This window comes from Vicugna pacos, chromosome 20 (assembly GCF_048564905.1).
Source record: "Vicugna pacos chromosome 20, VicPac4, whole genome shotgun sequence".
Classification (NCBI taxonomy): domain Eukaryota; kingdom Metazoa; phylum Chordata; class Mammalia; order Artiodactyla; family Camelidae; genus Vicugna; species Vicugna pacos.
In genome coordinates, this window is record NC_133006.1 from 12,816,450 (window position 1) to 13,104,807 (window position 288,358).

At 45.0% G+C, this 288,358-nt stretch overlaps 3 protein-coding genes and 2 non-coding genes across 11 annotated transcripts; 3 read left to right on the forward strand and 2 right to left on the reverse strand.

Annotated features, from left to right (window-relative positions):
• Window positions 1-3,637: 3,637 nt before the first annotated feature.
• On the forward strand, window positions 3,638-14,938 carry ENPP5 (ectonucleotide pyrophosphatase/phosphodiesterase family member 5). Of its 2 annotated transcripts, XM_072944873.1 has the most exons (5): window positions 3,638-3,837; window positions 4,296-4,431; window positions 5,970-6,833; window positions 8,277-8,453; window positions 12,429-14,938. In XM_072944873.1, the coding sequence occupies exons 3-5, from the start codon at window positions 6,005-6,007 to the stop codon at window positions 12,863-12,865; spliced, it is 1,443 nt and encodes a 480-aa protein (XP_072800974.1). In that variant the 5' UTR covers window positions 3,638-3,837; window positions 4,296-4,431; window positions 5,970-6,004; the 3' UTR covers window positions 12,866-14,938. The 2 variants fall into 2 exon arrangements, with proteins under 2 accessions (XP_072800974.1, XP_006202000.1); XM_006201938.4 differs by lacking the exon at window positions 4,296-4,431.
• Window positions 14,939-22,368: 7,430 nt separating this feature from the next.
• On the reverse strand, window positions 22,369-41,733 carry ENPP4 (ectonucleotide pyrophosphatase/phosphodiesterase 4). 5 transcript variants are annotated; one of them, XM_072944877.1, is made up of 5 exons: window positions 41,542-41,733; window positions 28,637-29,495; window positions 27,840-28,013; window positions 25,499-25,856; window positions 22,369-25,341 (listed from the first exon to the last, which is right to left on the reverse strand). In XM_072944877.1, exons 2-5 carry the CDS (start codon window positions 29,460-29,462, stop codon window positions 25,332-25,334), a joined length of 1,368 nt encoding a protein of 455 aa, XP_072800978.1. In that variant the 5' UTR covers window positions 29,463-29,495; window positions 41,542-41,733; the 3' UTR covers window positions 22,369-25,331. The 5 variants fall into 5 exon arrangements, with proteins under 5 accessions (XP_072800978.1, XP_072800975.1, XP_072800976.1 ...); XM_072944874.1 differs by having other exon boundaries at window positions 25,499-25,859; window positions 41,542-41,730; XM_072944875.1 differs by lacking the exon at window positions 41,542-41,733 and adding an exon at window positions 40,767-40,973 and having other exon boundaries at window positions 25,499-25,859.
• Window positions 41,734-57,534: 15,801 nt separating this feature from the next.
• LOC116284771 (U6 spliceosomal RNA) lies at window positions 57,535-57,641 on the forward strand. Its single transcript, XR_004194434.2, has one exon. It is a non-coding gene; the product is annotated as a U6 spliceosomal RNA (small nuclear RNA).
• A 2,465-nt stretch (window positions 57,642-60,106) lies between these two features.
• Window positions 60,107-189,258, forward strand: CLIC5 (chloride intracellular channel 5). Of its 2 annotated transcripts, none has more exons than XM_072944880.1 (6): window positions 60,107-60,294; window positions 151,275-151,384; window positions 154,715-154,840; window positions 161,100-161,206; window positions 181,985-182,169; window positions 188,710-189,258. In XM_072944880.1, exons 2-6 carry the CDS (start codon window positions 151,329-151,331, stop codon window positions 188,875-188,877), a joined length of 642 nt encoding a protein of 213 aa, XP_072800981.1. In that variant the 5' UTR covers window positions 60,107-60,294; window positions 151,275-151,328; the 3' UTR covers window positions 188,878-189,258. The 2 variants fall into 2 exon arrangements, with proteins under 2 accessions (XP_072800981.1, XP_072800980.1); XM_072944879.1 differs by lacking the exon at window positions 60,107-60,294 and adding an exon at window positions 104,968-105,351.
• LOC116284764 (U6 spliceosomal RNA) lies at window positions 102,174-102,277 on the reverse strand. The gene has a single exon (XR_004194428.1). It is a non-coding gene; the product is annotated as a U6 spliceosomal RNA (small nuclear RNA).
• Window positions 189,259-288,358: the final 99,100 nt, after the last annotated feature.

Genomic DNA, 288,358 nt, shown 5'->3' on the forward strand with positions numbered 1-288,358 from the left:
CTTCCTTCACTTAGTGTAATGCTTCAAGAACTCATCTAGGTCGTTGCGTGTGTCAGGACTTCATTCTTCTTGTTGCTGAATAGTGTTGCACTTATGGATTTGCCAGAACTTGTTTATCTAGGCACCACTGAGGGACCTTTGTGTTTTTTTCTAGCTTTTGAGGATGAATAAAGCTGTTACAGTATGCTTATAACTTTTGGAGTGGATATCTTCATTTCTTTCGGCTAAATACCTAGGAGTGGGGTTCCTGGGTTATAGGATAAATGCACATTTAACTTTATAAGAGGCTTCCAAACTGTTTTCCAAAGCGGCTGTACCAGTCCCACCTGCAGTGTATCATAGTTGCCGCTGCTCTGCATCTTTGTCAGCAATAGATGTTGTCAATTTCCTTGATTTGAGCCGTTTTCGTAATAATTCATGGACTTCTGATCTAGGCTGAGCTGTGGAATTAAACATCTTGCCAGCTACTGGATTGGATAGTGTTCCCCCCAAATTCACATTCCCCTGGAACCTCAGAATATTATCTTATTTGGAACTAGGATCTTTGCAGCTGGAACTAATTAAATTTAGACGAGGTCTTACTGGGTTAAAGTAGGCCTTCATTCCAATGACTGGTGTCCTCACAGGAAGGCCACGTGAAGACATGAGACATGCAGAGGCGAACACCACGTGATGATGGAGAAAGTGACTGGAGTTATGCTGCAACTGGCCCAGGAACCCCAGAACCACCCGAAACTGAAAGAGACAAGGTGAGATTCTTCCTTAGAGCCTGGGGGTGGGGGGAGGGTGGCCCTGCCAACGTCTTGATTTCAGACTTCAAGCCTCCAGAACTGTGAGAGAACACATTTCTGCCGTCCTCAGACACCCAGTTTGTAGTAGTCTGTTATGGCAGCCACAGGAAAATAACACACTATGAATACAATATGCAAAATACAGTAATGCGAAGTGGTTTAGGAGGTTAGATTTGACTCACTTAAAGCTTCCTGAGGATAAAAGCATAATAATCGTTTGCGTGAAAATATAGTTCTAATTAGGGCAGATACATCATTAGCAGCCTAAATTATTAATAGGCATAAAAATACTTGGACTAAGTCTTTGAATACAATTCAACTTTTCACTCATTGGGCTGGACTTCTGCCAATGAGTCCGAATTAGTGAAGACGTACTGTTTATCGAGAAGTAAGCTCAGTCCAGACCCAGAGTCCTAATCTGTGGCCATTCAATATGTGAGACTCATATTTTGCAGAATGTTCTATAAAGGATTAAGAGATAGACTTTGTTTTAGTCTGGTCATTGTGATAGAATACACTACAACCTTAAAGATTATTAAAATTGTGAAATAATTTGCTCCTTTTCCCTGCCACAGGGTATAGACTAGTTCTGAAAACAAAACTTCTATAGCAGAGCCAGTCTTGGCTATTTCATAAGGAACAGATCCTATTTCAGTTTTAGCACAAACCTCTTCCAGCTCCCGAGGAAGACAACAATTCAGCTCTCAAACTCCTATCAGACTTCTTTCAGGCAGAGGGACCCCCATCTCCACCCCAAACACCCATGAAAGAAGTTGATTCTTCTGTTACACCATTAGTCAGAAAAATATTACCTGTGTGATGATGATTACATAAATTAATGCAATAATAGAAAACTAAGGAATAGCTATAGACAACAGGTTGTGGCTTATATGACCATAATTTGCTGAGTAGTTACTACAGTTGGACAGAAATCAAGGCCACAGGCAGGGCAGAAGGGCCAGTATAGATGTGGTGTCAGGAATTCCATGTTTTCACAATCATTCCTCTATCTCTACTCATTAAGCCAGACTTTTTCCACATTAGCAACATGAGTTAAATAGCAAGCCTACCATGCTTGGATGTCATGTTCTGGAGGTCTGGGAGGTGTCTTTGGCACTCCCTGAGCCCTCCGTGAGTCATTTTCCGCACTGTGCACTGTGGTTAACAGCCGCGCAGTGCCAATTTCGCAGGGGTAGCTCGTGAATTTGGTCGTGTCTTCCATCAAGAGTTTACAGAGAGCTGTGCCATCTGAACGGAGTCCAGCAATGTTCAGTGATCCATGGAAAAGACAGGCCTGTTTCCCTACTTCTGCTCTCTAATGAGCATATGCTGTTCTTTGAGCGTTTGGGGGAAACACAGTGTTGGCCTATTTTGGGGGGACAAAGGCTGACAATATTGGACCACCCCATTCCAAGTTGGGGCAATTTCAAAGGATAGGGCTTTGGGAACTTGGAACAACATGTACAGCTTCACTGTCATGAAGTCTGGCTAAACACAGAAACCAGCCTCCCTCTTAATCTCCGTCCCACTTGTGGAAAACCATAAACTCAAGTTATTACAAATCAAAGGCCAGGGGAGAATGACCAGATGTCCTTGGGGATGGTAACACAATTAGGAGGGAGCCATTGGGGTAGGGACTGTCCCTCTACAAGAAGTTGAGAGAAAGAAAACACAATGACCCAAATGTTTGCCTCATTTAATTCAACAGCAGCAGGAATGTCTGTTCATTACACCCGATAGGGAACGTGAGCTTCGGGAAGGAGCCAAAGCTACTGGTTTTGCTCTCCATTTTAACGGCTAATTAGATGTTGAAACTCAAGTGTGACAACCAAACAGATATTATTGCCCATTGCAGGGTAGTCAGAATTAGGCCTGGGAATTGTGTGGATGGATGGATTCTTTCAGGGGAGCTCAAAGTCACTGCTACAATTTGTGATAAATATAGTTGGTATCAAATTGGCAAACTCCGCACAAGCCGGCACTTCCTATGGCCTAAAAATACCATCAATTACCAAAAAACTGCCCCAAAACTTGAAAAATTAATCCACTGGAGGAAGGGAACAGAAGAAACAGGGCCAAATAAGACTTTCCAAAAGAGAAATCAGATCTGAAGTTCATAGCTTTATTGCATGTTTGGAAACAAGGCTGGCTGCAGAGCCTGGCTCCTGGATGCAATCATTAGAATAGCCGTTCAGCCTCTTGCCCTGTGCAAATTAACCTGATTCTGAGCCTGGCTTGTTTAATATGTGCATTCTCAGGTGCCACACTATTGCAGATCCCTCAAAGACCCTGATATTGCAAACACCTGGACAATTAACACTGGGGCTGCAGAGCCGACTAAATTAAATCCTTTTAAATTAGATTTTGCATCGTCCCGTGAACATGCTAGGATGTTTCAGGTGTTCCTTGGAGCCAAATCCAGGGTATGGTGCTACCTATTTGTGATTAAAAAATAAAACCTGAGAGATCAGATAAGAGAATAAAAGAAGCTTTTAACAAAAACACCTGGGTGCTGAAGCTCACTAACCACTGGGGCAGCGCGCTGTGATCTCTCTGCATCAGTCACTACAGCACAACTGTCCGTCAAAGTTACGGCACAGTGCACAGGTTGGTGACTTGGCAGACTGGACCTCAGCGAGCACCCGGCGTCTTCGCCTCGACGCCCCTCGGGCCTCCAGGCCGGGTCCGCCCCGCCCTTTGCTCCCAAGGCTTCCGCCTCATCCCGCCTCGGAACTCGGCAGCGCCCGCCCCGCTCCCGCTGATTGACAGGCGGGGCAGCGACTCCCGGGAGCCCGGCTTTCGCTCTGCAACCCCGGCGGTAACTATCCCACCGTAGCCAATGGGAGCCAAGAGGCGGGGCCTGCTGGGGGGAGGCGGTGCTGGTCAGGTGCTCTCCGTCGAGGCGGCGTGCAGGTGACCGGCCGCGGCTTACGGGGGTGCCTCTTGTTCCCACCGCCTCCCAGCTATTGCCCCCAGTCTACGGCAGGGAGACCCTCCGGACCCTTCCTCCCATTGCCCCAAGCCGATGCGGTTGGAGCGGATGAAGGTAGGAGTCCGGGGCACTGGGCCGCTAGCCTCTCGAGGACCCACATGCCCCCGGTGGGCCCCCAAACTACCTCCCCAAACCCAGTTTCCACTGCAAACATACACAGCGCCCTTAGGGCCTCTGCCGGCCTCGATAGGCGGGAGTTCAGCGAATTGGGAACGTACCCTGCGCCGAGACCCTCCCCAGAGCTAGGATAGTATCCCGGTGGGGAAGATGGGGCGATGCATCACCCTCCTCTGGACGTCTCATCCCTCTACACACACCTACGCGTCCTTCACTTTCCCTCGGCACGTTTCTCGGTGCCCCTTCCCTCCAGATTAACAGGGCTGTATGTGGGGGAGGGGAGGAGGAACTGGAAAGCAGCCCAGTGAAATCCGGACCCAGAACTGGGGATTCCACTGCACCGTGCAGCGTTTTGTGCACGGAAAAGAAAGAAAACAGATTTCTTTCACCCCCAGCTCTCTGCTTATTGCTTTATGTCATCGATGTGATAATGTTGATTCTTATCAAACATTCCTAACCTTGAGGCAACACTTCGGCTTCGTTTATCTTCCTTCGTCCCGGGAAAGCTGTCTTTCCTGCTTACTACAGCTGGTGAATTAATTTACTAAAGGAGAGGAGAATCAGGTGTTTCTTGTAATTGATCCTTTTTTTTAGCCTTAAATCATATTTGGTTCAAAGTATCCTTGCTTGTGTTAGGAAGGTGAAGAAGAGAGAAAGAGGGAGGCAGGAATCACTATCCTCAGCCAGAAATGTTAATAAATATATTTGCAGTCTCTTAATTGGAACTGATTTTTAATGTTTCTTCCAGAATTGGAAACTTTACTGCTATTTGAGAAATAATTTTTAATTTTTGAACCATTGCCTGGAGACCAATACTTAAAACAATTTCAGTTCAAGTAATGTTCTAGGGATGGTGAAATCGTGGTTAAAAAGCAAATAAAACAGAATTATTGCACCTGAAAGCAAAGCATGCCAAGCAGTTTTTATTTACCAGCACCTATGATATACTGAGGCTCTTAAGACAGGGCCCATTTCTTGAGGTTTTAAAATGTCTTCAGCATATTCAAATTGTTCAAATTAGGAAGATGTCGAAAGCCAAATTCAAGAAATTCTTGGCACAAAACCTTAGATCCAGGTTTTGGTGGGCTTATAAATACCTTCATACAAGAACAGTCAGCAGAAGGAGAGGACAAAAGATTCTTGTTTGTTTGCAAACTCTGTGGGAACTGACAAAATTTACATCTGGATTGTTTATCCATATTGCCTCTTAATAGCTTTCTTGAATAGAATAAGTTTCTTAGAAAGAGAGGCAAATGGACAACAACCTTGATCCAAAGAGATTCTTTAATCCCAGGAAGTCCCTTTCCTACACATATCGCTGATAAGATTAAATGTTGATGAATTTTAACATTAGGAAGGTCAAGGCTAAATTTCAGAATTACGTTTCCGTTATACTTAGTTCAGAAGCTAATTGTTTAGTTTAAAGAAGGCTGGGCTTTGATTGTTAGTAAATGAATGTAGGTTACATTTCAGGAATATATTTGAATGTCACAAATTTTATGTGACTTCGGGAAACCAAGTTCATCTATTTTCTCTTGTGACATATCTCACCAAGATGACCCAAACATAAGGCCTTGGCTTTGAAAAATGGAGGTGTACATACATACTTTTTAAAAGCATTGTTTTTGGATTTGCTAGTGGTAATTCTTTGTTGATAGGTTCCTATAGTCCATCTAACCAAAATAATAAATATGTCCATAGGTATTTAATGTGATATAAAAGTTTCTGACCAGGAGTCAGAAGTCTGAGTCATCCCGAAAATGTCTGAAAAGTTGTATGTAAATTATATCATATTTTAAAGTGATATTTGAGGAGCTGACTTAATTTCTTTGAGGAATGTTTTGATAAATTCTTAGAAACGAAAACAGTTTTTAAATGCAACTAAACTTCTTAGCTTTATTATACAGGGAGCCCCAGGTCTCTTATTTAAGGTGAAGTTCTGCAGTGTAATCCTTCCAGGCTGTGATTTATGCTGTAACTGGGATTGCTAAGCACCATCACTCTCCATTTTGGGTAAAGTATACAAAGCAAAATTATTGCCATTAATTTCTGTATTTTCTTTTGTACAGATTCTCTTACACTGAACCGATCAAGAACTTTGAAAATGACTTCAAAACGTCTCTGGGTGTCCTTCGTACTTGCTGCAGTCACACTTTCAATTACATTTTCTCTCCAACCAGACCAGCAAAAGGTTCTACTAGTTTCATTTGATGGATTCCGATGGGATTACTTATATAGAGTTCCAACACCCCATTTTCACCATGTGATGAAATACGGTGTTCACGTGAAGCAAGTTACTAATATTTTTCTAACAAAGACCTACCCTAACCATTATACTTTGGTAACTGGCCTCTTTGCCGAGAATCATGGTATTGTTGCCAATGACATGTTTGATCCTATTCTGAACAAATCTTTCTCCTTGGGTCACATGGATATTTATGATTCTGAGTTCTGGGAAGAAGCGACACCAATATGGATCACAAATCAGAGGGCAGGACATACTAGTGGTGCGGCCATGTGGCCCGGAACAGATGTAAAAATACACAACAGCTTTCCCACTCACTACTTGCCTTACAACGAGTCCGTTTCATTTGAAGAGAGAGTTGCCAAAATTATCGAATGGTTTACATCGAAAGAGCCCATCAATCTTGGTCTTCTCTATTGGGAAGAACCTGATGACACCGCCCACGATTTGGGACCAGACAGTCCGCTTATGGGACCTGTCATTTCAGATGTCGACCGCAAGTTAGGGTATCTCATACAAATGCTGAAAAAGGCAAAGTTGTGGGACGTTTTGAACCTAATCATCACAAGTGATCATGGAATGACACAGTGTTCTGAGGAGCGGATCATAGAGCTTGACCAGTATCTGGACAAAGACAACTATGTCCTGGTCGACCAGTCACCAGTAGCAGCCATCTTGCCCAAAGAAGGTGAGTCTGAACTTTGTGGTGGTCTGGAGCTGGGTCTGCGCGTGCCCAGTGCGACTGAATTGGGATTTTTGTTTCTGTGTCTTTCAAGTGTGCTTGCCTTTGTCATGGTAATATTCGGGATTTAATCCTTTGACTTTGAGAAGACAGGCTCTCTTTTCTCAGGGTCTGATTTTTCACTTTTTCCTAGAATATTGAAACGGATGCTCTTTGTCTATAATTGTCCCATTTAACCATTTTGGAGTCATTGGATATGATGAACGCTAGCTACAGCCTCTGTTGTCAGAAAAATTAAGTTCGGAGGATACATACAAAATGTGCATGCAATTACAGGGATTTTATTCTATAAAAAAAACCCCAATTTCCATTTATTTACTTTTTAAGGGAGGTACTGGGAGTTCAACACAGGACCTCGTGCATGTTAAACACGCGCTCTGCCACTGAGCTATATACCGCACCCTCCCACAGTGATTTTATAGAAGCCTTCGATGGATTCTTAGTTAGGACCTGCTCAATAGGGAAGCGGTGGGGTATCAGAGGAGAGAGCTTTGCTGGTCCTGAGATTTAGTTTTCTTATCTGTAAGTCGGGGAAGGAATAACAATACCTGGAACTTGTTACAAACCTCTCCTCGAAGCCTCATTATTTCTGTTTTAAACATCGGTGAGCGAGCTCAGAAGTTTTAAAATCCCCAGGTCACAGAGTCAGTGCAGAACAAGACTCAGACCTGCTCTTCTGACTTCTGTTTTATCACCTCCTGGGGTCAGAATCAGTACCAAATGAGAAAACAGATTTTGAAAAGTGGAATAACTCACCAGTGAGACTTACATCCCTCACAGGGGAATGAAGAGATCATAGGACACAGGGAATGTTAAAAATATGCATGTGCGACAAAGGAATTTGAAAAACAAGAAACGGACTCAAGATAGTGTCCAGGCTTACTGCGTTTGAAGTCACGAGGAGTCCTTTGGCAACACCTCCAGGAAACGTTAAAGAACGTTTCCATTTTAAAGCTGCTTTGCTGGTCTGGTCTGTCCTTTTCCAACTATTGTTCTTGTCTAGAGATTCTCTATCTCTGTCCTCAGAACTACCAGAACTTAGCCCTTTGCTTTTGTTTGGGTGTGCAGTGCCCAGACATTTTAATTCGTGCCACCAATGAACGTGTGTGTGTGCGTGTGTGTGTTTAAGTCTTTAGAGGTTAGAGATGTCTGGTTCTATAAAATGTCCTCTCTTCAGGTGAATTTACTTTAAGAGGAAATTATTTCTCTGTTTCCCCTACAAGATTATTTCCTGCAAGGGGGTGGGACTTCTAAAACATCTGGCTAAGCTTTGTGAAGGTGAGCTCGCTCAGATGTCTGCGTTGATGGACCTCTGATGCCATGGCTGTTTCTTTGATGGTCGCAGTGAGTGTCCTGTCCTGAGTGCCTCTCTGCCTCCTTTCCTTTTAGGTAAATTTGATGAAGTCTATGAAGCACTAGCTCACGCTCATCCTAACCTTACTGTGTACAGAAGAGAAGAGATCCCGGAAAGATGGCATTACAGGGACAACAGTCGAATTCAGCCGATTATTGCGGTGGCCGACGAAGGGTGGTATATTTTACGGAATAAGTCAGATGACTTTATGTGTGAGTATGTTACAGTGTTTCTCTCCATCCTGTCATTGTTTGCTAAAGTGGAGGCCAAATGGGAGTTGTTTCTGCTCTATTCAGCAGTTTATTTACTGATTAGATAACTAGGGAGTGCGATACATTAATAGTTAAATAAAGATCCAATAAACAAAGATTTATTGGGGCTTTAAAATGAGGTCATCTTTTAAAAGTGAAACATTTACTTCTCTTGAAGTTACAGTGACCTATTACTGCTAATTTTAACCATCGTGCTGCTGAGAAAAAATAACTGAAATTTAGAAATTGAATCATTTTTCTGCACCTGCTTTATATTCTGATTTCATAAAAACTTAATCTCTAGTTTTCTTTGCTGCCTTTAGTTTTCTAGTTTCTTTTGCCCTTCTGGTTCTACCAAATATAGGCCAGCTTTGCTTGTCATGTTGGAAACATTTCTAAAAAAAAAAAGTGCAGATGGCATGGGTAAAAAATATATCCAGACATATATTTTCGTAATTAATACCTAGCGATGTAATTTGGGAGATATTTCCCCTGACTAAATTTAGAATATGATGGAAATCCCATTTCAAATTCAAGCATGCAAAGTAGCTTCTTGCCATCATTAATGTGTAAATTTACCTTCTTACATAGCTTTTAACAACTTAGTCAAATGGAAAAGTTATCGCAGGATTTCACTCAAGTTTATTTGCATGTTTACTCTCAAGCTCCTGCTCTGCTTTTTGTATCACCAGTGATGGATCCCTACAGACTGAATTTCCTAGGCTACTTTGTAGACTGGTTGCTGGTTAGATTTGGCCAGTATTGGACCCTGGCAGGAATGTGGAAGGCGGGGGTTTGGGAGAAGCCAGCGTATTTGTCCCCCAGTCTCTCTGCCCCGGGCTGTCTCTCTAACAGTAGCTTCGTGTCCTCTGTGATCCCAGCTCCTTCTGGACAACTCTCTCTCTGGCTTCAGCTCCTACTGGCTTTGGGGTTCCGGGGACACCACCTCTTCCTTCTGTCCCTCCAGCCCTGGGGGCCTGAGGTTCCCACTGTTCTACTGGCTGGGTAACCTCGCCATCCCATGGTTGCCTCTCAGCTTCAGCACTTTTATGAGGAGCTCCTTATTAAAGGACTTATGAAGTCCCCTCTCTTGTACTGCCTGGCGTGGATTCTGCTTTCCTGGCTGATACCGATACTAGCTTGCACCACCAGTCCAGGTCCCTGAGAGTTGTTTCTCTTCTGTGCCTTGAGTGTTGAAGGAACCACATTGTGTCAACACCATCTAGAAATGCTCTTTTAGGCATTGATCCTTGATATGTATCGGATATCTACAAAAATATCCCCTTAGGTAGAACTGGCTTCCTGTCATGCTGATTGGTGAAGAGAAAAGCCATTGCCTGGCAGTGAGATTTGTAGAGTATGTGTGAGTCATACTGGCAGATGTGTACAAATACCTGGTTCTGGTCCTTAAAACAGGTTCGACATGTAGGTAGTAATCTGAACGAGTATTTAATCAGTGTAGGAGAACTGTTTTCAGAAGGCTTTTAAAAATAATTCCTTTGGCTATGAGAATAATTGCTACCTTTTTATGTTCAGATTTTCATGTGTTATGCAAATAGCTGTTTTATTAGAAGGGTTGTTCAAAAAAGAACTGCTGTCTCGGAGGAGATTTGTACTTTAAAGTTGACGTAAATTTAAGGGGCTCTCTTGAAATTTTGGTTTGGTAAATTATATAATAGATTGGTCACACCAACTTTTGATAGAAAATGTTAATAATGCTTGATGTTAACATTATGTTCAACATAATTACTTATTCAACAAACAAATCTATAAAATAATTACTTTTTTTCATTTTTCAGTTTTATTAGGTAGAATTGTTAAAATTTGACTGCACATATACAGTATGTTCCATGTAAATACATATGCACAATATACTGCACATTTTTTTTTTAGTTTGCATATATGTACTGATCATTGTTTCTAAGAACAGTTTAGAGCTTTAGCTTTTTAAACTTACATAGTTACTTAATGGAATAAAGCCAACCACAAAACAAGAATCAACCGAATGTGGTAATCCAATCATAAAGGACAGTCAAATGTGCTGACACATATTCAAGAGATCAGCCATCTCAGTTATAACTAATAAGTAGTTCATTTGTGTCTTTTTTTTTTTAAAAAAAGATTCCACATGTAAGTGATATCATATGGCATTTTGCTTTCTCTTTCTGGCCCACTTCACTTAGAATGACGATCTCCAGGTCCATCCATGTTGCTGCAAATGGCATTCTTTTATTTTTTATGGCTGAGTAGTATTCCATTGTATGTGTGTATGTGTGTATATATATATATATATACACACACCATATCTTCTTTATCCGGTCATCTTATTTTACAAATAATTAAGTACTGGCCACTACAGCCCTTCACAGCCTGAGTTCTACAAGAGGATTCAAGTCCTAATGTCCAAAAGCAGGAGTTCTCAAATGTGTTCCCGGGACCAGTAGTAACCAAATCTCCTGGGAGCTTGTTAGAAATGCAGATTCTTGGGCCCAACCCAGACCTACTGAACTAGGAACTCTGAGGGCAGAGCCCAGCAATCTGTGTTCTCACCTGTACCTACACCCCCAGAGCCTCATACACACTGAAATTGGAGGACCGCTGCCCTAAGCATTCGTTATTAAATACTGTCTGCTGGGTTAAGCCTTTATGGTAGGGGCTACCACTGCAAAAAAAAAAAAAACCCTGTTCATGGGAGAGGTTTCATAAGTCATAATGAGTTCATCTCAAATCTGATTTTCTAGTAAGAAGTGTGATGTGAAAGAATCATCTTTGCCTTTGTGGCTGAAAGTCTGGATCCGGCTTCTCATAGAAATGAGCCCAGCAATCATCCCATCAATTACAGATCACATAATGGCACATTTACCAATGTTACTACTAATTAATGAACTAGAAGAGCAGTCCCCTGGCAGATGACTCCCAGCGATTCATAAATCCAGCATTATTTCCACTTGAATAAACTCAAAAAGAAGCCTGGCATTTAGAATGACTTCTTTAGATGGATTTTGCAAAGTAGATTTGGAATTCCTTCGAGGAGATGACTTTCAGAGGAGTTGATTTAGAATTTTCTTTTTTGCAATGCTGTGTTCCCATTGCGTATTTCCATAGCAAGCATAAACAGTAGGGACTGATCTGCTGGTCATTCTCACCACCTTCAAAATAAAGCCTTTCATGTTTCTTTGGTTGTCGTCTTAGCAGTAGCTCCCTCACTTTGTCTGTCCCCTGACAGTATGCTAGATGCACACACCTTTAAAATGCAGCTTCTATTGTGCAGGAGTTTTTAATCCTTCAATTTTGTGTCTTTTTCTGATTTGATAAATCAGAAGACTCCTAGAGTTTTCACCCTTTTTTTGTAGCCATACTAAAGCACACAATGCTAGATTGGATCTGAACCACCAGAGGCAAGACATTACCCGCAAGTCCTGACCTTTATTTTTCAATAGTGGATTGGAACTGTAACTGGAGGTTTGATTTTTGTGGTGTCTTTTGGTTTTCTTTATTATTTTTCCCCTTTTATTGATAGCTATGGATTTACTGTCTTCATGACTAAGAGCATGTTTACCTTTAGAACAGTAACTGGAACATAGTAGGTATCTAAGTATTTGCTGAATATTAGTTTACTTGCCACCAAACAAAGAGAAAAACAAACACTTTCGAGTTCCCCTGATGTGGCTCCGCTTTGCTCTTTATACGTCTTTAAACTCTGTTGCTTAAGGTTGTGTCGGCCTGTGAGAAAGATTCCTGGGCATCTGACTTTTCACTTCCTGAAATGAAACCGTGATGCTGACAGCAGCAGAAATTGCTTGTAAAAGATTCTTCTGTTTTGAAAGTTGCATTAGATAGAGTTTGCATTTAAGTTCAGAATTTGACGATACAACAGTTATTTCCGTTTTAATACCATCGGGTTGGCTGACCCGTTCATGCATTTTATCTCCACAGTGGGCAACCACGGCTATGATAATGAGTTAGCAGAAATGCATCCCATATTTCTAGCCCACGGCCCTTCCTTCCGAGAGAATTTCACCAAAGAAGCCATGAACTCCACAGATCTGTACCCACTGCTCTGCCACCTCCTCAATGTCACGGCCATGCCCCACAACGGATCCCTCAGGAGCGTCCAGGATCTGCTCAGTGCAGCAGCCCCAAGAGCCGGTCCTTACGGTCCTTACACGCAGAGCCCTCCGCTCCTCCAGGGTCGTGTCCCACCAGGGGAAAATGAGCAAGAGGCGTCATATGCTTACTTCCTAGGGGTCTCTCTTGGTAGCATTATAGTTATTGTGTTTTTCATAATTTTCATTAAACATTTAATTCGCAGCCAGATACCTGTCCTACCAGATTTTCAGGCTGAAATATCTCAACCATTATTACAAGCCTAATGCTACTTTGATGTGGAGATTGCATAGTTATGTCAGTGTTTAAAGGTTTCAAATCCTAGGAAACCAGCTTCAGATATTTGCACAGACCATTCAGCAGATGTGTACATATAGAGGCTCAGTCACACACACACACAGTCACACTCTCACTCATGCTTACACGCACATGGACCAAAATACACACACCTGCAAAGGATTAATACGTGGAAGTACGTTTCCATCATTCGCTCTGGCTTCAGGATAGCTAAGCTCCTGATTTATTTGGACTTGGCATTAGCAATTTTGCACTATTTGAAGTACATTTCATATTGCACTTTACTCTCGGAATGGGTACTTGTATGTGAAATGCACTGTATCAGCAATTTTGCCTTCTAACTCAGTTGAAAAAAAGACCTTTTGCACCCAGGTCCCAGGATACTTGTTATTCTTTGCTCAGAGTGAATTTTCTGAGAATTCCTGACTACTGTACAAGTCTGTCTCCTTACATTGGGAGAACATGAAGAAAGTGAAAACTGTTGAAAATTCCACGTGATGAGCTCTGCACAGTGACGTTTGGAGAGATGTATTCCCAATGGCAGGGAGCACCTGTGGGATCTCCTTGTCATATTTCTTTCCAAAGGACATGGGTTTTCATTTTATACCCCTCCACCAAAAAAAGGTTCAAGAGATTCAAATACTGACAGATTCATTCTAGCCATATTGTTTCTGTCATGAAATTCATTATTGCTATTTACTTATTAGTCCTTTTTCTCTGATTTTGATCATCAGACACCATGAACATACATTTCTTTCCTGTGGAGGCCAGCACTGGCCTGATTAAAAGGGTCCAGGCACCATCTCAGCAATGTTTTCTCTTGTTCTGTTTTCTCTTGATTATTTGCTTCCTTAAAAATGAAATCACTAGTAATCACATTAAAATCAAATTAGATAAGACCAATGTTTTCTTTCTGGTAACCTATAGTAACAGCACAAGCATCTTTTAGATTTGAGCATTGGAAATTCCCTGAATTGCAGAGAGCACAAACTCTGCTAGGGAAAATGCAGGCCATGCCATCTGAAAAGAGCTGTGTGGAGCTTGGGGAAAAAATTAGGCAGGAGCTTGAGGGAAAAAAAAATTAGGCAGAACCACTAGTGTTCACAACGTTCCCAGAATAGTGCAGAAGGCACCCTAATGGCACAATAATGAAACAACTCTTAGAGATAACAATATTGAAACAAGAGGAGTTGAGGTTTATAGCCTTGTTTCCTGAAGTATTTGAATATCCATTCACCAAGTGCTGGGTGGAAACAAAGGTGAATCCAAGTTCACAAATAAGACTTCTGCGTCCTGGGTGGGATTTGTCATTTATCCCCCACGTAAAGCTGTGCTTTAGATCCCTTGAGTAGTCAGGGTGGGGGGAGGGCGGTTTTACCTATAGTTTCTTAAATGAAAAAGGAGGCCCTGGAAAGAACAGTTTTCCTTGGAGAAATTAGAAACCAGTTTATAGACACTTGGCTCATAGATAATACTGTGATCTTACGTATATTTATGTACCCACTGGCTAATAAGTAGGTAAAATGGTCGATGCCTTCCTGAAAGAAAGGATAAACTTGATGTGAAGAACAGAAGTGGCATAGTTAAAAATATAATTGAATTTAAGTGCTTCCTAAAATTGGGTGAATGAATGATATTTAAATGATACTACCAATAAAAAAAAGTTAGCACCTAAGTCTCATTTCATTACACAGCATCTTAATGGGACAGAATGGAATCACTAAGAATGGACCGTAGATTAAAAAGCTGTGACGTTCTATGGTAGAGAGCAAATTCCTCAAAAGGTTTGCACTCTGGATTAGACATTTTAAACTATGTGCTGGCTTGCTTGGTAGTGCGAACTTACCTGCAATATTGAGGTGCCGATCTGATGACTGAAAGATGAAATTGGTCTAAAAGCATTACTGTTCAAGTGCTAACTGTACATTTCAAGTAATTGTTGCAGTAAATTCAGTTTAGAGGGTGCTATTACCATAGTGGTAAGAAGAAAGTAAATTCTGTGATGTTGATGAAATCATTAAAATTTGGACATGAAGATTTGATGATCGAATGGTTTCTTTCATTTATAGATACTTACTTTCTTGTAAAATATCAGCAGGAGTTTACCTGAAGGAAAATAAAATTTTAAACGTTGCTGGGAAAATCTAGTCCCTCAACCATCGTGTGATCGCTTTGTTGGCTTTGGTTTTTACCTGCATGTCTCTGTGGTCAAACTTTGTATGCAGTGAACACAAATCAGCACACAGAAATAAAATGTAGACTCGCTAGTCTTCCGACCTGTAAGAATTTGGAAAAGGTCAGAGGAATGGAGCTCCACACCCCCTCCCAAAACACTTATATTGTTGCTGAACATCCTCCGTCAGCTTTTTTGTAGCTTATTAATTGATATGAGTTTATTAATTGATGTGGCTCTTTTTCAGTGTATGTCTTGCAGTTTCTTCTCTCTGCCACCTACCATGTATAAAGTTGTTTTTCAAAAGGGATTGTGACCTCTTAAGGTAAAACTGGGGTCCTATTATCAGTTTCAGTTTCTTATAAGAAAGAATCTATTTCTAGAAAATCTGAGGAAGAGCCTAACTCTCCTAGTTCTGTTTTTTTTTTTTCTTGTTTTTTTTTTTCCAGCTATTCATTAGCTAAGGCAACAGAGAGTCAGAGAGCCAGGAGGGATCTGAGGGGCCACTGAACCCCCGGATTTAACAAGGGCCCTTGAAAGCTGTGAAGTGGCTTGCATAGCATCTTAGTGCCAGTGGGAAGGAGGACCCAGGTGTCCTGATCCAGTGGCGGGTTAGGACATGAATGTAATGAAATTTGAGGGGACTCAGTAACAGGCAGGACATGGGGTGGGGGACGACAATAAAAGCTCCTGGAAACATGGGAAGCTGTACAAGATGCTGGGGCAGACTGCCTGAGGAGAATGTCGCTGCTGTACAGGAAAATGCATTCACAGCTCCAGCGGGATGATACTGCCTCGTCTTCTTCCTTCGGGGTGCTGTTGAGAAGTCTTACACCAATGTGTTGTCTCTCTTCCTTCCCTCCCTTCCATAACCCGTTCCCTGAAATTTTAGTTATTATCCAAGATACTCCACTTGTCACTCAGGGGCCTCTTTCATTTTAAAGGCTCATTTCTCTTGTGCATTCTAGCCAGTCTTCAGCATTTCTCATTTCTTTCTTCCCTTTTCTCTTTACCATTTCTTGGCACTCACATTCCTGGGATGTTGAACCTTATGAACTGGTTAATTGTTTCTCCCAGTATTTTCCAGTTCTTCCTTTTGTTACATCATTCGAGATACTTCATCTTCCAAACCTTAGTCACCCCCTCTGCTTTTTTTTTTAACACACATTTAAAGTCTTATTTTTAATTTTCCAAATTTATTTCTAGTTCTTTGTAATAATGTACTGTTAGTTAACTTTTTTATGGAGTGAAACACACTCAAAAATACACAAATAGTAAATGTGGCCAATTATCAGTAAGTGAACAAATCCATGTAACTATCACTGTAGAAATGAAATAGAAGATAGAGCATCACCAGCACTCCAGAAAGATCCTCTTAAGGCTCTTTCCAATTATTACCTCTTCCCTCCTGCCTAAAGGTAACACTGTCCTGAGGAGGAACACAATAGAATAGTGTCCCCTATTTCCAAATTTTATCTGAATGAAATCATACAATATGTATTATGTTTGGCTCTTTTTCACTCAAGATTACGTGAGATTCATCCATATTTTTGTATGTAGCCATGGTTTATTTTCATTGCTTCATGGAATTAACATCTTCTGAATGTACTGTAATTTGTTTATTCTCTTTTTGGATATTTGGATCATTTCCAGTTTGGTAAGTAATGCTGCTGTGAACTTTTGGTGCATCGAAGCATACATTTTTGTTGGATCTATTATATAAATCTGCTATTTAGCCTAGGTTTTCCCAAAAGTAGAGTCTGAGACAAAGGCTTGTAGGTAGAACCCGTGTCCATCAGCTCCCAAAACCCCAGTGGTTAAGGGTGGCCACGTGGGGATTAACTCCACGTACGTCTGGGGAGAGCATGCACAGTGCTAGGTGTGTGTTCTCACAGGCACCCAGTCTTCCTGGCCCTGGGATCTGCGCCAGGAAGAAAGAGGCTAAGCCTTGTCAGGTTGCATCTGTGGGAAACTGGTTTAAGCCAGGATGAAACTGGAGTTAAGGCGTGGGCTGAGTGGACTGGAGGTTTGGTAAGCAGGCGATGTCCAGTACAGCCACACGTATATGGAGTCGGCATTTTAACAAAGGTCATCAGTTCTGCTCATCCACTTGTCTATCCTGGGTCAACACCATAGTGTCTTCATTACTATATGACCGTTCTTGGCATCTGATAGAAAAGTCCTACCATTTATTTCTCTTCAACATTACCTTGGCCCTCTGCTTTTCTATGTAAATTTGAGTGAGCTGATACAGTTCCTTAAAAAATAAAACCCTGCTGGCACTGCTTGGATGCCATAATCAATTTTGAGAATTTCCATCTTTATAATACTGAATCTTCCAACCTATAAATATGATACAGACATCCGTTATTTTGGTCTTCCTTAATTCCTCTTGATGTTATGATTTCCTGTGCAAAAATTCTGCATGTATTCTGTATACGCATGTATACTTATTCCTACATATTTCATGCTGCTTGATACCAATGTAAATAAGTTTTAAATTTTCATTTTGTTTTCTGCCGATACATAAGAAATACACTTGACCTTTTTACATATTGACCCCATCCAGCAACTTTGTTAAGCTCTCATCTATCTGATTCCTTTGGATTTTCTATATATGCAATCACGTCATCTGTGTATGACAGTTTTATTATTTTTCTTTTTTTAACTTAAAGCAAAAATTTCTCTAATATTTTTTAATTGAGGTATAGTCAGTTATAATGTGTCAATTTCTGTCATACAGCATCATGTCCCAGTCATGCATATACATACATATATTCGTTTTCATATTTTTCCTTTAAAAGTTTATTACAAGATACTGAATATAGTTCCCTATGCTATACAGAAATTTGTTTTTTAATTTATTTTTATATATAGTGGCTAACATATGCAAATCTCAAACTCCCAAATTTATCCCTTCCCACTGCCCTTCTCCCAGTAACCAGAAAATTTTTTACAATGTCTTTCAGTCTGTTTCTGTTTTGTAGGAGTTCATTGGTGTCCTCTTTTTTCTTTTCTCCAGATTCCACATATGAGTGATACCATATGGTATTTTTCTCTTTCTGGCTTACTTCACTTAGAATGGCATTCTCCAGGTCCATCCATGTTGCTGCAGATGGCATTATTTTACTTTTTTATCACTGAGTAGTATTCCATTGTATAAATGTACCACACCTCCTTTATCCAGTCATCTGTGGATGGACGTTTGTTTCCATGTCTTGGATGTTGTATATAGTGCTGCTGTGAACATTGGGGTGCATGTATCTTTTTGAATTAGAGTTCCCTCCAGAGCTATGCCTAGGAGTGGGATTGCTGGATCATATGGTAAGTCTATTTTTAGTTTTTTGGGGAATTTCCACACTGTTTTCCATAATGACTGCACCAAACTACATTCCCACCAGTGGTGTAGGAGGGTTCCCCTTTCTCTACAGCCTCTCCAGAATTTATCGTTCATGGACTGTTGAATGGTGGCCATTCTGACTGGTGTGAGGTGATAACCTCATTGTATTTTGATTTGCATTTCTCTGACAATTAGCGATACTGAGCATTTTTTCATGTGCCTGTTGGCCATTTGTATAAGACGTCTTCACTGGAGAATTGCTTGTTTAGGTCTTCTGCCCATTTTTGGATTGAGGTTTTTTTTTGTTGTTGTTGTTATTAAGTTGTATGAGCTGTTTATATATTCTGGAAATTAAACCTTTGTCAGTCGCATCATTTGCAGATATTTTCTCCCCTTCCATAGGTTGTCGTTTTGTTTTACTTACAATTTCCTTTGCTGTGAAAAGCTTGTAAGTTTCATTAGGTCCCATTTGTTTATTTTTGCTTCTATTTCTATTCCCTGGGTAGACTGGCCTAGGAGAGCATTGCTAAGATTTATGTCAGAGAATATTTTGCCTGTTTTCTTCTAGGAGGTTTATTGTTTCTTGTCTTATATTTAAGCCTTTAAGCCATTTTGAGTTTATTTTTGTGTATGATGTGAGGGAGTGTTCTAACTTCATTGATTTACATGCTGCTGTCCAGTTTTTCCAACACCATTTGCTGAAGAGACTGTCTTTTCTCCATTGTATATTCTTGCTTCTTTTGTTAAAGATTAACCATAGGTCTGTGGGTTTATTTCTGAGTTCTATTCTGTTCCATTGATCCATGTCTGTTTTTATGCCAATAACATGCTGTTTTGATTACTGTAGCTCTGTAGTTCTGCCTGAAGTCTGAGAGGGTTATTCCTTCACCTTCATTCTTTTTCTTCTGTATTGCTTTGGCAGTTCTGGGTCTTTTGTGATTCCATATGAATTTTAGGATTGTTCTAGTTCTGTGAAAAATGTTCTGGGCAATATGATAGGGATCACATTAAATCTGTAGATTGGTTTGGGCAGTATGGCCATTTTAACAATATTGATTCTTCCAATCCAAGAGCATGGCATATCTTTCCATTTCTTAAGGTCATCTTTAATTTCTTTAATCAATGTTTTGTAGTTCTCCATGTATAAAAGACTTTCACCTCCTTGGTCAGATGTATTTCTAAGTATTTTATTGTTTTGGATGCAATTTTAAAAGGGTTTGTTTATTTTTCCTGCTGTTTCATTGTTAGTATAAAGAAATGCAACTGATTTCTGTATGTTAATCTTGTATCCTGCAACCTTGCTAAATTCTTTTATCAGCTCTAGTAGTTTTTGTATGGAGCTTTTAGGGTTTTCTGTATATACTATCATGTCATCCACATATAGTGACAATTTTACCTGTTCTCTTCCAGTTTGGATCCCCTTTCTCTTTCTTGCCTAACTGCTGTGGCTAGGACTTCCAAGACTATGTTGAATAGAAATGTTGAGTGGGCACCCTTGTCTTGTTCCAGATTTTAGTGGGAAGGCTTTTAGTTTTTCACCATTGAGTATTATTATGGCTGTGGGTTTGTCATAAATAGCTTTTATTACACTGGGGTATGTTCCCTCTATACCTACCTGATATATATTGGTCCTTTTATTTTGTGAAATGTCCCTCTCAATCTCTGGAATTCTTGTCTTGAAGACTATTTTATCTAATATTGATACATGTACTCCAGATTTCCATAGTGTATCACTTTCTATCCTTTCTCTTTCAATTTGCCTTTGTATTTAAAGTGTGTCTCCTGTTGACAACATATAGCTGGGTCTTGGGTTTGCGCCCAGTCTGACAATCTCTGCATTTAACTGGGATGTTCAGTCTATTTACACTTTGTTATTGATGTGGTTGTATTTTATGTCTTTCCCCTTCATTTGAAACTGGCCTCTAGGTTTTTTTATGCTATTTTAATTTTTATCAGGTTTGATATCAATGTTATATTCATCTTAAAAACTCAGGTTTTTTTTTTTTCCCTAAAACATTAGTTTCACGAAGCAAACATAACACTGATAATCAAAACTGACAAGAGAGGCACTAAAAAAGATTATTATCTCTTGGGCCTGAAACTTTTTTGTATGATAGTTTGTAACTTTCCCAATCTTTAAAAAAGAAATTGGTTTTAGTTTTCTTTCTCTGCTGCAGTCAGTTGTATTCAGTATTTTCCCTAGGACATTACCCATTTCATCGACATTTTCAAACTTATCTGAGCCAAATAAAATAGGCTCTTATGACTTTTAAGCACTTGCTTCTGTTTTATATCTGCATTCTCTCCTTCCTTTACCACCACCTTTTGAGTAGGTTAGCTTTTCAGCTTCTCAGCTGCCTTTTCCAGAGTTCACAGATGCCATGAGGGGCCTCACTTTGAGAGGTTTCTTCCTTCTTCTGAAGCTTGACCTCTTGATTCTTCACTTGGTAATTCCTCAGTGCCTTTGCATAGATCTTGTATATTTTGTCCAGATTTCCTAGTCCTCAGCAAGAGGGCTGGTTTGAATTATATACTCTACCATCGTACTGGAAACAGTAGTCCTCCTGCATGTCCTTTTACTCTTCAAAGAAAAAAAAAATTCACAGAAATGGTGTGTAAGAAACATTCACTCTCCTCAGTGGACAATTCAATGTGTATCTCAACAGTGCTGGACCTGACTTATAGGAACCCTTTTATAAAATGTTTTGTATAGTGGAGTTGTCTAGAACTGTTTTGAGGCAGATTGGTTTTTTTTTTTTTTTTGTGAGGGGAATGGTAATTTGATTGATTTTTAAAGGAGATACTGGGGATTGAACCCAGGACCTCAGGCGTGCTAAGCACTGCACTCTATCACTGCACTATACCCGCCCCCTTGAGGTAAATTTCTGTTTCTCCTTTCCACCACCCCTGTCTATGAAGGTGGGGTTAAAAATGGTAGCTATGTAAAGAACGCTGGTTAGGGTCACTAACAAGTCAGATCTGTAACACAGGAAGGAGGTTTGAGCTGGAGACATGTGTCTGTAAACCATCAATTACAGAGCAGCCAGTGGAGGAGGTCACTAGATTCAGTTTACTGACAGTGGAAATCAGGTTTCAGAGGTCCAAGAGGCAGATTTGTGGAAAGACAGAGGGCCTGCACAGCAGCTTGGCTTGCTCGGTGGTTAAGTCTTTGCCTTGGACAGGTAATTCTGGCTATGAGACATCAGTCACAGGACCTAGTGCTTTCACCATTGACCACTACCTGCGTGTGCACACACATGTCAAGGGGAGGCCTGTAATGAAACCCAAGCACAGGCACCAAGGAGTCTGCAGGAGAGGGAAAGAGGTGAATCTGGCCTTCAGGAAGCACAGGGCCTGGGAACCGGTTCTGGACCCCACGATGTCTCAGCACAAGAGTTAAACCACAAGTAGACGGAAGTAATTTGTCGGTATAAAGTTTTACCACTCTTGAAATGCTACAGACCTCTCTTCCAAAGTAAAGAAAGTACCTTTTTCTCTTGTTTTCCCACAGTTCCTAGCAGTGTTCAGTGAAGGTCAAAATAGGAAATTAATCACTACTCTCTTGGAGGAAACTTGTTTGCATCTGTACGGTACTGGAAAAGATTAAGTACTCACAGCTATGTACAAAGTTTAAATGCTGTAATCCCGGCTTCATCCCCTAGTGTTTTGTAATCAGCTTTTTCAAACCTCTTCCCTTCTACTGTAAGCTAATAAATTATAGTTCTAGAAACTCTGCAAAATTTATCTTGGCTTTCTCCTATGATGTCCTCATGTTGGACTGTATATTTATACATGGCTTTAAAAATTTGGTTAAATGGTACACACTTAATCCTGGCTTAAGTAAGTGGATTCCTGAAGTATAACAAATCTGTCAACATCTATCACAATGCGTCTGCCTGGCAAGAGGGTGACAAATCATCAGTGCCATCGCATTGTATACTTAATAATTACAGTAAAAATGTTTTGGTAGATTTTATTCACATAAAATGTTTTAATCATAAGCAAAGTCATAACCAGGAACTCCAAACAATACAGTGAAAATATATTTTACTTTAACTTAAGGCACTAAATACAGATTTCTTTAGAACACACTCATGTCATTTTATTTACACACTATTTTAAGAATTCATAATAAATACACACTTTCCATCTCACTTTGTCCTTCCTTTGTAGCTTTATATATATATTCACAATGAAGTAAAGCCTTCCAAATAAATGGAATTAAATGCAATCATCCTTAAAGTTTGCCAGATACGGGTGAGAGAAGGAAACACCTAAGAACAATGCAAAGGCATCTTTAATCCATCAATTTTCCAAGAATTTATCTTTAAGCTCATGCCAAGCTTAATGGAACAGGAACACAAAACCTATAGTACAGAGCAGTGAAATGATTCTTATTCTATTGCTGTTTACCAGAAACACTTACACATTAACAGCAGCAGCAGACTGTCCCTATGTTATCAGTACATGTACTTATTCTAAATTCATTCACTGAACTCACAAAAAACTTAGTGAAACGTTTTCCTATTACCTTTGCACATTGTTGTCACAAACAGTAAATGTTTCCTGGAGCCAAATACTTCCTACTACCCAGAAAACACAGCAGCATATCAGTCAAATATTTAACAAAATACACACCAAACCATCAGTGAAAAGGGCTGGCTTTACTAAAAGATTTTTCTCAGTGTACTAGACGAGTCATCGGCTCTGAGTGATAAGTTTTTAAAGATACAAATGAATTAATGTAAAGTTCAATATAATAATATGTCTCTTTGATTAAATACTGTTCTTGTCCACCTCTATCTATATATATATATAAAACATTTATAATTCAAGTTAATATTTTGAGAATGGAATGAAGGAAAAAGACAAATAGGTAAATGTATTTTGTTCAAAGGGCTGAGACACTGCCAGGGCATCCCCTTCCTAGTCTGTCCTGTATGAAATCCACTCACAGGCTGGATGCTACGTACAGATTTCTGAAACTCACAACCACCAGTCAAGCCAATAGAACCATTAAAGCTCACACTACTGCAAGCGCCAAACTCTGCTCTATTATTAGTATAATTGCCTGCTACTAATTTAGGCATTTCCAAAAATGCTCATGGCTCTAAATGTGACTGTTCTCTCCCTCTCTCTCTCTCTCTCTCTTTTTAATGGAAATCGAAGTAGAAAGAAATTTTTCTGTCATTCTGTTCAGATCAACTATTAACCTTTAAGATAACTTTTATGCAAGGAAAACACCTCTGAAATGAAATTTGTCAAAAGGCAAACTAGTCCTGTTGGTTTTATTTATTTATTATGCTGTTCTTAATACAGTCACCTTCTGACTGTGTGCACAGACTGTTCACACAGGGTGTGCAAATGCTGCTCGAGAACCCAAGAACAACAGGCACGGAATGCCAGGATCGGGGCATCAGCAGTGACCACAGGACGGTGGATCTACCCGGTGCCTGGCACCACTGTTCTTTACCATTGCAGATCATCAGCACTTAGCTGGGTGGCATATTTACTGCAGGTTATTTCTGCAGCTGCAAAACTGTTACCTTGTTTATTTCACATTGTCAAACCTTTGAAGATCACACGAGTAATGTCAATTCCTTGCCTCGGGTCCTGATGAACAGTTCTCAAACCCAGTTTTTCCTCTAATAGATACAAGCTAGTCTGCCCCAACTCAGGTTCTTCATATTAATTCTGATTATTAGAAGGTACCACTTAGCAAAGGTAAGATGACAGTTAATCCACAACAAACCCTGGGCTCCGAACAAGTATGTTAAGAAAAAAATAATAGGAGCAGAGTGGTTATTTCTATGAACCAAACATTGGAGGAAGAAGCAGAAGCAGCACTCACGCTCCCGAAGGTTAACAGAGCGCTGGGAGATCATTCAGTCACTTAACATACAATTACTGTAAAAGATCAAAGACCCTAAGGGCCATTTTAAATTCAGCTCTATTGCTTAAAAAGTAAGGCATAAAATTCCCAAAGGTAAGTATAAAAATCTCTCTTTCTCAGTGTGACCCAATCAAAACCAGACTGGTATTCAGGTCATAACTTTTCTGCGGGACTTGGATATCTCTGGTTGCAAAAAACAACATGAGAAAGTTAAAAGTGGTAACAAAAATTAATGAACTTTTAAAAATTGTGATTTTTAGTAACTTGTGAGTTATAAGAAAGTAAATACATGTCAAATACAAACGTAACCTTTCCTGAGAGCTGTGTTCTAAGGGGATGTGGAAGCCTGCCTCTAGTCTAGCGTCCTCTCGCCACCTCCTGTAAGTCCCACGGTCTGTACATCCACACACGCAAACACACACACACACACACACACACACAACTACGTAACTCACACAAAGGCATTAAGCACAGAGAGAGGAAAGCACTTTTCCCTATTTTCTGAATTTCCTATTAGCAATAACCTTCAAAAGATATCTTTTGAGGCTTCACTACCTTAAGGGTCTTAACAAAGACACAAGGGGGGAAGACTCAGGCTTTGTATCACACAGTCTTTTTTTTCTGTAACAGCTTTTCTTAAAATCATTTCTTCATTAGATGTGCTCTGCCTGGTTGATCCATTTTATTAACCATCACAGAGAATTTTCTACCTCAACGGTTTACTTGGGATACACACTCTTATTAAAGGTAAATATAAAAATATAGGAACCTTTTCCTCCCTGATACACAAAATCCACAAATTTTATAAAGATTTTTGTTGTTTAATTTACAAATATAAAAACTTATTCGAAAAGCAGACCCATGAAATTTTGGTATAGTTTCACCTGAAGATGTGTCAAATCTTCATTGCAAAGAGAAAAAAAAAAAAAGGCAAAGGCAGTATTTTTCTTAAAAAAAAGTTTCCAGTTAGAGAAACGGTGTTAACGAATGATTTTCTAGCAGTTTTTCCTATGGTCAGGGTCTTCTATACTAGCTAATGCTGCAAAGCAAAACACAAGGAAAAACAGAACACAATCATTTTGGCATGCTTGGTCCCAGCGCTGTCTTTCAAAGTAGACTTTTTCATAGTGAGAACACCACTCCTGGGGTATGTCCTAATCAAAGCCACTTTATACAAACCCCCACACACTCGTTACCCAATTAAAGGATCGTCGTCGTCATCTTGCAGCTGAAGTCGGGAGAATGGCCGGGGCCCCGAGAGTCTGTTCTGCATGACTATGATGAGGCAGGTGAGAGTGGTTAAGACCAAGAGCGCACCAATAACAATTCCGATGGCTTCTGGGAGATTGATGCACCACTGGTCGACCAGCAAGCACTTGGTATGACTGAAGGTTCCATTATTGGGACGTGGCTTTAATCCCAGGATGTGGCACATCATTGGGTAAATGTCCACAATGTTAATGGTGCTATGTTTGTAGCCTTTGTGAAATGCAGGCCCATGGGCAGCTAGGAACGGATTCATACTCGGCAAAGAATTATCATAACCATGGTCACCTACTGAAAAAGAACAACAGGACGTTAATAAACAAGATCGTTTCTATCACAAAATAACTCACTTTTAGTGTCAAGACACTAGGTTCTTACCAGTGCATTCTCACCCATTAGAATTCTGATGAATTGGGTAAAATTTCCTGTTTCCTTAGACTCGGCCACATCCCGTATTTCACATACACCCCCTTTATCCCAATCACTCATGGCCTCAGGCTTTAAAACTATGTCTCAACCTGATGTACTCATCTCTCAGTCCGAGCCCCACTTATATCACCTGTCCGGGTCCAGCACTGTTTGCAAAAGCACACTGCAGACAGCACCGGAGACAGAGTGGGTAGGAAGAGGAGTCAGTGAGACCAGTGCGTGGGGAGGTGGGGGATCTGCAGCCTCCCCTGTCAGCTGCTCCAGGACAAGAAACAGGACTGTATCACCTACCCCTGGCTTCATGACAGCTAACCAACACCTCAACGTCTGCAGGGCCAGGTGACTGACAATGTTACCAAAGGATCTTCTTGCATTGCAGGTGAAGGCTAAGCTAAGCTGACTTCCAACTTGTCAGTCCAGTAAAAGTCTAACTCAGAAAAATCTGATGGTCTCCAGTATCACTCCAATACCAGTCTCAATAGTGCCTTTTAATATACGCCAATTACATTTAATAAGCTCCCTCTCCCATATGAAGTGCAGGTGGCTGAGTGATGAGTGTAACGTGTCTGTTACCTCATTTTGTAACAGCACGTGTAAAACATTTCATAACAAAAATTACGTACAATGCAATACAATGCAAAGCAGAATGTAACGCTATAGATACTATGATTTCAATACTATAAATGAATGATTATAATATGAATAATATAAACAATATGACCACAATAAAAACATGCATGTGTATGTAACAGAGAAAAAGATTAGAAGGGGGAAAACTCCCGCAATGAACACTTGTCTACACTTCTGTATGGAGGGATTATGGACAGTTTTTGTTCCCTTTTCTAAATGTTTTCTTTATTTTCTAAGTTTTCAATAATGAGTACATAAACATAAGTAATACATAAAGTCCAAAGGCCTTCAGTCTTATCCTCGCCTGGTGCGTCTGAGCTGCTCTGGATCAGGGACCTGCAGACAGCAGCCCCCCGGCCACGTGCAGCCCCCGCCTGTTCCCGCAGAGGAAGTGTCAGCAGAACACCCTGTGTCAGTCTGTTCACATACTGGCCATGGCTGCTTCCCCACCACACAGGCAGAACTGAGGGGCTGAGACAGAGACCGGCTGGCCCACAAAGCCTAAGATATTTACCATCTGCCCTTTCACAGAAAAATTTTCTAACTCCTGCTGTAGTCTAAAAAATCAGATTTTAAAAAAATGTATTCAAAATGTATTTACATATGGGTAAATAAGCTTCAGTTCAGGGAAGATCTGGAATTCTCCCCTATACATTTCCTCAGTTTTAGGAGAGATTTGGATCCATCTATTTAATCTACTTGGTAGATTTTTGCTTGCACACTTTCTGGTTCTTGCCTGGTGTTCTAAATGGCTGTAGCACTCAGGTACAGGATTTCATCATTGGGAAAAGACCTAGGATTACCTAGACAAATACATATTTTTAAACGAAAATAAAGAAAAAGGAATTTGAACTAGCTAATCTCTACCCTTTTACTTTCTTTACTTTTTAATCTTCTCTGTTCCTTTACTGTTCCTTTATTTTTACAGGTCAGGAGAACCAACCTTCAAAGTTACAACAGCAGTAGTGCAGTTTGGGAAATAAAGTAAAATGACTCCTTGACCCGTAAGATCACCCAATCTTCTAATCTGAGGGTGAAATAGCAGTTTCTATAAACTGCTTCCAAATGAAAACCTGCTAATAATCTAGTTGAAAATTAAACTAATTATACTGTGTCAACATCTCTAAATCAAAGTACCCTGTTAATGGGACAATGTCACAACATGTGATTTATCCCTGGGATCCAAAAGGAAGATCCTAAATCAATGCTTACATTTTGGTGGCGATGATTTGTTTAGCGCAATTGTCCAGCCTTCATCAGCAACCAGAATAATGGGCTGAATTCGATCATTATGTTGGTAATGAAATCTGGCAGGAATGTCTTCTTTGAGATAAACATTCATGTGCAGGTTACAGATTTTCAGTTTGTTATAAGCCTCTGTTATGTCTGGAAGGAAAGGAAGGAGCAAGGAAAAAAAGTCACAGTTGACTGATAAGGAAAAAATATTTCTAACTAGAATAACTGGAAGTAAGTCCTGAACAATGTTATCCATTACATCACTTTTAATCATTTAAAAAACAGAGCAATAATAATTATGTAACAGTGTTGGAGACAGACAGACACACACACCTTTTCAAGTGTTCACTTCTCTGTCTCTCTCATGTTGTGATTATCCCTGGTGGACTTTTATACAAAGAGGACAAATTTCACACCTGGCTTCCTAAGTAAATATAAACTCCTTACATATTATTACTCATTACTAATTCTAAGATCAGTAAATGAAAGGTAGATCTCACACAAAAGTTCAAGATGTTTTTTAAGGATCAAAATTTACTTTTTCCATTAGTGTGAATAATTAAGAAATACATCAGAAAGCAAAGAAATAATCACCTTGAACCTAAACCTTAAGCTAACTGATTGCTTAAAAACTTATGCATTAGGGGAAAAATACAATCCCACTCTAAGAGTAGGTGGTCGTGAACTACAAAAAGCCCAAGCTTCATTCTTTTACAAAACCCTCCCTTACTCAACTGCCCCATTCAAATACTCCTTGCTGAAAGTTTACTTACTGATTTTGGGAAGTATTGCAGCAACTGGGGTCAAATCTATAAGAGTGTAGTCTGAACGGTTGATGCACGCATCCAAGTTTATCAGCCTCCCCGAAGAACACTGCGTCATCCCATGATCACTTGTAATGATCACGTTAAGATTTTCCCACAGTCCTAACGCCTTGAGCTTGTGAACTAGCTCACCGACATGGTCATCTATTTCCTTCAACACTCTGCGCATGTTGTCTTTATCTTCAGGGCCGTACCTGTGGCCGCTTGCATCTGGTTCTTCCCAATAGAGTGTCGCAAAGGTGACTGGTGGGTTGGAACTGCTCAGCCACGTGGTGATGTTACTGAGCCTCTCCCCGAATGACACCGAGGAGCTGTAGTTCATGAAATAGGAAGGCGTGGCATTGTGAATGGGGACGTCGGTCCCAGGCCACATAGCAGCAGCGCTGGACCTGTTTTCCTGAAGCTGGTTGGTCACCCAAATAGGCACTGCCTCATTCCACCAGAAAGGATCCTTGTCATTGAAGTCGGAGAAGTGTTTCTTGGTGGCGACATCATACATGGAGTTGGCCACAATGCCATGGCTTTCTTCATACAGGCCTGTCACAATACTGTAGTGGTTTGGAAATGTTTTTGTGATAAAAACATTTTTAACCTGCTCTACTAAGATGCCTTCTTTGATAAAATTCTGGAGATGAGGAAATTCAAAGTTCCGGAGATAGTCAGCTCTGAAGCCATCAAAGGATACAAGTAGTAGCTTGGGTGGCAATGTATAGGAAGAGTTCCCTCTGCCACCAGTTATGAGTCCGGAAAACAGAAGTATCAGAAATAAGCGCATAATGGACGCGTTGAGGGAGGGCAATCAGGGTTCCTAAAATATAAACACACCATTCACAAGTAATAATGTTATTTGATTTGGGTTAGGTTTCTGAAGTTTAGCCACGAGTTTAGCCATGAAAGCCAACATTTGTAAACTTTTTTATACCAGCTTTACCTATATCAGTTGAGAAAGTAAAGTGTCACTGAAAGATAACTGAATAAAGCTAAAGTTGGAAAAAATAAAAATTGCCTCTCCTTGTCCAATCATGTGTCCTGCCCCATTTTTCATGCTCTGAAAGGGATGTGGGCATTCTTATATTTGTGGACACACAAATACTCCCATTTGGCTACCTTGCTTGTCTGCAGCAGCAAAAAGTTGTTCTAGATTCTTATCCTATGTTCTTATTAAAGCCTTCAGAATAATTTAGCTCACCCTCTCCCACGAATACACCGAGACATCCACAGACCCACCCAATCACTCAGAACACCTGCTGATCTTTGACAGAATGTCGCCTACTTCAAATGACAAAATTCCTCACAAAATCTAGTAGGAGGAAAAAAAGAGAAGAAAAAGGCAATTCAGGTGGGACCTGTCCTGCAGGGAGGGAGCGGCAAAGGAGGAATAGTGCTCTTATGCTGGGACGCCCCCCCCCCAATGGAGAGGGCAGTGGGATGGGGCAGGGGGATCCTCCGAGGCTTGGAGGAGTGCACAGCAGCTGCCTCGCCAACAGAACTGAGAGAAACCAGCACAAAAGGTCCCTGCGATCCCCAGCCCTAGATGCGAGCTGGTGTGGGTGGGCTGGGGCTGGCTGCCCAAGCCAGGTGGAGGGCTGAAGCTGACTGCGCAGAGGCAGCCTCATGGTGCTGGAGTGTGTTGTGGGCCGTGGCTGGGAGTATATACAGAAAGGAATAGCCTGGGTCCCCATTAACCCAGATGGGCCAGAGCCACTGCCTCTGCAGGCCTGTGGCACCATTGCAGGTGTGTAATCAGGGGGGAAGAGGTGGGACACAGCCATTGCCACCATATTCACTGGTGCATGGCTCCCAGGTGGAGATGGGGCTGAAACCTGAATCCACACCCAGGGGCTCTGCAACTTCATAGGTGGGACTGAGATTTGTTTACAGTCCCAGGCAAAGGGGGCTGATTTGCTCCCCAGGTGCCTTTGTGGACCCGTGCCTCTAAGACAAACAAGGAGTGGAGTTCTGGCACACAGCGGGGGTGAGTGCAGGACAACGTTTTCAGCAGACCTGCCTACAGTACGTGGACGAGGCACTGGGGACAGCACGGACTAGGTGGCATGCCATGGATCCAGGTGTATGACTGAGTGATCTTTACAACGGACCCAGATGTCGGTGGATCTGCACTGATAGCTCTGAGGGTAACCACAAGTCAAAAGCACACAATAGAATCACAAAAACCAAAAAAAAATCAAGATAATACAAAAGAAAATAATCAAACCACAAGAAGAAAAAGGAACAAAGAGGAAATACCAAATCAACTGGAAAATTAAGTTCAAAATGGCAATAAACACACATCAATCAATAATTACCATAAGTGTCAATGGAAAAAAATGCTCCAATCAAAAGACAGAGTGGCAGACTGGATAATAAAAACAAGAGCCTAAAATATGTTGTCTACAAAGACCTACTTTAGGGTGAAAGACACATGTAGATTGAAAGTGAGAGGATGGAAAAAGATTTTATGCAAATGGAAACAACAAGAAAGTGAAAGTAGAAATAGGTATCAGAGAAAACAGACTTTAAAACAAAGGCCATAGAAAAATACATATATATTGATTACTATATAATGGTGAAAGGAGCAATACAAGATGAAGATATTACACTTCTTAACATACATGCACCCAATATAGGAGCACCTAAATACATAAAGACATAAATACTAACAGACATAAAGGGAGAAATTGATGGGAACACAATCATAGTAGGAGATTTTAACACCCCATTAATATCACTGGACAGATCTTTTAAACAGAAAATCAATAAGGCAACAGGAGATACTAAATGACATGACAGAACAGTTGGACTCAGTTGATCTTTGTAGGACATTACATCTCCAAAAAAACAGAATGTACACTCTTTTCAAGTGTGACGGAACATTCTCTAGGCTAGAAAATTTATCGGACACAAAAGAAGCCTCAACAAATTTAAGAGGATAGAAATTATTTCAAGCATCTTTTCTGACCACAATGTTATGAAACTAGAAAATCAACCACAGAAAAATAAAGGAGAAAAAAAGAGCATTGAGATTAAACAACATGCTACTGAAAAACAATGGGTCAGCAATGAAATCAAAGAAGAAATTAAAAATACTTTAAGACAAATGACAAAACACAACCACACAAAATCCATGGGATGCAGCAAAAGCAGTCCTAAGAGGGAAGTTCATAATGATACAGGCCTTCCTCAAAAACAAGAACAATCTCAGGTAAACATCCTAACCTATCACCTAAAGGAATTAGAAAAAGAAGAGCAAACAAAACCTAAAGTCAGCAGAAGAAAGTAAATTATAAATATCAGGGTGGAAATAAATAAAATGGAGATTTAAAAAATAGAGAAAAAAATCCATCAAACCAAGAGCTAGTTTTTTGAAAGAGTAAACAAAATTGACAAATCTCTGGCCAGGCTCACCAAGAAGAAAAGAGAACACACACACACAAAACAAAATAAGAAAGGAAAATGGAGAAATTACAACCAATATCACAGAAATGTAAAGAAAAAAATACTATAAACAACTATATGGAAACAAACTGGACAACATAGAAAAAATGGACAAGTATCTGGAAACACACAGTCCACCAAGATTAAATCAAGAAGAAATTGACCACTTTAACAGACTGATCACTAGAAATGAAATAGAATCAGCAATTAAAAAAACCTCCCCTATAGACAAAAGTCCAAGACCAGACGGCTTCTCTGGGGAAGTCTACCAAACATACAAAGAACTCACCCCAGTCCTTCTCAAACTCTTCCAAAAGACTGAAAAGAAGGGAGTACTCCCAAACTCATTCTATGAAGCCATCATTACCCTGACACCAAAACCAGACAAGGACACTACTAAAAAAGAAAATTACAGGCCAACATCACGGATGAACATAGACACAGAAATACAAAACATTAGTACACAGAATCCAACAGCACATAAAAAGGATCAAACAACATTATCAAGTTGGATTCAACCGAGGGACACAAGGATGGTTTAACATAAACAAATCAATCAATGTGATACACCACATCAACAAAGGAAAGGGCAAAAATCACATGATCACCTCAATAGATGCAGAAAAAGCATTTGATAAAACAACACCCATTTATGATAAAAACAACACAGTGGGTATAGAGGGAACATATTTCAAGATAATAAAAGCTATTTATGACAAACCTACAGCCAGGATAATACCCAATGGTGAAAAACTGAAAGTCTTCCCACTAAAATCTGGAACAAGACAAGGATGCCCACTCTCACCACTTCTATTCAACATAGTCTTGGAAGTCCTAGCCACAGCAATCAGGCAAGAAAAAGAAATAAAAGGGATCCAAATTGGAAGAAAAGAGGTAAAATCATCACTATATACAGATGACATGATACTATATACAGAAAACCCTAAAAGCTCCACACAAAAACTACCAGAGCTAATAAAAGAATTTGGCAAAGTCGCAGGATGCAAGATTAACGTACAGAAATCAGTTGCATTTCTTTACATTAACAATGAAAATAGCAGGAAAAGAAAGTAAAGAAACAATCCCTTTTAAAATTGCATCCAAAACAATAAAATATCTAAGAATAAATCTGACCAAGGAGGTGAAAGACTTATACACAGACAACTCCAAAACACTGATTAAGGAAATTAAAGATGACCTAAAGAAAAGGAAAGACTCCATGCTCTTGGATTGGGAGAATCAATATTGTTAAGATGACCACACTGCCCAAGGCAATCTACAGATTTAATGTGATCTCTATCAAATTACCCAGGACATTTTTCACAGAACTAGAACAAATAATCCTATAATTTATATGGAATTACAAAAGATCCAGAACTGCCGAAGCAATACAGAAGAAAAAAAATGAAGCTGGAGGAGTAACCCTCCCAAAGGTCAGACAATACTGTAGAACTACAGTAATCAAAACAGCCTAAAAACAGACATGGATCAATGGAACAGAATAGAGAGCCCAGAAATAAACCCACAGACCTATGGTTAATTACTCTTTGACAAAGGAGGCAAGAACATACAATGGAGAAAAGACAGTCTCTTCAGCAAGTGGTACTGGGAAAACTGGACAGCAGCATGTAAATCAATGAAGTTAGAACACTCCCTCACACCATACACAAAAATAAGCTCAAAATGGCTTAAAGGCTTAAATATAAGACAAGACACAATAAACCTCCTAGAAGAAAATACAGGCAAAACATTCTCTGACAAAAATCTTAGCAATGTTCTCTAGGGCATTCTACCCAGGCAAGAGAAATAAAAGCAAAAATAAACAAATGGGACCTAATCAAACTTATAAGCTTTTGCACAGAAAAGGAAACTAAGTAAAACAAAATGACAACCTATTAAATGGGAGAAAATATCTACAAATGATGCGAATGAGAATGATTTAATTTCCAGAATATATAAACAGCTCATACAAATTAAAAACAAAAAAAACCAACCAATCCAATCCAAAAATGGGCAGAAGACCCAAATAAGCAATTTTCCAATGAAGACATACAAATGGCCAACAGGCACATGAAAAAATGCTCAGCATTGCTAATTATCAGAGAAATGCAACTCAAAACTACAATGAGGTATCACCTCACACCAGTCAGAATGGCCATCATTCAAAAGTCCACGAATGACAAATGCTGGAGAGGGTGTGGAAAAAAGGGAACCCTCCTACTGCTGGTGGGAACGTAGTTTGGTGCAGCCATTATGGAAAACAGTATGGAGATTCCTCAAAAGACAAAAAACAAACTTACCATATGATCCAGCAATCCCACTCCTGGGCATATATCCGGAGGGAACTCTAATTCAAAAAGATACATGCACCCCAATGTTCACAGCAGCACTATATACAATAGCCAAGACGTGGAAACAACCTAAATATCCACCAACAGATGACTAGATAAAGAAGTTGCAGTATGTTTATACAATGAAATACTTCTCAGCCATAAAAAAGAATAAAATAATGCCATTTGCAGCAACATGGATGGACCTGGAGAATGCCATTCTAAGTGAAGTAAGCCAGAAAGAGAAAAGAAAAATACCATATGGTATCACTCATATGTGGAATCTAAAAAAAAGAAAAAAGATGACACTAATGAACTCATCTACAAAACAGAAACAGACTCACAGACATAGTAAACAATTTTCTGGTTACCAGGGGAAAGGCAGTAGGAAGGGCTAAATCTGGAATTTGAGATTTGTAAATGTTAGCCACTATATATAAAAATAAATTTTAAAAACCCCAAATTTCTTCTGTATAGCACGGGGAACTATATTCAGTATCTTGTAATAATCTTTTATGAAAAAGAATATGAAAACAAATATATGTATATGCATGACTGGGACATAATGCTGTACACCAGAAAGTGACACACTGTAACTGACTACACTTCAATTTAATAAAAAAGAACAAATGAAGAAACAAAAACAATTCTTTTGCACAAAGTAGAAATAACGCTAGGCTTCCAGGGGCTCCAGAGAAGGAGAATATTTTTCTAGTTTAATGGTCGGTACACTATAGTTCCTTTTAACCCACAGAAATAGGAGATGGAAAGTCAACCATACTGGCTCATCACAAGTATCGGCTGAAAAATATTGGCATTAAAAAAAGGGGAGTAAGAAATAAATGCTATTTGAGAAAAAGGTCCCACTTCTATCTGTACCTGCCTAATATTCACACGAGGCTGACCAAAAGGCAAAACCTAGAGGGACCTGGATGCCACAGTAACTTCTGAAGAAATCCAACAGCTGTTGAAATGAACTTCATCACCACATTACTTTTAAACTTCCTTCTTCTTGTCAAAGACATATAGTTGGTTCCCCGTATCCACGGGTTTCACATCCATGGATTCAACCAACCGTGAATGGAAAACCCAGAGGCACCAACTGTATTCACCGTCCTACACCATTCTATTGAAGAGACTAGAGCATTGGCGGATTTCAGTATTTGCAGGGGCTCCTGGCACCAATCTCCTGTGGACACTGAGGGACAACTGTAACTCTTGTATGTAATTCCCCAGGCTCAGAGCTCCCCATGATTTTTCATTCTTTTTTAATGACCTATGATTACAAAAGCAGCTTGCCCCTAATAAATCTGTCTTCTTTGGTCCCTGAGGAAATAGGAGATAGGTGGTTTAGGTCGAGTGCGTCCCTCTACGTGGGCAGGAAACCTCCTCCGTAACAGGAGGGGAGGAGCAAGGGAGTCAGCTAACGGGTCAGTGGGCTGGAGGTGAAGGGAGCTGCCTCCTCTGTGCTGTAAGAGGTAGGATCAGTTACTGCAAGAGGATGGCTGGTCACAGGTTTGGAGGTTTAAGAAAGACAGAGTGCCTGGGAGGACCAATGTGGGGAACAGGAGAGTACAAGGAAACAGCAGGACTGGCGGTCAGTGTTGACACCAGGTGCCGTGAATTTGGGGAGTGACCCTGCTGACTGGCTTTGTCTAGCAAGCCAGTGGCCCTGACACAGGCATGAACGAAAACAGGCAGCTGATCCTCCCTGAGCTTGAGATTCTGCAGAAAGTATGATGAAGGAAGCTGAAGATGCCAACTAAAGAGGGGCTGACATTTGACACGCAGCAGCTAAGAAGAGATGTGAGAGATGTGAGAAGTAGGGAGATTTTTGGACTAGAGGTTCTGATGAAGTTATAAAAAAAAAAAGTCTGTTTAAAAAGTAACTTTCAGAGAAAGTCGTAAGGATGCGGGGTTCTGGTCAGAGAGAGGTGAGTGAATTCATTATTCAGAGTAAGCAGACCCAGGCTATGGCCGGGTGTATGTCTCCAGAGGTCCTGGGCAGAGCAGCGGGGAGTTAACCAGCACCAACGTTAAGATGAGGAGATGGCTATGACGGGTACGTTCACGAGTCATCCACTGCAATTACTTGCAGGAAGAGACTTTGTTTCTTTCAGACATACCACCTAGATGATCTGCATGTGTGCAGTCATTCCAACACTTACTGATGGAAGCTGGAACCCACTGGAAACCAGGGACTTAAAATTCAAGACTAAAGGCACAGGACATTTTTTGGGAGGATCTTGGGGTCTGGAACATCTCTACCACTTTAATCTGAGACGGGTTGCCTTCTGAGTGTGGTACAAGGAACATCTGCTGGTGCCATCCAAGAAACCCAAACAGTACAGAGTAACAGAATCAAACTGCCTCCTTGAAGAACAGAGTAAGAATTCTAACTAGTCCAAGAGACATACTTTGCACAGACACAGCTTCCGGTCACAGCTCAGCAGTTTCAGCTCTCCAGAAGAGCAGTACTTGTTTCTCATTCAGTACTTGGTGCCCCCGACCTAGTGTTTACACACAACTCATTCCCTCCCTCAGACAGTCGTGACCGGGTTGGGTCAGATGACAAAACGATGCAGGCTCCTGCCCTGGGTCCAGCCACCTGACAACAGGTGTGCAGGGCACGCAGGTCTCCATGAAAGCTGGGACTGAGTGGATTCCCTGGTTCCTCTCTGTGTCTAGCTGCTTTCCCGTAACTAAATATTTGTTTCCAATAACAGAGTAGACTAAAACAGCAAATACATGGCACAGTATTGTAAAGATACTTAGAAATCTTTTTTTAAAAAATAAAATGAAACATTATTTATTGCCTTGGCTCCTTCCCTGAGTAACCCAGTCTACATTCCGAACCAATCCCACTGCACAAACTATTCTGCTGGCAAGTCCAGTCTGGTAGGTGTCAAACTGAATGCATCCCCTGCACCTCTGAATCATCTCTTTCCTTAGTTGCCTGATCCTTTGAAACAGCTTCACCGTTCTCTCCGGCAGGGATGTCCTGACAACCATCAGCTGCTAGGCTACTCAATTCCACCTTCATCTCATCCACAGCAGCAGAGGAGACAGAAGGATCACGGAGGGAAGCTTGTCAAACTGCAGCTGTCCAGTCTCTACACCCGGGAAATTATGGTTCAGTCAGTCCAGCTGGTCTAGAGTAGAGGCCAGGAACCTGCATGTTTAACAAGCCTTTTTAACAGCTACAAATTCTTGTCTGTCTCCACTGCTGCCCTGCTTCTTAAAGTCCTCAACAGCTCCTGTCCGGAGCCCTCTGTCTTTTGACTGACCTTCCCACCTGGATCACCTTCTCCTTCCTCATCCAACATCTGCTCCCAACTTAATTTTCCTGGGAATTGCTCTGTTCCCGACACTTCCCTAATAAAAGTATTCAGTTTCCCTGTCGACACAAAAAGTCCAAACACTTTCGCCTGGCATTCAAGTCCCTCCACAGTAATTTGCATGTGGACCCAACCAACATGCAAATTACCATGAAACAGTTACAGAATCATTGCCAACCTTAATTCCCTTTCGCCACACATTGTCACAGTCACAATCTGTCTGAAATGTATTACAAAGTCATGGTTGCATGGTCATGGCTGCATGACTCGGTAAAATTCACACTTTAGAAGAGTGGACTGGATTGTATGTGAATTTTATCTCAATAAAACTATTCTATAAAAAAAACACACACAGAGTAGAGAGAAGTGAAATTGCAACCTTAAAAGCATCTGAAATGCCCTGCCACAAAACAGGCAACATTTTGTGTTTCTATACGTGAAATCTGTACTCTATAATACAGACTTGGATGTTTTAACGTGAAAATGTATTAGTTTACTTCCCACGTGCAAAACAAGAAAACCTGTGCCTGTCCCTCTCTCACAAAATACTCATACAAATCAAAATCTTTCTTCCCCAAACCTTGAGTGAAGACGATGCCCTAGATATATGTCCTGTTTCTCCCGAGGTTCATTAATCCCTCAGCATACTGCTGGGTCCTTGCGCCCAGGCTTACAAGCATGGACACAGTGCAAAGATTACAGGCTCTGAAATCAGAAGGATCCTAGAACTTGAGCTCATTTTTAGCAGATGAGTGACTGTGGGCATGTCCAACTTCTTCCAGTTTCAGTTTCTGTTGTCTGAGAAGTGAGAACGCAGAGTTTCCTTTTATCCATACTAGTTGTGTAATAGGAAAGAACAAATCTGCTCTGAGTTAGATCTGTTCCTTTGCTTAAACCCTGTGCTCTGTTTCCTAGGCAGTCTTGCTGGTTCTGCACCTTTTGTAAAAGGATGTTGCCTAGAGCCTAAAATATACAGGCGAGCCTAGTCTCAAGGCTTTAACCTTTAAGGATATTGAACACTTTTCCATTCATATAAAGATAACAAGTTGCAGAGTAGAAAATAACATTTATTTTGTTGGAGGTTTTCAGGGACACCATGATCTGACCCACATGCACAGCTACAAGAACAAAGGAGTCCGAGAATAAAGAATTCCTGCACCAAGAAGTTTGCAACAACCAAGCATACCCCCCTTCCATTTTAAATTAAAAGGAGCCTGAATTCTGACTTGGGGAAGATGGTTCCCCAGGACATTAGTCTGTCATCTTCTCCGTCTGTCAGCTTTCCGAGTAAAGTCATCATTCCTTGTCCCAACACCTCCTCTCCTGATTTATTGGCCTGTCATGAGGCAAGCAGAATGAATTTGGACTTGGTAACAGTTATAAAGCTGTTGTGTTGGGAAAAACGTCTGTACTATGACAGGCAGAATATTATTGTGAAACAATAAAGTAATTAGAAACAATTTAGTTTTCTTTTTACATATGATGAAGCTGAAGTCCAGTAACTGACAAACTCAGAAAGCAATCAGTAGCTTTACAGTCTGCGCTCTCACTAATTTCATGTCCTAAACAAGTTAACAAGTCTAGTAAAAGCAAGTTAAAAAGTCTAGTATTAATCTCCAAACTATTAACAGAACTTTTCTGGCCAGAACATCTTTCATTAGCAAGTGCCTGTATCTGTGTCTGCTGCATTCTGTTTCACTCCAACAGGACATATTAAGCAATAAACAAAACACCAGTGAGAAGTTCTCAAGTTCAAGGAATAAAAATAACTAATTGCTATGTTACAAAGCATTGGGAGAAATTCTGTAATTTTCACACCAAAAAAAAAAAAAGTCGAATGGAAAGGAAAAAATAGCAGAGTCATCTTAACTACATCCAAATATCCAACAGCAACAGATCTATGCAGTTTTCTTCAATTCAGGAGACAAAACACACTACCTCTCTGGGATAACTTTCTTACTAGAATTCAATGCACCTCAGCCAACTTTAGCCCGAGTGAAGGTGGGAGTACGATAGTTACAGGATATGGTGAAAGACATTTGCCACTATTAGCACACCATCTGCTCCCGTAATACAAAAGCCCAGTTCTAAATACTTCACAAATACTATTTATAATGAAACTCTTATACCACTATAAAATAAAATATGCACATAGATAATTTTGGTGGTTTTCTCTGGACTATTATGAGCTGTTTTCTTGATAGTCTAAAGAAAACTGTAACTACTTTCTAAAAGACTTTCTTGTTCTTAAAAATTCTAGGATTCTAAATTATTCCCCAATTTTCCAGAGTACGCAAAAATATCTAGCAAGTGCCAACTAAAAATTGGCACTTGCCATCTGCCTCTGCAAGGACTGAATCACACTGGCACTTGCCACCTACCTCTGGTTGGACTGTATCATGAGCCACTGCGGCCACTGACCTCCAATCCTCCCTGAAAGGAGTTCCGGGTGGAGATCAGGAAAGAGGCAGGCACCCTGTGCTCTGGGGAAACTGGCAGAACAGGCCTTCAGATAGATATTTTCAGGAGAAGATTTTATAAGCCCAAATTCTTGCATCTCTTCAATACAAAAGCACTAAAATTAATCATGATATCTGCTCCTCGTGACTAGCAGCAAGCTTCTGCCTAAGTGTGTGCTTGACCACTTGTAAGCCAGCTTCACTAAAATCGTACAGAACAGAGTTCCCCCTTGCCTCTGCAGAGCAATTGCTCAGACAGCTAAAATGCTGTCTCCCTGGCTATAGCCCTCATTTTGCCCCAAATAAAACATAACTCACAAGTCTCACGTTGTGTGATTTTATTTCAGTCAACACAAGTATCCTCAAAACAGCTGCACTTACCTTACTTTCTACATCATAAAATAACCCGTGTCTTCATCAAAATCTCTCCCAAATTATATTTTGTAGCTAAGTTAAAAGCAAGAATTGAGATTATTTATATTTTATATATTTTACTTATAAAATATCTCCTCCTTACTTCTCAATTAATTTCCTTAAAATAGCTTGGAACAACTTCTGGGAAAAAAGAAGAAAGCTGGAATATGAAAAGCAGCAGTTGACTTCCTATAGTACTGGCAGGGTTTCCGGCTTGGGGCCACCAGGTGGGCTGGAGGTTAAGCAAAAACATCGCTGCGGAGTCAGGGCCGGTGTAAACCTGAGTCGGCCTGTGGTCACTAACTGTGCTGAACTCTGAGCAGGGCTCTCCTCATCTGTGTAATGGGACACTATGACCTCACAGGGACGCAGTGCCCATAAAAAGGAAGCGTTGTTTGTAAAGTGCTTAACCCAGTGTCCAGCCGATGAAAAGCACGCGAGTGCTATCTTTCTTGGTAGGCTGTCTAGGAAAGCCGTTTTCAACTTGGTTCTGTAATCACCATCAACTCTAGTCGAACATTCCGGCAGACGCAGGTGTAGCGCTGCCTGCGACGGCGCTCCTGTCGAGTTAAGCGCCCGCCGCGCCCGCCCCGCGTTCCCCACCTGACCCCGCGGCCTCCCCGCGGCCCCGCCAACCCCGCTGGCCCCAGCCGCACACAGCGCCCGCCAGTCCACACCCCGCCGCCCGGTTTCCTTTCCTCGTCCCTCTCCGCCCTCCGCCGCCCCCTGGCCAGGTACCTCCCGGCCGCTCCGGGTTCCCCGCGGACGTCCCCCCGGGGATGTGCGGGCGCGTTGCGGGGAGGGGACCTCGCCACCTCCATTTTCAAAGCCCCCCACCGGCCGGGGAGAACGCCGGTCGCACCAGGCTCACAACTCACCCGCTGCCTCCGCTCCTCTGCTGCGCGCGGAACCCGGCACTCGTGGGCACCGGGGGCGCCGGAGCCCTGAAAGGGCCGGGGCCGGGCAGGGCCGCGCTCTTCCTGAGGCGCCTGCGCAGCAGCCGGCGTCGCCCGCGGCTAACAGCCCTTCCTCCCCGAGACCTGCGCGGCCGGCTGCGCTCCGAGGGTGCGGGGCGGACCGGCGCGCGACTGCGGAACAAGCTTCCAGCCCGCGGGCGCCTAGCGGTTTCTAAGACCCGTCCCCGGATTGGGCGCCGCAGCCGCAGTCGATGTAACTCCCTTTCCGATTGGTTGGATTCTGGTACCACCTGGGGACAGCGGCCTTGATGGGGTAGAATTGGATCCAGGTGAAGTTCGTTCCTCTCTCTCTCCTGCTACGCCCTTTTCCTGATGTCCCAGGACTGAGTGCCCTTGAAACCGAGCGAGTGCCGGAAAGGCCCCTGGCTATTGCCAACCCCAGGCTTACTGCCACTCCCAGCTCGCCCCTAGTTAATGCGCACCTGGCGGCCTGGATGTCTGCAGGAAAAGCGACTGCAAGGCCCAGCACAAGTCTAGAGCAGTTCCAGCCAGCTCCGGTGAGTTGGGACAAATACAGTGTGGTTCCACTGAAGTATCTGTCTTACTGGAGAAGCGAGCCCCTCTACATGCGAACTGAGTAAGATTAAGGTTGCAAGAAACACAGAAACACGGTCCTTGCAGGTGGGAACTAGTAACGGCTACCAGCTGAGAAATGGGCATTTATTTTTTACAGGTGCGCGTGGGATTGCGCGCCTTCCTCTTAATTGGAAGCTTAATCAAACGGTCGAATGTAGCCTTAAATTTACTAGCAGAAAAAGAAATGTCCAAATGGAAGTAGATTTATTAACACTTGGTTTACCCAGGCTTACTTCGCAAACAGAGGATAGTATCTTTATTCTGTTTGTGTCTGCAGTGCCAAACACAGAACCTGGCATAGAAAAAGTACTCACTAAATGATGATTGGACTTAATGGGATGTTTTAAGGTGGTCCGGATTCATTGCCCCCCTCCCCCACCTGTTAAAAACTCAAGCTCCGTGAGAATATTCCATTTCCTGGTCACTGCTGTAGCTCTCGCCTGGCTCGCAGACATATATGTAATAGTCTCAGGTGTTAAGGATTTAATAGCTGTAAACCCAGTACCTGGATTAATAACCTGTGGCAGTAGACCTTAGAAGTCAAAGTCGGAAGTTGGTCTCATTGGCCAGAGCTTTAGAGTGTAGCCATTACCAAGACCCTGGAGTATGGAAGCAGCTGCGGAGACAGTTTGGGGCTGGATATAATCTGTGTACTTTCAAAAGTTAACTCCAGTTTCAAACTTCAAGGCTGGTTTGTGCATTGGTGCATTGGGGCATCCTAGGTCCCTGGGCTCTCAGAGGTGGAAGGAACGGCAGATGCCAAGTTGTTCAGTCCCTACAATCTGCCAGACCTGAGTTTGAATACTCAGTAGCTGAGCAATCTTGGGCCAATGTTTCAACCTGTCTGAGCCTCCATTTCCTCATCTGCCAAACGGGCCCTCTTACAGTACTGACCTCTTAGGGTTATTGCCAAATAAATGAGATAAAGCAAATTAAGTCCTCAGCACACCTGGTAAGTGTTACTGATTGTTATTGCTATGACCAGAAGAATGTTCCCCAACCCAAATGGTCAGGGGAAAGCTGAGTTCTGAGGGAATTTATGTAATGCCCAACTTAGTTGAATTTTAATTTTCTGGCATTTGGGGCATACGATTATGCATATCCTGTTTGTTCATTCACTGGGTGCACAACTGCTTGAAGAGTAGACAGAACTGACTGCCCGGTAAGTCAGACTCTGATGGAAACAGGAGTTGGATGGGCATCAGGTGAGAAAGGCTCCCTTCATTCACTGCCCCTACCCCTGCCCTTGTGGCTGGGTCAGATCAGGGAGTCCTATGCAGTCTGATCTCTGTAAGACAGTGTGGTCAAGAACAGAGGGACAGAATTATTTGTAAGGATCTTTTGGTACCAAGGGTCTGTTATCCTACAAATAATTACTGTTTCAACCACGCATAAAAACCTATTTAAATATCCTTAAATAATAAGAATATTTAGAATCTCATGAAACAGGAAGTCCAGAGATAGAACAGGCTTCAGAATTGGTTGACCTAGCCGCTCAACAGTGTCACCACATCCTGGGTTCTTCCTCACTCTTCAACTGGCTGTTAACAGAATTGGCTTCTGGTTCCCCTCGTGGTTTCGGGAGTCATGATTCATTTTTCACTTCTGTTTGGGCAATAGAAATGACTTCTAGGGTTTTTTGGTTTTGATTTTGGCTCTAGCAACCAAGTCTTTCCATCACCTTGATTAGAATTATGTCATATGCCCAAATTTAAGTCTGCAAGGAACATGAATTTACCAGCAGGCCAATTCAGTCTACACTTTGAGCTGAGTTCTCTTCCCCAGAGCGCATGTCTTCTCTCTGTGGGAGTGAGGTGGAGTGGGTGCTGGGAAGTCCACTGGAAAGTCCACTGAAGGGTCATTGGAGGCATTTAATGATGATAAAAGAAAACATAACAGTAACAAATTCTTCATCTCCAATGTGATTTTTTGACATACTGTTTTGTTTAGGTAGGCAAAATAATAGCATTCATTTATAATGTTCTTTCAGCTCAGCTTTTGAAAAAGAGATACATATACAATTCTTAGAAATATGGATAAAGTTGAAACCCATTTTGTGTTGGAGTTTGAAATGAACTAGGAACTATAGTCTAAACCCATTTACAAATGCATCTTGTGCCCCAGAGGGAAATGAGTTAGCTAAATTCACAAAAACTCATTTAGAGTCTTTGCCTCCACGGCCAGTGTGGGGTTTGGAAGCAGCCTGTTAGAGGCAGTGTCTTCCCCTCCCTACTCCATTAACTAACAAGATGTAGCATTCATTCATTAGTGTAAAATATGTTAAATGTTTATTCTGTTTTTGAGATCAATGACATAGCGCTTCATGCAGTTATTTCTCTTTTAAATTCCTATTTTGTAATGCATCACTCACTGCTGGCAGGAATGGGTCAGAAGTTAGTGGTTACAGGAAAAAAGTTTCAGAACAGACGCCCCAAAGGAAAACAATCCTGTCCACTGTTAAGTCTGACTTAACAACAAAACTGAAACTAGTGAATCAAATTTCAAATCACTAGGAAGGTATTTTATGTTTTGCTTTTTAATATATATTAAGTGTTAATGTAAAGAAGACATAATACAAGTTTTATCTTAAATATATGATGAGGAAAGAACCTGAGGAGCCATAACACTAATAATTCTGGAAGTTCATTTAACAGAAAGTCTGCATCCACTCCATTCCCAGCATGATTTCATTTGAATAACCTCAATTAAATAAGATTGCTGACTGTTTAAATACTATCAAAAGTGATTCTCTTTTGTCCATCATGAACTACTTTTTGTTAAGCATTCTCCCCTCTAAAGGAATTTTTTAAAATATTTAATAAAGTTGTTCAAGAAAGAGTATAAATTCTTTTGAGGCCTTCTTATGTGGAAGCCAATGTGCTAAATTTTACAAAAGATACAAGAATAATAAGTAAGATTCAGTCCTTGTCCTCAAGATGCCTCTCATCCAGGAAGGCACATGGAGAGGATATTACTTTGTTACTTTTGCCAGAATTCATTTCCCCTTCTTCCAGTGTCTCCTCCAGGAAACCATCCTACTTTCACACTTAGTTGCGGGAATCTGATGGGGCTGACCACAACCCGCCGCCTCGCCAGTGGACTCCTCTGGTGACCAGCTATCTCAGTTTGCCCAAAACTGGGTGGGGGGGTCTCCTGGAGCACAGGACTTCAATGCTGAAACCAGAAAAGTCACAGGCAAATTGGGATGAGCTGGTCCCACCTACTGTGACCTGAGCCTGGCTTATTAGAGCCAGTTCTGGAATTAGTTCTATGGTGGGTGATGGGGGCATACTTCAGGCCAGACCAAGAAGATTTGATCCTGAAACATTTGTTAAAACATCGAGAAAGAGTCTATTTTTCAGCAGGAGCAGCTGAATAAGCAGAATACAGGCATGTCTCCTTTCATCCCCCTTCACGAGACTGCATTTTTTACAAATTGAAAGTCTGTGGCCACCCTGTGTTGTCAGTTTATGGGCACCAGTTTTCCAACAGCATTTGCTCATTTTATCTCTGTCACATTTTGATAATTCTTACAATATTTTAAATGTTTTCATTATTATTGTATCCGTTAAGGTGATCTGTGAGCAGTGATCTTTGGTGTTACTATTGTCGTTGTTTTGGGGGACCTGCAAACGGCTCCCATAGAAGGCAGCAGATTCAATCAGTAAAAGTTGTGTGTGTTCTGTCTGCTCCACCGACCAGCTGTTCCTCCATCTCTCTCCCTTTCCTCAGGCCTCCCTATTCCCCAAGACACAACAATATTGTAATTAGGCTAATTAATAACCCTACAATGGCCTCTCAGTGTTCAGGTGAAAGGAATAGCCCCACGTCTCTCACTTTAAATTGAAAGCTAGAAGTGATTAAGCCTAGTGAGGAAGGCGTATCATAAGCCAAGACAGGCTGGAAGCTAGGCCTTTAGCGCCAGTAAGCCAAGTTGTGAGTGCAAAGGAAAAGTTCTTGAAGGAAATCCTGTGTGCTGGTCCAGTGAACACATGGATGATAAGAAAGCGAAACAGCCTTATTGCTGCTATGGAGAAAGTCTGAGTGGTCTGGATGGAAGATTAAACCAGCTACAACATTCCCTCAAGCCTAAACCTAGTCCAGAGCAAGACCTAACTTTCTTCAGTTCCAGGAAGGCTGAGAGAGGTGAGGAAGCTGCAGAAGAAAAGTGCGAAGCCAGCAGAGGTTGGTCCATGAGGCTTAAGGAAAGAAGCTGTCTCCATAACGTCAAAGTGCAAAGTGAGGCAGGCAGTGCTGATGGAGAAGCTGCAGCAAGTTACCCAGAAGATCTAGCTCTGATAATTGATAAAGGTAGGTATGGTAAATAACAGGTTTTCAATGTAGATGGAACAGCCTTCTCTTGGAAGAAGAGGCCATGTAGGACTTTCATAGCTAGAGAGGAGAAGTCAATGCCTGGTTTCAAAGCTTCAAAGGACAGGCTGACTCTCTTGTTAGGGGCTAATGCAACCAGTGACTCTAAGTTCAAGCCAGTGCTCATTTACCATTCTGGAAATCCTAGGACCCTTAAGAATTATGCTAAATCTGCTCTGCCTGTGCTGTATACATGGAACAGTGAAACAGATGATTGCACCTCTGTTTAAAATATGGTTTACTGAATATTTTAAGCCTACTGTTGAGACCTGTTGCCCCCCAAAAAAATTTCTTTCAAAATGTGACTGCTCATCCACAGGCACTTCATCCCCCAAAAGCTCGGATAGAGATACATATTGAGGTTAATGTTGTTTTCATGTTTGCTAATACAACATCCATTCTGCAGTCTATGGATCAAAGAGTAATTTTTGACTTTCAAGTCTTATTATTTAAGAAATATATCTTGTAAGACTATAGCTACCGTAGATAGTGATTAATCTGGTGGATCTGGGCAAAGTAAATTGAAAGCTTTCAGGAAAGGATTCACTATTCTAGATGCCATTAAGGATATTTGTGATTGGGAAAATGGGAAGAGGTCACAATATCACATCAGCAGGAGTTTGAAAAAAGTTGATTCCAACCCTCCTGGGTGACTTTGAGGGGTTCAAGTCTTCAGTGGATGAGGTCACTGCAGATGTGGTGGAAATAGCCAGAGAACTAGAATGAGGAATGGAGCCTAAAGGTGTGACTGAGTTGCTGCCGTCTCATGGTAAAGCTCTAATGGATGAAGCGTTGTTTCTAATGGATGAGCAAAAAAGGTGAGTGGGAGTCCACTCCTTTGAAGATGCTGTGAAGATAGCTGATATGACAACAAAGGATTTAGAATGTGACATAAACTAGATTGAAAAAGCAGCAGGAGGGTTTGAGAGGATTGACTCTAATTTTGAAAGAAGGTCTACTGTGGGTAAAACGCTCTCCAGCAGCACTGCTTGCTACAGAGGAGTTGTTCATGAAAAGAGGACCATGTGACCAACTTCATTGTCTTATTTTAAGAAATTTCCCCAGCCACCTCAACCATCAACAACCACCACCCTGATCAGTCAGCAGCCTTCCACATCCAGGCAAGACTCTCCACTAACAAAAGATTAGGACCCTCTGAAGGTTCCGATGATGGTTAACTTTTTTTTTTAGCAATAAAGTATTTTTAATTTAGGAGTGTACATTTATTTTTTCAGACATAATGCTATTGTACACTATAAATAAACTACAGTGTAGTGTAAATATGACTTTTATATGCATTGAGAAACCAAAATATTCATGTGGCTGGTGTTATTGCAATATTTGCTGTATTGCAGTGGTCTGCAGCTGCACCTGGAATATCTCTGTGTAAGCCTGGAGCTGCTGGCCCTATACAGGGAAAGTCTACCTGGGAATGAAGCCAATTACTTACATCTAAAAAGGGGATAGAGGGGCCAGGGAGTATAGCTCAGTGGTAGAGCTTGTGCTCAGCATGCACAAGGTCCTGGGTTCAGTCCCCAGTACCTCCAGTAACAACAACAACAAAATAATAACAAAATAAGAAAAGGGTATCAGGAAAGCAAACACCGGCTTACATTATACTATCAAGTAAGCTAAATGCTATAAGAGAAGCCCAAAAGAGAGAGGATAAATCATGCAGTTCAGTTGGGAGTTTGGGATTAGCAGATACAAGCTACTATATATAAAATATATAAACAAGGCCTTACTGTGTAGCACAGAGAACAATATTCAATAACTTATAGTAGCCTATAATAAAAAAGAATATAAAAGGAATATATATAGAGATATATATATATATATGAATCACTATGCTGTACATCAGAAACTACCACAACATTGTAAATTGACTGTACTTCAATAAAAAATTTTGAAGGTCGGATCTGAACAGATCCTGCTAACGCAGAAACAAGTGAGGGAGCAAGGAATGTGCTAAAGCCAAATACTTGCTGAAAAGAGAAAGTTGAATTCTGCACTCTGTTCCAACATACCACCTCAGAGAAGAAGTAGGTGGACTTCTGGCCCCTTTTCCAGAAGCCAGTGCAGTCCTTACTCCTCACCATTACTGCTTCATATGATAATGATGTCGTTACCAACTCCCACCCAGGACACGCAGGCCCAGCTCCCCACAAGACTCAAGACACCCAGCATCGTGGCTTCCAACCGCCTGCACCAAAGTCTCAACCACAGGCTCTGATGGTTCACCTTCAAGGATCACCTTCTATGGTCCAGCCTCCAGGGTTTCCCTGGAGCCACCCAGCTGCTCACCAAATCCCCTATCTTCTCATTTTCCTCTCCATGTCACTCATTTGCAGCATTCAGATGTTCTTGTGCCAGTGAGCTGTTTTGCTGTCATCTTGGAGATTTGCCAGGGTCACCCGATGATTTTCCGAATCCCCCCCAGCAGCTGGTGAACATCTTATTACTCTTCCACATCTTCTGTGTGCGACTCAGACCATGGAGGACCCCCAGAGATTCAGGGAAGCTCTTTACCTGTATTAGTTTACTGGGGCTGCCATTACAAAGTACCACACGCTGGGTGGCTTAAACAACAAAAACTTATTTTCTCATGCTTCTGAAGGCTGGAAGTCCCAGAACAAGGTGTCAGCAGGGCTGGTTTCCTCTGAGGGCCTCTGTCTTTGACTTGTAGATGGCCGTCTTCTCTCTGTGTCCTCACATGGTCTCCTGTGTGTGTCTGTGTCCTAATCTCCTCTTCTTGGAAGGACACCAGTCACATTTGGATTTGGACCCACCCATAGGACCTCATTTGACCTTAATTACCCCTTTAAAGGTCTCCAAATACAGTCACATTCTGAGGCACTGGGGGCTAGGACTTCAGCCTCTGAATTTGCGAGGGGCACCACTCAGCCCAGAACACAGCCTACTCAAAGAGGTGGCTTGTCCCCTTGCCAGTATGACTTACCTGCTCGCAGATGTGCTTCACCTGCTGGTCAGGTTCCACCTGCTCCTGAGCTGCCTGCTTTCCTTCCTCCCCCGTGTGTGTAGTCTTCCCGCAGCAGGCAGGTGGAGCTTTGGGCAGAGAATCAGTTCCTGTGGCTCCCTGCTCAGACCCCACCATGGTCCTTCATCATACCCACAATGGATCCAGGCTTCTCACACTTGCTGGCAATGCCCCCATCACTGGACCCCTGACTATTTCTTGGACCTTGGTTCCCTGCGTCTCACTGCTTCATGCACATCGTTCCTAACCTGCTGACCTCGCTCCTTCCCAAAGACACAAATCTTGTTCCTATCTTGGAACTTTCTCCTCATTTCCACTGCCCGCCCGAATCACCCTCCACTCGAGCTTTGTGTGTCTCACTCCCCGTACGTATTACACTCCTGCCTAAATACAGATTCTTTTAAACAGAGCTTATACAATTGTTCATCATTCAAATGTTTTGAGAACTGAAATTTTGTAAAAACTTGAAATTACAGGAGTGAAACCTATACAATTAATGTTTTTTTCAGGAAGAACTACATTTAAGGCACCCTACCTAGGTAGACGGTTATTTGTCTCATTTCTCACACAAAGGGAGATTCTATACAATTTTTCAGAAGCCTGTTCTCTTCTTTAAGTTCTTAATTACATGTTCTGCCAAAACTAGCTATGCGACTACAGGCCAGTCAGTTCATCTCTCCAAGTCCTTTGTCAGATGGAAACATTTCTGTTCGCCAGCATCAGGAAGCTGTGATTGACAGATGCCCGGGGCAAGCTCAACTGAGAAGATGCTTCGGGTACTGAGCGAGTTAGAGACAGCAGATAAAACTTGTGACTCCTCTGGGTAGTTACTAAGGAAGTGATGAAGTATATTATCACTGATCCTTTATATGGCAGCTTTGTTGGAGTTTGTCCCAACCTTGTTTTTCTTTTCTCTGACCTTCACTTTTCATTTATTGTATACCACCTTAAGTCCTGTCTGGAACAAGGTGAAGTTACATATAAAGACGTTTTTAAAACAGCAACTCATCCTCTGTATTCATGAATCATGCTTTAAAAAATTAATTTAAAAATTCAGCTCTGCTTTGAGCTCTGTGATAGGTGTTTTATCAGCCCTCTATTTTCAACTTTAATAATTTGAATATGGCTGGAGTCATTTTGCAAATCAGGAAGCAGAAACATGGAAATCACCTAGGTTGTGAGTTTTATCCTTTTGTACCTCATTCTTCACACTCACTTCATACACTTTTTTTCTTTTTGTTGCCTCAATAGGTCCAGAACACACCTGGAATGAACCTAAAAATATTTCTTCCTGCAGCATCGTATGTAATGTATGCAGTGATTATTTCTGGGGTATTTAAGTTTATGAATGACGACAGAAAGTGAAAGCCAGAAAAGGACCTCAGAGAGGACTGGATTCAAGCCCGCGTCTTACGGGTAAGAAGATTTAATTACCTACTTAGTTTGAAATAGCAAATTTGAAACACACATGCCTTCCCTGAGGACATTATAAAGCTGTCAGATTATACTGGGCTCCTTGAAACAGCCTTCTGAGGCACACTTGTACCTGCTTCTTGGGCACTTCAGAAACTCTCTGAGCCTTGGGGTGGTCTTGTCACCCGAGTATCCCGCATTTGGGCAGATTCACGTGTCTGGGTCTGTTCATGTAGCAGATTGGCATGGGGTGCATGGTGACCCCAGGTCAGTTAGTTGAGCACAGAGATGTTTCTCCTTTGTAAGATGCATTTCCAACCCTCACCGCCTCCACAGGCATTTTTGTCTTATGGTGTATTAGATGGGAAACATAGGATGTCTCAATTCAACTCTTTTCATTCAATTCATTATTGAGGGTCTGCTATGGCTCTGTGAAACCCAGGTAAGAACGCAGTCAAGAGTTTGCTTCTCCAGGGACTTTGTAATCTAGTGATCCATCAATCTAATGAGAACACCACCAAGCAAATGCCTGGGTGGTGGTCAGGTGCACTGTCTTGATTAAACGTGTAAATGGCCGTTTCCTGGTCTTAATAACATGGCTGGGTGGTCTGGATGAGGATGAAACTAAGTAGCTTCTCCTGTACCAGTAATGGAGGAAAACCCAGATTCATCAAATGTGAAAGCTGGTAAGTACCTCAGAAGATACGTGGGTCCATCTTGCTTGCTGTCCAGGTGAGGAGGCTGAGACCCAGAGAAGGTGGCATGTTCAAGATCACAGCTCATTACCATCTGACTCAACCTCCACGTGGATTCCCACTGCATTGTCCTGAGCCCTCTTCTCTCTTCACTTCATCAGAACCAGCTCTGCCTTTCAGCAATAGATGAGTGCTCTGAGGCAATGATGCTGACGCAGCCGTCGAGGTCCAGAGAGCAGTCGTGTGGGGGCGTCTCACCAACGTTCAGGCATCACAGGAGAGCAGAAGGCACGTGGCTTATTTTATTCATGTTCTGGGTGGCAGTCTTCAGCTCACGGCAGAACTTAGGATGGAAGCACTCTGAAGTTGCTCCCCAGCTCAGAGCTCACCCTGGTCCTAGCATACCATGCCCTGCTTGTCCCGCTGCGCTGTGCCTGGACCACAGGTGCATTCAGGCACGTGGAGAAGAAAGTCACCGCCGGCCACAGCGAAGTCAGCTACCTCTGTGCTGGTGCCCAATGGCTGCACGGCTTGTGCACAGAAAAACTCAGAGGTTGCCAGTGACCTACACTCCTTCCTCAGCTTTCAAACAAGTGTTCTGGACAGTTCTTCCCGGCCACCCCTGCCTATGATGTCTGTTGAGGTAGCCGAGGTACCCGGAAGCACACACCTTTGCCACCTGTCTCTCCCCTGCTTTTGTGACCTGCCACATCTTAGGACATGACTAGTTACCTGGAGCTGTCCACGACAGGGAGGCAGGTGCTAAGGAGATGACGCAGGTCACAGGTGCTGGGAGGAAGTTCTTTCTAGCACACAGAGCCCTGTATTGGCGGGGGGTTGGGGGGGTCCACTGCAGGCTAGCAGGCTCTGCCCTGCGGCAGGATTTAAGGGCAGGGGACCTGCAAGACGTCATCAGATGAAGAGGACCTCATGGGCTGAGCGTGTTACCAATACGGTGACATATCATGGAGCCATCGATCAGATGTGGGATGCATACTCAGGATGGGGCCCTGGAGACACAGCCTGAAAACCAAGGAGACGGTTAGACCCAGATCCAGAGCAAAGTTGCCACTGAGTTTTAGAGTGCTGGGAAAGAGCCCCCCTTCTTCAGCCAGCTTGGGTCTAGAGAATGAGAAAGGAGGTGTTCCAGGGCCCATCTGTGGTCAAAGAAGGGATGGGATCATGAGGTGATTCCAGACGTACGGGCTTGAGGAAAGTCCGCCCACACCTGAGCTCTCTGGGCTGTTTTCACCGCAACTGCTCTTGGTCAGAACCTGCATTGCTGCTCCCGGACCTCAGACTGTCATCCTTACAAACTCTCCTAGCCGAGGTCTCATGCTTAGGGAACCTGAAACCAGAAAGAACTAGAAGAACAGGAAGCACATAGCAATCACTGGTCCACAGCAAGCACTCTGACTGTTGTTTTGCAGGACGACGTGCACCAGCGATCGTGTGGTCTCCTCCGGGGAGGTGGGGGGACTTTGAATGTGTGTCTTGAGGCAGGAGGTGTAGGAGATGGTTAAGTAGAATTTTCACATTTTATTTTTTATTCTTTGATACCCTGTGAATTCCTTACATTGTCTATTTTCATTATTTAAATAAAAAGTGTGTAAAATGTATAAAAATTAGGGGGCATAGGTGTAGCTCAGTGGTAGTATGCATGCTTGGCATACATGAGGTCCTGGGTTCAATCCCCAGGTACCTCCATTTAAAATAACTTTTTAACATTTAAAATAAAATAAAGTAAAAATTTAAAAAACCAGAATAGAATGGAGTTCATGAATGGTGCCAGTCTGCCTGGGTCCCCGTTCATGGCTGCCACGGTGGTCCTAGCTGTGTGGAGCCGCAGTACCAAGGACGGGCAGGTCAGGCGAGGGTGGTATGCCTCTGCAGCCTGTGCCCACGCAGACGGCACCTTGGCCAGGCGTTGGTACCACCATGGTGCAGGCAGCACTAGAGCACAGCCGGGGAGCTATACGTTATAGCTCAGGGCAAACCCCAGGGTGACCCTTCCTGCACCTCAGTTTCCTCATCTCTAAAATGGGTGTAGGGGCAGTGATATCTGTCCCAGCTAACACACAGGATTGGGGTTTTGTTTTGTGTTTTCCCTTTGGTTTTGCTCTTTCCTAGCGACTTGGTATTTCTGTGCCTTATAGCTGTGACGTAGTGACAGGTGTGACAGGTGAAGGGTCAAAGGCTGACAAAATGGCTGGAGCTAAGTTGGGAGAGTTAAGACACAGGTCGCCGTGACCTGCTTCTGCCTGGCGTCTCTGGAGAGCTGAGAGCAGGACCTAAAATAGCATCATTTCCAAGAAAAGGAAGCCAGTGGCATTTTGTCAGAGTGGCGGAAGGGAGGTCTCAGCCCTGTATTTTATGGTCTTAGGCATTTGAAATAACCCCAGGAAAGCCCTGGAGACGTTCCTGAGATAGAAATCTGCTCCACTGTCCTTCAAGAAAACTCCATAAACAAAGCCCTGTCAGCATGATCACCGCTCTGCCTGTCCCCGCAGTGAGGGAATGTGCATTGAGGAAACCTCCCCTTCCCTCTCCTCGCAGACAGAGGCCCGGAGAGTGCCGGCCCAAAGGCCAGCGTGTCCACTCGTGCACCCATCGTTAAACGTGCGGCCAAGAGCCGACACCTGCAGTTTTTTTTTAATTGAAGTATAGTCAATTTACAATATTATGTTAGTTTGAGATGTACAGCAACATGATGTATATCTGTGTGATTCTTTTTTAGGTTCTTTTCCATTATAGGTTATTACAGAGTATTGAATATATTTCCCCGTGCTGTACAGCAGGACCTTGTTGTTTATCTACTTTATATATAGTAGTTTGTACCTATTAATCCCAAACTCCTAACTTATCCCTTCCCGCCCCCTTTCCCCTTTGGTAACCATAAGTCTGCTTTCTATGTCTGTGAGTCTGTTTCTGTTTTGTAAATATGTTCATTTTTTTTTAGATTCCACATTATCAGTGATATATCATTTGTCTTTCTCTGTTGACTTACTTCACTTAGTATGATCATCTCTAGGTCCATCCATGTTGTTGCAGATGGTGTTATTTCATTCTTTTTTTATGGCTGAGTAATATTCCATTGTGTATACGTGTATATGTATACACCACATCTTTATTCATCTGTGGATGGACACTTAGGTTGCTTCCATGTCTTGGCTATTGTAAATACATCTGCAATTTTTAAACTGATTTTACTATAGAACTAGCTTCGTATTTTCCTGAGTTTTAGACGTGCATGGTCTTTGTATAGGTAAATAAACACACATCTACATATATATACACATAAAGTAAGACAGTCTAGAAATGTGGATAAAAGAGAGAACAATTCTTCTACAATCCCACCACCCAGAGATAACTGCTTGTGACAGTTTTATGTGTGTGTATTTTTGAAAAATACATTTTCTTTTGCATACGTTTAAATTTTTTCCTGTGTCAATACATCAGGAAGACCAATAGCAAGATTACAGCTATACAGTTTTCACCCTTTTCAGTGTATGGAGATAACGGAGAAAAGCCTTCTGGTCTCCTTTCCAGAAAGTCCTGCTCCCAAGGGAGGTTGCTTTATTCACTCCATCTTATTCACAGCCCGGGGGTCTGCCCTGCAATTGAAAGGACTATTTCACAGGGCCCCGGAGGGAGAACTCGGTCTGGTCACTTTTCTGTCCCTCCAACACGCTGCAGGACAAACATCCTGGAGGCCAAGGAGTGTTTTGACATTTGCGGAGGATAAGACCCCTACATGGGGGAGTGTCTGCACGTTTAGTCCAGAGGGATGAACCCTCCCCTTCTTCCTGGAGTTTAGCGTTCTGATTTGATTGTTACTGGCCTGATGTTTGAGCCATTTCCTGTCCCTTTCCCTGAAAAGAGCAACTCTGAAACCTGTAGGTTCCTAATCCGTCTGTGGTGCACCTGCTGTGCCCGCCCAGCCCCACCCTGACCCCCACAGGCAAGCAGCAGCGTGGCCAGCAGCCAGTGCTCGGTCCGGTCCCCACACCAGGTCACCAGGCTCTGGAAGCTTCTCTGGGCCAGCTCTGCGCTGGCACCAGGCCCTGCTCAGCAGACAAAGAACAATTAGTATGTTATTCCCCATCAAGTTCACAGTGTAAAACCTTCTGGGCCAGGCACAAGCTCGCTCCGCTCCCCTCTCCTTGGCTACTTTGACTTTCTAATTGGTGTTGACTCCTGGCTGGGGAGAGATGGTGGACAGAGGGCGGGGAGCAAGGTTCTGCCTTCAGTGCAGAAGCCCCTTCCACTCCCTTGGCCAGGCTGGTGGCAGCTTGCATGTCCGTAGTCCTGGCAAGGGCCACGGTTCCTCCCTGCCTCCCACAGAAAGAATCACGTCACACATAGCAATACAATCTAATTTTTCCTTTTCTGCCATAATGATTCGTGCTATGCTGCTTTTGAAAAAGCAAAGATAAGATTTTTTTCCAAACTTATATTTTGTTTTCTGCTCTAAACACATGCTTAGCCCACCTATAAGGTAATCCAGCTATGCTGACCAGGTATACAGATGTTGGAATTTGGGAAACTTACCACGTTTAACCTCATACTGCTCGCTGCACAACAGGCCGGTAAATCGAGGGACTAGTTGTTGGGGTGAGGAATGACGACTTTATTCGGAAAACCAGCGGACTGGGAAGATGATGCACTACTGTCCCAAAGAACCACCTTGCCTGAGTCAGAATTCAGGCTTCTTTTACACTGAAAGGGGAGGGAGTAACATCAAACATTTCCTGGTTCCGGTCAGACTCCGGAGGGGAGGTGTTAACACCTTCCTTCTGCAGCCATTCCCAGGTGGGCCTGGTCGGGGTGTTTCCTGCGAGCAAAACCAAGGTGTTTTAGCTTACTGCTCATTACCTGGGAGGCAAGGTTCCTAGAGATGGGCCATTATGTATAATTGAAGCTTACAGGCGACATCTCTTGAGTGATTGACTTGCAGCAAAAACAATAGAACACAAAAGTTAAACAGACCCACTATGGAGTTGGACTTGTTCTTCCCTGTTACAAAACTAGTAGCGTTCCCATGGATGTCAGTTTCTGTAGTATTAAAAATAATTTCTGTTAATGAGATCTTATTAATTCTGGGAGTCTAAAACTGGAGTTTGTTCTATTTTAATGTGAACTCATCGACGTATCACACTTTGGTATCTAGTTCTAAGAGCTGGAAGGAAAAGATACCCACAAACCCTAAGAAGCTTTACCCTAAACAGCATTCTTTAAAGAAAAATTATATTTTCTTTGCAGTCTCTTTGAAGATTTCTTTCACTTTAAAAGTTTAAGGTCTACTTATGTGACAAATTCGAAACTCACCAGGAGAGCATTTAAAAAGTACAGATGTCCAGACCTCCATCCTATCTGCCCTCCTGTGTTGATTGAGCCCAACCCCGGCACTGTTCAAGAGTCAGCTGTCAACATGTTTCCGTGTCTGTTTTACGCATATATCTAGTCATCTGTCCACCCGTCAATTCATCTTATATTTTGATGAATTTCAATGTCAGTTGCAGACATCGGTATGCTTTACCTAGAAACATTTCAGCAGCATATCAATGATGGTAGTTCTGAATTTATTTAGTTCTTTTTCTTTTTGAATAAATTACAAAAGACTGAAATGTACAAATCTTAAGCGTACTCTTCTGAATTTTGACAAGTGCACACACCTGTGTAATTCAACGTTCTGTCAAAATAGACAACGTTTCATCCCCCAAGAAAATTCCCTTAGAACCCTTCCTGCCTGCCCCGTCTCCAGGCAATCACTGTTCCGACCTTTAAAAAAGTTCCAGATTTGTTTTGGCTTCTGTAACGTCATATAAAAGGAGTAAGACCGTGCTCGCTTCGGCAGCACATATACTAAAATTGGAACGATAAGGAGGAGATTAGCATGGCCCCTGCGCAAGGATGATACGCAAATTTGTGAAGCGTTCCATATTTTTCCATAAAAATCAACAACATAATGCCATTTGCAGCAACATGGATGCTCCTGGAGAATGTCATTCTAAGTGAAGTAAGCCAGAAAGAGAAAGAAAAATACCGTATGAGATTGCTCATATGTGGAATCTAAAAACAAAAACAAAAACAAAAACAGAAATACAAAACAGAAACAGACTCATAGACATAGAATACAAACTTGTGTTTGCCAAGGGGGCGGGGGGTGGGAAGGGATAGATGGGACTTCAAAATTGTAGAATAGATAAACAAGATTATACTGTATAGCACAGGGAAATACATACAAGATCTTATGGTAGCTCACAGAGAAAACAATGTGACAATATATATATATGTTCATGTATAACTAAAAAATTGTGCTCTGCACTGGAATTTGACACAACATTGTAAAATGATTATAAATCAATAAAAAATGTTAAAAAAAAGGAATAAGACCATATAGTAAGTACTCTTTCGTGTCTGGTTGTTTTACTCAACATGACACATTCGAGATTCACCCATGTTGTTGTGTCTATCAGTTCTCCGTGCCTTTTCATTAGACTTTGGCCCAGCATTGACCAAGAAATCTTCAAGACAGGTCTGGCAGCAGCTTGGAGTCAGGCGGGACCACAGCTGGTCTCTCCTTTGGCTCATCAGTGGTAGAAGTCAGTGTCCAGGTCACGGGCAATAGATAGGAAAGGGGAGGAAGACATGTATTCTCAGCCGCGTTGTAGGATGCTTAACCTGGTAAAAAGCAGGAGTTTGATTGAGAGGTGGTGGTAGGAGAGAGAGAGAGAAAAAGGGAGAGAGAGAGCAGTGTTTGGACTAGAGTGACCATCTAAATAAATAAGAAAGATGGAAACCACAATGACCTCATGATCCCCAATCTTGTACACTGTACGCATACAACAGTGTGTTTGTGTGTGTGTGTACACATACATACACAGATACGTTCATCCATTCAAGGGGACGTCTTAGCCTTCAGTTTGAGACTTCAGGACTTAGAACTAATGGGACAGACACTACATGCCATGATTATTAGCAGTGACACTGGAGTTTCTTGAGTGGTAATAAAGAAACCGCAAACCTCAAGACCCAGGACACCAAAAGTGCCGCACAATGTTTGGATTTGGGGTGGGGGAGATAATACAGAATTTAGATAGATATGACTGCTTATTTTCTGTTTGGTTTGAACGTTACAAGCTAAGACTTGCGGTAGAGTTTTATGTAATAAAATGAACCAGGGTCGGAGCCAAACACATCCAAAATGAATTTGTAGATTGACTCTAGGACAGGAATCGTTTAAGAGAGAAATACTTTAAAAGGGCTGCAAAGGGCTTTTGTGATTGGTGTTCTCTGAAGATGCGATCCCACTTGTCTTCATTTGCCTGCCAAGTCTAGGAAGACATCATTTGAATTTACTAACTCTCTCCCCTGGGAAATTTAGTTACTGTTAGTTACTAAGGGATAGTGAAAAGAATTTGGATTTGGCTTCTCTGTTTACTGTCTGCCTGATCTTGGACAAATTGCTTTCTCTGAAGTTGTCTCCTCGGGTGTAAAACAGAAAAACGAACTGCCCTATAGAGCTGTTGTGAGGATCAAGTGTTCCTCACGAGCTCCTTTCTCCTTTATTTTAAAATTTAACACTCGTTAAGTGAACTGTAAGGAATTTTAAAAAGGGGTTGGGGGATTGAGCTCTAACGTGACACATCTAGATAAAACATTTTAAAAGTATGTTTGGAATTTGAGGCACCTTATTCTCACAGCAAAATAATTGGGAAATGGGGAAAAGCCATCAGGCTGGGGAATCTGTGAACTGCAACAGTTACATAGCGTTTTAGCCTGGAAGAAGAAACAGCTCAAAAGGTGGGGCGGGATTGGAGCTGAGAGTGAGTAATAGTGCCCCCTGGTGGACTTTGCATGAAAGAAAACACTCCTTCACATCCTCAGGGTGTTTTTGAACCTGATTCTTCTTGCACACTGTTTGCCTTTGGTAAAAACATGTTTATTTGTATTGCCTGGTCTATCATTCCGGTTCAGTTCTAGACATCTGATATTTTCCCTGACTCTACAGAGCTGCTTTTGCAGAGCATACATTTTAAACTTTTTCTTTTAATGATCACAGCAGTGTCAGCTGTTAGGGAAACTGAGCCCTAATCTTAGTGTTATAACTACTCGCCAGGAAAGCAGCCTGAGCCATGGCTTTCATATCTGTAAAACGGAGTTCATGATACATGGCTTACTGCATTCTTGGGCAAAGCATGCAAAACGTCTGTACATGTGTTTGAAGGTTGCAATGATGGCACAATGCAAAATGTAATGGTCATGACTTACAGTAGGTATTGGGAAAGAAAGCAGCTTCAAAAATGCATAATGATAAATGCCATCCACAGTGGAGCTAAGCTCCATTAACATACTAACATGCCGTTATTACTTACATTACTTAACACTTATTTCTTCCCCCCAGAATCTCTTCATTCTGAGCTCTCAAACCAGTGCAGCTTAAGGGTAGGAGGATTGGAAACTAACGCTGAACAAGCTGCTCTCATCTGCCGGACTCTGCGGTTTCACACATATTTTTGTCATTTAACCTTTCCACCGACACTTGGAGGAAGATGTTACTTCCTTTTTTACAAGTAAGGAAACCAAGCCTCAGAAAAGGTAAGTGGCAGAGTCAGCATTTGCACCCAGGTCTGTTTGGCACCAGAGTTCCCCCCACCACCATGTGGCTGAAACATCCCTCCTTCATCTTCATAGATTTTGTAAACAAGAAATGCTTCAATAAATCTCAGGGTTTTTTTTTTCCCCACAATTTCATAACTTCCCTTCTCTGCTCCTCACATCTGCCCACTCTGCACCCAAATGGAAATCAAAATCAAAACAGAATTTAAATGTGTGTAGATAAATGGAGTACGTTATCTGCAGATAGGGAAATTTAAAGGAAAGACAGAGGCAATCTTGAGATCCCTTGCAAAGTATTCCGTGAACCCTGCCCTGGCGGCTCACCCTGTGTTAACGGCTGAGTCACGGTGTCACAACCTGGGAAGCACACAGAGGCGAGAACAATGAGAGAGTTTCCCATTTTATTGTCCGGTTAGTTGGGTCAATTACTTATTGCAACAAAATCCTTTGCCTTTTAAAATGTCATTTGGCTCGAGAATAAAGAAAAATTGCTTTGACTCTTCTAAACTGACAAATCACACCAGCTAGTATTTGAGTTTACTCTCTGAGAAAGAGTTTACTGGTCTTATATAAGAATGCTTAAATTCAATGCCTAATACATGTCTCACTTTTCAGTAAAATAAAGGGTTAGCATCAGTAGACTTTAAAGCCTGTCTCTGGCCTCTCCCTTCATCCATTCTTTAAGCGATCCCCAAAGCTAGAATTCTAGAAATACTGCTCTACCTTGCTCCAGAAGTCCTGGATGCAACACTGGAGGCAGGGGTACAAAGGAGTTTTTGTGAGTAAGATGCTCATCAAATGCTCTGTCGACCAGGGTTGCATTGCTTCTCAATTTTCACATGATTTCTAGACATTAGAGTCCTTTAACAGTCCATCTGCGGTGTCCCCTCAGAGAGAACGATGTACGTGGTGTGGTGAGGGAAGCAGGAATTATGAGGACAGAGTACCAGGTTAACACACAAAGAGCCCGTGTAGTCATGGCATCTGTAGGTGACATCAAGGAGGCAACTTGTGCGTAGGGTTCTTTGCTGTAGAAGCCCTTGGAGGACGGAGAATGTGTCTTCTAACTCAAGCGCTGGATGCTCAACTCAGTATCCTGTACATGAGAGAGTCTTAGTGAGGATGGCTGGACTGTGATGATCACACAGGGTTAAGAGCAAAACAAAAACAAAAACAAAGACCTCAAAGCCATAAATCTTTGAGTCCCTCCGGTTGGGCAATCAGTACGGATGTGACCATAGACCAGAGCATTTATCTTCTTTTCCTTCTGCCATTTCATCACCGAGTGGTGGTCCCAGATAAGAAGTGTCAACGACGTTCATCACCGACCTAGAGCGTGTCTAGCTTATTTATCATGGGGTATCGATACGCAGACATTTTGTTTTGTGTGAAGAATTCAGCCATGAACAGATGAATTCCAGCTGGGAAGAACTATTCTCCACCGAATTGCAGGGACTTCTTGAATGTTGTCAACATTTGGAGGCAGCTGAAGGGGGGAGTTCGATGTAGTGACAAATGGCTCAATGTTCAGAATTTCTACGTATGCTGGAAAGATAATTCAGTCCAACCTCTCATTGATCCAAAGAATCTTGGAGTTACTGCCAAGGAGGAAAACCACAGAGTCTGCTTGAAAATATCCTTGGGACTGAAGGGGTTAACTGACTGTGTAAGCTTTGTCTTACGTCCAGTGGACTTGTGGTTTGCTGATTAAAGACTCCGGTCAATGATTGTTAGAGACCTGTCATTGATAGCCGTGGCTAGCTGCCGCGTTTCACAAGCCCGCTGACTCCTTGGCGAGGCAGTTCCACATTCCCTGTCCCTGTACCCATCTCAGTCTGCCGAGGTCTGCCTGCCAAAGGATCTGTCGGGCCCATCAACATGAGTGACGAAGACTACAGCACCATCTATGACACCGTCCAGAAGGATAGGGTGTATGAGGATTCAGAGCAGCCAACAGAGCATGGAGGCCCCCTGTATGATGACGTCCTTGAAGGTTTGAGGTCAGAAGACAATTTATATATCAATGAGCTGGAAACCCATGAATATGATTTGGTGTCAGCTCTTGCAGTTGTGGAGGAGAAGGATAGCTTGGCCTCTTTGCAACCAGATACAGGAGAATACCTTCTGCCTGATGATGTCCGTCCTGAGGTCCAGGATCTTGAACCAGGTGAGCCCCAGGAGGACAGGGGCATTTCAGTGGAAGAGTTATGCTCACCAATCCAGGACCAGGAGTCTGGCCCAGAGGAGCCCCAGGAGAACGGAGGTAGGATGGAGGAAGACCTGCCTTCTCCCTCAAGCTACACCATCCAGCGGAGCAGAGCCTCCTCCACCAGCGGGGATTCCCTGACCAGCTCTTCTGCTGCTGATGCGGAAGAAAACAAATCAGCTTCCACGAGCCCCAAGATTAACCTCTTCGTGAAGGTAAGGGCTGCCTCTGACAGGCACGGCCGCACACGCGGAGGGCGAGACTGGGGTTTTATTTTGCTCTGAGTGAGCGGATTCACTCAGGTGCATGGTACCATGGACCTTGTTGGGTCTCAGTACACGTTCAGGAGTAGGGCTGGTGGGACGAGTCGCCCCACGGTTCCCCCGGGACAGCTCAGAACGACAGGCAGTGGAGAGTGCATTTGAAGTGCAAGTCTCAGCGTTGGCGTTTACACACCACAGGCAAAGCGTTTTGTAAGAGTTCACTTATGAGTGTGCAGAAATGGGTGCTCACATCCTCTCCTTGGTGACAGTCGGTCGTTAAGTACGTTTTCCTGTCTGGTTAAATTTCCTTCGTCAACATGATTTTGAAAAATGAAACCAAGGGTTGTGAGAGAAAGTCAAATCGGCAGTTGGGCACCAGAGTTTCCTTCTGAGTGTCTCTAAGGTCACAGAGAGTCCTCCGTATATCTGGTCAATAAATGCTACCTCTGTCACTCAGCTTGTCCTTTGGCACCAATATAGCTAACATATCTGATAAGGTAACATGATTTCACTAGTTGTAAGACCCTTATTGCCAGTGTTAATGTTTAACACGTATGATTATTTAGACAAAGAACTTTGGTGATCTTCATATTAGACTGGTATTCTAATGAAGATTATGGTCGTAAATACTATCGAAACATAAAAAGCAGGGGGAGGGTATAGCTCAGTGGTAAAGTGCGTGCTTAGCATGCACGAAGTCCTGAGTTCAATCCCCAGAAACTCTGTAAATAAAGAAATAAATCTAATTACCTCCCCCCGCCACCCCAAAAAACATAAAAAGCATTTCCGGGCTAAACGAATCATCTTTATGAATCAAGATGGCCGAGCATTTTCCCCAACAACCCCTGAAATTCATATTTACATTTTTTTTTGTTTTACTGTGAAGAAGACAACATTTTAGTAAATACTGACACTTCTTGCTAATAAATGTGATTACTCTAGGAACCTATAAAAACCCCTGTCCACACTCATTTCTTCCCTTTCTGGTTTCCAGTTAACTCCTCTAATGAATTAAATGCACTTTAGTTGCTAATTTAATACATAATTATTTTCTACTTTGTATTTTTCCCTTGTTGTTTTGCATCTCCTTTATTCTTCTACAAGGTCCTTCTCAAGGGCACCCAGCAGAGTGTTTGGTTCATACTTGGGTACCAGGCAAGCCTTGCCTGGGATTGTGTTGAGCATCTGAGGGGAGCTGGGTGTGTAAGGCAGGGCCCTTGCTCTCAATAAACAATGTGGTGCAGGAGACAGACTTGCAAGTTGTGAACTGTGGTGAAATGGAGGAGCGAGTGGAGTGCTGTGGGGGTTCTGGATTGCCCAAGGGGGCACGAAGGAGCAGGAGAGGCGGCATGGAGGAGCTGATGTTCAGACAAGTGCATTCAAGCAGCCTTCCGGCCTTTGCATCCATGTGGCCATTGTGTTAGTTTCTCAAACCACAACCCCTCAACCCCCCACCCCCGGCTTTTTAAAGTGAGGACTAGGTATATCTTTTCCCCAGAGCAGAGGTGTCCCTGCAACTTCCTGCAGCAGACAAGATTCATCATCAGCATTGTGGGCACATCAAACCATTACGTGTGTATTTGGCAAAGTGTTGCTTTCGTAAGAAATTCACCTGCCGCTGGTATTGAACCAAACAGGAGCAGGAGGAAATAGAAGGTTTGGCGTCTCCAGCTGGTGCCAGCCGCAGGAACAGCTACCTGACCGTCATGTGTGGTCCCTGAGTCACTTAAGACCCGTGGTTCCCTAAAACAAATATGGGATCTATTTCGCTCTTTTAAGTTTACATCCTTGCTGGTGTAATTACGCTGACTGAGGGGTGGTAGAGAGAGTGAGGTGGGCACAGCTCTGGGCTCGGCCTGATGAGCCTTGGAAAGAGCTTCCACTTGAACTCTGAGTGACGGGGGGAGTCATCGGGGGCTTTGGAAGGAACATTCTGGCTGCCTTTTGGGTAACAAGACTGTAGCAGAGAAAGGGTCGAGGCCAGCAGAACAGGTGGGAGGCAACTGAAAAACTAGGCAAGGGAGGATGGTGGATTGGATGATGCTGACAGCAGTGGTGGTGCGAAGTGGGGTTGGGATTGTTGGGAAGAGGGAGCCCAGAGGTTTTGCCGGTGGGTCTGGTGTGTAGTACGGAGAAAGGGGTGCTGCTGGGTGAATGGACATATTCTTTCCATTTCCCCTGTGGACCTCTTCCCTGGGAACATACGATCGAGAAAATGTGCTCATACAGTCATTCATAGACCCCTCTCTTCCTCCCTCCCTCCTCCCTCCTTCCTCCTTCCATCCTTCCTTCTTCCTTCCTTCCTCCCTTCTTTCCTCCCTTCCTTCCTTCCTACTTTTACAATGTACCAATGCCAGGTACTAGATATAAGATACAAACAGCTTAAGTCCAACGGTCCTGTGGGGAAGACAGATAAACACAATTCTTGAAGATAATAAGAGGAATGAAATCCTTGCTTCTTGAGCATTGCCTGAGATCCAGTGAAGGAAAGGTCTCTCGTAAGAGCTGCAATCCACACTACAAGGCAACCAAAAGGGGTTGTTGGTTCAGAATTTGCTGATAGGATTATGAGAACTGTCTTGCTGCTTTCTGCTAAAATTGAAGGACCTGTAGACATTTTCCTAGATGTGTTTGTGTGTGTGTATGAGAGAGAGGGGAGGGGGAAAGAGAAGCTGATGGAGAAAAGAAGAGACAGAAGTGGAAAAGGGAGAGGAAAGCATTCTGGTGTTTTATTTAATGCAGAGGAAAGAAAGTATTCTGATGATGACTGCTGCAAAGAGAAATGGCACAGATGAACACCCTTTGTTCTGCACATAGTTGACGTCCCTCATTATGGAAGGCAGTATATATCCATAGGTTGTAGAGCAGGGTTTGAAGTCAGGTTGTGTGGTTTGAAGCCTAGCTTAACAACTTAATTCCTGTTAAATCGTTTAGCAGTTCCCTCATTGGTACAATGGATGTCATGATGATACGTTCCTCCCGGGGTGGTTACAAAGATTAAATAAGAGACTCCATGTGAATTGCTTAATAGGGCACCTGATATATAGTAAATGCTCAATATGTAGGAGCCTAAATTATTATTATTTATTGTGATGAAGTTGAACCATCCATAAAGTAATCACTTTTATTTTAAGCACTGCGCCTTAGAGTTAGTAGATATTACAGGTGTTCCGTTAGCTGATCTTAATGTGACAGTGTAACATTGTGGAAGGACTGCTGGTCAGGAATGTCTGACACAGCTTGGTCAATAATTTACTATGAAATGTGACTGGACCCCAGTTTCCTCCTGTCTGAAATGCAGTCCCTTCCAGCTCTTACAGGCTTTGACCAGGGTATGTGGCTCCAGCTCTTTCTCAGTGTTATGAGTCTGGCACCATCTAGTATCCACTCCAGGTGACTGCTTGATAGTGATTAGAATCGCCAGATTTGGGTGTGGTTGGAAGGGCCAACAGGAGACCAACATTCCTTTTCACCCTCAGCTCACGTGAGACATGTTCCTTGGAAAGCATCCTCAGAGTCTGCCTCCGATATGGGGCTCACAGGGTCTCCATGCAGAGTTGCACAGGTTGTGCACTGAGTAAAATTAGGGGGCACCATTCACAGAAAATGTAAATGGTGTCCTTCTGAAGTCAGGCAACAAAAGAGCCCTGGTGGATCTTTTTTAGACTCATAGCCTGGAGTATTTTTTTCTAAAAGAGTAACTCCCTATAATTTGGTTCAGTATAATGGAAAGTCACAGAATTGTTAGTAGAAATTGTTATTATTGCTGTATCACAGAAACCTAATGCTGTTCTAGGGGTCATGGTCTCCAAAATAGAGTATCCAACATAATCCATGGGGTGTTAGAATACTGTAATTAGAATAAGAAATATTAAGCAATATTTCTATTAATTTAACCTAATTTTTATCCAAAATGTAAATACATTTTGTATAATGACTATCTATTTTTCACTTATTTATTCATTCAACTGACTATCTGGATATGTCCGAGAATTTAGATCCTTGATTTCATACAGACAAATTTCTGGAAGAAGCTAGCCAGTGTGACGTTGATGCATACATTATTATCTGTATGTGTACCTAGTTACTTCGTATTTGGTAGGGAGGAGGGATAATGTGGGTTTAGCACAACGTTTTTTGATTGATGTTGTTTTAGTATAGTTCACAATTTAAAAAAAAAGTATTTGTGTGGTCTGCTTAGCCTGGCTGGACTACACAAAAGTTCTACATTTAGATGTCTAGAAATAGCTGGAGCCCTGCAAGGGGCTTCCTGTTCAGGACCCCTAGGATGTCCCGATGTCAGCAGTAAGGACACGTCAAATAAATCCCTGGAAACGTTTGTAAGAAAGTGCGACTCAGAGCCTGTTGCATATACCCAATTGTCTGTCCTTTCATGGAACCAATGAAGCATATTACAGTGGAACAGTGGGCAGGTTTGAACAAAGATTTCTGTTCTTGTTATAATGTCTACTTAATTAGGGTGCTGGGAACACAGTCAAGTCCCAGTTTTATTCAAAATCCTTTTCTAGGTGCCCATGTGAACTAGTTTGCTCTGTGAATCAATGTCATCATTCAAAGATGTCGAAGCCCAGTGCTACGACAGAAAGATCGGAAACTAAATAGTTAAGAAACTTGCCCAAAATTAGTAGCAAAGCCAGGGCTTTGACCAACCCCCAACCCTGCCACCCCATCCGGGACACTTTTCTCCATGTTGGCATTCCTGGCCTGGGGAGCTGGATGTTCGTGAACATGCTATAGGAGACTCATTCTAAAACTCTTTGCAAATCTTTTTGGGTGGAAGATGATCTCAGGAGGGTCCCTCAGTGTTGTCTGTCTCTGTGATGCATCTTGCTGCTTTTCCTGGGTTCCCACCCCTTATGTCTCCGTATGGGAGCAGGGAGAGGGACTCAGAGCCGCCCAGCTTCTCCTTCCCTTTTCGTGGAGTCAGCCGCTTGCTCTTTGCCTTGTAGCATCTCGAGAAACCATGGGAAGAGACCCTCCCCAAACAGTAATAAGGATGCTTGACCTGACTCATCATGGGGGGATTATGTCAGCTCTGAAAAGGAAGGCGGTGCGATATTCTGAAATAAACACCCCAAATTAGAGCCACCTGTTTTCCAGGGGACATTTCGAACGTTTTTTCCCCCTAAGGGACTGCAAACTTAATGACGATTCACCCACAACTCGTCCCACCCCCTTGGTGGCAGTGTCACCAACTGTCCAAACTAATTTCATTTACTGCGCTCGGAGGGGATGTTCGAGCCAAAGGACTTAAGGATTCTCAGGGCAGCTGGTGTAAAGCAGTGGAAGGAACAGCCTGTGGAAACAGAGCCGCCAGAGCTAAGTCAACGTGTCCCCGTTCCTGGGCCTGCCTTTGTGTTTCTGCATCGAACATAATTGACCAAACACTGTTCTGTCAATAGACGTAGAAAACAAAGCAAACACAGTGACCAGGAGAAGGTGAGTAGTGTCAACACGGGGAGAAAGAACATCAATTGACTGGGATGAGGCTGCCAGTCAGAATCCTGACTCCCGTGTTTTGAAGGATAACCCGCAGACTGCCAGCCCCTCGAGGGCAGGGATGATGTCTTGCTGAGCTCCGCGACGCGGTGTCCTGTGGGGTGCTGGGCTCGTGGTCCCGGGCTCCATGAATGTTGGGCAAAGTGAACAGAGCCCTCAAGTAGCCTTCACCTACCTGGTGGAGGGAAGTCTGACCTTGGAACAAAATTGCAAATCGGATACTTAGTGCCTCTGCTTTGTTGCCGACACGATCAAGTCCACCGTTGCACATCTCATACCTGGCCTCTGTCCTGCCACCGACCACCTAACAGCCTCTCTGGTCCTGTTTCCCACCACACCCTGCTCACTCACTATGCCCCAGGAGTGCTGGGCTCCCCAGAAGTCAGATGCTGTTCTGTCTCATCTGGCCTTGCCCACACTAATTCCTTGCCTATAACATCTTCTCCCCTCTGTTGTCTGAGCAGCTCCTCACCTCTCTGGCCTCATATTTTCTGGGATGCCATCTCTGAACCTCCAGGTGGTCCTGGGTGATACTCCCTCAGTGCTTACCTCCATCTTAGCACTTGTCACCTAATATTACAAACCCCTAGTCCTCACTAGACTGAACGCCCAGAGGGAGTGTGTTCTCCAGCCCTGTCTTACTCACCTCTGTTTGTGTTAGAGAGTCTAAACTCATTCTGCTTGCCACACGACAGGCCAATAGATCAGGAGACGAGGTTTAGGGCAAGGAATAACCATTTTATTTGGAAAGCCAGCAGATTGAGAAGATGGGGGACTAAAGCCCTAGAGAACCATCTTCCTCAAGTCAGAGTTCAGGTTCCTTTTATACTAAAAAGGGGGAGACGGTGTGGTTGGTTGTTGCAAACATCATGGTGTCGGAACCGTTTGTCTTTGCAGCTGTCCACGTAGGTCAGGTGACGATGTTCCTGCAAACCTCCAACAAGACAAGTGTTATTCTCTGTTCTGCAACTTTTTATCTCTGTATGAATGGAAAACTGTTACATCCTTGAGGGCCAGAACCTTGAGAATGGGCTGTCCTATATATTGCAGGGTTTAGACAACATTGTTTTCCAGAAAGGGCAGAACCAGCACGAAGAAGCCCTGGAAACAGCACAGGGTTAGAGCCAAAGGGACAGATCCGATATGGAGTCAGATGTGTTTTTCCCTATTACGTTTGTACTCCCGCCGTTCGCGTGGAGGCTGACCCGTAGTCGAGGCTCACAAGTACTTGTCAAGTTGAATTAAACTGAGCTGGTTATGGGAAGAACCGTGAAGTTCTGTTTTGAAGGAAATGCTTATTAAGTGTATTCTGGGAAGTGAGGTCAGCATTCAAGCAAAAAGCTCACGTGTCCCTGCACCCCTGATATTTGACTTTGAGGTAGGGATGGGTGGATGGCCAGTCATGGTGAGAAGTCAGCTGATTTGGGGGAAAAAGAGAAGGGGACAGTCATATTTACTGAAAGTTTTTTTTAAATCTCATTCTGTGTTAAAGTCACCTGCTTTACTGAAATTCTGTCTGTAATAGGACTTCAGAGGTAGGTCCCCATCTGGATTCTGACATTGACTAATCATGCCATGTTGGGGAAGTCATTTGCCTTCTCTGAGCCTCAAATGTCTTAACTGTAAAGTAAACAGTTGTACGAGTGGAGCCCATGAGCCCCTGCTGGTTCTAACCTTTCAAGTGCGGAAGTCTCACTGTCCCCTGTGGTAAAAATCATCTTCCTCCCAGGGGACCGCATTTCTCTCAGCTTAAATGTATATTATCACAGGCTCTCTGAACTGTATACAGCAGCCCTGTGACTTGGTAAATGAGGGGAAAGGGAGATAGTGAGTCATAAAGAAAAAGAGGTTTTCACTCAGAAACAAGATTTTGACTCAGGCCATGTTGAATAGCAGCAGGTTTCGAAGCCCGGTTGACTCTGGTCCCTTTTTGAATAGGTTTACCATTTGCATGGTTCAAAATTTGAAAGGTGCAAAAGATAGTGTCTCCCCTACCGAGCCCCATCAGATGTCCTGTTTCCATTTTTTCAAGGAATTGTCACCATTTTCTAATGGTGATTGATTCTAAAAATGTCACGTATTTGCGTCCTGAGACATGTTACAAATACAAGTATGTTTGTGCAAATATATGTATGTTTGTATGTCTGTGTACTCGAGATGACCTTTTTTCCCCTTTTATTTAATACAGGTGGTATTCTACTACACAGCCTATCCTGTAGCTCCTTTTTGTGGAAGTCAGTTTTGTTGGGGCATCCTTTCCATACACTAAACTCAGCAATTTTAATTGTACACATCAGTGAGTTTTGAACAAACATGTTCAGCTGTGTAGCAGCCATCACAATCGTGATACGGAACGTTTCTGTCACCTCAGAAAGTTCCCTCTTGGCCCTTCACCTCCCACCCACCTCCAAATCCTGGAAACCATACTTCTTCTTTCTATCACTATAGTTTTGCCTTTTCAGAAGTATCATATAAATAGAAGTAAACTCCGTGTAACCTCTGGTGTGTGGTTTCTTTCACTTAGCATAAAGCGTTTGAATTCATCCATGCGGGTACGTACATCAGCAGGATGTTTCTTTTTACTACTGAGTCGTATTCCATTGTATGAAAATACCGCAATTTGGTCGTGCATTCGGTGGTTGATGGACACTTGGGCTCTTTCCCAGTTTTGGGCTGTTATTAATAAAGTGGCTATAAACATTCACATGTAAGCTTTTGTGTTGATTATGTTTTTATTTCTCTTGGGCGAATACCTGGGGGTGGAATTATTGGGTCATGTGGTCAGTGAATGTTTAACCTTATTTTAAAAAATTTCAAATTACTTTCAAAGTGGCTGTCAGAATTTAAATGAGATTTCTGGTTGCTTCTTCTCCTGCACTTGGTATTGTCAATCTTTTAAGTTTTTGGTGTATTGATTAGTGTACAGTCTTTCACTGCAGCTTTAATTTACATTTTTCTAACCACTAAGGATGTGAAGCGTCTTTTCATGTACTTACTAGCCATCATTAGCTCTTCTTTGATGAAGTATCTATTCAAATATTTTGCTCATTATTATTTTAGCGTTGCTGTATTACTGAATTTTAAGAGTTTCTTACATAGTCAAGATACAATTTCCTTATCAGACAAGTATTCTGCAGATAGTTTACAAAGTGGCTTGACTTTTCATGTGTCTTTTGAAAACCAAAGGTTTTGATTTTGATGAAGTCCATTTGCCAATTTTTTTCTTCTATGATTCGTGTTTTTTGTGTTTTTATCTAAGAAATGATTAACCCAAGATCACGTAGATTTCTCCTATATTTTCTTCCAGAACTTTTTCAGCTTTAGGCTTTATATTTAGTTCTATGATCCATTTTGGGTTAATTTTCCACAGGGTGCAAAATATGGATTGTATCCATCTGTCTCTGTATCCTTCTGTAGCTCCATCCTTTCTGGTATTTAGATCTGTGAATTCTAGCTGCCTAAAAACTCCATCCTGACCAGAAGTAGAGATTTTCAGAATTAACTCTAAGATCCCCATTTCTCTTGAGTTGCTTCTCTTTTTTTCCCCAAATGGTGGCCCCTTGAAGTTGAGTCTGAGTTGCAGTTTGGAATACAGTCATAAAGCTATACTGGACTGAAGTCCAGTGATGATCACATTGAAGTGATATTGTGGGAGATGCCATCCCTAATATTTTGACCTTCAGGCAAAGGTTGCTTGCTGACCTGCCTTCTTTCCATTTTCTTTGAAGACTATGTTGTCTTTTGCAAAGTCTTTATTTTGTACCTTAAGTTCTGAGTAATGAGGCAACAGGAAAACAGATGTCCCAGCTAATCATTCACCAACATAAGTCAAAATGCAATGGCATTTTCTCATCTTTCGACCTCTTACTGCTCAATCATCTGGTGATTCCATGAGTTCCCTTGAAAAAGTGGACTTTACTGCTATGAAAAAGGGAATCCTATTTTTAAGCTACCTTCCAATACCCAGGCCCAAAGTGTCCAGAATGGATTTGTGTATAAAGTGTATTGTCCACATGGGAAAATGCAGTGACTGGCAGCTCTGCTTCCCGGATGACACGCCCTTAAAAATATGAGATGAATTTCAGCTCTGAAATCAAGTGTTTTGTGTGATCTTGTGAGGACAAAGATTGGAAACCTGGGCTTTAAGCCATGCCCCATTTTTATGCTTTATAAGCAGAGCCTTCCGCATCCTTTCCTGAGCCTGTGGGTTTGCAAAAGTGCCAGGCCTATCAGGAGCTGTCAGTCATCCATCACTGCCAGGGCTTGGTGCACAACAGTAACATGGCAACAGCCGAAATAAACAAGAGACTGCATTGTTTGGGAAACCACTAATGTTCTGAGGTTTCAGTGATAACAATTGCACAATAAATATGTAGGGTGGTAATGAATAACTGACATGAAGGCCTTCTGTTAGTTGGAACACAACTGAATTCTTTTCCCCCTCTACATAAATATTTTTGTCCTGTTCTCCTGCAGTGGCAAGGAAGGAAAGAAATTGGTGGATAGTCTTTTTATATTTACAATAGCAACCCTCTGTAAACTGGCTTGGTTCTTCTAGAACTGTGCTTTTCAAAACACTAGGCATTAAAAGAATATGAAGAGGAATATACACATATATATGTAACTGAATCACTGTGCTGTACACCAGAAATCTACACAAGATTGTAAACTGATTGTATTTCATTAAATAAATAAATAAATAAATAACACTAAAATGAAAAAATAAATAAGAGAAGAATTAATTAAAAATTTAATTGTCCAGTCTATAAAAAGCTCTAAAGTTATATTTAAAAAACCCCAAACTCTAGGTATTAGCCCCATGTGGCTATTTAAATTTAAGTTAAGTGAAAAAAATATTGAAAATTCAGTTTCTTATTCATGCTATCTGCATTTCAAGTGCCCAACAGTCATATGTCGCTGCTGGTTATTGTATTGGAAAGTGCAGCTTCAGAACATTTCTGGCATCACGAAGGTTCTACAGGACTGTGCTCCGGTAGGGTGACCTGGCCTCAGCCGTGGCATGAAGACCAGCCAGCTACGTGGTCAGAGGCCCCTCTCTGGGTCTTTAGTCTCTTGTCTGAAAATAAGAGGTTGAGTGATTGGGCTTACTGATGCGGAAGATCGGTCATGCCCACAAAAGAAAGAAATCACCAGTGAAAGTGATTCATATCAAAACATAGTATCTGAGCTACAAGTTCACAATAATCAATCAGTTTAAAATGCTAACTGTTTAGGCAAAGCTCTGCAACTCAAAACCAGCCCCTGGGAATCTCAGGAAAGCTGTCAATACCCATTGGCCACGCTCAGGCCCGTTGAGGGTCTGTCTGTGTATAAAGCTGCAGTGACCGTGAGGACTGAAGATGCTGCCCCACCAGTCACTTGGGCCGAATGGAGCATCAAGCCTGGAACCCAGACACAGAGAGCAGGGTCCTTCTCCTCAGTCAAAACAACTTAAGCCGTGTTAAAGCCTTAAAGCCAGGAGGGTTATCTGGGGATGAGGGAGGGAACTGCTTATTCAGAAAGTATGGGGGTGAAGGTTGAGCAATTCCCTGGTAAGTGTGGGGATTTCTTATTCCATAATAAGCATTTTATTGCTGGAAGAATGAGCTCAGGTCGATTGCCTGCTCCTTCCAGTGTGTCCCTTTAATCCATCTCCAATAAACAGGCTGGTGAGTTTTTATTGAGCCTGTGCACTGCACTTGGTGTGCAGACACTGGGAGAGAGAGAAAAGCAGTGTAAGATGGGGGCCTTTTCTGTGAGGCTCTGACCGGCTGGATTCCTTCAGAAGGAAGGATTAACACCCACCGTGAAGCATTGAGAAGTTAATACAAGAGTTGAGGAAGAATCAGTTGCCAGGACACAGGAAGCACGGTTTCAAATAAGTACTGAAGGTGTTCGGAGTTGGAGGAGGACTGGACTTATCAGAGAGGGCTTCATGGGAGAAGCAGACCTTAAACTCTGAAGAAAATGTAGGCACAGGAGTGGCAGATGGGACCAAGGACGAGACACCAAGGCTCAGCAGTCATGTCATCCTTCTCCGCGCTCTGTCGCTGGAAGGCAGTTCAGCATCATGGCTTACAGTAGACAGCCTGGTGCTAGAGACTGTGTGAGTCTCATCCTGGTCCTGTCTCTTATTAGCCGTGCAGTTTTGGGCAATTTATTTAAACTTTCACTGGATTATGATGCGGATGAAACAAGTCCGTACAGCTACAAGTCTTAACGTATGAAAGAAGCGTTCTGTAACCATTAGCGTGCCCACCCCCACTCCAGTCTCTTTTTCTCAGGGCTTATGTGTTTTCATAAGTACATTGAATGTCTCTTCTTTTAATAGCAGCCTCAATAATTTGTATTTACTTGATACTTTCATCATTCAGTCCATTTGGTTTCCCTGAGTTTTAATTTTTGTAATAAATAAATATACCCTATTTAGGTAAAACCAACCCACAGAATTGTCCTGGTGAATGCCTCAGTTTTTCTTATCAAAAAACTCATGTCATCAGAGCCCTAGGTTGGAGCCACCTAATCACCAAATTTGAGGCTGGGTCTGAATGTGTTTCCCAGGGTCATACCTAAAATATATGAGAAACTATTTAGTTTAGGAAGACTGTGTCAGTGTCAGTGTTCTTCTCTACCAGACTCCAAACTCCGTGAGGACAAGGACTGGGCCTTGTTTATCCTTGGATGCCCAGCCCGCATCTTGAATAGTGCATGCCGTCTCCTAGTTGGTCCATGGCACCTGAATTAAACTGACTTCTTTTTGTAAAACAGGCCACTGATGCTTAACTCCCACTGGCTCCTACAGGATGACATAATTCAACTCCATTCATTTCAACACATTTAATGAGTGTCCCCTCTGTGCCTGGCTTCATGCCAGATGCTGGGATCCAGCTGTGAACAAGTCAGGCACAGTCCCTCCCATCATGGAGTTAATGAGAACAGTCTATCATCTCCTTGCTTCTCCTAAGGGAAAGTTACTCCGGGAAATGCAGAGGAAACTTGGGGAGCATTTCACTGTCCTTACAACTCAGGACACAGCACCTCTGGCAAGGAAAAACAACATTGAATTCAACCTGGATTATGATTGACCTGACATGTTCCCATTCCCAGGAGTGGCTGAGCTGTGCCGTTTAAAGATGCTGGAGGGCGTGTGGACCAGGATGTGATGATGGGGTGACTCTGGTTTGCCCAAGGTCTCAGGGGTTTTGCTGCATGAGATGAGGGAGGAATAGAATTTCCAAGCCTTGCCTTCTAATCTGGCTCCTTTTTGCTTCTTATTGTGACCTCATCATGGCATTTATATTTCCTATGAATTTTAACCCCCCTGTATGAGTTAGATACTTCATATAGCAGAATTATACAGTAAGTTTCACCACTTTTAAAAAGAGGATAACAGTATCTTCCTTGTAAGCTGATTGTGAGGATTCCAACTAGACATGGAAAGCATTTCACACATGCACAGAGCAGGTACTCAATAAAGGACAGCTATCAATTTTAACACGTCAAAGATGCTGTGTTAGGTACTGTAGGAGCCACAAAGATGAATGAGACACAGTCCCTGCCTTCAAGGACCTTCAGCTCACTAGGAAAGATTTCATATTTACAAGTAACTATTCCTAAGTCAAAAAGTGAACATTTTCGAAAGAAAATTACTGACAATATTATTTGGGAATTTAGACAAGGAAGATATTATTACTGGACAAGAAGATCAGTGACAACTTCACAGGAAAGAAAACATTTCTTAGAAGGATTTAATCCAATGGAAATAGCGAAAGGGACACTCTGTGAAGAAGTAGTGCATGTGCATGGATATTGTATCAGTCAGCTCAGGCTGTGTAACAGAACACCACAGACTGGGAGGCTTAACAACAGACATTTATGTTCTCACCATTCTTGGGGCTAGAAATCTAAGATCAAGGTGCAAGCATGGTAGATCTGGCAATAGCTCTCTTCTTGGGTTGGCAACCTTCTCACTGTGCCATCACAGGGAGGAGAGAGAGCTCTCTGGTGTCTCTTCATATAAGGACACTAATCCTATCAGATCAGGACCCCACCTTTATGACTTCATTTAACCTTAATTACTTCCTTAGTGGCCTCATCTCTAAATACAGCTACAGTGGGACTTAGGACTTCAACATATGAATTTTGGGAGGGTACATTCAGTCATAACAGACATGGAGATTGAAAATACCTTTATAGGGAAGATTCCATGATATTGTTTGGATGGAGCATAAGGAAGCTGAAGGTGGAGGCATGGGAGAAACACAATTACACCTTGGGTTTGCCCTGGATTACAGAATGCATGGATTGACAGATAAGACTTTTAGAGGGCATTTCATCTGCAGCAGGGAGTATCTGAGGATTTTAAATTAGCAAGTTGCAAGGTCAGAATTATGCTTTGGGAAGATGATTTTGGCAGTGGTGGGTTTTACAGCCAGTCTTGCCCTTATTCAGTTTTGGGGGCAGAGAAGGAGGCAGATCAAATACATGGTTCAGAATCACCCAACAGACCTTCCAAGATGCTTTCCTGAATGCCAGTCAGAGCCTTGTTTGACCAGTAATTAAGAACACATGGTTTGGGACACAGAACCTGAGATGCCCTTGGGAAAAATTAATGCGGAAGAGGAGGCATCTTCCCTGGACCTGCCCTCCACTGAGACTTTCCAAGCATCAATCAATCCCAAAGTGAAACAGTGCCCTTGATCTCAGCAAAGAGTTTTGAATGGGAACTGTAGATTCACTGACCAAAATAACTTTGCACGGTTTCTTGCTGACTGCTGGGTACACAGAACATCTACCTGATCTTGCATTTCATGGAGGTATCCAGTTATGGGAGGCTGTAAATCCTCAGCTCTCATTAGATAGCTCTTCAGGGCAAGATTCCAGAATGGAATGCCTCTGCCCCGGGTGAAGTCCTCGTCAGCCCCTCCTGAGGCAATAGTCCCATCAGGCACTGCGGGCAACTAAAAATAGCCCCAGTATAAAACCCTCAGCTCCCAGGATCGCTGGGGAAATAATTTGCTGAGAGAAGCAGCCCAGACTGTGATAAAGCATTGCTTCGTGTTTCCTAAGACAGCATCAGACGTGATGTGTTCCCTGAAGTCACTGGTGCCGATCTCAACAATTAAAGTGGGTCTCCTGGGTGAGGTTGAAGGCTGCTTTCTAGTGATGCCAGGCCTCTGAGGAGATTAGCTAGTGGAACTGCTCTTATACATGAGAACAGTGAGGCCTGCCTTCCCCAGTGCCCTAGCACACGCCAGCCACATACTTTCATTCTTTTCCTTCATTCAGCAGATATTGACTGACCGAGGCTCGATCCCTCCCTTCATTCAGCGTCTCCGCTCCAATATCTCCTCCTCACCACCCAGGCCGAGCCCTTCTGCTCTTCCCACATCCCCTGTTGGCTTTATACCCCTGCCTTGCAGGTCTCTGCTGTAGTCTGCCTGCCCTGCTAGGGTGTTGCCCAGCTGCCGAGGTGAGGACTTTGCCTGTTTGGGGTCTGACTCACAACGGTGGTGCTGAGTGTATGGGGTGTCGGGCGGGGCCCTGCCCCCTGTTTTCTCTGTGACTCGTATTAGTTGGGTGTTGTTCTTCTAGACTTTCCTCTGCTTCTTGTTACTTCTCTCATCTTCTCTCTTTCTCTTGTTTTTTCCTATATTTGAAAGGTTTTCTTTGTTTTCCAGCTCTTCCATTATTTTTATCACTTTTGATAGCAGCATTCTTAATTCCTAATAACCCAGGTTTTGTTCTCCACTTGTTCCCTTTTCAAAGCTTCCTGCTGCCCTACGAGGGAAGAGAGACAGAGGAGGCCAAATCGACCATCCTTACTTCAGGGTGAGCAGGAAGGGAGTGGATCTCCAAATGCCAGGAAGGGAGCATGCACTCTCCCAAGCTCCTCAGGGCACTTCCTGTGGAGAAGAACCTTCCATTTAGAGCTTGGAGGTAAATTCCACTTCCAGCTGGGACAGCTGCTCTGAGCCAGACTTCTGGGGAGTCATTTCATGAGCCCCACGTGACCCATTACAGATTTGGCCAAGTTCAAGCTCACAGCTTCTCTGGGGTCCTGGCAGGAAACATGGCCCCCACCTCCACTGCAGCCCCCCTGGGGTTTACTCTGGGCTATAATTATCTCTGTCCTCTTTCATGACTCAGTGTGCTCCAAGCTGCCTTCTCTCCTCCAGAAGTTTGTCTCAATCCCTCATGCATCGGTGACCCTGTCTCATTTTCTTTATTTGTGTGAAATTATTCCTTTTCATGCCTCTCTGCTGTTGTTTCAGCTGGATCTCAGATGGCTCTGGGCACTCAAACCTGTCAATAATATTTCATGCACAAGGGTTCCAAGCATAGTTTTTGAATTCTTAAATTGACTAGTGTTTAGATAGGGCTCTTTACTGCAAAACTTCTCGGCCCTTTCATCTGCAAATATGTACTGCCAAGCTCGAAGAGAAGGTCTGCGCGGAGTATTTCCCAGTTATTTGACTGTAAGGTTTTCTGGTTTTTCAGGGAGCTCTTGCCAGGCTTCATGAAATACACTGTAGGAAATACTGGATTAATTTACTGGCATGATACTAGCCCTGGGACTGAAATACATAAGACACCAACAACATTTGCTGATGCCTGTGCGAAAAGAGGTTGAGGGGTGGTACCCCACCCCACCCCCGTAATAGATTTACTTCCTGGCTGCGATGCCTAAGCTCAGAGGGTAAGTACAGTGGAAAGAACCCTCAGGCTGAGTTCAGACTAGCAGAACTACCGGGTGCCTTTAGGCAAATTAACTTCTCTGAGCCCCGATTTCCGTATCTGTGATAAATAATATGTGCTCTTCCTATTGTGCCAGGCAGTTGTGAGTATCAACAGATAAACTAAACGAGACAGTGTTTTATAGAGTATACGATACTAAACAAATACAAGGAATTATTATTATTGTTGTGAAATTCAGTTACCATGTCTCAGGGGTTAGAACGTGAAAGAACATCTGAACATTCTCTGAACATATCACATGGCCGTTTACCTGGCCCGAGTCACAGGTCGCAGGGAGGAGCACTGAGGGAGAGAGGAGAGAGACCTTAACCGCTGATATGTCTGCACCCAGAGCTGAATCAAGACTTCATCCCCCCCTCTGGTAGGGAAGACCTTGAGGCTAAGAAACAGATTCAGGGATTTTTAGATCTAGAGATGCTCACGGATGCCATCTGATCCAACTTGCTTGTTTTACATGCATAGAAACTCTGGCCCCAAGAGGGTGAACGACTTGCCTCCAATGGCAGTGCTAGGAAGGAGGTCTCCAAGTTCAACACAACTTAACCTGACAAACATTCACAAACATTTGCCGAGCTTCTAGAGCAGGCTTGGGGGACACCAGCAGGAGCGTGGTTTCCACCCTGAAGGAGCTCACAGGTGCTCAGAGGAGAGAGTAACAGCAAATACTGAAGCAGAGCTGATCATTCAAGACCGGGCTCTTCAGTTAAGTGGTCCAGGAGTTTGAAGAAAGGGCCATTGTTGATGGCTGAGATAGAAAGTTTTTTGTAATTGGTATTTTCCATTTGTGGAAATTCTACCCCTTACCTTAAAGATTTCTTAATGAGACTATGTATTATTTATTATATATGTATATATAGATACATATACACATACATGTATATTTTTTATTTTACATGCATATAAAATGTACATATGCTTTTAAATTTTATATACTTATATATAATATATATGATCTGGGGAGGTTGTTACTCTCAGTTCTTCTTTCTTGGTTCTCTTTAGAATGACTTGAGATGTATACAGATGCAAGTTGGAGGATCTGTGGTAAACATCAAAGGCAGTTTCTTGACCTTAAAAACTCTAAGAGAGAAAGGGACCTGCTAATGGAGTCCATTCTGCCTCAAATATATTTATTTCCGCTTGAGCCAAAGTGACTCGGAACCCATGTGCCCTTTGTGGGAAAGAAGTAGAAAACACCCATGTCCCTGGCAACAATGTTTACTTCGCGTTGAAATATGACCCATGTGTGTGGAAGGCCAATGCCTATGTTAGTGCTTTAATTTCTAACGTTTACAGAGCAGCACGTTGGTTTGGCATCTGCTGGTAACTCTGCCCTAAGACGGGATGATTCGGTCTTGGCAGTCGGGGGCACGCTCTCCCATATGGAGGTGTGATGAAATTATGTGATTGAGCATCTCAGGATGCCAGGTTTATTTTGTGTTTGGATAAATGGCATATTGTCTTGGTTTGCGTTTCTTTAAAAATCTTTTTAAAATGCCTCTCCTTTTTTATGTATGTTGGAAAATTCAATTCAACCCAAGAACCAGAACCAGAGCAGGGCATTCAGCAGTGAGAAGGCTGAGTGTACCGGCCTGCAGTATTCCGCGCACCAGGCAAGGACAGGAGACTGAGCAAATTGGCTATTGGGACTCTGCCTTGGGGTGTGGTACAGGGACCCATAGGGATCCAGAGAAGCATAGAGAAGGATCAGTGAGCCACTCAATAAACAGCCCACTGACATCTTTGTGGCTCAACAATGGTTTCCTATTGAGGATACGTTTGGGCAGTACTCATAACGTGATCTGCTAAGACTGGTGATGATTTCTGAAGGTACAGCCCACAGAACGCATGTCCTTGACATACTCCTCCAAAAAATGGATCTTACGGCTAAAGAAATTTAAGAATCTTGACCTCCTACTTCCTCCTTGTGCAAATTCACTGTGTAGACACTAGCTGATAAAAGGAGCAGAATAACCAGTCAATAAAACTTGAACCTTGTTTAACCCAGCACTTCCCCACATTCTGGAAATAGTAATGATAGCATCCCATACAGTGGAATTGATACATCCTAATCTTTTTGATCAAAGCTATGCATACAGCACATCAAAAACAAATTGATGGGGGAAGGGAATAGCTCAGTGGTAGAGTGCCTGCTTAGCCTGCATAGCCTGCATCAAGGTCCTGGGTTCAATCCCCAGTGCCTCCACTAAGAAGTAAGTAAATATAATAAATAAACCTAATTACTTCCCCCCACCAACAACAAAAACTTTAAAAAGAATATGAAAAAAACGAATTGATGACAAAAAAAGAGAGAATCTAGCCTATTTGAGATGATTTAGCCAATCCAGTGTTTTGTCACTTGTTGAACTTCCTCTTCCTCTTCCTACAGCCAGTGTGATGGCTCTTGCATGGATCTGAAGGCTCAGTGGAAATTGGGTCTCACACCTGGGTCTGTTTCCAAAGCCCATATTTTTAACTCTGTGTTGTTCTACTTGATACGTGAGCATGTGTAAACCCCTTCTCTCTGAAGGCCATGTAACGGTTGGGCACTTTGATTTCTCCTGTATTACCCAGCTTCCCTGCTAGAAGTGAAACGAAAGAAGAGCGAGGAAGAGAGGGAGGAGGTGGGGGAGGAAGGAAGGAAGGAGGAAAGAAGGATGGAGGAAGAGAGGGTGGGGTTCTTGTAGAAGCGCGGGTTGGACCTTGCCACAGGAATACTTCTGAGCGTTTGGAACATTTGTTTCTTTATCACCCTCTCTAGTGGCTGTCATAACTCCCGGGGAGATCATATGCTTGGACACAGGTTAAAAGCATCATTAGTTAAAGGAAGGGAAACGCCTGTCTTCTCAGGAACGGGAGAGGATGGCAAGGATGGTCGTGAGTGAGATGGGCGAGGGTGACTCCCGACGGACTGTCCTGTAGAGCAGCACCTTAGCCATTCTTCTCAGCCTCCATTTGCAGAGCCAGACAGCACGAACATGATCAGCCTCTTATCTTCCCCAAGTTGACACTACCTGAGGCCTTTAGTAAAGTGCTTTTGAACAATAAGCTCCTTTGTTTCCCTTGCTTCTACCCACCCTGGTTTTAAATTCTCAAATTTGAATTCTCAAATTAAACGTTGTATGAACTTGAGCATCATTTGCTAACCAACAAGAGTCCATTTTCCCTGCTGTTGCCACGATCTGACCCCAAATTCTGATGGCTAAGCCACCATGGCATGATGACCACGCTGATGGTCAGGCTCTCTGTCCTTTCATCCCCTTGGAGACAGGTGCACTGAATCAAGTTGTCAGATTCTCATTGGCTAAACGCACCTGAACTATCCTCACTGCCAGCCTGAGCTCCTCTCCCAGGCAAGGAGGAAGTCCTGGGCTCTGACCGGGGTGTGGTTTCCAGGAACTGGACTGGAACCGCAGAGCTGGGGATGAGCGTGGGCCGGGGGTGCCTGCTGGGCGGCGTGGTGCAGGCAGGAGAAGTCAGAATTGGAGTACGGAGGCAGAGAGGCAGGGACGAGAGCGATGTAAGCTGGACAGGAGGCCAAGGAGCAGGCAGAACGAGCATTTGAAATTGGGAGGATGGAGGAATAGCTGAGCTTGAAACTATTCCCAGGCCAAGGGTTAGGTTAAGCGCGAGGTCAGATCCTGGTGTTGTGGGACCTGAAGTTTGTGCACTCAAGGAGCCCAAGCGGATCCGAATGATGAATATAAAACACGGGCAAGGCTCACAGGTGGTTTGGGGGAAACTGTGTTAATCCTTCATCTTGTTTCTTTTGTTTCCATTGAGGTAGAATTTATGAGCCTGTCTTGCTGATACTTTTACATTAACTAAGAGGGTCTCTAAGTGAGGCAGACAAGATAGCACCCATGGCTATCGGAGGAGAAAGGAGCCTTCAAGATCATCTTCATGGCTCAGTGGGGGGAAGTCCCAGCAGGCAAAATGATGGGACAGAGTTAAGGAAATGGGTACTGATTGGTAAGTGAGGCAGGAGTCCTCTCTGGCAGTCAAGTCCACTTTGTTTCTTTGCCTTCTGTGCAAACTGATGTTCACGCAGTCTTTGTAGAGAAGGTAACTCAGGAAGCCGAGGGGTCATGCTGGCATCCTCTCCACAGCCCTGTCTCCCCACCCCTTCCCGCCTACCGACCCCAGACTGTCTACAGCTGTCTGTTCACAGTTAAGGTGATGGTTGAAACTTGCATTTGAAAGGTAATAGTACCAGATATTGATAGTCATTGCACAGTTATTTAGGGCTTCCAATGACTAGGGAATGGTAAAAAAGAAAATTATGGATACTGTTTAATCGGAAATAAGAAGATGTGGAAGTTAGTGGGAACTTGATATATACTGACTGGTGATACAGATGATCTCAATTTCACAATATATAAAAAATAAAAAACCTTGTGTAGAACACAGAGAAGGAGGAAAACTGTTAACAGGGGTTCTGTGTGCTTGGTCACCTTCCAAGGTCCTGCCATGTTTTTCTTTTTTGTATCTCTCTATAATTTTTAGATTACTTCCAATGTATAGATTACTTACTAAATTGTTTAAATAGACATATTTTTTAAAAAAGAAAATAAAATTACTTTGAATGGGAATAACAATGGAGTACATTTTATCTGGCTTAGTGATTTTGACTTGGGTCTCATCTTGTCTGATAAACAGGGACCCCATGGACTCAATGGCATTAAGTCAGTTTACAAAAAAGTTCCTAAAATTGAGAGGTAGACTGTCTTGTCGCCCAGAGGCCGATGGTTTCTTGGAGCCCAGCGTCATGGAGAATGCCCCCCTCAGCCGCCCCCGCAGAGACCCCGACTCTGTGAGGGTTTCATGAGGTCACACTTGCTCTGAGTCAGTCCAGGGTGAGTCATCCCTCCCACATCTATGAGCGGAAGGAAGGGACGGAAGCAAGAAAAATAATCATAACTTGGTGGTTATTGTATTCAATAAAGTAAGTTTCACGGTGTCCAGCCAGGTGGCAAAATGATAGAAGCCAGTCTTTCTGAAAATGTAAAATGGAGTGTGTTGAATCAATATTTTTTTAATATTTAAGAAAGTGTTGTCAAATGCATTTATTTTCTTACCTCTTGGAACTGCCTGTTAAAAAGAGGCAGCTAATTACTCTGGCCAACTTTGTGGAAACTTGACACAGAGTCTTGGGAGTGGCATAAAAAATGTAAGAGGGCATTTTAACTCTCAGGGGAGGGAGGGGATGGAGAGGGGGTGGCTGCCTCCTTCCTGCTCCAGGTCAGCAAACTCGGAATTATTTATTTATGGAAAGTGTGCTAGGGGCCAGCGGGGTTCTGGGGAAGCTGAGTGTACAAGAATGAAGTCTTCAAACAGAGCAGATGACTCTCCCACAGCCTTGATGATTTAGGGGAGAGTTCTGAATTTGATTTTCATTGTTCAATGATGTTTCCAGATCCATTTTGAATCTAAGCTGTGGATTGCTCACTTTCTTTGGCTTCAATAAGATAAAATTTAGGTTGTAGCTTTTGTTCATTGTGTTGTAATCCTAGGAATGACTGGATATGCATTTTTACACCTTCAGTAACTCTAAGGCCCCCAAAAGACAAACCCTGGGAGAGAAATAGGTGACTATTTTAACAGGAGAATCCAGTTCCCCAGAACATCCTCATTCAGGCTCACCCGAAGGAGTCTAGATTCCCAGCGCTGACAAATCGGTCTGCTCTCCAGGTGTGCAGCAAGTCTCCATTTACATTTCACCTGTGCCCTGAAGGTTCATGACAATGATCAAAGTGAAAGGATTCAGAATCACAGTATGAAATTTCCAGATGTATGTACATTTCTAGAGAGGCGTATAAAGCCCCTCGCACAGTACCTGGCCCACAGAAGCCATCCTCCTCATCCTCATCACCATCACAGCCAACTTGGTCAGTGCTGCTGAGGCAAAATCATGGGTGTGATTCATGGGTGGGCTTGGCAGAGTCACAAGGTAGAAAATCCCTGTGAATTATACACTTTAAAATATATTCCTGCCTGTCAGTCAGCAACCGTACTCCTTGGGAAAACAAAAAATGAAAAACCTATTAAGCAAGGGAGAATGTGTATCCAGAAGTGTGGGCTCAGCCCCAGCCCTTCCGGCTTGGTGGACATTGTATTTTACCCACTGGAAGAGGTGGGTGGTGGAGCAGAGAAGGTCTGGGTCTGAGGTCTGGATTCTGGCTTTGTCTCTGCCTCTAATGAGGAGCAGAGAGACCTTGGCCAAGCACTCACCTTTCTGGGCTTCTGTACCCTCACCTGGCAAATAGAAATTTAGACTCCATACTTTCGTTCCTCTCGGCGGACAGCCTCTGTGATTTTTTTTTTTTTTCCCCTAATGGGGATTGAGCCCAGGACCTTACACACGCTAAGCAGGTGCTTTACCCCTGAGCTATATACCCACCCTCTGTGTTTTGTTTGTGATATATCTATTTCATTCTTTTTGTCTTTCCATTTACCATTACCAAGAAAAAAAAGAAAAGAAAAAAGGCAGAGGTGATAACAAGCAGGAAAACAGCGCCCTCTAGAGTTTTTCAGAGGCATGTCTGTATTGAGGATGTGAGGGTATGAGAAACCCCTGGGTGAGCACCTGGGGGCGCCGGACTTCCTAAGGCCCACCTTAACCTGCCTGCTTCTTAAGTGGGCCTTGCATCTTTGTTTCTTTCTTGATGGGAACTGAGATTAAATTTCCTTTGAAAAATTAAAGGATTCCACCAAAACCAAAAACAAGAACCCTAGGGAAAACTTGGAGGTACAGAAACCCAAGTTAAGCAGGAAGCTATTGAAAAAAAATTAAGTCCAACCTGGAGAAAGCAGCCATTATTTCTTTCAAAGATAAGTAACATTTGATGAAGTCTTTAGTGTTTCCATTGAGATAGTTAAGAAAACGTTCAGAATATTTAAGCAAGGTAAACTTCAATATTTTATTAATGTAATCTTTTAATTTTTTGAAAATAAGGGGTTTTTTTGGAAGACAATTTTAGTTTATATTTTTTGAGTTTATTATTTTTCCTGAGATGAGGCAAAAAGAAATAAAAGCAAACATTATTCTCTCCTAAACAACAGAGTCACAGAACGTCACAACTCACCTGGACTAACCCTCCCATTGTAAAGAGAAGCTGGTAGCCCAATGCTTTTGTTTCTGATCTAAAGCTCTCGGTACTTTCTGGAAAAGTGCGTATAATTGAAACTGCAATGATTGTACTCAACACAGATAGTAATAAGCATTAACTTACTCTGTGCCTGGCACTCTGCCGTGGTTTACAGGGAGCACCTCATGTACTACTTGCAACAGATCCATGAATTTGTTACTCTTGTTATTCCCGTTTTCCGAATGGAGAAATGGAGGTGCAGAGAAAGCAAGTGACTACCCCCAGTTTCACAACTTAGCAATACTTACGGGCTTTCTCTAGTCAATGGCAAGCCTAACTCACATTCAAATCAATAGAGACATATTTAGATGGATACCACTAGGTTTTTTTTTTTTTTATGACCTCTTTTGTTTTGTTTTGAAACAACAACAACAAAATTATTTGGTTTTGAAAGCTCTTTCTAACCATTGTGAGGCACAGAGAATTGGGATGGGGACTAAAAGAGAGACGGTGAATGATCTCCAGGGAGAGGCTGGGAGGTGGCTCACCCCAGAATCAGCCTGTTAGGGACCAGTTATTTGGAGTGAGGTGTAACTTGAGCTCAATTGTGACCCTTCATATATTGAATCTATTGAGCAAGTATAAATACAAGGAAAAACTGAATTCATATTGAACCTTTTTTAAGCTCTATGCACATGCGTTTATATTTTCTTATGTTCTTTGGTTAAAAAAAACAAAACCCACACTGCCTAAACACATGGTTTTGTGTTGGCCTAACACCGTTTTTTCATATGCGTATTTCCTCGTGTTTCACTTTGAATAACTGCATGATATTATTCCATCACCTTGATTATTGTGATTTGCTTAGTCATTTCCCTATTGTTGAGGCTTTGGATTGTTCCCAGTTATAAATAGCACTGCTATACCATTTCCAGACCATTTTTAATTTTGGAAATATTTTTCTGATGTATATTCCCAAGAGTTTAATTTCTGTGTCAGAGTGTACAATATATTATATTTTCTACTGCGCATCGCTTGATTGCTTTCCAGAAAGACTGAAAAATAAATTACAAGGCCAATAGCACTGAATTTTTGACACTTCATTTTCCTGGTTTATCCACCGAGAATGATAGGTATCATTTTAACTCTTTTTTTTAACCACACCACCATCACAACCACTACCATCATCGTCACCTTCACCAACACAACCAAAACCAGAACCATTACTACCCATCAGCTACCATCACCAACATTGTCATTCACTACCACCATTACCATCATCTTCACAGCAACCACCACACCACCAGTGGCACCATCATCACAATCGCCTTCACCAGCAAAACCACCACCATCATCATTCATTGCTATCACCAGCATCAAATCTACCAACACCGCCAGCACCACCACCTCCATTACTTTCACCGCCACCACTGCCATCACCATGACCTACTACCATTACCACCACCGTTAACATCACCAGTCCTCATCCACCACTGTTACCATCCCCTTCACCACCGCTAGTGCCAGCACCAATGTCTCCATCATTATATTCCATCACTGCTATGTGCTATTAGTGGAATCATTCAATATGTGCCAAATACTGTACTTGATGTACATCATTTACATTAGTGATTTTGTCCCCACAGTAACTCCTGTGTGTATATAATAGCCTCATGTTATTGAACAGAAAACTGATGTTGGGCATTTAAGACCCTTGATCAAAGACACAGATTAAAAAGTGGCAAGACCAGGATCCGGGTCTCTGTCTAACTCCAAAGCCCGAAGTGCAGCCTGCACTTCCTTTAGTCAATGGACTGTGGTGTTTCAAAGTTCTTTTGTTTGCATTTCTTTAGTTGCTGTTGAGACTGAACATTTTTCCATGTGGCGGTTTATTGTCTGCATTTCCTTGTGTGCAAACCCTCCATTTATTCCCTATGACCTCATTTTGAAGGAGAGCTGAATATTGATCTTAAATAGTTAGACCAACACTCTGAGGTTCGTTGTCACAGCTTAATCTCGTCGATACAATTTCAGCACCTTCCTCTCACTGAGCAATCTGCCTTTTGGTGAATCCCTGTCTGGAACCAAATACCAGTGCTTCCTGTGATTCTCCAGTTATATGCCCCCTGTGCTGTCAGCTGCCCAGCGATGACCGCATCCCCAGGGCACAGCTAAGATGGGCAAGACCTCCGCAGTGAACCAGGGGAGGCCTCTGACAATTCTGAAGCTGGTCCGTTCCTCGCGCGTTCACTGATTTCTTTGCGAGCACAGCCCAGCCGTCCACACTGTCGGGCCTTTCTGCTCGGTGTCACAACTGAAGTAATTTGTCCTTTGAAACTGGCCAAGCATGCCATTCAGTCGATAAACTGTGATCAAAAGCTTGTAGTTTTGATTTTTGAACCAAACTGAGGTTTGGAAGTCCATTTGCAAAATAGACTTGGTGCTGTTGTGAGTAAAAGGGGAATTAATTGATAGTCAGTCACCAACCAGAGTGACAGCGGTGTTCTTTTTATGCGGGCGGTGCTTGACTATTCATGAGGGAGGCAAAAGAGGTAAAATATAACACCTGCAAAAAATATTAAGACCTTCTCAGGATATACAAATACTGAATCCTGATGTTGTGCACCTGAAATTAATACAATGTCGTGTTGTGTGTCGGTTCTATCTCAGTAACTTCTGATGTTACGACCTGAGGTTAAATAAGAGTTGCTAAACTAAGGATGGAAAAAGACTTTTTGGGGGCATTTCCCCCCTCTTATTCTTCTGCAGGAAAATCTTAAAATCAGTTTTTCAGCTTTTATGGAATATACTACGGAGACTTTGATTGTTGTCTTATTTTTAATTTGGGAGTAAGGGTGGACAGAAAATCTGGAGCTCAGGGATTCCCAAGAATAAAACCTCCTGTATGATTTTTCAAAACAAGCCATCATAACACTTATATTGCAAAACACATAAGGCTTATCAATCTTGGACCCTTGGGAATCCACTAATAAAATACTTGATGTTCTGGAATGCCGCTGAATTCCACCCACATGCATTCATTTATTCAACAAGTACTTTCTGAGCACGATTCTAGCACTGTAGGTGCTCCGTGGAGAAACAGAAGTGTAAGAAAGACATAGCCCAGTCTCCAAGATCTCATGGTGGAGACATAATTTACAGAGTGGAAGGAAAACTAACAACAGAACACAGTTTAGGATTCAATAACCAGGGTAAAAATAAATAAATCACCAAATGATAAATCAATGCCAAAGGAAACAATGGAAGTGACCCTGAGTTTCCAGAGGCATAAACTGCCGTAGGCAGAGGGGGTCAGAGAAGCATCCTGGCAAAGTGGGACTTGAGCATCTGAATACAGGGAGGACATCGGCCAGGCTATTGAGCGGAGAGGGGTGATTAAGAACCCACCCTGGCTGTGACACAGACACCAAGTGCGCTGGTGAGCCCCTCCTCTGTCAGACAAGTGGCCATTAGAGTGACCTGACTAATTGTGCAAACTGACCAGTTACTTCAGCCCAAACGACCAAAGGGAGAGCCCAGGATAGATGCAGACAGCTCACAGGCTTGATGTGAGTCAATTACTAGTTTGCAAACACAATTCTGAGCAATTCAATGTCCAGAGGCAAACAGACCCAGAGAATGGTAGATGTGGAGGCACTGACTGGGGTGGGAGGGGGTTTGAGTTTTGTCATTTAAAAGGAATGGAAGCATCCAGGGATGGCCAGGTGTCCCTAAACAGCCCATTTGTTTAACAATGTATTCTAGAACAAATGACTGTATGTGTCACTCAGTCAAAGTGCCTTTTCCTTGAAGGGAAGTGTTTTCTGCTCCATTAGCTTTTTTTCTTCTTCTTCCAATATTAGTCAATGACTTGAAATTTTCTGTTGCCTTTTGAGGAAAAGATCAAGGCACAATATAAAATAGGAAAAAGGAATTGACTGGTAGAAGCCAAGAGATCTGAGTTCCTGACCTGGTTTTGCCATTGATACCCTTTGCAATTTGAGACCTGTCACTTAAACTTTCTAGATCTGCTTCTCCCACCACCACAAGAGGATGGCAACATTGACTGCCTTCATTATCTTACAGGGTTATTTGCATATGAAGTAAGAAACATTTTTTTTAATGTGTTGAGCACCTACTTTTAATCAAGTATTTTCGTATTCTTTTTTTTTTCCAAATTCTTTATGTCATTTAATGCTGAAGAATATAGTCCACATTCATCCATAAAGAAACTACAGACGACTTGGAGAGGTTACAAAAGGACTTGCTCAAAGCCACACAGCTATTGCAACCCCAGTTCTCCAAACTCTGTTACCGAAGGCCTGATGCAGAGTGAGGCCAAGCGATACCTAACGTCGGAGTTTGGAGCAGAGAAAGGTTTACTGCAGGGTTGAGCAGGCTTATGCCCCTCAAACCTCCAAACTCCCCAAAGGATTTCAGCAAAGCATTTTTAAAGGCCAAGTGAGGGATGGGGGCCGGTATGTGATCAGCTGTGCACAATTCTCTGACATCGAGGTAACAGGGTGGTCAACATCATCAATCCTTAGGCACCAGGAGGTCTAGGGGCTCATAATCATCGAGTAGCTAATTTCTTCCACTTGGTGGTGGTTTTTAGCATCTGAAAAAGTCAGGAAATATGCATGAGATTCTATTATCTGGGTACTTCAGAGAGAAGCTACAGCAGAGGATCTGACAGAGGGGTCTGTCCTGGGAAGCCCCCGTAGGGGTCCTACTCGGTTACAACTCTTCCATTTAATGCCCCAAGGACATAGTCTGAGCCCGAGCCCTGCCTGCCTGCTCTGTCCTCCATCGGCAGGGGGCTCTGTTGACTCCGAGATCTGAGACAGAGGGATGTCGTCCTGTCTACCTGGTTGAGTTTACACCAAACTGTCCAATGAAGCTACGGCAGAAAACAGGAGTGCTTGCTGGGACGTGACGTGGGGTCCCCATTGCCAACACCTTTTTAGCCTTCCCCAATATGTTCACCTTCTCTGCCTGAAGCTCCTGTGTGGGCTACCTGGAGAGTACGTCTCACCTTCCTTGTGTGGAACTAAAAAGACTCTAACAAGCAGTTGCCTCAACTTTGGCTGCACAGACAACAGCTGGGGAGCTTTAAAAACAAGCCCAGTGCCCAAGCCACACCCCAGACCAAGGACATCAGAATCTCTGGTGATGGAGATGGGAGTAAATACTCCAATAGCCCCCAAAGCAGTCAAGTTTCAGAAGCACTGACCTAAAGAACAAAGAGAGCATCTCCCCAAGGGCAAATCTGAGCATCCTGTATTTTAAGATCCAGACTCTTCAGTAACAAGGAGAAATTACTCTGGCATCATCTGGGTGGGTACCTTTGTTTGTTGTTTGTTTTATTTCTGTTGTATTAGCAAGTGGTGACTAGGAGTCCCAGGTCTCTACCCTTGGTCTTCTTGCTCTTAGAAGCCATTGTTGCCTTCAGAAACTAATAACCCCTTTTCTTTTTTTATTTTTAATGGAGGTACTGAGGATGGAACCTCCTGCATGCTAAGCATGCGCTCTACTACTGAGCTAGACCCACCCAATTACCTCTTTTGTTAATGTAGCATTTTATGGCCATCTGCTTGGCTTGTTCTTAAGATACCATTAAATGGTCAAGTGTAGTTTTTTTTTTTTTTAAAAACTTCTTATTAAATAGAGATGTATATTGGTGGTGATCAGTCCTCTGGTTATAATGAAGGAAGTCTACACAGGAAGGATGATAAGGGAAAGATGCTCCCCAGATACGGATAAATCTACAGATTAAAGTCATCTGTGGATAGAGATGCCATGTTACCAAGTGCTACTCCTTTGGCATTTGTTTGCTCTTCTCCAGACAGGGTCTGTGCAGCTTTCAGAATCAAGACTTAAAAGCTTCCTGGGCTGATATCATCAGGAAACCGGATGGGTCTTCCTGCGTGTGCAGAAGACGGATAAGAAGTCTGTGGAGAGACGCAGGGAAGGGTCCAGCGCCCGCGCTCTCCTCCCCGCTGCTCGCGCTCTGCTGCCGGGACTCGGGCAAGAGAACCACGGGGAAGGGGGCGGAGCTTATAAAAGGCAGATTGCCAGGTTCCACCCTCCCCTTCGGTGTTTGTGGGAGGGGCCCAGAGGAACCCGTTTTTGAGATGCTTCCTGAGTGCTTCTGAAACAGACTGTCCTAGGAAACTCTGCTGGCCCCATGCCCTTCTTGGAAGGCGGCCTCTGTGCTATTTATGAAAATGCAGATGTACCAGGACTGAGAGTTCACCTGGCTCCTCTGTGCTGCGGGCAGATGTGCCAACAAGGGTGGTGGAGGGCGGTTGGGGGGGTGGAGGATTGGTTCCTCCATATGTGCTTGTGGAGTGATCAGAGGAAAGTAGGACCTGCTAGTGTGAGAGTGTCTGTGGGGCATGAGGGTCCTGAATCCAGGGCAAGTCTGTAGAAGAAGAGAGAATTGGCTTCCCAAAGACAAACGTGATTTACTTCGCAAGAATAGGGGTCCATGTAGCCCGAGGGGGCTCTGACAGGGATGGGCACAGTCTAGCTGTCACGCCTGAAAAAACAAATTTCAAGCAATGTACAAATCGAAAGTTGTAAAAAGTGAAAGTGAAAATTTTCTCTCTACCTCATCCCATCATTCTGAAATAATCACTGTTTATAGTTTAGTGTGTAGCCTTCCAGGCAATATATGTATAATAGAAAATGACATATATTTGACAAAAATGAAAGAAATGCATGCATTCTTCCACAATTTATTTTCTTTGTCCATTAACAATATATCCTGGACATCTTTTCTTGTCACTCCATCAGTGTCCTTTCTGTGACATCCTTCTTTATGTGGATGCACCAAAATGTACCCAGTCTCCTACTGGTAGACATTTAATTTGCTTCTAATTTTTTCGTATTTCAAACAAGGATGCCATGAACATCTTTGAACATACATCCTTTGCTCACTTAAGAATTTCCTATCAGTGGACTTGTTGGGTCTTCATACGACCAAACTTTGTCTTCAAATTTGAAGGATAACAGCCCCATCCAAAAGATGGTACCGATTTACACTCTGTACCCATACTGCATGTATACCCACCATTTTTAATGAATCTCTAAAGATTTCTACTAACTCAATAAGAAAATCTCTCATTGGTACAATTTCAGTGTCTTAGCCAAGTGGTATGACTTTTAATATATTTATTAGTTTCTGTGTTCCTATTTTCATGAACCGTTCATATCTTTTGCCCAGAGTCAAGGCTTACCTTTGTGTTTTCGCACATGTTATTTTCTCATTTTTACTGTGGCATCTTTTGGCAAAGAGTGACAGTCATACATTGAAAAGAGTAAATGTCATAGAGAGGGTGAGGGTCAGGAGAGCCATTTCCCACTTAATCAAGATATCAGAACCAGCCACTTAGCATTAAAAAGCACTGCTTTTATTTTTCAGTGCATCACACCTTTAAGAACTGGAGAAACATATTCTACAAAGCACCATGATGGAAGAAAATAGGATCTTAATAAGGATTTGTTGAACAAATGAGTGAATGTGGACAGGTAGATCCAGATGTCTACCATGAGCTTGAGCAGGAGGAAACAAAGATAAGAAACACCACGCTGCTTTCTAAAAGTTTGTTGGGGCTGTGGGCGTGTAAAGTGATGATTATGATACAGGAAGCGCTTAATTGAGGGATGAGTCAGTTCCTCCTGTACTTGAAGATCTTAGCTCTAGAGGGCAACAGACACAGAAACAAATAACTTCAATGTAATAGAACAAGAATAGAGATTTGCATAATGTGTAATGGAGGCATGAGTTTTAAAGGATGAGAAAGAGTTTGCTGGCTGGGGAAAGGTGAGAGTGTTTCAAGTAGTGGGAGCAGAGACATGGAGGCAGGAAACAGCAGAGTGTGTGTGTAGGAAATCAGTCATCTTAAGCTTCCCAGAATCTTTATGGCCTGAGGCCAGATGAGTTCAGATGGGCAGACAGGTCACAAGCCATCACATTATGGTCCACACTGAGCCACTGAAGGCTTTTGAGCAAGGGCTGGTGTGACCCAGTGGGCATTATGAATGGCTCGCTCTGGTCACTGGGCAGAGAATGGATTTGAGGGGCAAGGTGAGGGGCCCAGACAGAGTGCAGTTAGGAATGACCATTCAGGCATGAGGCAATGCACCTGCGGCAACAGGGGTGAAAAGCGAAGAGATTTGAGAGTAGGGACTTGGTGACTAATTGGATTAGGGATGACGGAGGAATTAAACCAAAATAGGGTTTGGTTTCTGGTTTGGGTGATGGGAAAGATGACGGTGTCACTGACTGGGAAAGAAAACACAGGATAAGGAGATAATTTGGGGAAGAAGATTATTTGTGTGATCATTTGAGAATGTTGACTTTGAGGAAACTGGGACGCCCAAGGTATTTAATCAGCACGTAGTTTCATATTAGCACGAGGCTCTTGGGGAAGAGATAAAGGTTGAGAGTTAAGATCTGGGAATGAATGAGTGAACTCCGGATGGCCCTGGATTTCCAGACAGGGACCTCATGAACCTCATCCATAACTCACTCGTAACCAGGCATCACTCCCAGAAGTTCATTGTCCCTCTGACGGCCCATCACACTGCAGATCTGAAATTAATTTGGGCCTAGATCCTTGAAGGTCCTTTGTTTTTAGGGGAGATGTTCTCCCCTGAGTCACAAGATTGGGAGCAGGTGGCTTTAGCCCTCATCTGTCAGTGTATCAGCATGCATCAGTTTCTCATTTAATATTTGTTAGTTTGAATGACCCAGAGCCTGACTTTCAGGGAGATGTGGTACAGGATCAAGACATGAAAGTACATCAGAGAGTTCCAGAGGCCAGTGCTGGCTCTGCCACTCCCAGGCCCAGGGAATCTGGGCAAGTTATTTTACCTCCCTGAATCCAACTTTTCTGATCTTGTTAACATGGAAATAACAAGAAACATACCTGTTCTACTTTTCACGGCTGCTGGCATGATAAAATAAGAAGTCTTTTTGGAGGTCCCATGCAAATGCTGTCATTGTTCAAAGATGTCTGGCAGAGAGCCTACGCTTAGTAGGTCAACAGTCATCATATAAACTACCTGAAATACGCTCATTCATTTGCTTGGTTATTCAACCCATTTCCTCAACAAATGCCCATCAAGCGCCTGCTCTGTGTGAGGCTCATGGCTGGTAATGAGAGGACCACGGACGTCATGAAAAGACATGTGGACTGTTAAATGCATAATGCTCAGTGAACGAAGCCCATCTGAAAAGGCTACATATTGTATGATTCCAGCTGGATGACATTCTGGAAACGACACAACTGTGGAGACAGTTAAAGACCCCAGAGTGGTTCCCAGAGGCTAGGGAGGAGGGGATGATGACGAGGTGGAGCACAGAGGGTGTTCAGATCAGTGCGACTGCTCGGTGTGACACTACAGTGGTGGGGACACGCCGTTAGACACTTGTCAAAACCGATGGAATGTACAAGACCAAGAGCGCACCCAGTGTCAACCTTGGGCTCTGGGTGATGAGGACGGTCAGTGCAGCTTCACGACTGTAGCCCATGTGGGCTCTGGTGAAGGATGCTGGTGGGGAGGGAGGCTGTGCATGGTGCAGGGTAGGGGGTACACGTAACTCTGTCCTGACTGCTCGATTTTTTAGTGAATCTAAAACCATTTTTAGAAAGTCTATTTAAAAAATGAGAGAGAGAGAGAATGGATTGCGTATGCCTTCTAGGTCACTACAGCTTACTGGAGTAGAGAGGAACATAAGCAGACCTTCAAACATCCATCAGTGGGAGGTGTCATTATGCTTGCATCCAGGATGAGCAGGCTCCTTCCCTTTTTATTGTCCTGATATTTTGTCTTCATTTGTGACAAGCACATGCAGAGGGTCAGTACTGTTTATTGTTCAGACAGGACCCCCTTCAGCCTTATTTACTGCAGGGTAAATGGTCGCCCCGTGGTGAGTGGCTCTGACTGCCCGTAGCCTCCCAGGACAGGGACGAGGTATGCTGTGCAGTCAGCACCCACATGGCTGGATGCACAGCATCCTTACGATGAGGGGGAGGGAGCAGAGGAGCTGGCCTTGACTAGTGAACTTGGCCAGACTACTTTGGCGTGGCTGTTTTGCATCCCTCTGCCTTTTAATTTGATGACGTCCCATGGGGAGTCGGGTGCGGTGAGGAAGGCACAGCTTAGGTCAACGTTTGTCCCTCTGGGCCTTAAGATTGAGAGGTTCCATTAAGCATTAAGTCTGGTGTTTACTGATGCAATTACCCTGTGCTGTGTGGACGGGGCATTAGTGACTGTTCCACATTCAGTTCTATTCATCCAGGGACTTAATTTTATGAGAGAGGAAAAAGTGACAATGGTTGGCTTTATGAGATTCCAAAAGAGCAAGGTAAAAAAGAATTCGTTTTACTGCAATTGAATGAACTTCAAGGCATTTTTTAAAAACATAAAATCACTTTCATAAAATATCAGCCTTTGGAAGCGGGCTTGCTGCTCCCCGCATGCCCTAGCCTGGTGGAGACGCAGCCAGTGAGCAAAACCAAGTGGGAGGGACCCTGAGATGAAAAACTTTACTGCAAAGGAGTCTTAGACTACTGTCTGTCTTTTGTACAGGGGTGCAATGCGAACCTTTCCAAAGTGTATTTAACTGAGGAAATTATCCATCGTTACAGAGAAGTACAGAAAGTGACTGGCTGCAAACTCAATGTACCTTCAGTGGAGCCGTCTTTATTTCTTTGTGCTAGAACTCTTTCACTGAATGAAAGCCTCTGGGCAGATTTTCTCCAACAGTGTATTGACGTTACAAAGGCGGCAAAATGTAATTACATAGGAAAAGGTGAAAGTGTGATTCCACGATGTAGACCCTAGACCTTCAGTTCCTCATCATAAAATGCTTTGTTCTGTCTACTTCAGGGCCCTCACACATGCTGTTCCTTTCTCTCTTCCCTTCGGTCTTTACATGACTGGCCCCTTTTTATCATTCAGGTCTGGGCTTAACCCTCCCCTCCTCAGAGAGGCCTTCCCCATGGACACTGCACAAAGGAGGTTCCCCCATTCTCCTCCGCGATTCTTTAGCATTGCAACCCAGATTCCCAGATAGTATTTTTCCCATTTTACAATTATACATCCATTTCTTTGTTTACCTGTTTGTTCCATCTCCCACGATGAACTGAGAGACCCACCAGGCAGTCAGGGGTTATGCACCTGGTTTATTCCCTGAGGTAGACCCAGTGTTCCCAGGAGTATTTGGTGTAAAATAGGTAGTCAATAGAGCAATGAATGTGAAAATGATGAAGTAACTTTGGCCATGAATGTCTCAGTGGAGGAGGACTCATTTGTGAGGCAACTGGTGTAGATCAAAGTGCTATCTGGTTATAAAAATGTGGACAATGAGCATCTTTTTCAATATCAGGTCTATGTCAATTCTGTGTTTTCCTAAAACACATTATATCTCCTCAGCTAGAGGGGCTGAGGACTGGGAGCACTCCATGCGTGTTTTAGGCACTGTGAGCTCCTTGGGAAGGGGGCTGGGACTTACCATAAATTTATCCCCAGCATTGAGCACAGTGCCTGGTACGGAACAGCCGACCAAGGTGTGCTTGCTGCATTTAACCAAAATGAGATATTTGAAGTGCTTTCTGCCTTCTCCCTGGAAGAAGGAAATTGAAACAATTCAAGGTAATACTCTGTGATTTTTCTGTCCAAGCTTTGTGGGTGTAGGGTTAATCTTCCTGGCAGATCATAAAAGATTGCACAGTTGGGGAAAATATATGACAAAAATAGAATCAAACCTTCCTCCCTGAATATAGGTTAAAGAGAACCACTTATTACTGTGCTGCAGAAATAAATTTCTTCTGTGTCAGCTTAGCTCTGACCAGGTAATGATGCACAGAAATGTTTTATTCTATTTCTCTGAGTTCCTAAAGTAGAGAGAAAAGAGAAAGATACAAGGAAATATATGGAAAGAAAGAAAAGACTCAAATACATATATGTTTCTGGAATTTTTTTCTCTGCTAAAAAAAAACACAATCAATTCCTGGAGACATTGTTTTATGATTTTATCATTTTATTCTGTAGCTCTATGTGATCACCTTACATCTACACACAAGACCTTTCTCTGTAACTTTGTCAATTCCTGAACATATTTTTATTTTCACCTTGTATCTTAGCTCATGAGCCTGAAAAGACTATATCGTGTTTTTATGAGGATTAGAACCTTAAGAATATACTTTGTATTCATCTCGGGATGCGGTCACCTTTCTAAAGTGCATCACCGTGTTGTTGAGACCTTTTTTCTATCATATGGAACAGCTCTTGCCCACAGCCCTCTTTCTTTATACTGTGCAGGTTCTAACTGTTGTGGATATAAATCTCTAGTTGCATATATCAGAAAACCCAACTCAGGATGGTCTGAGCCAAAAAGGGATTTTTACTGACCATCAGGATAGGAAATTCTAGGCACCCAGAGGTCCAGTCACTCAAACAGTACACCAGAACACAGTCTTCCTTGCTCCATCTCTTGGCCCTTTTCTTTCCCTCTCTGTTGACTTTACTCTCAGTCAGACTCTTGTCTCAGCAGTGGCAAGATAGTGTAGGCAGCTCCAGGATCATATCCTAGTTTCTCTGTAAAGAAAGGAAGAATTTTCTCTTAAACACATTTCTGACCAAAGTCTCAGAATTGAATCTCATTGGATCCAAGTTGGTCATGTGTCCATTTTGAACCAATCACTGTGCTTAGAGGAATTCGGTGCTCCCATTGGCCAACATGAGTCATCTGCCCACCCCGAAACTCCACTTGAGCCTGACAGGCTGTGAATGGAGAGGATGTAGAATCTTAAGGAAAATCGGGGTCCCCTCTAACAAAAAGGTGAATGGATTCTAGCTGTCAAACATCGTAACAACCCTTCACTTTTCCTTTCAGAACTTTATTCTGTTGGGTCATGGGCATCTGCCCACTTTCCTCAAAACATTCTGCATTCTGCTCCCACTTGTATAGATGCTGACTTTCCATCCCCACTGCCCGTCACCTCGCTTCTCCTCCACCCTGGTCCTCTTTAACAGCATGCCTTTTTTTGAGTTATTAAAGGCTGTCTCTGCTCAATTGGCAAAGTGAACCTATTGGTCGAAATAGAACCAGATGTGTGGGTAAGAGCAATATGGGTCAACAATTGTTTTGGAATTTTGTTACATATATTTATCTTGGATGCTATCCAAGTTTTTAAAACATGGATTAGTATTTTTATGTGATCTTGCTGTGACTAATGTATGAACTTTGCCATTGAGGGAGGACCATCACCAGAGCAGCAAACCCTGCCGAAAATGCACAGTGATGCAACAGAACATGACCTGGGATCACTTTTCTCCTGCCTTTTGTCTCCCATGGTTTTGCTTTCTCTAGGGGCTGGGCATTTTTTTATTTTGTGTGTGCCACTTCTTAGTCCCTGTTTCTTTTTTTCAGCTCATCTCTGGGTGTCTCTTAAGTTTAGCAGAGCAAAGGAGGGTTCCAGAATCCTCAAGTCTAGTCATTTCTTTTCTAAGACTGGCCATTCACTGATCCCACCAATTCAATAAGCAATTTCTAAATGTCTGTCAGTATCCAAATCTCATCCAACCACATCCTATTTCACATACACAGTAAAGCACTGGTGGTTAAGAAGATGGGGAGACCTGGGCCAGAGTGCCAGATAAATGATTATAATTATCTGTGTGGCCTTGGACAAGTTACTTAACCTCTTTGAGTCTTTGCTTCCTCGTCTGTGAAATGAGACTAACAGCACCTGTCTCGTTGGGTTATTATGAAGATGAAGTGAGCTAATAAGGGATTCAGAGTTCCCACACACAGTGGCCTTTTGGTAAATGTTAACTATCATTTTGGTTGTATAACCCTCTCCTATGTTTCAGTTCAAAATTAGAATATTTATAAAAACTCCGCACTGTAAAGTCTATTTCACTAACATCAGCCTTGGAGTATTATAAGCACAGAATTCCAAGTGGAGGAGGAGGCTGTGAATAAAAGACGTGCCAGTTATTCATTAACTGATTCCATCAGCCATTATTTAATGAGCATGTACACTGTCCTGGGAGTATTATCAGCTTGCTTGCAAGCTGATAGAAAGGGGCAGTTGCATTCTGTGGGTTATGCTGAAGGGACACCAAACTGGATTCCTGTCCTCAAGGACCTTCCACTCTTATGAAAAAGACATGACTCGACCCATGAAGGAATTCCAGGAAGGAATAATAATAGGAGTTAAGACTGCTCAGTTTCAGGAGGGGACCTGTACACAGCGTATTCTCAGAGGGTTCTAGAAAGAGCATGTCACCCCCAAAACACAAGGGGAAGGAATAAGTAATGAGTGAATCAGCAGGATGAGTGACAGTTGTTGACATGGACTCTGGGCTTCAGTCCAGCCTACTCCCTGGCCTCTCCCTGTGCTGAGCACAAGCAGGCAGATTGCTGTGAGGACAAAGATCACTGGCAATGTTGGACACACCCGAGAGCACATTAGTTTATAAAGGAACAGAACCAGAGACCCAGCCCAATCCGCCTCACAGCCCAACCTGTGACCTCATGCAGGTGGAAGGACCCATCTTCCTTTGTCTACACCCACTAGGTCCTCCCACAGAGACATGATATGACCGGTGCTTCCACCGGTGTCGTCAAAATCGGTCAGTCCCCTCAGCTGGAAGCTGAAACCCTTGGGATTGTCCAAGAGATCCTCTGTAGAGAATGTAAGGGTGGAACGACCTACTGCTATAGAAATAGCTGCTACCCTGGGCAGAATGAGTGGGTTCGACTAAATATCGTTAAGTACACAAGAGTAGGAGCTTGTCGTGAATGATATGCTTACACTCTGGTGCTGGGTAAGGTGAACGTTTTGGGAAGATCTTTTAAGGATCATCATGGTTTCTTCTTCATCATCATCATCATCATCATTATCATCATCATCATCATCATCATATATACACATTCTTTTTCTCTTGTAAATATAGCTAGAAGTTTATTAATTCTATTGGTCTTTTCCAAGAACCAGCTTCTGGTCTCATTAATTTTCTCCACTGTTTTGTCTTTTTAAAGTTCTATTAATTTCTGTTCTTATATTTATTATTTACTTCTTCTTCTTGCTTTGTGTTTCGTTGGCTATTGTTTTTCTAATTTTTTAAGGTGGAAGCTTAGACTATTGATTTGAGACCTTTCTTCTTTCCTAAAGAGAATATTTCACATATAAAATTTATATATGTTATACCTATACTTACGTGTGTTATACACATATATGTAATATATTTATAAATAATACTTGTATGTACTATACCTATACATTTCTTTCTAGGTACTGCATTAGCTGCATATTTGTCTTTTCCTCCTTTCAGTTCTATTACTTTTGCTTTATATATTTTGAAGCTCAGTTATTAAGGACATACACATTTAGGGTTGTTGTATCTTCCTGATGAGCTGACTCTTTTATCATTACATAATCTCCCTCTTTATCCATGATGATCTCCTTGTTCTGGAGTCTGCTTTGTTTGGTATTAATACAGTGACTAACTTTCTCTTGATTAATGTTTGCATGGTATCTTTCCTCATATTTTTACTTTAATTTATCTATATCATTATGTTTGAAGTGAGACTCTGTAACAGCATAGAGTTGAATTTTGGATTGTTTTTTTTAATCCAGTCCAACAATCTCCAGCTTTTAATTGATGTGTTTAGACTATTTATATTTAGTGTAAGTATTGAAATGGTTGGATTTATGTGTGCCATTTTATTACTAGTTTTCTGTTTTCCCTTTCCCCAACTTTTAGATGATTTGAATATTTCTTGCCATTACATTTAAATTTTTCTATTGGGTTTTTTACTATATCTCTTTGCATAACTTTTCTCAGTCTGCTGTGAGTTCATAGCTTACCACTTGAAGTGAAGTAGAGAAACATTACAACAAATAAGGTCCTTTACCTTCACCCTTTATGTCATATAATTGAATCTGAATACATTGAAAACCCCATCAGATATGTTATAATTTTTGATTTCAACAATCATACAAAAATATGGGTGTTACACAGATTTGCATGTTATCCTTCCCTTGGGGCCATGCTAATCTGCTCTGTATTGTTCCAGTTTTAGTGTAAGTGCTGCCAAAGTGAACATTTAGTATGTTTTTGAAGTGCTTTCCTGATAAGGATTTAACCAAAACTTGCACCAAGTTTATGAAACTATGATTATCAGAAATACAGTCTATGATCAAGGAAGTGTTTTTCTCTGAAGAAAACTGGAACTGACTAACCAATTTTGCTTTGACATTAAAGGGCATAAAATGAAGCCTTTTAAATCTGGAACTTATAAAGCAGAATGTGAAATTAAAAACTAGAAATATGCACAGAAATATTTTATGACCAAAGCAGAATATTTTTCAAAATAAAAGTTTATAATATTAAGATAAGCAGTTACCTGCAAAGATGTTCAGATGGGAGGTATTATCTGGAAATTAAAAGGGAACTGCTTCATTTTTCAGTAAGTGGTAGATATTTGGAGAAAATGAAGTAAAAGCCAACTCTGTCAGGTGTGGGATTAAGGAAAGTGGAGGTCATGTCACATATTGTTTAGCTCATAGCCAAGAAAATAATCACATGGGTAAGGCATCTTTCTCTCTCTCAAAAAAAAAAAAAAAAAAACCCTCAAAGGCATTTTAGCATATAATTTTATACCTCTTCCACACTGCTATTGCAAATATTGTCTGTGGCCCCATGCGGGAAAGTGATGAGTCTGTAGTGCACGCAGCGCAGCGAAGGTGGCTGTCTCCCTCTGTAACCTTGTCCTTCCCAGAGTATGCAGTCACTGGCTGGGAATGTACAGCTGGGAAGGTGACTGTTTCTCTAAAGGCCTTTGGTGATGTAAGCCCGAAACCAAGGAGGAGAGCAGTTAAACCTCACCTTGACAAAGCTATCGTGTATCGTGTACGGTGAGGAGACATTGCACTTGGATTTTATGGGGAAACAGCCTGTCGTAAAGGGTGGTCATCTTCTCTGCCAATCAGGTGCCTGACCATTCTGGAAGGTTCAGCTGTAGTGCCTTCTGCTCTCTGAGGCCTTTCTCTCTGGCCACTCTATCCGTGGTGAGTAATCTGTCTATGTGCTGACTTATGTAGCCCCTCCATCTGCCCAATTCATGCGGCAGCCTTAGTTTTCCTTTTATGTGACTGTTATCCTGAAATAGATTTTAATCTCCATTAAGACCAGGGCAGTGTCTTTTGTGTTTTTCGCCCAGAGTGACTTACCCAGTGTGCACTAAGTTTGAGAGAGGCAGTTAGTAGAGTCGTTAAGAGCATAGGCTCAGTCTGTCTGGGTTCAAATCCTGATTCTGCTGATTCCTAACCAAATGACTAGGGGCAAGTTACTTAAAGACTCTATGCCCCAGTTTCCCCACTTGTAAAATTGGGATAATAGCCCTATCCATAAAGATTAAATAAGTTAAGACACATAGAGAGCTTAGCATTTTTTGCCTGGAACCTAATAAGTACTATTACTTACTATTAAGTGATTAATTTTTTCTTAGAAAGCTGTGGAACAAATGTATATTTGTAAGTAAAGCAAGATAGAGCACAAAAAGGACTGACTAAAGAGAAGGCAAAGAACACAAACAGAAGTTGACTAGATTCCAGATGCAAAAGACTTAGCACCTGTTTTTTAAAGAAATAGAGGGTGGGACTGTAAAGTGGTACAACCACTTTGGAAAACTGGCAGTGTTTACTTGAGAAGAACATTCTTAAATTCTAGAACCAAGCAATTCCACTCCTGAGTGTATAGCCAACAGTTGTGTGAAAGGATGTTTGCTAGAATGTTCATAGCAGCCCCCTGGTAATCATTAACTGAAAACTATGCAAATGTCCATCAATGGAAGAATGAATAAATAAATTGTGGCAATAAAAACGGATGATTTCCAACTACATACAGCAGACTGGGTGAACCTTACCAATTTAAAGGCAAGCCAAGGAAGCCAGACGCCAAGGAGTTTATACTGTGTTTATTGTAAAATTCCAGGCCACACTAACTTGTGCTGTTACAAGTCCAGATAATAGTTACTCCAGGTGGATGTGAGCAGTGTAGAGCAGCTAGAGAGGAGAGACCAGGAGGAGCTTCTGGGGGTGTAGCTAACGTTTTACTTCTTCATCTGGTGCTGGTTTATGGATGGGTTCAGTTGTGAAAATTTATTGAACTGTGCACTTAACCATATATGCATTTTTCCAATGCATATTATACTTTACTAAAAAACGTTTAAAAAGAGGACAGAAATAAATAAGAACAGAAAAGGAAGAAAAGAAAAGGGAAGAGCAACAGCCCAGAAGGTTAAAGAACATGGATCTGGGCTCGGGCTGCACCTGACCGGGTTGGCTCACCTCTCTATCTTACACCCCACCACCCGCAGCCCGTCCCTGCCTCCCTCTCCCCGCTGACCTTACTCGGTTGGTCGAGCACGAGGCGGGCAAATGCACATTTTTTCAGGGTCCTTGCGTTCCCTTCCCCGCTCTCCACAGCCCCTTCCCACTCTGAGCATCGCTAAGGCCGGTAGAAGAGTAACTTGGAAGAGCTGATGCTTCATTAATGAAACGTAAGGCTTAAAGCCATCTCTCTTCCCTCCTCTCTCCTCGTCTCCCCTCCACTCCCTCCCGGCTCCAGCTCTGCCAGGACATCCTCCGCCCGCCTGGCTGCTGCGGGTCCGCCGGGTGCGGGGTGTGGGGTGCGGGGCGGGGGCCGCGTTCGCGGGGAGCCCCTCCCGCCCGCCCAGGCTGACCCCGCCCCGCGGCGCCGGCTATTTTGGGCGCTGGCGGCGACCGCGGGATCACTGCCGGCGGCGGATCCTGTGACACCTCCCAGTGCGCGGCACTTGTTGCTCCCAGGACCTGCTGCCCATCCCTGAGCCCACCTTTCCCTCAGGTCCCCTGTCCCCTCCTGGCTTGTCCCCTTTCCGGGTGATCGCCGGGGCCCCCAGATCTCTCAGGCACTGCTGTCACCGGCTTGAGACATACATTAAAAACCGATAAATAAACGCCGCTCCGCAGGGGGCCCCGCTGTCAGCAGCAGCAGGAGCAGGAGCGCTGACCCGGGCGCCGCTGAGGTGGCGCCTCCCCGGCCCGGGACTCTGGCCCCGGGCGCCGACGGCATGACGGACGCGGCGACGGCTAACGGGGACGACAGGGACCCCGAGATCGAGCTCTTCGTGAAGGTAGGTCGGCGTCCCCGCGCCGCCGCACCTGCGGCTCCTCCAGCCCGACTCGCGGCTCACGCGGCCGTGCGCCCAGCGCGCTGGGACACCGGACCCTCCCCAGGGAGCGCAGCCCAGCCCTGGCGGTCCCCTGGGTGGCCTTTCTGCGAGCCCGAGCCTCGCTTCGGGGCTCCCGGGCGGGAGGGAGTCAGGTGCAATCTGACAGGTGGCTGTCTTCCTGGAGAGTCGGCCCCAGCAGTTTGTCAAACCCACCGCGGGACCTGCGGTTGCCCTGCTCCGGTGCAATTTTGGCTTGTCCTGAAGGGCATCTCCAGGATCAGGGAGATCCCTCCTGGAGCCCTGAACCTTTCTTCTAAAATTGAGGGTGAGGGGAAGGAAGAGAGAGAAAAGAAAACAGTAGGGATATAATTATCTTTGGCAGAGCAAGTAACGTTTCTTAAAATCCCCCTTTCCTCTTTCACTCAGAGCTATTAAATGAAAGCAAAAGGCACAAAGATGTTTTCTTGCCCTGTGACCTGCAAATCAGAAAACCGACGCTCCGCTCGCCCACAATATTATTATTGTCAAAATCGCGCTTCTGCAGGATAGTGTCAGGAAATGCCCAGGGTAACCTGGGGCAGACTGGGAGGAAGGAGCACAGTGAAAAAATTAAATTCAGTCGCCTCGCTCCCTGGGCAGAAACAGTCTAACGTCAAAAGCTGCTACACTTCCTTTGCAACCTGTAGGAGGAAGGATGCAGCTGAGGCAGTGTTTCCCGGCCCGCGAATGTAATAAACATTTGATAGGTCCTTGGTGCCGACACCACAGAAACGGGGAAACCTGAAGCCGTAGGAGAGTTGCCTCCAGGGCAGTGCAGAGACAGCCGCCAGGACCTGGGGGAGGGGGAGGCGGCAGGCTGCCTGAGCGCTGAGACCTTTCACAAAGGGCAAAAACCTTAGAATGCTGTTTCTCTAGAAATATGCAGGTAACTGAGAAGGAAAGAGAACTTGGTGCCTGTTAGGGGCCTCCTGGCTCAATTTAGAAGGCATATGTATTCGGTGGAATGGAGGGGAATACATATATATATATTCCCAGGAATGGGGAATATGGTGAATATATATGCCTTTTAAATGTGTTTTGGACAATGGATCCTTATCGACAAGCTAATTAAACAGATTTTGGCAGAAAGTATAAGATCTGTATGAACCTTGATAACAGCTTTTTGGTCTTTGTTACCTTTTGATGCCTAAAAACTAATAAATCAGCTGTGATTTATTTTGCATCTGGGCAATGATCTGTCTCTGTTGGCCCAGCCTTTCACGAAGGTTTGTTAAATTTTTTCCACTGGGTTTTACATTTTTTGGAGTTATTTTTTCAAAATTGTCCATAGACATTGCATTTGTCTTTTAGTGAGACTTAACTTTCCCCAACCTGTTTCTCTCCCCCCAAATGTTGCTTTTGTGGCGTCTGTGTCATTTGGTTTCCGGGACCCCTCTGGGCAGGACTTCCAGGCGCTGTGGCAGAGCCGGGATGGAAGAGGGCATGTCTTCTCGGAGGCTGGGCAGTGTCGGACCCAGGGCCGGACAGGCTGCCCTGGCCCCCAGCGTCCAGGCCTGCGGTCTGCGGAGCGAATAGGGAGAGCTTTTACAAAGCAGGGAATCTTGCTGCTCTTCTTGAAGAAAGCTACTCTAGGACTTTCTCAGATTCCCTGGGAGCAGGTAGTTTCACGGTGTCAAGTTCCTGAAAGGTATCTGAAACACAAATTGACTCTTTTAGAGCCAAAGGAGCCCTTTGCCCTACTCTTAGGTGAGCAGGCCATTCTACCTGCACCTTCTGAATTTCATGCTGGCAGCTTGGAGGTTTTCTCCATTTATATTAAAAGCTCACTTTGCAGCCCCCAGTGCCTCGAAGAATTCTAAAGTACCCGTTTTTGTCATTTGTCTTTTCCCTAAAGGAATGCAACCCCTGAAAGGCAAGCAGGCTTCTCGGCCAGTGCACAAACCAGATAGAGGGGGAACAACAAAAAAAATCAGATAGGAAAGTTCTTTTGATTCCACCCCCCTCCCTTTTGAGCTTCTGGTTAGTAGTTGTCATTTACAGGTGAAGGCTGAACATAATTGCAAAATAAAGATGCTCCCCAGGCTTTGAACGGTTTCATTTTTAAGAAGCAGTGTACTGATTTACAGAATCGGGCATTTGCACAGTTTGACGTTTCTCTTTGCTGCGCGATTCTCATGAAGAGAAGGGCCTTCTTGTGGAAAGTGTCAGGTATCAGAGGTGCTTTCTGCAGGGCCCAGCAGGGAGGTTTCCAGGAAGCCTCCTAGGCTGGCTGGCCTCACCCAGGAAGAGTTGTGATGTGGTCATCTTTGACACTCCCATGAAGGGACCGCCAACCCAGCCTGTCCTCTGGATGTGTCATTCAAACCCTCCATCATCCAGTGAGTTTCAAGGATGTACGATTCTGTGCCACATCAATTGATAATCAGTATCTGTTACTCCTGCTGCTGCTGATAATAATAATAATAATAATTTTTAAAATAGTGGCATTTTAGGACTTATGAAGCACATTTAAATACCTTATCTCATTGAGTCCCCAGCATCCTTGCTCATGAGCCTTGATTCACTCACAAAAAGTAATGAAAACAAATAAAGGTAGCTCCCAGGGACCTCGTGAGACATCATGCTGTCAGAGCACTTGGCCAGCTGCAGTTTGCTCTCCCTCTAACAACCTCGGGGGCTAAGGATGATGATTTGTCTCGTTTTATGGCTGAGCAACACATGTGTGCTCAGAGAGTGTACATGAAATGCCCCAAAGTTGACAGTGAATAACATTGTGAGCTGGTCCTCATCTAGCAGCTCAGACTCTAAATTTCTCACTCTTTTCCAAACACCTATATGTCAGGTCTTGCACCTTTTTTCCCCCCCTTTTCCACTGTGGTTTAATACAGGATATTGAATATAGTTTCCTGTGCTACACAGTAGGACCTTGTAGTTTATCTGTTTTATATATTGTAGTTTGTATCTGCTAATCCCAAACTCCTAATTTACCTCTCCCCACCCTTTCCCATTTGGTGACCTTTTGTTAAGTTTGTTTTCTATGTCTGCGAGTCTGTTTCTGTTTTATAAATAAGTTCATTTGTATCATTTTTAGGTTCCACATATAAGTGATTTCACATGGTATTTGTCTTTCTCTGACTTACTTCACTTAGTATGATCATCTCTAGGTCCACCCATGTTGTCACAGATGGCATTATTTCATTCTTTTTTATGGCTGAGTAATATTCCATCATATATATACCATATCTTCTATAAAGATGTCTGTTGATGGACATTTAGGTTGCTTCCATGTCTTGGCTATTTTAAATAGTGCTGCTCTGAACATCGGGGTGCATGTATCTTTTCAAAGTATAGTTTTTTTTTTTTTCCTGGATATATGCCCAGGGATTGCTGGATCATATGGCAACTCTATTTTTAGTTTTTTTGAGGAACCTCCATACTGTCTTCCATAGTGGCTGTACCAAATTACATTCTCACCAATGGTGTAGGAGAGTTCCCTTTTACCCACAACCTCTCTAGCATTTGTTATTTGTAGACTTTTTAAGGATGGCTGTTATGACTGGTATGAGGTGGTACCTCACTGTAGTTTTGATTTGCATTTCTGTAATAATTAGCAATGTTTGAGCATCTTTTCATGAGGTCTGGTACCTTCTTTTTCCAAGTTAGGTTCTTGAGTGCTTCCAAGATGACATTTATTAGCGACTTACTAACCCATCCTAATGTGGTCATGCAACACTGTTCAGATGCCTGCCCATCCCTGCCCTGCACTCCATGCCTCTCCCTTCCAGGGAACGTTCTAGTAGGGACGTTTAAGAGATCATTTACCCCAAGTTTTTCATTTCTTCATCTGTAATTAGAAAGGTTTGAGTAGGCCAGCTCTGATTCTAATTCCCCGTAACAAATGTGGATGGGGCAGAGGAGAGAGAGGAGCTGGGTTCGAGTCTGGTCTCTGCCTCTAGTTAGCAGAGTGACTTGGAACAAGTTCTGTAACTTCCATGAGTCTCAAGACCCGCCTCTTAAGACAAGAGAGTAGTTATAAATAATGTGACCGTATCATTTAGTGTCCAAACCAAGACACTTCTGAGAGTGAAAGGAGGTGTCACCAACAATGAGCCTGGGACAACAGGGGTTACCTGGGGTTGTTCAGGACATGTAACCACCCTAGTTATGAAAATACTGTCCCCACAGACTGGCTGTGAGGAGGCCACAGGAACAAAGAGATGAAAGCACTTTGTAAATTGAAAATTGCTGTGAACGCACTGGCTTTGGTAATGCTGTAAATTCCAGGGCAGGTAGAAGCATTCTACTAGGATCTGCAGGTCCCTGATTTGCCTTAGGCTAACAACGGCCTGGCTGCTTCCTCACTCTCAGGGCTATTTTGAGAGTAAATGAGATCATAAGCAGCTGGGACTTTGATCACAAAGGGAGGACAACAGGTTAGAGAATTGAGAGGGGCCGTGAATATGGTTTATTGAAAGAAAAAAAAGAGCGAGGAAGCGAAAGCAAAACAGAAAGTGATTTGGGAAGACAAACGCAAGATGTGCTGCATAGTTAGATCAAGACATACCTCCCACCTCCGTGGGCTCTGCCACCCCCAGTCCCACCCCTGGACCCTAGATATAGAAATCCACCAAAGCGAGGTGATGACTGTGGGCCAATTTTGCAACAGATGTTTCTTGGGACCAAGGGCGTGGGTTTCAACAGAAACTGGTGGTTCTCAACTTTGGCTACATATTCAAATTGTTCGGGGAAATTAAAAACTGATAGCAGGCTTCCTCCCAGGCCAATTACATCAAAGTTTCTATGGGTGGGACCCAGAAGTGGCATTTTTACCCCCACCCCTAAGTGACTGTGGAGGCTGGCTCTGGTGGAGAGCCACTGAGTCATCGTCGGAGGCGGGTCCCCGGGCAGGCAGCTTTGTCCACAGCTGAACAAGGTGGCGTTGCTTATGCAGATAAATGTCTAGAACTTCTCAGAGCCTCAGGGCGCCGTGATCCATTTGTTGATAGAGAGCTTGCAGCCAACCGGTATGCAGTTATCAGATGCTGACGGACAGTAAAGCCCCATCTGCAGGACTCCAGAACAATCAGTGCATGGGGTCGGTCTAGTAAATAATCATCAATGCAGCCCGAGGGAAACAGAATGGAGCCCTGCTGATTGTCTGATGGAAATGACTAGTCATTTCATTTACTGAGTGATCTGGAAGGCTCTGACTGTGGAGCAGGGCGGAAGTCAAGTCATAGTGACCCGTGGTGTGGTCACCTGACTTCCAGAACAGACAAGATCAAATCTGGTGATGTTCCCTCTCAGACCCCAGCTGCCCACTGGCTGCGTGATCACCTCGGGCTGCTCGCTGGCCTAAGCATGGACTTAGCAGATGTTGACATTCCTTTTATCACATTAAGCCACTATTTTTCTTTCCCACTACCTCCTGGTTTTGATCTGCGGTCAGTAACTCGATACACAAATTCATCTGCCCTGCTGTGCCAGTAAGAGCATCCTTACCTGGCAGCACATCCGTGGGAGTGCTAGTGTCAAAGGTCGACTAATACCCATCTCAGGTGCCCTGGCAGGTGGTGGGAGTGAGGACTGGGGTCTACAAGTGCTGAAGGCCACTGCCAGTGGTGTCAGGTCCTGCCTCCCTGCCGACTTGTGCTGTTTCTCTGGGTGTTTGGTGGTTCTCTCCATCCAGGTCAACGCGTTCATCAGTGTAGACGGTCAAGTCTAGAGCTTTTCATTCCTGATTCCTTTGTGATTCCAGATGCTGGGCCCATGTCAGTGGGTAACAAGCAGTGCAGTAGAAGAGTGTGGCTTTAGGAGTCAGGTTCTGGGTCGCCTGCTGTGTGAGCTAGGACAGGTTACTTCGTCTCTCTGGGCCACAGTTTTCTTACCAGTGCAATGCTGATAATGCCAATACATATTTCCTGGGGTTGGTGCGAGCACTGATTGTTCTGCGTATGAATTGGGGTCTAAGTAAAGCCTCCTCTGCAGGCCCAGTCTAGCCTCAAAAGTGAGAAGCCAAGCCCTTGCACTCTCCTCCCATGATATATTCAAGAAGTCAGAGACGCAATTTTATCTGCTCCTGTCTCGTCGTTGGAGCCAGGACACAGACCATCTGATTGCCTCCATGGGGCTGGTGCACCAGGGGCTGGAGGCCCCCAGAGGCCACTGTCTGTAGTAGTGTAGCCACAGGGAGAGTGTAGATCTCGGACCAGCGGTTGGATTCTTCCAGCTCAAGGGAGTTCCTCTTGTAACTGCTTCCTCTTCCAAGGGAGCTCCTGCATGGCTCGGGGAGGGGGGTGCTGGATCAGGATGCATCACACCACTGGGGAGCTGTGCTGGCCCCTCCCCTTTCAGCTCCATAGGGATGCTATTTCGGGGGCTTCATCCCTTTCCTATCATTGGGTTCTGGGCGGGGCCTCCCGGGCTCACCTGAAGGTGCTCTTCAATGAGAAAGGAGGCTCTGGAGTCTAGATCCTTTAGTTTCAACAGGATTCCGGGGATCTCTATGCAGATTTTCCTCCTCTCTTGCAACCTTCTTGCTCTGCCTAGCCATGGTTACTCTCATGGAAACACACACACACACACACGTTTAAGTGTATTATCTAGCAGGACTATAGGAAAAACATCATAGACTTGATACCTGGGACCTTTTAAAAACTGTTACCCAGGAGGCATCCTCGGTTGTCCTTTTCATCAAGCCTGGAAGACCAGAAACAGTGAAGATGCAAAGTGGCTACGTGCGGGTTTCCTGAAGGCGTGAGTCTCCACCCAGGGCATCTTAGATCTGACCCTGCTTGCGTTCGGAGGGGTCAGCTCCACCTCCCGGGGTCGGGGGGGTTTCTCTACCAGCTCCCTGAGTGAGAAACTACTTTGGAAACTCATGTATTTATTCAAGGAGTGTCTTAGTTCTGAGATGTGAAATTCTCTAGGGATAAATAAGATAGATAATCTGCTGTCAGAACGAAAATGAATTCTTTCTGGTAAAAAAGAAATCGAGTTGTTAACCTCTAGAAAGAAGTCGTCTTTAGTTCTGCTAGCACGGGAAGTGTCTTTGAGTTATGTTCATTGCAGCGCTCATGGTGAACAATGGCGAGGCCAGGGGCGCTCAACCTTGGGGGCATGGAAAAGTTATGGCAAAGCTTTTTCACAAGGATTGGCCCAGCCCTGTCCCCAGAGATTCAGATTTGGGAGGTTGGAGTGAGTCCCAGGCATCTGATTCTGGGATTCATTAGAGACTGAGAACCCCTGGCCCAGGCCATGAGTAAATAGGATTGATGGAGAATCCAAAGGGCAGGTTGAAGTCAAGTCCCCACTGGAAGCATCTCTCTCAGAGGATGGAGGAGGCCAAGGCAAATATGCTCATTAGCATGAATCACCCCAGACTGACCCCAAATACACCAGAAAAGGGAGGGGAAGGGAATGCTTTTGACCTTTCTTTTAAACTTCCTTTTCTTCCTTTGTAATTTTTTTTTAAATGATGTAAGAGTGACAAGTAATTTTCAAATCTGGGCATGAAGGAAATATTAGTAAGATAAAAAATGTAGGGAGTTAAGAGCTTGGAAACCATCCATCAATCAATGAGTCAATTAACAAGCATGTTTATGAGACGCCACCTACTCTGTGCTGGGCTCTGTGAAAGCTCAAAGAAGGGAGGGGAGGTCAGAGAAGATGGGGTCCCAGCAGTCCATGGGCTTGCAGCTGAGCAGTAAAAATGCCAGCATCATGCCTCAGGGGTGGCAGGAAGTGAAGTGAGGGGCACCAGTAGAGGGAGTGGTATGGCTTGAATGAGCCCAGGGGCAGGTGGGACCTCAGTTGTGCTGTGAAGAGTGACCAGGATTCGCTGAGTGGCTAGGGGTGGTCATGCATGTCAGGTCCACAGCAGTGTGGAGGTGGGGATGCTCAGGGCCCAGGGGCTATGCAAGGTTGGCTGAAGAGACTGGTATATGGAGGGGCACCATTGGGAATAAGATACAAAAACAATAGTGGGAAGGAGTTTTGAATGACGAGTAAGTGGTTTTCACCCCCTTGTAAGTCATGGGGGTCACCAGAGGGTTCTACCCAGGGGAGGAGCTTGATTTGGTCCCTGCTTCATTATAATGGTTCCTGTGCCATGTTGCCCCATGTGGTGGGAAGATAAAGGCATTCAAAGGAGAGAGCCCTGGATTCCAGGTCTGGCTCTGCCGTACATTGGTTGTGTGACTTTCTTGAAGGCCAGCCTTCCTTTTCTATAACATGGGATCAACAATCATAAAGTCATAGAGTTTCTGATCAGGAAAGACCTCTTAGAAGTCATCCGGCCTGACCCCGTCTCGTCAGATAAAGTCACAGCCAACACTGTGGGACACGCGCTACATGGATTTAAGGAAGAGCGGTGAGATGACATGTGAGCTGTGGCTGGTTTTGCCTTTGCTCTTCTGACTGCTCACAGCGATTATGAATACGAGGGCCTGGGGCTTCTCAAGTAGTCAAGCCAGGAGGTGACCTGAGCCAGAGCTAGGGTTGCAAGGATGGGCGTGCTGTGGGGGAGTGGTGTGGGTTCACACTGGACATGCCTTGGGAGAAGCCTGTGCAAACATAGGAGTGGGGGCCCAAGCTTTGGATTCAGTTGTTTCCTGGTCCGTTCATCTCAGGAGAGACGGGTTTCCATGTCTGGAATGATGGTACCACTGATGGGCTCAACCATGATTGTCCAAGTTGTTGTAAGTGGATTGAGTGCAGATAAAATAACTGAGCTTGAGCTTCACGGGTCCTTTTAAGCCAGAAACCCTGTGGATCGGTGGCAGAAATGGAGCTGAGGGGATTGGATTTGTTGGTCGTGAGAATGAGCTTCTGGTTTTAGGGCTGTTCTGTTTGAGGTGACAGCCAGCCAGTCAAGGGCAGGTGTCTATCGGAGTGCTGGAAAACAGAGCTAAGAATGAGGTAAAGGCCGGGCTAGGGGTGTGGATTTGAATTTGTGCCTCTTTCCTGCCGTTGAAGGGATGGGTTCCCTGGAGGAGGGAGTGTGGAGAAGGGGTGAGGGGATGAGGACCGTGATTTAAGATATATCCATTTGAGAGCAAGGCATGAGGGCACTGGAGGACCTAGCAGAGGTGAGGAAGAAGCAGAGAGGTAGGAAGCAAGCATCCCATCCAAGAGGAAGGAAGCTATGTGAACAATGGCTCACGCAGAGGCAAGAAGTGTCAGGAAGTGTCTGGAAGAATTAAGTGTTCTGCTGGGCTATGGCTAAAAGCGCGAAGAGATGTGGGGAAGGTGGACAGGAATATAAGATTGGGTCGGATCATGAGGCACCTCCAATAGCCAACTGGGCGACTGGGGCTTTTATTTATAATGCAGAAGACGGCGTGTGTTACCTCCTGCGTGTGGGGCAATGATATTTTAAAAGAGAGGGAAGCGCTTAATTATCTGAAGATGGCATGCCTGGCCCCAGTGCATCTGAGAAGAGGTATGTTGAAGTGGGGGTTCATCACAGTGTGTCTTCGGTCAGCCCCAGGCTGTGGTGTGCACAAGTTTGGTGCTGGTTACCCTACGCCCTTTCTCAACCTCTGCGGAGCTTAAGGTAATGTTTTCCACTTCTGTTGATCATGATTCTACAGTACGGGGTGTGGGGGAGGCAAGAATGGAGCTCCAGATGGCAGAGATAACACAAAAGGTGAAGGAGGGGAGGGCGTGTGTAATGAATGGAGTCTAACTGGAAACTCATTACCTAGGATGAAGAGAAAGTGAAAACCTTGTCTGGGTTGCTATCTCTTAAAAACTCAATCTGGGAGGTCGGCATGGCAACAGGTAGAGATGGCTTGCCTCAGCCCAAGGCTCCCTCCACTCACTGCCCATCCCCGCTTCCCAAGGCTGGCAGTGAGCAGAGGCCCAGTAAACAGAGCAGGCAGGTGGTTGCCGGGAGGCGCGATTTCACCTGTCTTTCATCCATTTTCATGTTTGAGTTCTGGGGCACTTTATAGTCACATCATAAAATCCAGCATCCACTGTGTCTTTGTTTTTTGCCCTGGAAATCAAAGGAACCAGATGTCTGTGGTCCTTTATCACGAAGGCCTCAGATTTGTCCTCTAGGGTTAGAGAGTTCTGGGCAGGGTTTGATCATAGGACTCTGGGGAGAGAGGGATGCCTCGTGAGGAAGGTCACATGACCTCTCCTCATTGGAGTACTGTAGGAGTACAACAGAGATATGATCTGACCCATTATTATAAGGATTAAAAAAAAATAAGAATCATAAACTCCTTTTGTGAACTAGAGTTTTCATTGTTTAAATGTAAGGCATTGTACTGGTCAATGTGTGCCCATCACCTGTTCATACAATAGCTTAATGTGGGCTTTGGTGAATGGTCTTCCCTGCTCAGGCTCCTTATACTCTGTCGTCCTTCCACCCCCTAGGGCTGCCAGCTCCTCTGTTGGACTCTGCATTCGACCATGCAGTGGGAGGGATGGAGGGCCACAGGGAGAGTTTGCATGGGTCCCTGCCTGGAAGTGGCCAAATCACTTCCACCACTTTCCATGGCCCAGAACTCAAGTGTCATCAGGCTGTATTTTCAGGGAAAGGGGAGGCAGGTTTGATAAACCACAGAGCAGTCTCTGCCATAGAAATGATTTATTTCCTACCATTGTATCATCTGCATTATCTCTTCACCCCCTAAGACGGCATCCTGCCGACAGCCTCTCCCTCTTCCTGTGCACCATGCTTGATACCACTAGCTTAACCTTCCTGAAATACTCCACCCCGCCATGCCTCTACCTGCTGGATCAAGGTCAGCCTCTTCCACCTGACGCTGACAACCCTCCAGCCAAGCCTGCACTCCCTTTCCCAAAGTGGTTTCCCACACTCCCTTAAAATGTCCCTTCTGTGTCTGCATAGTTTTGGAAGCATTTTTGAGTCTCTTCTCTGATTTTATCCCACGCAGTCCATTTGAAGAAGGAAGAGATATAATCCTCATGACAGACAAGGTGACTTTCTGGGACCTGTACCCTGTGTTCTTCTGCACAGACTGAGGGAGAAACCCAGAGGTCCTGACTCCAGACCTGGGCAGTCTCTATCAGAACGTGGTTTCCCAGTCTTGCACGATTGCACCGTCCACCTGGGACACCTTCCAAATTCCAGCACACCCTTGTGAATCATAGTCTTCAGGGAGGGAGGTCCCAGGCACCTGTAATTAACTAGTGCCCCAGTGATACTGGTGCACAGTCCATTATGGGAACACTGCCCGGAACCTAACAGGGCCCATGTGGATACCCTGGACCCAGAGCCTAATGGAGGGAACGTGAAGTGCTGTGACACGCAAGCACCGGGGAAATTTGAGGGACAGATTGTCTTCCAGCTGCTCCCAGGTCACCCCAATGTACGTAACATTCTGGTCATCTTAAATATTGACCCTTGACTTTAGAAGCTGCTCCATGGCCTATGGAATTATAGAAACAGTCACAGCCTTTTCTTTTTTTGCATAGCTGTTCATCCCCAGAGAGGGTAGGCTGTCGTATTACCACATAGCAGACTGAAGTCAGGGGTGGAGAATAGAACCACTGGTGGCAGTTCATTCCATGGAGGCCCATCCTTGCCGATGCTAAGCCCTTTCTGAATCACTCCAAGACACATGACGTGGTCAAAGGTGGTGAGATGGTTGGAGGCTTTGTAATGGAAACAAGTTTTTGAGCATCTACGATGCACTAAACATTGTGCTAGCCACTCTGGGTAATGCAGTACCCGAGATGCAACAATGCCACAGGGTAGGTAGATTGTGACTGCTTTACAGAGGGGAAATCTAGGGCTTGGAAAAGTTAAAGCTTAACTCGGGAACCCGTGGGAAGTGGTGGAGTTGGGATTCAAACCTATGTCTGACTGCCTACAAAACCACATCTTGTGATGTGTGTTCATAATTAAAGATAGCAAAATTAAAGCCAAACATGCTTACAATACACTTTTCCATCTGGCAGCTGTAGATTGAGGTCGACCAGATGGCTGGCCCTGGGTCTGGACAGGAACAAGGTGCACAAGGAAGACACAGTCTGGCCCTGGCAGAACTTGCAGTCTGGGCTGGAGGCATGGGTGGGTGGGGGCAGCCACTGGACGTGCAGAAGGACTGGGACCCGAGGGCGAGTATAAGACGATGGGAGCTCGAAGCAAGGGGACCTGGTATTAGGAAGGCACTGAGCTGAGTTTTGTAGCATAGGCAGTGGCCAGTAAGGACCTGGGGTTCAGTTCAGGGACAGGACACGAGGGGAGAGTCTCAGCTAAGCTGAGGCAGAGAAGGGGGAGGAAGCCAGCCACCTCTCCCCACAACAGACCTATTGCCAGGGCAGATTCTGGAGGACCTGGTGATAGGTGGCCCCTGTTCTCCACCCCATCAGGACCCCAGGAGCTTTTCTTGACCAAGAGAGCAAGCAAGGAAACCACTACAGAAAGACCAAGGCCTCTCCCTTCTGGCCCCTCTCCCACTTTAGGTCACCATAAAGGGCGATTCAAGCTTATCTAGGCCTAATGCTCTTCAGAAAACACGTTTCAACTTGTGTGCCAAGAACTACTTTATCAAGGGTGAGGCACCTTTCATTCCAGAGCGGGAGATAAAGGGTCCTCGGTGGGAACGCCTGGCTGGTTAACACTTTGGGGTGAAGAAGCACTTCCCAGTGTGTGGTCAGACATCAGTGGGGAAGGGCAGAGAAGTGGTGATCAGATGCACCTCGTGGATGAAGGGCTTGTGACTTGGGGGTGGATGCTCTACGAGGAGCTGGGACAAGAGGCCAGGGATGGAGGGCAACTGTCACCCGTGCCGTGGTTCTGCCCCCTAGGCTGGGCTGGTTTCCTTCAGGTAGGTTCCAGCAAGTAGGACAGTATCTAACTGACATGGTTACCTTGAAGTCCCAGATCAGGTGGAGTCTGTCCTCATGGTGCTACTTCCTGCAAGGGAGCATGGGCCCCATCATTTTATTACGGGTTTATACACACACACACACACACACATAGATTTTCTTAATATATACATGGATTATCCATCATATGTAATATACATATAAATGTTTTATATATACACTTTTCTCATGAGGTTTGAGGTCCCAGACTGAAATGCCTGTATCCATACAGTGTTTGGCATATACCATATGCTCAACTACTGAGATTGCTACATAGATCCAGATGTATCTTTGCATTTATTCCATATTTACTGAATATTTTACTGAGTAACAGAGCAATACAATGGAATTCAGGAAATTTGAATTTTGCTCTGCTCCCTGCCATTGTATGACTCTGGACTGGTCATTTGGGTTTCTTTATCTCTAAAATAAGAGAACTGGAGAAAACACTATCTGAGGACACTTTCAGCTTAAAAGTTGGTTCTTGGATGGATTCTATTGTGTACCGAGCACTGTGGGAGATTCTAAAAGGACCCTCTCAGGCAGTTTACTACCTACTTGGGGAGGGTCTTCGAGCTCCCATTACCTAGACTGAGGTCAGCAAACTTGTTCTGTAAAGGGTCACAGAGTAAATATTTTTGGCCCTGAAGTCTGAGCAGTGTCCATCACAGCTACCCCAACTCTGTCATCATAGCAAGAAAGCAGCCAGAGACAATACGTAAGTGATGGGCATGCCTGTGTTCTAATAAAGCTTTACTTACAAAAGCAGGTGGTGCATTGACCCCCGACCTAGGTGCCCACTGGACAAGGAACTGAGCTGACTGCTGGGTGATGCCCAGAGCTCGGGGCTTGCCCTTCGTGGTCGTGTGCTGAGGTTGGGAGCTGCCTCCGGTAGAGGTGGCCATACTCACCTGTCGCTGTCCTTCCACCAAGCATTGGGATCTAGTGATCCCAGGATTGGGTTGTAAGGTGAAGCATTCTGAATCTCTTGGAGAATGTTCCCGTGTGAATCTAGACTAGTAACATTCCTATTCTGCGTGTGACGGAATGGTCACGGAAGCTGAGGCTGTATCGCCAGACCCAGGAAAAGGTTTCTGTGGTCCCGGGGAAGTTGCGTGTGAACAGAACTCATTCCCCTCTTCCACCAACGTGCTTTTTCTCTCATGCCCTGCACTTGGGGGGTTGTTCTGTCAAATTTCCCTTGACAGTCACTGCCTGGCCGGCTTTCCACCGCGCCACGCGCTGCTGACACTCGCTGCTTCCCTGGGCAGTGCCCTGACGTCTGTGTGCTGGGACACGGCCACCTGGCAGTGAGGAGGTGCTACCGGCTCTGCCCGGGAACGTCACCGGGTAAAAATACAGTCATGACCGCACTTCCAATCCAATTTTGCGCACCAAGGGAGACAGGTAAGCGGTTCAAACAGGCAAGTCAATCCGTGAGTCCTCATAGGAAGGCCCCAGGAGGTAGGTCCTGAGAAAGGAGAATGTTGTCTTACAAGTAGAACGTTCCCATTGGCAAACGCGTGGAGTGGTTTATGCCCTTGACCCCCCGGGCCCTTGACCAAGACACTTGGCCTCTCTGGGGAATTTTTCAATCATGAAATAGATAGAACCACATTCCTGGGCCTGCTGGATCCTGGCCTCAATTCAAACTGTGTAAATTCATGGAATCCACTTATGGTTTCTGGCTACTGTTGACTTATTTTGATTAACTTTCACATTAGACAGTTTCAGAGTGTGTGTGTGTGTGTGTGTGTGTGTGTGTGTGTGTGTGTGTGTGTGTGTTTAGGGCTAATTTCCTTACATTCAACGTCTTTTTCAACTGTCTCAGATACCATGATCTGGCAGGAAATTCATTCTTTCAAAGGCTAGCAAAGTAGTAATAAAGGGTGCTTTTGGCTCACAATTTATACATTTCTATTTTGAAGAGTATTTTCAACTGATTTCAACATTGACACACTTAGGGGACGTCTGTCCTGCTGTGCCACTCCCCAGCCTCATTTAAACACGCTTCTCATGGGCCCTGCTTCTTCAAGGCAGAAGCCAGGAATTGGCTTTCAAACCCATTTCTTTTTGTGCTGAAGGTAGCCGGTGTGAGTGATGTGGTTTGCTACACAGGGCCCTTTTTGGAATTTCATTAGAAAAAAGTTGTATCTCAGAATCTTCTTTTAAGCCTTATTGATGCTGTGACATTAGTTATAATACCGAGTTCAAGGGCTTAGTATGCCCTCCTAGGGTTTTTAACGCCAAATATTTACTTTATAACTTCAGTAAATTCTTTGGGGTGATTTTCATGAAGACGGACACAGAGTGGATCCAGGCTCCTACGTAGTTCTTGTGACGAACGTGGAATCATCTGACTCCTTGGGGGAGATGGGTCAGACAGATCACACTGTGAGTGTCTTCGCCCTTCTCCTCCCCTTCCGCACCACCAGAGCGAAGCCTTTTCGCTGAGCGGATGCAGTTACAGTGATTCCTGAGAGCCTCCTCCAAGAGTGAGGAATAATGGGGATGATTACCAACATTTATCATGTGCTTACTGTGCGCTTTCTCACTGCTTTATATATGTTTGTCATTTAATCCCTGCAACAACTCTGTGCTAAATGTGAGTATTAGTATCCCCATTGCATGGAACAGGAGACTGAGGCACCAATGGTGAGGTGGCTTGTTCAAGGTCACAGAGCTTGTAAGTGTTTCTCACCTTCCACCTGCCTGAAGGAGTGCCCTAAGGGGCCAGCGCAGTCTGTGTGGTGTGTGGGGGTGAACGGACAGCCTTCCCTGACCACCTTTGGCCTTTCTTAATTAAAAAAAATTAATGGCGGTACTGGAGATTGAACCCGGGACCTCGTACATGCTAAGCACGCCCTCTACCACTGAGCCATACCCTCCTCCGCTTTGGGCTTTCTTAATACCTCTTCCCATGGCCCTCCCTGCATGCTGTGGTAGGCTTGAGTGTTGATAATAGACTCCCAGGGCCTGTTCACTATACATACCCCAAGCTCAAACAAAAACAGTAAGATAGGAGAGTGGTTGTTATTTATACATATAGTAGTGCTCTGCAGTTACCTGCTGAGTGCAGGAGCGGACGGGTGAAGCCCAGAGCAGACGCAGTCAGCAGTGTCCCCAGGGAGGTGGGGGGATGGGCGGTCTCCACGGGCACCCCCACGGTTTCCCCCTTTTCCTTGCTCAAATTCATTTGCCTCTTTCACCTCCCACTAGCCATGGTGCTGTGTAAGAAGGCGCCAGTTTAATATCAGACATGCCACTCACTGGGTAATGCCATATAAGACGTATTATTAGAAATTCACACGGCTTCAGTTAATACCTACATTTGACCAGGCTGTCCAGTGTCAGGGTCGAATTCCTCACACTCCATCTCATTAACCTCCTTTGCTATGATCCTGACCCTCTGCTGGAGCTCATCCCTCCCGTTGCCGTCATGCTGCTATCCCCAACCCTCCTTAGAAAGCACTTGGGCGGCCTCCGCAAATGCCAGCGCCTAGTCTGGACCCTTTAAACAAGGATCTCTGCGGGTGGGGCTCCGGCTTCTGCATTTCCTACAAGCTCCGCAGGTGACTCCAAGTACAGCCAGAATTGAGCATCCCTGGTTTAATCCCTGGGGTCCCCAAATGACTGCACATCAGAGCGTCTAAAACAATACGAGCCCCTAGGCTCCACCCAGGACTTCGGGTGTGGGAGCAGATCTGTATTTACTGTTGCCTGAATGCCAGACTTTCCCATGCAGGCTCGTCCCCACCAACCTCCATGTGCCCTTTTCTTGCTTGAAATGCGTTTCTCCCTCTCCTCTCCCCTTTGCCTTCTTAGAACCCAGGATTTTGTTGTTTTAAAGAAACCCCCTTCTGATTGACACATACATTCCCCTGCATCCCACTGGCTCTTGTGTCTGCTTTCTCAGTTCACAGGATATGAATTTGCAGCACTAGCTTTATAGATGATTAAAATCGGTGTGATTTCTGGCAGGACATAGAGAAAAACGCTGCGGTTTTTCAAATGGTTCCACTGCCCCTACAAGACTTCAATGGCCATCGTGCTTTAGTGTGTGTGAAGCATCTGAAGTCAGATGTGGGGCAGGGGATGGGGGAGGTGCCTAAGGAGACAGGATCCCTGAGGCGGGGTGAGGGAGGTGCCCAGAAAGGTGAAACGGATGCGCCTGTGGTTGGTGAGCTACAGCCCTGTGTCAGGGAAGGATAGGAGATGAAGGACACGGTCCCTGCCCACAGTGAGCTTGTGTCCACACAAACGATGCACAATTTCAGTACCTTCCTCACAGGGCTGTTGGGAAGATTACGTGAGTCAAAGTATGCAGAGTGCTTCAAACGGTGCCTGGCACGTGGTAAGTGCTCAAGAGAGCTCCACCACTGTTAGTGTTTGGCTTTGTTGGTGACCCCGTGCCCCTCCCTTGTCTATAGAGCTCTGTGGCATTTCTTATTTAAAGCTTCTGACTTTTACTCCTCCACCAAACCCTTATCTCAGCATTTCATCTTGTGTCAACAAAGGTTCACAGCACTTTCAGTGGCCCAGGTGGCCCCCAGGCTGGGCACAGACATGACCACAATGAATCAGGGTGTCTGCCCTTGATCAGACTGGATGGAGGAGACCACCTCCACACCTGCCTGGTGTGAGGAGATGCAGGGAGCCAGAGCCAGGAGGAAGGCTGATGGAAAGGACAGCAGGGGTTCAGAGGGGGAGCTGCCACTTCAAGCTGACGGGGTGGGGAAGGCTTCACAGATGCCTGTGTTTGAGGAGAAGCCTTGAGAAGAGCAGGGCTGGTGATACAAACGGGCCACACTCTATCACTTTATCATCACCTGCACTGTAGATCCTCTTCAAATTCCCACTTTACAGATGGGGACACTAAGGCTTAGAGAGGTGGTCACTGACTCTCAGTATCTCAGAGCTATATTCCTATATGGTCTATGGGGAGCAGTGAGGGGAGGGGGAGGTTGGAGAAGACATTCCAGGCAGAGGGAGCAGTGGGAAATGCGACAGAGCATGAGAGTGCAGGGCATGGGGTGGGGGTAGGGGTGTCCAGTGAGGTTATGCCCAGGGGATGGGTAAGATCTACACTTAGAAAAGTTGGTTGTCTGGATAATACTCAGGTGATCTAATGTCTAGCGTCAGTTTAAGTGCTGGGGCAAGGTCTGGATTGTCCCACGCCGTGTCTGCTGTTAGTCCTTTCCTGCTGGATGCTGGCGAATCCAGAGGGTCCCGAGGCCGGTGGCCGGGGTGGTGGGGAGATGCTGTGGTACAGCTGCTGACCGGCCAGTGTGGATACTTCAGTCCTGGAACATGGCCTGAACATCTGCTCAGTCTGTGACCAAGTCATGATGCTTCTTGATTCTAAGGGAGAGGAGTTTGGACTTACTATTGTCATTAATTATTTTTGTTATGATCATAGCTTGTTTTGATTTTGAGTGCCCTTAAAACTTTTTAGGGGGAGCTGGTGGAATATGTAAAATCAATAATGTGGAATGCAAGACCTAAAAAAAAAATCTCCTGGAAAATTTACGCTCTTCTTTCTACTTCGCTCTGAGCTATGCCCTACCCACTGGAGTCTCTTTTGATTGACTTAAACTCAACTGATTTGGGGCCTTGATTACTTTTGCAAAATTCCTTCACCTTTACCAGATTCTGTGGGCTAGAAACAAGTTCTAGCTCCCATCCACACTCAGGGAGGGGGCTCTACAAGAGCATAAATGCCAGAAGACGGGTCATGGGGCGGTCACTTTAGGGTCTGTTTGTCGCAGGTAGGTCGCACTAACTTTCCTCCGCATATAATTACATTAACCGGCACCTCTTACACACCATCTTCTCTTATCACCATGACTGCACGAGGAAGGAATTGATAAAGGCCCATTTCACAGGAAAGGAGACTGAGGTTTAGAGATCCAGTCCCTTTCTCTAGGCCACATGGCTCAAAGGGGTGGAACGTGGGCTTCAATTCAGGTTTGTCAGCCATCAAACCAATCACCCCTAAAACCTATGTGTCACTTAAGGGAGTTGACAGTCTTAAGGACCCAGAGGACACTGTTGCACTGGAAACTAAGGTTTTACTCTGACCTTATTACATGCACACCAACTTTATTTATGTTTCTTCCCAAGCTTAGATTAGGTCACATCTATTACCTTGAACTTGGCATAAATATATTTCCTGAGAGAGGAAGGAGACCCTTACTATGTAACAGGATTTCTTTTTCCGCGTAAGTTCTCTTGTAGCCATTCTGCAGAGTGAATGCTACTATCCGAATTTTCCCTAGGAGGAAGCTCCCCGCATGCTCAGGGAGGTCATGTGACACTACTCGTAGCTGTTGGGATGGAAATGTGACAACAACCATCGCACTTTGTTGGACGCTCGTGGGTTTTCTAAAACAAGAAGGAAACGAAAATAAAAGCCAGGATGGAGATTTCTTTTTGTTTGCTTTAGACAGTTTTATTTTTAGCCATCTCTTTAACTCGCTGACCCATTTGCTGGAATGGAAACTAGTAACTTAAACATGAATGGAAACCACTTTAAAAAATAATAGCCCAACACTGGTGCCGCCTGCGGTGACACAGAGGCTGAGGTTTTTGGAGGAGTGCAGAGAATCTACCTGGCTTTGCTTGATCTTAAAAATAAACTTTTGTTGTAAAACAGACCGCAGCCTATAAATAATACTTGCATAATTATATGATCGAATTGTCCTAACAACCCTGTTTGCTTGTCGCTACTTTACAGATGAGGGAAAGTTTCAGAGAGAGTCTCTGTGTCTTGGCCAAGGTCACCCAGTGCATGTTAGGAAGAGCTCACTGAGCTACCACGCATTACTCTTCAAAAAGGGAACATGACGCTGAAGCCAATTCAGAGATCACCAGGGCTGCTTCCTTAGTTTTAAAGAGTGGATCCATTGCCTTGGTTTCAACAGGCCAGACAGCCTCCGACCAAGAGCTGAGGGGGGGAATCGCCCTGCAGAGCCTGGGAGGGAGGCTTCCCAGAGCCGTCGGGGGCAAGACTGCTGCCCCAGTAGGTTTGGAAGCAGGACATGGAGCTAGAGGATCACTCTAGAGATTTTGAATCTAATTGAATTTGCTTTGCTGGGCTTGGGACTGGCTTGGGACCCATCATCCTTTCTTCTTTTGTATTTCTCCCTTTTGGAGAAAAGGGGTGTGCATCCCACGCCTGTCCCCCTATCGTATTTTGGAAGCATGTAACTTGTCTGGCTTCACAGATTCACAGTGGGAGAATTTTGGCTTAGGATGAATCATACCTGGAGTCTCACCCACATCTGATTTAGATGATATTTAGATAAGACTTTGGACTTTAGACTTCAGAGTTATGTTGCAATGAGTGAAGACTTTGGAGCTACTGGGGTGGAATTAATGCATTTTGGGTGTGAGAAAGACATGAGTTTGTGGGGCAGAGGGCGGGGGGCAGGGGTGGAATGCTGTGGACTGAATTGTGCCCTGCTCAGATTCATATGTTGAAGCCCTAACCCCCAAAGCGACTGTATTTGGAGATAGGGCTGTCAGGAAATAAGTGAGGTGAAGTGAGGTCATAAAGGTGGGTCCCAAGTCCAACAGGATTGGTGGCCTTACAAAATGAAAAAGAGAGAGGGCTCTCTACGCTAAAAGAACACGGTCAGAAGGCAGCTGTCTCCAAGCCAGGAAAAGAGCCCTCACCAGGAACCGAATCAACTAGCATCTTACTCCTGGGCTTCTTAACCTCCAGAACTACGAGAAACAAGTTTCTTTTCTTTAAGCCACAAAGTCTATGGTATTTTGTATAGCAGCTCAGACAGACCAAGCCATCCCTTTAAAACCTTAATATTGTATTGCCCCCTGAAAAAGCATTCTATACGTCCCTCTCTGGCCAGCTTTTACCATCAGCTAACAAATCAATAAACATTGCAGAAAATATAGAGATATGTACAAGATGTTTCTTTCTCCAGTGGAGACTACAGTTCAGCCAAAGAGGTAAATATGGATACACACACCAACAGGTATCTAACTGCAAAGGACAGCAGAAGATAGTGCTACGTGTTGAAGAACAATGACTTCTGTCTGGCCAGGGTGTATCGGGACAGGTTTTGCAGAATAAGAAGTGATGTGTTAATAAGTGTCTTTAGGAAGCAATCTTTTTGCAGAGCTCCCCACATACCAGCTAAGTTAATGGGGTCAGGGGCTTGGGTGAAGTCCACAGTACCACTCATGTTGCTATTCTCAGTGTCGTCCTCTGGCCGCCAGTGGAAGAGTATCAGGCCTCCAGTTTCATGGCATCACTGCAGCTGCAGTGGCTTTCAAGTGAGACACAGCCGCCACTGATACGCAGGGAGTAGTTCATGGAAAGTGACTCAGGGTGATGCTGTTCTGGAAGTGTGTGCAAGCAACATGGCTCCAGGTTGTCTGTCCTTGCCCAAGCCGCCTTGTGTTGGGCAAGGTCACAATTCCTGTCTCTTTTTAATCTAAGCAGCTGAGTGATTCTACACGGGCTTGAGCTATTGGCCCCGTACCTGTGGATTGCAGAGGACATTGCATCCTCACCAGGGTTTCTCCCCAGTGAATGAGCAGAGGGGAAATAGCTCTAAAAAGGCACTTGCAGCTTCATGTATTTTTCAAGTATTTCTTGGTGTCAAGGAATCCTCTTTTGGATTCTACTAAATCCTATGTGGGGCCTCAGTATATAAAAAAGATAGAACAGTGAGCTCTGACTCAGCCTCCCCCTGACCCCAAGGGGCCCTGAGGTACCCCCACAGAATACTGGGACCTCAGGGGTCGTGGTCCCAAACCCTCCATTCATGCCTGCCCTTTCCAACTGCAGGCACCACTGCCCTCCAAGGCAACAAAGTCCTTTCATCCGAATGGATGCCGAGCAGGATTTGTGCTCGCCAGAGGTCACACAGCTACTCATGGGCCAAGATGGGACTGGAGCGTGGGTTTCCTGACTCATAGCCAGTGCTCTTCATCCTCTGGGTGGCTCTGTCCAATGGCACTAAGGATTCTGACAAGCCCGCATTTCCGTTACACCAAAGAACCCAGTGGCACTGGGAAGACAATGGTGGTGTGTCAGTCAGGAGCTCACTGGAAGCTACTGCACCCTAACTTGGGCACTTGGAAGAGAGTTTAGTAAAGGGGTTACTTGCAAAGATCTAAGCAGGGTTTAGAGGCCCCATCAGGAGATTGTAGAGAAATACATCTGGGAAAAACAGCAAGGACCTTTCTTTATCCCCGCCAAGCCTGGACATTTACCCAAACCCAGAGAGTTGCTGGAAGGGTGTGGCTTTCAGTGGATGAATGCACCAACCCACAGTACCCCAATTGACATGGAGCCTGCGCAGTAAATACCCCGACTTCACGCTCCTTAACACCCATCTTCCTCTGGTGTATCATTGGTCTACCATGTCCTTAGCAGCTGTGGGACAGGGGCCCCTTCATACTGTCCCCACGGTCAGCATCCCCAGTTTTTGCATCATGATCTGACCCCTGTCTGTCCCTGTGGACCCATCCCTCACCATCCCTACCCCACTGTCCAGTGAGAATCCCACTGAACAAGCAGCCCAGGGCCGGGTTCTTGTCCCTCCCAGACACTGCGTGGGCGTCTCCCCTACCTCAGAAGTTTCTCCCCCTTTTGCCTGGACTTAGCTCTTGGAAATCTTTTCAGCCCCTCCTTCCCACCCAGCCAAGCCGGAGTAGATCTCCCTTGGGTGTTCCTCCAATACCCTGAGTGCGGCTCTGCCTCTGGTCCACCCCATCACCTTCTAAGAGCACGCTGAGCATTGTGTCTGCCCCTGAGGGAGTCGTGGGGTCAAGGATGGCAACCCCTGACCTTACCGCCATTGTGTTAGGACAGTGCCCGACGCAGAGCTGCTCAGTGAATGTCTGTGGAGGGAAAGGACTTCCTGTGCCCCAGTCTTCTCATCCTTGAAAACAAAGTATCGTGGGAAACTCAATGAATTCTTCATGAGTGGTTTTGAGGGATGGCTGTAAACCAAGGCAGTCACCTCCTGATTTATTTTTTCCTTAAAAGTTGACTCTTAGAATCACATTTTGTGAGTAACCAGCCTCAGTGAAGGCAAGAAACCCCTGAAGTTCTCCCCCTGCGGTGAGTCCCAGGAGGAGGCATCCAGTGGCAGTGGAAATGTGATTGGCTACACGTGGTGTCACGGTTTGTGGGGCACATGTGCTGCATTACCTAATTTGTCTCTCAAGACAAACCTGTGGAGGTGGGGACAGTTAGTCCAAATGCCATTATCCCCATTTTACTGATAGAACAAAACTCCAAAGTCACGTGTCTCGCCTGAAGTCACACAGCCAGTCACAGGTGCATGCGGGGTGGGGCCCCCGATTTCTGCCCAGCGTCCCTTCCCCTTGAGAACGGTGAGTCTAGGGACAGCCTGGGCCCCGTGAAAGTCTGTTGCCATCATCGAGCTGAAGACGGTGGAGTCACAGACCAAGAGGCCTGGAAAGCACTGCAGACTTACTTCTGCTCAACCCTCTCATCTTGAACACAAGGAGCCAATTCACCGAAGATCCCTCTGATGTTTTATTGGTTGCTTGATGCCAAGTCCCTGCTTAAACTTGGGGGGGGGTGCAGTTCCCTTTTGGGGCCAGTCTTCCCTTTCCTTGACTGCCCCACGAGGTGCTTGTCCACACTCTTAGAATCTCTTCTCAAAGGATCAGGTTCTGTTCATGTCTGTGAGTTATTCATTCAAAGAACAGTATTTTGAGAGTCTACTACCTGCTAGGGTCCAGCTGTGAACAGAGCAGACAGCGTCCTGCCTTCACGAGGCTTGTATTCTAGCGGATGAGACAAGACATGAAGAAATATATAAAAAGTTATACTCCGTTTATAGTTATAAATTTTTTCCTATGTTCCTTGTGTTGCGCAATATATCCTTGTAGCTTATTTTATACCTAACGGTTTGTACCTCTCCGTCCCCCACCCCTGTATTCCTCCTCCCCTCTTCCTCCTATACATGGAGTATAACCTTTACAAACTGCGAATCACTCTGTTGTACATCTGTAATGTATGTGATATTATACATCAACTATACTTCAATTAAAATAAAAAAATATAAAATGCTATGAAGGAAATAAACGGGGCTGATTTAGAGGGGGAAAGGGATAAAGGAGCCATCCGGGAAAGGCACTGTATTTGAGCCCCTAACGCAGGGCTTCACTGCTATTAGGTGCTGAGGAAACAATTGGTGGATGAATGATTGTGTGCATAAATTACAGTGAATGAATGAATGGATGGCCATTTGTATTCTCTTTTAAGTCAGACTGCCCCTCAACCTCCCTTGACCTACCTGTTGCCCCTCGATACCAGTGGGTTCATACCTAACTCTTCCGTGTGGGTCTCCCCCGACCTGTAACTCCCTGCTGTGAGCCGAGCAGGGGAGCAGTGTGGGTCCAGCTGGCTCTGTGGAGTGCCACTGTCACCCTGCCCGCAGGCTGTGATGACAGCTCCCCATGACTGTCCTACGTGCTCTGCAAGAATGATTCCTGTCTCGATGTCACGTACCCAGCCCCAACCCCCACTCAGCAGTGCAGGAGGGACATTACTCTTTCAGTGACATTTTGGTGGCTCTGTGCATGAACGCCCACACCCTTTCCCAGAAGGCATGGATTTTTATGGCTTCCTAGGCAGAATGCCAGTAAAGCCCCACCCAGTGATCCCCCATGCTCCTCCCTCCCTGAACTGCTGCAGGAACTTTATTTTGGGGGAATCAGGCTGTGCGGGGGTCCCTGGGTAGAGGTTTGAGGATGTAACAGATTTGTTGAGAATTCTGGGCCCTTGCTGAATATATGCCATCAAGACACTGAGCTCCTCTGTTTTATTGATATTCTGTGTTTCTCCAGGTGTCAGAACGTGCAGGCTTTTCCTGGTACAGCCCCTAAAACTAGGCATCCAGCCTCAGTAATTCACCTTATACTCAAATTATTTCTAACCTTTTCCCAAGACTTATTCTGCCTCTGGGTTTATCATTATTCCTTTCAGTTCTTACCAACTCCAGTCACGTGTCACTTAGACTGACTCCCAGGCAAGAGATAAAAGTGTCCATCAGCATGAAAAGCTAATCATTGACTTCTCAAATGTCCCTTAGTAAAGGCACTCATCTAGGCAGCCAGGCAATCTGAGACAGCATTGACCCAAGTCTTTAGCTCCACGTGTGAAATCTCGCACAAGCTTATACGTATGTAACGTCATAGACTCATCCACCAAAAGACTTAGAGAAGCCTTAGAGGTGAACCTGTTCAACTCAGAAGGAAACTGAGCCCTGGGCAGGGGCAAGAAGGGCTTTCCCCAAGTCTCCCAAATGCATAGGGTGGGGCTGGGATGAGAACAAGACCCTCGTACTGTTTGTGGTCTGACATTCTTTCACTGTTCCAAGCTGCTGGTTGTGGCCAACTCATCACACATCAAAACTTTCCGCAAAGCCAGGACCCTCTGTATGTCCCATTTCTCACATTGGCTTCGCCACCTTCCAGGGTCCTAGAGCAAAGCCTCAGCGTCATCCTTGACCGTTCCCTGTGTTCCATCAGGCACCGAGTCTTCCTTCAGGCTGGTCCCCTGGGCTGAGGCCCATCAAAGCTGAACAGCCACAGGGAGGTGCAGAGTTTTCCTCCCATCTAGACCTGACCCCCACAGAGTCCAGGGTCAGAGGAGCCTCGTTCATTCATTGCACCGCATCTGAGTATCAACTGCAGAAGAAGAAGAAAGTTACGCGCTGTGTGGTCTTTGACAAACAAAAACATCAACTCAGATTTGCCCATGGCTTAAACTTCTCCCTGGTGGTAAACATAAGCCTTTAAGAATCGACGCTGCTTTTGCAGGTGTTTAGAAGCCACCTTATTTAATTTGTTAAATTAAAATTGTCACTTGCTTATGGCTCCCTACTGAGTTTCTTTAAAAGCCCAGAGTGTTCAGAAATTTCACAAATTATCTAAGACAAGAAGCCTCCTCTTGTCTAACAAGTAAAAGCTTCTAGTAGGAAATTGCAATAAAATAGAAAGTGAAAATAAGGGGTGTAAGAACCTGTGATCAAGGTCAACAAAGCTATTGAGACTGGGTTTCGATTAGATTTTGAGTTTCTTGGAAGGCAGGGGGGAAAAAGGAAAACAAAGTAAGTTATGGAATTCTCTTTTTGAGAGTGGAAGAAGCCATTTCATTTCTTGGAGGAAATAAAATTCCCCACCACTGAATTGCTTTGAAAAATAATTTTTTTTTTAACTTGTAAAAGTAATTCATTCTCTTTGTAGAAAATTTGAAACAGATAAAAATATAGGATGTCACCCATAATCCACTACCCAAAGATAATTTCTGATAACATTTTGATTTCTTTCTTTTAGTCTTTAAAAAAAATATTGGGATCATACGGCCTATGGTTTTGGGGTTTTTTTTTTTTTCAGTTTTCAGTTTTATTAGGAATATGGCCTGTACTGGTGTGCTGTATTCACAGCATTACATCACTTGCTTCTCCCCTTACCATTAAGTATCTCCTTTTATATGTGGCACTGGGTCCTAAGTCCATTTCTCAAATGACGTTTTATGTGGTATATGGTGGGGGATGCTAAAGAATAGAATAACGTCAACTTTTTAAAAATAGTAAATGCAGTAGAAGACTTTGTGTGATGATTTCTCGTAGTGACAGCTGGCAAACACTGAGGTCAGGACGTTAAAATGTAATTTAGGGAGAGTGATTTTTCACAGGTGCTAATCTTACGCAGTAGAAGTATTTAATTAACTGTTGGCAGCTCAGAGTGATTCCAGAGAAGGCAGAAGTCTGGAAGGGCAGACGGAGTGCATGGAGCCCTGAGTGCACCTTCCCTAAATGTCACTTTCCAGGGGGCTGTAAACTCAAAGCTACTTTTAGGTTTTGAGTTACCAGGGAATCTATTCAGGTAGTTGGGTCTTTAAGATACGAAATAATACTTCAGTGAACTGGGAAAGGATGTGACTTGCTTAGAGCGTATCTCTTCCATTCAAGGGGTCACTTTGGCCTGGGAAAGGGGGAGGATATGGCCCCTCCCCCCTTTCTGATTTTAATTTTTTTTTCATTTTTTGTACACTTTTTAAAGGTTACACTCCATTTACAGTGATTACAAAATGTTGGCTATATTCCCCGTGTTGTTCAGTACATCTTTGTAGCCTGTCCTACACCCAGTAGTTGATACCTTCCACTCCTCGACCTGTATACTGCCCTCCCTACTGGTAACCACTGATTTGTTCTCTGTATCTGTAAGTCGGCTTCTTTTTTGTTATAGTCACTAGTTTGCTGTATTTTTTAGATTCCACATATGAGTGAGATCATACAGCATTTGTCTTTCTCTGTCTGACTTATTTCACTTAGCATAATGCCCTCCAAGTTCATCCATGTTGCTGCAAATGGCAAAATTTCATTCTTTTTTATGGCTGAGTAGTATTCCATTGAAAATACATACATACATACATACATACATACATACATACATACATACACACACACACACACACACACACACACACACTACATCTTCTTTATTCAGTCATCTGTTGATGGACATTTAGGTAACTTTCATGTCTTGGCTATTGTAAATAATACTGTTATGAACATTGGGGTGCATATATCTTTTCAAATTAGTGTTTTTGTATTTCTTGGATATATATCCAGGAGTGGAATTGCTGAATCATATGGTAGTTCTAGCTTTAGTTTTTTGAGAAACTTCCATGCTGTTTTCTATAGTGGTCACACGAGTTTACATTCCCACCCTTAGTGTACAAGGGTTCTTTTTTCTCCACATCCTCACCAACATTTGTTATTTGTGTTTCCCCTGACTCTTAAGTTGATCTCCAATCAGTGTATGTAATGTTTTACATTTGTCCTGGGTCCTGACAGCACCATGAGGTATCAAGGGAACATTGTTATCCTTGAATAAGGAGCCCAAGGCTCAGAGGAGGTAAATGATTTGTCCACGGTCGTACTTCAGGGAAGGATGGAACCAGAGCTAGGATTTGAGTTGTCCAAGTCCAGGATTTGTCCCACGCTGCGGTGTGTTTTCCTCAGACCTTGGCTGTTGGCTTTTTTGGGAAGGCTGACCCACTGCCCTCGCTCAAAGTGTGGATCTTAGAACAGAAGCACCTCCTGGGAATTCGTTAGAAATGCAAATTCTTGAGCTTTGCCCCAAAAGTACTGTGTTTTAACAGCCCTTCCAGGTGGCTCTGAGGGATGCTAAGGTTTGAGAACTTCTGTTCGAGGAGTTCTCAATAAATGTTGTTGAATGAATACTTTTTAAGAATTCTCAGACTTTCATGAACATGTTTAAAATATTTAAGAACTCCTATTTATATTTTTATTTGGAAATGACTTTTGAGGAATCACTCCCTATTAACCAATCCCCAGTCGGAGAGTGGAGTATTTTATCATACAGAGATGAGGAGGACCAGCCGTTTGCCTGGAGGAGTGGGGAGGGAAGGGAAGAGGTCCTGAATAGGAATACGGATAAAACTGGGAAGAGAGATTGGGACCACGGAGAGGCAGCTCACAGAGCTAGATTTTTATCCTGTTATCAGTGAAAGGTCTAGGCCATCGGAGGCTTCTGAGTGTGGGTTCCAAAGAGCCAAGGAAGCAACTTAGGGCATTCCACTAGATCTGTCCATTATTTTTAATTTTACAGATGACAGAGGAAAGTCGACTGGGCTACAGATCTGGGGCAGTTCACTGGCATGGCAGCCAGAAAATAATCTTTCCCCAAAAGTTGCAGAGCCATTTTGATTGATCACAATTTGCATGCAGAGATACCAGTCACAATATGCCTGTCTGTAAAGCTTGTGGTGGTGGTGGTGGTGGTGGATAAAAATGATTACAGTTCACCAGAGAAGACTGAAGGCTGTCATAGGAAAGAGGGATGCAAAATCCAAAAGGCCAAGGGGCCAAAAATGAGGGATGGAGAAGTTGCAACAGTCCCTGTTATTCAAGGGTAGAATAAAAGCAATCACCCAATCTATTTATTTAACAATTTTTTTTTGGTGGGAGGAGGCAATTAGGGTTCTTTCTTTCTTTCTTTTTAGAGGAGGTACCAGGAATTGAACCTAAGACTTCCTGCATGCTAAGCACGTGCTCTACCACTTGAGCTATACCACCCCCATCTATTTATTTAAAATAAATATTTATTACACATATTTACTATCAGTCATCTTGTAGCTCAAACACAGCTTCCTTGCAAAAGACAAAGCTCTGAAAGGAAGTAATTTCCTCTTTTGATGTGTGGGCAGATCTATCTGAACGACACAGTCCACTTAGTCGTCAAAAGTCAAATGACACACACTGCTCTATGTAAAACAGATAAACAAGGACCTACCGTACAGCACAGGGAACTATATTCAATTTCTTGTAATGAGCTGTAATGATAAGGAATCTGAAAAATATATATATGTCTGGATATGTATAGCTGAATCACTTTGCTGCACACGTGAAACTAACATTGTAAATTGACTACACCTTCATAAAAAATAAGAATAAAAACAGTCAAGTGACTATAACCCGTCACACTCACATGGTGCAGTTGTAAAATCCACCACGGAGCGAATCAACAGTTATTGCTGGTTTCCTGACTAGCTGCCTTTCATCTCTTCTGGTTATTTTAGGGAACCTCATAGGTCTGAGCTGCTGCCATGTCCACCACCCATTGAAACAGAGTCTGAAGTGATTATTAATACTGAGAATCACTAGATCTGATCCAAGGAAGGATCAGACTGTAGGGCAATGAGCCAGAAGAATGAAGAAGGGGTTCCTTGAAATTTCCGAGCCGCTTTGAAGTGAATGAACGCCGTCCACACCGCGGTGTTGTATGAATGAGTTTATCAGATGGAGGCAGCTAGGTTCAAATGTCCCTTTAAATCCTATTTTGAAAGTAGAAATGTGTGTATCTAGTGTTACCAACTCACCCCAGTTTGCCAGGGACCTTCCCAGTTTTAAGCCCTGAAAGTTCTGGAATCCCCTCAGCCCTGGGCCAGCTGGGATGGCCGGTAACCCTACACGCGAACAAGCAGACAAAAAATAAACCCAGATAGGAGACCGGGAAACTGAAAGGGCACTTCCCTAATGTCCCACCCAGAAGTGAACACTGCTCCCTGGACGCGAAGAACGTGTATTCAACATTTATTCCGTCCTGCCTTACATATATTAGTAGTAGTTGTAGTACTACGCTAATTACACTCGTCTTTTCATGCCTGCCATAGGTAACTGAAAGCTGGGCCCACCTGCAGGGGTCAGAGCCCTTCCCACGCACATAGTCTCATTTGACCCCCGCCGTCACACTTAAAGATGGGCAGGGCAGGTGTCAGAGGCCCAGGTATGACAGCACCCCCACTTTCAGGGGAGCATCTGGACCGGAACCTAGGCTTTCTGATTCCCAGTCCAGGGGTTTCCTCCACCACAAATCATTTACATTCTGTTGGTGACATTCAGGCCCAGATCCTTCACCTACAAAGCATAGCGAAAGAGGTCATTTATAACTTACAACACGGATTAATCCCAAGGCTTCTAGGCACTTTTTAGTTGTATTGATTACCTTCTAGGTGAGAGTAGTGAGTGGCACTGGTCCCCCTTTCATGATAAATGAAATGAAGGCTCCAACGGCAGGCGCTCAGGTCACACAGCACTTACAGCTTGGAGACTGTCGGTTACACAGTGTCTTGGCCTTTGTGATTGGGCGTCCTTGCACCGTTGGCACCTCTGAAGACAGCATAACTGTATATATATATATTTTTTTTTAAAGAAATGTCTAATTATACTGTATAGCATGGGGAAATGTATACAAGATCTTGTGGTAGCTCACAGCGAAAAAAAATGTGACAATGAATATATGTATGTTCATGTGTAACTGAAAAATTGTGCTCTACACTGGAATTTGACACAACATTGTAAAATGACTATAACTCAATAAAAAAAAGTTTAAAAAAAAGCTAACATTGAACCAGTTTACTGAAAACTGTAAGAATCTTGCAGTTAAAAGTTAAAAAAAAGAAAAGAAAAGAAATGTCTAGATTGATAGAAACTCAACCAAAAGCTAAAGCTTACCTGCCCCAGTGAGACTCTGAGACCATCACTGAACAAGTTGGAGGCACACTGGGCTGCGCTGGATATGTAAGTTGGCCATTCCCTGTTGCCCTCACACAATATGCATTTTAGCTTTGACACAAATGCTTTGGTTTCAAGTTGCACGTTGAATTAACAGGAACCACATCTTAGGAGCTGGTTACTCCCTGGCACCTAAGCTACTTCCTGGTTTGTTAAAATGGTTTCTTTCATCTTATTTTGTGTTCTCCTGTATCTGCTCCAGTTCGCAGCAGTGGACTTGAATTTGCTAATGTCTCAGGTGTCGCAAAGCTGCATCCACAGTCACTCTCAAGTTCTAAGCGAGTCTTTGGAGACACACGTGTAAGATCCAAGAGTGCATCAGAGCGGATTCCCCTTCCTTTTCTTCTTCCTCTTTTCTCCCTTCCCTTTCGTTTTACTCTGTTTTAAATTACAAATATATCGTCAGTGTGACAAGTCAGACCTTAAAGAGGTGTAGAGACCCAGAATACTTTATCCAGAACCCTGAAATTCAGAAAAGCTCTGAAACCTGAACGTTCTTTTGTAAATGTGTGGCTGGCTCATTTGGAGGCGACGCTGACCTGGATGTGGGGGGCTGTCCGTGGCCGCTGCCTGTCCCGCACAGTGCTGCAGCCATGTCACCACCCAGATTCCAGGGTGGTGGCCAGAGCCTGCGAGGATGGAGTGGGCTTACACGGATCTCGTCACCTTGCTACACGCCAACGTATTTTAAATTTTGAAACATATCTGGCCCTGAGGGTTGGGATGCTTCCTTGCCTGAAACCACATAAAGAAAATATGAAAACTCTCCCTTCACACAGCCTTCCAGTACCTCCTACTGGAGAAGCTGAAGTTATCGGTGTTAAGTACCACCCTCTACTCCCTGCTCTCCATGGTCGCGTGCGTGTGTGCGCACACACACACACAGACACACACATTTTTAATTTGAAAACAAAACCCTGTATGTGTGTTCATGTATAACACAGGGTTTTGTTTCTAAATAAGAAGGGAACATACGATTCACATTACTTTGTGACTTGTATTTTTTTTTCCCCATCATGACCTTCCCTCCAGGATAAGACAGAAGACTCCAACCCAGTGTCCTTACTAGCTGGATGCTCTTGCATTCAGTACGGCCGTATTGTCCTATAGTCAACCATTCTGCTGTCAACAGTATTATGCTTTTGAGGATCTGTGATTATGAAAGGACAACTTATCTACAGAATTTAATTCATTCTCTATGCATTGGCATGTTGGTCGGCCAAGACACCTTTTCTCTCCATTATACAGGTGGAAACCCTGAGCAGAGAATTTGTTTTAAGGGTTGGCTGCAGTGTATTGGCTTCCTTGTTTTTTCTGCAGCTCTCTCCACAGACTTTCTGTACCCCGGGGGATGCAGACAGGTGGGTAGCCTGCACTGCACAGAGATGGGCACCGATGTGACACCTCCAGAAAGCCCAAGTCACTAACCACGCCCTGACAGGTTTCCATAGCGTCACCTCTTAGAAGGGGGTCCAGCATCTGGCTGGTCCCACAGGCAAAGAGGCAGGGGACGTCAGGGGGATCGGCCCGTCAGGGATGCATGTGTTCAGCCGTGACTCTAGGCTCTGCCGGCTCCTGACGGACAGGCCACATCATGGAATTTCAATAAATAATGTAGCCCTGGCTCTGGTTTCAGCGGCCGTGTTCACTTTCAGCACCAGGCTGCCCCTGTTATTTGCAGGCAGCGCCCCACCCCCCACCCTGCACAGGGTATGGAAATTTGGCTGAGATTCACTCACAGTGTTAGAACCCAGGAGGGCCAGATTCCTAGAGATTTTTTTCCCCCCTAAACAGATGTGCAAAATCCAGATGTGCAAAAATGCCCCTTTTTAAGATTAAAGAAAGAAAAGCTGGTATCGCTGACCTCGTGCAGGGATCACAAAGCTCTTCACATTGTCCCTATAGGACACCTTTGTCTTCCCAAGGTTCTGAAGACCAGCCCTCTCCGTCACTTAGAGGCGCAAATTGCCTAGAATCTTGAGAATGTAGATTTGAGTTCAGTAGGTCTGGGGTAGGGCCTGAGAACCGACATATTTGCCAAGCTCCTAGAGGAGGCTGGTGTTACTGGTCCGTGGACCTCACTTTGAGTAGCATGGCTGTAGGCAACCTAGAATTTCCTCCTGTGAAGACAGTTGTTCCCTGTAAGGCCAGGAGCTCTGCAGGAGAGATAGAAGCTCTTAATGGGACTCGGCTGCAGGTTGGGCTCATGTTCATAATTACTGTAGAGCTGTCAGACATCATATTCTAGCTATGATTTCTTTCTTTCTCTCTCTCTTCTTTCTCTCTCTCTTCTTTCTTTCTTTCTTTCTTTCTTTCTTTCTTTCTTTCTTTCTTTCTTTCTTTCTTTCTTTCTTTCTTTCTTTCTTTCTTTCTTTCTTTCTTTTCTTTCTTTCTTTCTCTCTCCTTCTCTCTTCCTTCCTTCCTTCCTTCCTTCCTTTCCTTCCTCCCTCCCTTCCTTCCTTCCTTCTAAATGGTGATACTGGGGATTGAACCCAGGACCTCGTGCATGCTAAGCATATCTACCACTGAGCTCTACCCTCCTCCCAGCTATAATTTCTTTTGAAGAGCCAAACTGGGGCTGTAGTGTTATTATTGTGCCCTGTCCTTTTAGATCACTTACATGTCCCTCATCTCATTTGAACTTCACAGAGAACTTGAAGCAGATGGGCAGGGTGTTATTACCCCCAGCTACAGATGAGGGAGAGAGCTTCGAGGCCAGTTCAAGCCGTCTTTAATTCCCCCTTGGGTGAAAAGATTGAGAGAGAGATGTGGTGCTCAAAGCTAGTTCCACAGCTGCAGATACTACAGAGTAAAAGTCCTGGAGAGTCACACTCACTACTTACATTACGTTTGTTTCCAAGGTCTTGTCTCTCTTCAGTCCCATAGTATGTCTCTGAAGCTGTGGTCTTTGCATCCAGGCTATATTTTGAACAATTGGAATGTTGTAACTGACCCTGAACTGTATCACAAGACTGAGAAGAGAAAAATCAAACAGGGTCTGTTTTAGGACTTAGTAGAAAGAAACTCTGTTAAAGAAAGAGGTGATAAGAGCCAATTGGGGAGAACACAGAGGGAAATTACGCTTCTCATTTTAGCTTTGCCCATGTCATCTTCTCTTCAGCAAGTCTCTGCTTTCCGTTTGAAAGTGTCTGCAGAATTCCGTCTAAGGTTAGCATTATGCATAAAATACGTAATCACCAGATGACGCTGACATTCTTGCCCATGGATCCTAGCTGAGACCTCAGAATTTTCTGCATCAGGCTTCCAGCAGCCTCCTCCAATAGATGGGAGATGAAGCAAAGTTGAAAAGTACTTTTTTTTTTAAACTGAAGTATAGTATAGTTGATTTCCAGTGTTGTGTTAGTTTCTGGTGTACAGCATAGAGATTCAGTTATACATATTTTTTCATATTCTTTTTCATTATAGGCTATTATGAGATATTGAATATAGTTCCCTGTGCTATACACTAGGACCTTGTTGTTTATCTATTTCATATATAGTAGTTTTTACCTGATAATTCCAAACTCCTAATTTATCCTTCCCCCTTTTTCTTCTTTGGTGACCATAAGTTTGTTTTCTACATCTGTGAGTCTGTTTCTGTTTTGTAAATAAGTTCATTTATGTCATTTTTTAGATTCCGTGTATAAGTGATATCATGTGATATTTGTTCTTTCTCTGACTTCACTTAGTGTGATAATAATCTCTAGGTCCATCCGTGCTGCTGCAAGTGGCATTATTTCATTCTTTTTTTATGGCTGAGTAACATTTCATTCCATAACCACATCTTCTTTATTCAGTCATCTGTCGATGGACATTAGGTTGCTTCCACATCTGCTGCTCTGAACATTGGGCCGCATGTGTCTTTTTGAATTAGAGTTTTCTCCAGATATATACCCAGGAATGGGATTGTTGGATCATATGGTGCAAAGCTGAAAAGTCTTTGTCATTCCTGAGCCTTCATCAAAAGATAATTTGAGGGGGTTGATCCTAAACATTATTCTATTTGGCACCTTTAAACTAAATGGAAATACAAATGACACACTTTGTTGACTGTCTACTGTGGCATATACTTCCATGGATGGAGCAGTTTCTGCTGGAGTGGGAAACACATCTTTACAGCTGCTCCACCAAGTGGCCGACGGGAAGGCTCCTCTCTGTGGATCCCAGTATTAGAACGTGGAAGCCAAAACAAGGTCTTTTTGGTGCTTGTGAGCTCGAGCTTACCCCCAGAAGCATCATACCAAATTCTGAGATGTACAGACAAGATCCAGTAGAGGAGAAGAAACACTTGTGCACCTCATTTACTTTGGAGTTATTTGGGGGCCGTTTTGTATCTTTATAATGGGCACTTGCAGTGTTCTCTCCTAGGCGTAAAGTGAGGAATTTGCATTACAGCTCTGCATAATCAAGGGTCATTTCTAACTTCTTGGTGGCCAGTTAACAGTGCTGAACAAGTGAGCATGGAGAGAAGCAGAGAAGTCAAAGCCAGACATTGTCCGGTCATTCCTTCTTTTACAGGTGAGAATGCAGAAGGCCGCAGTCTGATTGGCTCAAAGGCACATTTATCTTGCAGAACATCTGGGGCCAGCCCGAAGCTCTCTGACCCCCACTGACCAGGCAGAATGTGAAGGGGTCAGCTTGTCACTTGGCGCTGTTGTAGTCCTTACAAAAGGAAATATGGCAGGTCTTGGGAGAATTCCCTTTTTGAAGAGAAACACAGGCTCCATCTCAGGTTGTGGCTTCCAGGGTGATGACCCGGACTGTTGTGTGTGTGGTATAATTACTGGGGTCAGTTTATTTTATTTTTTTTAAATAGGAGAACAATAAATAGAACATTTCCTGCCTTCGTCTGCCATTTGGAAAAGCCTTTCATTTCCCCTTTGGGCCTAGGGGATTACAAAAGACAGACTTCTGTCCAATTATAGACTGACTTGAGCTTGAACGGATAAACTCAGCCTGAGTCTTCAAGGGAGAGAAAATGAGAGAGGTCCCCTTGACACAAAACCTGGCTCCGTTGCTTCGTCTGTAGCTGGGAGGCTGTTTATAAGAAGGCCCCTCTGAAGCAGAGAACAGAAAGATCTAGACCCACAGTCTTCCCAGGAAACGCTGCAGGAGCTTGAAAGACCTGAGTAGGGTGGGCTCACGGGACAGAGGGCATTTGGTTGGTAGAACATTTTTCCATTGCATGGTGGCAGAGGAGACCCCCCCCTCAACAGACGTTTAGGGAACTGGTTGGGGGTGTGAGAGGGAGGAAGGAGGGGTGGTCCAGAAGGCAGTGACCGTGAGGACAGCCGATATATTGAGTACGCACTCTGCACCAGGCCCTGAGCTCCCATTTTACTTCCATTGTCTCCTTATCTTCCCCATCGGCTCTAGGGGAGGAGTGTGGAGAGGAGGTTGCCCAGCTGCCCTTCTGCCCTCCCCGTGGGGGCTCAGGAACGGCAGTGTGAGCCTGGACTTTTCAAGCTCTATAAACCAAACTTCACTGACATATGATAAAACACTAATTTTGCAGAGTGTTCCAGAGGGTCCTGGAGTCACGTGACCCTATTTAGTAACTCTCCTGTATCAGATTTGATTTTAGTGCCACAAGCTTTTAATCTGTCATATTTGGGAGGGTTGTTTAAATGAGAGCTTCCTGAACCCAACTGAGGGGCTGGGTGACCGATTTTGTGATTTCTGTAAAGTCTTCCCAGACCAGCTTATTTTGTTAAAATGCTGAATTAAAAAACTCCACATTCAGACCACCGGGGCAGAGGGCGGGATGAATAACAGTTGAGGAATCTCCCCTATCACAGGGCCCCAGACATCAACCTTTGTCAAGCTGATGTCAAGATACCCTTGTTTTAGTATTCGAGGAATTTCCTCGAGGAAAATTCAAGGGATTGCAGGCTCATTCCCTGAATGGAGGGGGATGGATTCATGATCAAAAGCTGGAACTAATTTCTGTAGCATCTTGAATAATGAAAAAAATGTGAAGGGAGGAAAACAAAACTTTTGACAGTGGCCTAATTAAGTGGAAGGCGTGTTTCCTCCATTAGGACTGGTATTCTCCGGGGGAGGCTTAATGAGAAGATGTCTCCTTTCAGTTAAACCCATGTGGGAAGGCGTTCTGTTTATTTGGGGCTGTAAGATTTTTATCGCTCTTTGGTTTCCTGTGCTTTGGTGCGTTTCTGAAGTGGAAGAATTCCAGCTTTCAGTTCTTCTGATCCAAGCACTGACAGCCACAATCAGGTCTAAAGAATAGCATGACAGCCCCGTAAATATTTGTGACAGAGGTTCCCAGACATTCAGAGAACACAAAGGCTTCCACGGGGCTTGGATAGAAAGCCACCAGGAAACTGTCACAAGCCGCATCCCTCAGTCCCGTCCACCCATCTTCCTGGAGTTCCAGACCTTTGAGTCTTTGGTTCTTGAACTACTTGAAGATGTTGTTTGGTTGGGAAATATTGCTCCGCATAGAAACTCAATGATCTTGGAGAGGACAGACGTCCATGCATGCTTCATTGTAGCAACAGCTAACCAAATGTGAGTCACTCTCCCTTTCTCCCTTCATCGTCCACGTGAGACTGTCTAGTTTGGGAACACTTGTCTCCAGCCAGTGGACAGTACCTCCGTGTTCATGGGTTTTGTGTGTGGAGCCATCCATTCAATGGAGAAAGCAAACACAGGTGTGTTGTTGAATTTTTGTGTCATCAAAGAGAGATCTACTGACTCTTTACTAAGGCATAGCATTTCACAAACAGGGCTGTTTAATTAGCTCTTCCTAAATGTTTGCCTTCCGTGGTCATAATGACAACAGCTCTAAATTTATAAAGCGAACCCTGTGTGTTTTACATGTATTAGCATCTAGTCATAGGACAGCCCTGCAAGGTAGATATTTCTTGCCTCTAATTTGCAGACAAGAAACCTGAGGCTAAGTGTGAGTTATCTGATGGATAATAAGCCAACCCCAGACTTAGTGGCTTTAAACAGTGACGGCATTTGTTTTGCTCATGAACCTGCCGTTTGGCCAGAGCTTAGTGGCGATGACTCATTTTACTTCACTAGGTGTCATTTGGGACAGCTCAAAGGCTGGGAGGCTAGAATCGTCTGAAGTCTCACTCATTCACATGTCTGGTGGTCGACGCCAACTGTCAGCTGAGAACGTAGCCTGGGGTGTCAGCTGGAGCACTGCCCAGGGCCCTCTTCTTGGGCTCTGGGCTTCCTCACAACATGGTGGGTTCCGAGGGTGAGCATCACAAAGGAGAGAGAGAGAGCCGGGCAGAATCTGCATCATTTTTTATGCCCTGGTCTCAGAAGTCACACACTGTGACGTTTCTTTATTCACGAAGGCAGCCGCAAACGCCCACCCAGTTTTAAGAGGAAGGAAAATATAGACTTCACCACTGGAGAGCGTATGGAACTGAAAATGGTGCGGTAGCCTCTCTGGGAAAACCAAGTCGGCCACGTACAGCTGGGGGATACCAGGGCTGGAGCTTGAACCCAGGGCTGCAGGTGCCCCCATGCCCATTACCCTGTACCCCAGAACTCCGTGACGTCAGGGGCACAAGCCTGCTCCTAGTGCAGTGGAACTGGGTTGTTAAATCTTACACCTGGGCTAGAGCAGCAGAAAGAGCCAGACTTAGAAGCAGAGGACTTGGACTTTGGGACCTCAGAGGGGTTGGTGCAGGCTTATGATATGAATGAGAGCCATTCTGCCTTCCGGAGCAGGGTGGAGTCACTTGATAGATGTACCAGGGAAACCAAACTTACATTTCTTGAGCCTTTCCTGGGTTTCATAAAATAAAACACCAAAATAAAACAAGTCACCAAATCATATGCATGCTAACAGAAGGCATGTTGGAAGGACAGGTCCTTGGTATTAAATAATAATAATGACAAGGAATATTGTCTGGCTTACTAATAAGAAAACCTCAGGTATCTATCTAATAACGGGAAAACTTTTTAATTAAAAGGAGATAAATTCTAGAAAAATATATACCACTGGAATGAGACAGGAGACAGAACTAACAAGGAAGACTTAAACCAAGCAAGCCCTGCAGCATTTCAGCATTTTTTTTCCTTTTCTTCTTTTCTTTTCTTTCCTTTTCCTTTTTTTTTTTTTTTGTTTTGTTTTGTTTTTAAGCTCAGGGTAGATATAGGTTTAAAGCCAGAGTGATTTCTGACTTGGGGAGGAGAAGCGTGTTCTCGGGAGTAGATGAGTTCTCCAAAGGTCACCGAGTGTGGAGGAGGGAGAGCAGTGAGCTGAGAGGGCAAAGGTTGGGAAGAGGAGGATGTCAGCAGAGGACCAGGACAGTCACTTGCAGGACCCGCTGCCTAATTTCTGGGGCCCACTGCAAAGTGAAAATGAGGGATCCTTCACTGAGAAACAATGAGGAATTTCGAGACCACGACAGTAGCACATTAAGCCAAGTGTGGGGCCCTTCTGAGCTCTGAGATTTATGTATCTGCACAGATGGCATGTCTGTGAAGCCGGCCTGTCCACACAAGAGGCACCAGGTGACAAGGCAGACTGCAGAGGGCTGAATGTTAAGAGGAAAAGATAATCCAAAGTTCTAGCTGCAAGAGAAAGGTCAGGTAGGGGTAGGTCAGGAAGGAAGGAAGAGAGAGAGAGAAAGAAAGAAAGAAAGGGAAGGAAGGAAGAAAGAGGGAGGGAAGGAAGGAAGAAAAGAAAAGAAAAGAGAAACGAAAAAAGAAAAGAAAAGAAAAAAGAAAAGAGAAAAGAGAAGAAAAGAGAAAAGAAAAGAAAAAAGAAAAGAGAACTTGCTTACTCCCAGAAAGTGATTAAAAGAGAATTATTTCAGAAGAGGGTGTTAAGTAGAAGCAGGATTGGCAAGAATTTTAAGAGAGAGCCAGTCACTTATTCAAATAGTCTGGACATGAAGGAATGGGTAGGGGGACATGTAGGAGTGGAGAGAAGGGGCTGGAAGAAGGGTCACTGGTGTGGAGTTGGGCTGGAAAGGGCAGTTCTTTCTCAGAGGGTGTGTGGACAAACAGGAGGATGAGTACAGACTCAGTGCAGGAGCCATAAATCTCAAGGCAGGCTGAATGTCACTCCCAAGAGATCTCCATCCCAGCAGTAGTATGCTACACATCAAGTCGCAGGCAGACTTGGGCCCAAGACCACTCTCAGACCAGGCCGGTTACTCGGGGTCAGGGTACCACTGGACGCTGCTCTCTGAGTCAGACACTTAAACCAAGTAGCTTTCTAGGTTTGGAGCCTACAAGTTCCTTTGGGAAGGGGTATATTCAGTTGTTTATAAAACCATCTGGTGAGCTGAAGTGTTGATGACAGATACGGAATTGATGGGTTTAGCCATCTCAGGTGATATTTTTGAATCACCTGGTGTGATGTTTAATTTTTAGGTATCAACTTAATTTTTAGGTGTCAACTTGGCTAGACTGTGGTGCTCAGATAGTTGGTCACACATTATGCTGAATGTATCCAGCAGGTGTTTTGGGATGAGATTCACATTTAAATCAGCGGACTTCGAATAAAGCAGATGACCCTCTATCCTGTGTGTGAGCCTCACCCAATCAGTTGAAGGCCTGAATAGAGAAATAACTGACAGCCTTCTGAGGAAGAGGGAAGACCTCCTTTGGACTTGAACTGCGACTCTTTCCCGAATCTCCAACTTGATGACATATCCCATGAGGTTTTAGGCTTACCGAGCATCCGCAGTCTGGTGGAGCCAAGTTCCTGTCTCTGTCTCTGTCTCCATCTAGACAGACACACAAATCCTGCTGGTTCTATTTCTCTGGAGAACCCTGACAAAGACACCTAGAATTCTTCACATCACACTGTACAGGCAGCCGTCTGCCATCTGCATAGAGCCAGTTCAGCCTTTATCATCAACCTTAGATAAATGCTGGGAATCTCTGAGGCCTCAAATGTATACTTGGCACCTGACTATTTATTGAACGGAAAGTGCCTGAGTGACCCCAGAGAGTGCAACTGTTTTTTTTTTTGTGGCCGCTGAGAACAAGCATGTTGTTTCTTCAAGGGTGGAACTCCCCATCGTCAAGTGGACCACAAACCCCAAGTCCATTCTCTGTTCATGGGAGGCTGACCAACCAAATTAGGGGAATTGTCCTTTGATATTTTAAAAGAACTGTCATAATAAGGAACACTATCTGGCTTATACACATGAGAGAAAGTGGGCAGATCCAGATATTGTTATGATAAAGGAAAATCCTTCCTCTTCCACGTTGATAGGAATCAGTTTAGTGCGATAGAGATGAGTCATCGTAAAGCCAAAGAAAGTCCTCTTCCTGTGGTCTCTGTCTCTTTGACACTCTTTCCTGTAAGATGACAGCCAGCCTAGCACAGGGGAAGGCTGGGGCTCAGGACCCAGGAGCTACATCCCTGATTCTGCCGTGGGACCTGTGAAACCATGGGCAAGATATCTAACCTTTCTGGACCTGCTTCCTCACTAGTAAAAGGAAAGAGCTGGATTGCAGCATCCCTGAGGTCAGCTCCAGCCCCACGGTTGCAGAATTCTTTATCTGTAACTTGAAAAAAATGTTTAATCACTTAAGTCCGCAGGGACAGTTTTCAGGGGCCGAAGCAGTGAAAAGTTGAAACGTGGTATAAATGGTGACTTAATTAGCTTTCTGGAGAAAATTCAGGTTTCCTTCTTCCACTACCTCACTTAGGCCTTCACCTTGTGAGATTTTTATGGGAACCAGAGAAATAGCCTAAAAATCTATTTTGAAATTCCAGACATTTGAGCATCTGTCAGTCTGGGTGCTATCAGGAGAGAGAAACCACACAGTGGTTTTAGCAGGAGAAGTTTAATGTAAAGAAGTATTAACTATGATAAAGGAGTAACTATTACATATGAGGATAGTCTTTGGGGTACTCTAGACCTGAAGAGGAATAACCAAGGATGACAGACTTGGAGAAGGTGTGGTCAGCCCAGCAGGAAGCACAGAAGTTCACTGGTCTGGCGAGGCCAGAGCTGGTTTGGAGATGACAGGCAGGCAGTAGGCCACCCTCCAGAGGTCAGGAGGGGGCCAGATGATCAGCAGTGGGGGTGTAGGGGTACAGGAGGATCCAGGGCCAGTGCGACAGGAGGCCTTGGCCACAAAGGGCTTGCAAAGTAAGTGGCAGATCTGTGTGGGCACTCTGGCCAAGGGCAGGCTGTATGCAAGCTACGTGGGGGCTTTGACTTCTGTGTCCAGAGGGCTGCAGAAAGGTTATCGCTAGCATGAGGCTGCCAGGGGCCAGATGGGCTGGGGCTGAGACAGGCTGATTTCTTCCCTCTTCTGGACCTTGGTGCCCGGGAATGACTTTGGGGGCAGTTATCAGCTTCACATTATTGTCTGGAGGAGAAGCTTTAGGTACTGGGTTTGTTCACAGGATATCTTATACCAACAGTTCTCAAATGTTCGTGGGTTCCTGATACCCTGCTGGGAGCTCTGGGAGGTCATCACTTCTCCCTGGGATTGCTGTTCTGTGGGCAGAATCTGCTGGTGCTTGAGCACAAATTGAGGCAGTGGTAGAATGGAGGAGTCATGCCCAGAGAGAAAAAAAAGGAGCCAGTCTCATTTATGAATGATCTTGATGAAGCAGCAAAATGGTCTAATGTAATTAAATCTCAGCCCTTGAGTACGTATCACGTGCAGTAATATCACCATCAAGCTCATCAGAAAAGTTCAAGCAAAGAGAAGCAGTCAAGTTCCAAAGAATATGAAAAAGAATGTGTATATATATATATATATATATATTTATAAATATACGTGTGTGTGTGTGTATAATTGAATCACTTTGCCGGACACCAGAAACTAATACATTGTAAATCCACTAAACTTCAATAAAAAGAAACTTAAACATTTTTTAAAAAGTAAATAAGGAATGTATCACCCTTTGGAACATCAGTGAAACACTGTTTTCCAAGTGACAAATTTGTGATGTTACAAAATCATTCGTGGGTAAAAAGATCCATTCAAAGTGCGAGCGAGATGAATGGGTTTGAGTGGAACAGAAGGACTTCACTGATAGGGCTTCAGATTCCACCCATCAGCTCATGTTGAAGAAGCTACCACTTGCTGAGTTTCGATATGCTATAGAAGAGAAATACCCACAAGAATCTGAAAAGGCTGTTAAATTACTCCTGCCTTTTCCAGCAAGGTATCTGGCTAAGGCCAGGATTTCTTCCTATACTGCAAACAAATAGCAGACGATGGAAATGCAGAGCTGACTTTCATTAAGTCAGATATCAAAGATTTGTAAAAAAGTAAAACAACTCTACTTACTAAATTATTTTTTTAAATATATGGTTTCTTTATATTAAAATGCGTTATTTAGGTTAACATGGAATATGTTTATCATTATTATATTTTAATGAATATGTAAGTAAATGTGTGAATAGTTTTAGCTCTAATTGTAATACAGTACATATTGATAGCTCTAATTCACATCAACAGAAGCTCTCTGGGAGCTCTCAGCAATCTCGCAAGGTGTGTGTGGACCAAAGAGTTTGAGAACTGCTGTCTTAAATAGATTTCCGTTAGCCACTTGAATCCACAAAATGGCAGGAAGTTATAAGTGCTTGAAGCCAAGAGAGGGAGGTGACTTACTCAAGGTCACACGGTGAATCAGAGTCAGAGGTGGGTCTAGATCATGGTCTCCAGCCAAGCAGTTAAGAGCTCTCGATCTGGCGGGGAGGGGAAATAGCTCAGTGGTAGAGCACATGCTTAGCATAGCATGCGTGAGGTCCTGGGTTCAATCCCCTTTACCTCTGCTAAGTTAAAAAAAAAAAAAGCTCTCCATCTGGCTCTGGGTCCATCCCGGGACCCTCAGGCCAGTTATTCCCCTGACTGTAATTTCCCCCCAGTGGCCACCTCTGTAAAAGGTTAACATTATCTCTCTATACAGGTTCGCATGAGGAATAAACGCACTTATGGGAAGCACTTAGAACAATGCCTGACATTCATTGGTTTTTATTAACATTATTATTATATGAATATTTTGTCCAACTAGTAAGAATTTCAATATTTTATGAATTCCTCCTTCAGTTCCCTATGACCCACCCCCAACCCCACTCACTACCGGCCCTGGGGAAAACGTCCCTTTGTCCGGATGTCTTGAAGAACCAAGAACCAGCTGCCTGTGAAGTGAGTGCTGCTTGGGAAAGAAAGTCTTAGGGAACTGACAGCATCCACTCAAGTTAGCACCAAGCTGTTATTAAATTAATAGACACCTGTCCGAGTGTGGCTTTATCCGTAACCTTAGCTCTGTGGGCAGATGTGGCCGCACTGTGCCCTCCACCTTTCTGATTTTACGTAACGGAGCCCGTGGTGTCTCAGGCACTCAGGCTGCGTCTGTTTCCAGCCCTGAGGAAAAGGGAGAACTGAACAGGGATGGCGTTTTCCGTGTAGTTAAGAGAGAGGTAAAATAACTGTAATTTCATAGCAATCACCCACAAGCGCCGCCGCCAAAGGCGCCAGTTCTCCACTATAAACCTGAGCCACTGCGGGGAGCGCGTGGCAAGGCAGAAATGAGCACACCATGAGGCGCTCGTGTATGACAGAAAGAAGGCATCACTGCCTCCCCACCCGAACCCCTCGGCACACAAACCCCAAGGGGAAAAACACTTTGTGCAGCTTGGAGTGTAGTATTTTCTCCTTCTCTTTCAATAAAAGAGAAAAAAGTGAAAGAGAGAAATCTTAGTAAGCCCCCATTCCAGGATGTTGGCTGCATTGTTGGCAGCTTTGCGAGCAAGACTGGGGGCGTCTTCCCTTCCCGTCCCCTCCCTGGCAGTGGAGCCCGTCCTGATGGGGCCTCGGTTTCCCGGGGAGCCAACAGCAAACGAGAGCGAGTGGGTGGTTTCTCCCTTCAAATCCCATTTCGGGGCCAGGATACCACTCAGTGGGAGTAAATTATACAGAGATCAGTTCTCCAACCATTTTGTTCGTTCATGTGTTTGCTGAAAATGTATTCTTTATAAAATGCAGGTCTCTAGCCCACTCCGAGGTAAAGAGAGGCTTGCCTTTCAGACACACACACACCCGCTGTTTGAGGAGGGTGCTGAGAAGGGGAAGGCAGTGGGGGTAGCAGGATGCAGCCCCTCAGTAATGCTGTCTGTCATGGTCACCTGTGTTCCTGCTTATCACCCCTGCAGAAGACTGCAAGCTCCTGAGTGAATGCATTTTTTTCAATCCCCTGTGTAATTACCTCCAGTGCCTTGCACACAATGAATTGATGGTCAATATATATTTGTTGAGTAAAAGGATAATTTTACAAATGACTAGTTTATTGACACTGAAGGTCAAGTAGTAGTTAGAATGAAGTGGGGTATTAATTGACATCTTGAGCCTGATGACGGGTCTAGATATAAAGAGGTAGGATTAAAGTCTGAGGATCTGTACTCATGACATCCTCATGGAGCAAAGAGCAAAGTGTAGAAGAAGGTAAACTCCAGAGGAACGTACTTTGGCAAGGTATAGCCAAAGAAAAGCATTTCTCATGGTTAGAACTGTCCTCAGAATGGACTGTTTGAGGGCTTTAAATTGCTGGTGAGTGGAGATATTTAAGCATAGACTAGACGATTCCTTGGGGGTGTAGAAGTTGGTGGTCTGATGTCATTTGTGTTAGATGATGTGATGTCAAAGGTTTCTTTCCACCTTGGGATGCTAGGGTTCCATGGTTTCAGATTCCCCATAATCACCATGTTGGAGGTTCACGTTCAGTTCAGCACCTATTTACTGAGCCCTTACCCCGTGCCAGGCATCGCCCTGCACGAACATTAGGAGGACAACGACAAATCACAGAGGGCCACTGCCCTTTCAGGTAAGGCTGGGGCATGGATTTAGTCTGTTCTTGTCGGATCGGGGCCCGGGTGTTAGTAACCCTGCATGCCTTCCTGCTGACGTGCCCAAGCCGACCCGGGACTCTGCTGCTCTTCTTTCTAGGCTGGCGTCGATGGGGAGAGCATCGGCAACTGCCCCTTCTCTCAGCGCCTCTTCATGATCCTCTGGCTGAAAGGAGTTGTGTTCAACGTCACCACCGTGGATCTGAAAAGGTAAAGGGCGCTGCGTTCTTGAGGGATACTTGCTGCTGCAGGAACAGAGGATCTTCCATGAGGGAGGGCGACAACCTTCCCGTGGCTCCCAGCAGCCACCCGCTCACACACCCCTCGCTGGCCAGACCCCCAGCTACAAGGGGGGCTCCGAAAGCGAGGATCACACTTGGGACAGAGCATTTCGCTGTCCTGTGGAGCAAGTCCCGATTCGCAAGGGAAGAGGAGGCAACGGGCAGTGGATGTTGCAGCTGAGAGTGTCTGGGATGGACACCCGAAGATCCAGGAGTGGGCTGTCCTGGTCATACTTGTGCCCCCATCCTGGGCGACCCCAGGGGGACTTCAGGTGTGAGAGTCCAAGTTTCCAGGGAGTCGGGATCCAGGCTGTTCCCATCTTTAGAACTTTAGTGTGAGAGCGCTGGATTCAAGGCCAGGGTAGAGAGTTACTACTGTTCAGCCTTCCAGGTCCTCTCTCTTTCTCTATGTCTGTCTATCAGTCCGTCTGTCTCTCTCTCTCAGATCCATCCTTTATATTATCATAAGGGTATTTTTCCTAAAATAATCCTTTAATCATGTGACTTCCCCTGCTCAGAAAACCTTCTGACACTTCTCATCACTCGGGGCAGAGTGCACCAGCAGCCCCCCTTGTCTTTTGCTTGGTTCTTCCCAACATTACGTCCTGACACTTCTTACCATGACTCACCCGCCTCTGTCAAGTTGGACTTCTCTCTGCTGCTCTGCTGCTCTGGTCTCCTTCTGTTCCCTGGGAGGCTGCTTCTGCTTCAGGGAGGCTCTTGGTCTTTCCTAAATGGAGAGAGAATGCCCAGCCCCCAGCTGCAGCTCCAGCCCTCTCCCCAGTGAAGCCTCCCTCCCCACCCCACCACTCCCAGGTGCATCCATCACTCCACCTGCCCTCCACGCTCACCCGGCCGCTATGGTCCACGCTGCCCGGCTTCACCACTTCGCATCTCGTCAAGTTACGGGATCTACAAGCCGAGTGCTTTACAACTGGTGAGCGCTTTCCCATAAAAGATCACAGAGCATATCACCCTGTGAAGGAGCTCTTATTTCTTCATTCTATACAAGGAAACCAAGATGGACACATTTAAATGACTTGTCCAAGGTGCCCACCTAGGGAGAGGCTGCCGCAAAAAAAACCCCGGTTGGTCTCCTCGGTTCAAATGCCGTGCCCTTCAAGACACATCAGTGATGAAGTTTATTTTGTCGTTCAGGTGAGACCTTGAATCCCTCACGGGCGTGTGGTGAGATCGGGTTTTAAGTTTCTCTGTCTCCTCCCTAGCAGCTCGTTCATTCACTCGGGGGCCCCAGCTAATCTCTGTCAAATGAATGAACACATAGTCATTGTCTGTGACCCGCACAGCAAGCCGACTTTCACACGGTTGGACAGACTGGCCTTTTTCCGTGGAGAAGGGCGGGTTTTGGAGGAGTGTGGGTGCAGGTGCGCTCCCGTGTTTGGGTGAAGATCAGGCTGGGAGAGGGAGCCACCCCAGCAGCCCCCAGATGCTTACGATGCCCTTTCCTGTCCATCATCATGGCCGAGCCTGCCAGCACCCCTCCAGGTAGACCAGGCAAGCATCACGACTCCACTTTTATGCATAAGGAGACGTTCTTCCTGAAAGAAAAATTATATACAGATGTATATATATTTAAGGAATTTTTAAAAATGTATGACCGTGAAGTTTAGCAGTTCCTAGGAAAACTGATTTCTTACCCTGGCGCCTCCGTTGACTGGCTGAGGGGCCTCAAACAAGGTACTTCTCTTTGCTGAGCCGGTTTCCTTATCTGGAGCGTGGAGATGGACGTGGTGCCGTGTTTATAGAGTTAGTGTGGGGACCCGGGGAGGCGGGCAGGGGCCGCACTTGCAGGCGCCTCGCTAGAGCTCTTCTCAGCATCCTGGTGCCCTGACGGAGCTGGCCGTGCAGCCTGGGACCGTGCAGCCAGGAAAAGGGGACTGATACGCATGACGTGATCTGTACGGTAGACCTGGCAAGATGGAATTAAGCTCTCGTTGTATAATGTCGTAAATGCTGATGAGGGTCAACAGAGAGAGAGGGCCACCCCTGACCAGTTCCATCGGCCACACCAGCTGGGCTTCGGCGACCAGAGGCATCCTTCCCACGGATGCCAGACTCCAGAGGCCACGGTTCCGTCGAATCATAGAAAGAAATCATCACTTCTGGATCTTTAAGCCACAGAAAGCTAATTGCTGAAAAACAAAATCAGTATAGATTTTCCCTCCCCGCTGAGAAGCCAAGTGTTGCTGCCTCGTGTCAGCTCTGAAAACCAGAAGAAGGTGAAGAATGTCCTCTCATTGCCTGAAAGGAGAGACACACACAGTAAACACAGGGACTAAGGAGATGAGATTTCAGAAATGCTTTCGGAGTTGATGGTCTGAGGAGTTCCAAGTGCTGCAGAAGACAGCTGGAGAGTGCGTGTGTTTGGGCAAGGACGCGGGAGGGGCATCTTCATTGAAATTCCTCTCTTCCCCTCCCAAGCCGATTATGCCAGGAATTTGTTGCATTACAGACTCCTCTTCCCCTCCCCGTTGTTTACTCTTCTACTGTTCCTCCATCCCATGTTCTCCATGCCTGCCTCCCACAAGGCGTGTTGCATTCTCAGAGAGAGCGTTTAGGGTGACTCCGATGTTCCAGCCCGGCCGGCCGCGGGAGTCTCCATCACTCCTCCTCCTCCCTCTCCTCCCCCTGCCCCGTGCCCTCCCGCCCCCGCCCGTCTTCCCTCCCTCTGCCCCTTCCTTGCCCCTGACTTCTCACCCGCTGACCAGCACATCAGCCCACCCCTGGACGTGGACAGGGTCCCACGTCAAATACAGGGTCACTTTCCTTCCTGTTGCACGACCACAGAAGCTAGGTCTTAATGGAAGAGTGTGACTGGATTCATTCACATTTAAAATTGGGGGCGCTGCCTGCTGCGTTTTGGTTAAGCTAATTGGTGAAGGGAAGGGAACTTTGAAAGCAAGCCCCAACCTCTGCCCTGGGTGCCCTGGGTATCTCGGAGGGAAGCTTGGCGCTGGTTTAGGTGGTCACCTGTGATCGCCCTCTGCCTTTTCAGCCTCACTCAGCTCTGTCGTCTTGGTGGCTCTTCTCACTGACTTCCACTGGATGGATTTCCTGTGCCACAGCACATCCTCCCAGAACCTTCCCCACCTCCCCTGCCCCTCACCCCGCACCGGGTCTGCTCTTACTGACAGGCTCGTAGGGCAGCACAGGGAGCCTAATGGGCCACCCATCCCAGGTCCGCCTGACCGCAAAGTGCCCCGGCGTCAGCCACCCCCGAACCCTGCTCTCTCCACAGAAAGCCAGCCGACCTGCACAACCTCGCCCCCGGCACCCATCCGCCCTTCCTGACCTTCAACGGGGATGTGAAGACGGACGTCAATAAGATCGAGGAGTTCCTGGAGGAGACTTTGACCCCCGAAAAGTAAGGAGCGGCTTGTTTCCGGGGCTAGTGTCAGGGAGGGGTCTGTGTCGGGTCAGCAAAAGCCCAGCGTTTGTGTTCGGGGGGCAGGTTTCCAAAGGAGCCTTATCCATCCAGAGCACAGGACCCTTTTTCTGAAGAGAGAGTCTCAGAGCCCCCTCCCCACCCCCAAAGGGCTGCCAGTCTCAAGGCTGCTCCACCAAGTCCAACTCCAAGAGTTGGTACCTGCTAATACACAACCTCATTGCTGACCCTAAGTTTGAAATCCCACAACAGAAAATAAATGCTGTTTTCAAGAACTAAATAGAGTTTCGACTTTGCCTGGGAGACCCCGAAGGGCAAGTCCACAGTGAAGTTAACATCTTCCCTTCTAGAAGTGATAGCTCCCCTCAGGAGTGCCTGCCTCCGTCGAGGCCACAGGGAATGGGGGACTGAAACAGTGCGGAGCCAGTCCAGTGGATGGAGGCCTGGGGTCCGCTCCGGGCTCTGCCAGCGATGCCCTGTGCTGCTTTGAACCAGCTCCTTCTCTGGTCTTGGCCTCACTTCCCTCCCCCGTGAGAGGCTGACCCTTCACGCCCATCTTAGCCGGGCTCCCTCCACCCCCACCCAGCTGTGCCCTTTGGGGACTGTTTCTTTAACTCAAGGCTCTCCAATCTACACCCACAGCAGGACCAAGGGGGTCCATGAGACCCCGGAACTGTATATGTATATCCACGTGCACAGGTAGATTTTTCCGGAGGAGGGCCGTCATCAGATTCATCCCTGTTTCATCAGATTCTGGAAACTTGCCATGACCCAAATGGGGCTAAGCAGAGACACCGCCTCCTCTCGCCCTCTCCACCCACCTCGCCTGTCCTGAGCTCTGCTTGGTCTGGCCCATCTCCCTCTGGACTGCAGTTGTGTGCAGGACGTTTTATTAAGTGCACTCCTTCCAAGCCAGTGACCCTAGGACCTGCCATGCCCAGGTAGCGGAACCTCAAAACTGTGAAAATGCACAGCTCCAGAGGGCTGCCGAGGTGGGGCCCTGGTGGTGGACCGTGGCCATTGTGGAGCCCCCAGGAGTGCCCCTTAGATGCTTCAGTGTGGGTCAGACTGGGGCAGGTACCACAGTTACCTCCCAGGAAAGGTCAGCAAGCCGGGGTCTCAGCCCCGCAAAGGGACACCTGCTGTTCTGCCTACAGCAAGCCACCATCCTCGGCTCGCTTCCCACTGACTCTAGCTGGGAGGTCGGTGGGGTGGCCTGTGTCCCCTGGCCCCCAGAGGAGTGCAGGCTGGCCTTCGGGTTCTCTAGGGGGCAGCAAAACCCCCATAACTGTTCACCGGACGCTGGTCTGCATGTGTTTCTCATCACGCCGCTGTTTGTAAAAGCTGCCAGACAGCCAAGAAATTGTGGGAGCCTTTTTCCCCTTAGCTTTGTTTTTCAAAGGAAAAAGGAAAAACACATACAAATGCTCCGACAATTTTTTTTTTTAAAGATCACTTTTGGTCGCACAAAGCATTTGGTGTCAAAACGAGGAATCCAGAAAGTCTCACGGAGTTTCTAAATGAGACTAACTTCCTCTCCTCCGACTGGCCCAGCTAATGCTCCACAGGGAAGCATCAGAATTTTCATCCACACGCTGGCCTTTCCCTTTCTTCCTCGTGGACTGGCCAGAGTTAATGGAATTCAGAACTGAGAGTCATGAAACCAAAGCCTGGTCACCTTTCTACCCAGCACTTGCTGGGTGACCTTGGCCAAGCCTCTCTCCCCCTCAGACCCTCCGCATGTCCTCATCTCTGCAACCACCTGGTCTCTAAGATGCCTTTCCACAGAAGTTCAGTGACTCCATGAGTTTTTAAAAGTGCTTTCCTCAGAGCTTGTTGGTGAGCATTTCTGATTAAAAAATAGCCTCTAATTTAAAAATAAAATAAAATAAACAGTTAGAAAAATTTCGGGGGGAGAGGGGAGGTGAACTGAGAAAGTCTAATTACATGGCATGTCATTTAGTCAGCCAGCTATTAAGCAAGTGTTAACAGGGTTCCGAACTCTGCCAGAATTGGAAGCCACTTTGAACTCATTATTTAAAAAAATGTCTATAGATATGTCACGATAGTAGAAGGCATGAAGATTCTTCTAACCATTTGGGAGGTGGAGAAGCAGCCTTGGCATCAGTGACTGGAAGACATGGTAGCTGACAGTCTGGGTTTTGGAGTCAGAATGTTTTGGTTCTAATCTGTACCACTAGGTGGCGCTACACTGTAGTAACAAACTGGCCGCAAAAGTCTCAGTATTTTAACAGAATACGAATTTATTTCTCACTCGGGCAAGTCTGAGTGGGTAGTGTGGCCCTCTTCCATCTTGTAGCTTTTGAAATACATTTCCTCCAAGGCTCCTTCATCAGGGAAAGAAGGAGAGAGATGATACAAAATGTTTTTAGGTCCCAAGGCTCTGTGTGGTTACATCACTTCACTCCCATCCTATTGGCCAGAACTCAGTCACATGACCCTGATCTAACTGAGAGGGAGGGGCTGGGAAATACAAGGAAGCACCTGGATATTTAATGAGCATGAGTGGTCTCTGCTGCAGGTAAATTACTCAAAACCTCTCTGATCTTTAATTCCCACATCTATAAAATAATGACCATCATGTTGATCTTGAGGGACATTGTCGAAGATAATACGACTTACCCTAGTGCATGACAGAGTCAGAGCTCCTTAAATAGCAGCTTGGAGAGTTAGGACAGGTCAATGCCTCTTTTGTGACTGTCTCCCAAGTGCAATCATAAGGCCAGTTGGTGATCTTAGGTCTTAAATCCACAGATCCCAGTGGGTGTCTTTTTAATGAGTAAGCCAGCCCTCGCCCACCTCCAAGGATCATGTGTTTACGTAGCAGGGGCAAGACGAGGCAAGCACACAGGATCAGAAGAGTCAGAAGCATTACTCTCCTTCTCCAGGGAGGGTTTATGAGGGGAGGAAGCAGGAATTATGGAGAAGGGACAGAGGGGACGATGTCCTTCCACTTTTCAGATCATTAGAAAACAGAGGGTCAACACTCAAGCTGATAGGAGAGCCCCTGGAATCAGCAGAGGTCACTCCGTGGGGATGGGAGGACCATCTCTCCTTTTCTCCAATGTGTCTGCAATGCAGGGGACAGGGCTTGGCCCCTTGTAGGTGCTTACTGCACGGCAGTTTAATTGCATGGGGTCCTTTTGCTGGGTGGCATGGTGGCCTGTGGCTAGTCGGTGAGACGTCGGTTGGGACTTGGAGCCAGTCAGAGCACTTCCATCTGCAACCATACCTTACTTCTTTTGCTATACTATTTACAAAAAAATAAAAAAATATTTTGATGAGAAGCCAACTGTTTTACTTCCCAGAATGAAGCTTAAGTCCATATCTAGGATGAAAGCATTTGAAATATGATATCTTAAAACAGAGTGGAGAAATTTTTTCATTAGAACAGGGGTTGGCACACTTTTCTGGAAAGAGCCACATAGCATTTTTGACATCGTGGGTGGTAGAGCCTCGGTCACAACTCCGTTCTTGTAGAGTCAAAGCAGACACAGACAATCCGTAAGCAGGTGGATGTGGCTGTGTTGCAATAAAATTTTATTTGTGAATACAGAAATTCGAATTTCATATCATTTTCACATGTCACAAGATAACATCCTTTTTAGATCTTTTCAATCATTTAAAAGTGGAAAAACTATTGGTGGCTCACGTGATGTATATAAACCAATGGGCTGGATTTAGCCCCCAGGCCATAGCTTGCTCACCCCTGAGTTACAGAAATTCCCCATCTCTTTGATTTGTCACCAGGTCACATCGCAATATTATTTCAAAGATGTTTCTATAAATGGAACATTATTTGCTAACCTTTTAGAGAAACAAAATGTATCCTGGAGCCCACTTATTTGCATGTTTAAAAATATAGTGTACATATGGAGCTAAAATGAGTGCACTTATTAGCATCCTATACAGTACCTGCCCCAAGTCTAGGTACCAGGATCCCTGAAACTGATATTTGAAGACGCATGTTCCACAAGGACAACCTTCAAATGGGATGTTATGCTAAAGTCAAGTCTCAATGACTCATAGTGCTTAGAAAACAGGATGGTACTACCATGGTTCTCCTGAATACACGGCCCTTTGTCACCCTTCTTGGATTTGATACCACCTGCTTGTATTTGATCCATGCAGATCATGAAGAAATGGTCAGATTAACTGCAAGTCTGATCAAATGATGGCATAAATTAAAAAAGAAAAATCCCAACAAACCCAAATGAAGAGTGCACTTTCTAGGGCCCTCTCTCTTTACATTATTACCTTACTGAGCAAAAACAAGGAGTACTGGGTATATTTTAATAATAATTTAAGGCATTCAACCCTGAGAGCATGTCAGATTCTGTGTGAGAAGGCCAAAATAGGGAAGGATGATCCTAAAATCTCTTGTCTTGGAAGACTACCAGGCGTCTTACAGGAACCCTTGCTTTGTGTCCACGATCAGAACAGATGAATTGGTGATTGGATCCCCAGTATATTCAGGAAGAGATGTGTGCAGACCTGTGCAGAGCGCCCCCTCCTGGTGGACGGAGGGAGTTCCTCCATGGTGCTCAGGACCACCCTGGGGAGTGTGTGGGGGTTTTAAGGGAACTGCGGAGTCCACGGGAGGCCACAGGACATGGAACTTAAGAGCTAGGCTTCGAGAGTGAAACTGCCTGGGTTGGACTTCTGGCTCTGCCACCTGGCTGTGTGAGTGGAGACAAATTGCTTAAATTCTCTGTGCCTCTCTTGTCTCTGGTGGGAAATAAGACTAATGACAGCACCGGTGGAATTGTGAGGAATAAACGATGAATCCACGTAAAGGGGTCAGAGCAAGTGTCTGGCACAGAGTAGGCACTCAGTACAAGTTAGCTTTTGCTGATGTGGGAGAAGTGACGGCGTGGGAAGACCACTGCTCCAGCACCCAGAAACCGGGTTCTCCAGGTCCTTCTGCTGTTCATTATATGGGGCCTCAAATAGTCATTTAACCTCTCTGGTGTCCAATCGCTTCCTTGCAAAATGAGGATGATAATGCCTTTGTAACTGCCTGAGGGCAGAGGGCTGGACCCGGTTACCTTCCGAGGACTCGTCCAAGGCAATATCTGAAATTAAACAGAATGAATGAAACCTCACATGGCCCAAAAGTGGGCAGTCCTAGCTAATGCGTCAGTGGGGGAGCAAGGAAAAAAAAAAAGAGCAACAAATAATTGTTAAAGGCTTTTTGGGTCAAGTTATTTAAAACATTAAAGCAAAAAAAATTTTTTTAAACTATATAAACATAAAGCAGCCAAATGACTTGCAGTCCACAATTCTTCGCCCAAGGACCACAAAGGTCCACGTACTTGATGATAATGAAAACCAAACAATTGCCCCCTATCTCCTCCCTCCCTTGCCTGGTCATCTACATAAAATGCTTAGGAAATAATTTTTTTTTTAAAATTAGAATGGCTCGTTTCGATGGTGCCAGTGAGACCAAAAACAAAGATTCTCACACAAGCCAGGGCACCTTGTTCAGTCTCAAGGCCAGTAAGAAACAGTCCTAACCCCCGTTTGCTTGTTATGTTCTTCTGGCTTCAAAATGAAAGAATGTGTGAGAGGGAGGAGCTGGGTCATGGCAAATCTATCTCCATGCCTGGAAATAAAACCGTTGAAAACACTCATCCTGCCGATGGAGCCTGGTAGCTTCCACATTTTACTCCTGCACGCAAATAAGAGTATTTCAAAAGAGGACTGTGGGTACTCTTCCTTCTGAGAAATGGTTTTGAGGTCTCAGTGCCAAGGTGCCTAGCACCTCCTTGCTCGCAGAATTAGCTTCACGCAGCTAGGATGACAATCGCAGGCGTGGCAGGGGAGAGTTATTTCAGCGTGGGTTGGGAAAACATCAGGGACCCCACCTGGTACAGAGCAAACTCACTCAGAATTTTGACTGAGGTCTGTGCACGGCTGCATCGTTGTCGGGGGTCCCAGGAAGAGGACACACCCTGGGCCCTCCGAATGGTGTTCTGGTTCCCTGCTCATCAACTGTGTCCCCCAGGCAGGTCTCACCTCACTGGACTCTGTTTTCCTCTGTTATTGAACTTGGGCTGCGAGTGCCCACCCTCCCCATAGAATGGGTTGGAAAAACCCCCAAAGATTTGTAGATGCAGCTAGAAGCAGGAGTGTAGCTTCCTGGGATGGGAACAGGCTCTTCCTTAAAGGACCTCCAAGTTCTCGCTGACCCTAGAACACTGGTCTTCCGTTCCAGGTACCCCAGACTGGCCGCGAAGCACCGGGAGTCCAACACAGCGGGCATCGACATCTTCTCCAAGTTCTCTGCCTACATCAAAAACACGAAGCAGCAGAGCAACGCTGGTGAGTGGCTCCCTCCACCTTCGCGTCATCTGAGAATGTTCCCTGAAGGGGTTTCAACTGGGTGGTTAAGATTAAGGGGAAGTTCGTGGGCTGGGAACACAGGATGGGGGGCGTGCGGAAGAGGGAGAAAACTCCAGCCACAGAGACCGGGAAGAGCGTCCGGAGCCTGCAGTGCCGGCTGAGGGCTGGGTTTTATCTGTGGGCATGGCAGTCACTAGAGGTGCATGAAGAGGCCCTGTTGGGAGAGTGGCCTTTTAGGGACGAGGAGACCGGAGAGGCGCGTGGGAAATACTTTGAATTTACTTGGTGATCTTGCTTCATTGCTGTTTGGCCCCTGTGACGGGTTGAGTGTTATCCCCACAGTCCCTGCCCCCGCCACCACGGACCTCAGGATGTGGCCTTATTTGGAAATAGGTTCTTTGCAGATGTGATTGGTTATGGGTCTCGAGATGGGAGCATCCTGGTTTAGGGTGGTCCCTAAATCCAATGACTGGTGTCCTTACAAGAAGAAGAGAGGACGCACAGAGACGGGGTGGGGGGGGGCACATGAAGGCGGGGCGGGGATTACAGTGCTTCAGCCGTGAACAACCCAAGGACCATTTGGGGCCACCAGAGGCTGAAAGGGGCACAGAGGAGCCTTGGGAGGGAGCGCAGCTCTGTGACACCTTGATTTTGGATTTCTGGGCTCCAGATCTGTGAGGATCGATTTCTGTTGTTTTAAGCCCCCCCAGTTAGTGGTACTTTGTTGTGGCCGCCCTGGGACCTAATGCAGTGCTCACAGCCATCGTGGGAACGGGCCGTCACCACGCTTGCCCGGTGAGGACCCCGATGCAGTGAGAGGACAGTAGCTGGTCCTCGTGCCCAGGGGCTGAGCTGGTGCTCAGTTCCAGTCTTTCAGATTCCACACCGGCATCCTTTCCTCTCAGCTGCAAGTATCTTCTCCGCAGGTTCTTCAGGGTATGAGTGGTATTTACACATGACCCGCGTTCACCGTTCTCCTGTCCCCAAAGCCAAAGCAGCCCTTTCCACTGAGCAGCGTGTATCAGCGTCTTACAAACTCCACACTCTCCAGTTTTCATTGTTTCCACTTCTTCTGTCTCACCCTATTTTCCTCTGGGATGGGTTTTCCCCCTGTGACTCCCTCTCCCCCAGCTCACAAGCACATGTCAAAGCTCTGGCATTTCTGTTGTCCCTAATTGCCTGTCCTCTAGGTCACATCGTCTGTGCTGTTCCCTCCTGCCTTTTAACAAGACACCATGCTCTTCCTTCGTGGGGACTGTAGCCTGTCTGCTCCCCTCCCGTTCCCTTCATTTTCCCTTCCCCACCCATACCTCCCAGTTATGGTCAGCGGGGTCCTCAAGCTCTTGGGCTCAGTACACCAGCAGCCGGGGCCCCTTCTGGGGCATCCTTGTGCGGAGAGGACCATCCCTCCTGTGCTGGGCTTCCAGAGCTGGCACCAGGGCCCCCCCCCCCCCACAGCTGCTTGCCGGTGAGACGGTCTGCACCATGTCTCTGCTTTTTCTGAGCTCTGTACTCCCACTGCAAGCCCCATCAGCCTCAGCCCCAGGCTCCCTTTGCCAGACCATCCGCATCTTCAGCTCTGCATGTGTTTCCCCAGTGTCCTGTCTTCAGATTGTCCGTGTTGTGTTTTCAATTTTTTTCCTGAGCAGAGCCCTCCCTCCACATTAGTGTCCAATCACCGCCCCTCCCCACCCCCCGCCACTGGCTGGGTTCTTGGTTCTTCCCTGCTCTCTCAGCATCAAAGCGTGAAAAAACCCCACACTGTGACCTGGTTCTACGTGGTGCGTCAATTCTCCACTCCGTGGTGGAGACAGAAACCACCATTCAGAATTTCCTGGTTGTTCACAAATCCTCAAAAGACCCCGCAGCCACTGGAACCCTGACCCCATCCTGGAGGAGCGAGCCTGCAAGAACATTGTATGTTAGTTTGTTCCTTAGGTCACTCCCTTATTCATTCAACAAACACATTTCATGGAGTAGATCCAAGTCTAAGCTAATGTTTAAAGGGCGATTCTTGTGTGCTGGGCACCAGGCTAGGTACTGGAGTTGCCAAGACAGAAGAGACACAGTCATTCCCCTGGATGAACTAACCATCTACAGGGGACCGTGAAACCCAGGAGCACACAGTTAGTGGCCTGGGTCTGAGTCCCAGATCTGCCACTTCCAGCTGCCCAGCTTTGCCTGAGAGACTTCCCTCTGAGCCTCTGTGCCCACCTCTGTAAAATATTCTTAATAATACTTTCAACTGCCTCATCGGCCAAACAGGGCAGTTAAGAGTGTATCCAATGTTTGTAACACAGATTCACTTATTTATAAGTCCATGCTTGTGAATCCTTCAGTGCAGTGCCTGGAGTGTCGTAAATGCTCTTTAAACGCTAACTTTGATTATTATCACTAGAACAAAAATGAGACGAACACGGATGTTGGCGTCAGAAACTACTGCTTCAGCTCTTACTTTTTGACCCCTAACCAGCGCTTCCAAACCTCCCACCCATTTAGTCTATTTTCTGCTTGCTTGTTGCCCACTTTCTCGGTGCGCTTCCCTCCTCTCCAAGGTATGCAGTCCCTCCCCTTATCCACGCATGTGGAGCCTTCAGTTCCGAGGGCCCATTGTCTGATGCCACTTTATGGAAGGGACTTGAGCATCCGTGGGTTCTTTGGTACCCGAGGGAATCCGTGCGTGAGAAGGGGAGAGCTCTGCAGACAGCACCCAAGGATCACCCACATATCTGGGGTCAGAGGGAGAGGAGGGAACCAGGGAGGAAGATTAAGGACTCATCAGTGAGGAGGGGGGATCATGATGAAGAGGAAGAAAGGCTTGCCGGGAAAGGCTGACCTGTGGTATAAAACACTGCACAGGAGGTCATGGGTGAGTTTGCCTGCTGTGTTCAGCTTTCTGGAAGTGTCCTCAGGCATCCTTCTCTGACTGTTTCTCTCACCTGCATCAGCCCTGTACTCAGATCCTGCACAACAGGAGAGTCAGGCTGACCAGGGAGAGTGGTCCCTCCTCCCTGGGGATGCGGGGGTGCAGAGGGAGGCTGTGGGGAATGTGACCAAGGACTCACGTGGCCTGAGGAAGGATGTCTTTGACATGGGACAGAGCAGCCTGTGTTTTGATTTGGCTCTGGGAGTCCCGGCTCTGGGCCCCACACACTAGTTTTTCAATCTTGCAGGGAAAAGTTATGTCATTTGTCTTGAAGGTTTATAGAGTTTTGAAGAAGAAGGGTTCCAGGGAGGGGGCAGGCGTCATCCATCCCACCTTTGGCATGTCCGGTAACAAGCCTGGAGTTGGCTGCAGTCAGCTCTGTCCCCACCCCAGATCCCACATCCGCCTGGCAGGGCTCACTCTCAGCCATGCTGGTGGCCTCCGTCTCTGATGTCCTCCATCTCTGTCCACAAGGACCCCTCACCTCCTGGCACTTCTCCGTTCCCCTTCCTCTGAGATGCCACCATGGTACATAGACCCCAGGCGACCCAAGATCGGGCAGCAGCCCCCAAACTCAGCAGCGATGGATCCCCTCACTCCCAGACTTGCTCTGCTCTCTGCCACTGGGACACCAGTTTGACACCAGTTTGGCTCCTTGAGCATACCCCTTCCCTCAAGGGGTTTCTTTTACACCTTTAATTTGTCTCGTAAGACAATCTAGGCTTCTCTCCCTGAATATCCATCTTGCATTCTGCAGCGCCTACCCTCCAACTGCTGTTTGAATAGATTCTAAAAACCACTGCCAAACGCCTTGGCTTTCAAGAAATTCATTTTGGCTACTTCTTCTAATCCGGGTATAAATAGTAGATTTTACTTTATTTTCCCCAATTTCTCTTTTTCCTGCTGCCCGCGTCCTATCTGCTCTGCCGGTTCATTTCATTTTCTGCGCATATTGCCTGTTCCAGGCAACTAACAAATGGATCTGAGGTGCATTTTAAGTTCTCTCTTCTTATTCCCTATTTTTAAAGTCCACTCTTCATTCCTCCAGCCCTATCTTGTGTCCCTAGATGTAGTTAGTATCCCTGCCCGGCTGACCGTCTCCTGTTTGGCACATGTCACATTCTGCTGTACTTTTCCCTGTTTCCTTTTTGGTTGGAGAGAAAGTGGACACATGTGGACTGATGACAAGAATCAGTGTTTCTCCTGCTCTGTTCACATTTATAGCTTCCTTCCTTGTGTGTAAACCCACTTCCACAGACTCTCGTCCCCCGGCTAAGAGGTCTAAAAAGTCCCAAACCCAACCTGTTTGTATCCTAGCCATATGTCACATGCAGCCTCACAGCTCTTCCTACCCACATCGGCATATTCCTTTTTAACGCATGGAACACAGGCTGTCTGTACCACATATTTCTGTGCTGAATGGTGTTTCCCCTAAACTGGATGATTTGGTTTTTCAAGGCTTCCTTGGAATTCCCTTATCTCACCCCACCTTGCTTTCTCTGTTATTTCTGCCTCGGTATGTGTCTGCCTTGGGGACTATTTTAAAACGTGCACTCCACTTGTACCAGAAAGACTTTATAGCCACTCATGGGGACACGTGAATCACAGCAAAGCAGCGTATACCAGAAGGAGGTGAGAAAGAGAAACAAGGAGGCCATAAAACGTGCTCAGGGTGAATGAACAGGAAAGGCAGCTCCCAGAGCCCTGATGCTGACCCCGAATGGGGCTTGGACCCCAGAAGATAAAAATCAAAGCAACCTCGCAGAAGAGGGACATACTCCTAGTTTGGTGCTTGAGCCATCATCACAGAAGAGCCATTGTCGTCATTTTTTTGTCCTTTCCCTTCTGTGACTTCCCCTCCCGCTCTCTGTAGCATCCGGGCCCACTGACTGCATGTCAGTGTGACTTGTCTGTCTTTACCCTGCCTGCCATTTGGGTCGCACCCCTGCCCTTTACACACCTGACATCCAATTTCTTCTTTTTCCTCGTCATCTCGAGAGCAGGCTGCCCACGCCCATCTCTCTTTTGTTAACCCCCTTCATAGACCAACTCTTAAAATAATTATCTACACTCTGAGTCTATACTTAGTTTCCACGCAACTCCATCAAGCATTGCCTGGACCAACCTTTGTAAATGTCACCAGTGATGCACGTTGTACAAAATCCAACAGGCATTTTATTTATTAATTAATTAAAGTATTTATGTATTAATTTGAGGTGTAATTGACAAATAAGGTTATGTCAGTTTCAGGTGCACAACATAATCGTTCAATATTTGTACACATTGCAAAATGATCACCACCGTCATTAGCATCCATCACTGTACACAGTTACAAATTTTTTTTTCTTGTCATGAGGACTTTTAAGATTTACTCTTTTGGTGGCTTTCAAATATGCAATACAGTATTATTCACTATAGTAGTCCTGTGCTCCATGACATCCCCAGGACTTAATTTATTTTATAACCGAAAGATTGTAGCTTTTCACCCCCTTCACCCGTTTTGCTCACCCTCCCCACCCGCTCCGCCTGAGGCCACTGCCCATCTGTCCTCTGTGTCTAAGAGCTCTGGTTTGTGTTTGTTGGTTTTGTTTTTAGATTCCACAGACAGGTGAGATCATATCTGTCTTTCTCTGTCTGACTTATGTGACTTAGCATAATACCCTCCAGGCCCATCCATCCGTGTTGTTGCAAATGACAAGATGTCCTTCTTCCTACGGCTGAATAATATTCCATTGTGTGTATGTATACACACACACACACACATATATATATATATGATCATCCATCGATGGGCTGGACCTAGGCTGTGTCCATGTCTTGGCTATTGTACATCCTGCTGCAGTGAACACTGGGGGCGGGGCACAGATGTCTTTTCGAGTTAGTGCTTTTGTTTCCTTGGGATAAGTTTGCAGGAGTGGGGCTGCTGGATCAGGACTGTCTGTTTTTATCAAGACTGATAGGCCCCTGTGCTGTGTTTGCAAAGATGTACCCCTTTCCACTGTGGAAGGGCCTGTGACATCCTAACATCCTCCTGCTAAAATATCTGCCCTAATAAGATACTTCCAACTTCCTAAATAAAGTCCTAGAACCCCTTTGTGGGACCCAGTGCTTGTGTCTGGAGTCCCACGATGCGGTTGAGTCGTCTCCCCAGCTTCTGGCCTTCGTTCTTTGTAAGTGTAGCGGCCATACTTTCCAAACTGAAAAATCAGACGTCTAACAACTTGCCTTCATTGAAAACAATCGAACTATAAGAAATCGGTGCTGTCCCCAGTCCACATCCACACCTGGCTGCCACTGTGGGGGGAAGGCGAGTGCATCACGGTTCCGGCCACCTCCTGGCCTCAGGTCCTTGGCCGGAACAAATGAGTCCTCATTAGCCATGACCTTCTCTGGGCAGTCATGGTTCTGTTTCCAAACAGGAGCCAAGGTTTCCTCCTTCCTGAGACAGGTGTCAGCAGCTTCACTTCTCGGGACCTGGAAGCGGGCCGCGGGCTCCCTGGGTTGCCCCTGAGAAAGTGGATTGTCACAGGCACATACCCCGGAGAAGACTCTCAGGGCATGTAGAACCCTCGGTGAGCTCATCCCTGCACTGGGCTGCTATTGCTGCAGGATGGAAATGTGACTGAAGGACCACATCGTGGTTGTCATCACAATGCCAGTTACCCTGGTCCAGCCTCTCGTTCCCCCTCATCATCTCCCGGAACCCTCGGGAAAGTCATCTTGAGCGAAGCCACTGCCACATTCCTTCCTCCTTCCTTCTCCTTCCTGCATTCAGGCCCAAATCTTCAAACCCCTCCTGTCTTCTCTTCTAAGAGGTGCCCCCAGCAGGGGCCATGCTCCTGGCTGATGCTGGAGAAAGACTCTGTGTGTAGCACCAGTGGTCCTTCTTTCCCTGCTGTGCTCCCAGGGGCTCGTGCTCCCGCGAGCTCACCCCTGCCCATCCACCTCGCACCCTGCCTGCCTCAATCAGACCAGCACACAGACTCCTCCTCCTCCTGGCTCTGCTCCCCTCCATCCCTGGCGTCAAGGTGCCTTCTCCCCAGCACACGCCCCTCACTCCTTTTTAACAAGATCTGTCAGACCCCCTTGAGTTACTTATATTAAACAAGACCATCTTATCTTATATTAATGTAAGATCTCCTTCTTCATGTTCTCTTCTCTAAGATGGAGATTATAATCGTGCCATTTCTTGCATGGTCATGTTAATCAAATGATGAATGCATTAAAGTGCTTGGGGCAGTTCCCAGCGCACAGTAGGCACCAATGTGTGATGACTGTTACTGCTGCCGTGTTACTGTCGTTACTGTCACGGATCCTCCTCCAAATTCTCTGGTGCCCACCCTTTGGACTGGGCAGCCCGGCTCTCCCTACAATGCAGAAGTGTGTGCTGCCCTCTTCTGGCAGGTGGATGAATCGGTGCTAGGGACAGTGCCGATTTTAAGGGTAAGGAGGCCTGCGGACTTGCAAGCGTCGTCCGCCGGGAGGAACTCAGTTGTGCCTAAGCTTTAGCTGGGGGTTCCAGAAGATCTCCTTTGGGGAAGGGGCAGAGGTCGAAGCCACGTTCCTTTACCTGTCCTCTGCGCGCAGGACGGGGCGTGTGCATCTGGCCGGATGGACCCTCCAAGGGTTGCCGGCTGCCTGGTGATAAGCTGTGCTCCATCAGCTGCTTCTCTCTCCCTTCCTCCTCCCCCTTCCGCCACCCCCAGGCTTTGCTGCCTTTATGAACTTCCTTGACCTAAAATAAGAAAGTGTTTGAAAGCAGTCAGAGCGGCCTGGGAGGGCTGTTAGCCCAGAGCTAACAAGCTCCTTACTATCGAAGCCCCCTCGCTTTCTCCCAGAGCCTCGTGAGAGCCCGCTGCCCAGGGGTGGGGGCAGGGGGCGCGGGCAGGTGGCGGGAGGTGAAGCGGAGCGTTTTTTCCAGATTCCGCAGGATGTGGGGAGCCACATTTAGGAGGGAGTGTGTGCCTTTATTATTTCAAGCCTTTTACATCGCAGGCCTGCCTGCCTGCCTGCCTTCCTCCCTTCCTCTCTTCCTCCCCCCAACTCCCAGCCCCATGTCACGGTGGGCCAAGAGGCAAGGCCTTTCCGAGGAGGGGCTGGGCCCCCCCCCCGCCCCCCCGCATTCAGCCTGGGGCTCAGAGGCGAAAGCTAAGGCTGTATGTAAAAAGTGGTCGGGAAGTGAGTTGTAATCACCCTGCTCCCAGACAGAGGTCACTGAGGTGGGGCCCCAGGTCTCTTCTGTAGGAAACCCTGGCCTGTTCTTTTGGAAGGAGGTAGCTGGGTTCCACTCGGGACAGCGGGTTCCTTGGAAGGAGGCCTGAGCCCAGGCCATTATCATGAGGGAGGCTCCGGGGTGGTCCCGGGACCACCCTCGCGCTGAGGATAACGAGGTAACTGTCTTCCCACTTCCTCATAAAGCAGCCACCACCGCTGTCTCGTTTTCAAAACGCCTCTGGTCATAAAGGAAGCCTTCAGGCTGCCTTTCTTGGCCACCCCTGTGCGCACATCACCAGCTCAGGGTGTTTGTTTGTTTGTTGGGTTAACATTTTTTTTGCTTTGATTCACATTCTTACCCAGAAAAACAACCTAGGCTCGGTGGGACCCACCTCCAAGGTGGGGCAAGCCCTGCAGAGATGCTGTCCCAGGCAGGAGGGAGGGGAAGGGGTGAACAGTTCCTTCTGGAACCTACGAGGTTGCCTAGGGGAGCCCTCCAGAGGTCTTTGATTTGGTTCATTATTGAGGCAGAGGCTGGCAGTGTATAATTTAACAGATTTTGCTCCTGAAATGAATCCTTGGGCAGTCGTAAGGAAAGCAGTTGGTGGCGTGGTGGCTGCTGAAGGGGGCAGGCCCAGGGAGGGCGGTGGGGGAGGCAGGGGGAAGGGGAGGGAGGGTCCTGCGTGGGTGGGCACATTCATTAGTGGAGGGAGCCCTGTGAGCTGTGTGGGCTCCCGGCAGTGGAGCCGAGACCACCAACACCATTCCATGTGGCAGAATTTCCCGCCGTCTGACCAGAACGGGGCTCGCCTGGCCTGGCCTGGCCTGGCCTCAGATCAAGGCCTGGGGAATAAAGGAACATTAAATGACTAATTTGAACACGAGTTAAATGCGCTTTCACCTCTGGCTACCATTACTTTATCCCGTGCCTCTGATGTCTCCTGTGCAGTCTGTATGTGGGCGCCCAGCATCTCTCTCTCTCTCTCTCCCTCCACATACACACATACACAGCATGTGTGTGTTCCGGTATTTCTGTGCACCAGCAGAGGCCATTACACATCTCCTTAAATAAACAGGGTCATAGGTCAATTAATCTGGGGAAAAAAATGCCTTTGCATGTGAAGCTGCGTTAGAGACAGAACATGATCGGGTCTCTCGGCTTTACGGTCAAGCCTGATGGCGTGTAGACACAGAAGTGTGAGAGTGTGCGCATGCATCTGGGTGTCTCACGGCCGTGTTTCGTCGTGTGCCTGCCAGTCAGGAGTGTTGCAGTTGGTTTATACATGACTGCACTCCTAGCTCCTCCACTGTCATCAGAACATAGCTTTGAGGGAAAATTCCGCCTCTTATCTGTTGGCTCTCGGTGGAGAATGGCTCTGGGAAAATTAGCTTTCAGAAGGGGGTCTTCATTTGTGGTAGAGCCAGGGCTGAAAGTGACAAGATATGAACCCCAGGTGGAGTGTGGAACCTTCTAGCAGGAACTTCAGATGCCCCGGTTAGGAACTCTCCTTGTCAACTGTGTGGCCGTCTTGTCCAGGCAGGATGGGCAACATCTCTCCATCTCACAGAGGAAAAGCTGAAGCTTGGATAAAGACTTACCGGGGAGCCCATGATGGGTGCGGGACGAACCAGGCATTTCTCACCTTTTAAACTCTCCTGTTGCAAACCAGTAACACTAAACGTAAGAATTGAAACCAGGGGTTAAATCCAGTCTGGTATTTATCAGCAGCTTTAGAGAGGACACTTTATTGAAAAATAAAATCGCTACACAGAACCTTGACTTTAAAACCTCTAGCCTTCTTTAAAACCCTGCTCTCGAGGCGTCTTTCCAGAAGGCACCCCAGCCCACCTCAAGCCTATTCATGAGTTTAGCCTGAGAAGCCTCATCAGCTAAAGAGGGTCCTATGTTTAGGACTTAAGTGTCAGGGAACACTTAATTTTGTTTGCCTTGTTATCTAGACCATTTTCCAACTTGAATGGATGTTTGAATCCCCTGGGGGTCTTGTGACAACACCAGGTCGGCGGTGGCATTCCCTCCTTGTTTGGCTCTGATGACCCTGCAGGAGGGCACGCCAGGCCAAACAGATAGAATCCCTGCATCTGTCCCCAAGGAACTACATCTCATCCCACAAAGAAAAGCACCATCGGAGGTCCTCTGAGGAGAGGAAACCAGTTACAGGAACACAGGGAGACACACAGGTCACATTTTAGGGTCTCTTGCCTTTCCTCAGGCCCCACTGAAAAGCTCATTCTTCCAGCAAACACGTGTTCAAGACCAGGCACTGCCCAACATGCTAGAATAATGTCATAATGAAATATTGGCAATATCTGTGTGTATTGGCAAAGGTTGTGTTTGGCTGCATATAACAGAAACCTAATCACGGAGGCTAAAGCAAATATTTATTACATTTTCCTTAGCAAAAACCTATATGGCATTTTACTATGTGCCATGCCCTGCTCTAAGCGCTCTTTGTAAATGTTTACTTCTGAGCAGGAGTTTGCTTTTCTCACATCACAAGAAGTCTGGAGAGTAGAGAGTTTCAAGCTGTTATAGCTGCTTAAAGAATCACGGATCCATATCCTTGGAGCACCTGATTCTTAGTATGTGACTCTCATCCTCATGTCACAGAATAGTTTCTCCACTTCCAGACATTACATCTGAGTTCCAGGCAGTACCAGTTGTGTCTTGTCTTTTCTTCCCAGAAGCATAGCCATCAATTTACACTTACATATTGTTGGCAAGAACTTGATCATTTGGCCTCCTCCAGTCTGGGAGTCTGGGAAAATAGGTATTTGTGACCCAGCATGTTTTGCTACTCTGAAAAAAAAATCTGGATTCTCTTGGTAGCAAAGAAGGTAAGAGTGAATTCTTGCATATAATTCACTTTCAACTTAAGATGATTTTTTTTTTTTAACCGCAGTGAAAATATCTGACCTGGCCATGCCAAAAAAAGAAATACTATCTCAGATTCTCCCTTGGGGTTGACCAGGTCTGAATCATTGCCCCACCTAAATTTTAGGAAACAGAAGTATAAAATTGCACACTTAATCTGTGACACTCTTTCTCCAAACTTTAGAAGACACAAGACTCATGTAGTAAAAGCTGTGTAGTAAAAACAAAAACACCCAGTGGATACAGTTTCTCCCCGCAGACTGTAATCCATGTGGAAGCAAGAGCAGGCGCCCAGAGATCTGCTCTGAGCAAGAGAGGGGGCAGGTCCAATTGTGGCATATCTGGGAAATTCTGCAAAAGTATTGGTCACCCCCAACCCCTGCTCTACTTAACCTCTAAGTTTGCCTCATTGCATGACTATTAGCAAGAAGGCTCTCTCTGGTGGGACTGCGGTTACTGAGGCAGAGTCAGAGTGAAAGGACCAGCTGAATACGCCAAAAAAAAAAAAAAAAAGACTGTAATTCATCTGAGGTGACTTCCTCGGGGCAGAGGACGAGTTCAGCAGAGTATTTGTTAAGCAGTCTTTTTCCTTGCAACGCTAAGAATTTATTAGCTGTTTTGTAGCTTTGATCCTTATGCATCAGCGTCATCACACACTGCACCATTCTGAGCCCGCTGCGGGTTTTACCCATGGCAGTACTATCAGGTGTGCTGGGCTAGGAGCCCTTGTTTTACAGACGAGGAAACTGAGACACAAGAGGTTAAGCTAGTAGGTTGCAGAGCCAGGATCCCAACCTATGCAGCTGGCCCTGCGGTCTGTGCAATTGACATGTGCACGTTACACATTTAATACAGTCCATTATTTAACATGCATTTGGTGCTGAGTCTTTGAACAACAGTAAAAGAAGGTCATTTGGGAAACTCTGATCAAATTAGCTCATAAAACAAGAAATACTGATGGAAAAGCTCCCATGTATGTTTTGCTACGTGTACACAACAATCCTAGCTTCACCAATGGAGTCCTAGCTCAGCAGTCCACGGGGGACGAGGAGTTCCAAACCTGGCCCACAGAGGGCGCTCCAGAGATACCTGTTTCACCAGTCAAAGACTGGAAAAGAATTTATAGGACAGTCCCAAAACGACTAAAACCGGTAATCATTTAAATATAGACTTGTGATGGCAGGGTGGCCATTTTAAAATTTGTTAATGCTCTGGCATAAAAAGGTGTGGGCATTTGAGGATGAAGACAGAATGTGGTTAAGTCATCTCAGCCTGTTGGGCGGGGCTGAGCGTGGCTAAAGACAGTCTCCAGGTCTCAACACGGGCACAGACGACTGAGGAACTGAGACTCTCCCTTGACCAGCTCATTCCAAATGTCTGAACATCAGCACTCAGCCTAATCTATGGCCTGATACTTAAAAATAACCTGTTGTAACATAACCATTAAAAAAAAACCCTCCCAGTTTTCAGCCTGATTCAGTCCGCTGCATAAACTACAACCAGCATTAATAGATCCAGTCAGCATTTATGCTGGTCTTCCTATTAGCACGATGGGTTTTACAACCATTTATGAGTTTCTGGGGAGCCTAATAGAAAACACACATCCTTGTTCGCTGTGGAAGTTGCAGAAGCGTGTTCTTTGCTGAGGCCAGAAGGGGGCGCCACCTCCCCGTGGCTAGAGGCCGGGCCGGGCTCCCTAATGGGGAACACATTCTCTCCTGGCGGCTCCAGCTCCTTTTCACCCTCCCTGGTGAGTTTCTGCAGTTTCCTCTTGGCCCGACTCCACTCAGAATCAGGGTTTCTCCGTCTCTCTTTCTCCTCCTGTTGATAAATAACCATTTGGGGCCCTTACATGGGACAGACTGTGTGCACAACAGGAAATCTACCTGTGAAGAACTCAGTGATAATCTTTCTCTTCAAATTTACTGTGGCTCTTAGGAGATTTAGAAAACTATCTGAATCTGGAACCGCCTGTGTTATCCATACCTCCCTTCATACTTTCAACTTTCAAATGATGTCTTACGAAAGGCATGCTGGATGGTCCTCAATTCTTTACCAAGCTCGTGGTTTAAACACAGCCTAATAATTACCGAAGACTTGTCTTTCTTTAAAACACATATTTTTGTTGTTATTTGTTCTCGTTGGGAATAATGCTTCCTAACAAAGGGCAAATATAAAGCTGATTTGCGGAGCTGCGTCAGTAGGATGGTTATTCACAATGATTCCCTACAGGGCTTGGGGAGGAAGCCATGCAGAGAATCTGTCTCTTCCTCAAGGAGAATCCTTTGGAATCCTTCGGAAATATTTCAGAGAGTGCCCCGTTCACTGGGTGATTCTCTCCATGAAAAGGGGTCAGAGGGCACCCAACAGTGTCCAAATCCCAATCCACTGCAGTTGTAAGACTTGAATCCTGCCTTGGAAGTAGAGAATTATTTACTGGCCTCTTATTGGAAGAACCATAGGAGGTGGCCATTTAATTTGCCCTCCCATTCAAGGCCAAAATCCCTTCTAGAACCGAGAAATAATCCTCATGGCAGCACGAACTCCAGACTCTTCTCAAGGCCAGCTGACCGCACACGAGGGAACAGCAGGGGTCTGCTGGAGTTGCCATTGCATCTTGCTTTCTCATAAAGCACCTTTCCTGTTTCCCCCAGTGCCTAGAATCGGGGGCCCAGGAATTGCTTCCCACATATGAGCCCGTCACAGCCACAGCCAATCTGACGACATCCTCCTCTCTGTGAGGCCAAATCCACCATTCCTGGTATGATGCCGAAGTGGACAGGAATTCTGCAAACTGTCAGACTGAGAAAACTTCACACACCCAAGTAGCCTGGAGAGAACAAGGGTGAACCCAAAGAGATGATTCCAGACCACTTGGGCCCCCAAGTGTGTTGAGTGAATGTGGGCACGCACTTCACCCTCTGAGCTCTTGCACATTTCTCCTTGGACCTGGGAAGCTCTGGGGCGATCCGATAAGCTTCACTCTGACACTGGTTTCTGCCTCAAGTTGATCTCTTGCTCCTAGTCTTTCCCTCAGTCTCTCCTTGCTCCCATCCTTTCATAAACTTATGTTCTACGGCCATAATAATGATAATGATTGTAGTAATAACGAGCTTTCGTTAAGTCCTGCCGTGCACTGGACTCTATAGAAGATGCTTTCCCAGCAACCTGTGAACCACCATGACCAGTGGCAGGATTCAAACCCCCGTCTCCTGAATGCCAGAGCGATGGGGCTGCTCTGCTCCAGGGTCTGTTATCACAAGCCCTGGCAGGAGAGCCTGTTCTGGGGTTCCCTCACCCTGCTGACCATGGCCCAGGCTCTCTCTGTCCTGTCCCTGATGGGACCAGTGACATGCCAACGGAGCCAGGGGCCCCAACCGCAGCAGAGAAGGGCTCACCGAACCCGGAAGAAAGCCGCTCATCTTCTGCAGCCCTGCTGCCATTTCCGCCTCGGTGTGGCCCGAGGACCAGGCAGAGATGCCACTTCAGGAGACGAGGGACTATGGGGGTCAACCACCCCTTATCCGCTGCATATTCTGGAAGGTCCCTGTGACTCAGAGGGTGTGGCCTCTTGTTTCTACTTGCTTTATAATTTTACCTCGATGGGGTCATCCACGCCCAGGTAACCCAGCTGTAACTGGCCCACCTTACTCTCTAAGGACTTTTGTGACAGAGAAAAGTGATATGATTCTAATCCCAAAACCTGGAAGATGAATGTGGATCTTGACAGAAGACTTTTTAGTGGGAGGAAATGAGACTGCCCATCGCAAAGGTGAAAGTCCTAAATAGCCCCTTAGAACATCTTTGTCTCTCCTCACAACTGGACCCTACGCCAGCATCTACATCTCTGCCCGCCTGGCCTGCACCCCCTGTCCCCCAACCCCCACCTCCGCCTCATACCTCTCCTGGGCCTCTCTGCTGCTCCAGCCCCCTCCTCTCTCCTGGATCTTTGGCCCTGGGCACCCACACAATGCAATTTGACCTCTCTAGGTTTCTAAAGAAAGACTTCTTCCTCCAAAAGGTGAGGGAGAAGTGATAGTAAATTCTGACTATTCTAGATTTTTTGTTGCCATCACATTTTCATTCATGCTTAAAGCTATCGAATATCAACAAGGTGTAGCCATCTTTGTATTTTTCTCTCCAAGAATATGTGATGGCCAGAAAAATCTCTGCTGTGGTCTCCCTCAAACCACAGCTGCATTTTTTCTTTTTCTTTTTTTTTTGGGGGGGGGTCCTTTATATCGACATGGTCTCCAGTGAGATGATGAAAAATAAGAACTTCACTCAGTCCTCCAAGGTTTCTCAGTATCTAGATAGTTCTTTTGGAGGCAAAACCCAAGTGGATTTCTCTTTTCACCCAGATGGTTTGCTGTCTCTCGGGCAATGGGACAGCACTGGCCCTGAGTACAGGCAGAGTTGGTACTTGTTACTGAGAGATGATGTGAGGGGTCCTGGTAGGTCTCTCTTCAGAGATGACACCATCTGGAGCCAATCATGGTCACTGAGAGCACCCAGGATTGTAGCTAAAATCAAGCCATAAATAGCAGAGCACAGATGTGTTATCAAACTAGCTGGAAGAAAGGCTCGAGGAGTGGTTTTCTGACAGCCACACCCTGGTCGGGGGATAAGGGTAGGTGAGAGAGTTCTGCAGCACGGAAGGAAGATGGCAAGCACGGTGCGCCTGCAAGGAGCAGCGGGCCAGTCCTCGGCACCCAAAGATGGCTTTGCAGAGTAGAAGAAATGTAAGTTTTGGAATCCAACAGCCCAGATGTTAAATTCTAGTTTTGCTCCTAACTTGTATAATAAGACGACTATTTTGAAAATATTTTTCTCTGTGCTTTCCTGAGTCCATGATTCTGATCTGCCCTAGGCATCCATCTGCCCCAGGAGAGATGAGGGTTTCTATAGAAGGAATTCTGAGGAAGAAAAGGGAATCCAATGCTTAGCTTCTGACACTCAAAATAGCATTTTCAACCAGACAGTAGCCTTGCAAGCCAAGCTGTTGTCTTAAAAAGTTCTGAATTCTTTTATCTCCCAATTTTAGCACACCAAGAACCATGCCCGGAGGCCTCAGCTCACAGGAAGTCTCGCTGCTCCGTGGTTGATGGGATATTTGACATAGGAAACTGAGACAGGGGCTTTGGGGATGGAGGAGGAGAGACAGGCAGGGAGACGTCTGGGGAGCCCCCCATGACGCTCTGCTTGGGTATCCTTCCCGAGGAAAGTTTCGGGGGAAGGCAAGCGGCCTGCCTCTAACCACCACCCTAGGGTCACATCCCTGTGGTTACCCTGGAAGGAAGTAGAGGGTCAGCAGCACTGAGACGAGACACAGCACCTGCAGAAGCTTCCCCAGGCCTTCCACCGGGCATTTCCTGGGACTCCCATCTCCCTGGAGCTCCCAGGAGCCTCCTCCCCCGCCCCACCCCTTTACTCGGGGAGAAGAGCAGGGGAGAGGGACGCTGTCTGACAAACTGAGCATTTTTTATGCAAAAGAGACAGAATTGTCTAGAGGGGCTGTTTAGATTATTACATCAACTAGCTTGTAATCCAGAATGGACTAAATTAAAGTCGTCGTTTCCCCATCACCCAGGGATTCCCTAGGGATCGGGAGCTTGTCAGGAAGACCAAAGAGGTTAAAAACAAAACAGGGTCCATTTTCCGCTGTACATCCCAGGAGTCGTTTGAACAGCCTGCTCACACGTGCCCGTGTGCCTCGGATGAGACTGAGACTCAGTTTCTTTCTTTGTGACGTGGTGATGCATCACAGCTCACATCTCAACAGATTCACTGTGTATTTAAATGACAGGTGGCATAAACACCCCCGGGCCACTTCAGAACTTCAGTAAGGGCATTCCTGGCCAGTGCTGGGGAGCAGGATTCAAGCACCTTGTGGTCTGCCTGGGTCCACCACCCAGTGACCATGATCTCCGTCTCCACGGGAGAGTCGAACAGACCCCCATCCAGGCTGCAGACGATGGTCAGAGGTGGACCCCTGGTTCTTACCTGTCTGCAAGTTCAAGTGCCAAAGGAAAACCACGCATGAGAAACTGAGAGCACAGCCCCCTGGGTTCGCAGAGCTGCTCCTGTCCTTTCAAAGACCACCTGGGACATCTCCTCGGCTCCGAGTGACTTTTGAGCCCTGGGGGGTCTGTATGGCCCTTTGCCCCTCGGTGCCCCCACTGCACAAAGCGCACCAGCAAACCGAGGCTGCGCGTGCTTGCAAGGGCTTGTGGAGCCTGAGCAGGAGCCCTGGCTCCCTGGTTCCCGCTCAGCCTCCATGCCCGGGTAAGAGCGTATTATTTTCTTAGCTCAAATTGCCGTTTCCAAGTCATTATTTCTCTACGACAAGAAAACAATATTGGGTCTTATGTAATATCAACCTCAATGAATCTGGAAGTGATCAGGGAATGGGTGGCTTTCTTCCCCCCTTCTTAAAAAAGAGAAAAATAAATTTGAGATTGTTCGCATATGGCCGAGAATATTTATGAACTACTCCCCTCGTTTCCTTCTCCCATATTTTACCGGGTGCGCTTGTGTGTGGTACAGAATCAGGCTTTACGGGCAGGGCGGGGCAGAGAGGGGAAGAAAGCAGGCTGAGGACTGGGGGTCCTACAAGTGCCTGGGACCTTGGAGGTCTCGGGCCTCGGGGTCCCCTGGCCTCAGGTTGGCTTGCTGTGGTCTGAGGTTTCCCCCGTCCCGCCACTCAGAGGAAGTCTTTCGGAGGGAGGGTCTCAAATGCCAACACGGAAGGAATTACCATCTTCTTGTCGCTCTGGTTTCTTTCACAACCCCCTCCCCATCACCAGAGCAGAAAGTTCAACACGAACAGGTTCACAGCCTGGGCTGCCGTCAGCCAAAAAGAATCGTTAAATTCTACGGGTGCCAGGTTTTGAGCCTGGGTCCGAGGACTGAAGGAAAAGCACTGGCAGAGAACGAACGGGGCTGGCCTTTGTCGTTCGATAGCGCAGCTGTGTGTGTGTGAGCACACAGGCACGTGGAGACGGTCTCCCTCCGGCCCTGCGTCTCCACACGGCTAGTCACCGAGACGGATCCGAGAGGGAGCCAGGGCCAGGGCCACGGCAGGACGTTCAGTCAGTAAGAGAAGCCAAGTTGCAGGCCTTTATTTTCCTCCTCTAGGGACTGGGCTTCAGAGCTGGAGCCCAGCATCTCTCATTCTCTGCGGTGCCTTGGATTTTTGAGGAATATCCTGACCAAGAGTGCGGGGTGAGGGGCAGAGAGCAGGATGCCTGCCACATTCGGTAATGCAACAGCAGCAGCTCTCATTACATGATGTCCTAACCCGAGCCAGGCACCGCGTGACGCCCGCTCCCTGCGCTGGCTGAGCTCAAGCTCACACAGGCCTGAGGAGAGTTAAGGACCTTCAGAACTGCTGTTGAGATGAGGGAAGCAAAGCTCAGAGAGGTTGAGGAACTTGCCTGAGGTCACACTTCAGAAGTGTCAGGATCAGGGACGTTTCCATGATGTGTGGGGTGGGTAGCCAATACAATCAATCCAAATAAGGAATTTGAAAAATCAAGTTCAAGGCCTTGGAGCTGAAGCCTCAGTGGCAACGCAGTAAATTCACCCTGGGCAGGGTCGACATTTAAATACAGCGTTAGCTCTGTCCCTTGGCCCCATCCCTGCTGCCTGGTCTCCTCTCTACCATGGTTTTTGCCAATGCTGGCCTTCACATTCTGATCAAAGACGTACAGACACAAGGGATGCGACTGCCATGCGGAGGACCTGGTATGTTATTGGCGTGTCGTGGTTGGGACATAAGGCAACAATCCTTCCCATTGCCAGACATTACCTTCCACCTCAAGACATCACTGGAGAGAGCTGAGAGGTCTCCAGGACCGTCCTCCCAAGGAGCTTCAGTTGCTGTCCTCGCCTCTCTTACCAAGTCTCACGATGGTTCCCAGACTAGGTCCTTGGGCACGGACTTGGGCAGTGACTTGCTCAGGGGTCCAGGGAGCATTTGGAGTTAAAGTACCTGCAGTGACTCATGTCCCATCATCTGTCTCTTTCCTTCAGATGATATTCGGTCATCAAATTTCAACAGGCATTCTGTCTGATTTTTCCTTTCTCCATTAGAATCATCTCTGTAAGGGAGAGAGGCAGTGGGATTTGTGGAAGCAAACAAGCCCAATACAAATCGCAGTGCTCCAGTAGAGGGTGAGGTAGGGCGGGGCGCGTAAGAAGCATCGTGTGTTGTGTGGTGCCCTCCCTCTGCTGTGGCTCTTGAATAGGATGGCCATCCCATCCCAGTCTAGACAATTAATAAGGGGAGTACAAGCTTTTTTTTTTCCCCCCCAGCCCTGGTCTCTCAATTCTCCCAAACTGGAAACACAAAGCACATGGTTAAGTGCAAGTTCAAATGCCACACCAGGGAGAAGGAAGTGTTGAGAAACCACGTCCGACCTCCAGCCTGTTTCCAAGCATTCCAGTGAGCGTTTCCATTGATTTATCTTGGACAAGTGTCATTTCATTGTCTCAAACAAAGGCTTTCTATGAAAAGACAGTCACGGGTTCTGTGAGGAGGGGCTGGCAGAAGGCACGTTTGGGAAAATGGGAATAAGAGCACGGTCCTCTGGGCTCTTCCTCCAGGGGCAACTCTCCGCTTTTCTCTGCTGGAATTAACACCAGGACCGATTCCCGGCATCTCAGTGTCATGCTCTAAAGCAGAGTCTGGAAAAGACAGCCACTAGGGGAGGGGCTGATGACGCAGGTGGAGTGGCCAGCGACTCGGCCAGACATCTCCTCCTCTGTCCTTGGAGCTCAGGTGGATGGTTTCTGTGCGAGGGTTCTGTGACTAGAATGGTCTGCGAGACTCTGGTTGGAATGACTCTTGAGTCATCACGGGTTCCTACAGCTGCTCTTTTGAGTATTTTGTTCTGCATCTAAATGAACTACTTCATACACAACCATCAGGACTGGGGAGGTCTTCTGCCACGTTATCTTTACTTGGATGTTCACTCTGAGCTGTATCCATGACAGGTTTCCATGCAGCTGTAATGTGCACATTTCTGGTGCAACCCACTGCATGGTGCATTGGCCCATCCATTTTGGACAGCTCTGAGTTTTAGGACAACCTTTGTAGATTAAAGTCAAGGATGCCTCCCTGATACCCATTGGTTGTCTGGGGGGGCAACCCCAAACATGGGCACCCACTTTTCCTGTGTCATGTTTTCCTGGAAGCCTTGTCTCCTATCCTTCTCAGCTTGAGTTAGCCATAATGAATGCTTCCTCCAAATCTGGTGCAAAATCTCTCTCCCAGGTTGTCTGTTCAGTTGTTATTTACTTATTTAATATCCCTTTCTTTCTACAAGTTTATTAGACAGGTTAATTGTGCAATGCTGGCAAAATTTAGGTAAGCAAAATAAGGAAACGAAAGTTGACTATTACTATGGCATCTGCTGGAGATGAGCTCTGTGGAAACTTGGATAAATACCCTGATGGTTGTATTTCTATATTTATATAATCTTTTTGAAAAAAGGATTGGATTAGCTTGTGTTTATCGTTGGGTTAAAGTTTGCTTTTTCAGGCTATTCAATACTCTTCTGCAGCATCGTGTTCATGGCTGCGAGGGACTCTGTGGTGTGTGGGGAGCTGGTGTGATGAAGGGGCAGGATTCCGGATAAGCTACTTTCCTCTAAAGACCCCGTGGCTATATCCGTTGGCAAGAAGGTTGACTAAAGACACTTCTTTTGCTGTTTCGTGCCAGCCCTTGAGAGAGGCCTCACCAAGGCGCTGAAAAAACTGGATGACTACCTGAACACGCCTCTGCCGGAGGAGATTGATGCCGACACCCGCGGGGACGATGACAAGGGCTCCCGGCGCAAGTTCCTGGACGGAGACGAGCTGACTCTGGCCGACTGCAACCTGCTGCCCAAGCTCCACGTGGTCAAGGTAAGAGCGCTTTCCCTGCAGCGGCTGCCCAGATCCACCTCCATCAAGGGTCAGGTCACCTGTGTAGCTGAGGCAAGGATAGGAAGTACCACCTGCTGATGGAGATTCGGAGCTCTGAAGCTGCAGGAACCGGGACCCAGAGCCAGCCCCCACTGCGTGCCGCCTGTCTAGCCTCCCCAGGCTTCTGTTTGCTCCTGTCACATAGACATATGCTGCTTCACTAGGGTCGTTGGGATGTACATGCACCCTGAAAGTGCCTGCCGTATAGTAAGGGCTCGCTACCTAACAGTTGCTGTAATTGTCCTATTGCTTGTAGTTCTATGTAGTCCTATCACTCTAAAGGCTTCTTCCTTAACTCTTCCTCATAGTTTTTCTCTGGCCTCCCCCACCCCCCATCTCTGCCTAGTGTGCCCTCATTTGCATGTTTCTTTTGTGCACAGACCCACCCTCGGACTCCCTGTAGCAACTCCGTTGGGTGGGCGGGCATCCCCTTCCTCCCCGACAGCCCAAGAGCTGGAGGCTGCGAGAAGTGACGTCATTTTCTCGCTCGCGTTGCGCTTACTGATCCTGAATCCTCTCCTCTACGAGCCTTAGCATCTAAGAGTCAGAAAGAAGGGAATTCTGAGGTCCTCCCCAGCCTCCCACCCCAAAGTGGACCACTTACTGTGTGTCTGTGACGGGCTTCTGTGCGACTGGGACTGCGCATTTCTGACGACCAAGAGCCCCCTGCCTACGGAGCCAGCCCTACCTTTTCGGATGGCTCTGGTGATTAAAACATCCCCCACTGACGTGGAGCCCAGTAGGGCCTCCCTGCTCACGCTGTTCTCGGAGCAACGTGTTTCATCATTTGAAGACAGCAGTGGTGTCCCCCACATTTCTCGAAACCAACACTCCTCACACCCTTTCCTGACCCGCCCCAGCCCAGAGAAGGACGCAGTGGGGTCGCATAGCCCGACTGTTCTCTACTTTTACACATGTCACTATCTTACTGTCACAGTCTGACACAAAGCTCTGTGAGGACAGGTCTTCTCCAGGCGTGATGGTGGGCACGTGGTGGCCCTTTAATAAGTACTCCTTGATTGACTATTCGATCACCTCAGTTTCTTTCTACCCAACACAAGTGTCAGATTCCATCATTTATCAGCTGGATATCTGCCTCTCGTTTTTCGGCTGATGTCCTGAGCTAGAAAGGCAGGCATTCCTCCCATCAGAGCACATGCTGGCTTGAGTTGAAATGTCAGCTGTGCCTGCACGGAGGCTCCCAGGGACTTGGCAGGCCTGGAGGCTGGGAGGGACTCATTTCTGCCAGGGCTGATGGATGGGGTGAATGCAGTCTACGAAGAGGAAGACACTTTGCCTTCAGGGCCAAGCCAGTGGTCACTTGTAGGTCCAGCCAAGCTATATTTCTTTGGAATTATTAATTACTGCACGCCCCACCCCACCCCCTAAAACATCCTTTATTCTCTTTCCTGAACAAGTGCCACCATTAGGGACCATATGATTCTATCTCTGTCACACTGCGTCAGGGAGAGGTAGTGGAAACACCTCCGTTCCAGAAGTCAGGAGAACCAAGTTCTAGTCCTGTGTCTGCCACCAACTAGCAGCAGGAGCTGGGGCAAGCCACTTACTCTTTTTGGAAATCATTTTCCTTATGCCTAAGAGGAGAGACGTGGATCATGTTCCTTCTCGCCCCTCTCCGTCCCTTCCCTCCCTCCTCCTCTCTCACTCACGCATGGACTGACCATGAATCAAGAATCGTGTGTCCAGTGAGGCGAACAAAGGGATCTCCCAGGCCTCGGGCTTCATCCTCTGATTTCTTCAGTCCCTTCCAGCCCTAAACAGTAGGTGACGCCCCCGTCCTTGTATGAAGTCTGGTGAGTCCGTCACTCGGACAAGCCGGGACCAGAGGGCGGATGTCCCGAGAAGGGACAGGGGCTGGGCCTTGCCTCCTGTCTCCTTGGATTTCTGCTGATCCTGCTCATCGGGTCCCAGAGCCCTGGCAAGCCTCTCAAGCGCAGAAAGCATGAAGAGGAAGCCAAGTCAGGCCTCCAGTTTGACTTCTGACGCCAGGACTTACTCTGGGCTGGGGGGGCTAACTGTTTTCATATGAGAGAGCGGATTCAGAACATGAGCGTGGAGGTTCCTGCGGACGTCAGAGCTTCCCCCGTGCGCATTCTGTCTCTCTCTCACTGGCTCCCCTTCAGGTCTATCTGCATCCTTGGAGGCTGAGTTGCTCTGGCTGGACGCTCACTGAGAGCCTGGTTTGAACTTTCGTTGTCTGGCTGCCTTGTTTTCTCACACGCGCCAACGCGAGAGGAGAGAACCAGCTCGGGTCAAGCTCAGGGCCTCAGATCCAGGCCGGGAGTGGGGCACAGGGGCCTCTTGTTATGGCCTGTGGGACCCTGGCCCCCGGGGACCCTCACCTGGCACAGGGACCTGTTCAGTCCTTTGAAGCAAACAGGAAGGGAGCTCCACGTATAGACACAAATACATGTTCATAAATTGCATCTCTGCTGTTTTCCAGTTCAAATTATATCCTTTAAAAACTTGGAAATAAATTCCAGTGCTGAGAGACTTGAGGCTGTCCCAGTGGATCAATTTGTAATTTTGAAAAATATATTATCAGTGCCTTGACCTCATTGTGGGCCTTTTGCTTCCTTTTTTTTTTTCATTTTTTAAAAAATTGAAGTAGAGTCGATGTACAATGTTACATAAGTTACAGGTGTACAACATAGTGATTCACAGTTTTTAAAGGTTATACTCCACGTATAGTTACTACAAAATACTAGCTCTATTCTGTTTGTACAATAAGACATCCTTGTAGTTTATTTATTTTATACATAATAGTTTGTGCCTCTTAATCCTCTGCCCCTATCTTGCCCCTCCCCCCTTTCCTCTTCCCACTGGTGCCCACTTAGTCTGTTCTCTGTATCTGCGAGTCTGCTTCTTTTTTGTTTTATTTTATTCTTGCTGTTATAGTTTGTTATTATGTTTGTTTTATTTTTTAGTTTCCACGTATAAATGATATCGTACAGTATTTGTCTTTCTCTGCCTGACTTATTTCACTTAACGTAATACCCTCCAAGTCCATCCATGTTGTTGCAGATGGCAAAATTGCATTCTTTTTTATGGCTAAGTAGTATTCCGTGTGTGTGTGTGTGTGTGTGTGTGTGTGTGTGTGTGTGTGTGTGTGTGTATTCACCACATCATATTTACCCATTAATCTGTTGATGGACACTTAAGTTGCTTCCCTATCTTGGCAATTGTAAATAATCCTGCTATGAATATTGAAGTGCATGTATCTTTTTGAATTAATGTTTGCCTTTTTTCGGATAAATACCCAGGAGTGGAATTGCTGGATCATAGGGTAGGTCTAGTGTTAGTTTTTTGAGACACCTCCTAGTGTTTTCCACAGTGACTGCACCAGTTTACATTCTGTGGGCCTTTTCCATCCGCTCTGGCAATTTCCAGCTGCTTCCCCCCGTGAAGCCTCCACATCTGTGTGGAATTGCTCGTTAGCTGAGACAGCCTCTTCTAAAGACTTTCAGGCCCTTCATCTTGCAGTGAACGGAGGGGGCTCTGTGGAAGGACTCCGATTCCATCACCTGTGTTACCAGCCACACGTCTGCTGGACAGACATTGCTGGATGGCTTCTGTAGTGACCGCCCCAAAGCAGTTATTTTAACGGAGAGAATGTAATATAAAAAGTTCTAAGTACCTAAGAACTAGGAAGCAAAATGTACCTTGAGGTTCCTCCTGCCCTGGGGCGGGGGGCAAAGGGAGGAGGCTGGCATGACTAAAACTTGGGAACTAGGTGCCAGGCCCCGCAGAGCTGCACCGTGGACCTCCGGGGTGGGGCGCTGCTCCCCTGAGGCGGGGACAGGCTCGGCAGGGGTGGGGTCATTGATGTGGGCCAGCCTCTCCGAGCCGGCGTGAGCACACTGGTTATGTGCTTGTGAAACGGCAAACTGGATTCCGCTGCTGCTCCTGGAGCAGAGGAGACCCCGACAGGAACAGGAATCCCACGGGCGGGGACCTGTCCGGTCTCCCTCCTCCTGTCACGCAGCTGCTCTCTAGCGCCCCGTGTTGGCAGAACCCCGCCGGCCGTCGCTGGCAAAGCAGAGGTGTGGTCTGCAGCCCCTGCCCCCGCCCCGCAAAGACTCCAGCACACGGGTGGGTTTGGAGATAAAGCAACAGCAGCTGAATAACTGGCCCAGAAAGGATTCTGAATAGAGCTGTTCCTTTACCATTTACCCTGTTATCATAGGGCTGAGCGGCAAAGTGGAGAGACTCAGATTAGGAAGCAACTAATCGGGACTGTAATAGATATTAGTGATTAATAGATAATAATAGATAACAGATATTGGTTGATTTAATTATTTTCCTGTGTCACATTGTGTACACCACTAAATCTCTTGTGACCGGTTTGCTCATTGCTAAGGCTCTTCAGGCTTTAAAATGAAGTGGTTATATCCATTTGAGGCCAGCTGCACTATTTAATGTTAGGATAACAGAGGATGGTAAAGATTAAATACAAGTGTGTATTGAATCCCTACTTACTTAACCTCCCTTGGTTGCATTTTTCTCATCTGTAAAATGGGAATATAGTACAGTCTTCCTTATAGAGTGATTTAGGGATTTCAGGAGCTTTCCAAGTGCTTAACGCAGCACCTGGAGCAGTGCACAGAATAAATAAATGTTTGCTACTGTTGTTACTCTTACCAGCATCATTGAGGTTATCAAGGGGACAGGAAGGGAAAAGCTGTGGTTCCTGTCCTTATACAAATTAGGGAAGAGAGAGATGATACGAAAATGGTAACTGTGATTCAGAACAGAAGAGCGCTCAGAGTTGTCAGGGAAGTTCAGAACTGATGTAGAACAGAGAGGGGGACGCGTCCTCCTTGGCAACGTCGTGTCTAGGAGACCAAGATTTTCTAGATGACCGAGCAATAGGTCATCTAGTCCCTCACTCAGCACTGCTTTCCGGGGAACCCCGCACATCACCGGCACCCAGATGAAGATGTAAGTAATCAAACCAAGGTAGCTGGTCTGGGGTGCTCTCTGCATGGGGGGATCCCTGGGTCAGAGGTCTGGAGACCTCTCTAAAAAGAGAGCAAGGAGAGGAGTCAGAAGTCAGTCCTGTAGGAGAGAGGCTGCTTTTTGCTCTTCCCACCCCAGTCCCCAAGAGCTAGAGGCATGACTAGCCAATGTGTAGGCCCCAGCGCATAGCAAAAGTATTAAAAAAAAAAAGTATTCAGAATTTCCAAATGTGGACAGCAGAGCATTAAACCAAGAGCAGGGCCCTTCTAAATGCGAGGACCCATGTGACTGCACAGGTCACATGTCTGAAGCCCTCCCTGGCTAGAGAGACCTTATTAAAGTGACCACCCAGCCCCTACCTATGAAGGAATGCATGCAATGGGCAAAAGGTGGGTCCCAGTGAATTATAACAATGGGTGATGTTTCTTGAGAACTTGGTAGGAGCCAGCCATCCCTCTGATCGTTTTATGTTTATTAACTAATTCATCACTCCAAGGTAGGTCCTCTTCTTACCTCCATTTTAGAGATAAAGAAATTGGGGCTCAGAGAGGTTAAGTAATGAGTCCAAGGTCACATAGCTGTTAAGTAGTGGGGTCAGGATTTCAGAACCAGGCAGTTGGGACCCAGAGCCCATGCTTTTAACGACTATGTTACTGTGTCTCTCAACACAACAGCACCTCCCCGGAACACCCAAGCCCACAGCCCCAAGCGTGGCAGACTAGGGAGAGAACAGAAATCATTACCTGTTCACTCCCACAGACCCTGAAGCTACAGAGACCTTCCAACATCTAACTTACATTTCATACTTTGTAAATTCACTTTTGTACATAAGGGTGCTTACCTAAAACAAAGTGGATAGGAAAAAAAAGAAAGAAAAAGTTGTCTCTAACTCTATCAGACATGACCAGTGAACACATTGATACAGTTACTGCTAGTCATCACACTTATTTCTCCAAATGTGTTCTACTGCACTTCAAGCTTAACAGTCTCGAAGCGTTTTCCAGATCACTGGAATTTCCTCTGCAGCATCATTTTTAATGGCTCTCCAGTGTGCCTTTGTATTTACGTGCCATCGTGTATTTATCCATCCGTGTGTTACAGGGCAAGTGTGTTGTGTACCATTTCCTGTTATTCCAAATAGTCCCACCATCCCATTGGGGGAGCTAAACCTTCCTGTGCATCCGTGATATTTCCTGCGGGGGTAGGGGGTTGGGAATCCCTAGAAGCAGAATCACTGTGTCAAAGGGCAAAGTATATTTGCTTCAGAAAATAAAATAAAAATACATATAACATGACATTTATAAAACGACATAAAGTAAGATCAATACAATGCAAAAGCTTCCACGACCACCCGGCGTTACTGCGCGTTTTGCTGAGGGCCCCTTGTGATGCGCGAGGGCCGTCCTGCCGTGCACACACCGGGTGGGGCCCCGGACGCCTTCCCAGAGGTTCGTTTCTTGCGTTGTTAACACCATCTCCGTCCTGCCATCTCTGTCGTAGATTGTGGCCAAGAAGTACCGCAACTACGACTTCCCGGCCGAGATGACGGGGCTGTGGCGGTACCTGAGGAACGCCTACGCCCGGGACGAGTTCACCAACACGTGCGCGGCCGACAGCGAGATCGAGCTGGCCTACGCCGACGTGGCCAAGCGCCTGAGCCGGTCCTGAGCGCGGCCCGCCCGCCCGGCACAGCTGCAGAAGGCCTCCACGCCTCCCCCAGGACGCCGGCTGCACAGGCTCCTCTTCCACGTCGCCTCGGGAAAACTTTTCTTTTTTTTTTTTAAATCAGGCCGCATCTTGCTAGCATCATTGGAACCCCAGCTTGCCGTCTTTGACGAAGGTCTGCGCCATCCCCGTCTGATCAGGCAGGAATCTGCAAGCGGATATGATAGAAACGGTCAAGCTCTCAGCCTCCGGAGCTGGGCTGGGTTCAGTGTCTTTGGGGTCAGCGTGGGAGAACCCATCTCTGGGACCGTCACGGCCCCCTTTTGCCAATATCAGAATATCTCCTCCGATGCATTAGAAACATGAAACACCTGTGTCCTGGTCCACCCTGCTCGTTGTCAGTAACTCCAAGGTCAAGGCCAAATGCCATCTTAGTTCTTGTGAGAAAGAGGTGCAGTGCTGTGTTAGGGCAGACGGCGGGTGGACCTGAAGGAGGGAGCAGGCTGTGGATCTAGGCATCGGGCAGACACTCCTTCAGTCACTTGCTACTTCCTGACACTCCTGTCACTTTGCACACTGAAGGCCAGATTGAAAGCCACTTCAGACGCAGTCTCAGTTTGCTGCAGTGCTGGGCACGGGGAGATGCTATCACGTACCTGGTCGATGCTTACCTCCACTTTTATCTGTCCTGACTTTGCCTGGAAAGGAAATTGGCTTGTAATTCCAAACTGGGGTGACTCAAAAGGGGAGGAGAGTGGTGTTGATGCCAAAAGGCCCACGGGGGTCTGCCAGCCGCAGGGTTTGCTTGCTTATGGGTAGTCATTTTATGGGAGGTTTCATGCCTGCGTTTGATCCTGTTTATCCACGAGTGAATTTTGGTCTGTGAGAAAGCAGACGGGAGTGGGAGGTGGAGGGATGGGTGAGCATTATATAAGTTCTTTCCGAGGCTCTGTGTTCCCTGGGAATCTTTTAGACAGGTCTTCTCTCTCATGGTCTAACTAAGTCTTGAACTGGTGATGTCATGTGACTACTAACCTTATAGCAAAAACTCAAGAATTGGCCAAAAATGACTTTCCAGGCTCTTCAAGTTGTTCCTGGATGTGAGTCTGTTAGCTGGGTGCACCCTGATTCAGCCTCTGACGGCCAAGAAATACGTTTGGGAGGTGGCATGATCATGGGACACCTTAGGAAGAAAGTCCACAGGGCCTTTCTGACTGGGAAGCCGTGTGGTTTGAACTTGAAGGAAAAAATATATGTGCATCTGGGTTAATTTTCCTACCGTCTGACTCAACTGCCAGATGAAAAACAGGACACTTCTTTTCAGCTAATCTTTCACTCTTTAGCCCTTCTCCTTGAGTTTCACCTCCTTAAAAGCTCACCCAGCTGGAGCATGGGACCTGGGCAGGCGAACGAAGAAAAGTGAATTAGTGATTAGTTCCTTGTTGCAGTGAACACCCCCTGAGGACATCCACCCCTGCACCCACTGCCACAGGCCCTCACCTTCAGCAGTCCTTCCTTCTGTGTTGTCTGTTGGTGGAAGGTGAGGCTCTCAAGTGCCCGGAAGCCTCAGGACTTGACTCACTGGTCAGCGAGGGCAGGACGGCACGGAGCTTTTCCATACAGACATCATCGGTTTCTAACCCAAGAAATCCCTGAACTTCCCTCCGTCCTGAGGTCTCTGGAGGAAAAAGAGACCCACTGATGAGAACAGAGAGGAGGGAGCAGATCTCCTTCAGCCCAGGGAGAAAGAGGACATTTGTCAGTAGGACATTCTGTGAGCCTGAGACCTTTGAAACGGAGGTGATTCATTTCTACCTCTAAGGGGACCTTTCCATGGGCTCCCTGGAAGCTTTGTCCCTGCCGATGTTGGAAAAGGGCAACTGGTGAGGAAACATGCCTTTTAAACTGTAGGGAAAAGCCCCAAACTGGCCTCCTGGGAGACGAAATCTCGAATGATCCCAAAGGCCTTTTAATTAGTGGGAAATCCATTGTCCCAGGAAATTCTTCCCTGGACTTAACAGCACTGACATGATGATCTAAGGGGCAGTTTAATTTCCTGAGACCCCCCGGAGGTGCTGATCTGAGAAGCACAGCCAACCAGCTGCAGAGAGAACAGGAGGATGCCCAGGTGGAGTGGCTCCCCCATCATTTGGACACTAATGATGCTGACTTGATGTTCAGAATTCAGCAATTGGCGAGTCTTTAACACAGCCTTTAAAAACAAGCCAAATCGAAGCAATGTTGTTGGTTCTATACATTCCTTCTGTGGTTGACTTACCTGTACGTAAATAACAATACTAAGACACTGGAGTGGGGCTGGGGCAGTTATATGATTAGTTACAACCATTTAAAAGAGGGAGAGGAGACAGATGGAAGGCCCTTCTGGGTACTTACCAGAATATCTTTCATTTCAACAAACTATCATATGATGCAACTGACTGTTAACTTAGAGCTTTAATATCTATGACCAGATTTATCAGAGCACTTAAAAATAATTATAATATTGCCTTCTGATTTTTTAAAAGAGATTTTTCTCCAGATTCTTCAGCCTCCCTGGGTTTCGGCCATTAACCTTGTCATGTACACAGCAGATCATCTCCAGATAACAGTGTGGAGAGGTCCTTCAGTGTCCCCAGAACCAACTCAGGGAATATGGAAGGTCTGCAATTTGACCCCACACCCCAGAGGGTGAAGACAAGAGGTCACCCTTGTCATTGGTCTGGAATGAATATTGAGGCCTCAGAAATAGTTACTCCTGTTGCATGCCTTCATTGCCTGACAATTCAGAACCACAGGCCATCTTGTTTTCAACAAGGGGTACAGCTCCCTGGCACCAGGCTGCTGAATTGAAAAGTGAAACACACATTCCATCAGGTTATTTCGCCAGAGGATCTCAAACCAGTTTCAGCTTCCCAAGAAATGGCACTGTCTTCAGCGATCACTTCTCATGCTAGAGGGGCCATTGAAGGTCTTGATTGTTTTGTTGTTGTTGTTGTTGTTGTTAGAGAAAGGCCATACCAAGAGTGAGGGCTCCTGGGCTGAACCTTCTAGCATTTGGTCAAGTGAAACAACAGAAGCTTATCACGGCACCTGTGCCCACTGGCCCCTCTTCAGTAGGACGATACCACACATCTTAGATTGGTTGCAAAATGGATTGTGTCTGGAATGAACCCTGAAGATCTGAGAGTCCTAGGAATCAGCAAGACCTAGACAAATAGAATTAAAAGGGAGGCAGAGTCAGGAAGGTGTAGGCCTACTTAGTGAGAGTTTTCCATCAGAAGACAAAAGTGAGACTTTTTAAAATATACATATAACATTAAAAAGAATCAGAAGCATTAGAGAAACAAGTGTGTGTGTGAAGCATCCTGGTTCTGGTTTTAGGACAGAAGCGGTCACTTCATTGGCCGTGGGGCCTTTCTGGCACACAAGGGCCACTGTCTTCTGTCCACTGGTCTTTGCCTTTAACCTAGACGACACGTGCCCTCCCGTGAGTGCACGTTCCTCTCCCTGTGTCAATACTCTCCTCCCAGCTCAGTTTCAGGGCACTTTGATTTCATAATTAGTTATGAGCCAAAGTGTGCATCATCTTAATGTTACTTAAGGAAATGGATCCAATGTTCCCCTCCCCAACCAAAAATAAAATTTTAAGTTGCCTCATTATAGGGTTGGGCTAATCAGTGTCTCTATAAAAGCTGTCTTTTTTTTGGCAAAATAAAATTTTAAGGATCCAATCATCTATGGTATTTTATGCATCATTAGAGATTTTGCAACACTGACTATGCATATATTTACAATACAAAATATCCAGCTGATGTTTGAATTTGTCTTAGCTTTCCTGACCACCTGGCTGTCCCATTTTATAAACTGGGGAGCTACCTAATTTGGCAAAAGAAGCCTTAAAAGATCAAGCATTTCATCTTATAAAGACGCTCCAAAGGATGGTAACTTGATTTTCTCAAGACCTTCAATTGTGGCGAACAAGTAACAGGACTTGCTTTCAAGCCTTAATAATCTAAGATGCCTTTTAATGAAGACATTGCTGTGTTTTCCTCATGAATCTGAACCAGTTATAAATTTGTTTCCCAACCTTGATTGGTATTGACTGATTCAAATAAAGTTGGTTTATTTTCAAATATTACAAAAGCGATTCATCAAGCTTCTTATTTGAGGTGGAAATTCCCTATGCTGCTTTCTATGACGCGTGTGAAATATCTCTTTTAATGCTATTTTATTTTCCCGTTACAAAAGAAAAGATGTTCATTCGTTTTAAAAATCAAAAGCAAATGAAAAGAAAAAGAGGAAGAAGAACAGAAGGAAAAGCAGAGAGCTTGTGACCAGACATCCAAACCCTGATTTTTATTTTAGCAAGGCTAGAAATGGACCATTGTACACGGGCTAGGTGAAAAAACACACTGATGTTCGTTCATGGGTCTCATTTCAGTTTCCTATCTGTACTGTACCTGCGGGGAGGGCACCAGTGACAGTGCAGGTGTAATTTAAAGGATACCTTAAAATACTGGTCTGCCTGGACCCCAAAGCCCTCTCTTGGCCCTCAGTGGCCTTGCCCTATCAGTACTCCTGGCCTGAAACTCCCACCCTTAGGCGCCATGTCATTGACTTTGGATTAAGGTCCCCAGAACCTTCAGTTAGATTTACCTGAAGTCAACATAGCACCTGAGGATGAAAGTGTGTTTATGAGTGTTCACGTTGCTGGAAGGTACGAAACTCTTGGCAGCCCTGTGTGTATCCCCCATGCTCTGTCAGGACAGCTTCTCATTGCCTTGGAAAACATTAAATTTCTGGCTCAGAGAGTGAGTCCTGGTGGGAGGCGCAGCCCGGAGCTCAGAGCAGATGCCGCTGGTGGTCCTCTCTCCATCCGGACCGCCCCCATCTTCTCTGGCGGAGCTCTGATGGGATCAGGAGTCCACTTCCCCACTGCCTCCCCACCCTCCTGTGACTCAGGTGAGAATGATTCCAGCCCCCTTCCGGGGGTGAATCACGCATGGTCTGAGCCTGCTCTCCTGGCTGTGGCTGGCTTCAGAGCGGGCTGCTGACCAAGTTTCACCCAGTATTGTGAGGGTGAGGCCTGTTCAGGAGCTTCTAAGAAGGATTTCCTTGTTCTTTCAAGAGTGACTCAAAGTCACTGCCTCTGGCGCTGCCTTGGGATGTGTGTGTGAGCCTGGAAGTGCGGTGCTCTCTCGTGACCATGAGAGGCAAGTCCCAGGCAGGGGCCAACAAAATCAGCCTGGGTCCTGGAGGGGGCCCCGAGCTGCTGACTTTGAGTTGTCAAATCCTAAAACTGGTGCTGACTCTGCATTTCCTGTCCTGTAATACCTCGTAGGCTATTTGAGGGCGTTTTATTGTTTCTTTGTTTGTTTATTATTACAAGTGCCCCAAAGTGTCCTAAGTGGTATGCTAGCCAATTTTGTTGCTGTTGTTAATAGCCAGTTAGATCATCTGCTGGCTCACCCGGGAGGTGTTCCATGTTTCCACTGCTTGAATGCAGAGGGTCTGCTCGGCAGACCTGTAGGCTGGCCCAGGGAACAGGGGTCTTCATTCCTCTGAATCTTGTGTCCTTGCCTGTGCTATGATGAAACCAAGGGGCAGGCGAGTGGCAATCACTGGGCTTGGTATGGAGGAGCGCTGAGCCCTCCAGAGAAGCTTCCAAGGGTGGACTTGGAGGTGAGAGCATCTCATTACACTCAAAGGTGTGAGCTGTCTCTTTTATTTTTACGTCTAGTAGCTAAGATCCCCAGAGTCCCCCGTAATTTTGCCTTGGTGGGGAAAAGCATGGGGTATCACACTGGAGAAGCAGGAAGTTCAGGATTAAAAACAAGGAGATCAGAATTCTAATCACAAGTCCATCACTAAGTTACTATGTGACCTTGACCAAGCCCCTTTCTGGGCCTCAGTTTCCCCCAGGGGGCCTCTTGCCTATGAAATGATGAAATCCCTGATGAAGAGTATTTATGGGTAACAAAGGGTTATTTCAAGCAGAATGATACTTCAGCCACCTGGGACCTTCAGTCTATCAGAAGATCTCTCTGTGGTCTTTAATGGAAGGAAGATGATCACCAGAAAATATACAAATGCTAGAAATTTGTGTAGAGAGAATTTCTTTGAAAGTAAATTTCAGAATATCTTGGAGTCAATTCACATCCATGTCAATCTCTTATCTTTCTCATCCGCGTTCAGTATCTCCACCTGGATGCAATGAAAATGACCCTGGGGCCAGGCAGTTGGGTTCATTGAGCTGTAGTTATTTATGTAGAAAGTAAAGCAGACTCAAGTTTTGAAAAGGTTTCCAGTGAAAAGTATGGAAGTGTTTAAAATTTGAATTTAACCCCTATTTAACTAGACTATCTCAGTGCCCCAAACCTTCAAACCTGTGAATGTATACAGGATTTGGAGGCTAGACCACACAGAATGCATAATGCAAATATCGTAATAGAGACCAGCATAGAATCAGGCCCTGGTCCACCTGTGGCTTGGTTATATGCCACTTTGTATCTACCTGGAATTGTTCCCCGTGTGTCAGTCACTCTTCATCGCCCTTTCCTCAATTAGAAACTAACTAGTGGTTGACTGGAGAGTTCTTGAGACCGTGTTCTGAACTTCTGAGTTCACCTCGGATTCTTACTCTGGAGTCCCTGACACTCACTGTATCATCGTTCTGAGAATGCAGCAGTAACGGAGAGTCCAGGAGAGAAATGGTTGTCTGTGTCCCTTAAGTGTGCTTTCAATATACATCTGAGGAATGGCTCCTTCTGAAACTGTCTGTATGGCATTGATCTGTCTGTCTGAAAAGATGAAAAGCTGTCTAATGCATACTGAATTGCATGGTTGTGATTAGGTAATGATTTAGCCAGTTCCCCAAATTGGCCACAAAATTCTGCCTCAATTTAGAAATGGATTAGAAGCTTTGAAGTGAGGGCAACTCTAGGTATAACAGTCCTGGAATTCCCTGTTTCAATGCGAGTCAAACAAATGGCTCTGTTTTTCTGAATATCTGCTCATGAGAGAAAATTTAGAAAATGCAGATAAACAAAAAAGAAGAAGAAACTAAAAGAACACCTGTGATCCTTCCATCCAGAGATAATCACCTTTAATTTCTACGTAATTATCTTACTAGATTTTTTCTAGTGAGATTGAAAAAATAAATACGAGTAATTATTAACAAAAAGAGAGATGTTACTGACAACTGAAACCAGTGTGCTTTCGTGTCTCTATGATAAACAGTTCTGGGAAAAACGTATTTTCCTGTTTCTGTGCCAAACAATACTGGGGCTAAGCAAAAACACCCTGCTATTTACTCCAGAAGATACTTGCTTACTTATCAAGATCAACAGCTTGCTCAACAGTGTTTGCTTCAAGACCTTACCTTACTGTGCCCATCAGTTCAAAGCTATTATGTCATCAGCAGTTCAGTCCCCACCAGTTCCCCACCTGGTGGGACCCACCTTGCAATCAGTCACTCAGCTCTGGCTCTAAAACCCTATAAATGTCCGCCCCCGGCTTCCTCTTTCTGCTATGCTGCTAAGACTCTTTAGTCTTCTTTATTGAAATAAATTTAATAAACTTAGCTTTTCTTGATCAACAAGTTTTTCTAGTGGGTTTTTTTTTTTTTAAGTTTAGTTTAGCTTTGTTTTGGGTTGTGGTAATTGCCAGCTAACACTACATGCAGCTTTTTTTTTAAATGTGTTTGTTTTTTCACTCGTATATCGTGAACACTTTCCCAAGCCCCTTTTCATCTATAACATTGTTCTTATATATCATAATCCATTTAACCAGTTCCCTATTATTTGGTCTGTAGGGTATAACGAATTTGCTCTTATAATCAATGCTATAATGAAGTTGCAACAGGCTAGATTCTTTGTTATCTCTATTTTCCCCTTAGAAGAGATTTCCGGGGGTGAAATTGCTAAATTAAAAGGCATGGCGTATTTTAAGTCCCCTGATATGTACCGTTGCTAAGTTTGCCTCCAGATTGTTCCAACTTGCTCTCTCACCAGAAGGAGATAAATGCTTATATTTTTACATTGTTGACAGTACTGGGTTTTAGCATTTTTCAATTCTTCTCAATTTGATAAGTGAAATATACCTGCCTGCTATCTATTTATCCACTTGTTGAAGATCTCTCCTGAGTGCACAATCCCACTTTCTTCACTGACCTAAGGTTTTCTCTCTCCTGGAGGGCGAGGTGTTCATTTCCTCCTCTGCATGTAGCTACTGCCTATCTATGTGGCTGCCACATCGTGGAAGGATAAGCTGGTTTTTGAGGAAGCTGTTGTTCGCCTTTGGACTTCGTGGTATATTTTTAAGTGGAAGGAAAAAATGTAGAATTCCTCCTTTAAATAAAACACAAGAAAACTAAAAAATGAAAAAAAAAGTTTTCTTTGGGCCACATAAAATTAAACCTAAACTTACATACCCTGTAAGTATTGGGAACACAATATGGGAAGGTATGTGAGCGTGTTGGTGGCGGGGGAGGACAGGGGCGCCTCTCTGACTTACAGCTTTGGAAGCATTAGTATTGGGCTTGTGAAGTGCTATTTTCTACTAGAAATTTCCGCCAGAAATGCTCACTGTTGACTGATCTTTTGGCCTTCGGAGTAAGGTCAGTCCTGTCCTTAGGGAAGATGAATATGGAAAAAGTGAAAATAGAGAAAAATGGCAAGTGGGCTGGTGCAGCATGGGGATTCGTGAAAGTGTGATGGGAGAGTGTAGAGAGAGAACCTGAAATCCAAATCTGTATTTCTAGGGAAATGGTCTCTAAAGTGCTGTGACCTCTAAAATCAACCCCAAGAGACAGACTTTTGGTCTTCAATCCTAGATTCATTAATAGGGAAAAGACACTTGACATTCACCTGGAATCACAGGACTTTGGGGAAATGGTGGTCTTCAGTCATTCCTTTTGTCCCCACCACATTCTTGCCCATCACACACCTCTCTTCAGCACAATCGCTTATCACAGTGTCAGTGATTCTCAGAAAGATTCTCAAAAAACCAAACCAAGATGGCAGTCTCTGGCTCTTAATTTGTCAAGATGCCATATTACCTGAAAACAAACTAGGAAAAGGGTGAGGAATGGCACTGCCTCATAAAGACCACAACAGGGCCAAGTTCAACATCTCAAAGAGACGTGGAGCCCACAAGCTACCATGTGGTTATTTAATTCTAGAAAAGGGAACTATATGAGAGTGTTGAGGGGGTAGTGAAAGGAGCAGTTACAATGTAAATTGCCCACTAGAGACTATTTTAAATGCTTTTTTGGAGTGCCTTACAAGGAGCTCCAAAGTCAGTAATAAAAGACCCTATAAATGCATCAAGGCAGAAAGCCAACTAGATAATCAGTGAGGCCACTTGACCCAGAGCTACCCTGGGGGACGCGATGGAGAGAACATGGAGAGGCAGTTCTTTTTCTTTTTAACTCTGTAAAAGTGAAGGAAGACAGCAGGGACATCCTCACTTCCTCTTTTGAAAGACTTTGTTATAACTAGAGATTCAAACACAAATATGCCTAATGGACTGAGGGCAGTCGAGGGCAACAAAGGGTGTCCTGGGGGGTAAGGGTGTGGGGAGTCACAAGATAAAATTCATGGTTAAAAGATGAGAATAAGCTTCCCTAAAAGGGCTGTAAAATGCTCTTTATAGGCAAAACCACAGCCCCAATTTCACCCAGAGAATATTGAATTCTAAACTATTATTAGCAGCCAATTTGCTGAGATCCTGCGCTAGATCACTGTGGACAAAAAGACCAGCCGAATGCTTGGCTTCCTCTGGAACAGCCTTGGCTTGGCCATGACACACAAAGCCTTGCCTCTCCAAGGTGTGTTCCCTCCTGCTTGCAGTTCCAATGGCAAGATCCCAAGGAATAGCAATGTTGGTAACAGCCACCACCTTGAAACATGCCTACCCTTGGGTGCCCGTGTGATAAATAGTGTATTTGCATTATTTCAAATTCTTACAGCATTTCTGGAATGTATTCTATTTTTCATTTACAGATGGGGAATCTGAAACCCACTGCAGTTAGGTGGCTCAGGTTCACAAGCCAGCGGGGGCTAGGATTTCAACCCAAAAGACTGATATCAAGTCTTAGAGATGAAGAAAGACAGACTGGAACAAAAAATAGTCATTCTCAATCTGAAAGGCAGTGATGAGACATGTTCAAATCCAAAGTAATGAAAATTGGTGTGAGTTGATCACCAGGTAGAAGTGTAAACCAGGTAGCACACAGTATGAGAAACCCTAAAGCAGCTAAAATTAAAAATACAGTGTTTAACAATGTATTTTGGAAACTCTTCTGCATAAGTACGTAAAGAGCTTCCTCCCTTGTTTGTTTTATAGGTGCACAGTTTCTATTGTATGAATGTACCTTTATTTATTGATTTATTTATAAATATCTTCATTGAAAAAAACCCATGCACATAGTAAAAGTTAAGTCATGCAGTTCAAAAGTCATTACAATGAAAAGCAGGTGACCTTCCTACTCCGAACACTCTCACCCCCTTCCCAGAGGTCACCACCAGTAACAACTTCTTGTATTTACTTCCAGAAATTTTGTATGTGTGTGCGCACACACACACACACACACACAATGTTGCACATCAGGTTATTTTTAAATAAAAATACAGGATACATGGGACTATGTGCATGCATCAACTTTATTTTATCAAAAATGAGAGTGTGATTTTTTTAATATCACTTTTTTTTCACTTAATATATCTTGGAGAGCTTTCTATATCAATACACATTTTATGTTCTTTGGAATCTCTGCATCATGTTTCACTATTTGAATGTAACTTAATTCACTTAGTCAGTCTATGTTTAACAGACATTTAGGTCATTTCCAGTCTTTTCCATTGAAATAGTGCTACAGTGAACTTCCTTGCAGGTATCTTTGAGCCTGCATGTGTGATAAGTACTTGCAGGATAAGTTCCTTGTGGTGTAATTATCAGATGCTGAGGATGTGCATTTAATTCCTTCATTTTAATTGTATTTTTTTAATTTTAAAGAGAAAATGCATTTGCATGGTTCAAAAATTAAGATAGTATAACAAAATAAATATTGGAAAACCTCAGCCCCTTCCCTGTCTCTGCTCATTATACTTCCTTCACCGCCTGTAAGTAAAGACTTTTGTTAGTTTCTTGTAAATCCTTCTGATTGTTACTTATTCAGATGCAAGAAAATGCAAATATATACATTATCTCCTTCCTTATTACCCTGAGTACATACTACATACATTGTATGCATCTCATATTTTTCACTTAATGTATCCTGCAGATCTTTCCGTGTAAGTACATAGGGCTCATCCTCATATTTTTTCAACTGTTTATTACTCCATAGTGGAGATGTTCCATAGCTTAATTAGTCCCCTTTTGATGAACACTAGCGTTATTTGCAAATTTTTGTTATTGCAAACCACACTGGAATGAATAAATGTGTACATAACCAATTTTACACTCATATGAATGGTTATAGGGAAAAAGCATATAGCATAATACCATTTGGCGTAAAAAATTAAGGGAAAATAGAATTATAGATCTGTGTTGGCTGGCAAATTTATAGCAATTCCTTGGAAGGATAAATAACAAAATAATAATAATAACTGAACAGAAAGGAAAAGGTAGGAAGGAGATTTTTCTCTATGCATTTTTATGTGTTTTATTAATTTAATCATGTGAATACAGTGTTAATACCTATTTTGAAAATTATGTAATATGTCAAAATCTCTTTATAACAGGTTCAGATGAACTCATAAGGTTTGTATTATTTAGTTAATTGATTATTTAATATTTAAGTTTTATTATTATATTTTAAAAAATTTTAGTGAGGGAGGTAATTGGGTTTATTTATTATTTTTTTTAATGGAGGTACTGGGGACTGAACCCAGGACCTTGTGCATGCTAAGCATGTGCTCTACCACTGAGCTATACCCTCCCCTACTCAAAGGGCTTATTTTTTAAAGCAGGCCACTCATGGAAGCTTTAGGTTCCCAAAGCAAAATTATAAATGGCCACAGTGCTTCTCCAGATTCATCCCTTAGTGCTCAACCCGGCTCATAGCATGACCATCAGCATCAATTTTCATGAGTTTTCTTCCCCAGGTGTTTAATTTAATATCGCTTGCATTATTCCCTTTTCCTGAAACCCTAAGAACATTGGAAATACCGTTTCCTTCTACAGAATTCAGTTAAGACCTGTAATCGGTAGAAACCACACTTTATCACACGTAGATCAGATCCAAGGGCAGGTGAAGAGACAACGCTGGGCTGTGGAGAATCCCTGGGCATTCCTGGTTGGCCAGGCCCCGCCCACCTGGCCCACGTGTGAGATGGAGCCACACGCTTCTCTGTGCTTCAAGCCCCACAGCTGCCCCTCGCGGAAACCCCAGGTAGCTGCTCTCTCTTCAGGCCTCTTCTCTCAGTGTTGCTACTTCTGTGAGCATCCCACAGTCTCCCAGCACTGGGACCTTCTGGAAATCTTAGGACCACACCTTGTGAGCTGGTCCTGACCTGTTATCTCTCCTTTAACCATGCTCCCTCCTCAACGAGCCATACTAGGATCAGTGTGAGGTATTGAGGGGATTCATCCATTAAGCTTCACTGATCATTTTCCTCCTTCCTCCCAATCCTGCTCCCCCCTCCTCTGAGAGCACTTCCTATGACCATCACGTCCCCCGGGAGCTTTCCTGCCCCTTAGGCTGACAGCCCGCTTCTGTATTTGCATTATAATTTTATTACATCTGAGTTTATTGCACATTATATTACATTATGCCAGCTCATCTCTTTAGAATTAAAGAAAAAACATTTAAAAGCCATTGCTTCCTTGAAAAGGTGAACCCAAAGGTGAAGTGACAATAGATCCAATAAATCCATTTGTGGATTGAATTATGTTCCCCAAAAGATAACACTGGAGTGCTAACCCCAGTGCCTGTGAGCGTGACCTCACTTGGAAATAGGGCCTTTGCAGATATAATCAGGTTAAGATGAGGTCATAATTAGGGTGGGCCCTAATTCAAGATGACCAATCTTATAAAAAGATGAAAATTGGAACACAGACAGACACACAGGGAACACGGTCATGGGAAGACAGAGGCAGTTTGGAGTGATGCAGCCACAAGCCAAGGAACACCAGGAGCCACCAGGAGTCAGACAGAGGCAAAGACGGACCCTCCCTACAGGCTTTGGAAAAGCAAGTCCCTGCCAAAGCTTTGATTTTGGACTTCTGGCCCCTACAACTGTGAGGGAATAAACTTGTATTGTTTTAAGCCATCCAGATGGCAGTACTTTATTATGGGAACACTACGAAACAAACCAACCATGTATTTGTTCATTTCTAAAAATGTCCTGCGGGTGCTTCTTCCCTGATCTGTTTCCACATATCCCCAGCCAAAACGGAATGTCACTCAAGCATCTTCAGAGAGGTTGTCTGTTGCATCAGTGGTGGAATGGCCACATCCCATGCCCTGAAGTCTGAGACCAAGTGGCCCGCTCATGCCACCTCCCTGGCATCGCCCGTAAGCATTCGGGAGCCTCTGCACTGGACGGGGCACAGGTAATGTCCCGGGAAGTCTCAGGAGATCAGAGATCTGGCTCCGTGTAGTTATTTTATGCATAATCCCACATGCAAAGAACTTGCCCTGGCTCCAGGCATCTGGAAAACACGTCTTCCTTTGCTTCCCTCCTCCCTCATGGGAGGAGGCACCCACCAGCTTTGTCCACCCAAAATGCCTTTGAGCTCTGCAGTGACGAAGGGCAGAAAAGACCCATTTTCAAAGCCATTTGCCTGAAGAGCACCTGGAAGACTTATCTGGCAGGTCCTTACTTCAGATTTCCTTTCAGGTGATCACGGATTTGGCAATGGGGCACTTGGCTAATCCTCAAAGAACACAAATCTAAACGCCCCATTCTCCTGCCCCATAATTACATTATCCAGTTACTCCCTGTGAGCTGGTGATAAAAGGAAATCCACTGAGAGGGTGCTCGACAGGTGGCCTTAAGAGGTTTAAATTGCCACTTGAAGCTGGGCTGATGAAAGGGGTCTGTGCAGGTGTGACTTAGGCGGACGAGAACAGGACACACTCATTCAGGGTGAGGCTGCTCTGAGCACACCCCGCGGTGCAGGCGGTGAGCAAGTGTCTTCCCTGTGGTTCACCTTTGATACTGACCCGGATGCAGAGGCAAAAGCCTGGGCAGTATTAGGACTGTGGGCTGCACGTGGGAGAGGTGTTGAGAATTTTACTTCCTCGTGGTACCATCTCTGACCACAGACCAGTCCATGTCAGGACCTATTCTTATGGTCCCTTCTGGTAGTCTTAGAAGGGGATTTAATCTTTCAGATACTGGGGATTTAATCTTTCAGATACTATTCCAGCCAATTGGTCCCACTCTTCAGTGTCCATCTTCAATTATGTTCCCCAATTTTCATCCTGTGGAAATTTGCAGAAGTTCTTGTGCCATATTGGTTTCTTAAATGAGAACCTCTGTTCCCACAAATCTTGTATTTTTATTATGTCTTCAGAATCTTGAGGGCCTCCCATTCTTCTTGGGCCATTTCTACATTTGAAGCTTCTTGGCGTGGCATCATATTTATTTCTCTCTGAACTTCTTGACTCTGTCTTCCTAAAGTCTACTGCCGGCATCCCAGAGCACAGTGTTTGTTCCCTTGGCTTCCAGGAGCTCTGGAGCCGGAGGGATACTTTCTCCCTGGGTTTCCGTGACGTCCATTTCATCAACCTTCCTTTGGCTTGAAATTAGATTCCAAGGGTGTCCAGAGAGTTGCAGTCCCCTTGCCCCCCTTTTGTCTTTTCTCTGTCAGATTTGTATCCACAGTGGAGACGCACCTTCCACACTCGTTCACTTTGGAGGACTGAACACTCCCCACCCTTTCAATCACACCTGTTTCTTGGGGGGGAAAATGATCTTCTGTTGACCTCATGGGCATAACATGCCTGAAATATTTAGGGAGGGTAATCCTTGGTCCTTCTTGGTAGTGGGCAGAGGTGGAATGGGAAGTCTCTCAATTAGATCTCTCAGCTGAATTATTTTTTTCCCACTCGTGATGAAAATGTTGGGATTTTTTAAAAACTTATTTTATAAGACTTAGCATTTTTCCTGCACCTCTGACAGTTTATCACATAATGGGCAGTTATAAGTCATTATTAACCTCTGCAGGGGTGACAGAGTGAGGGGCACATAGTCGCCAATATGCCCTCTCTCCCCAAAACTTATATTCACCATGGTTCAGCCTTAAACCCTATTCCTCATCCATGAGGCCATCCTGTCTTCCTTAGTTATTGGGCATTGGGACCCACAGGTTCTAGAAAAGGTAGTCCCACTGTGGTAACCAATAACCACCATGTCTCAGGGCTCAACGAAATAAAAGACTAATTTCTCGTTCAGGTCTCAGCCCTGCTGCAGTGACCGAATCCTGGGTCACCTCATGGTTGTCACATTCTCCTTCATCAGAGACTCAGTTTCTCAGCCTTTGCTGTGCTGGAGGTGGCCATGTGACCAGGTTCACAACGGGAGAGAAGGTGAGTCTTTGGCGCTACCAGGAGAGGTGTCTTCCATGATTCAAGGAAAGCACTTTTTCTGCTGCCTCCTCCTTCCGAGTCCTGCTAGGGACCTGGTGTCAGCATGCAATACTTCTTTGTCTAGATCATTTCAATTCTAGACTCTCCTGCCTCTGGTCTTTCTGCAACCACTCCTGCATTTGCAGTGCAGCCAGTGGTCTTATAAAAACACCTGTCTGATCATAGTACTTTCTGTAAAAAAGCCTTGGCTATCAGGAACCTCCAAATACCTGTGTTCCACGATAAGGCATATCATCCATGAGAAATCTGCCCGGTTCCACGAAAGCCGTCTATTGACACGAGGCAACAGCACAAGGATGAGAAGACAATGCGGTGAGGAATAGCCAAGGAGAAGGACAGAAGGAGCCCCCGGAGGCACCACTGAGCTACTGAGCCAGTCCCAGACCTCCTCAGTGTGGACCTCCCGACTCCTTACTACGTCACCTCGTTCTATCATTGCTGTTGTTAACTGCCGAGATGCCCCATCATGATCTGGTCCCAACCTAGCTTGTCAGCCTCAGTTCCTAGACGGCTCTCCTTCTGCTTCTGTTCCAGGCACGGAGATACTCACCCCACTCCTTCTAGACCTCCTTCCGGTACTTCCTCTGTGGGAAGCCTGCGTTGCTTTCCTCCAGCCGTGCTTTGTCTCCTGGGGACACTTTTCTTCTACCTCAGTCACGACCCATGTCACTGTGACCATTTGTTAGCACCCAGCCCTCTCCCTGATTAGGAACCACTTGAGGTCAGGGGCAGATTTTCCATATTTCTTGTTCCCGGCACCAGCACAGGACACTGCATTTATTATGCTCTATACTAGTATTATTAAATTATACTACACTTATTAAACTTGATTTATTAAGTACACTCTAGGCACTTAATAAATGTTTCTTTTTGTACAAGTAATATTTGTTTCTGGTTTTGTTTTGTTTTATCAAAGTAGAGTTGATTTACAGCATTGTATTAGTTTCAGTTGTACAGCACAGTGATTCAGTATGTCTCCAGATTATACCCCATTACAGGTTATCATAAGGGAATGGCTATAATTCCTTGTGCTATACAGTATATTCTTCGGATTATGAGACTGACACACTGCCTGATGCACCAAGAGGGCAGATACATATATATACACACACACACATATACACACAAACACACACACACACACAGTATATTCTTATTGCTTCTTTATTGATACACACAGTAGTTTGTATCTGTTAATCCCATGGCCCTAATTTGTCCCTTCCACTTCCCTCTCCCCACTGGGAACTAAAAATTTGCTACCTCTGAGAGTCTGTTTCTGTTTGGCATATATATTCATCTGTGTTGCTTTTAGATTCTACATATATAATCAGTATTTCTTGATTGATCAGTTGGTAAAAGCTTTCCTTTCAGCGATGACACTCCGCCCCACGCTGGCAGCCCATCCCCCAGCTCACGCCTCTCTTCTTAGACTCTTCTCTCCCCACGTGCTCCAGCTCCACATCGTCTCATGAATTCCTGGAATGCTAGAGTTGGAAGAGATCTTAGAGTCTTCCTGAGATTTATTACAGCAGCAGCTCTTGACTGAAATAAAGGGTCTGAGGAACAAATGCACTTGCAAAACACTGAATTAAACAAAATTAAGTAAGTCCTTCACTGTAGAACTTCTCTGCAGTGAACTTCTATTATATTATATTGGCCCATAATATGCTAACATGTGTTGGGAATCTTTGAGAAAGGAATATAATGACATCTCTCAATGCCCCACCCCTTCCTCCACTCCCTACTGTGGAACACTTCTCTCTCTCTCTCTCTCTCTCTCTCTCTCTCTCTCTCTAACCTTCCCCTTGGATTCGGTTCCATGGACTACACCATGGGACCCTCTGGTCGACCTACCACAAGCCCCTGATGCTGCAGGTGGGAATTTACTTCCCGGGATCACAGTGCCAAGCGAGCAGTGAGGCTGCCTGCCTCCCAGCTCAGAGTCTCTCCATTCCCACTCCATGGCTCCATCTTGATCTTCTCCGCCACTTTCTGGCCACACCACTAATTTAGCACTTTGCATGCTTGGTCATGTAGGCACTTATGTCTAGAACTAAATTATCACTTTCTGGAAGGGAGACGCCGTTTCAACACTCTTCTCATCTCCTCCTCAGTGTGTGTAGAGTCTGGCATGTGGTCAGTATACGCTTCCTGGAGAATGAACGGCAAAGGACTGAGTGAGAGAGGTGAAAGTTTATCACTGCGATTTGAAAAGTGATCATACATCTCCCTGGGGACTAGAATAGATGCGCCATGATTACACGTCCCACTGGAAAAGGCAGTGCTTTCCATGACCTCACCACAGCGCTTGCCCATCACCTCTTATCAGGAATATCCTAATTTCAGGGGTGTTGAAACAAATCTGTATCTTAAGGAGATACAGCAAAGACATTTCCTCAAAGCAAAACTCAGTTCTATGGATAATCTCATTCCATTGGAAACTCACTTTGAAATTTCCCAAAGCCTCAGAGTGGGAGAGGGGTGGGCAGCGAGTGGGAGGGAGGAAGGGTTTGGAGTCACAAGGCTAAAGAAGGAAAGCTAAGAGACTTCAGCCAAGGGCCAAAGCTGTGAGTGCCTTGAGGTTTTCAAGGGTAGTGGCCGTCGCTGCTGGGTGGACGCCAGCTGAAACTCAGCAGGCAGGGCACACAAATGGCATGAATTAATCTGAGATTGGCAATGACATGTTTGTTTTGGATAGAAGGGATGCCATTGTGGCTTCAGTGCAGTGGTTGGGTTGTTGTGGTTGGAGGGTGGGGAAAGGAGTGTCCTGGGTACAGTTGGGCCATGGCCCTTGGAAGCAATCCAAGAGGGTTCCTGGGTGTTTTTGGTAGCTGGGAGTCTCTGGATAAAACCATTTTCTCAAAGAACCTCAAAGGAAAGCAGCAATCGCTCATTCTCAACCTGTGAACCAGAGGCTGAGGCTGACATGCTGATGGCCACGGGGTAATGCTCTAAAGTTGATCGACACATCTTCACTTTTTTTTTTTTTTAATGGAAGGCCTCTTTCTCTGGCTGTGTAAACACTGGGGCCAGGAGAAGTCATTTCCCCATGGCCACAACACTGTCCAAATTCACGAGTTCGACATTTCCAACCAGACCCATGCCCTCAATGGTCAGGTTGGTTTTCCTTTGGCCAAATGCAACCTTCTGCACTTGGACGGGGCAGCCTGGGGTGGAAGGGCGCCTACAGGGCTTGTTAAAAAGGGCAACAGAGTCTCCTGAGAGAGAAACCAGCTCTTTCCAGAGGGATATTCATGATTAAGTGCAAATGAATCTGAAACACATGGATCAAATTTCTCTGAAATTACGCACAGTTTTAAAAATTAAGGGGAGAAAGGGAATGGTTTTTCTGGTAACCCCAAAACATCTGAAGAAGAAACACACAAACTTGTGCACACAAAAATAAACCAAACGATGGTGTCTGAGGCCTCCTATAAACCCAGGCTCCAGCCGAGCTGGTGCTTCCTCAGTGGGTTAGGCTGAGGCCTTCCGTCACATCAGCCACCATCAGCTTGACGTGAGACTCTGCAACTGGGAGCCCGTCTCCAGCTGCAATGCGCTGCAGTTTTGAAGAGGGAGGCAGGGCAGTCGGGGAAAAAGCCCATTTTCTGTCGGTTAAGCCTCTCCATTAGTTACCTTTACCTTTATGAATGCTGTTAAGATTTGGGCTTTCACATACATAACTTTAAATCAGTAATATCCTTCATGGTTCCATGATTTGTTGGCTCCATATGTAACCCCTTGGCCCATTAAATTGGCTCCAACTCGAATCCTGTGGCTCCTTTACTTCCCAGCTCTCTTTTTGCTGGGAAGGGGCATGGAGCAGAGGAGGGGGCAGGCAGAAGAAATGAGAAGAAGCTAGAGAAAGCAGGAAAAAATGGAATTCTTTCTACTGAAATTTCTAAATGTGGAACTCATTGTCTGTCCTGGCTTTGAGGTAGAAAAAAGGACAACAACAAAACCCTAAGAGTTTAAATATTTGTTGAAGTCTGGATTTCTCCCTGCACCCGCCATCCCTTCTTGTAAAATTAAAGCTGAAGCTAGCAGTTCACATCTAGCTCTTGAAATGTCACCAGCAACACTGCTATTATTCTGATTTTTTCTGGGCAACGCCCGTCGGTTCCCGGCTGCAGCTCAATTAAGCTAACTCTGCTTCCCTCAGAGCTGGCCTGACAGCTGCATTGAATTTGGGTTCATGGGGTGATTTATCGGACCCGCTGATGTACAGCCGCATGATTTAGGAGTGCAAAAAAGCCTGGAATGCACCGAAAAGCAATATATGCATTCTTATTAATAATAATAATAAAGATGGATGTCAGCCCCAAGTGGCTCTGGTGGCCCCTGCCACTCCATTTAACATTTTAACGGTGGCATGTGGCCCCTGCATGGCACTTGATCCTGTCTGGTGCCTTCAAGGAGGCTAAGAAAAGGTTATTTGTCAAAGGCTGGGTCAGAGCCGGGGGTGGGGGTGGGGTGGGTATTTTTAAAGCTCTGGGTCAGACCAGCCCAGCTGCATTCCTGTCCCTGTCATTGAAGGAGCTGAACTTTGTCACATTATTAAGCTGTCAGCAACACCGGGGCGTTGTTTAGATTTCTGGTGGGAACTCCTCACACATGCTCCAGGGCTCCATGGGGATTTTATCAACACTATTGTAAAACATGCACAAATGAGCTATGCTGGAATCGCCCTGGGAAGACCAGGCTTGCTTGGCCTCATCAGGCGGCGGTGGAAGTTCCAGAGCTGGGCTCTCCTGCCACCCACCGCACCCTCCCCAGCGCCCTCTGCAAGCACCCACTGCGAGGGGGTCCCTCTGCTCTGCCGCGTCCCTTCTTCCCAAGTCCCGGCTGAGATGATGCTGAAATGCTCTGAGTTCAGATTCACGCAGAGCTGATGTGGCCAACCGGTCCAGGTCCAAGTTCAGTCTGCCTGTTTATCCCTTTCTCCTCACAGTCCATTTCCTCCCTCACTCCGAGAGCGAAATGTTCTCCGAGTCTTCCAGGCTGGGAGCTGGGAAACCTCCAGATACAAATTAGGAAGCTTAAATGTCAGGAATTATGGGGTGCACTGTCTCTGTAAAGGAAGGACTGCATTCAAAGCGGACTGGAATCAAGAGTCTGGCTTCAAATTTTAGCTCTCAACAGCAAGACTCTGGGGAAGGGGTTCAGGGCTGGGGGTTTCCAGCAGCCCTCAGATCACATCACTGCTGGCAGTGGAGCTGCCTCCAAACTGAGGATAACGGGGCAGGGAAAGGAGTATGGGCGAAAGATGAGTGGTAATGGGGCCACCTGCAAGGATGCTCCAGGTCTTTATAAAGCTAGGAGAGCAAGGTTCCGACCACAGCCAACCCCACAGCCTGGGTCACTTTGGAGTCACTCAAGTATCAGGCTAGCCTTGAGCAGTGTGAACAAACCCTGTCCCCTGCTGGCTTTGTGACCTCAGGCCACGACCACCTGTACAGCATGTTTACCGTAGCATGTGCCTTGTGGGCTGATGTAAGGACTCGACCAGATAACGCAGATAGCAAGGTTGATTACCCTCCTGAACAACGAAACAGGCAGCTCTCCCATGCTGATTTTTCTAAGGAAAGCAAATCCGCGCCCTCAGTGCTCCCCCGCGTGCCTGGCTTTTTCCGGACTGGCGGCTGCCGCAGGTTCCGGGCCTGGCTGCGCTGCTAACCCGCCGTGTGAACTTGAGAAATGACCCTCCGGCTGGTGAGGAAGGTGCCCTCCTGACTCAGTCCTCTAACTTCTGGGATTCTTTTTCAACTTGTATGATCAAAAACAGAGCGAAGGACTCAGAGCCACTGTTCAGAACCCCGGGGCCACGTGGGGCCAAAACAACGTAGGCAGTGACACTTGCACAATTGAGAGACCCACACCTAAGTGAAAACACATGGCCGCTTCCCCACGCCTCCCCGTGCGCACAGCACGTGGGTGGTCCCCGCAGGGAAGTGGAAACCATCGGGTACCTGCTCGGAGGATTTTTTGCCACATAAGAAGAACCCCAGATCTTTCTCTAGACCTCCCACCGCCGCCAAGCAGGTCCATAACTCCGCAAAGAAGCCCTCAGGGATGGGAAGCTTCTCCTAACAAGGTCCCTTGTGACCACCATGGGGAACTGGCTAACAATCTCATTAGATGGGTTTGTTCTGGGCTTTCAGACGGATGCTCTGGGCACTTCGGGTGGAAGCCACAGACCTTTCCCAAGATACGGAAGGCATTAGGAGTCCCTCCTCCTCCTTTCCAGTTGGTGGTGGTGGATATTGTTAATGACAATCACAGATGCCACCACGTTTGTTAACAAGCAAGGCGAGCGAAAGGCAAATCATCACCCATGGACACAAGACACCGAGATACTGGGGCAGGTCACCAGCACATCACGGTTCAGACTTGGAATTTAGATGGAAGGACGCTGAGCGACCCCTGGTTCTGCCATCATGTAACCCTCGGCCAGCCACTTCCGCTGGTCGCACCACCCCCTCCATTCAGAATGGAAAAGAATGATGGTGCATCCCCAGACTCCCCTCCTTAGAGGGCTCTGGGATTAGGAATAATAAGTGGAAATGAGCTTTTCACAATCCTCATCTCCGAGAAAATTTCACGAAACAATACACCTAACGTTCTTGACACAGAGGTGGGCGTCCAGTAAGAGCTCAGTAATTATTGACTATTGTCATTGTTGCCAATTGATCTGCTTCCCAGGGATGATGTTAGTACTGGATAATGAGCTGAATGCCGTGAAACTATTATTTTACTTCATGCTCGCAACTTGAAGGGGACAACATTCTTTTGCACATTTCACACGTGAGGCTCAAGAAGTCCTCTAGATGGGGCAGGGACCCCTATCCAGGCCCTCTAACTCCAAAGCTGGTGCTCGTTCACTTCTAACTAAATGAAATAGTGTGTATTGGGGCACAGTACTGTTGGTAACTCTTATCAGTATTATTCCACCAAAGACTCTGGCTTCCTAGTATAATCTCTATCTGTTAGAATTTGACCACATGTGACAGGACACTCAGCTATCAGTGGCCCAGGTGATAAAGGTATTACATTATCTTATATAAACACAAGGATGGAGGAAAGTGGTTCTAGATCCTGTAGCTCTGTCAAGTCAGAATATCAAGGAGCTGGGTTGGCATTTCCACGATTCTCTCATCTTTCCCTCTTTGCTGCAAGATGACTGCCAAAGGCCCAATCATCACATCTTCACACCAAAGCATCCCAGCGAAGAAGGAAGTGAGGGGGTCAGAAGATCTTTTTCTCATGCATCTCCTTTTTTTTTTTTTTGTTATTATGAGAAATATCTTTTCCAGAGGCCCCTAACAGAGTTCTACTTATGTCAAATTGGCTGAATTGAGTCACTGGCATAGGGGAAGAGAGTGGCTATATTTGAACTAGAAAAATCATATTCATCTCCTGAGACTTCAAGAAGAAAATCAGAGTTCTGATTAGCAAGGGGGACTGGGGAAAGTCAGCAGTATAGGGTAGTCAGCAATTCCTCTACATAGAATCAGGGTCTGACTCAAGAGTGAATGCCATTTGTGTACTCTTATTTTATTATTACACTATCCCTTTCATTACTTAAATACTAGATTGTAAGACTGAAGGATGATTCCTAGATCAGTGGATTCACATGGTAGTTATGCAAATTGAGTTATGCAAATGGAGGTCTAGAGAGTTTAAAAATGATATTTCAAGGTCACAAGGGCAATTACATACTGCTGGCAGGTCACTGAAATATGGACATGTAGGTGTCAAGGGTGCTCTTTGGGAAATTTTTTAAAATGTTTCTGAACCTCTGAATCAGGATTTCTCAAAGCCCGAGACTTCACCACCATCAGAATCCCCATCAGAATCCCCTGGGTTCTTATTAAAAGTTATGATTCCTGGACCTCATTTAAGATTCCCTGAATCAGGTTCTCAATGGGTGAGGCTCACATTTGCTATTTGAACAAACTGTCTAGATGTTTTATGAACCAAGGATTGGTATCCACTGCCAGAGGGGCTGGCATTTCCCCCAGATAGAAGGCTCACATGGACCAGACCTGGGACAGGGAGAAGGATGTCTCTGAGGACCCAGGCAGACCTCCATGGAAACGTGAAAGTAGACAGACAGGAAAGCACTGGGTCATAAAATTCCCTTGTATTCATTTTCTTTGATGCATGACAGATGACGCCAAACTTCCTGGCTTCAAACAACACATGTTTATTATCTCACAGTTCCTGTGGGTTGGGAGTCTGGGCACAGCTGAGCTGGACCTTCTGCTTCAGGATCTTTCACAGGGCTGCAACTAAGAGGTCATTTGGGGCTGACGTCTAATCTGAAGATTTAACTGGGGAAGAATCTGCTTCCAAGCTTACATGGTTATTGGCAGCGTTCAGTTCCTTACAAGTTGTTGGATTAGGACCTTGGCTCCTTGTTGGCTATTAGTAGAAGACTTCTGAGAGTTTCTGGCCATATGAGCAACTTACTTCATGAAAGCCTGCAAAGGAGTCTTCTACCAAGAAGGAAGTGACAACATTTCAACCTAATCATAGAACTTGATCACATAACCTAATCAACATCACTATATTCTATTGGCTAGAAGTAGTTCACTCAAGGGAAGGGGGTTATAAAAGGCTATAAACACCAGGAAATGGGGATTATTGGGAACCTCCATACTGAAAAATTTCTCTCTCAACCAAAGTGGGTGAAGCTGTTGAAGAGAATTGTGGGTAATGCAAATACATGACATGGACAGGATTATATTAATCCATCTATATCATCTCTCAAAGTACTTGATTACATTAGCAAGTCACCTTGTATTTATTCATGAACTATTAATGATGATGGACTAGAGGTAGGTGTTTCCAGGCATACTAGATGTATAAAACAGGGGGCGGCCCTCAAGAGCATTTTAGTCCAAAAGGAGAGATAAATTATTATAATACCTGCTGGTAAATTTCTCTTGCCAGAATCCTCCCTCTGAAGCCACTTCTGGAAGTGAGAGCACAGGGTCTCCTAAAGTCTCCTATTAAATGCAAATATATTATCCCTGGATGGAGAACGTAAGTGACGTTATATTTCAGAAAGATTTGCCTGACAGTCAAAGAACAGGTGTGTGTAGAAACGCCAGCTCAGACATGGTGGCAGGCTGGTGGGGGCAATGCTGTTCAGCCTTGGGGGGGAGGTACTGTAGAAAGCGCCCCCTGTGACCGGGGAGGGGGCTGTGGCAGCAAGTGCTGAAAGGGAGGAGACAAGCACTACCAAAGGGACATTCTTCACCAATAATTCTGTCAGGTGGACTCAAGTTTCAGCCAACAAAAAATCAGCAAAGAAAGATGCTTGGTAAAATGTGAAATCCTTTAGCCAACACCCCCCATAAAATACTATTAATGCGAAAGGAAGTATAAAAGGAGGGTCATTAATTACTTTTATGCATCCAGCAAGTATTTATTGAATGCTTTCTCTGTGCAAAGTACGGGGGCCCCTGTCTCTGCTCCTGTGTGACTTGCTGTGGGACCACAAGCCAGAGAACTCCACGTTTCCTTTTAATACCTGGGGTTCCTATGGGATTCCCGCCAGGCAGGATAAACTATGGCCCTGCTCCTCATTTCACGAAGCTCTCCTGGGGAGAACAATGAGAGAAGCCAGCCTGACATTTAGAAAGTGCGAGCCCCGAATGGAAAGTGCCTCTTGGAAAGCGCAGGAAGACTGGCGCCCAGAGTTTTGGAAAGAGCGTTTGATGACAATGCTGGAGGGACTGCTCCTTTGAGGGAGTTTAACGTGTTTGCTGAACCCTAATTGGTGGGATGTAGAGGTGAATGAACCATCTATTTGAGAGGCGATCAGATGCTTGTCTCCCAGAGCCAGGCTAGGGAAAGGATGCCGGGATCACTCCAGGCCAGGGAGGTGGGAGGGACAGGTCTCCAGCGGAGGTTCCTGAACAGAGTCAACTGCTTTGTGATCTCCAAAAACCAGGGCTGGAGGAGGAGGGGAGACCATGTTTGCCCTGAGCTACCTGATTCTTGTTCTAGTTGAAGCACCTGAATTAACACTGCAAGGTATCTAGCCCACGTCCAATCAGGTTTTAACTTTGCCTATACTGGTCCCTCAAGTTCACGACAGCTCGTGGAAACCCCTTATGAGGATGAAGAGCACACAAAGCAGTGTCTCTGACCTAGACTAGCCTTACAAGCTTGAGGCCCTTGTCTTGGTGTTCAAGGCTCTTGAAATTCAGCGTATTCTGTGGAGCAGGCGTGGTGGAGGTCCTCACAGGTGGACATCCAGAAGCTCTGGCGTCTAGCATGGACATCTAACCCCCAAGCACTCTAGAGGGAAGAGTCTGAAACTTCAACAGAGCCTAGAAACCTTGAGATTCTAATCACAAGGCAAAGCTCGGGGGCCAGATGAGGGAAGAAGGTTTTCCTCTATTGGCCACAGAGTAAGTTACCCCTCTTAGAACAAATCTTACCATCTTCCACAGATGGTGACTGGTGAAGATGCGTGCAGCTGAGGAGGAGAGACAATCTGGCTTGTTGGTGGGTCTCCTCCTGAGACAGTGCTCATGATCTGCCTTTATTTTTCAGTTTCTCTCCTGATTTTAATACTTGTGAGCTTTATACTATTAGAGAACTAACGTACATAACACATGTCACAATTTACTTGGATGAGTTTATGTACTATTATGATTCTTTTTCTTCCACATTTCTTTTTTTTTTAACATTTTTTATTGAATTATAGTCATTTTACAATGTTGGGTCAAATTCCAGTGTAGAGCACAATTTTTCAGTTATACATGAACATACATATATTCATTGTCACATGTTTTTTTTGCTGTGAGCTACCACAAGATCTTGTGTATATTTTCCTGTGCTATACAGTATAATCTTGTTTATCTATTCTGCATATGCCTGTCAGTATCTGCAAATTTTGAAATCCCAGTCTTCCACACTTCTAACGTTTCCCCTGCCCCCCAATAGTTTCTCTTCTGGAGCCTGCGGACAGGACATTAAGACTTGCCAGGGTGGCCTGGAGGGAAAGGGGTGGATTAGGATGGAGAGAGGAGACCCACCTACTTCAAGACCCTCCTGCTACCTTGAAGCTAGACTTCTGAGCTGGAGCAAATCTATCTGGTTTGCAGGAAAGTTCTTAGAAAATGAGGAATTTCTGAATGTTCGAATAAGGAGCCACTTGGAGATCTTCTGTTAACAATCCATTCTTAGAAGCCAGGAAAGAGCCAGTAATGTGCCCAGGTCACAAACAACAAAGAGCAAACCTGAGATACGATGCTGGGTGTGTCTGGCTCCCAAGTCTGGATGCTGTGTCTGTGCTGAGCCACCCTTGCGAAGCTCAGACACTGACACCGCAGAGGGATTCAAGCATCAAGCACATCTCCCCGCAAGCCATCTGCAGTGAGCACTTTCTACTTGAGAACATAAATCTCGGTCCTGTACTACAGCAGGTAGCATGTTCTGACTCCTGCTGTGTCTCTTCTCTGGTGCCCCCCCCCATATGTCCAGCCATTCCCTGGGCCCCAGAAGACACGAAGATCTTGTGCAGTGGAATTGAACCCCTTGGGGACAGAATACCCACCCATCCCTCTTTTGTAACTTTCCCTGCGGTAACCTTTATAACAACTTACACAACAGAAACTAACAAGAGTCAACAATAAGAATCCCAGTTGAAGGACATGTGACTATTGAAAAAGCACAGAGTATATTTTAGCTCATAGAGCAGAGCCAATCTGGAAATAATCTGGTTTCGCTATGCCTCTAGTATAACCCCGGGAAAACACAAGACCCTCACAGAACTCACTATCTCTAATTTCTTTTGTTGCAATTTTCCAATAACATCTGGCAGTGGCCCAAGTTCTCAGAGGACTAATAAGGATAAGAATGTCCCTGATTTTCCTTCAAAATGAGAAATCATTTCAACGTGAGGAGTCTGCCCGCAACTGGCACCATCCCCATGGGTCTCTGGATTTCAGGAAAGGGACCGGGCCTCTCTCTGGCCATCCCAACAGCCGCCCAGACTTATAATTATTCAGTCAGCAGCCCAGAATTGTGGCCTACTTAGTTTTCTCTAAAAGCACTTAAGGACAGTTTAATGAAAGGAAAGAGCAGCAGAGAAAGGGGAAAAAAATGCTTTTTTTAGGAACAGAACAAAATATCATGTTTTCTTCTCTCTCTCTCTCTTTTTCCCCTTTTGCAATTTTTCTCCTCAGAGAAAATTATAGTCTTGAAAGCCAGCAATGTGCTCTGTGTGTTTTGCTTATTACAGTGGTTAAAACGAGAACCATGGGTGATGGAGTATCATTCTGGCATTCCCGATGCCCGGATATGTTTGTGCAAACATCGTTGTGGGCGAGGTATGAACAGCGACGAGCCCGTGTTGTCCGGAGATGCTTCCCCTTGTCTTTGTTTATTTGTCCAGCCTTGTGGCCTTTCTCTGGAATCCATCCCTTGTATTCCATTTTATAGCTTCTGCCTCTTCTCGTTTTTCTCGAACTTCTTGCCCACCTCCCTCGAGCAGCATCGAAATGTTTCTGGGCCAAACAATTTGCAAAGGAAATGGTTCAAGTTAGAAATGGAGGGAAGATGGCGGCTGTAATCACCAGATAGGTTTTCGAGTTGTTACCACTTCATTTCCTTTGCTTTGTATCTGTGTCTTTCTCTATCTTCTGTTCCTATCAGTAGGATTCCAGCAAGAGGCACTGTCCCCTCCTACCCAACCATCTCTAACCCTTTTCCTAGCCAGGATGATCTAAAAGCCAAAAAATAGAAAAATAAAATCATAATAGCATTCCATGGCAATATTGCAGAGCACTGAGTCAAAGGCCATTGGGACACTGAGGGATAACACTCGTCTCCTCTCCACCCCCTGGTCTGAAAGGGCTTGCAATGCACAGAAACGAAAGACATGAGCCATGAATAAGACCAGACCGATCAAGGGCCACAGGAGTGCAGAGGATTAAGGGCCCTCTGAGGGCGGGAAGATTCCAGGAAGGCTCCACGGAAGAGCTGGGCCCTGAGGGATGAAGGGGACCCCGGAAAATGAGTGACAAGTTAGGAGAACTTTTCAGACAGGAGAAGCTGTGAGCTTTAGAGGCAGGTCACTCGCCGTCGTCCTGGGGTCAGTTCAACACTGGTGGGGAGACTGGTGGGGCCGCCCATAGGGAAACTTTCAAAATAGGCAGGACTTTTATTCTAGATGAACTAATTTGCCCACTTCGTTAGCCTCTGGTGCTAAGAATGCAAATTTTGTGAGTTTGAGTCCTCTTCCTAAAATCTAGTTTCTACTTAGCTATTGGGTTCTAACTTTTGGGGGACACATACACTTTGGGATTTGGACAAAAGACTATCTCCCTAGAAAAATTCACAGAAATACAAAATTAGGCTTGAATTTCAGGGGCTTCCGGAAGCCTCTTTCTGAAAACCAGGTGTTAAGATGCCTCGACTAAACCATCCCAGAGAAAGAGATTGATTTTTATTTATCTTGGTAGCCTGATGTCCACGACATAGCGGTTGATCACTGAAGGTTGAATGAATAGGAATGTGTTCTGTGTCCGCCTCACTTTTGGGCCCCCAGGGACTTCATCAATCTGCCTTTCTGGGGCCACAGTCTCAAGTTCCCTGCTGACTCCAGTGCCTGCGTGGAAGGCTCTCGTACGTAGGACCAGCTTGTTGAGCTTCTAGCTCCTATCCTGGTCTCCAAGAACCTGCCCTTTTCTTGAATCCATCTTCTTATTGCTATGTGTCTGTCTTGCATCTTCCCTCCTGAGGCCTGGGCTCTCTCTGGCAGCTGAGAGTGGAAGAGATCAGTGTCGACATGAGAAAGGAAGAGAAACAGAAATGGAAACCAGCTCATTCTGATGTCAATCTGGAAATGTCGGTGTTGTGCCTTGGAAAGAATGTTTGGCTTTAAGGTTTTTTTCTTTCCTCTACGTTTTCCTTCCAAGTACGATATTTTCTGTTGAATTAAATTATACTTCAGTTGTTGCGTCAAGTGAAGTTGTTAAATTAAAAAAAAATTCTTTTAAAATTTGAATTCATGCACATTTTTAGTTAAATTCTCCCAATACTCCTGTAGGTGAGCCAGGTATTTCCCCACAAGTGACATTAATGTGACATATTCAAAGGCATCCAGAAGCCAGGAGTGGGAGTGAGCTGGAGCTCTCCTTCCTGTGGTGCCCCCAGTTCAATGGTCTTTCTTTTCTCTCACTTCTGTTCCAGGTAAACTCCATGCATCTTCATGGTTGCCTCCTGGAAAGTGCCTCAGTCTTAACTTTCTAACCCTGCAGTGCCTCTAAGGAGGGGACTGAAGCCTGGTGGAGGGGGGTGCATATCCTGGGAAGGTCAGGAAGGATGATGCTTTGTGGCAGGGAAAGCTGGTCATACTCCCTCTCGTCATACGCCATGTGAAGAAAGGTTATTCAAAATTTGGAAATAACACAAAGGATTACTGAGTTCCTTCTCAGAGTCATACTAGAGCACTGTCTCACTAACCTTCCTAAGAGTTGTCTGATTTTGTCCTGGGGATATAGATTTTTTTTTTAAGTCACTGTTGCTGGCTTTTTTTTTTTTAAGTTGTTTTTATTTTAATTTATTTGATTTTTTCAATGGAGGTACTGTGGATTGAACCCAGGACCTCGTGCTTGCTAAGCGCGTGCTTTACCGCTGAGCTTCACCTACCTCTCGATTTTTAACATATTATTTAATATTGCTTAAGAGCCCAGACTCTGTGAAGTTAGATGTTAATTTATAGAAGATGGATATATTACACATAATTTTCTTCTGGTAGAGATGTAAGCAAACTCTGTTTAAATAGAAAAGATAACTTCAAGGGATATGTTTGATGGCCCTGTACGCATAACCCAGTTTTGTATTTAGAGTTTCTATCTTACTTCATCAGTCTTTCTTTCATTGACTACATGTACTGCAGTGTCTTTCATTCTCTTTTAAACTAGCTTTCACATCCTGCAGGTTTCCTGATTAACGAGTTCAATGAATCTGTGACTCGTGCTCACTCTAGACTTGCATGGGAATTAGGATTTTAACTTTTTGAAAACCAGCAACTACATTTCAGCTGTGGGCAGAGGCCAACGCCAGAGATATTTTAAGACCCAGAGTGCTATAGGGCAGCCCTTCTCAGAGCCCAGTGTACACAGGAATCACCTAGGACCTTTGAAAATGCGGACTCTGATTAAGTGACTCCAGAGTGGGGCACTTCTCACAAGCGTCCAAGTGATGCCTGCTCGGCTGGTCACTCAGTGAGGCAGAAGGCTGTACACAGTCTTCACAAAAGACTAAACGAATCTGTGAATCTGTGTTCCCTCCCCGCCCTCTGCTCCTCTAAAGGCAGCAGAATCAACCCAAGAGACAGCCCTGATTCCCAAAGATCTGGGCTTGGTGGGGAGTTTCTGGAAACTCTTGGGGGAGGCTCAAGTGTATGTAGAGGGAAGTGGGTAGGAGGGTGGGGCAACCGAAAGGAAATGAAGTGATTCACGCTCAACTGCGATTGCAGGAGCATTAAACACAATCAGAGGGAAACCCAATCTCCCCACTGCAAAGGGGAACGTCCAATGTCTCTCCAAGCAATACAGCCTCCTCCCTCTCCTGACAGACCCACCCACCCCTTCCCCAAGGAGCCGTCCAGGGCTGTCAAGGGCATGGGCCGTTCTCAGACCTTGTGTTTTCCATGGCAGTTGAGTTGTCTGCGCCTCCTTTGGGAAGAGGAGAGGTGGGTCCCTTTTGTTGGCAGTGGGCACATTTCAGCACGTTGGTGGCCTGCCCCTGCTCTGCTACATGCTCTCTTGCATCATGGTGCTCTCGTATTTGTAATTAATCCTGCACACTTCTTGGAAACACACAGATCTCAGTGACTCCAAGAAACACACAAATGGTCTAGTTTGCTCCTACCCAGGGGCCTCTACCAAAACGAAGAGGCATGTGTTCCCAGAGAGAATGGAGGGCGTGGATTCTGGAGCTCAAGGGCCTGCTCGTGGACTGCAGTGCACTGTGATGAGAAGGAGAGAGGAGGGCGGGGAGAGAGAGAAGAAGGGAGGAAGGAATGAAAAAAGGAGGGAGGGAGGGAATTGTTCACAAAGCTAGATTTAGTCCATGAAAGAGCCATCTTTCATTCTGCAAGTATGTTCTTTCTGCCTCTTTGGACTGGTGTTAGCTGTCTCCTTCGAGACGACATTGGTAGTAGATGACAGATTTTTTGTTTTTGTTACGTCCTCCTTCAGTAAAATAAAATGTTGGCAATCCCACGTTAGTCACCCAATTTGGGGAAACCATTCTACTCTGGAAAGCCATCCAAGAGCCACTCACCCTGGGCTCCCAGGCAATAGCTGAGATGCCCCTGAATAACTGAGTCCCCCTTTCTGGAAAACCAGACTTTGATTCCCAGAGGTGGCAGTGCGGGAGCAGGTCGCTTTCTCCCAGACACGGGGAGCCCCTCTGCTCCACCCATCTCCTGTCTGCTTAGGGGGAAGAAACCCTTGACAAGACAGTTAATGGAGCATCTTCTGCAGTGACTTCACATGAAATTTGGAAACTGGGAGTGAGTTGGAGTTTGAAGACCTGGGCGTGAGTCTTGGTTCTTCCACTCAAAAACGGTGTGAACTTTTGTTAAGTGGTGTAATCTTTTGGAAGCTGAAAAAATTTCCAGAGCTGCCAAAAGAGTAAAGTCAGTAACGTATACGAAGAGTGCTGTAAAACATAATATAAAAGAGCTGTAAAAATATAATCTATTGTTACAAGACCCCTCCCTCCCTCCTACCCAATTACCACACACAAATGAAACACTGCTGGGTTGATAGCTAAGATTTCTGACTCCTTTGGGCCCACTTTTGGTGGGGGACAATTAAATGATCTCAGAGACAAGCAATCTGATTTTGAATTATTTATTAGATTTTAATATCTGGGGTTTGTCAGGGCAGCAAGGGCTCTCCGGGTAATTCAAATGTGTATCCAAGGTCAATAACCACTCTTTACAGAACCTGAGGTACAGAAGAGATATCTGACCTACCTAGCTAAGTTACAGCTTATCAAATGCTCTGACATAATCATCTCATTTAACTCTAAAAAAATTTATTTTTACTGTTCCCAATTCCACACGAAAAACAGAGGTCTTAGAAATGAAATTACTGCCCAAATTCACACCATCAGGGTAGCAAGGACAGGGTGCTTATCTAGTTCAGGTTGCCTTTTCTTTACCCATCATTACCCCATTATATCAGAGAGCCAACACTGAATCCTAACTCACTTGCCACGGGGGAAGTGTTTGGGGTAGGTTACCATGGGTCAGGCTGTCCCAACTTTACCACTTACCAAAAGAGTAACTTTGGAACTTGGACCCGTTTCTTTCTTTTTTTTTTAATTTTTTTATTGCAGTATAGTTGATTTACAATGTTAGTTTCAGGTGTACAGCAAAGTGATTCAGTTATACATATACATATAAATATATTTTTTCTTTTCAGATTCTCTTTCATTATATGTTATGACAAGAAATTGAATATAGTTCCCTGTGCTATACAACAGGTCCTTGTTGTTTATCTATTTTATACACAGTAATGTGTGTCTGTTAATTGGACCCATCTCTTTCAATAGATCCTGTACAATTCATAGAAGAAATATAAAAGCTGCTCAAATAATTTCCAGGGAAGTGATTATAAAAAACAAAACCAAAATACTTTGCAACTGTAAAAATTATAATCACTAACTTTCCCTAATGAAGCAACTTGCTATTAGCCAAGACTTGCTGTTTTTGTTGTAACTGAAATATAAATGAAATGTCGTTTATTTACTTTTCTTGGAAGGGCTGATACATGGAACTGTGCATACCTGAAGGGTTAAATGAAATACTCCTATACTATTTACACTGAACATTAGCTAACTCCCTGGACTAATATTGGACATTATCCCATCAGCGTACATTAGATGTAATGTAGGCATCTGTTATTGATGCTAAACATCTAATTGGGGGAGTGGAAATATAATATAATAAAGAGAATGTATATATGAGAAAAACTGAGTTCCAAAAATGTTTAAATTACAACATGATGCTTTCCATTTTATTTAATCAAGTCCTTTCTTATAACTCAGTTAAAATGAGAGGGAAGAGAAGAGAGAGGAAAGTAATACTAAAATTTATTCCTAATTTTAACTCTGAAGTATACAATAATCATAGTGATTTGGTGAAATAGTTTGAAGTTTCCAAAGCAAAAAAAGAATAGTTCTGGGATTTTTTTCTGTAAGGCTTCTCGTCAAGAAGAAAAATACCGAAACTTTACCTTAATCATTCTAATATCCTGACCCAGAAAATTTCAGATGTTGCTAATGTTAACATATATGCTGTCGACATGGACATGTACGAATGGTGGTGGGTCTGGATGACAAGGGTCAGTGCCAGAAGGTTCCTGGGGTTCTCAAAACCTCAAAAAATAGACAAAAGCAAATTCAACTGATCAAGTGTCTCAGTACATCCGATGAGGTGACCCAAGTTAGCCTCAAGAACCACACATCTGTTTCTGCATGTTAGAGTATGTTTGACTTAAAAATGGCAGGAGGAAGCAGAAAACAAAGTCTGTGGACCTGAGAAGTGCTTGATCTTATCCATCTCACAAGCCATCTGTCTTCCTTCCAATCCCTCCTGTCCCAAAGTTACCCAAAATGGCGGACACCAGTTATGACCTCTTTGCACAGCAGCCGCGGAAGGCATGCTCCCTCCCTGAGGGCTCCCCTGTCCTCAGTAAAATAAAGGAAATGTCCAACTCAAGGGAGATCTGCTAGAACAGGGGTTAGCAAACTATTTCTATTTTTTAAAATAGTTACATTGGAACACAGCCATGCTATTTGTTTCCATAACATCTAGGGCTGCTTTTACACCAGAAAGAGGAGTTGAGTAGTTGCAATTGAGATCACATGGCCCACAAAGGGTAAAATATTTACTCTCTTTACAGAAAAAGTTTGCCAACCTTTGCACTAAAAAGAGCGCCAGCTACAGAGCACCAAGTTTGATATTTTATCAACTTCCAAACTCTGGTTCTCATTCCTTTGGTAATTCCAGCTCACGTTAGGGAAAAAATACATACCCACTGGTAATACCACCTTACTCCTCTAAGGAGTAAGAATTTTCCGTGAAGGTAGAGAAATATGTCATTCACTGCACAAGGCCTTGGGGAGAACCGAGTGATGTGTTCACATGGTTATACGTTTATATAACATTTGATAAAAATAAGATACATTTATCTTAGACTATTGTGTCTTTCCATTCCACTAATTTTTCCCTTTACTGATCTTCTCCATGTCTTGGGTAGTATTGGAAGGAATGTGGGAATTTTGTGGATCCAATTAAATAGAAGCTGAGACGGGGAGTTGGGGATGTATCTAGTTTGGTTTAACGAGACATGGAAGAGAGAGAGACAGAGAGAAGCATCTTATAGCCTCTTCTCTTTAGGTTAAATTACTGCCAGTCCTCCCGAGATAGGAGTAACTTGCAGGATTTATTCCTACTGCCCACTGCACTGACCCATTGTTTTCTGTGACCCCAAGGTGCGGGCGTAGCTGTCCTAATCTTATCCGAAAACCTCCTGTGGCACCCATCATTGAAAGGGTGTGGTTGTGGAGAAGTTTTGAGATGTGTGAAACCAGAAGCTAGTCAATGGGAAATTCTACCCAGGCTTACAGTTCATAAATGAAAAAAACCTGATAGATTTTTTTCCCCTCCAAATCTGAAAACAGTCTTACAAGGTTGAATGTCACTGTTAATTATATGTTGTGATGCTGAAAAAAAAAAGGACTTTTCTATCAATAATAAAAAAGTTTTTTTCAGTCAACTACACTAAAGAAAGGTCAAAAGATCTATTTCTGTAGAAAATGATATTTTAGCATTGCAATTATGTAAAGAAATGAGCAAAGAGTATGCAACCAATGTAGAAAACTGGTATTCTAGAGAGCATCAAACCATTAAGTAATAAAAAAATATGTTGTTTTCTGGATTTTGTGAGGTTTATGGTCAGCTTTTTAAAATGAGTAATGTCTTGTAATTTTATCTTCATTCTAAAAAAATCATATAACCTTTTGCATAAATAGGACCCCCCAAATCAAGTAAGTTTAGGCCCCCAGGACCTGGCCTATGCACATACTTACACACACTCGTATGTTACTAAAACACAGGTTTTTCTTTCTTCTATTTTTCTCTCACGATCATTATAATCCATTACATTGATGCTGTGACCTAGTAATGGGTTAGGATTCCCAGCTGGAAAAAACTTCCTTAAAAGTCTATGTAAACAAAGTATTATTTTAAGGGAATCTGTTACCAAATGGATGTCTCGCATCTCATCCCAAGCTACCTTGCTGCAGTGGCCGGGAGGGTGGAAAGACATCAACTGCAGAGTGTGATTGACCTGGCTCTGAATCCTGACTTCACCTTTTTTGCCCTGTGTGTTCCTGAACATATTATTGAACCTCCCTGAGACTCAGTTTCTCTGTTTGTCAAACGGGGGCAATGGTGCCAACTTCACAGAGTCCTCGTGAAGGTGAAATGAAGGAACCAGCATTGAACGCACAGCCCAAAACCTAGCCAGCGCCAGCAGGCCCCCCACCCTGGGCAGGTCCTTCCCTTCTCCATCAGCATCTCTCTGGGGCCCCCAGCGGCTCCCGCGCAGAGAGCACAGCTGGCAAAGAGACACTCAGAGGAAAGCCTCTGTAATTAATGTCACATTCCCTCAATTTCAGGTCTAGACGATATTTTTCTAAAACAATTGCTTTCAAGGGCCAGTAATGAAAACAGAACAATGTCAGTCATCAGCACGCAGAAAGGGGAGGATACGCACTGCCTGACGGGTCCCGTCTAATTTTGATCCAAAATTCTGCATTCCTCTGGGAGACTTGCAGTAAATGACTTCCACACTTCTCCACGGCTGTTGGTCCTTTCTGTGCATGGCCCTGTGTCTGAGGAACAAAAGACAGGAATGCAAGGAGAAGGAGGCTTTAAGACTCTCCTTTAAGGGATCCAGGAGGCTCAGCGACTGGGGGAGCAGATATGAGCAGCCTCAAATCTCTGACCTTGAGTATTACCCCAGCCAGCATCCCGGGGGTCTGAAATCCAACCTGCTACTTAGAACAGCTGCCTGTGGTCCTGGAGAAGGAGAGGATGAGATGAAAGGGAATTGGAATTTTCCCTGGCTTGGGGCCAGTTGAAGGGGGTCTCTACTCTTTCTCAACCCACCTCTACATTCACCCCGTCCTCTTCCTCCCTAACTAGTTAGGAGCAGGTACTGTGGAAGGTGCTGGCCGGTCACCAAAGTATCTCAACTCTGAGGGGGTGCCATTTTGATGGAATTCTTTGCAAATGGTGCCTCTTGGAAACGGGCAAAGTGTCATCCAGGTGCTGTCAATTGGTACCTTCTGTCCAGAGACATTTCTTCACATTCCCCTTCACGGAGAGAGGGACTAGAAACAGAGAGAAATGGAGAGGCTGACAAGAGGAACAAGAGAGAAAGCGACCCAGAGGGAGACACAGAGCAAGGAAACTGGAGACAAAGGCTGAGTGGTCTTTGTTACAGTCCAAGGGAATAAACCCAAGGCTCTTCAGTAAACACAATTCAGCAAAGAAGCCAGCAGACGTTCCCACGAATGCAGGGCACAGACCACCCAGCGCTCAGACGCCTTTGCCAGATCCCGGCGTATTGTCACCCGAAGGAGTTTCTGGTCAGCAGGGGCCCCGGGAGTCATTTGTGTCTGTTTCACCACCTTAGATTCCCATATTTGAAGGAGGACAAGCCTTTGTGATTCAAAAGGAAAATCCGCCTCCATTCCCATCCCTCACCCCACCCTGGTTCAGTAGCTCCTCACGGCAGGAAACAGCTCAGCCCAAAATGGCACACGGCCTCCTGGACCCATCAGGCACCCAGCAACCCATTTTAGAGTTTCCCCTTGATCCTTTAAAAATATGTCTTCCTCCTGCCACTTCTCCAAAGCAATAAAAATGTCCTCTCTTCTCGTGAAAGTATTCTCAGCTAAGCACAGTCTTACCCTCTACTATCTAGAGGGAAAACACAAGGTGGAGAGGGCATTAGACAGCGCTGAGGGTGAGAGGCAAGGCTTGTGGGGAACCGCAGGAGAGGCGAGGAAGACATTCTGGGAGGAGGGGAGGCTGGGGGAGAGTGAGCTCCCACAGAGAATAGCAGGGTCCTGGAAGGATGAGGCTGACACTCCTTGGCATGTGTAAGACTGCCAGCACCACCTCCCATGTTCCCACTTCTTAACCCCCTGCCTATCTCAGGGGGCAGAGAAGATGAATCACCTGCATGGAACACCCTAATCTCTGAAAGCAGGTGATGCCAAGAGATATAATGACGACTAATTAATACTTAGTAGAATGTTCCGCAGTTTACAGAGTATTTTTGCATGGATTCTTCCTTAATCTTGGCAATAACAAAACTGTGAGGTAGGAATTACTTTTATTTCCATTTTGCAAATGAGAAAGCTGAGGTTTAGTTGGGATTTTTCTCCTCTAGGGTCCGATACTCTGTAACTGGGAGTAATTGGAATAGATCCTAGGGCTCCTCCCAGGTGACAGCCCAAGGGCACGTGATTTGCTCTTCTAAATCAATTTCCATCCAAAGTTTCTCTCCGGTTTGTTTGATGTTGAATTAACTTCACATCAGCCCCCTGCAGCCCTGACAGTTGACAGCACCCTCCCTAGTACTGTCAAGGCTGAGAATATATTCTAGATATAATTCTAGAGTAACATTCTAGAATCCATTGCTTGGGATTGAACCCCATCTTCTCATACTAGTTTTGCAATTTGAGGTTTTGTGGGACTAACGGTGTAAAGTTTCGAGCTCAGTGCTTCGTACTGAGTGCTCTCTGAGTGTTGGCTGCTCACCCACCACTATGAGAAGACAAATCTTGGCTGAGTTCAGGCACCAGAAAAGGTAGCAGTAAGCACTAGAGAGATGAAGAGTCACGGACTACATCCCAAGACCAAGGAGGTCAGTAATGCAAAGGACAATGGCCTTGGGACGGGAGGTTGGAATCTTCACTTGGCTGTTCAATTCCAAGTGGCCTTGAGCAAAGAACTAAAATGTTCAGTTCTCTCTTCTGCTTGTTGGGGGTTGTAATGCCTGACTTGCTTTCTACACAGGCTGTTGGAAGGTTAGACAGACCAGGCTGGTTGCCCACCTAGCAGCCACTCACCCCAACTTCTGTATTTTTATTGAGATATAGTTAGTTTACAGTATTGTGTCAATTTTTGCTGTACAGCAAAATGTTTCAGTCATACATATATTTCTTTTCATGTTCTTTTTCATTATAGGTTTATTACAAGATATGGAATACAGCTTCCTGTGCTATACAGTAGAAACTTGTTGTTTATCTATTTTATATATAGTAGTTAGTATCTGCAAATCTCAAACTCACAATCTATCCCTTTCCACCCCCGTACCCCCAACCTCCAGTAACCATAAGTTTGTTTTCTATGTCTGTAAATCTGTTTCTGTTTTGTAAACAAATTCTTTTGTCTTTTTTTTAAGATTTCATATATAAGTGATATCATATGGTATTTTTTTTCTCTTTATGGCTTACTTCACTTAGAATGACAATCTCCAGGTCCATCCATATTGCTGCAAATAGCATTATTTTATTCTTTTTCATGGCCGAGTAGTATTCCATTGTGTAAAAATACCACAGCTTCTTTATCCAGTCTTCTGTGATGGACATTTAGGTTGTTTCTATGTCTTGGCTATTGTAAATAGTGCTGCTATGAACACTGCACACCAACTTCTTGATAATGGAGCCCTGACTTTATTCAGGTATCAGCCTCTTCCCCATATCATGCACTTCAGGGGCTGTGCTCTGATTGGTCTAAACTCATGAGGGTGGCTCCACTCCTCCTGCCAGGGGCTGGTGGGATTCAGGGTGTGTAATGCAATTCTGACCACTGAGATTTGAGGCCAGGTCTTCTGGGGACTTGCAGAAAAGGTTTTCTTGATCTTCAAAAGAGGCATAAGGAAGAAATGGTATCTTCTTCCTCTGGACATGGCATAACTGGACATGATGCTGGTCCTACTGCTGCAGGTATCTTGCTACCATAGGAGGAGGCACTTGAGCATGAAGCAGAATCTCTGAGGATGGCAGAGCAGAGAGATGGAAAGCATCTGAGTCTCTGATGGTGTCATTGAGACACTTAATTAACGAATCCTAAGATGTCCCATCGCTGAAATTCTTTCCTTAAGTGGAATCAGGGTGCAGCGCTGCCTCCCACTAAGAGCACCCTAGTGTACCCTGGGTGATAGGTTACTGTAAAATAGTCTTTTATGTATCTATTGAACTATTATTGGTAGTAAACACTCCAAACTTTCTACATTGGTAGGAGAACAACAACAAATTACCCAGAAAATGCCCAGTGGGTTACAGCCCTCAGGCGACAAGACATAGATCAGTGACGCAGAACAGAATCTTGGTACCAAACTGAGACTAAGTGAGCTTTGCAGTTTCTTTCCCTTTAATGATGTTCAGAACTATGGTCTCCCATCTTGTATGTTCAACAAGTGAGTCCCCTAAAGCAATAATCTATAATAAAGAGCGAATTCTGCCACTTTACAAAATTCACATGCGCTCTCCTCGACCATCTAGATTTCCAAGGCTGGCATTTACTGTGCATCGAGAACACAGGCGAGCCAAAGATGGGAAATAATCTGAAAAGTCACAAGTCTACCACGTCAACTATTTTTAAAGTGGAATAGAGAGATGCTGGCTGCACCGAGTGTTCCATTTTCTAAATAGAAGGCTGTATTTGGCCAGGCCAGATAGGACAGAATAAGGGAGATTCAATTGCATCTGAAAGGAGCAGAAATTAAAATAGAAGTAGTAAAATTGCATATTCCTCCTAAACTGAGCCAAAGACAGGATTTTTTTTTCTCTTCTAATAACTGTTCACTCTTACTATTTTCTCTGGTTTGACAGCAAGTGATAAATCTCTCCAAAATTATTTAAAATCCTGTGGGATTGTATTTGTTTTAAATTTTGTGTTGGGAAGGCAGGCAACTATTCCTGGTACAGAATTGGGATAATGTCACAGGGACAATGTCTTGATCGAACTTGTGATTCTCAGTGATGACAAAGCCCGCGTGCATGCCTGGCTCGTGGTAGTTGTTCAGCAAATCCGTTTTAAACTAACGCACAGTCTCCTGTTTATTCCAAGTGGAAGACCCTGAACATCATCTCAAGATGGCAGTTGAAGATTCTGAGTCTTAGCATTCAGTCAGAGATGTGAATTGTAATAAAGCACTAGAATGAAAGTGTTTGTTGGAAAACCTATACTTTTCCAAAAATATATGATAATGATAATTGATGTACCTGACGGGCCATTGGAGTCACCACCTCTAAGTACTTTAAATGGAAGCATTATTATAAAGAGCATGGAATTTGGAGCCTACAGAACTGGGATTCTGTCCCTGGCTTCTATACATAGTAGTTGCATGATCACAGGCAAGAAATTCAGCATCTACACCATAGCTTCTTTACTGGTCAAATGGATGATGACAGTGGTCTCCACCTTATAACGTGAGGATCAACTGCGATAATGCAGAAAAAGTACTCACCATGGAGTCTGGCATATGAGTCCTTATCAGAACTACCCAAAATACAAGAAATGAATGAATGAATGAATGAATGAATGAGCCATGTCGGTGACAGCTTTCAAATCCAGTCTGTGATACTAAAGCTGACGTTTGTACAACCGATTCATAGATGACACACACGGGAACTCAACTAACCAGAGTTTTTCATGAACCGGGATACGCGTCTATTACTATGCTTGCCTTATTGTGTCATCATTATTTGTTTGCAAATATCTCGATCGCTAGAGTGTGAAGGTCAAATGGGCAAGAATGATATTCATCTTTTTATCTCCAGTGTACAGCCCAGTGTTTGGCACATAGTAAGCCCTTAATAAACATTTGGAAAATAAGTGAGCGAGTGAGTAAAGAATTTTGCCTAGGGCCAGACCTGTTTTCTGTCAAATGTGATTGACAGGGAAACTATTGCTAGTGGCTAAGACAAGTCAAGATGAAGCTACGACAGAGAGCCGTCTCTGAAGGCTGAGAACTCCAGGCTCCCACTGCCGGCCCTGCTGCCAGATGGAAACCACATCACGTGGCAACTTACATTGTGTTCATCTAACATCGGGAGATTCAAGACAGCCTGGCTCCTGCCATCTCATGAACAATTCTGCCCCAACACACTGGCTACTGTTCTCTCTATTGAATTGCAAACTTTTTTTTACCCTGGGTATCGATAAACAGCTGCAGAGTCAAATTAGTACTGTTTACTGTCAAATTAAGATGGAAGCCGATCCTTTCTGTTCTTTGTTTACAGCGCCTGTACTGCCTGTCCCAAACCTCCAGAGAAACTAAATGCGAACGGACGGCTTCTGACGGTGGATGCTATCCCAGATCAAACAGAAGGCAGATTTTGTTTGTCTTCTAAAATAAACTATCTTTTCAGGTTCATGGGCTCGGAATAACAGCTATCATATTTCGCCAGCTGTTTTTCATTCCTTTGCTAATTTTACAGCTTGGTCTTTCAGAAGGAGGGCTCTGTCTTTCCTCCATTCCTATGGGGCTGGTTCCGTGCCAGGGGAACAGAATATTCATGGAAGTGTAGGAAGCCAAAAGAGAGAGAGAAGAGTGTGTTTGTGATTTGGATGCATGGATAATACTGTTCTGAAAACTCATCATGAAATAAACAGTGTTTATTGTCAAAACCTAAATACTGTGGCCATCTCTAAATAACTGAGTTTTAAAAATCTTGCTCCTGTTACTTAACAGTTACTTTCCTTCCAAGGTCTTTGCCGTTTGCATATTCGGTAAGCAGACCTTCCACGTGTTCCTCTAAGTTATTTTCTTAAAATGTTGTGCTGGAGGGGTAGCATGCCCCTGACAAACCGTCTGCAGGTTGACATCACTGTGATTGGCTCCATCCTTTTGAGGGGGGTATGTTTTCAAACCAGCCAATGCATTGTCCTGTTTACCCTTTTCTATCCTGTTCATCAACCCATGGTTGCAAGTTGCCTCGTGGAATCCAGATATGCTTCTGTTGCATTTTCTGGATGAGACAGACGACCCTCTCAGCCACGGGGAGGCTTACTGTGCTCACATGAAGAGCTCTCAGGGAATCCGAGCTGGTTCCTGGCGATGACAATGCCTTTATTTCGCGCTTGCAAACCGCAAACCAAGTTCTCAAGAGTTTGATCCAGAATCTGACCCAAGACCCCCATCGTGTTGAATGCTCCACAGTTAGTACAACCAATCCTTTTACACTTTATAAAAATAGGACCAATAATTTGCCAAATTCATTTATCATTCATTTCACAAAGAGAATTTTAAATAGGCTTATAATTTGATCTCCATGACCATTTTATAGGCAAAGTAGCATATCTCTACTTTGTAAATAAACCATCACACAAGGAGATTAAGTTCCAGAACAAGAGTTGAAACCTGTTTGCCGTCCCTAATCCGGACCCTCCTGCCATCATGCTCTGCCTTCTGTTCCCTGGATTCGCAGCCTCAGACCTGGCTTCTAAGACATCTCTAATGGGATCTCACCCTTTCAGGTCAAATTTCCACTCTTCCTCCATTTGAAGCTCCAGTCAAACTGGATCAGTCCCTGAGCCTAAACACAGTGCTGCCCCTGTGTTCATGCCATTCCCTGGTCCTCATCACACAGCCACTTTCCAGTTAAAACGTTTCAGCTTCCATAATCCTTCGCACATGAACTCGTGGAGACACTCACTCAGAACTGTTGCAATGGCCGCTCCATCATTTGACAGTGAATAGAAAGAGCACCTGGCTGGGAGGGCCTCGGGTTTTGCAGACTTTAAAGCCAGCAAGCTGAAGACTCCCGCTGGGGAAAACACTTAGAGGGCCCCCAGGGGCTGGGGCAGACCATCCAGGAAAACCGGGCTGAGCAGACACGAGGCAGATCCTTCACCACGCTTAGTGCATCAGATAGAGAAGAAAACATTGAGTTCATACAGTCCTGGGCAGAAAGACAGTCCTCTCCTGCCCGAATCAAGTGGGAACTGCACTTAGGGTTAATACGGTATTCACCTCAATCTGCGAGAAGCTGGAGTTTTTGTCCAACCCACATTTCATCCCATTCTTCCTTCAATAAGAAAATATTAACCACTACCGTTGAAAAATACTAAAGAGGATGAAAAGATGGATAAGAAATGGTCTCCAGGCTCGAGTTTATAATCTGATGTGAAAGATAACCTCAAAGATCACAAACAAGCAGTAGTACGTAAAGGTCTCATTGAGCATACAAAACCAAAACTGTCTCCAAGTTCAGCAGGAGAGATCTCCCTGCTGGTATCAGAGACAAGCTGATGTATGGGGAGGATTTTAGGAGTAAAGACAAACGTGAGAAAGCGGAAGTTGCAAGATGAGTTCAGACAGTGGCAGGTGGATCTAGGCTACAGCACACATTGCGTGCAGATCATGGGAACCAGTCAAGGTAAGGCTGAAGTCAACTGTGAGCACCAGACTAATGCACTGGGACTCTTTGTATTCTTCTGGGTGGGTGATGGAGAGCCCTTGAAGGTTTGTGAGCAGGGGAGTGACATGATGAACACCATGTTTAGGAAGTTTGATCTGGTCCCTCTGTGTGAAAGGGAAGAGTTGCACACACCACGTGGTCTAACTTCATCATGGTTGGGAATCCTGAATATTCTTACTTGTCTCATTCACCTACACTTCTCACAAATTATAAGGAAGTCTGGGGTGGAGTCCCAACCTCCTTTTTTCTTGTTGTTTATTTTTTAAAGAACAATATATCTATACTAGTTCTAGTTATGAAAAATAATGGCTCTGGTCAGGTCACACAAGTTCTTAAAAACTGGAAGAAACTTCAAGCTGTGGACTAGATCTGGTGTGGTACAAAGTCCATGGTCATCATCATCACCATCATCATCATCACCATCATTATCATCACCACCATCATCACCATTACCACCATCACCACCACCATCATTATCATCACCACCATCATCACCATTACCACCATCACCATCATCATCACCACCATCATTATCATCACCACCATCATCACCATTACCACCATCATCATCACCATCATCATTATCATCACCATCATCATCATCATAATTATCCTCATCACCACTAACAACTACTGAGTGCTCACTCTCTCCCCTAAGTCTTTGCAATGGACTCATTTATTCTTTATCATATTATAAGCTAGAGAAAAGTGACTGACCTTTACCCTTGATGAACACAATATTTGATTCTGCATTCTTTGGTGTATGCATACTTCAGGCTCAGAATGGAATTTTCACCCTATATCCTGGGAACCAGCTCAGGGATCAAGCTGGTTATAATCTGAAATTCCTGTTGGGTTCAGTCTTTGGTCCCAATCAATATTCAGATCTGGATTTCTTTCTGTTATTCTTCAAGTATTTCTTGAGCATCTGCTATGTGCCCACTTTGGTGAACGAGGCAGACGTGTTTCCTGCAATCATCAATGAGTTTTGCTTGGATACTTGAATGTAGAAGCCTTCACCCCATCCCACCCCTCAACTCATAATAACAGAGAAACCTGGGTATAAGACTTGGCTCAGATGCTAATTATTCTGGGACCTTGGCCAAGTACCTAAAGCTCCCGAGCCTCAGTTTCTGTGTGGCTAGAAAGACAGAATTCACCTGGAGACTCTCTTCATCAGAGCCTGATTTCCAGAGTTTAAAAAGTGAAGTTATGCTGCAATCCGATGCTTTCTCATCTCTTCGTCTCAGCCTTTCTGCTCTCCAGAGCTCAACAGTTTAGGTGTCAGTGGACTGAACTTAACGCATGGCAAGCCCTTCCCCACCAAGGTTAACTGTAGTCATTCTCATTGAGGTCCCCCACATCCCAAGGGCCTGAGAGGTCGAGCCTGGCTGTTTGCTCAGTGTCACTCTGAATCTAAGCTTGTTCCATTTTAACTTGACATTGTGTCTTTGTTTACTTTACCTAATACACAAACAATTCACCTCGTAAAAAGCTCATTTTGGAGATGGGGTGGGATTTGGAAAAGGGCGATGCTGGACATTTTTCCTAACCTCCTCCATTAGCTGAAGTATTTGCTGACAGGTGATGTCATTCCCTGAGACAGAGGCTAGACATCCAGGGATGAAAAAAGTTGCTGTTCTCCCGTTGGAAGAGACCACACCAGTGGAGTTATGCTGGGTTCTTCAGAGAAGGAACTCCAGGAACTCAGTACCATGCTCACTACATAGACCCCCACAAGGTCTCTTTGAATGTCAGACTGTGTTGACCTAGAGCATGCTATTAAATTGGAAACAGGATTAAGTAAGGCCACTGCAAATCACAAAGCACTTGAGCTGTCATTTATTTTCATCCTCCTCTCCTTCCACATGAGCCTGCAATTTCCTTTGTTCAATGACATTTGGCATCTGCCAACCCAAAGCCATTTTGATTTTTCCTCTTCATCTGTGGTTTCAGCCATGCATCAGAAGCCTATATTTTTCCTTCTTTTCCCCACATAAAAAAATTCATTAAAGAACAAGAAGTCGATGGAAAGACTGGTACTTTTTCACCAGGAGGCAAGAGAAAAATATATGAAGTATTCAAAAAAGTTATTTAACACCTTGGGCCACATCTTTTGTTTTCTGAGTCTTGGTCTCCTCCTTCAGAAAACTGGGATTATAGCTGCTTCCAGAAAGCTGGGGAGACTTCAGGGAGACACTGCTAATTCAACAATTAGCAAATGCCTACTCTGTTCAACCCAGGGATAACTTTTAACTCCCTCAAAAAATATGAGAATGCAGATCCAGATACCAATCCTATTAAAATAGATGCAAGAATTTAGGAAATTACTTGATTTGTGTAGCCCTTTTTTCCTTTGTCTTTTCCCCACCTCACCCAGCCCAAACTTCAATGTGGAGAAAACCCTTTTCCTTCAATGGCCACAACTCAGCTTCCTTCTCTAAAAATCTTTCCTTCAACCCAGGAAATCAGACTGGGGAACGGTGTCTGGAGAGAAGACACATCTGAGAAAGAATGGATGCCTTTTGGTTAATTAGGTTCCTGGTAAAAACTAGAAGGGCAAATCCATTCGATCCCACACACATTTAGTAAGTGCTTATTAGACACACTTGCTATGCCATGTGGTAGCTTGGAAAGAAGTGGGTTCTAGTTTGAGTTCTACCCCCAGCTGGTTGGTGACACTGGCCAACTCCATTCTCTCTCTGGTTCCTCCTTTAAAACGGTGGCTGGAATAGACGGTACTAATGACCCTCTGAGCACTGACATTTTATGATGCTGATGAGCACAGGGAAAGGAACTGAAAACTAGCTTCTGCAAAAATGGAACAGCTTTGCCATTTCTGTTCTTTGTTTGACCACAATTACTTAAATTATTTAGAACATATTTCCATGCTGAGGTCTCATTACAGAATTTTCTAAATTTTCTTTTGTTGTTGTTGTTGTTGCTGTTTGAATTCAACTTGCTTTGTTCATTTCCTCAGATGGAAACTTTTAATACTGAGTGCATTTTTATGAATATCTTTAAAAGAGAGATTTAGATTCAGTCCCTCTGCCTCACGATGGAGTTCCCTGAAATTTACAGGGACAAAAAAAATATCTAGTCACTTCAAATCTAGGTCAAACCAAATTTTAATATCCAAAGAATTTAATCAGAAAGCTGGAGTCTGCATTACTGTTTTAAGATACCAGATTTGGCAAGAGTTCTGTTTTGTTATGAAGGACTCTACCCATCTCAAGGCTAATGCAGTACATATTAGCATTCAAGACCTCAGGAAATCTCATTTTGTTTTAAATTTAACTCTATATATCCTAACATTTGTTAGATAAAGGAATCTCTGCATCAAATATCCTCTCATAGGTCATGTCAGATTTATGTCTCTAGCTGAGAGTGTTTCAAGAGTTATCAATGGATTCAACACATTCCAATAGTAAACATGATACTATCTGATTAATTCAGACCTCATTAATTTAGAATTTATGTACCTTGATGGTACATAGGCAAACCTAAGCAAATTAGTAGTGTAAGTGACGTTTAAGAAGTTTTTAATGTTCTTAAGGAGACATGGCTTTGAGTGCATTGAAAAAAATCTGCATTTAAAAAAAGGTGCTAAAAAAGTTTAAAAAAATTTAAAAAAGCACTAAATACAAATGATCCTAAGTTAATCTCCAGCACTGATACAGTAGCCCCTCTTGGCACAATATATTTTTAGCCATTATTTGTGACAGTTTATAATAGATATCACTTTTTATATATCCCGAAATTCTAGCATTTTCCTTTTTGGGTGTACGGATGCCACAATGGAGTAGAAATTAATAATATTGCTGTTGTAGAATCTACCATGTTGGAAAATATGATGCGTTTGATCACAGTGTGAAATTTGCTTTCTGTGACTCACCCCAGAGTCATGATGAAAGCACTTGTGGTGGCAAGAATATTTGGGTCAAGTTGGGATAAACACACAAAGAAAGCATGTCATCAAAGAACTGATCCAATCATCTCATTATGCGGAACGTAAGGCTCAGAGAGGCAAACTGATTTGTTTTCTCAGTTTAGCAAGAAATGGAACAAGACGTAGGAAGCCTGGTTCTTGCCTCTGGGTTCAGGTTTTTTCACTACCCAGGTCTTTATTTGGTGAAAGGGGCTCATCTCGCTCTTCCATAAAAACTCTTATGCTGCCCCAGCGCCTTAATGTCAAGCAGCCGCAAAATCACTTGTTGAAGATACACTGAGAGCCTGCCTACAAAATTGTCTAATTTCCCCCCAAAACCATGTACTTAGAATTTGTTTTTGTTCCAAGGCATCTGACTCAGTAGTAACCCCATACACAGAGTTTGAGTGGGGGTGAGGAGGGCAGAGGAAATGTGTGTGTGTGTGTGTGTGTATATATATATATATATATATATATATATATATATATATATATCTCAACATATCCTGCCACACTATTCAACCTGACCTTTCCACCCATTTCCACCTCCCGCCTCCTGGTACACCAAAGGTAAGTGGGTATTTTAAGGAGAATGTACTGGGCGATCACCAAAGCAACCTGAATTCAAGTTGAGCCGAGAGCCACAGGCCACAGTAACCTGATTCTTGAAATGTTCACCACTGATCTTGGCAGCCGGTTTCTTTCTGGTTTGTGATTTTCAATAAGATCCCAAACAACCAAGAGGGAAGGGAAAAAAAAAAAAAAAAAGAACATGCAAAGGGAGAAAGGTCCCTAACCTTCCCAAACCAGCCATTTATCACAGTCATTCACACAGCGACCTCAAGGGAGGTCACTGCTACTTACGGACTGGCCACGGTGCTGTGGCAAGCGCCAGAGGGCATTTTTGGCCTGACAAACCAATTAGCCAATGATCATATCCACTTCCTTGCTCCTTCCTGAGTTTCTTAAACATGTGTTTCTTGGAATGCACCTCTATTGCCACATAGACCCAAGCGACAAATCACCAACCCCAAAGAGCCCACGCTCCACACCAAACCACCAGCCCGTGTTGTAACTGCCAGAGGGCAGGGGGGGAATGATAAGCCAGATGACCAAATTTGGTAAAAAAAAAAAAAAAAAAAGTTTGCAGTGATGGTACTTACTTATTTTCAAACTGTTCTGAGATCTGTTACACTTCAGAGGAAGCTTGGTGAGAGGGTGGATGGCAGGCTGGCCAGTTCCCAGGGAAGCGATCGCTTGCTGATGCTTCTGCAGTCCATACGCTGGTCCTCAGCCTGGTGGGTGCAGCAGCCAGATTCAGGCTGCACGGACCCAGGGAGGAAAGATGAGTTTCTTACAGACAAGTGTTTGACAACCAAACACGCAGGGGACTGATGTATAAACCGGAGGCTACTCAGTGAAACAGCCACGAGGCTGAAGCTCTTCTGGATCTGGCCAGCTCTCCTGAGCATCCCACCCCTGTCAGGAATGCTCCTCCCCAGACCCCTGGGAACCACCTTAAGAACCTGAAGGTGACTAGCCAGAGACAGCTGACTCAGCCAAGGGCAGGAAGATGGGCTTGAAGGACTTTCAACCCAGACAAAATGTCCCTCTTCCCTGAGCAGGCCTGGATGGCCTCTGCATGTTTCTGTCTTTCTACAATTCCAAGCTGCCTGCTCCCCTTGTGTTTCATTCTTTCCCCACCATTCCTACACCAGGGGGGTTTGCAATAACCTAATCACACGTGGGAGTGACAGTGAACCACAGTAACCTAGATCAAGAAACTTACGTGTCCCCAACTCAACTGCCCTTTACCCAGATCCCCCAAATGCCCACGGTCACTCCAGTGTCACCTGATGGGAACGGAGGTTGGAGGGAAGGTGGGGGAGAAAAGATGGCCATCTTAACCGATTGTCTTAAAATAGCTTAATTTGGCCAATTTTACAAAGATGTCTGAGCACCAGGGCCTCTCCCAGGCGAGTGGGGGAGGGAGGTCCTAAAATTTAAGCCTCATCAGCTTCATAGTAAATCCAGGCTTTAAATCTGGACATGCCAGACCTGCTGATAAAGCTCAGTACCACCCCCACCCCTGAAGGTTGGCTCACCTGACGTCTGGGCTGAGACACTGGTCTGGGTCTGTAGCTAGTGGATGGGGGTGGAGGTGGTCCTGGATAATCCTTAAAATGAATCCATATGTGGCTGGATTTGTCTGATGAGTGGGGAGGGGCGTGAGGAACCACGACCAGCAGACATCTATATTCATGGATTGATTAGCATTGTGAGGGAGGAGACGGGAGCAGCCCGGCGTGGAATGTGGGAAGCGGGGGGTTGGCAGGGAGGAGGAGAGTCTGGACACACACTCACACACACACACCTGCCGGGCCCAACCTGGTCCAGCCCCAGGTGGCTGGGCAAGTGACACAGAGTGGAGTAGCCGCCCTTCCACATCTGAACAGAGCACAGCATGGCTCTGACCTGCAGGACCAGCCACTCTCAGAGGAGATGGTCCTGAACATATTCCCACCAGTGGGTGCAGACATCGGGGGAGAAGCAGCTCAGGAGGCCGGGCACAGAGGGGACGTCATCGGGAGGCCTGGGGTGGGAGAGGAGGGAGTGGGAGGATGCCACCAGCTGACCACCGTGGCACACGTAACCCCCCCCCACCGCCCGATCCCCCAAGGGACTGGGTGGGGCTCTGCAGAGCCCTGCGCCCTTGTGAGCAGCTGGGGGCAAGACCCAGTGTAGTTGCCCCCAAGGCTTGGGGAGATGGGGGTTCCATTTCACATCCATTAGCATCTCAGCCTGAAGGATAAGAGCCCCATTTAGGCAAGATGAAGGTTGAAGAAAGGTACGGTGACCCCAGACCCATCAGTCAGGGGTGAGAGGGTCAGGTGAGCATGAGATTCTACTTACAAATTTATTTCTTCATTCATTTAATACTTGTTGAGGGTCTACTCTATGCCAGGTGCTGATGTGGGTTAAACTAGAGAGTTCTAGCTGATTGCTGCTGAGGCAACTGGCCATCTCTGACTTAAGGCATTGCTCCATCCCGTGAGAGCTGCTGTGCCGACCAGGGGGAAGACAACACCACCTGAAGGTCAAGGTTATGGCCTCTGGAGCCAGGCTGACCTGGCCTCAAACTCATAGCCACCCTTTCCTGGTAAACCTGTAACAAACATGAAAGTTCCCAGCAGCAACCAGGAAAATTCCACAAATGCCTAGAACACAAGAAGATGGGATTACATTGATGGGTAAAGTTGAGTGGGGAAATCTACATCCCCAAAACTCATGCAGGAAGAGAACTGGCCTGGCACTGGGAGCACCCTTCCCAGCAAAGCCCTGGAGAGATCCCCAATCAGAGCCTCAGCTACAGAAAAGAGGGGAGGGCCGTGGGGTCATTAATTAAAGGTCTTTCCGAGTTCTGCTGCCCCAAATCTCCACAGACAGCAACTGGCTGCAATTTGCCAACATTAAAAAAAAAAAATCTCCCTGATGTTGGCTTCTGGAACATTCTCCCCTGAAGGCCCTCTGTGACGCGATCTGGATTTGGTCACACTGCTCGCTTCTGCAGCATGTAATATTTTCACAACCATGATATTTTACACTCTATGTATTGCTTTTCAGTTTTGCAAGTCAGCCTACAGATAAAACTTGGAAGACCTAGAATGTGAATATTTTACACCTTTAGAAGGTAAAGTAAATCCTACAGCTCAGAAAAGGGAGGAGGGGAGGAGGTAGGGAGACCAGGTGTGCTCTTGTTCACGTGTAGTCCTCCCAGGTCAGAGGCAAGAGCCTTCCCTGTGCTGGGACGGTTCTGGGGGTCCAGGAGCCAAAGGGACAGACTTCTCACCCCTGTGGCACCTCTATCCCGGCAGCCACCACCGAGAAGTCAGTGGATCATGAAATGAGGTGTAAATATATTGGTTAAAACTGCGACATTAACCACAGGAGTCATTAAAGGTAACATTATTGTGTACACACATCCACGGAAGAGGGGGGATGGTGTAAATGTGCAAACATCCCTGCCACTGCAGGGGGAGAATGGATGCAGTTTAAATGGGACAAATTCAAGAAACAGACAGATGTAGCAGGAAGGGAATTGTCTCAGTTTGGGTTAGGAATCACCAGAACCACACTGACGTGGATAAGGAGTTACGTCCAGGGTCACGAGTCCAGGGGGACTGGAGAACCAGAGACTTACCCTCCAGTAGCCTTTGATGCTTCTTATGGAGAAGATGTTTTGGTTCATGTACATATAAACAAATAAATAAAAATAATTAAAAAAAAACCCTCACAAACCCTGGGAGAAATGCAAGGTAGGTATTCTCATCCTTGTATTACAGTTGAAGAAACAGAAGTCAGCTTTCGTGATCACACACTTGTGATCAAAAGCCTGGTCTCTTGACCACTGGCTCCAAATCCCCCCACTTCCCTAAGCCTTCTCTTTCCGGAGGCAGATCAACAGGAGTTGGAATCCTTGGTTCACGGCAGCAGACTTTGGGCCGCTCACTGTTCATCTTTCAAAACAGAGAGACTTACAACCAGTTCCCCACGGGCTGCGGTGAGGGCACAGGGGCCGCGTGCGTAGCGGGCCCTCAAGAATGTCGGCTTTCTTTCTTTATACTTCTTTTTTAACCCATGTAACATTTGGAACATTAATACCACTTGTCAGTCACGTCTTCTTATGTTATGTGGTGTATCAGTTCATGCTAATGTGCAGGCTTGGCTGTGACAAAGGGTTTGTCATGACTTCAGGGAGATGGAGAATGTCAAGTTTAACACATTTGGCAGGAAGGTGGGATTCCATTGACCCATCCAGCCAATGCTCCAAGTGGGTGACTTTGTGGGCATGTGGTGTGAGGGGGGTGGCAGGAAGACGTTTAGTTATCCCCCCAAATACCCCTTTCTCACTCGTGACACTGAGGTGTCCCTCTCAGAGTCTCTCCTGCGGACCTTGAGAAATTCTGGATTTCTCTGATCCCCTATCCAAGTGCCAGGGTCCCCAGCCACAGCTGGAAGGGGCGGCTGTCCAGCTGAGAGAGCAGTCTCTTGGGACTAGACCACTGGGGTGGGGCCTAGGGATGAACGGAGAGAAAGAGAGAGGGAAACAGGGACACCTTGAAGGGGAGGCACTGAGGACAATCACAGCAGCCCCGCTGGTTTCTTCTTCTTATTACAAGCAGGGACAAGCTGGGTGGACAGCGTATAGGCGCTCACACAATCACGCACCTGCTGCGTGCTAGGTAGGCACTGTACGGCTCACTTAATCCTTTCAACAGCCCGGGAGGCAGTCACTGTTATTGTTTCCATTTTATGGATGGAGAAACTGAGGTGCAGACAGGCTAAATGTCACCCCCCGTTACACAGCTGAGCCAGGAGCACAGGCAGCTTGACTCCAATGCTATCTCTGTGCCATCACACCAGAAATACAGCCCCCACCCCGTCACACACCCACACGCCCTGGGACGATTGTCAGGGGACTCCTGCTTTAGAGCACTGCCAGGTGCCAAGTTCTGGCTTTTAGAGCCGGAGAGAGGCTCAGAACGTGTTTGTCGTGTGTCAGAGGGCTTATCTGACATCACCATAGTAGATTTGTTCTCTGTCACTCCACTTAAATGGAAAGGTGGGACTTACCAGAGGCTCACAGGGGCTCAGCATAGGCCGTGTTATAAGGGGAAAGGGCTGCTGTGGTAGGTAATGAGCTCCCTGTTGGTGGGGGTGTTACTGCTTGGGCAGTCGCAGGTCAGGGCTGGTCTACACCCTAGGAACTAGGCTGAAACAGTTAAGAATCAAAGCTCCCCCCCCCACCACCCCCTGCCCCGAGTCCTGGCAGTCAGTCTCAACACACATCTCCAGATCTGCCATCTCAAAGCAGTGTGCTCAACCAGCAGGAGATGCACGATGAGTAAGACCCGCCCCAGCCTCTCAAGGGTTTACAGTGTGATTCTCAGATTTTTTAATATCATCTGCAGAGAGTTTCTGGGAGGAATTTAATAAAAACTGTAAGGGCTCATTCCCTTGGTCTCCTAAGGGTAAGTCCATTCTGACTTGCCCAAGCACCCCTTCTGTTCTCTTGTCTGCTTCCAGAGAGACCTGGGAGGATTCAGGCTTATTTTTTAAAAAACAAAAACAAAAAGAACACATGTATAATATGTTCTATGTCTTTGCCTCCGCAGAGGAAATGCTCTGTGTTACTGTAAATAATAATTTGCAGGTCAGTGAAGGTTGTTATATGTCCCCAGTGCTTTTTCTCACTTCCCTCCAGACTTTCGTAATTACTACTGCTCTGAGCCCAGCTGGCAGAGATGCGGATCTCTCTGTCCAGGAAATGACAGCAGGGTGGTACCCTCTCACACTGCAAGCCTGTGTGTCTGCATTGGGTCTGCCCCGAACCCGTATCAGAGCCGTTCACATCTCTGCATGGAAATAGTCACATGGGAACTGGGCGAGTCATCTCCCCAAAGACCGAAGGCTGCGGGTCACGGTGTCTGGGTTCCAGAGCTGGCTCTCCCACTCTCTGTGTGACTTCAGACCAGTCACGGAAACTCCTGGGCTCCTGGTTCTTCAACTGCAAAGCTGAGAACACAATAGTTACTCCGACTAATGCATGTTTTTATTCAATATTTCATTCTAAATATTTATGGATCATTGCTAAGGGTAGACACTTTCTAGCCCCTGGGGAAAGGAGGGTGCAGTCATAAACAAAACAGGCAAAACCCTCTCCCCTAATGCAGCTCCACTGGGGGAAGCAGATACATAAGTGAATAAGGCAAACATACCGAAGTTTTAATGGTGTTGAGTGCTTTGATAGAGAGTAAAGTAGGAGGAGGGCAGTGGGATGTGCTGGGCAGTGATCAAGGAGGGCGTCTCTAAGAGGCTGCTGTTGGGACTTAGACCACAAAGGAGGTAAGGAAGTGAGCTCAGGGAACATTTGAGGGAAGAGCATCCCAGGTGGTGGGAACGGCAGGTGCAAAGGCCCTGCAGCAAATGTGAGCCTGCCGTTCAAAGACGAGGAGGCCAGAGCGGCTGGAGCAGAGGGCCTCAGAGGAGCGGTCACTCTGAGATCCCGGGGAAGCAGGACCAGACAGGGTCGAGCCTTGTCAGGCCTCTGACTTGGATTCTGAGTGAGAGGGGAATCACTGGAAGGTTTGGAGCAGAGGAGTGACATCATGTGACTTGAGTTTGAAAAGGATCTCTCCAGCTAAAAAGAGAATCCTGTGAAATAATGTTTGCCAAGGTGTTTTGAAAAGCCCCCAGCACAACACGACAATGAAGTGCAGGGAAACCTCAGCCCTCCAGACCCTGCAGGGAACAGCCGTTCCGGAGATCTGCCGTTGTGGGTAAGTATGACCACACGACCATTGTCACTTTCCCTGTTGAAAGGGGAGGGGTTCACCTTCCCTCCCCTTGAATCTTGTTGGTCCTGCAACGACTTACCAAATAAGATACAGTTGGAATGATGCCAGGTCTTTTTAAAGGACTGCAATGCAGGAGCAGGGCCAAGGCTCTAACTCCCGGGCCGGTGTTCTGTCACCACCTTCTCTGAGCAAGTTTCTCCACCGTGATCAGTGAACCCCCAGCGATGCCAGGGAGCCCGAGAAACACCTTCCTAGGAGGGATGGTGACGCACGAGGGAAATTCTTTGCTAAGCCCCGCTGCTGACCCGCCATAAGACATTGCAAAAGTTGCTTAGGCCATTCAAGTCTAATCTACTCGGGATGGTAAGTTCCACTATCCAGGATCACGATGAAAACTCAGTACGAGAGCACATGTTGAGAACCGAGCTCTGTACCCAGCACTCACTTAATTACCATCATTCCTTTGTTGTGCCTTGAGTCAGGCTTAGCTCTAACACAGTGTGAGGCCCCTGCATGGCTGGGTTAAAGCCTTTCTCTCTCCCTGTGACTTGATCTACCTGATTGGAATATTCCACCTTGAGAGCCGCCCCTCTGGGGAAGGAATCGCAAAGGCAGGAGACGGTCCAGGGAAGGCGTCTGCTAAGACGTGTACAAATTGTGGGAGGGGCTGCGGAGAGAGCCCAGCCAGAACAGAATCCAACTTTGCTGAGTCCTGCTTATATAGGACCGTCTGCTGGGCAAAGGCTTCCCCGGAGATGGGGAAGAAGAGGGGTCTGCCAGAAAGTGAATGTTTGAAGAAGGGTCTTCAGCCTAGGAGCCAGCAGTGAGGTGTAAATGCTTCCCCGCTCGAACCGCCCCCATCAGTTCCCCAAGACTGTGAGGCCCCCCAATACTTGTTTTGGAGAGAATTTTAGTCCGTGCTCAGAGGAAAGAGAGAGAGAGAGAGAAAAAAAAAAAGAAAGAAAGAAAGAAGGAAAGAAAGCCAGTAAATCAATAACAGATTTTTCTTCCCATCAGTTGGTTTAAAGATTTGAGCCAATGTCAACCAATCTAGAATTTCTAAGTTGTAAATAAAAAATGGAAGGGTAAAATTTTTATCAGAGCCGCCCCATGAAAGGCGCTATTCAGAGTCCTGGTTTATCACACGCCCCACGTCGTCTGAGCTAAGGTAGGGGTGCCACACCGCACACCCGTCCAGGAAAAGCACTGGGGAAGTTTTCAGCTCCACCGGGCTTGGGCTGCGGTGCTGGATGTGGTGTTCCTACTGGACCTTCTTGTTTCTCCTCCAACTTAATTCCCTCCATCGATTTCTTGCCCCCTGAACTAATCGCACAGAGACGGTCAGAGCAACGAAAGACACAGCAGGACATGGAACAACCTCAATGGTCAGGATTAAACACACACTCGACAGACCCAGTGCTGCACCAGGGACTGTGGAGAAAAACAATAATGAAAACAATAATAACAGCAATGACAGTTACTGTTTACTGAGCACCTACTGTGTGCCAGGCCCTGAGCTGGCCACTTTTGCCATCTTCTTTACGATTCTTCTGAAAGATGGATAAATGATGGTCACTATCTCTTTTTTATATACAGATAAACTGAGACTTTCAGAAGTTCAGTCGGTGGCTCAAGGTTGCCCAATGAGTGAGAATCAAGAACCACATGGTAATTTCCTTGCTCCCAAAGAGTATTAAGGAACAGCAGCTCTCATCAGTCACCCAGGGTGGTTCTCTTACTCCTAACCATTCGCTGACAGTCATTCAATGTGTAAAGCACTTACTATGTGTATCTGCAAACACAACACTGGCAACAGAAAAAAAAATACATAGAAAGATTTTTTTTAATTTTGTGGAATATAATGGAAGGTCAGAGAAATAGGACAGTGTGGGCCAGAGAAGCCAGGGCAAGTTTTACAGAGAGAGGGAGACTTAAGTTGGGTCTTGAAAGATGAAAGTATATATTCAGAGGGCATTCCTAGTTGGGGGAACAGGATAAGCAACAGTACTGAGGCACCAAAAGGCATGACAGGATGAAGCAGAGGGAGAGGAAGTCTGAAGCGAAAGAATGAAACTATTTCCAGCACCTGTGGGGACGGTGCAAGGGGTTTGTCTGGGAATTGACCTGGACGATTACAAATGACGGTTCCAGTGCTTCACCTGTCTTGTCCTCAGAAGAGCTGAGGGTACTTTTAAACGTCAGTGAAGAGTGGAGTGGCACTTCCTCAAACATGGGAACTTCCACAGTGAGAGTGAAAAGAAGGAGGTGCTCTTGCAAAGAGGAAGAGACCCAAGGACAGAGAGGGGACGGGTGTGGGCTCGGTGGTAAGATTCAGGACTGGGAACACGTTCAAGGGGACCATCCTAAAATGGTTTGACTCCTTGGATACCCTTGCACTAGGGAAAGTGAATATTTAGGGGCATTGTTTTCGTCTGTGGCAGAGCCTGTCATCCAGTGTCCTGGGCCCCCTTGCATCATCCGTGCTGCATCATTTCTGGGAAGCAACTGCTCCATCCATCAGAGGTATCATTTCCCAGCACCCCTTGCGCTCAGGTAGGGCCATGTGGAAGGTCACGTGGGGTCTTCCAGGGCTCCCAACTGCCCTGGGTGTGGGATGATCTTATTCCTTCAACCACTCCCTGGCTTCTTCATAAGGAATCTATTACTAATAATATATCAGTTATCAGGACAATAAGTAACACAAATTAAAATTAGTAACAGTTTAGAGCATGTATTCACACATACGATCTCATTTGATACCAACAGGAACCCTGGGATGTGGGCTGTGGTACCTACTCTTATCCCCATTTTAGAAATGAAGAACCTGAGATTCATGTCTTAGAATCTGGGAAGTAGTGGAGCTGTAATTGGAGCTAACGCACAGCTGGACGGATGCTCTGTAAGAGAGAGTTGGTGGGTCAATCCCACTTAAATTGCTTTGCTTGGTTCCTTGCCACTGATAACCCTCATGGTACCCAGCTCTATTATCTTCAGATTATCCCCAGTGAGTCAGTTCTCCCATTTTTACACTCAAAGAGGCAAAAGGCCAAGGAGACGTCCCTGGTGCCTGTGGTTTAACTTCAAATCCAAATGACAATGAGAAATGTAGAGAAGAGTTCAAACTGGAGTCAAAATGTTACGGCCGTTGGTTAAATCTCCGAATAGAGGCGTCTTTGCTCAGGTTAGTCGTCTGGCTCTAGAAAACAGAGCCATGAAACAACACCTCCTAGCAATTTTCCAGGAATATTCGTTGGCTCCGGTGGCACATTACATTCATTCAGTCAGTAAATATGTTTAGAGCCATGTTTCTTAACCTTTTTCCCATTATAACTCCCCTAAGGAGCCTTTTAGATTTTTTTTTTTTGCCAGTCTCCCCATGAAAATTTAATACCATCAATATCCTGTGTATCTCTTTATGAACTGTGGTCCTTTGAAGGGCCGTAAACCATTTCTAAGATTTTTCATTGCCCTCCCTCAAGAGCCACCTTCACCCCTTGGGGGCATCGTCACCTCCCTGGAGGATGCATGGTTTAGAGGACTTCCTGTTTGTGAAGGATGTAAAAATGGGAACAGACCTGCCCGCCAAAGCTTCCAGTCTGATATGAAGAAGGCTTTGTCTTGTATCATCAACAATCCTAGTGAAGAAGGGATACCAGAAGCTCTGGGTTAGTTTCTGTCTAAACCACCAAAGGTGATTTTAAGACCTTTCTCCATCCAGGAGTTTAGTAGCATTAGATAGGGTTTCAGTTCTGAGCTCCCCATCATTTGTGGGGGCTCTACATCCAAAAAATATTGGCAAAGACCTATGGTCTGTGTGGAAATATGGCTGGGAGGCACTCACCACATATTTATGGCGCAGAGAATAATTTTTGCTAAAAAATACTGTTTATAGTGAAACACAAGACAGAATGGAACAAATTCCTCCAAAAATTATTTTTTAAATGGTTTTTTTCTGTTCAATCACTTCTATTGAAAAACCATTCAGCTGGATTTAAATAGCCGAACCTACTCAAGATAATGTTTCACTTTCTCTAACAAGGGAAAGAATTTGAAGCTGAAAAGCCAACTGCTACTTCATTACTTGAATGGAAATCCCCTTGAATTCTATGATCTACTCAATCATCGGCTCATAGGTTGAGTCACAAAAAGGTAACTAGTGGTCAGGAAGAAAGGGATGAATGTGAAAGCCATTCCATTTCGCTTTAGCACCTCTGAGCATGTTATTGCAAAATGCTTCTGGTGGAGGTGGGGGAGAAAATTAAACACGTGCCATGCGCCTTCCTCCAGCAGATATTTATTAAGTGCTGCCATGTGCCAGGGACCATGTGAGGTGTTTTTTTTAAAAAAAGAAGTCCATTAGGGAAAGAAGTGGAACTTCTCTAACGTGTGTAGCGTGCCTAGCTTTGCCCTTTATGTAACGGGGAATTCAACCTGCATTATTAGACTTTATGTGAATTACCTTCCAGCCAGCTCTGGGCTTCTCACCCTGAAAATAAGGGAACTGGTCAGAAACGGGCTTTCTCTCCTCCCGACACTACTGATGTCTGCGGCTATTACTTTTTGTTGCTGGGCATTATAGAATTGTGGGATGTTCAGCAGCGTCCCTGGCCTCTACCTTCCAGATGCCAGGAGCATCTCTAAGCCATGACATCCAGACATGTCTCCGGACACACCTGGGGGGTAAAACCACCCCTGGTTGAGGACTAGCCTAAAATATTTTTTAAGTCACATTCAGTTCTGGAAGCATTTGCTATAATTAATCCCCAGTAACTTATAAGTGATTAATAGTTTCCCTTCAACCTCCCAAGAATATTTGCATTTTCAAAGTATTACCTGTCTGGGAGAAAAGTCTGGAAACATCCTCACCAAAACATAAAAAACAACTCTCTCTAGGCTGTGTTTGTAGAGGTTTATTTTTTTTCTTGTCTTTTCCTCCTACCCAGCCCTTCTCCTCCTCCTCCTCCGCCTCATCATTTTGGGGGGGGGTGGTTAATATCTACATGGTCATGTATTACCTGAGTTTTTTTTTTTAATTGGATGTTTTCAGATCCAAATGAAGTCAGTCAGTAGGTTTTCAAGCCAGCACTAGGGAATATGAGTTAAACAGGAGAGATTACAGTAAAAACAGGACCTCACCAGGTCACATCATTCTGAGCTCTCAGATCTTTTCACATAGCTGCATTTACTTTGAAATTTTTATGATGCAATTATCCAAATCAGATTATTTTGGCAAACAAGACGAGTTTTCAAAATCCTCTTCACACCCAAAGCATCCCGCCTGCTCATGGCACCTCAGCTGGAATGAACGAAACCTCATCAATTCTCACCTCCCAGAAGCACACTCAACCCCAAACCCTCCACCGCTGACAGTGGGCCTGTCTGGCTGAGGAAGAGAGTTCTCGAGATCATCTTGGAAAAATCTAAAATGCCTCCAAAGCACACAGATCATCCACTTCATACAAATATACTAAGTACTTGATTGAATCGTATGAAATTACTGATAGCTGACCGTTTCTGACCTACCAAAACTGCAACTTTATACATTTTTCCCCTTATAATATCCAGTAACTGTCAAACAGATGAAGAATCAGACCCATCAGCTCTGGTCTTCCAGCCAGGTGGACATCGGAAGTGGGTGGAAAGGGAGAGAGAGAAGGATGGAGGAAAGGCCTGCAGGGAGAAGAGAGAGGAACCCAGGCCTCTTACGAGTGGTGGGGCTCCCCTGGGGATGATGGGGACCCCACAGCTGACCTGATCCATGATGTCACCACGGGGAAAGGTTGGGGATTGTAGTAGCTCTGCCCTGCGCAGGGTGGAAGCTCCCTGAGGATAGAAAGCTTCTGCTACTACGCACACATCTCGCTCTGTGCATCTCGCAGCGTGTTCACACAGCAAGGACCCCACAGCCACCACTGAATGAGGATGTGCACAGGAACATCTAAGTCATACTGTGCTATGAAATGATTCACTCCAGCCTTCCTTCATTTATGGATTCCTTCATCACTGTATTTATTAACTAACGTTTGCAAAGAAAAATGCTAGATAATGCCATCAGTTCAAAACTTTTGCCCCAGCTCTCAAGATATTTCTAGCCTATGCAAATTAGGCCTAAAGAAGTGGTTTCAACACTAGAATCCAAGTTCAGTGTGGTTCCATGTGAATGGCTTTATCATTGAAACAAGCAAACCAGGGGAACTCCCTTGAAGTTACTTTCATGACCCCACTCTTGCTGACAAATGACAGCACTCAGTTAAAGAGAAGGAAAAAGTCTACCTGGAAGGAAAAAAAAATTTTTTTTGCTGCATTAATGACTAAATCTTCTCATGCTCAACAACTCATTTTTGGATTCTCAAAACCCATGAATTTGCCCCTATTGCCAAAAACACACATTAGCAGCAAATGCTCCAAAAATATTCCAATATATAAAAGTCAGGTTGAAACAATGATGGGGAGCTAATTCTAAATCTTTTGGATTATTTGGGGGTACTTTTCCCCTTTTATAGTGTTTATTTATGGTTTATGAGCAGAATTGGATCAGACCTTCTTATTGGTAGAAATCCAATTAGATTTATTCCAAATGATGAGAGCTACTAGCTCTGGCTTGAGGTCTGTAGAGTAAACGAAACATTACTCAAAGGGAGGGTGTTCTTCCATTTTTTAATAAGAATTTCAACAAAATCCTCAAAATTGGACAAATTGATTTTTTTAAATCATTTTTCTGTTTTCCCTGACTGTGGCATTACTAATAGCTTCTTCCAGCATCACTTTGACTGGCATGAAGTGACTGCCAGAATTTGGACAGGACAGTTCCTAGGAGGCACAGCCCCGTATCAGCAGTGTCTGGGATGTGCTGACTCTCAGTTATCCTGATGGAAAGACTGGCGACTTCAGCTGGGTTCCATTATCTCTTGCCAAGAGAACTTGGTTGGCTATATCTTGCTTTTCTAACCTCTTATTTAGGCATCCAGGGTCTCCAGAGGAAAAGAAGTCTACCAGAGGACAGAAGAAACCCCAGTGCGGGGCAAAGGTCAACAGGAGTTGGCAGACCTGAGTTCACATCCCTCCTTTCTGCTCCTCTGGTACCCAGAGCCAGACATGTGCCTAGGGACTCATCTGCAGATCACAGAGGCCAAATCAGAGAACCCTGACGTTGCTTCAAGTTCTGATTCTCCGTAATTCTACGGCCACTCATGAAAAAAGTATGTCTCTTTTCTTCTCTCCCCCCTTCCCTTTCTCCCCTTCCTTCCTCAATCTTCCTGCCTCCCTCCCTCTCCCTCTTTTTTTCCATAGGCCTTGCTAAAGGCTGGCAAATGCTTCCCAGCAGCCAAATCGAAGTCATTACCAGAAGCACCACAGCTAAACAGAGGAAAATGTTTAGGCAAGCATTATAATGGGCATGGAAATAAAGAGACCACAATTCAAAGCATAAGTCATCGTCGATGAGAACGCACATGTCTGGGGCCAGGTTTATGAGAAATGAACGGGATGAGGCTGTGCGGGCGAATCCCTGGGCTTGTGTTTTCTTAATGCCAGGAGTGATTTATTTTCTGGTAAACAGTTTTGCTCAAGTAGGGCATCCAATTACTACAAACCTTGTTTGGTATAAAAACTAACTGCATAGAAAAATATTGCCTTAGCGAGGTTTAACTAGTGGTTAATCCAAACATGTGGCAGAGCCCGAATTCCAGGGCTCAAAATATCTTCCCGATTCTCAGCAGCATCCGAACGTCCAGAGGAGATGATAATCATCACTCTCGATGAGGCGTGACTCAGAGGTAGCGTATGGAAAGAGGACATTTCCAGAAAAACCATGGTATGGAAACCAAGCCCGCGAGGGGAGGCGAGGCGTCCCCTAGGTAGAAGTTCTGCTCAGATCTTTTGAAGTACAAGGCTGGGCTGCTTTGGGAAGATGAAAAAAAAAAAGTTTTAAAAATCCTCCTTTCCACACAAATCTCTTCACATACAGCTCTGTTCCCTGGGGTGTTTCATCACCTTACAAAATATATTTAAAACAGACACAAGTAAAAGTATCCTTTTATAAGTAAAGCAAAGCTCAGGGCTTTTTTTTTTTTAACCAAAAAAAATTTTTTTAATTGCCTCCTTCAAATTCTCTGTGTTTGCCTCTCAGCATCCATAAGATCTAATTGTCATATTTTAAATATTTTGTTTTTAAGCTAAAAAAAAAAGCTTGAAAGAAGTCAAGGAAGAAAAATGAAAGAGAGAGAGAGAGGAACCGAGTCATCAGGAACATTTAGCTTCTATGTCAAGAAAACGTTTTAAAAAGGAAAAGAGAGGAGATAAGTTTAATATCCCCATCTCCCCGCTGGCCGCAGCCCTTTTCCACGGGTTCCCTGCTGCGCTAATCGGTTTCAGTTGCCTCTACGAGGTGTCCGGTGACCATGTATTCTGAGCACTTGCAAATACACCCTCGGCCTGCGTGTCCTGGAGGATTTGTTTAAAATACTTTTTCCTATTTCAAGGTGGCAGTTGGCAGGCAGAAGGAGCCTAAACAGCTCTGGAGCCGCTCGAGTCTACAGGAACGTGAAGGATCAGCTTACCCAGCACACAGACCGGTGACTTTGCCACGAGGCAGCAGGCTCCTGGCTCCACGCACTGGGTTCCCTGCCACATGCAATACGCTCAACACAGAGTCCCGGGCCCCTGGGGGACCTGGCCTACAGAAACCCTGGGCTCAGCCATCCCTCTGCTTGTCGCAGGCAGATAGCTAAACCGATCCAGCACGTTGATTCACGCAGATCATATTCATTTAAGAATTCCAAAGATGGGGATTTCATAATCATCCTTGGTGGTTTGTTCCAATGTCTCACAACCCTTCAACCAGGACTTGTTCCTTCATCTCCAACCCTAATCTTCCCTGATGCAATTCCAGCCCCTCCGTTTTGTTTTTTTTTTCCCTGTCTTCATGAGAAATGAAAAACAGCTGGACACCATCTTCTGCATAAAAACCCTCCATAAACTGGGAGGCCATTATTAAATCAACTGGGTCCTTGTCTTCTCCGGGTTAAATGGTGCCAGTGTCTTCACAGTTCCCTCATCCTCACTGGGTTCTCTCTCATTATTTTCCTGACTCTCTGTGTCACTCAAATCATCAGGGCCCAAACTAGACATTTTATGAGGAATCGACTAATACTAACTAAACGTGTGTGTGTGTCTATGTGCACACGCGCACGTGTGCACACACGTGTAGGAGGGAAGTTTAGCTCACGGTTCCAACAAGTCAATTTTGTAAACTCTTTTATTGTGAAAAATAGCAAAAAGTGTTTACACAACATATGCACAGTTTAAAAAACAAAGTACAATGAGAATTCACGGCCCCTGCGTTAGTTCTTTTTTTCTTTTAACATTGACTTTGTGTTTGATTTGCTTTAGTTGAGAGGAGGTCAGAGGATTCTTTTGCCCTTGCTTACATTTTTAGATTACATTTACATTTAAATCACACTGATTGTTTTAAACCAACGATGCTACTTTAACTCCTTCACACATGTTTGTTCCAGCCTCTTTTAAATTTGACATTATTTAGCTAAGGCATGAGAAGTTTGATAAGATGGCCTATTCTAAAAAAAAAAAAAGAAAAAGAAAAAGAGCTGAACCCAAATTTGAAAAAAGCTTTAAATGGGGAACATTTTCAGTGAGCCCAGTTTACTAACAGTCTGGTTCTCTATTATTGAAATATTCGTGTCTGAGATAAAATACAATGTTTTCACCAGGAAATATCAGAGCACAGGCCATTTGATCCTGTTTCTATCAGATGATATTGGATGGTATCCTTTCCATCATCCAAACAAACTGCCAAGAGTCAGATGTGCCCAGCATTCCAGTGAGTTCGAGTCAGGCCCCTGTGAACGATGCCTCATCATGGATTTTCTCCTTCCGATCAGTCAAAGAGATGCTGCTTCAGGAAAACCTCTGAGATTAAGGAACACAAACAAACCACTGTCATTTAGGGGGGAAAAGGTGCTAATCACATCTTCATTTATGGGCATCCTGAATCACTGCTGGAGTCAAAAGCCCTAAAGCTTCCTGGACTTTAAGCCAGTTCAAGTTCCGCCGACATGGAACGGTGTGCAAGGGCTGTTCTCCAGGGGCCGCTGGGATTACCCCTCTCACCCACAGGGGGCCTTGGCTCGTCTTAATCTCAGAAGAAGCCTCAGCCTCCATCTGGCCCTGGCTTCCTGCAGAAGCCCTCTCCCTTGCTAACGCCTCATGTCATGGACAAGGATCAGAAATCAAAGCGATGGTCTCACCACCTTCATTCCTCCCTCAGGCAGACTCAGGCATTTCTTGCTTGGTTGTTGTTGTTGTTGTTTGGATTTGGGTTTTCATTTACCTTTCCTGCCCGCCGATTCTACGGCTGGGACTGTATCGCACCAGTTTTATGTTTACAGGGCCTCCTTTCATGACTTGATCAAAGTTGGTGACTTGGCACAGAACTTATTTTTGTTTCTTTCAATCTTCCGGATCCATTTTGAACACAGACCTCAGCTGGCTTCGTCACGTGTTCCCAAGAAGCTGTGCAGAGACTTGCTTCTTGCATCCAGTCCCTTTATCCGATACCACTCCTTGTCCTCGGCTTCAGGTGAAATATTTTTAAACCACCTCCACTGACTCTTCCTGAATTTATAAAGACTTTTCACCTCCCCCCCCCCCCCCGCTGATGGCTGTGTTTTATTTGAATTCCCTTTGCTAAAATTGAGAAACATACAGGACAGTTTATTTCTCTTTGGTAGCAACTTCACTGTGGACACTTCTCACAAAGATTTTTCTCCACCTGTCAGAACCCAAGCCAGACTATTTCCTGTCTTTCCAGCTGCTCCAGGCTTCAGGATGAGGCTAGACCCACCTGGTGGGCTCTGTGCAGGATCCAAGGTGGGGATATGCCAGGCTACCTGTCTTGGAAGAGAGAACTTTAGCTATTGGGACCACCTACCTGCTACCATCGTGGAGCTTTAGACTAGCCTTTTAAAGGGGGGGAAAGAGGGAAAAAAAGAAAAAAGAAAAACATAGCAAAATTGATCTCAGCAGTACCTGTGGAGTCATTAATGTGGTTTCTAGCAAACTGCTCATAAAATTCATGGCAGCAGCTAATTGCTACCATGTTCTTCCTCATATACTCTCATATTAAATTTGAAAGAAAGCAAGAAAAGCCCTTTCAAAGCCATGTTAATCCGTGCACGGCAGTGGAATGTGGGCTCGAAGGCGAGCCTCTCGTATCGCCGCAGCTCCGCGGGCTGCCTGTCGGACGGTGGGTTTCACGTCCCTCACGACACAAGGAGCAGTGCCTTTGCCAGCCGCTGGCTCCGCCTGCGCGCAGCTCCCCGGGACCCCGACGGCACCAGCCAGGGCGGAGTGCGAGCATCCGCACCGGGCGTGAGGGCGCATGCGGCCCCCCGAACCGACTGGAGGGAATTCGAGCTAAACCTTGGCGAGTATCTTTCTGCCTCCACCCCCTCCACACACACACATTTGCTTGAAAGTTCTCACCAGAAAAGTGGTGGCCCCCGGCCAAGCTCTGGCTGCTGACTTACCCTCCCGAAGAACGCGCTAAGGAGACCAGCCTTGCCCGAAGGCACCTCTTGCAAGGATTTCAAGAACCACAAACTCAACAAGCGTCTCATACTTTCTGAAATTCTCACTAGTGGAAGGCTCCTGTTGGAATGAATTATCCCAAGAACTGGGCTGCCCCTCATCTGGTCTGCACAGGTGTGGTGCTATCAATGGCTCGCGTCCAGCTTCCATTTTGATTGGCGGTGGCATCCATTCTGACTGGGTGGGGCCTCCATCCAGTTGGTCCTGGCGTCCCTCCTGATTGTTTGATCCAGTGTTGAACTGACTTGTACGTATTGTAAATGTATTCTTTGCAATAAATCTAGCCAGGAAACCAATATGTTCAAGCAATATATCAGAATGGCTGGGTGACAACTAGCCAAAGGCATGCCTGGGTCTGCAATGAGCAGTTCATCTGAGAATTTCCTGCTGCTGTATGAAAATATGACCCTCTCCCGGGGATATCAGAGATGTCATTGCAGAATTGCTGCAGATGAATTTCTTTTCCCAGTTCTACCTGAGCAGGAACACTAAAGAGGACTGACTGAGGTCGGTCTCCCTGGCGGGGAAAGATGGAGCCTGTGGCATCTTACGGATGACAATTTTATCCCTCCCTCTTGTTCCAGCCTTATGACCTGCAGGACCTGAACATTTTTTATTACCATCTCAGATCCATTCTTCCCTACCTAAGCTGGCCAGCAAATTAGAAGCCCCAACCCAATTAATGGGAATGTTTGCTATTAGTTTAGAATTAGTCATACAAGCTGATGGAAACAAGGTGAGCATTTTGTGTTCACCAAGACTTTAGCCTTAGCCTCATCCTCTTAGTCATTGTCCCACTATATCCCATATTTCCATGGGGACAGGTGCCATGCTCTGAGTCACAGCCCACGGATGTGAGTCTCTACCTTAACATAATATTAGCCATACCCTCTCACTTCCAGAAGTAGCTCAGTGCCTCCCACTCTTCTCCAGGTGGCTTCTCTAATTCTCTCATCCCTCTGTCATGTCCACGGGGAAGAGTCCTGAAATCATGGCACCTTGGGAGAGTTCGACCTCCGCTCTGGGTAGTGAGCTTTGGATGTGAGGTGAAGTGGGTATGAACTTGGCCAATGTTCTCTTTCTCTGGGGTTCTTCATTTTGTGCGCCCCTCCACTATCAGAGGGCTGAGAACCAGGTATGGACCCAGGGAAAAGAAGCCAAAGAGACATGACTTTAGGTCTTGGATTAGAGGAGAAAAATAGGTCCTTGTCGTTCACATATGTACCATCCCGGTGCCTCAGGCATGATATCAGATAATACAGTTGGTTGTCTAAGTCCTTCATGAGGGCTTGGATGTCCACCATCCAAGATAGTGGCTCTGGATCCTGCACAAATCAGGGTTCCTCTCTCATCACCTTTCTTCCCCAAGCCTCTGCCTGCCCTTACCTCCCCTTCCCCAGTGGTGAGCCCTTAGGCTAACCCAGAAGACACTGAAATTTTCACAAAAATTATGCAAAGCCTTTTTATTTTTTATATTTTATTGAAGTATAGTCAATTTACAATATTATGTTAGTTTCTGGTGTACAGCATGGTGATTCATTCATACATATATATTCCTTTTCTTATTCTTTTTCACTATAGGCCATTACAAGGTATTGAATATAGCTCCCTGTGCTATACAGTAGGACCTTGTTGTTTATCTATTTTATATATAGTGGTTAGTATCTGCTAATCCCAAACTCTCAGTTTATCCCTCCCCATCCCATTTCCCCCCTGGTAACTATAAGCTTGTTTTCTATGTCTATGAGTCTGTCTCTGTTTTGTAAATAAGTTCATTTGTGTCCTTTTTTTATTTTAGATTTCATTCTTTTTTATGAATGAGTATATTCCAGTGTGTGTGTGTGTGTGTGTGTGTGTGTGTGTGTGTGTATCTCACAACTTCTTTATCCAGTCTGTTGGTGGACATTTAGGTTGCTTCCAGGTCTTGGCTATTGTAAATAGTGTGCAAAACCATTTTAGGCCTCTCTTTGACTCAAATGCATCCATATAAATAAAACATGACATATAATCAAAGTTTTTAAAAAGTGTTTTCTTAGAAAAAGAAGAGCAGTTTCCTGCTTAACAGAAGGCCTGCTTGCCTTCTAGGAGGTGGCATGACTATAGTTTTGAAAGGCAGCACCTTTCTTCCTTTGGTTCTACCATGAAAAATTAATCTGAGGATTTATTCCAATCAGTATTGAGCTTTTAGTGTTCTTAGGGTTTTCTTAAGCATTTCCAGGTGGAGTTTAAAAGTATTCTTGTATCTGGAAGAGACAGAGGAGACCTTACCTGCAAACTAAGATAGCCTTTGGTTTGATGCCTAAATGAAGAGAAGTTCAGATGATCTCATGGACTATGTTCTCCTAGGGACCCCCATGTCTTAGTGGGATGGATCTTACAACTAAGGGGGATGAATTTTAAAACTGGAATTCAAAAGAAGGGGACTTTTTTTTAGAAAAGGAGGCTGGGTAACACAAGTCAAGGAGCTAAACAGCGATGTTAACATTCACAGACATGCTGTGGAAAGGTTGCTGGAAAATACATGTGTGAGGGGAGGGGATGAGGACAGGAGGGAGGGTGTGCTGTGGTCAGGGAGGCTGTGGTCAGCTGCAGGGCATGGACAACACCACCAAGATGGAGGTAATGGGACATGCCAAAATCAGAGCATCTGGCAAATGCTAGAATTTGGAGGATTATTCTGTGGCCTTGTGGGCCAGGCAGGAAACTGGTCTCACGAGGGTTGGGAAGGTCTTAAAAAGGAGTGGGGAGGCAGTTCTTGCTGTGATGGAAAACCTTCTTTTGATCCCCAAGTGAAAGAAAAGAGGGAAATGCCTCAAGTAGGTTGAATGGTTAATTTGGGGGTTTTATTTATTTTCAGCCAGTGGTACGGATTCCTAGATCCTTTTTAAATTGTAGGGGACCTGGTGTAACTTTAAAAAAAATTAAAAGTTGGCCAGGCTTGAAATAATTTTTTGAGAACTTTACTATCCATTTGAATCCAAAGAATGACAGAGGAGACAGACAGTATAATGTCCCAAGTCTGTTGCAAACGTGTGCCTTCTGACTAAGACAAGTACAGATCTCAAGAAATCCCCTTTCTTAACTCAATACAAAACAGCCTTCTTGTGGTTTCAGCTTCTTCCCAAAATAACATTCGAACCACCCACATCAGAGGGCGAAAACAAGAGGTTCAGGGAGGGGAATATTAGCAGAAGGCATGGGATCAGCTTGGAGATATTTAGGTACCCTTGTGAGCACTTGTTGGCTTGTTAAGCTTCACTTTAAGTGCTAGTTGGCTTAATACTTGGTTCTTTCCCTATTTGCAGATGAATCCTAAACCATACGGATCCCACCGTTGACTAAGAGAATGACACAAAGGATCTAAGACACCAAAAGGATGACTTTGTTTGAAAGATAAGGCAAGCAAGAAGGCTGATGTGTTGCTCAATATAGAAAGGCTAAAGCACAGCCAGTTCCTGGGGCAGCTCTGGGTCCACACCTAGGATGCTTCAGTGGAAAGTCCCAGGTATCTTTTCATTCAGCAGAAGTCAAGTGACATCTCCACCTGGTTTTAAAAATAAATAAAAGGCAACGCCATGGAGATAAACCAGTTTTCCTGCACAGGAAGCTCTCAGAATTGTACTAAAGAAATCAGGGCAACAGATGAACATTAAATTGGACATGAATATAACAAGAGTATATGTACAAGTTTGGCTTACCTAGAAGAAGAGTGTCAAGGAAGCGTAGTCCTGACAAGGTGACCAGCCATTCTAGTTTGCCTGGGATGGAAGTGACTCCCAGGATATGGAACTTTCAGTGCTAAAACTGGGAGAGATCTAAATAAACCAGAACGGTTGGTCACCCTGGTCCACAATGAGTGAGGTTAGTGACAATTCAAGAGTCAAAAGTGATTTTTTTTGTGGGGGGTGGGGAGGCAGGCACAGACTAATTGCGGAGTCAGAGAGAGGTGCAGGGGCTGGTTTCAGAGCTGTATGCTTGAAGGATGATATCATGAAAGCAGAGCTCTCAGACTCCTGCTTTGCTTTTGTTCTATCTGGAAGGAAGAATGATCTTCAGGCCAAGAAGAATAAAAGTGAAATTGGTTAAGGGTCTACCAAAGCTCAAGATGTAGATGTAGAGCTAATAAGAGTTGATCCAGTTGCTCGAAATGAAATCAAGAATGCCAGCCCAGCAACTGTGAACTTGAGAGACATGGCGACAGAAACTGCCGAACTCCCCTGGACAGTATTTAAAGAACCATTCTCAAGCTTGATTGTGTTTGATGTCCTCCTGGGAATCTTGTTACAGATGTAGGTTCCAGGACCCCAACTTCAGAGAACCTTATCTGATGGGTCTCAAGGGCAGGGGTCTACTGTCTCAATAAACACAGCAAGTCATTCCCTTGAAGGTGGCCCTTCAAAGGCCCTCTCTCTGAGAAACTCTTTTAAAGAACTTTGGTGAACAACCAGTTGGTTCATTGGTGCACAGACGATTGGTCAACACCAACATTTGGTGAATAAATACACAAACAAACAAAAAGAAAAGATTAGAGATTTTAAAAATACATATATGGATATGTATATGTGTGGATGCACATATACATGTTTCATTTTCAAATAAGAAATTTCTAACATGGATTTCACAAAATACAGCCTAATGAGCCTCTTGCCAGGTCCTGTCAGATGCAGACGACACCTCTCAGGGAGGACAGCTGGTGGTGACAGAGGCCACGCTTGGCCTCTGATGTTCAGACTCTACAGAGACCTTAGAGTTGAGCTCTCTTTGGAACCATCTGTTTAGACTCAGTGCCTTCACCCAAAGGAATGAGCTTCAAGGTAAAAATGGAAGACGCCCTGGCCAACGAAAGCTTAATATATATCCCTTGGGTGTATTTTTGTCATCAGCGGGCTAGACAGTTGCAGGTATGCAAATCAGAGTCCTGGAAACCACACCACTGAAAATGCCTGGGCTGGAACAACCCCCACTCCCCCACCAAGCCACCCAGACAGCCTATATTCTAATAATGGCATTTCCTTCTTATCTGGTTACTAATTCTCTGAGATGCAAACAAAGAAGAAATGAGAGAAAAAAAAATGACCTACCAACTAGCTCTATGGAAAAATTCCTCCTACTAAATGAAAAAAAATCAAACAGAGAAAGGCAAATACTGTATGATATCTCTTATAGGCAGAACCTAAAAAAATACAACAAACTAGTGAATATGAATATAGCAAAAAAGATGCAGACTCGCAGATACAGAGAACAACCTAGTGGTCACCAGTGGGGAGAGGGAAAGGGGAGGGGCAAGATAGAGGTAGGGGATTAAGAGGCACAAACTATTACGTATAAAATAAGCTACAAGGATATATTGTACAACACGGGGAATATAGTCAATATTTCACAATAACTATAAATGGTGTATAACTTTTGAAAATTATGAATCACTATTTATTACACTTCTAACTTACACTGTACATCAACTATACTTCAATTAAAAAAAAGAACAATTCCTCCCAGATTCAAATTTGTATCTCTTCTTAACTTTGGTTTCTGAAATAATAGCTAAAATGGACATCACGCTTTTTCCTTAACAAAGTCCCTCATGCATATTATTTCATTTCATTCTCCCACCAGCCCCGTGAAGCAGGCAGGACAGAGAGTTTAATGACACCTGGGTCCTCCAGACTGAGATGGGGCAGAGCTCAAATAATCAGAGCTGGGACTCACCTCAGTCTCCTGACTGCAAATCTGAGATCATAGCCCTTTGAACCGGACAATTGTCTCCTTAAATCCTTCAGGGGAAAGGGAGGGTGGTGCAGATCACTTAATGAATTAATCCCTCCATTGAAGAGAGTTGCGGCTGGGCTCCTGATCACTGCTATATTTGTGTTTGCTTTTTCTTAAAATTAACATCATTATATTCCCGAGTGGCGGATGCCAACACATATCTGCAGGGAATTACGATTCTGGGCTGGAAGGAAGCTCCCTCTTGGACGCTTTGCAAGACCCATCAAAGAACTTGATGGAAATTGAGCCTGTCATTAATGAGACAGGGCAATTTGGCACAGAGAAAACAATCTTCTAAAATGACTGTGTCAGCAGCCTCATCGGACTCCCCACTGAAACAGAGCAGGGATCAGTTCCCAGAGGTCAGGGGCCACGTGGTTACATATTTATATGCCCCCTGGTACCAAGTACAGTGTCGCAGGCAGAGGGGTTGCCCCAGGAATGTCTATGGGATGAACGATTCAGGATGGCGACAGGCTTTGTGAGCTAGAGAGAGGTGCAGAGAACAGAGCCAAGAAATAATAAACTAAGGTCTGAGGATTTTTATCCCAGCTCCAGCCTTGTACGAGCATTTTCTTCTCTTCTTTCTCATGGGTAAAGAACTTCAGTGATGAATCAGACGAGCTAAGCATCGTGTTTCTCAATAATCTGCACAAAACTCTGCCAGAGGTGGGTAGGCAACTGAAGCAATGAAACCAATTTTACAACAGAGGGCAAGTAGTCCATATTCAAAACCGAGAATCGCAGCTAGGAGGAGAAAAAGTGGTTTAGCTCACTTCCCTTTGTAAAACGATCTCACTGCCTCTAACACGAGGTTGACTGTATGCGTAAGGGTTAAATGCATTACCAGCTGGCAAATGACCTTCTGGAGAGAGAAGGAGGAAGCCAGAGAGGCCAACGCTTCAGAAGTAACTTATTTAATAAAAATCATCCCCCCCTCGCATTTCTGACACCACCGGCAGTCCCACCCTCTTGCCTCGGGTCACCAGACGCGGCTCCGCAAAGTCAGAGGAAATTATCGAAATCGATCATGGCTGGGTTTTCTGAACTGGTTATTATGCGCTGCTTTTTATCTTCCAAACAGTCCCCACGTTTAATTGCTTCGTTGTAATGGATTAACCTCTGAGGTCCACAGTAGCATTTATATTGTGTTCAAAGGGAAAGTTGCAGGTTCTGAGCCTGTTTGCGGGATGTGCTTCATCAAACCAAAGCATCCCTGCTCGGTTCTGGGTAACTCTGACCGTGGCTTGTCTGCGGAGGTCACTCAGAAGGCCAGGCAAGAAGAAACCCCCACAAAAGGCTCTTTTTTGACCTGCAGGAATCAATGCACGCCCTCCAAGCTGATTTCCAGATGAAAGAGGAGTGGGCAATGACCATGGGGACGGTCAGTCTGTAAACAGATATTAAAAGCACTGGTTTTAGGGGCGGGTTAGACCTGGGTCTTACTCTCCTGCCTCATTCATCTCTCTGCCTCTTCTGGATCTCTCCCCATCAGCAAGCAAATAGGCTCTGCTGACTCCCATCTATTAAAAAGCACCTCTCTTGGCCACTGAATCTTGGCTATTCATTAAAAATAAAATTCTTAAAAGTATTACCTAGACTTCCCTCCCACTCTGCTCAAACCTCTTAGTCATCAAAAACCTTCATGGAGTCAGATGCTAGAGACACTTTTTGGGTTCATCTGTATCACATTTGTAGTGGTATTTGATGCAGGGAATGGTCCCCCTTCTGAAAACATTGCTTTCTCCTGGATCCCATGAAACCCACCCTCCCCTGGTTTTTCTCCCGCCTCTCTGGCCATCCCTTCCCACTGCCCTTCACTGGCTCCACTCCTCCTACTCACCTCTCAATGTCAGGTTTTCACCTGGGTCCTCTTCTCATTTCTCTCTACCCGCCTTCCCTAGACTTTCTCATCTGTCCCTGTGGCTTTAAATACCATCTACACACTGATGACTCTGAAACGTACATCTCTAGCTTCTGACTTCTGTCTGAACTTCAGACTAGCATATGCATAGTTTATCCAGCCCAAATTCAAATTCTTCAGTTTTCACCATCTCAATACATGAGCCTTAGCTCCTCTTAACTTCAAACTACTGACCAGTCTTGTTGATCATCTCTTGAAAGTATATCTCAGGTAAAACCACTTCTCTTCATCTCCGTTGGCATAACCTGGCTCAGGCTACGAGCCTCCCTCTCACACTAGCCCAAGAGGCTCCTGATACTCTTTGAGGCTTCTATCCGGGGTCCCTTTCCGTCCCCTTGTCACACAGTAGCCAGTGACCCCCAAGCAGGCTTACACTCTTCCTGTCTGCCTCCTCCTCCCACCTCCCCTGCTTGCTTCCCGTTCCTTAAACTCACCAAGCCTTTGCCCTTGCTCCTCCCTCTCCCTGAAATGCTCTTTCTTCCAATATTACTATGATCCTCTTCCTCTTCTTAGCTTAGAGAGACCTTCCTGGCCCCCCTAATCTAAAACACACCAGAGAGACTTAAGTTTGCACTCCAGCTCCCCACTTCCTAGCAGTGAGGGAAAACAAGAAGGGGTGAGAGAAGGAGGCAGGAAGGTGAGCAACGTGGAACACTGATAAGGCACTGGGTTCGCATTGTGGCTCTGACCCTACCCACCTTGTGGGTCCTGCCACCATGTCATGGCCGGTAGAAAGACACTAGATAAGATGGAAGGCTGTTGGCAAGAGGGGAATTATGATAGAATGGCCTTTAGACTTTCCAGCCAACGTGTGAGTTGCTGAATAGAGCTAACCACAGACACCAGTGCTATTCAAGCTGAGATCTGAAGGATGCTGGAGGTGTTAGCCAGAGGAAGAACGGGCAGAGGGACCATGGTACAGAATGCCCCTCAGGCAGACTCGCCCTAGACATCTAGGGGCTTGGCGGAGGGCCAGCCGGCTCCAGCAGAGCAGGTGTGGGGCGGGGGCGGGGGTGGACATGAGTGTAGGGGTGGGCAGCAGCCTGCCGTGCAGACCCTTGCAGACCACATTAAGGACTTTGGGTTTCTCTTAAGTTCACGAAAAGCCATCGAAGGGTTTTAAGCAGGGGAGTGACATGGTCCAATTCACATTATTAAAGGTGATTCTGGCTGCAACGGGGAGATTGTGGGAGCAAGAGCAAGAAGGCCAGTCCAGAGAAAAGTGCAGTCGTTCAGGAAGAAAGGATGGCCCCTTGGACCAGGGGTGTGGAGAAACTGATGGGCTTGAGAAACATTTCTGAGGTTTAATTGAGACTGCCTGGTGGAAGACGGGGTAGGAATTGAAGATAACTCCCAAGTTTCTTACATGGGAACTTGAGTGGAAAGTAATATCCTCCACTGAGATGGAAAAGACTGGAAAGGAACACAATCTGAAAGAGACGCCTTAGAGTTCCTTTCTGGACATGCTAAGTTTGGGATGCCTGATGTCTAGACGAAGAGTCAAGCAGGCACTTGGATGAGGGGTTGGTTGCAGAAAAGAGGTCAGGGTATTTCCGGGTCTGTGGTAGGTGCCTTGAGATTGGGATTCATCTGTATAAATGGTACTTAAAATCATGAGAATGAAGAAGATGGTCTAGGGAAACAATACACCATGATGAAATGACCAGGATAAAAGCGTGAGGCACACGAGCATTTTGAGGTCGAATGAAAGACCTAAGTCCAACAAAAGAGACTAAACAGGAATAACCAGAGAGAGTGGAATTCAGGCATCTTGGGAAACAGCCAAGAGAAGAGAGTTTGAGAAGCAGGGAGTGATCAATTACGTCAAACACAGCAGAGATGGCCAGGAAAGGCGTGCCCTTTGGCTTCTGCACTGCTGAGGCCATTTGTGGCTATAGCAAGAGCAGGTTTGGGTGGTGTCAGGAGAACACTGACCGAGGTGGGCGGATGAGGAAGTGCAGGCAGACTTAAGTAGGCAATGCTTTCAAGAAGCTTGGCTACAATGGTAAACAGACAGGGTGGAAGCTGATGAGGGTCATGGGATCCAGGGAGGGTTTTAGTTTCCTTTTGTTTGGAAAGCCATGTGCACAAGTGAAGCACTAACAGAATGATCCAGACAAAAAGAAAAAAGGTTGACAATACAGGAGGAAAATGAGATTATTAGAAGGTTAGTGTCTCTGAGACCCAGGGGAACATAATGCAAGCCCCATAAGTTTAAATTTAAATTTCCTAGTAACCACATCAGTAAAAGTCAGAAGAAAGAAGTAACACTAATTTCAATAATATATTTCATTTTGCATGACATATTCAAAATATTATCATTTCAGCATGCCATCGATATAAGCAATCATTAAGATATTTCACATTCCTTTTTCATATTAAATATTTGACTCTTACAGCCCATTTCAGTTCAGACTAGATGCATTTCAAGCACTCAATAGCCACTTGTGGCTGGTGGCTACCATATTGGACATCTCAGGTCTAGAACACAGTAGAAGGACTGGCCTCTGACAGAGTGAAGATAAGAAAGAAAGAGAAAGAAAGAATGAGAAAGAAAAAGAAGGAAGGAAGGAAGGAAGGAAGGAAAGAAAGAAAGAAAGAAAGAAAGAAAGAAAGAAAGAAAGAAAGAAAGAAAGAAAGAAAGAAAGAAAGAAAGAAAGGGAGAGAGGGAGGGTGGGAGAGAGGGAGGGTGGGAGGAAGGAAGGGAGGGAGGAAGGAAGGGAGGAAGGGAGGAAGGGAGGAAGGGAGGAAGGGAGGAAGGGAGGAAGAAACCATGGATGCAGGAGGGTTTGAAGGTTTGGTGGTGGATGGATGAGGAGAATGAAAGGAAAGAGCGCTAAATACAACCACCAGTATATTACTTCACCTTTCCATTAATGTACTTCTTTTTCCTTGAAATTCCCTTTTACTTCCACATGACTCTGAAGTCACTGGGCTTCTTGAGTCATTGGAGGTAAGTAGTTTTTACATCAGAACACCTCTGTCATAGCCAAAACAAATCTCTTTTTGAACAAGGGAAGCACTTTTTAACACAATCTCTTCTCCTATGTTTGGAGAGACAGAGCATCATTCGGTGCTAAAGCAAGTGTGAGTTGTGTGTCCTCAGCCCGGTCCTGCCACGAATCTTCATTGTGCCGGGCAGTTCAACTTCCTAGGGATGCTCTGAGCGATAAGAATGAGACAGAAAAAGAAAACTACAAAATCGAAATGCCCACAGACACCATCAGTAATAACAACACCACCACCAGTGACAGATCCGTGGAGAGCCAACCACATCCTCCTGGCGTTGGCAGCTGGTGACCCCTCCAACCTATTTTTCAGTCATAGAAGCATCAGCAAAACCCCAAGTGGGACTCTGCCTAAGCCTTTCCCTCCGTTCCCTTCAAACCCACATGGACTTTGAGGGAAATCTAATCCACATGTTTCTGATTCATTTACACTTAACTCATCAAAATGTTGTTTTCTAACAGCTATTTGATGGCCAAGAAGCCTTTCTTAAAGCTCCTTTCTTAGAAATAGGATGTTGTGGTTTGCCAAGAGGAAAAAGGCTGAGCCCCCAAAGGTTTATATTCGACTTGAAACTAAGAAATGGTGAAGTTTGGGCCACATTTGGCCCGATGCTTTCTCATTATTCCGAACAACTTTTCTCCCCCAGGTGATTTTTCAGCTCTCAGTTCAGTGTCAGACGGAGTGAAAATGCTTGGGTTAGGCAGGGTTGCTGGTCCCGGATGGCCTTTGAGACAAGTTGGACTAGAAACTAGGATGCGTTCAGAAAGGATGTTTTTTCTGCCAGCTCATTTTCCCTCCCTTGAAATTCCCTTTACCTCCACAGTTTACAGTAAGCCTCTCGTCAGCTAAAGGGCAGCTCCTTGAGTCACCCCAGGGTGCTTTCCGTGTTCTCACACTGCTCCCCCACGAGGGTCTAGCTACTTGTGGTGCTCGGAACCACCGCTTCATTCTTTGTTTCTACTTCTCAATGAAAGCTCTGTGTCAAAGTTTCAAGAAAACAAAAATCCCAGAGCATGAAGAATTTCATGGCCCTGCAAAGAAACAGAAGAAATGTTAGATCAGATTTAGGCTGATACACTCACCAACTCCCTTTAACTTAAGACTTTAATTAAAATGACCCCTATAAGGGGGATTAAAAATAAACACTCATTCATGGTTTCACTCTGGAATCCCATAAAATGTACATGAACACACAACTTCTGGTTTATTGTAGCTTCCCGAGACACCCTGCCCAGATGGATTCGATTCCTGCCATTTGGAATTAAGACAGATCTTTCGCAGCCCTCACAGGGGTAGACACTCTGATCTTCCTCCATGTTTGTTTCTCTTTGGGCAGCTTCCAGACATGGGCCATTGGACACATGGTACCCGAGCAAGATGAGTTTATGAATTCTCTCTGGTGAAGGGGCAAACTGTGTAGTCTGGCAGCAGTAACTAGGACACAATAAATGTCCAAAAATACATGTGTTGAATTAATCTGTATCAACAAAACTCAGTGGGTCTACAGACCTGGTGGACTAGAGAAGGGGGACTGTATTCACACTTTGCAAAGCAAAAGAAGAAACTGACAAAGGAGGGAGGCAATGAAGAGGAGAAATACAGAGAGAAGCTATCTAGTAAATTCATTTTGCAGACAGCTCCAATCAATGGCTTGTCTCCTGGTGAGCAATGAATGACCATTTCTACAGAGTCTTACCAAGGTGACAATGGATAAGACAGAATAACCCAGACTTTGTGAAATATACACAGATAGGACTATTTTGTTATTATCTCCCTAGAACAATGGGAGAAGGCCACACTTTGATGTGTATAATTGGACTTGCTTCCCCTGGTGATCTGATATTCACACTGGCAAAAAGTTAGAATAATGGGAAAAAGTGAGACACAGTCTTTGGACAGAGAAGGAGGATTTTCCAGTTTTTCACAGAGGCCAGGAGCTCACTGGACACAGACTTTAAGACACAGATACCCTGGATCCACTCCAGCAGTGGGAATGAACTGTCCCTGGAAGAGTGGAAGGAGCCAGTAGAAATGGCCATGGGAGAAGTGGTCCATCACTGGCTGCTCTTCAGGCTCAGTCAGGTACGTCTTGGATTCCAGTACCACTAGTAAAGATCAAAACCAAGCATCTCTGTCCCCGTGAACTTGAGCTGAGCAGTGCCCCATCCTGAGGCTGCAGCTAGCTCATCAGTAGCAGACATCCAGACGAGACAGCAGAGCGGCAACCTCAGAGTTATTCTGTGCTCAGCCAGAAGCAAGATAAGGAGATGGAACTGGAGGGTTTGTTTAGAGCACAGCTTCCTGCAAAACTCTCAGAAACGTCTGAGGGACATTTGGGAGGTGACTTCTGTCCAGCAAGTTTCCAAGAAAGGACTCATCTTCTGACAATGTAGACGCGAAGAAGGTAGAACTCAGTTTTTTTTTTTAAACTTAATAGAGGGAATGGGGATTGAACCTAGAACCTCATGCCTGCTAGGCACGTGCTCCACCACTGACCTATGCCCTCCCCCGCAGACCGCGGTTGTTTTGAAAGCCTGAGAACTTGCGTAGGTGGTATGAATAGTGCCTTCCCGAGGGGCCCCAGCCAACAGCTTAGCTACCTTGTCTGTATCTCGTGCTTTAGAGAGATCCATCTACATTTAAAACTACCTCTCTGCTTTCTTCTGCCAACACACAGAATCTTTTCCTGAAGTAAAAGGGTTGGAACTGAAGGTTGATTTGTATCTGGAAAAATATAAAGAAAGCAAAGGTAGGATTCAGTCCACCTCCAACTTTCAAGATTCCTAGATTGTATTCCCTATCCCTAAGAGGTTTTCATTGATCAAATAGAGTTAACACGTTTATCTCCTTTGAATTTTATGCCAAATTAAGCCACAGCCTTTGGAAGGTCACCTGTGAGATATGCGTGCACACACACACACACACACATGGACTGGACCGTAAATGTGCTGATTATCTGGCTTGTCCCTCCGTGTCCACCTCCAGCCTGCTCTCTGCCCCCAGAGACTGATGTGTGTAGACTTGACCGAAAGACTCCTGAGTCTTCCCCCTCCCACTGGGCCAGAGTGTTCTGGGTTTTAATTCTGCCTATTCCAGGTATCCCAGGAATGAATCCCTCAGTTCCCTTCCTGCGAGGTTGCCCTCAGCCTTCCCCTCGGAGCTCTCCTCCTTTCTGGTTCTGATACCCTCTCCTCCCTCGTCTCTCTCTCTCACCCCTCCAGGCCTAGGGGTGGAAGTGGCTCTGCTGCTTCTCCACCTTGTCCCCTCACTCTCCCTTGTGGCTCCTCTTCATGCCACCTGCACTGGTGCTAAGCCTGGCAAATCAACTCTCATAGAATGACCCTACTCAGAGGTCACATTTGTCCCTGTAGAGCTCTGGACAGTGAAAAATTCAGAAAGATTTCTGCCTTCATCCTTGAAAGCTGATGACAAAGAAAGCCAATGAGCTTAGTTTCTTTAGAATCCAACAGCTATAAATGGATTAAATGTATGACCTAACACCATAGGAAAATAGAAGAAAATACAGGAAAAAAAAAAAAACTCCCTGACATGGGTCCTGGCAATGATTTTTGGGTATGACACCTAAAGTATAAGCAATAAAATTAAAAAGAAACAAATGGGACTACATCAAACCCAAAAGCCTCTGCACAGCAAAAGAAATGATCATCAAAATGAAAAGGCAAACTATGGAGTGGGAGAAAACACTTGCAAGTCATATAGCTAACAAGGGGTTAATGTCTAAAATATATAAGAACTCATATACCTCAATAGCAGAAAACAAAAAAATCTGATTAAAAATGGGGAGAACTGAATAGACATTTTTCCAAAGAAGACACACAAGTGGCCAACAGGTACAAGAAAAGATGCTCAACATCCCTGATCGTCAGGGAAACGCAAATCAAAGCCGTAATGAGATGTCACCTCCCACCTGTTAGAGAAAGTAAATTGGTGCAGCCGCTATGGAAACCGTATGGAGATTCCTCAGCATATTAGAAATAGAGCTACCATATGATACATCAATTTTACTTCCGGGTATATGTCTGAAGGAAACAAAATTACCATGTTGAAGAAATATCTGCACACCACATTCACTGTAGCACTGTTTACAACAGCCAAGACATGGAATCAACCCATGTCCATCAACAGATGAGCGGATCAAAAAATGATATATATGTATATATATAAATACGTGACATATATGTATATAAAATGTGTCTGTATATATACACATACACATAAAAATACACACACACACACGCACACACACAATGGACTGCTAATTAACCATAAAAAAGAAAATCCTCTCATTTGTGACAACATGGACGGGCCTTCAGGGCATTAGACTAAGTGAAATAAGTCAGACAGAGAAAGGCAAACACTATATGATCTCGTTTACATGTGGAATCTAATGTATGACATGCAATAAACAAACCCCACCAAACTCAAAGAAGAAGCGATCCGCTCTGTAGTTGCCAGAGTGGGGAGGCAGCAGATGAGGGAGCTGGATGAAGGTGGTCAAAAGGTAGAAATTTGCAGTTACAAGATAAGTTCTGGGGACGTCATGTACAACAGGATGGCCATAGCTAACACTGCTGTGTGGTGTGCTGGGACGTTGCTTAGAGAGTAGATCTTAACAGCTCTCATCACAAGGGAAAAAACTTCCTTCTTTCTTTCTTCTGTCTACAGGAGATGATGGAAGTTAACTGAACTTACTGTGGCAATCATTTTGCAATACATGTAAATAAAGACATTATGTTGTACACTTTAAACTTGCACAGTGCTGTATGTTAATTATATCGCAATAAAACTGAAAGATAAATAAATGCCAACAGTTGCAAAATTTTAAACATGTGCGTATTTCATGTGAGATAAAAGTTTTTGTCTTCTACTAATATTGATAAATGTAGACTGGGAAAAATAAACAAAGCTAAAATTAGTGATAAAACTACGGGGAAAAGAGCAGTTCCTGCAATGAGACAAAAGCTCAGATCAAAATCTATCAATAAACTCTCAAGAATTTTTATGAATTTATGAATTCTTTATGGAATGGCATTAAGATAATCAGGGCACTATGTTAAGCCTCTTTGTAAAAAAATGTAGGTATATATAAATATACACACACACACACATACATACACAGACAAAAATGTGTATATATACACATATATACTCATACACATACATACACACAAGCCTGTCCCCAAAAAAGAAACATACTGATTTATGCTATATATCTGTTTATATAACAAGTTCTACTTAGACTAATGGTGTTAAAGAGAAACAAGTAATTGGAGATTTAATTAATTAAAGGCGTGCATTCACGTCTATTGATAATTTGAATCATCTATTTTGGATAGTGGTGATTCCATAGTTTAAACCCAAATTGTACATTTATTTCTGAAAAGATACACTTAACATCTCATTAAGACAAGGACCCTTACTCATACTGAGAAGTCCATAATAGAAATATAAACAGAATTCTGAATAATGAATATGCAACCTGATGATAAAAAGCATATGGCCCAGAGCCTCCGTTCACTTCTGCTATTCCTTTGGAAATTAATTGCTCACAGCGCATAACTCAGTGCTAAGCACCTTAACAGGTAATTGAGGAATAGGCCTGACTCCTGACTAAGTTAAGTCAAGCCAAGTTAAGTCTTTATCTGTATTTCTTTCCTGTGCACACACACAGACAAAGACACAGACACAGACACAGACACAGACACACACAGCAGAGTCACTCACATCTGTAGTCAGATAAATGCCTCATTTATGTAACATTGCTGTTAGTACATCCCCCAAATAAATAAAGCTCACCCATTTGAAGTTATATGTTTTAATTGGGATCACAAAACTTTCCAAAAGAAAATACACACTACTCAAACTTCTTAAACATAAAATTCTCAGCCTAATATAAACTGCAAACGGTTGAGTCGTGATGGTTCTAATTATGAGCATCAGTCATTTTACTGGACCCTCAGACCGTTGAGGCTCTTTCAGCTATCCTCGGGCTGTTTATTATTTTTAAACTGCGTTCTAAACAGCCAAGGCAGGGAGACCCCTCCCCCTCCATCAGCACCCTACATCTGGTGACGACATTTGTCTTCGGAATAAAACCTGAGCTTTGATCTCTGAAGACAATAGGTGTTCTGCCTGGGAAGGACCCAGGTGTGGGGTTGAGTCTGAGACCGTATTAAATCGTTTGGTGACCCTAGCCATCACTCCCAGTGGACTTTTAGGGAGAACAAAAAAAAGCCAGCTCCACCCAAGAGTAAAAGGCACTGAAGGTTCACATCCTCAATCCTTTGTGTGCCTCTGTGGGTTGGCCAGCGTGCTCCGTGCAGGGCACCCCATCTGGAAGCACGCACCCTGCCCACGGAAGCAGAGTAGGCAGGCTGTCCTCCCATCTAAGGCAAACAGCCCTGTGTAAAAGCAGGGGATCCCTACAACCAAGGCTCATGCATTGTAGAAGGAAAGCTGATTGCATAAAAGGGAAGGATCCGATGAAATGTGATCAATTGTTATTCAGAGAACAGAAATGACTTTAAAAAAAAGTAATTAGCATTCGCAGAGAGTTTTATGATGATGATACATTTGGAAATTGAGCACAGGCTGCTGTTGCTGCTGCTGCAAAAAAGAAGCATTCAAAGAACATGAAGGAGTTCCTGGAAATTAAAAAATAATTATTTTCAAAATATAACAGCCATCCCAATCATAGAACAAAGCAGGCTAAAAGCCCAGGGGGTTGTCTGGAATTGCTAACTGGGCAAACATTCCATGATGTAGAGCAATAGGACAAAGAGATGGAAAATGTGATAGGAGAGTGAAGAGACATGGAAGAAAAATCGACTAAAGCCAGCCAATGCCCACAAAGAGTTTTAGCAGGAGAGGACAGAGGCAGGAGAGAGGGGAAAACAAAGCCAGGACGGAGAGGTGGACGTTCCCGTGCTCAGGAATGAGGAGAATCTCCAGATTGGAAGGAGCCCATAAAATCTCAGAAGAATGCCTCAAAAGATCCCACCTAGGGGTACGAGAGATTTCAGAATTTTGAAAAATAAAGAGAAAGGCTTAAAAGCTTCTGAGAAAAAATGTCGTTTTTATAAGGGAATCTGAAGCAGACTGACATCAGACTACCTGATGGTTACAGTAGATGCTGGAAGTCAATGAAGCGGTGCAGATACACACGCTGGAGACCCAGAAAATGCACCTTTCAAAGGGAAAAGGTTCAAATTATGCTCCCTAAGAGATACTTTTATAGTCCTGTGGACCAAGTTGCCTCTACATCGTGCACTGAGAATGTGGAAGCTTGGGACAGTGCTCTTCTTACAAATTTAGCCTAAAGCCTAATCTGCACTGAAGCGGCATCTTTTATTTCTGATGAGAGTTTTTCATTTACCACATTTGGGGTTGTCAAGCTTCTACAGAACCTTAGCCCTTATCCACAGGGTATCAATGGCACCTTTTGTCAGGAACTTAGGCAGAAATGCAGTCTCCCCCCTCGTGGCTGGACACCCTTGGCTCCGGTGTCAAATGGAACATGGCTGGAGTTGGTGGGATGAAGGGATGCAGAAGAGAGAAGTAAGAGAGGCAGGAAGATACCCGAAAACAGGAGTAAGTCCACAAGCAGGAAAACCTACAATAAGCCCCGAACATCGTCTCGGAGGGGTGCCAGGGAGGTGGTGCCTCATGGTGCCCCTGAAAGCTCAGCAAACCCGGCTGCCCTCCCTCTGAGGGACTCCCAGCTTCTCTCCCGTTTGGGCCTTCCTCGGGCATCTGCAGCGCTTTCCAAACCCCTGCCTGCAGCCACCTTTAAGAACAGCGTCTTTGGAAACAGCAGAGGCACCCACACAGGGCTGGGCCGACCACCAAGCCCCTCCTCCACCGGAGAGCCAGAGTGTCACTGTCCTCAGCGCTCTGCGCACATGGCTCTGGTCCTGTAGCTCTGTCCTAGAAGGTGTCCCTGACGCCGGAGACAGTAGCAAAAATGACGACTGTCAACTCTGTGAAAGGAAAGTTTCTCTCTTTGTTTTGGAGAGTGAGACCATCATTTTGTTTTTTATGATTTTAAGTGGGTTTATAGTTAATGATTTTCTAAAAAATAAGAAATTATTTGTATCATGAGAGAAATAGAAGAGATATAGGAAAACATATATCTCCTCCCCAATCTCTCCTTTCACATTTTGAAGCTCCGTTTTTAAATTTATTTAAATTTGTCCTAGAGACTGTATTTTGGTGTTGATTCTTGTACGTATGAATGTTCACGTTGCTTTATCTTTTTTTCTATTAAGATTGTATAATTTTAGTTAAAGCATTGGCAGAGTCACGTCGATTTCTCCGGGAGGAAAGCATCCCCCACACACACCTTGTTCTGCGGGAGAAGCTCTAATGCCAGGCATTTCCCCTCTCTGGGTGGCTGAATCACAGACATAAAGCCTCCGAGTATTTAGCTTGGCTTTAGAGAGTCTTCTTGCAAACTTAATGAGGGCAGGAAAATTATTGCGGAGGTGTTGTTGATGGCATACAGAACGAAAGCATATTTGCCATTGGTCAGTGACAACCAGGTGTACCCTACCCTGCGTCACTGCCAACCTCAGGCTCCCAGAATTTCCCTGAGGTCTTGTTGCCTCAAAAACCCAATAAACAGTCCAGGTTGTTTATTGCAGAGGGGCTCTGCCTCTCCCCCACCACTCACCATTGCCCTGGGTGGCCTGACCACCCTTGCTTTGAGGTTGGCAAAAGGGCACATTGGAGCCACGTTTATGCAACGCACTGAATTATCACCTGTAAGGGGAAAACAGAGAGAGAAAGTGAGTCTCAAGAAATCAGCTAATCTGGGCATGAGAAACTGACTGCATGTCTATTAGAAGGACAATGGAAGGGTTACAGGTTTTGTTCGGCGGTTAAGATTCCAGACTGTTCGGTGGCAGTTTACCCCCACACGATACCATGTTCCAGACCACAGGTTGGCAAACTCTGGCCTGCAGGTCAGATCTGGCCGGCCAGCTGCTGTTGTGAATAAAGTTTTATTGGCACACAGCCACGCCCACTTGCTTACATGCTGTCTAGAGCTGCTTTTGTGCGAAGAGGCTGAGTTGAGTAGTGTGACAAAGACCATCTGTGGCCACAAAGCCTGAAATATTTACTAAAATTTTTTTCTCTTTCTTTTTTTTTTTTTTTTGAGAGATAAGTTCTATTAATCTTATGATTTTGAATATTGCCCCAGGTTTTTATTTCTGTAGTTTATCTGTTTACAGTGTCTGAAGCAGGAAGAAAACCTTTTTCTCTTTAAAGATAGAGAGAGATATAAAGATGTTTGTTCTTTATTTTTTTTAACTGTTTTTTAGGGGAGTGGTGGTAATTAGGTCTACTCATTTATTAATCATTATTTTATTTAATGGAGGTACCCAAGACCTTGTGCACACTAAGCATACACTCTACCTTCACCCCAAGACATTTGTTCTTAGTACTCTTAAAGCCAAACTTTTTTACAGAAAAAAAGTGTGCCAACTCTTGTTTTAGACCAACATTGACACTCACTTAACAGGAGGATACTTACATATCAATGCAGAAGTGGAACCTCTGTCGCTCCCTCGTAGCTTACGAATGGGTCATGGTTTTTCTGCACCCACGGGGATGTCCTAGCACAGTGGTGACAAGCAGTGTGTTTGAGTCCTGCCTCCACGCTGGCCAGGTGTGTAACTTTGGGCTGGCCCCTTAACCTCTCGTGCCCCAGTTTCCTCATCTGTGCATGGGGGTAACCGCTGTCCTTTGCTCATAAGATTGGAATATGGATTAAGTGAATGAAGACATATTTTGGATTCATGTACAGTCAAGGGCTGTGCCTGATCACAGTGCAGCCTCAACGCACTTTGGATGTTAAGTGGTCCTTCTCCTTTGTGTTGCCACCCTTTTATGCTTAACACTCCCTGAGACACATAGAAAATCAAAAAACAATTTTTTGAGAGGAAGATCTGTATTCTTTTCCGTATAAAAATGCCCATCAGACGGGGAGTCAAAGGGGTTGGGGGATAGGAGAACCTGGAAAAGAGGGTAGACACTCATTTGCAATTTTAACAAGGTCTAAGTACTTCTTCCTTATTTATTTTTCTTAAAAATCACTCATAACAATCCATGAACTAGATGTTGTAGAGCATGGCCTACAGAATGGATCCTATAAAATCCAAACAATAGTGCAAGAGAAGGACAATTCTTAGTGGCACTGAAATCCGCTCAGTTCACTATCTCCCCAGATTCAGTTCTGACAGCACTCTCTCTTGCTCCTTGGACAGGCTCACCCCCAGGCTCAGCACCCAGCTCTCTTCAAAGGTCTCGGCAAATTAGAGGCTCTCCACACATACTTACCGTGGGCGGCAAAGTCAGATGCACAGGGTCTGGACTGACCTGAGCTTGAAAACAGGAAAGTTAATCAAGTCGTTGCTCCAAGGGAGTCCAAAGAGCACAGGAATAATTTTCCCAAAGCACCCAGGGATGCGGTGCCCCTTCACAGAACTGCTGAATCAATTAGCCTAATTAAATGAGGTGGAAAATTACTCCCAAAAATAAGTTGCCATGAAAGGCGAGTCTTAATTTGGCCTAAGGGAAAGCAAACAGCTCGCCCCTGTGTCTTGCCAGAGTCTCTGAATGGGGAATAATTGGCAATTTATGTGTGTGTGTGTTTAAGGCCATGGTACAAATATGTTTTCGTTGACAAGCAGCTGGGTTTTCCCTGGTATAAAAAGAGTGTTCTAATTAAAGGACAGTATAATTGTGTGTGTTGGCTGAAACGCCGAGTGTGTATCGTGACTGCAAATAGGGGCGCCTGGGACCCACCCCACTGTGGGGAGCCGGGGCTGGGGCCAAAATCGACCCCTGGGAGCAAGGACTTATATCAGTCCAGTCTGCCTCTGCTTCCTTCTCAGGGGCCATTTCCCAGCTCAGCAAACCACACAGAGAGGGTCTGAGGCACCCACTGCAAGTGTCCTAGAAGGACAAGCTATGGAGTTAAAAATTTAAATTTAAAAGGGTGACTTTATCCCATGGAATTCCATTAAGAATGATGCTAGAGAAGTGTATTTCTGAGTGTAGGATCAATCAAAAGTATTTGATAAGAAAAAAAACAGTTGCATGATGGCCGAGGTCAGTGTGGATATAGCCACCTCCCTCTTTCACCCACAACCCGGCATCCAACTTCTGGGACCGACCCAGGCCTCCCTCCACCTGCCCGCAGCCCAGTTCCATCTGCAGGGAAAACTCCAAGACCCCTGCATGGCTTAGGGGACTGTAGTTTCCTGGGAGCCTCAGAAAGGGGCGTCTATCAACCCTCTCTTGCCAGGTTGGCCTCCTCAAGCAGTGTAACTTTGATACGTATTGTTTGCAAAAAAAAAAAAAAGTCTCTTTTGGATGTCTTTGTCAAAGATCTCTTCCCCAAGAGGGATGAGGGCTTGAAAGTTGACTATGGGGAAAAAGAACATCCTTGCTATATTTGGATAAGTTAAAAATTAGAATATGAAAATAATCACCAGATGTGGACTTCTTCCAACCCTCTCCTCCCAGGTGCCGGGAAGGACCCAGAGCAACGTGGTTCTGAGCCCAAGAGGCAGGGCATGGGATTCTCAGTCAAATCGGCCCCCTCACCACTACCCTCCACACCCCATTTTCCTGCCGGACAGCAAGGCCAACTTTTCCTTGCGAGCCCAGCTCATGTCTAGTGTGGGTTTCTGGAGCCTGGACAGTGCCGTACACTCTCCTTTCACCCAGCTGGGGACAGTTAATGACTAGCTATTGCCCGAGAAGCGGGGAGAATCCATAGACCTAAAAGATCCTTGAGAAGAGGGGGCTTGAGGTGACGGAGACCCAACAAACACAATCTTATAATTAACCAAAGACTAGGGCTGCATGCCCTGCGGATACCAAGAAAATCAGTAACCAGTCCCTTGGTGCCGCGACAGGGCTCAGTTTTTGAGATATTCGGTTGAAGAGGCAGCATAGCTGGGAGTTAAGAGCATCAGCCCTGAAACTATCCAGAGAGAGGGAGGGAGAAGGAGGGGAGGGTGGGCAGAGGGAAGGAAGGAGCTGGAGGGCGGGGCGAGAGCTATCACCAATTCCATTCCTGCCGCGTGCTGTGCCCTTTACAGACGGTATCTCATTTGAGCCTCCTCCCAGAGCTGTGGAGTTTATCATCCAAAGGAGGGTGTTTTAAAGACAACCCTCTTGATAAAGCTTAGAAGCTGTATAATCGAATGTTCCATTTGATCCATAACTCTTAGCCTTTCTGGGAGCCTCGCCCCCATCCCTGAACATATTCCATCCTCAAACCCATCCCATGCCTAAGATGACGCTCAGGGATGGCTGGGAGGCAGGGATGTGTCTTCCTTCTGTGTTATTTGATCACTTTTTAAAACTAACATTAAAAAAAAATTATTGAAGTATAGTCAGTTTATAAGTTTGTGTCAATTTCTTGTGTACAACATAATGTTTCATACATATACATACATGCATTTGCTTTCATATTCTTTTTTATTATAAGTTACTACAAGATATTGAATATAGCTTCCTGTGCTAGACAGTAGGACCCTGTTGTTTATCTATTTTATATATAGTAGCTAGCATCTGTAAATCTCAAACTCCCAATTTATCCCTTCCCACCCTCTTTCCCCACTGGTAACCATAATTTTTTTTTCTACGTCTGTGAGTCTGTTTCTGTTTTGTAAATAAGTTTATTTGTGTCTCTCTTGTTTTTTTTTTTTGAATCCACCTATGCAAATCAAAACTAAAATGAGGTATCACCTCACATTAGTCAGAATGGCCATCATTAAAAAGTCCATGAACGATGAATGCTGGAGGGAAAAGGGAACCCTCCCACACTGCTGGTGGGAATGTAGTTTGGTGCAGCCATTATGGAAAACTATATGGAGATTCCTCAAAAAACTAAAAGTAGACTTAACATATGATCTAGCAATCCCATTCCTGGGCATATATCCAGAGGGAAGTCTAATTCAAAAAGATACATGCACCCCAATGTTCATAGCAGCACTATTTACAATACCCAAGACATGGAAACAGCCTAAATGTCCGTCGACAGATGATTGGATAAAGAAGCTGTGGTATGTATATGTGTATGTGTGTGGATAGATAGATAGATAGATAGATCAATTGATCTGATGGAATACTAGTCAGCCATAAAAAATAAAATAATGCCATTTGCAGCAACTTGAATGGACCTGGAGATCATCATTTTAAGTTAAATAAGCCAGAAAGAAAAAGAAAAATACCATATGATAAAGCTAACATTTTGGTGAGCTTCCTTTAGTGTCATGAAATACAGTGTGGATGCCAAAATCTCTACCATGGCTACCAAACCACCAAGTCAACTTCCCATATTTCTCACTGTGATCCCCATTGTACAGGTGAGGGAGAAGAGAGATTTGTTTGAGCGCTTGGCTTTCCAAAAGTCCACCACACTGGCTCACATCCCCACAGCCCAGAGGGCCCTCACTCACCCATCTTTCCACCCCAGGTCTGGGTCAGGGCACAGATCTTCTTTACTTCCAGAATCATGAATCAGTCCCTTAGCGTCTCCTGCCTTAATTTCCCTGTCACTATCTCAGAAGCTTATTATGTGGAATTAATCTAAAGAATGTCTGGGGAAAAAAAATTGTTCTTGTAAAATGAAAAAAAAATGAAGTCAGAAAAGATTCTCAAGGGAAAGCTTTCTTTTCTGACAGGTACCATTTTCCCCAGACCCACATGGATCTGATGTGAGCCAGATGCTGCCTCTTTTAGCTTCAAATGTCAGGTCAGTAGATCCATGGGACCAGCTTCTATTTTCCATTTCCTTTGAAATTGTTTAGACAATGTGGGCAGGGTCAGGTGTTTAGGGGGAGGGAGAGACTCTGGAGGTTGGGATAGCAGGAAGATCTCACGAGGAGAGTCTGCCAAGGGCCTGAACGGAACTTTGAGGACAGCTTCAGGCTCTGGTTTTCACCGGGGCTTGTGGGACTCTGAGGTTCCTGCTAAAGCCCTGTTTCTTTCCTTGCTCTTTTTTGATGAAGTTTTCATTTGAAACCTAAATGCACAAGGCAACAGATCCTTCCCACCAAACTCAAGAGGAGGGCCACGATGGACCAGAATCAGAAGTGACTCTCCTTCCCCCTTTTTAGAAATGAGGGTAGGGGGAGTAGCAAGGATTTTAATCTATTTTGTCAAAGAACAAGCTTCCCCAGCTAGTCATTTTCGCACCTGATGAGCACGCAGGAGACTGAACAGGATGGGGACGTATCTCCTCGTTCTAGCCCTGTGGTTACTCACGGACAAAATGATTCTCATATTTTCTCTGATGCTTCTCAGGCTCTGTCAAGATTTGTTTTTTCAATTTGAAACAAGTATCCTAATTTGAAAACGAATGAGTTTCCTTAAAAGAAATAATATTTGCCACCCCTTAAAGAGGTCTATTGTGTCCCAGGCTAAGACATAAGTAGCTAGAGGCTTGGATGGAGATCAGAGGAAATGGGCTGGCTGGACACTGCCCCCCTCCACCCCTGGACTCTGAGCATCTTTGGATTCACTGGGGCCTGACCGTGACACAGGCTTGTGGGCTTTGACCATTTGGATCCAGAGACACATCTGCCAAAGAGTCAGGAAGAAGATGAAATTCTCCATCCTGAGGTCAACAAGACAGAGATGGGCAAAAACAAAGAGCAAACAAAAAAATCATGAAACGCACGCAAATAATTTTAAGCCAGAAAACTGCCCTACTCCTAAGTAAAGACAGCAGGGGTGCCACCCCCGTATCTCCACCTCCCGCACACTGAAGAGCCAGGCTTGCCCCCAGCAGGGCGCCCACCCCCCACCCCCAATAGCGTCCCTGGGTAGCAGCAGCGTCCCCATGAGGCTGGGGGAGTGCAACCCTCATTCCAGGAACCCGGTGGGGGGCCCCAAGAAATGAAGGCTTTTTCCAAATAGCATTCCGGGGTCCTTTTTAAACCTCTGTATCTCTGCTAAATCTGCAAGGCTCCACGGAGTTGGGTTGGAGCCAAGGGGGGATTAAGTGGAATTGTAGAAGTTTTCCGAATAAGCAGTTTCCTACTATTAGCAACTTCGCACCTACAGCGGAGGCTCAGCTTTCCCCCCTCCCTTTCTTAGCCAAGAAGCATATACAATAATTCTGTTGTGTAAGACAATGTGTGTCTGTGTGTGCGCCCACATGTGTACACAAGTGGGCCACTGTGTACGTGCACTTCTGTACACAAGAGCTGCATGGCCATAGCCTCGCTGTCCCTGCACGGCAGAGTTGGCCAAGCCCCAAAGAAAACACACATTTTGGAGGCCTGTGTAAGTGTTTTCAGCGTGTCTGCGTGTGTGCATGTGCGTTGTGTGTGTGTGTCTGTGTGTATAAACACATATAAATACACATCCTTTCCCTCCTTACTGATTCTTTTCCAAAGATTTCATCAAATCTGATAACCGTTCTTTTCCATTTCTATCCAAACCCAGGTTTTCTGTTATATCTGCTTCAAACATCACAGAAATTAACTTTTTTTAACAGCTTCCATCATAGGACCCAGAGCTGCTGTTTCCAGCTCCCTTGCTGGCCTTGAGCTCGCTGGGTAATCTCCCACCCGAATTCCCCAGAAACACGCCATCCACCCGGATCCATGGCCAGGCATCTCCCGTCCTCCTTCTGGGTTGTGTTATAAATTTTGGCTGAGACACTGACACATGTCAGCGTGTTACTTTCAGTGACATGTTTGTCTTTTCTTTGTTAGCTTTGGTTCAAGGCCGCGAATCCATTTGGAGAAGCGGCGTTTCTGAGCCCAAGCAAAAGTCTTCTGATCTGCTTGGTGGACTCTGGGGTTTCTCTATGCCTGCCCCTTCTTTTTATCCCTCTTCCTCCCCCCTGATTTTTCTTAGAAATCCAGGGGAAAAGGATATTTGGTGATCAAAGGGAATTCACCTGGCAGGGCCTGAATGAACACAAACCAGTGAGCCTCTGTCTTTGGTTGGATCTCACAAGACCCACCTCCACGTTTGCTCCCTCCAGGGGATTGCATCACAGCCATCTCTCCTCTTTTCCATCTGAGCTCTGCCACTCTCTTTTATCTTTTCAGGGACAACAGCGGTCTATGCTGAGGTTATAACTCTGCTCTGTCAAGTCTATTCTCTCCTTGATCATTATTCAGATTATCTTTGATCTGTTTGAAGTCAGCCTCAAGGGTACCTGCAGCATTCTTTCCAGGAGTTTCCAGAGCTCCAAGCCATCTCCTCCTGACCAGAGGCACTGCCTCTCTGCTCACTTCCTTGTGCCCTGAGAGAGTAATTTCCCTTGGCCAGGCTGTCATGGAAAAAGGCAAGTGCCAGCAGCCTGGCTCAAAGACATGGCTTACGAAAGCTGGTCTAAAAGTGAAGATGTGTTACACGTTCCTCGGGGCCAGCTGAAGGTGGCCAGGAAGACGCCTGTTTACAGCAAAAGAAACATGATTCTGCAGCCTCTTTCTTTAAAAAAAAAAAAAAAAAGTCTTCTCAGGCTTTGAACAAATAATGTTAATATAAAACTTGAACACATATCTTAATGGTCAACCAAATCTAAATCAGTTTTGGCTGCCCCAGAATTCCACTCACAAAGGATAAAGGTTTACCCCCATTAGGTAGCCTAAGGAATTAGTCACAGACTCTGAAGAAAATCTGCAGCAGGAGACAGCATGTGAGAATGAAAGGGGCAATTAAACCAGAAGTCAGGCAACTGGGGATTCCAACCCCAGAACCGCTTCTGTGTGACCGTGGGCAAGGTATTTAATTACGTGAGGTTTCAGTTTCCTCATCTGAAAGAGGGGAGGGGAGTGGGCTTAAACTTCCTAAATTTCTATGAGTTTCAAATATATTCCGAGCAAGCAAACAATATTAAAATGAGCATGTATTCTCCTAAGGCGACTACATTGAAGGAAAAATATATTTATTTGGATATATAAGTGCTAGTGTTTGTTAAAAAAAAAAAGGATTTTCATTGCTTTATAGTCACACCTCGTATATTCCAGCTTCTGTTAGAAGCCTTTTATGACTCTGTCATTCATAAATTTGTCCAAACTCTTTTTTAATCCATTTACATTTCCTGTCTGTACCGCCTCTCAGGGTAATGAGTTCCATAGCTTTATTACGTGTTAGGAGAAGTATTATTTCCTTGTTTGCCCTAACTTACCTCAAGCTTCCAAACTGCCAGAGTGCCCCAGTATTTCAGAACTGGGTGCACAACTGCATCTGTCGTCTGTGCTTTATAAACTGGAGTTAAAATCATTTTAGGCTGCTTCATAAAGCAGCAGCCCCCTCGCCATCATTCCCCTGATCATTGTAGTTACTTATACAATAAATGTGGGTGCCGATGGTGGAAGGAAGTCCTGGCTTCCAATGACAGAGCATCAGGAGAGCCTGGAGACCTGAATCTTGAGCTCTAGAATCAGACAAATCTAGGCTCAGATTCCAGTCCTGCTACTTGCCGTGTGGTTTTTATGAGCACCGTTTCCTCGTCTGGAAAATAGAAAACACTGCTTGCAGTCAGAAGCTGGTGTAAGAGTTGACTGGTAGAATTTTTGTAATGTGCCCAACACCAATAGAGACATTGTAAAAATCTGCCCAAACCTAGCGGTGGCTTAGGTGACAGTCAATGGGTACCATGACACTAGATAGACTTTAATGGGCAAGATGTTCTAGAATCATCTCTTGTATCATAAGCAGGGCCTAAATAGTGGTTGACAAAGAATAATCTAAGTTCAATGCATGAGATGTTGGGAAGCCTGGGCAGGGAGGGATGTTCTGGACACGAGCAAGTGGATGGAGTTTGAAGGGGGATCTTCAGCCACAGAAAGATAGGAAATGTGATCTCGACATGACTTAAAGTGGTACCAGACTGTGGACAATAAATATTTACAAGGTGGCAGAGGATATTTTAAACCGAGGAAGGCAGGGGAAGCCAATATGCTCTTTGCAGAGCAATGGCCTGAGTATCTCAGAGAATAGAAATTCAGTTTCTAGCTCTTACTAACAATTGTGTAACTTTAAGGACTTCAAAGCTATCTCTAAGTCTTGGTTTCCTTGCACATAGAATGGAATCAGTCTAGTTCACTGACTTACAAACACTGCTCCTTAGAACCCGTGGTAAGAAAGAGAGGAGAGAGATGAGGATGAGGATGAGGATAGGATGGGAGCCCTTGTTCCTAATTCAATTTAAGTAGCTATCTTAAGGTCTTAAATTGGCTCATAAAGGAAAACTGCATGGAGCCAAAATCACTCTTTGAAAAACCTTTAAATCGCCCCAATGTGTACTGAAAAGTTCAAAGGATCCAAAACCAAGTGAAAAAAAAACAGTCACCTCTCCCATCTCACCCCTACTCTGGGGTGTGCCATTACTGAGCCACGTGGCAGGCTGAGTCCTCCCCCCACACACACACAGTCAAATAAATGCATGAACTAAAGCTATTGCAATGAGCTTCCCTTTAAGATTTAAACTTTGGTTTGTAAAAAGGCTTCCTAAGCCATAAAGAAACATGACTGAGACCACTAGGTTAGGTGCTGAGGTGCCCTCCTCTCTAACAGAATGGGATTCCCGCATGAAGAGAGTAAGCCTTGGCTCCAGGATTCTTATTAGAGAGGTTTGGAAAGAATCCATAAGAGGAAATTGGGACAATTTATTTGCACACCTAATCAGACAACCAACAGGTGTGGGAAGTGGACGGAAAATACACCAAAATATGTAAGCATTTCTGCCTGAATCCTGAGAGCCTAACAACAACACAAAGAAACACTTGGCGTCCAGCAGATCCATCACCCAACTGGGCGTCCCCACAAGAAACTGGTTACAAGAAAGGAATGCAGAGGACTCCACAGGCTGTTCTCCGGAGACAGCCTCCCAATGTGTATTCAGGGCCAAAACCACCAATAAAATTCCAGGCACATCATCAGTATGATCGCATTTTAGAAAATATATGGATGCTTTACCTAACTCCTGAATAAAAACATGGTGCAACCCGACTAGGGTAATTTGCACTGTTCTCTGTCTCCTATTTCAGAAAGACATAGTGAGCTGGGTGAGGCAACCCAGGAAACAGAGAAAACAAACAGAGCAAGAGAAGCAAGAGGAAGAGAGGGAGGGAGAAAGGAAGGACAGGCTAAAGGATTTCAAAGAGGGGGACTGAAATAATTAGAATGATAGAAGGTTCTCCATCAGGGAACGCTTGGAAGGGATGTTACCAATATCTGCAAAATATTGACAAAGTTACGAAGGAGACAGTGAGGTGGCCTTGGTCTTACCTAATGGCTCTCTTTCCTCACCCTATTCATAGGACCTCAGAGAAAGGAATATGGAGACTAACAAAAAGCACACTCTAGTAGGGGTGCATATAGCTCAGTGGTAGAGCACTTGCTTAGCATGCAGGAGGTCCTGGGTTCAATCCCCACTACTTCCATTAAAAAAAAAAAATCCCCAAAAGCATATTCTATCCAATAATGCAACATATATTTAAAGGATATCTCACAAGTACAGCGTTCACATTTATCCACAGGAAATGCTTGGAACTGGTTATGCCACCAGGAGAATTCAACAGATGTTATAAATAATTCAGGAACAAGTTAGAAAAAAAATTTACAGATAAATTTGAGAATTTGATTTAAGGAGAATGTAGCTCTTCATATATCTTTGGCCAAAGAACAGTCCATTTCTTACAGGGAAAGTTTCTTCTTCAACCTGGAGCCTGATTCTGGAGAATATTGCTCAAGTGTCCTCACATTTCCCCATGAGTGTGCTAGTCCCTGGAGGCAAGGGCCAGGCGTTATACTCCGTCCTGTCCCTCTAAACATCCTGTACATATACAGCAGTCATTTGCATTTGCTGAGACAAACTTAATTGCATTGGTTCATTGCAAGTGCTGGTAAATATGGTCTCCGGGAACCTTCTTGGTACTTTCAGTGTTCCCTTTGAACGCATAAGATCAGTCCCTGATAATCATTACGTTTCTTGTTATCTGGAAAACATTCTGGGTTTTTTTTTAAACTTTTTTGAAAGATTCGACCTATTTGGTTTCCCCAGCATTCCGTCTAGTAAGCCTTTTATAAAAGTATGCAATTTGAATAGCAACAGAATAAGTGCACCCTTAGCCTACTGTGATACTAGGAAACAGCCAGTGCCAATCAATTAAAAAAAAAAAATCCCAGAGTTAGTGCATCCAAACAAAATGGCCGTCAACCAGCAGTTTTCTTCAGAGCATGACTATTGGTATTGAGCCTGTGAAGGAAAGGGAGCAGCTGTGAGCTCTCAGGATTTGTCACCATGTTCTTTGAGGAGCAACCCACTGGGATGGACAAGGTGGAAAGTCTAAGCCCGGTGATATCATGAAAGCACCTGTGGCCACAGGTAAATGATTAATTAGCCTCTCTGGGTTTCAGTGTCACCATCTATAAAATGCAGAGCTTACTGACTCAGGTCATGACACCCACATCCCAGAATTTGATCTTCTTAAACCTACTGGTTAAGAAAGATGCTGTTTCCAGAAAAAGAGGATTTGACTTCTATATTGGAGAATATAGATTCCTTAACTCACTCAGACTTATTTACAGCTCCATAAGATACCTGGAAGCCCAGAAAAAAACTGACTCTGTGTGTGTGTGTGTAGTGGGTGGGGAAGGCAACGAGGGTTACAATCAGGCAAGAGTTTAAACATAAACTCTCCTTCAACTCCCCTGATTCTAGAAGAAAACTAATTTTCTCTGTGATGTGACCAAACTTCATGTATTTTCATGTTCACATTTATCAACAAGACAGCCCTCCAAGAAGAAACATTCTTCCTGAGACTCTTCTTAAGGTCCATCCTCTACTTCATTCATGGATGAAAAACTCCTGGGGACTAGAGACCTTAGTCTGCAGTCCTGGAATGGTTCAAGAAATAGAAAAGCAGAGTCCAGTTGAAAAGCATGAGTCTGGAGAGCTGTCAACAGAAGCAGGCCATGGAATCACTATAAGTCTGGCTGGAGAAGTCAGAGAGGTGCGGCTCATTCTAGACAGCTGCAAACCCGTGAGAAGACAGAAGCCTGTTCCCGAAGATTCTGCAGTCCTTCCAGAATTCCAGTTCTTTACCAGCACATAGAACAGAAATGGGCGAATGACGTGCCATGCAGCACTCTACTGCTGGGCCAAGACAAGGGGAATGAGGACAAGAAGGGACATGTTCTTCAAAGGCTCATGGGCCAGAAGGGCTTTGATTGGCTCCTGATAACCACTGTAGGAGTGTAAATAAAGATTCTTGTTGTTCAAAACCCATGTGAAATAAGAGCCCGCCACAGATGGCTTGGAACGCTTTCAGCATTGTTACCTACAAGACTTCTCCACTCATACAAGCAGTAGCCCCGAGCGGTGACTGGGTCTGAACAAGAGCGGATGGTGAAAGGTCTTGTGCACCTGCAGCCAACTTTAGAGGAGATGGAGGCATGCTTTGCCCTGCGGCACAAGAAGATATAACAAAATAGAACTACACACAAGAACATGGCATCCAACGGGTGAGGTAAATTATGCAGATGCCCAAAGTTAAACATGTACCCAAAAGATGCCATTAGACAGCGTCAGAAATACCAAATGACTAACACAGACAGGATACCAGATAAGCAAGAGGCATGCGGATGTAAGCAAGTCAGGGAAGTTTTCAAGGAGAATGGCTTTGAATTGCGGGCATGAGGGCCACAGTTGAGAGGAAAAGAGAGGCTTT

Coding starts and splice junctions, on each gene's coding strand:
- ENPP5 (XM_072944873.1), top strand. CDS start 6,005: ATGACTTCAAAACGTCTCTGGGTGTCCTTCGTACTTGCTGCAGTCACA. Junction 6,834..8,276: donor AGCCATCTTGCCCAAAGAAG/GTGAGTCTGAAC, acceptor CTTTCCTTTTAG/GTAAATTTGATGAAGTCTAT. Junction 8,454..12,428: donor TAAGTCAGATGACTTTATGT/GTGAGTATGTTA, acceptor TTATCTCCACAG/TGGGCAACCACGGCTATGAT.
- ENPP4 (XM_072944874.1), bottom strand. CDS start 29,462: ATGCGCTTATTTCTGATACTTCTGTTTTCCGGACTCATAACTGGTGGC. Junction 28,014..28,636: donor TGCAATACTTCCCAAAATCA/GTAAGTAAACTT, acceptor CTTTCCTTCCAG/ACATAACAGAGGCTTATAAC. Junction 25,860..27,839: donor CAAATCATCGCCACCAAAAT/GTAAGCATTGAT, acceptor GTTCTTTTTCAG/TAGGTGACCATGGTTATGAT.
- CLIC5 (XM_072944879.1), top strand. CDS start 105,289: ATGACGGACGCGGCGACGGCTAACGGGGACGACAGGGACCCCGAGATC. Junction 105,352..151,274: donor AGATCGAGCTCTTCGTGAAG/GTAGGTCGGCGT, acceptor TCTTCTTTCTAG/GCTGGCGTCGATGGGGAGAG. Junction 154,841..161,099: donor GAGACTTTGACCCCCGAAAA/GTAAGGAGCGGC, acceptor CTTCCGTTCCAG/GTACCCCAGACTGGCCGCGA.